Source organism: Cydia amplana, chromosome 5 (assembly GCF_948474715.1).
Source record: "Cydia amplana chromosome 5, ilCydAmpl1.1, whole genome shotgun sequence".
Lineage (NCBI taxonomy): Eukaryota > Metazoa > Arthropoda > Insecta > Lepidoptera > Tortricidae > Cydia > Cydia amplana.
In genome coordinates, this window is record NC_086073.1 from 16,337,016 (window position 1) to 16,625,373 (window position 288,358).

At 36.5% G+C, this 288,358-nt stretch overlaps 6 protein-coding genes and 1 long non-coding RNA gene across 10 annotated transcripts; 6 read left to right on the top strand and 1 right to left on the bottom strand.

Moving 5' to 3' along the window:
- Positions 1-2,075: 2,075 nt before the first annotated feature.
- LOC134648514 (uncharacterized) lies at positions 2,076-5,194 on the bottom strand. Of its 2 annotated transcripts, none has more exons than XM_063503035.1 (4): positions 4,751-5,194; positions 4,153-4,393; positions 3,360-3,596; positions 2,076-2,133 (listed from the first exon to the last, which is right to left on the bottom strand). In XM_063503035.1, exons 1-4 carry the CDS (start codon positions 4,955-4,957, stop codon positions 2,099-2,101), a joined length of 720 nt encoding a protein of 239 aa, XP_063359105.1. In that variant the 5' UTR covers positions 4,958-5,194; the 3' UTR covers positions 2,076-2,098. The 2 variants fall into 2 exon arrangements, with proteins under 2 accessions (XP_063359105.1, XP_063359104.1); XM_063503034.1 differs by having other exon boundaries at positions 4,150-4,393; positions 4,751-5,184.
- Positions 5,195-5,621: 427 nt separating this feature from the next.
- Positions 5,622-9,030, top strand: LOC134648515 (transcription initiation factor IIB). Of its 2 annotated transcripts, none has more exons than XM_063503036.1 (5): positions 5,622-5,670; positions 5,879-5,989; positions 6,316-6,616; positions 7,150-7,506; positions 8,730-9,030. In XM_063503036.1, exons 1-5 carry the CDS (start codon positions 5,654-5,656, stop codon positions 8,889-8,891), a joined length of 948 nt encoding a protein of 315 aa, XP_063359106.1. In that variant the 5' UTR covers positions 5,622-5,653; the 3' UTR covers positions 8,892-9,030. The 2 variants fall into 2 exon arrangements, with proteins under 2 accessions (XP_063359106.1, XP_063359107.1); XM_063503037.1 differs by having other exon boundaries at positions 5,655-5,773; positions 8,730-9,028.
- Positions 9,031-17,660: 8,630 nt separating this feature from the next.
- Positions 17,661-20,340, top strand: LOC134648266 (transcription initiation factor IIB-like). The gene is made up of 3 exons (XM_063502756.1): positions 17,661-17,723; positions 18,436-18,822; positions 20,050-20,340. Exons 1-3 carry the CDS (start codon positions 17,661-17,663, stop codon positions 20,209-20,211), a joined length of 612 nt encoding a protein of 203 aa, XP_063358826.1. The 3' UTR covers positions 20,212-20,340.
- Positions 20,341-30,626: 10,286 nt separating this feature from the next.
- On the top strand, positions 30,627-32,505 carry LOC134648516 (transcription initiation factor IIB-like). The gene is made up of 2 exons (XM_063503039.1): positions 30,627-31,044; positions 32,193-32,505. The coding sequence occupies exons 1-2, from the start codon at positions 30,637-30,639 to the stop codon at positions 32,352-32,354; spliced, it is 570 nt and encodes a 189-aa protein (XP_063359109.1). The 5' UTR covers positions 30,627-30,636; the 3' UTR covers positions 32,355-32,505.
- Positions 32,506-38,012: 5,507 nt separating this feature from the next.
- Positions 38,013-42,864, top strand: LOC134648267 (transcription initiation factor IIB-like). Its single transcript, XM_063502757.1, has 4 exons — positions 38,013-38,237; positions 38,422-38,530; positions 41,575-41,826; positions 42,668-42,864. The coding sequence occupies exons 1-4, from the start codon at positions 38,145-38,147 to the stop codon at positions 42,862-42,864; spliced, it is 651 nt and encodes a 216-aa protein (XP_063358827.1). The 5' UTR covers positions 38,013-38,144.
- On the top strand, positions 40,893-41,450 carry LOC134648517 (uncharacterized). The gene is made up of 2 exons (XR_010096900.1): positions 40,893-41,020; positions 41,374-41,450. It is a non-coding gene; the product is annotated as an uncharacterized LOC134648517 (long non-coding RNA).
- Positions 42,865-50,348: 7,484 nt separating the features above from the next.
- LOC134648336 (uncharacterized) lies at positions 50,349-220,873 on the top strand. 2 transcript variants are annotated; one of them, XM_063502847.1, is made up of 9 exons: positions 50,349-50,626; positions 65,374-65,800; positions 133,313-133,416; positions 149,093-149,275; positions 150,139-150,333; positions 150,878-151,054; positions 184,551-184,622; positions 210,186-210,270; positions 220,688-220,873. In XM_063502847.1, the coding sequence occupies exons 1-9, from the start codon at positions 50,563-50,565 to the stop codon at positions 220,770-220,772; spliced, it is 1,392 nt and encodes a 463-aa protein (XP_063358917.1). In that variant the 5' UTR covers positions 50,349-50,562; the 3' UTR covers positions 220,773-220,873. The 2 variants fall into 2 exon arrangements, with proteins under 2 accessions (XP_063358917.1, XP_063358916.1); XM_063502846.1 differs by having other exon boundaries at positions 50,350-50,626; positions 184,548-184,622.
- Positions 220,874-288,358: the final 67,485 nt, after the last annotated feature.

Consider the following 288,358-nt stretch of genomic DNA (forward strand, 5'->3'; position numbering starts at 1 on the left):
GAGTCTAGCTATTAAATATGCTGCAATATCTCAATTGAAGATCAGGAAATGTAAGTTAGAATTAATTTAATACTCATAAGTGCCTTAGAACGCGGCTCTTTGATGTGTATTTTATTTATTTTTTAAATAAATTCGGTGTCTTAAGTCCACGGACTGTTTAGTTGATTATAGCCCCTAAGACTTATTAATACAGGTTACAATGGTACATATGTAAAACGAATGCGACTTATGTCAATTTCACGTTCTAAAATATCTGTGACACAATCAGGCACGTGTTAAGACAAACCTGTCCGTCGGTGCATTTTCGAGAAACAATTAGGTGGGTACTTAAGTAATTAGTTGCTAATTAAAGTACAATAATTGAGGGAACCAGTTTAATTTTTAACCGATTGCTGTTCTGTAGGGTTAACATGGGGTATGGGGTTAACATATTAGCTGCAAAAAAATGCAAATTACAAAAAGTTCATGCTGTTAAAGGGAAAATATAATTAATGTGACCTAAAGGCATTGCAACACAACCTTATGGGCTCCAATATGCAACCATTTTAGGCGTCGCGCCATTCAAAAGTTCATACTTCATTATACTTGATAGTCTTGACAGCGCCATCTATCGAAAAACAGTAAAACAAACGACACTCGTTACTTTACAAACAACGCAGACAAATATGTACGTTCACTCAAAATAAAACCCTCACACGTTTAAATTAAGGTGGATTTCGGTTTAGCACAAACGAATTAGTTAAGAGCTTGCTTAACTAATCGGGCGGCGAATAAAACGATGAATGGAGCAAGGAGGTCAATGTTGATTACTGAAATCGATCACCGCTGTCATCTCTATGCGTGTTGTCATGTCTCATGATCACAGCTGACGGACCTTGGCCCTCATACGAATAAATAAAAAAGCTTACTGCACTGATGTCACGCCCATAGAGTGTTTTTAGGTCTATGGTCACGTCACGTCACATCAGGCGGTCTAGCATAAAGGGCTAATTTACATTTTTTATAGATGGCGCGCGAACTCGTATACGATTTTAGTTACATTGCGGACCATTGAGGTTACATCGATTCAGCCGACCGATCAAATGACGCAATGTAATGAAACTCGCATGCGAGTTTTCGCACCGTCTAAATGAGCTCTAAGTTGCGTTCTCTCGCGCGAGTCCATACTTGAAGTCGCGCTTGATGTATGAAAAGTCGCGCGCGATAACGCAACTCATGCTAGACCGTCAGGTCTGTTGTTACGCCTGCGTGACATTTATATTTTTAATTAGTATAGTCAGCATCAAATAGATAGTGACAGGCAAAGTGGCCAAATATATCGTAACATATCTTAGCTCCCATAAAACTAAGGATGTGTTCCGAAATATTTGGACACAAAGTAGATGTGGAAAAAAGTAAAATAATGAAAGTTTTCAAAGCCGCGCCTTTAGCTGCTAAGAAATTCAAATCATGTGATTATTCCGCATGCGGTAAAATAATTCAAACATTTCTTATAAAATATTTGATTTTATTAGTTAACATACTTAAGTACTAATAATACAGTTAACTATTAACATGTGTACACAAGGGTTAGTTTGATATCTGTTATCAATGATCACTTTACGTCGGTACCCCTTTCAGTGACCCCTCACTTTATGTGGTGAGTAAAACAAGATAAAATGTATGGAGACATTAAGTCTTATTGCAACCATTCAAGGTCTATTTTCGCGACAATTTTCAATAAAAGGTATAACACAGTTGACTTAAAAAAAAAGCAAGTATAATTTACAAATTCCCGTAAAATTATTCATGTACTTCATTCGATAATAATATGTATCATCATCATCACCGAACATGACTAGGATATTATACATTTTATACAACCTTGTCAAAATAACATACGTCATGAACTCATAGGTGTACTAACTACTTAAAAAATAATGTCACTCACATATTGCGAGAAAGTCCTAGATAACTTTGACTTTAAGCCTTTGGGTATGCTTAAAAATGTAGTAGGTATGTTCATGTAATGTCCAGGTCACAGAAAAAAAGAAAACTTTTTCTTGTCTGTGGTCATAAATAATACAAAAATATGTCCTTGATAATAATGGTGCCATCTTCATTGCAGGATATTGTGCTCTTGAACTTTGTCCTCTGCAATAAATTATTATTATATAAACAAAACGTTTAATGTATATGGTAATTGATTACATACGTAAATAATTAATTCAAAACTGGTAATGTTAAGTCACGATAAATGTCAGGACATTATTAGTTAAAGATGAATATTGCTCTATTATAAACATCAGCAGGGAGTTTGATATTTTTAACGCCCACTGGCCCCACTGCGGCGCACGGCACGTACTCAGGATGTGCAAATTCTAGAGTCTGTGCGGAAAGAGAAGAGTCGTGGAATGTATTGGGCCCCATACATTCCACGACTCTTCTTTTTCCGCACAGACTCTAACACGTCATCATAATCGCCATGCATGTTCGCTTTTTGGATAGTATGTATTTAAGTTAAGTTTAGTATTTAGTGCATTAGTGCATAGCATAATATTTATATTTAAAACTTAAAAATGAGCGCGATCTCGCCAACAAACTGCAATCGCAGTTTGGCGAGGAATATAAATTGTTAAAAATTGTTGTGTACTTTGTGATAAATAAATAATAAAAAAAAAACGTGTTTAATATGATGCCAATAGAGCTTCATTTAAAATATCTGAGTTGGGGCCATACCAGCGCCATCTAGTGAAGTTTTGTATGCATTTTATTCCGCGTGTAAGGTTGCGAAGAAACTGACGTTAAATCTGTGGCCCTAGTGAAAAAAGGGCTAGGGTAGCTTAGGTCTAAAAGGGCATACATATGTGTTACGTGGAACTTACGCACTTTTACAACTGCGCTACCCGAGACTTGTACCCTTATTCACTAGGGCCACAAAAATAATGATACCTATAGCTGGTCAACCAAATCTTGTTAGTAAAAAAAGGCGCGAAATTCAAATTTTCTATGGGACGATATCCCTTCGCGCCTCCTTTTATCAAATTTGCCGCCTTTATCTACTGTCAAGATCTGGTTGACCAAGTATACTACTGATACTGAAAAAGATTTATGTATCAATGTACGGAATGTACCTAAAGCGCCTATGTATAGTATGTAGGTATAACTGACTAATCAAGCTCAGTATCAAATTTATTTCCACGAATATCACCAGAGGGGTGAGGGTAGGGGGTTGAAAATTGCTAAAATGGGAGACATGAATAGACCTAAAGGCGCTACCATGATTATCATTTATCTGCTGTAATGTAATCTATAGCTCGATTATGGTAAAGAGCATAATGGGCATTAAGAAAAAACAAAAATGTATAAGGGTAAATTACCCCATATCTTCCCATCCTGTGGCCCCGGAGCGGGACCAAACCTCTGCAAGAGCTGCCACACCCCCGCCCCCAGGTTCTCCATACTCGCTGCTACCCTGTTCTGAGCCTCCGCCATCTGTGCTAGACTCTCCGCTATCTTGAAGAGACCGTCGGCCTTAAGCCTGTCTACTTCTATGCGGGATTCTTCTATTCTTTCTAGAGTTTCTTTTGCAGAATTTATTGAACTGTCTGATGAGCCTGAAAGAAAAAGAAAAAAAAAGTTGAGTGGACTGTCCTGGATGACTTTGACAAAAGATGTGTTACAATTTTTCAAACTAGCTATTAGGTGATGTTTTTGTATCGAAATTACTTCAGTAACATTCTAGTCTGATTGATTTCTATAGAAATTGGGAACATTTGGTTCATTCGTTGGGCAAAAACATTTACAATTTATTGTATTTCTATAAGTGAGAACCTATAATTGGCTCTGTGATTCTATTGTAATTTCTGGATATAAGTAGTGCTGTTGGTTTTCCATGTCCTAAAATAAAATTAAAAATTAAAAAAATTAGGTTATGGGCCCAGTTTAATTTAAAGTTCAAAACGAATATAGGTACTTAATAAAACTCACTTGAGATATTTTACACTAATAAAAATCAAATATTCAAGAGAGCTAAACTATACCAGGAACCAGAAGTCCATTGTATTACAATTTTAACTTTTATTGCAAGGGCACAGAATTTCTATTTGCACTATAAGTTGTTATGTGATAGGCCTATCGTGACTGTATAATATTGTAATAATTACTTACTACTCCTTCTTCTTTTTAGTTTTACTCTCTTCGTTTTAATTTTTGATTCTTTCTTTGCTTCTCGGGTTAAGCTTAAAGGGTTTGCTTTCGCCATAAGCAGATCCTTGATATTGTACCCGAGGATATTGCAAAGCCTGGTTTCCAGTGAAGTGAGTTCTATTTCTGCTCCCGTTGCTGCTGTGGTTTCATTATTTCTCATTGCTCTTACTTTGTTGTTTAGCCGGGCTTTGTAGTCTGTATAGAACTGAAAAAAAAAAAGTTTATTTACCATAAACAATATAGACATCACGTAATTTTTCTGCAAGTGTTTAAAAAACTTTTTCATTTGAAAAATTAGTGTAACTGTACCTACTTAGCCCGTTTCTACACTTGTAAGTTTTACTTACGTAAGTAGGGACAAAGCTATTTGTTAGAATGAGATAACGATATTCATCTCTCATTCTCTAGTATAGCTGTGTACCTACTTACGTAAGTAAAACTTACAAGTTTAGAAACGGGCTTATAAACAATTTTATAACAACTATTATTATAAAACAAAAGAAAATACATGTTTCTGTTAAAGTAAGCAATATGGCATATGGCACAGTTTATTCTAATTTACCTTAGCCCATTCTCTGCCATTTCTAAATGAAGATCCGACGTTTTCAACATTTAAAATGTCCGCGCACTCGGCCCATAATTTTTTAGACAACGCGCGCCCTTCCTTGGATCTCAATCGGCCGAGCGCCAGATTTCTATTCTTGTCTAAAAACTCCAACAACAATTTCATTTGACGCAACGACACAGTTTTTTTCAGAGTTCGCTCCATGTTTAATAAAGGAACTTGTAAAAAACTGCAGCAGGATAGAGACTGTAAAGCTCGGTTTTATCAATTCATGAATGGGACACAACTTAATACCACGAAATTGAAAATTAAAAAATAATTAGGAATATCTAAATTATATTTAAACACGATTTAAGGGTAAAATATAACTAAATATAGTCGTAAGCGATAGTTTTAATTGCGTTTTACTTCACGCTGTCATATCGTTGACGTTCGTTTCGTTTGGCGTTTCTACTTTTTTGTAGTTACTGACGCAGAATACTCCTAGTTCTGCCAATTACATCTTATTACATATTTCTAATGTATTGTTAAAGTTAAATCTAGTTAAATCTTGTCTTCAGCAGTTAAGCTTAATGTATCACTTTGTTATCCACTTTATTTTGAATAGCGCTTTATTTATTTCTTGTATACGATAGTGACATCTATCCTGTCGGTGACGAATTAAAAAAAAAATATTCAGATTTAAACCTAAATTTAATCGTAATTAATATCAGAATATGCATGATTTATTGCATCATAATAATAGTATGCAGTGGCCATTGATGAATAATAAGATTAATAAAATTTGGCGGTATAAGTTATGAATGGCAAAATACTGCACGTTTGAACTTTCTGATCTCTATGGACGCACAAAACGTTTTAAAAAATACACACATTGTCTATAGACACTACTTGACAATCATGGCGAGCACGTCAAGGTCTGTTTTTCTCATTTATTTTTATTCCTGTTACCGTCGTACAGAAGTAATTTGTTTATAATACTGTATGACTGAATTTTAATAATGTTGGTTAAGATTCTACGTAAGTTATTTGTGGTAATGGTAGCCTCATACACAAAGGCACGGTAAAGTTACCTGATGGTACGTTTTGTAATTACTGATGATGAACTTTCCTTTGTGGTTTTAGAATTGAGGCAAATAAGGTGGTGTGCTATGCTCACCCCGACGCGCCGCTTATCGAGGATTACCGGGCAGGTGACATGATCTGCTCGGAATGCGGCCTTGTCGTGGGAGACAGGTAACGTTATTCTGGATATTTGGCAATGTTACGAAATTCACTTAGCTTTCCAAAGCTAAGTTTCTAAAGTTTCGAAACCGTACAAGTTCATTTTTACAAATGTATTCAGTTCAGAAGCTAATTGTACGGCGAGTTCGATTACAATTAATGCGAATTTAATGACTGCATGAATATTTCAGTTAAGTGCTTATAATATTTGTGGTTACAAAGTATGTATATTTCTTTATGGTCAGTCAAGAACTTTCGATAGACAAGTTTTGTAGCAAAATTTTCACAGTCAGAACACACTTATCTATTTGTTGATAAGAAAACTCTTTAATTCACAGAGTAATTGACGTGGGTTCAGAATGGCGTACATTCAGCAACGAGAAGTCGGGAGTAGACCCCTCTCGTGTCGGTGGGCCCGAGAACCCCCTCCTCTCAGGTGGAGACCTTTCCACAATCATCGGCCCTGGCCGTGGCGATGCTTCATTTGACAGTTTCGGTGTATCAAAGTATCAGAACAGACGCAATATTAGCAGTACAGACAGAGCACTGATTAATGCGTTCAGAGAGATCAACACAATGGCTGACCGCATTAATCTTCCCAAAACAATTGTGGACAGGGCTAACAATTTGTTTAAACAGGTATGTAAACATGTTCTTACATAAGCTATGCCCCGACTTACTGAAGCTATGCCTTGTAAATGACATTCATCATGTATCTTTAACCCAGTTATGAACCTTTTGCAGATTATAAGAAATCCTCAATTCAAGCCTCATTGCCAACTTGTAGTCGTAAAAATACTGCATAACCCTTTATAGGGCAACTTTATATTATGACAAAAATTATCACCAATCATCTTTTTGTGTTTTTCTTATGCAGAATTTTTGGACTAAAAGGAGTTAATGAGGCTTGATCTATTTTTTTTTAAATCTGGACCGTTCAAGTTAAGGTTAAGGAAAAAAACTGCAGATTTAGTGTGTAATTTATTTAAATTGAAATTCAAATACAAGATGAATATGCATGCCAATTGTGTTATAAAATAATTAAATTGGAGTTAAGAGAAGACAAGTAAGATTGCCAACTATGAGTTTCAATTATGATGCACAAAAACATAATAATTGAATGTTTGATGTTTATTCAAAGATTTAAATAAAATTTCATTGTGTCCTTCCAGGTACACGATGGCAAAAACTTAAAAGGCCGAGCAAACGACGCTATTGCATCAGCTTGCTTATACATCGCCTGCCGCCAGGAGGGCGTGCCCCGTACATTCAAAGAGATCTGTGCCGTCAGCAAAATCAGCAAGAAAGAGATTGGCCGGTGTTTCAAACTCATCCTCAAAGCTCTCGAGACCTCGGTGGATCTCATCACTACAGCAGACTTCATGTCTCGGTTCTGTTCAAACTTGGGGCTCCCGAACTCTGTGCAAAGGGCCGCCACGCATATTGCGAGGAAGGCTGGAGAGCTGGATATTGTGTCTGGACGAAGTCCTATTTCAGTGGCCGCTGCTGCTATTTATATGGCTTCCCAGGTAAGTGCGTGCTAAAGATAAATGTCGAGTGTATGATAAGAAAATAATATATTGACAACATTTATATACTTGATGGACTACTTATGTATGTTTTAAAGCATAGCATATTGATATAAAGATGTACAATTGTACAGTCGCCATCAGATATATCGGAGTGGCTGAGGCACTCTCAAATATCTGAATGCTATATTGTCAAGGCATTAGAGTGCGTGTTCAGACACTTTTGAGCACCCTGGCCGCTCTGATATATCTGATGGCGACTGTACATATGTAAATTGGAAACTTCTTTATCAACAAGTAAAGTATTTTTTAATTGGTATTCGGGTGAATGATAGTTTTACATTTAACTTGTTATTCTTAGTACTTGTGTTATCAAAAGAGCGTTAAACTCATTAAGGTAGCAATTAGGGAAACATGCGAATAAGTTTTAGGTTAATACCTTTTTATCTATTAGCATTTGTAGTTGAACTAGTTACCTGGTGCTATCTAACTCAGCCCCCATTCGTTAAAAAAGCGTTTGAATGACACAAATGGATACATGTGTATCTATTCACACGACAGCGGTGGTGCTTTTTATCAAGCGTTGTTGGATTTTCGACTTTAAGCCTTGGTCGTTAAATCGAATTTAGAGTGCGGACAGATTCAAGCGCTTTTTTAACGCGCGTTGAAAAATCTGCCGTGCGAATGCTAACTGATGCTATTCTGAGTTATTGAATAGAAAATTGAAAAGAAGGCCAACATATTTAATTTAGACCACAATTTGGGACTGCTTAAAAATTAAACTAATTAATAATTATTAATTTAAAAATTATGGACTTGTTAAAAAACTACCACTACCACCAATTACATAAGAACTCCTTAAAATTTGAAACATAATCGAATTTAAACTGGGGTTAGTCCTACTAAGGCTAGTAACATTCAATTCAATTTAATTTTAAAATTAATTATAAACTGAAATAGATATCATACACTGAAGAAAATGTGACCAAAACCAAATACACCAAGCCGGTAATCGAACCCGCGTCTTCATAAAATAATTTTATTTGTTCCCAAGTTGTTTAAAAAAATATTTTAAAATTGAAAGTGTCATTAATGCTTCTTTTCCGAGGTTTATAGGTAAATTTATAAGAACTGATGTAAAATTCTCATATAAGATCCACAGTCCACACCAGCTATGTTATAATATTTCACATTTCTCAAATACCTATATTTTATTGTTACAGGCATCAGAAGACAAACGCAGTCAGAAGGAGATCGGCGACATCGCCGGCGTGGCAGACGTCACCATCCGGCAGTCCTATAAGCTCATGTACCCGTTCGCTGCCAAACTCTTCCCCGATGACTTCAAGTTCGCCACACCCATCGAGTTCCTCCCACAGATGTAGACTGTATGTGCAAACAGTAATGACAATATTTATCACTAAATGTGTTGACGTCAGTAATATTGACAGTACTTATCAACATACAAGGCATGGAAGCAAATTATTGCTGACAGTGTTCGAGGACCAGCATGACAATTATCTCAGGTTTGTAGTATCAATAATATAATGTTTGGTACATTGTTCGTCAAGTAATAAAAAATCCACGTTTTTTCCACCCCTACGCATGTTTTTCTTAAAACAACCTATCTGCCGTTTTAATTTGGCAAACGATGTACCAAACACCATTTATAATAAGTAACTATGCATTTATGCATCGGTCGGTGTACTCTGTGAATTGCCCCACTGAGGATATCGCCCGCTGTTAGTTGCATATTTACATAAATACAAATAACTTTGTACATTCTGTGGTAGGTATCTTTTCCAATAATATTACATATTATTTATACTAGTATTTTAATGAGTCCAGACTTATTTTGATCCATAATCGCAGCATATGACATGCAGTGAATTGCCCTACTGGAACTGTCGCCCGCTGTTGCTTATACATTCTGTTGGCCTGTACCATCGTCTAATCTGTTTACTGATGGTTCGTAAACCTTATTGCAAAGAGATAAGAACCATCATAGGTCAGTCAAATATTGTCATCGTTACTAATATAAAGTAAGCCTTGTAGTGATTGGTAAATTTGGCTGTATGAATTGTCGTCAGTTTAATAAGAAGTAAATATTGTCATTATTACTTTCAAATATCAAACATTTTAATAATTTAAAACAACTTATTAGGGGTCATCCATTAATTACGTCACACGTTTAGGGGGAGGGAGGGGGTCAAGAAAATGTGATATGTTGTGACATGGGGGAGGGGGGAGTCACAAACATTGTGATGTCACTTTAACTTCATCAGTAACCGAAAATTAATTTATATTTTTATCTACCCAAATATCATAAACCCTCCATGATGCGTCCAAGAACCACACATTATGACCACCATAAAAATATACTGTTTTGTTAGAACAAATTTCTTATCTGTATCAATGTTATTATTGCTAAATAATAACATCGATTTCGATAATATTATGCATTCAAATTTCGAACATCTTTGAAAAACAAAGAAATTTGATTTGACCTCTATTCTAATATCAGTCGAGATGACGTTTAGTTCGAAATGAATTGTTAATTTTCAAACAAATTTGACAAATGTCGCACGTAAGTAAGATATCGAACGATATGATAGTTGGGGCAGACTCTAGTTTGTCTCTGAATTAAAAAAAAAACTATGACAGCTGCCAGAAAACTTTTCAATACTGCCATTACAGGTTAAAATTTGTTTTGTTGCATAAAATTGTTCAATTTGTTGAATTTAAACCATAAAATGAGTGATCAAGATGATATAGATATTTCGGCGACGCCTCCTGATATCCGTGACAAAGCAACTAACGTTATAAATGACTTATTACCAGCTAAGTCAAGGAAACAATACAAAGAAACATACTTCTGTCCGAGCAGGGCAAGTGAATTATAATAATTGCACCATCCAAACTGTAAGTAAATAATCATTATTGTTCTAAATCAATTTCTTCATTTTCGCATTTGTTTTCTGTTTTATTTTACTAATAATTGTTGTTAGTGGCCCTGAACAACACCGCGATGCCGGTCATAATATGCGGCTCCTGAATGCATCATGACGGCTTATGATATGTGGGTAGATAAAGTAGTGTATGTAACTGTACATAATTAGGCATTAAAACACTCGTGTGATCCTTTTAAGAAACTCACTTCGTTCGTTTCTTAAACCCACACTCGTGTTTAATGCCCTTCATTATGTACAGTCACATAAACTACTATTTTATTCGCTGTACAGTTAAATAATGAGATTTTGGATGTAACTTTCGTTGTGTTATAAAATTACTAATATTTATATATCAAAAATATTTTTTATTAAAAAAATAATGCAGAGTTAATATTGTCGATTTCGTTGAAAACAAAATTGCCTAAAATGTGACGTCACACCAGGGGAACCCCACGTTTGCAAAATGTGACCAAGTATGACAAGGAGGGGGGGAGGGGTAAAAAAACCTAGAAATTCGTGTGACGTAATTAATGGATGATCCCTTAGTCTTATCTGTGAAAAGACTTCATGAGTTGCATAAAGGTTCCATTTCAAATTCGACTGCGGGCTTAAACTATATGGCTGTAGTTGCGGTCGGCGTTAAGTCGAGTTTGGAATGGTACCTTATGGGGAATATGAGTTATGTCTACATCCCAACGACTGCGCCAGTAACATTCGGTTCCCTGGACTGCCTTGTTAAAAAAAAAACTTGTCCAAGTGCGAACTGAAACTAAATTAGAGTTTGTTATTTGGTAAAAGACCTTGACTTTTGTCATATTAGCAAACGTTACTATGTTATGATTATTTAATTGCATGTTAAAAACTCTGAAATTATTTACATATAATTTAGCAGTTACCATACAAAAAATTGACTGACTGATTACCCTCTGCCATTCAACTAAAAACAGCTGTTTTGGCTAAGTAAAAACTTCCATCATAAATATTTTCTTAATTTTTTGAGACTAATTAATTCGCGAGGAACCACCGATCGTGTGTTCTCTTTCACGCGTTTATTTCGCAACCTGTGTGTGAGTAAGACGGAATAACTGACTTTTTTGTATATGTTGTATCTACTTATTAATTGCACGGAACTAGACTGCTAAATAAAGCGATGTATACAGCGTGTATTTTTAATATTACCTCAAATTTTAACCAGACGTAGGCGTTCGTGCTATGAACCGATATTGCAAGAAAAAAACTCGTTAACTATTATTTTTTTTCCCATACAAAATAATTCAGCCAGCCTATTATGGATAGCTTTATCCATCTTTATCCACGTGATAAAATAACTGTCACTGTTTAACACCGTGGGAAAGAAAGTGACGGACACCGTTTTATCACGCTGTCACGTAGACAAGAACGACCATCATATCCGTACAGCACGCAATGTATCGCTACTTTGCCTTACTGGCATGACATCACAACTGATAACTTTTAACTGCTGTCAATAATAGCCGACATTGAGTTTGGTATAAGTTTGTAAACGTACCCTACGATCTGGAAATCGCTGCCTGTAAAGCTATGGCTCGCCGCCCACTTCGTCCAGTTTCGCCATAAATTAAAATCATTTCAGCTAGTTCCTGGGAACTAATATTGATGATCTTGGAATTGTGTGCGCATTGTGTGCGGAAGTTATCGACACCGATTTACAAGACAATCTACGTCAAAACAACTTATTTTCTTTTTGTGCTTAATAGCATCATATCTTACCAGCCAGTAAACAGTAATGCGTAGTCTGTCGAGTTTGCTGAAATTAGTTATCTTTAGGTTGGTAGTTTGTATTAATACTTTACTTTAATTTTGAATGAACAAACTTTTTATTCAAGTAGGTAGCTATTTCTGTGGTAGGTATCGGGTTGAAGTGTGGCATTGACGTTGACTTGTCAACCGATTGTTGATTATTTACTATCTTCTTTACAGTGCTTAGTAATTTAAAATAATGCTAATTTAATAGTAGAATCATTGGTTTCATAGCAATTTCACAAGAATTCAATAAAAATTGTAGTATGAGATGAAACATTAAGTACCTATGTGATTTGTTCGTTGCAAGACAACGTTGTAATACAATGGTAAGTATTGTCATGATTGTTTTCTAATAAGAATTCTTTGCCTTTAATTTGGCTAGTTAATATTATTAACATAAAAAAATGTTTAAACGCAATAAGGATTCGGTTTTGGCTGCCAAGCAGTCTCATGTAGGAAATACGTAACGATACTAAACAATACTAGACCCTTTTCTTCCATGTGTCAAATAAGTGTACGCAATACATTGCTGCTCGATAAATTTTCAAAAAATCATTACGTTTTAGTGGTTAAGACTAACTTAAAATTACCTTGCAATATCGACTCATAGTACTAAAACCTACGTTTGGTTACGGTTTGGGGTAATATTAAAAATACACGCTGTATATTGCAGAGTATCGTGAAAATGAATTATTCCTAGTTAATCCAGTCGGCAATGAATCTTATTACAATGCCATAGAGCATACAATTGGGTATGCGTAAAGTGGGAAAACGAAAACAGGACTACGTACGCTTTGACATCATTGTGAACCTTCGTGAGCCGAAAGTTGACATATGTCAATTGTCGAATAACTAAGGTCACTTTTTGACAGCTTTTGTTAGAAAGGGACTTCCACTTGTATTACAAGTTACAAGCTTTTGAGAAACGGGCGCCAGCAACCAGATGGCGCCACAGGCGCACACAATATGGCGACTTTAACACTGGGAATGATTCGTAAAAAATGTAGTTGCATGACTTCGGGACCTATTTATCTATAAATAAGCCTTAGGACTGGTGTAGAATATTATAAGCATCTTCCACATTTTCGCTAAACATTGTACAGTCGACGTCAAAGATATGTATACACTTTTGCACCTTACTCCGTTGTAATAAGGCGAAAATGTAAACATATCTTTGACGTCGACTGTACCAGATAAGTAAAAAAGAGAGACTGCTAATGTTCATAAAATGCTCCTCAAACAAAATATCAATTTAGTGAGTTACAGGCATATTTCATTTTCATTTCATTTCATTTATTTACTGCAATCCATGGTACATATAGGTGTTATAATCATTTAAATTGTAACAGCATGGACCCTGAATAGGGTATAGCATGATAATCTTAAAAACTAAATACTTAAAATTACCTTAAAACATATTCTGATTTTGATAACAGATTATGAATTAGACCTGGATTAGTTATGGATCTGATCTGTCAGTGTCAAAAGTGATGTTTTTGGTAGAAGAAATAGTTAACTCAGATCTAATTCTTAACCTGTTATTAAAATTAGAAGACGCCTGTTAGTTTAACCTTTTGGACGCCAATGACCGGTATATCCGCACCGTAGGTTCAACGCCAAATACCGATTAATCGGTCACAGACCACAGAGCAACATCGACCTACGTGCATATACATAAAGTTCAACTTCAGTTTCGACACTTAAATGATGTGGCGTCTGAGTGACAGCTTTTATGTTTGACACGCCGTGGAAAAGGTTAAGATAAATTTAGAGATGCTATCCAGATCAAATAATGGAGGAGAGCAAACAGTGAACTTTTAGCAGTCCTTATTTAATTATGTCACGGTTTTTATGTACAGCCAGCAAATAGATTAGCTCGGCACCCTTGCATACACATGCAGAGGGGCGCTTGGCTAATAGTTTTGCCGACTGTACCATTGAAGATTTTTGCGTGAATGTGGAGGGATCTATTCGTTTTTATATTAACTTAGGTTTAAGTATTATTTTCGGACTTACCAGCCAACGCCGCGTTGGATTTTGTGATTAATTTTTGTACGAGAAAAGGCGTTTGTTGAAAGTTCTAGACGAGATTCTCCGCTAGTATGGTAGACATCCTATTAAAGCGTTGTAGTTACCGACTTTTTTTCTGTAGATTTGAATAAACATTTGATGGGTAATAAATAAGAAAATACTTTCACTGCTTTCTTTGCTGTTTAGATACAATATGTCATAAAATAGTCTGGGCCACACTTAAGGGAAACGCCGATTCGTTTCCCGTTATTTTGGCCCCGGCATTACACAGTTACGAATAATAAATTGAACAAACATCTTGCGAAATTGTGTTTCATTTGGAACTTATCTGCCCATCAAAATGTCGATAGTAAAAATGAAGATTGGCTTTATTTTTCTTCATTATTATATTATAATTATAACGCAGTGTTTATGTTATTGACATTAACTTTGGAGGAACAATTTTATACCCTTGATTACAAGCGATATACTTAACTGAGTTTGATTTGACTGTAAGTCTTTTGTTGCATGACTTTTGAAGCAATGTTTAAGTTATAACTTCTTTAGTTGTTCGTTAATATTATTATATTTATAAATAAAAATCGTTCGTTCGTTTAAATTTTACCTAAGTACCTTGCATTTTGATTCTTATATGCGTAAAGATTGTTTTCCGTTAACAGACATCATACTTTTCATACTGATCATTATGAGAATGACGAATTTAGTAGTGAAAGAAATTTAGGAAAATGCTTGACTTGCGTGCATATATACAGGGTGGATTTTCTTTTTGGGTCAGTGAGGGCAGCTACCAGATCCCGTGCTGCTACGAGAAAACGGTCTAAGAAGACCTTCCCTCGATTCCAAAATAATGAAGATTGGCTTTTACAGGTTTTGAAAAAAACATACAGGGTGCGAGAAAAAGGTCATTTTTGACAAACTTTTTTTTTGATGCCAATCGATCCCATTCCTATTAAGGATCAAAAGCTTGTATGGAACCAAAAAAAAATGTCCGGCTAGAAAAGCCACAAATCGAGGAAAACTTTTCCCATACAATTTGTATGAAAATTTAAACTTTTATTTTTCACATGCTATTTTTGTATGCCAATCGATTCCATTCCTATCCAGTATCAATAGTTTCTTTGGGGTCAACTTACGGTAATGTACTAAAAAGCCACAAATTAAAGAAAACTTTTTCCATACATTTACTATGGAGAAAACGTGAAATTTAATTCACATTTTTCTATCTGGCCAATCAGTCCTGTTACATTTAAGGACCATAATACTGTATGAAAACATTGCTGTAGGACTGATGGGCGAGATAGAAAATTGAGAATAACATTTCACATTTTCCATTTTTCACAGCTACTTCAAACAAAGTTTGCATTAGGTATGCGATATATTTACATGTGAAAATAGCAATACGAATGGTGTAAAACATCTACCAAACTGAGACTAGACTAGTTCGTGTTGCCAATATTTTTTTATCATTCTGTAAAAAGCTGCAAGGTACAATTTTACAAGAGTAAACTGGCAACATTGCTGCGATTGACGCACGCTAGACCAATGATGAGTTTTTTTTTATTTTATGGCCTGGTTAAGCCAACGATGAGAGGCCTTTTATCAGTGTTGCTATTTTTCTCTATTGAAATCGTTATATGTAGAAAATCTTATAAAATAGCAATAGCCCTGTAAATTAAAAAATTGCCTTCAAACTTCTGTTCTAAAATTAAAATAGAAATCAAACTGATAAAGTTACTCCAAAAGACCAAAACAGACAAGAACTTCATACTGTATTAATAGTGTATTATCGCCTTGGTCGTTTAAGGTTTAATTTATAATTATTATAAGAGACGCCACAAATAAATGTATTTTTAAGTTACGAACTGCTTTTATTATGAATCTTAAGTCCCGCGGACGCGCGATATCGCGCCTTACATGACAATCAAAATTCAATTCTAATTTTAAAACCGCCATGCCGTTTTTGGCTGACAAACTTAGGCCTCTGGGACTCAAAATGTTAAAGCTTACAGTAAATCCCGTATATTTAACCCTTTGAACGTCACGCCTATTATAAATTACACGACCACCCTTACCCGTGTGCGTCTGTGGACATCTTTGACGGTCAAAGGATTAACAGAGGTAATCCGTAATCGGCACATCTTCGCATTTCTCTGAAGTATATAGGTACTTATATAACATTAGACAATTCCTGCATAAGTAATGCCATCATTATGTTCCCGTACTTTAATGTGATTTAGGTAATGCCCTGATAACTCCCTTCCTGTAATATAATAATCGGATACTTACACTAATATTGCACTCGGACCCGGGTATGTCCTAAAACTACGCCCCACAGACAATCCAACCTCTAGACATAGCATAGTCGCGCTACCCCCTCTGCCACACATACGGTAGCGTTACTCCATCTTCGAGTCAATCCCGTGCCGTGATTGGTCCGTGTCTTTGAACGGACCAATCACGGCACGGAATTCGCTCACCTCGTCCCCCTCACCCCCGTATTTTTGGCAGCATCGGTTTCATGAAAGAATTGGCCTAAGCTCAGTCTAGAGGTTGGATTGTCAGTGCTACGCCCAAACGCCACCGTATGATGGTCAAAGACATTTCATACGGTGGGTTTTAGCTAGTCAGCTTCAAAAAGAGCTATTGTAAGCCGCGAACGCACTTAGAATTATTTTGTCACTGGCCCTGAATCCTGCCATCGAGGTCAAAATATTTTAAGCGCGAGCAACTGGTTTTGCAACTGACTAAGTATCTAAGAGCTATCTCCAGTTATAAAATGTATTGGAGCTGGCTCTTATTGGTAATCAAGTTTGGTAAACTAAGGTAAAAAAACGGTAAGTATTGGAAAATCCTAGATATAGCGCATTGGTGAGCGAAGGAGATTATCTAGAAGTCTCTTTTGGACATGGTAATTGCTTTGCTCAATAATTCTGTCTTGTGGTTTTCCAAGGTAATGGTGAGTATAATTTCTATTAGTAGGATAAGTACCTAAAAGGCAATGGTAAGTAGAATTGTCGGAAATGCTATTCTGATCAGTCCGAACTTGAACGCCATTAAGAAAGAAAAAAGTACTTCAAGGTTTGACTGACACTAGTCATTTCATGAACCCTTTGACCGCCATGACAAGGTTCATGAGTTCATGACGACGTGCGATACGAGAGGCGTGGCGTTCAAAGGGTTGATAAAGCACATCTTTACACACATTTCCCAATAATACCTACTTAATTTGAATTTTTGTACTATTCACCAGGTGAACAACGTCAACAACTTACTATATCTTTTGGCTCCAACCTCAAAAATGCTCCGCCAAATGTTTCTGCTGTGACCCAGAAGCAAGAATCCATTTGCGCTGACATAGTCATGCTACGTGGACTCGTTGAGATTGAGAGGATGGCTGAATGCGTTAAACTTCCCAAGAGCATCGTGGATAAGTCCTGGGACTTCTATAAACAGGTAATGTATAACCAAGCTTTCGAGGTTTTGGGTCTTGCCAGTCGGATTCCCTTTTATGCGGTCGGATTGTGGACAAATGCCTAAGGCAAATCCTACGTATCGTTTGGCCTAACTGAATCACACACGCTCACCTATGAAGAAAATAACCGGACAAGCACCCGTACACATCAAGGAGATCCAGATGCGGAAATGGCATTGGATTGGGCATATCCTCAGGAAACCTGACGCCCACCTATCCAAAGTGGCCCTGACCTGGAAGATGCCCGGCACACGGAAAAAGGGTCGCCCTAAATCTACTTGGCGCTGTTCTGTGGAGCAAGATCTGGGTGTATTGGGGATGGGGTGGGAGGAGGCTACCCAAGCTGCCCAGGACCGGAGTAAGTGGAAGGAAAAGATTCGAGCCCTACACCCCATCAGGGGGTAACAGGATGGAAAGAAGAAGAAGGACCGTTAAGGGTTGAGGAAAAAATACTGCAGATTTTAGTGTTTAAGTGTGTAATTTTTTAAATTGGAATTTATGAAAGTTAAAATGTTTGATATGGGGTGTATATGTATACTGTTATAAAATCATTCAATTGGGGTTAAGAGAAAACAATTAAGATTGCCAATTGCCAACAATGAAATTGGAGAAAAACTTGTTACCTTGTTGTTATTCAGTATCTATTATAGTGCACAAAAACATAATAATGGAATGTTTGATGTTTATTCAAAGGTTTGGTCACATTTAATTGTGTATTTCCAGGTACACGACGACAAAAACTTAAAAGGCAGAGCGAATGACGCTATTGCATCAGCTTGCTTATACATCGCCTGCCGCCAGGAGGGCATGCCCCGTACATTCAAAGAAATCTGTGCCGTCAGCAAAATCAGCAAGAAAGAGATTGGCCGGTGTTTCAAACTCATCCTCAAAGCTCTTGAGACCTCGGTGGACCTCATCACAACAGCGGACTTCATGTCTCGGTTCTGCTCAAACTTGGGGCTCCCGAACTCTGTGCAAAGGGCCGCCACGCATATTGCGAGGAAGGCTGGAGAGCTGGATATTGTGTCTGGACGAAGTCCTATTTCAGTGGCCGCTGCTGCTATTTATATGGCTTCCCAGGTAAGTGCGTGCTAAAGATAAATGTCGAGTGTATGATAAGAAAATAATATATTGACAACATTTATATACTTGATGGACTACTTATGTATGTTTTAAAGCATAGCATATTGATATAAAGATGTACAATTGTACAGTCGCCATCAGATATATCGGAGTGGCTGAGGCACTCTCAAATATCTGAATGCTATATTGTCAAGGCATTAGAGTGCGTGTTCAGACACTTTTGAGCACCCTGGCCGCTCTGATATATCTGATGGCGACTGTACATATGTAAATTGGAAACTTCTTTATCAACAAGTAAAGTATTTTTTAATTGGTATTCGGGTGAATGATAGTTTTACATTTAACTTGTTATTCTTAGTACTTGTGTTATCAAAAGAGCGTTAAACTCATTAAGGTAGCAATTAGGGAAACATGCGAATAAGTTTTAGGTTAATACCTTTTTATCTATTAGCATTTGTAGTTGAACTAGTTACCTGGTGCTATCTAACTCAGCCCCCATTCGTTAAAAAAGCGTTTGAATGACACAAATGGATACATGTGTATCTATTCACACGACAGCGGTGGTGCTTTTTATCAAGCGTTGTTGGATTTTCGACTTTAAGCCTTGGTCGTTAAATCGAATTTAGAGTGCGGACAGATTCAAGCGCTTTTTTAACGCGCGTTGAAAAATCTGCCGTGCGAATGGGGGCTAACTGATGCTATTCTGAGTTATTGAATAGAAAATTGAAAAGAAGGCCAACATATTTAATTTAGACCACAATTTGGGACTGCTTAAAAATTAAACTAATTAATAATTATTAATTTAAAAATTATGGACTTGTTAAAAAACTACCACTACCACCAATTACATAAGAACTCCTTAAAATTTGAAACATAATCGAATTTAAACTGGGGTTAGTCCTACTAAGGCTAGTAACATTCAATTCAATTTAATTTTAAAATTAATTATAAACTGAAATAGATATCATACACTGAAGAAAATGTGACCAAAACCAAATACACCAAGCCGGTAATCGAACCCGCGTCTTCATAAAATAATTTTATTTGTTCCCAAGTTGTTTAAAAAAATATTTTAAAATTGAAAGTGTCATTAATGCTTCTTTTCCGAGGTTTATAGGTAAATTTATAAGAACTGATGTAAAATTCTCATATAAGATCCACAGTCCACACCAGCTATGTTATAATATTTCACATTTCTCAAATACCTATATTTTATTGTTACAGGCATCAGAAGACAAACGCAGTCAGAAGGAGATCGGCGACATCGCCGGCGTGGCAGACGTCACCATCCGGCAGTCCTATAAGCTCATGTACCCGTTCGCTGCCAAACTCTTCCCCGATGACTTCAAGTTCGCCACACCCATCGAGTTCCTCCCACAGATGTAGACTGTATGTGCAAACAGTAATGACAATATTTATCACTAAATGTGTTGACGTCAGTAATATTGACAGTACTTATCAACATACAAGGCATGGAAGCAAATTATTGCTGACAGTGTTCGAGGACCAGCATGACAATTATCTCAGGTTTGTAGTATCAATAATATAATGTTTGGTACATTGTTCGTCAAGTAATAAAAAATCCACGTTTTTTCCACCCCTACGCATGTTTTTCTTAAAACAACCTATCTGCCGTTTTAATTTGGCAAACGATGTACCAAACACCATTTATAATAAGTAACTATGCATTTATGCATCGGTCGGTGTACTCTGTGAATTGCCCCACTGAGGATATCGCCCGCTGTTAGTTGCATATTTACATAAATACAAATAACTTTGTACATTCTGTGGTAGGTATCTTTTCCAATAATATTACATATTATTTATACTAGTATTTTAATGAGTCCAGACTTATTTTGATCCATAATCGCAGCATATGACATGCAGTGAATTGCCCTACTGGAACTGTCGCCCGCTGTTGCTTATACATTCTGTTGGCCTGTACCATCGTCTAATCTGTTTACTGATGGTTCGTAAACCTTATTGCAAAGAGATAAGAACCATCATAGGTCAGTCAAATATTGTCATCGTTACTAATATAAAGTAAGCCTTGTAGTGATTGGTAAATTTGGCTGTATGAATTGTCGTCAGTTTAATAAGAAGTAAATATTGTCATTATTACTTTCAAATATCAAACATTTTAATAATTTAAAACAACTTATTAGGGGTCATCCATTAATTACGTCACACGTTTAGGGGGAGGGAGGGGGTCAAGAAAATGTGACATGTTGTGAAATGGGGGAGGGGGGAGTCACAAACATTGTGATGTCACTTTAACTTCATCGGTAGCCGAAAGTTAATTTATATTTTTTTATTCGCTGTACAGTTAAATAATGAGATTTTGGATGTAACTTTTGTTGTGTTATAAAATTACTAATATTTATATATCAAAAATATTTTTTATTAAAAAAATAATGCAGAGTTAATATTGTCGAATTCGTTGAAAACAAAATTGCCTAAAATGTGACGTCACACCAGGGGGGGGGGAGGGGTTTGCAAAATGTGACCAAGTATGACAAGGAGGGGGGGGAGGGGTAAAAAAACCTAGAAATTCGTGTGACGTAATTAATGGATGATCCCTTAGTCTTATCTGTGAAAAGACTTCATGAGTTGCATAAAGGTTCCATTTCAAATTCGACTGCGGGCTTAAACTATATGGCTGTAGTTGCGGTCGGCGTTAAGTCGAGTTTGGAATGGTACCTTATGGGGAATATGAGTTATGTCTGCATCCCAACGACTGCGCCAGTAACATTCGGTTCCCTGGACTGCCTTGTTAAAAAAAAACTTGTCCAAGTGCGAACTGAAACTAAATTAGAGTTTGTTATTTGGTAAAAGACCTTGACTTTTGTCATATTAGCAAACGTTACTATGTTATGATTATTTAATTGCATGTTAAAAACTCTGAAATTATTTACATATAATTTAGCAGTTACCATACAAAAAATTGACTGACTGATTACCCTTTGCCATTCAACTAAAAACAGCTGTTTTGGCTAAGTAAAAACTTCCATCAAAAATATTTTCTTAATTTTTTGAGACTAATTAATTCGCGAGGAACCACCGATCGTGTGTTCTCTTTCACGCGTTTATTTCGCAACCTGTGTGTGAGTAAGACGGAATAACTGACTTTTTTGTATATGCTGTATCTACTTATTAATTGCACGGAACTAGACTGCTAAATAAAGCGATGTATACAGCGTGTATTTTTAATATTACCTCAAATTTTAACCAGACGTAGGCGTTCGTGCTATGAACCGATATTGCAAGAAAAAAACTCGTTAACTATTTTTTTTTCCCAGCACGCAATGTATCGCTACTTTGCCTTACTGGCATGACATCACAACTGATAACAGAACTTTTAACTGCTGTCAATAATAGCCGACATTGAGTTTGGTATAAGTTTGTAAACGTACCCTACGATCTGGAAATCGCTGCCTGTAAAGCTATGGCTCGCCGCTCACTTCGTCCAGTTTCGCCATAAATTAAAATCATTTCAGCTAGTTCCTGGGAACTAATATTGATGGTCTTGGAATTGTGTGCGCATTGTGTGCGGAAGTTATCGACACCGATTTACAAGACAATCTACGTCAAAACAACTTATTTTCTTTTTGTGCTTAATAGCATCATATCTTACCAGCCAGTAAACAGTAATGCGTAGTCTGTCGAGTTTGCTGAAATTAGTTATCTTTAGGTTGGTAGTTTGTATTAATACTTTACTTTAATTTTGAATTAACAAAGTTTTTATTCAAGTAGGTAGCTATTTCTGTGGTAGGTATCGGGTTGAAGTGTGGCATTGACGTTGACTTGTCAACCGATTGTTGATTATTTACTATCTTCTTTACAGTGCTTAGTAATTTAAAATAATGCTAATTTAATAGTAGAATCATTGGTTTCATAGCAATTTCACAAGAATTCAATAAAAATTGTAGTATGAGATGAAACGTTAAGTATGTGATTTGTTCGTTGCAAGACAACGTTGTAATACAATGGTAAGTATTGTCATGATTGTTTTCTAATAAGAATTCTTTGCCTTTAATTTGGCTAGTTAATATTATTAACATAAAAAAATGTTTAAACGCAATAAGGATTCGGTTTTGGCTGCCAAGCAGTCTCATGTAGGAAATACGTAACGATACTAAACAATACTAGACCCTTTTCTTCCATGTGTCAAATAAGTGTACGCAATACATTGCTGCTCGATAAATTTTCAAAAAATCATTACGCTTTAGTGGTTAAGACTAACTTAAAATTACCTTGCAATATCGACTCATAATACTAAAACCTACGTTTGGTTACGGTTTGAGGTAATATTAAAAATACACGCTGTATATTGCAGAGTATCGTGAAAATGAATTATTCCTAGTTAATCCAGTCGGCAATGAATCTTATTACAATGCCATAGAGCATACAATTGGGTATGCGTAAAGTGGGAAAACGAAAACAGGACTACGTACACTTTGACATCATTGTGAACCTTCGTGAGCCGAAAGTTGACATATGTCAATTGTCGAATAACTAAGGTCACTTTTTGACAGCTTTTGTTAGAAAGGGACTTCCACTTGTATTACAAGTTACAAGCTTTTGAGAAACGGGCGCCAGCAACCAGATGGCGCCACAGGCGCACACAATATGGCGACTTTAACACTGGGAATGATTCGTAAAAAATGTAGTTGCATGACTTCGGGACCTATTTATCTATAAATAAGCCTTAGGACTGGTGTAGAATATTATAAGCATCTTCCACATTTTCGCTAAACATTGTACAGTCGACGTCAAAGATATGTATACACTTTTGCACCTTACTCCGTTGTAATAAGGCGAAAATGTAAACATATCTTTGACGTCGACTGTACCAGATAAGTAAAAAAGAGAGACTGCTAATGTTCATAAAATGCTCCTCAAACAAAATATCAATTTAGTGAGTTACAGGCATATTCTGATTTTGATAAGACCTGGATTAGTTATGGATCTGATCTGTCAGTGTCAAAAGTGATGTTTTTGGTAGAAGAAATAGTTAACTCATATCTAATTCTTAACCTGTTATTAAAATTAGAAGACGCCTATTAGTTTAACATTTTGGACGCCAATGACCGGTATATCCGCACCGTAGGTTCAACGCCAAAGACCGATTAATCGGTCACAGACCACAGAGCAACATCGACATACGTGCATATACATAAAGTTCAACTTCAGTTTTGACACTTAAATGATGTGGCGTCTGAGTGACAGCTTTTATGTTTGACACGCCGTGGAAAAGGTTAAGATAGATTTAGAGATGCTATCCAGATAAAATAATGAAGGAGAGCAAACAGTGAACTTTTAGCAGTCCTTATTTAATTATGTCACGGTTTTTATGTACAGCCAGCAAATAGATTAGCTCGGCACCCTTGCATACACATGCAGAGGGGCGCTTGGCTAATAGTTTTGCCGACTGTACCATTGAAGATTTTTGCGTGAATGTGGAGGGATCTATTCGTTTTTATATTAACTTAGGTTTAAGTATTATTTTCGGACTTACCAGCCAACGCCGCGTTGGATTTTGTGATTATTTTTTGTACGAGAAAAGGCGTTTGTTGAAAGTTCTAGACGAGATTCTCCGCTAGTATGGTAGATATCCTATGAAAGCGTTGTAGTTACCGACTTTTTTTCTGCAGATTTGAATAAACATTTGATGGGTAATAAATAAGAAAATACTTTCACTGCTTTCTTTGCTGTTTAGATACAATATGTCATAAAATAGTCTGGGCCACACTTAAGGGAAACGCCGATTCGTTTCCCGTTATTTTGGCCCCGGCATTACACAGTTACGAATAATAAATTGAACAAACATCTTGCGAAATTGTGTTTCATTTGGAACTTATCTGCCCATCAAAATGTCGATAGTAAAAATGAAGATTGGCTTTATTTTTCTTCATTATTATATTATAATTATAACGCAGTGTTTATGTTATTGACATTAACTTTGGAGGAACAATTTTATACCCTTGATTACAAGCGATATACTTAACTGAGTTTGATTTGACTGTAAGTCTTTTGTTGCATGACTTTTGAAGCAATGTTTAAGTTATAACTTCTTTAGTTGTTCGTTAATATTATTATATTTATAAATAAAAATCGTTCGTTCGTTTAAATTTTACCAAGTACCTTGCATTTTGATTCTTATTTACTTGATGCGTAAAGATTGTTTTCCGTTAACAGATATACTTTTCATACTGATAATTATGAGAATGACGAATTTAGTAGTGAAAGAAATTTAGGAAAATGCTTGACTTGCGTGCATATATACAGGGTGGATTTTCTTTTTGGGTCAGTGAGGGCAGCTACCAGATCCCGTGCTGCTACGAGAAAACGGTCTAAGAAGACCTTCCCTCGTTTCCAAAATAATGAAGATTGGCTTTTACAGATTTTGAAAAAAACATACAGGGTGCGAAAAAAAGGTCATTTTTGACAAACTTTTCAAAAGCTTGTATGGAACCAAAAAAAAAATGTCCGGCTAGAAAAGCCACAAATCGAGGAAAACTTTTTTTTACATGTGAAAATAGCAATACGAATGGTGTAAAACATCTACCAAACTGAGACTAGACTAGTTCGTGTTGCTAATATTTTTTTATCATTCTGTAAAAAGCTGCAAGGTACAATTTTACAAGAGTAAACTGGCAACATTGCTGCGATTGACGCACGCTAGACCAATGATGAGTTTTTTTTTATTTTATGGCCTGGTTCAGCCAATGATGAGAGGCCTTTTATCAGTGTTGCTATTTTTCTCTATTGAAATCGTTATATGTAGAAAATCTTATAAAATAGCAATAGACCTGTAAATTAAAAAAAAGCCTTCAAACTTCTGTTCTAAAATTAAAATAAAAATCAAACTGATAAAGTTACTCCAAAAGACCAAAACAGACAAGAACTTCATACTGTATTAATAGTGTATTATCGCCTTGGTCGTGTGTTTAAGGTTTAATTTATAATTATTATAAGAGACGCCACAAATAAATGTATTTTTAAGTTACGAACTGCTTTTATTATGAATCTTAAGTCCCACGGACGCGCGATATCGCGCCTTACATGACAATCAAAATTCAATTCTAATTTTAAAACCGCCATGCCGTTTTTGGCTGACAAACTTAGGCCTCTGGGACTCAAAATGTTAAAGCTTACAGTAAATCCCGTATATTTAACCCTTTGAACGTCACGCCTATTATAAATTACACGGCCACCCTTACCCAGGGCCGGATTAACCCTAAGGCAGAGTAGGCAACTGCCTATGGGCCCCGCCACGGCTAGGGGGCCCCGCCTCGGCTAGGGGGCCCCGGCGGCCCGGGCGCGCCAAAAAAAAATGTGTTTGCCAAGTTTGGCATATGGCCAAAATTCATAAATATTTTTTTATGTTACCTACTTATACCTAATGTCCAATATCAGTTTCTCAGACACACAATCATCAAATGATTATGTAAATTATGTAATTTTATAGCTTTTAAAGTCTGTAAATCGAGCTCGAATTTCAGGCTCCCGAGGGCCTAGAACCTCATTAATGAAACTTCGGCCCTCCGAGTAACTCTTGTATGACACATATAATATTGTTGAGTAACATTTGACGATTGGTTCGTATCAGAGCGCTGCTTGGATTCATTGATTTCAGAAGCTTAGCCTTTTGCCTCGCATGAAAGCTCACCTCGCTGGTTAAAAGTACGCTTCGGGCTTGTTAAGAATGTTAAGTATGTGTAGATTGCTGAGCTCGACTTTCAGCCTCACTTTTTACCTCAATTTTTGGTTCGCCTACCAAATATCTTCTTCAGCTTAGCCTTTGGCCTCGCTGCGCCAAGCTCGGCCTGCGGTCTCGCTTTTTAATACAATGGACATTGGTTGTCGTCTGTGATCTAGCTGAGCTTATCCTGAAGCACGGCTTTGACCTCGCATGAAAGCTCACTGGGTAACTTCGGATTTTTAGGCCTTTTTAACACGCTTTCACAATTTTATCACAAAAAATTTCGCGCTCGCTGCGCTCGCGATTTTTATTGCTTTTCCGATTTACCCTATACTTACATGCTAGTTTCACTGGTTAATGAATAATCATTTAAACACATGTAAAATCATTATTATTAGGTTAATTTTAATCATGAGGATCATATGGTCGGACAATCGCTGTTCAGCCTCGCAAAATATTGAACTACTTATTGAGAAAAAAGAGCTCTCCCCACACTGGATGCAAGGAGGAATCGGCAAAAACTAATATAGAAAACCTTTATGTCCACGCAAGAGCGAAAAAAACATTCGGCATGTTCGGATCGATCGGCTCAACCGACACCTGAAGGTTGAAATTAAAACCGCAAACTTACTTGCCTGTACTGAACAACTGAATTTATGTATGCAGAATTAACTGTACGGGGGCCCCGAGCATTGCACTGCCTAGGGGCCCCGACATGCTTAATCCGGCCCTGCCCTTACCGGTGTGCGTCTGTGGACATCTTTGACGGTCAAAGGATTAACAGAGGTAATCCGTAATCGGCACATCTTCGCATTTCTCTGAAGTATATAGGTACTTATATAACATTAGACAATTCCTGCATAAGTAATGCCATCATTATGTTCCCGTACTTTAATGTGATTTAGGTAATGCCCTGATAACTCCCTTCCTGTAATATAATAATCGGATACTTACACTAATATTGCACTCGGACCCGGGTATGTCCTAAAACTACGCCCCACAGACAATCCAACCTCTAGACATAGCATAGTCGCGCTACCCCCTCTGCCACACATACGGTAGCGTTACTCCATCTTCGAGGCAATCCCGTGCCGTGATTGGTCCGTGTCTTTGAACGGACCAATCACGGCACGGAATTCGCTCACCTCGTCCCCCCGCACCCCCGTATTTTTGGCAGCATCGGTTTCATGAAAGAATTGGCCTAAGCTCAGTCTAGAGGTTGGATTGTCAGTGCTACGCCCAAACGCCACCGTATGATGGTCAAAGACATTTCATACGGTGGGTTTTAGCTAGTCAGCTTCAAAAAGAGCTATTGTAAGCCGCGAACGCACTTAGAATTATTTTGTCACTGGCCCTGAATCCTGCCATCGAGGTCAAAATATTTTAAGCGCGAGCAACTGGTTTTGCAACTGACTAAGTATCTAAGAGCTATCTCCAGTTATAAATGTATTGGAGCTGGCTCTTATTGGTAATCAAGTTTGGTAAACTGACTAAGGTAAAAAAACGGTAAGTATTGGAAAATCCTAGATATAGCGCATTGGTGAGCGAAGGAGATTATCTAGAAGTCTCTTTTGGACATGGTAATACTTTGCTTTGCTCAATAATTCTGTCTTGTGGTTTTCCAAGGTAATGGTGAGTATAATTTCTATTAGTAGGATAAGTACCTAAAAGGCAATGGTAAGTAGAATTGTCGGAAATGCTATTCTGATCAGTCCGAACTTGAACGCCATTAAGAAAGAAAAAAGTACTTCAAGGTTTGACTGACACTAGTCATTTCATGAACCCTTTGACCGCCATGACAAGGTTCATGAGTTCATGACGACGTGCGATACGAGAGGCGTGGCGTTCAAAGGGTTGATAAAGCACATCTTTACACATATTTCCCAATAATACCTACTTAATTTGAATTTTTGTACTATTCACCAGGTGAACAACGTCAACAACTTACTATATCTTTTGGCTCCAACCTCAAAAATGCTCCGCCTAATGTTTCTGCTGTGACCCAGAAGCAAGAATCCATTTGCGCTGACATAGTCATGCTACGTGGACTCGTTGAGATTGAGAGGATGGCTGAATGCGTTAAACTTCCCAAGAGCATTGTGGATAAGTCCTGGGACTTCTATAAACAGGTAATGTATAACCAAGCTTTCGAGGTTTTGGGTCTTGCCAGTCGGATTCCCTTTTATGCGGTCGGATTGTGGACAAATGCCTAAGGCAAATCCTACGTATCGTTTGGCCTAACTGAATCACACACGCTCATCTATGAAGAAAATAACCGGACAAGCACCCGTACACATCAAGGAGATCCAGATGCGGAAATGGCATTGGATTGGGCATATCCTCAGGAAACCTGACGCCCACCTATCCAAAGTGGCCCTGACCTGGAAGCAGGGTTGGGCAGTATTTCAATTACATGTATTTGAAATACGTATTTGAAATACAAATTAGTATTTTGTATTTGTATTTCAAATACTACCTCAAAAGTATTTTGTATTTGGTATTTCAAATACCGCACTCACATGTATTTAATATTTTGTATTTCAAATACTTCAAGCTTCAAAATACATTTCTATAAATACATTTTATTAAATTCTATAATCCTAAAATGTCTAATCTCTCGCACAAGCTGTGAGCCGACCGCGAACCTCCGATCCAGCCGAGATACAATTTTCATTGGCTGGATACTGGATCTATATTAGGTCAACTTCTGCGTGGAACTTTTCGTTTAAATCTAGGGGATAGGGCCATTGCAGTAGTTTCCGTCCATGCACTAGTTTTCGACGACTTGACGGATTATCAAATATATATTTCATTTTTAATTTACTACTTTTTGCGAAATCTTCATCTTCCTCGCGTTGTCCCGGCATTTTGCCACGGCTCATGGGAGCCTGGGGTCCGCTTGGAAACTAATCCCAGTAATTGGCGTTGGCACTAGTTTTTACGATAGCGACTGCCATCTGACCTTCCAACCCAGAGGGTAAACTAGGGCCGTAATTGGAATTAGTCCGGTTTCCTCACGATGTTTTCCTTCACCGAAAAGCGACTGGTAAATATCAAATGATATTTCGTACATAGTTCCGAAAAACTCATTGGTTCGAGCCGGGGTTCGAGTCGCACGCTCTTACCGCTAGGCCACCAGCGCTTCCTTTTTGCGAAATATCATTGTTATATGTAGACAGATATATTGCTTAGACGCCTTAGACATAAGGATTGAAATCAGTCCAAATTTGTGCAGGAATGTAGGTATATATTCAAATTTCGTCAAGTGGACGTAAACTAGAGCAGCGGGCTCAGCACGGTTCCATTTTTTAACCACTATCACTAAGCCCGTCACTTTCGCACTTACATACTTGTTAGAACGTGACAGGCATGGTGATAAATGATAAAAATGCGACCGTGCTACTAGGGCTGGACGAAAACTAGCGCAATGACCCTATAAGTTTATATGAAAGGATATTCGTTAACGTTAAAACTAAATGCTAAACAAAAAAATAAATAAAGGTATATTTTGTAATTGAAATACATTATTTTAAACACTGTAATTTGTATTTTGTATTTCAAATACCCGTCACCAAAGTAGTTTGTATTTTGTATTTCAAATACTTTTAAAAATGTATTTTGTAATTTGTATTTCAAATACGTGGAAGCCAGTATTTTGCCCAACCCTGCCTGGAAGATGCCCGGCACACGGAAAAAGGGTCGCCCTAAATCTACTTGGCGCCGTTCTGTGGAGCAAGAGCTGGGTGTATTGGGGATGGGGTGGGAGGAGGCTACCCAAGCTGCCCAGGACCGGAGTAAGTGGAAGGAAAAGATTCGAGTCCTACACCCCATCAGGGGGTAACAGGATGGAAAGAAGAAGAAGGACCGTTAAGGGTTGAGGAAAAAATACTGCAGATTTTAGTGTTTAAGTGTAATTTTTTAAATTGGAATTTATGAAAGTTAAAATGTTTGATATGGGGTGTATATGTATACTGTTATAAAATCATTCAATTGGGGTTAAGAGAAAACAATTAAGATTGCCAATTGCCAACAATGAAATTGGAGAAAAACTTGTTACCTTGTTGTTATTCAGTATCTATTATAGTGCACAAAAACATAATAATGGAATGTTTGATGTTTATTCAAAGGTTTGGTCACATTTAATTGTGTATTTCCAGGTACACGACGACAAAAACTTAAAAGGCCGAGCGAATGACGCTATTGCATCAGCTTGCTTATACATCGCCTGCCGCCAGGAGGGCATGCCCCGTACATTCAAAGAAATCTGTGCCGTCAGCAAAATCAGCAAGAAAGAGATTGGCCGGTGTTTCAAACTCATCCTCAAAGCTCTTGAGACCTCGGTGGACCTCATCACAACAGCGGACTTCATGTCTCGGTTCTGCTCAAACTTGGGGCTCCCGAACTCTGTGCAAAGGGCCGCCACGCATATTGCAAGGAAGGCGGGAGAGCTGGATATTGTGTCTGGACGAAGTCCTATTTCAGTGGCCGCTGCTGCTATTTATATGGCTTCCCAGGTAAGTGCTTGCTAAAGATAAATGTCGAGTGTATGATAAGAAAATAATATATTGACAACATTTATATACTTGATGGACTACTTATGTATGTTTTAAAGCATAGCATATTGATATAAAGATGTACAATTGTACAGTCGCCATCAGATATATCGGAGCGGCTGAGGCACTCTCAAATATCTGAACGCTATATTGTCAAGGCGTTAGAGTGCGTGTTCAGATACTTTTGAGCACCCTGGCCTCTCCGATATATCTGATGGCGACTGTACATATGTAAATTGGAAACTTCTTTATCAACAAGTAAAGTATTTTTTAATTGGTATTGGGGTGAATGGTAGTTTTACATTTAACTTGTTATTCTTAGTACTTGTGGTATCAAAAAAGAGCGTTAAACTCATTAAGGTAGCAATTAGGGAAACAATATCTGGGTGACCGAGCGAACATAAAAAAACTCGAAAATGCGCGTTTTCCCAGAGATAAGACCTAGCTAGATCGATTTTTCGCCCCCAAAAACCCCCATATAGCAAATTTCATCGAAATCGTTAGAGCCGTTTCCGAGATCCCCGAAATATATATATATATATATATATATAAATAAATAAACAAGAATTGCTCGTTTAAAGGTATTAGATAGATACGAATAAGTTTTAGGTTAATACCTTTTTATCTATTAGCATTTGTAGTTGAACTAGTTACCTGGTGCTATCTGACTCAGCCCCCATTCGTTAAAAAAGCGTTTGAATGACACAAATGGATACATGTGTATCTATTCACACGACAGCGGTGGTGCTTTTTAGGGTTCCGTACCCAAAGGGTAAAAACGGGACCCTATTACTAAGACTCCGCTGTCCGTCCGTCCGTCCGTCCGTCCGTCCGTCTGTCACCAGGCTGTATCTCACGAACCGTGATAGCTAGACAGTTGACATTTTCACAGATGATGTATTTCTGTTGCCGCTATAACAACAAATACTAAAAACAGAATAAATTGAAAGTGTCAATAATGCTTCTTTTCCGAGGTTTATAGGTAAATTTATAAGAACTGATGTTAGATATAAGATCCACACCAGCTTTTGCGAAGCAACCTTAACATCTACCTGTTATGTTATAATATTTCACATTGTTAAATACCTATATATATTTAATTGTTACAGGCATCAGAAGACAAACGCAGTCAGAAGGAGATCGGATACATCGCCGGCGTGGCAGACGTTACCATCCGGCAGTCCTACAAGCTCATGTACCCGTTCGCTGCCAAACTCTTCCCCGACGACTTCAAGTTCGCCACACGCATCGAGTTCCTCCCACAGATGTAGACTGTATGTGCAAACAGTAATGACAATATTTATCACTAAATGTGTTGACGTCAGTAATATTGACAATACGTATCAACATACAAGGCATGGAAGCAAATTATTGCTGACAGTGTTCGAAGACCAGCATGACCATTATCTCAGGTTTCTAGTATCAATAATATAGTAGTAGTAGTAAAAACTTTATTGCACAAAACAAGTACATAACACATAACAATGGTAAGAATGTTAACCTCTTTGAATTTCTCTCTCAGAGATACTCGAGCGCCCAGTCTGAACGTCTGCCGCTTTTCCCCACAACAGAATTCCATACGACATAACACTATGGAAATAACTAAAGTATAACCAGCTGCTGCTACCAGAATGCTGAGCAAACGTTACAATAGTCGCTTTAAGTTAAGAAGTAAATTTTGACAGTTTTGAATTGACCCTTATATTTACGAAGCTAAGACCTACTGTTTAATCGATGGCTTTAGTGTCATATATCAGTATTAAGGTTCAATTCTTAACTGTGAAATTTGACTGCTTAGCTGCATTAGACTATAATGTTATGATGATTTTCTTACATTTTAAGAACTCGGACGCTAATTTGTTTACATATTTATAGCAGTTACGTTACAAAAAGTTGACTGACTGATTACATTTTGTCCATCCACCCTCTGCCATTTAACTTACAGCAGAGATAGTTAAGTAAAAAAAGTTAAAAACTTCCATCATAAATATTTTCTTAATTTTTTGAGACTAATTATTTCGAGAGGAATTACCGATCTCTTTCACGCATATATTTCGCAACTTGTGTGTGAGTAAGACGGATAACGGACTTTTTTGTATATGTTGTATCTACCTACTTATTATCGCACGGAAATAGACTGCTAAATAAAGCGATGTATATATTGCAGAGTATCGTGAAAATGAATTATTCCTAGTTAATCCAATCGGCAATGAATCTTATTACAATGCCATAGAGTATACAATTGGTTATGTGTAAAGTGGGAAAACGAAAACAGGACTACGTACGCCTTCACATCACTGTGAACCTTCGTGGGCCGAAAGTTGACATATGTCAATTGTCGAATAACTAAGGTCACTTTTTGACAGCTTTTGTTAGAAAGGGACTTCCACTTGTATTACAAGTTACAAGCTTTTGAGAAACGGGCCCCTGCAACCAGATGGCGGCACAGGCGCACACATAGCCAATATGGCGACTTTAACACTGGGAATAATTCGTAAAAAAATGTATTTATCTATAAATAAGCCTTAGGACTGGTGTAGAATTATTATAAGCATCTGCCACATTTTCGCTGAACATTATACAAACAGCAACAGTCTTAACTGTCCATAAGTGGACCTTATGCCTTTTGTAATAACGTCCACTGATGGACAGTTAACAGTGTGGGCGATGGTACCAGATAAGTAAAAAAAGAGACTGCTAATTTTCATAAAAATGCTCCTCAGACAAAAGATCAATTTGGTGAGTTTCAGGCGTATTCTGATTATGATAACAGGTTATGAATTAGATCTAGATTGGTTATGGATCTGATCTGTCAGGGTCAAAAGTGATCTTTTTGATTGAAGAAATAGTTAACTCGGATCTAATTCTTAACCTGTTATTAAAATTAGAAGACGCCTGTTAGTTTCAGCTCGATTTTGCGATGCCACCCAGAAAAAATAATGGAGGAGAGCAAACAGTGAACTTTTAGCAGTCCTTATTATGTGACGGTTTTTATGTACAGCCAGCAAGCACGGCACCCTTGCATACACATATGCAGAGGGGTGCTTGGCTAATAGTTTTGCCGACTGTACCATTGAAGATTTTTGCGTGAATGTGGAGGGATCTATTCGTTTTTATATTAACTTAGGTTTAAGTATTATTTTCGGACTTACCAGCCAACGCTGCGTTGGATTTTGTGATTTATTTTTGTACGAGAAAAGGCGTTTGTTGAAAGTTTTAGTTGAGATTCTCCGCTAGTATGGTAGATATCCTATTAAAGTTACCGGCTTTTTTTTCTGCAAATTTGAATAAACATTTGATGGGTAATAAATAAGAAAATACTTTCTTTGCTGTTTAGATACAATATGTCAGTGGCGTGCCTAGAGTTTTGGAGTAAGGCAAGCCGAAATATATGTTTTCGTAATAAAATAACTGTCCAATCTTCACTCTTCGGATTCAAATGCATTCTGCTACCGTATCGAGGCTAGCTAATCATAGCCCACTGAGGGCATACGGCATACTATTACTAGTAACTAGATAGAATTTATCCACGAAATTAATTTAACGACTTTACCTTGCGTTCGTTGAGTAATACGTGGACGCATTTCATACCGTCACAAGGAACAACTTCATCCATTGCACGAATTAGACACTTAGGTATAAACGCCACAACAAACGAACAAATCCACATTCACTAATTCAACTTTTGTTTTGACTAAATAATAATACATTTGAAGTCAACGCGCATGAAATCGCGCTCGTGCAAACTTATGCCTCAGCTAACTTCACACCAAAAGCCAGGCTTAAATCGCCGTACAAAAGTGCTATATATACCAACAAATAGTTACATTCATTATATGGCGGTTTGTAGGCTAGAGCGCCTAAAAGCGGGACGAAAAAGCAAGCCCGGTTGCAAGCCGACGAGTGCGAGCAGAATAGCGAGCATAACCTGCGACTGATTTCTTTCGCGCGGAAGTGGCGCCACGGCAAACATTTGCAACACGCGCCGCGGTCGGAGCGCTGTGGCTTGAATTTAATAATACGGGTTCTTTTGGCGCGCGGTTTTAAAATAATCTATATTGATCTTATCACTACGTAATTTCGGTAAGGCAACTAAGGCAAGCCCGGCTTTTGGGCTTGTATGGAAGTACCGCCACTGCAATATGTCATAAAATAGTCTGGGCCACACTTAAGGGAAACGCCGATGATTATCGTTTCCCGTTATTCTGGCCCCGGCATTACACAGTTACGAATAAGAAATTGTGTTTCATTTGGAACTTATCTGCCCATCAAAATGTCGATAGTAAAAATGAAGATTGGCTTTATTTTTCTTCATTATTATATTATAATTATAACGCAGTGTTTATGTTATTGACATTAACTTTGGAGGAACTATTTTTATACCCTTGATTACAAGCGATATACTTAACTGAGTTTGATTTAACTGTAAGTCTTTTGTTGCATGACTTTTGAACCAATGTTTAAGTTATAACTTCTTTAGTTGTTCGTTAATATTATTATATTTATAAATAAAAATCGTTCGTTCGTTTAAATTTTACCTAAGTACCTTGCATTTTGATTCTTATTTACTTGATGCGTAAAGATTGTTTTCCGTTAACAGACATCATACTTTTCATACTGATAATTATGAGAATGACGAATTTAGTAGTGAAAGAAATTTAGGAAAATTCTTTACTTGCGTACGTATATATATATATATATGTAAAGATAAATAAAACGTACATGTGCCAACAAACATATTAGAGAAGCTAATACAAACAAAGTTTGCATTCGGTAGGGCCGAACTGACACTAGATGCGATATATTTACATGTGAAAATAGCAATACGAATGGTGTAAAACATCTACCAAACTGAGACTAGACTAGTTCGTGTTGCCAATTTTTTTTATCATTCTGTAATAAGCTGCAAGGTACAATTTTACAAGAGTAAACTGGCAACATTGCTGCGATTGACGCACGCTAGACCAATGATGAGTTCTATTTTATTTTATGGCCTGGTTAAGCCAATGATGAGAGGCCTTTTATCAGTGTTGCTATTTTTCTCTTTTGAAATCTTTCTACATATAATTAAAGATTTTCTACATATAATGTAGAAAATCTTATAAAATAGCAATAGCCCTGTAAATTAAAAAAATTGCCTTCAAACTTCTGTTCTAATATTAAAATAGAAATCAAACTGATAAAGTTACTCCAAAAGACCAAAACAGACAAGAACTTCATACTGTATTAATAGTGTATTATCGCCTTGGTCGTGTGTTTAAGGTTTAGTTTATAATTATTATCAGAAACGCCACAAATAATAGTAGTTTATGCAACAGTGATATAATAAGGGTTCTTAAAATTCAAGGGTCGAAGTTACAAAACGAGACGTAGTCGAGTTTTGTAAAAAAAGACCCGAGAATTTTAAGAACCAATTATGAGCTGTTGCATACATTACTTTTTCTATGACAGCTGCAGCAAAAAAAAAAAAAAAAAAAAAAAAAAAAAAAATTATTAAAAAAAAAGAGTTATTATTTAAAAAAAATTGAGTTATTATTTAAAAAAAAAAGAGTTATTATTGTAAATGAAAACATACCTCTTTCAATCAAGATGATCGGAACTTGTATCTTTAAAAAAAATAAAGCAGTTGTATTATACTCATAAGATGACTGCTAGCAGTCATCTTATGAGCCTATAGACAAAGCATTCAAATGACATTGCTTTAGATATCACTGTCAGTCATTTAATTGACACATTTAAGTGCTGGAGTAGAAAAATGTATTTTTAAGTTACGAACTGCTTTTATTATGAATCTTAAGTCCCGCGGACGCGCGATATTGCGCCTTAAATGACAATCAAAATTCAATTCTAATTTAAAATCTGCCATGCCATTTTTGGCTGACAAACTTAGGTCTCTGGGACTCCAAAGGTTAAAGCTTACAGTAAATCCCGTATATAAAAAAAATATTATAAATTACACGACCATCCTTAACTGTGTTCGTCTATGGACATCTTTGACGGTCAAAGGATTAACAGAGGTAATCCGTAATCGGCACATCTTCGCATTTCTCTGAAGTAGGTACTTAAATAACATTAGACAATTCCTGCATAAAGTAATGCCATCATTATGTTCCCGTACTTTGATGTGATTTAGGTAATTCCCTGATAACTCCCTTCCTGTAATATAATAATCGGATACTTACACTAATATTGCACTCGGACCCGGGTATGTCCTAAAACTACGCCCAAACGCCACCGTATGATGGTCAGAGACATTTCATACGGTGGGTTTTAGCTTCAAAAAGAGCTATTGTAAGTTGCGAACGCACTTAGAATTATTTTGTCACTGGCCCTGAATCCTGCCATCGAGGTCAAAATATTTTAAGCGCGAGCAACTAGTTTTGCAATTGACTAAGTATCTAAGAGCTATCTCCAGTTATAAATGTAGTTGGAGCTAGCTCTTATTGGTAATCAAGTTTGGTAAACTGACGAAGGTTTGGAAAAAAGGTAAGTATTGGAAAATCCTAGATATAGCGCATTGTTGAGCGAAGGAGATTATCTCTTTTGGACATGGTAATACTTTGCTCAATAATTCTAAGTCTTGTGGTTTTCCAAGGTAATGGTGAGTATTTCTATTGGTTGGATAAGTACCTAAAAGGCAATGGTAAGTAGAATTGTCGGAAATGCTATTCTGATCAGTCCGAACTTGAACGCCATTAAGAAAGAAAAAATGACTTCAAGGTTTGACTGACACTAGTCATTTTATTAACCTTTTGACCGCCATAGACGTCAACTGACGCACGCAGCTACAGCTACAGCCAAATATCAACCTTCGTGCATTCCGATAAGGTTCATGAGTTCATGACGACGTGCGATACGAGAGGCGTGGCGTTCAAAGGGTTGATAAAGCACATCTTTACATACATTTCCCAATAATACCTACTTAATTTGATTTTTTGTACTATTCACCAGGTGAACAACGTCAACAACTTACTATATCTTCTGGCTCCAACCCCAAAAATGCTCCGCCAAATGTTTCTGCTGTGACCCAGAAGCAAGAATCCATTTGCAATGACATAATCATGCTACGTGGATTCATTGAGATTGAGAGGATGGCTGCTTGCGTCAATCTTTCCAAGACCATTGTGAATAAGAGCAGGGACTTGTATAAAAAGGTAACGTTAGCAAGCTAACGAGGTTTTGAGTCTTGCCACTCTGATTCCTTACTTTTGGTGTATAGAATCTACATAGTGGAAGTTGGGCCAAGCCTCCTTTTAACACGTGTACCTTTAGGCGTCTTTCGCGAATGATGAAAACTTGATAATTCTATCAGATGATATTGACTCATCACGTTTTCAGGTACTAGAGAGCAAACAATTAGCAGCCAACACAAACGAGGCTGTCGCATCGGCGTGTTTATACATAGCCGCGCGCCAAGAAAAATCTGCGCTTTCATTCGATAACGTCCGTCATGCTAGCAAATGCGGCAAGAGATCAATACGCAAATGTTTCGACCGCATCGTGAAACTTTTTAATATCCACCTGGAAATTGATATATATACGGATCCGTTCTTGAATAGTCTGTGCAATGATTTGGATTTGCCATATTACATTCTGCGGATGTCGCACCACATCGTCCAAGAAGCTCTGGCGATGAAAATCGTGTCTCAGTGCGGTCGTCAGGCAGTTATTGCTGCGGCCGTTTTTATGGCTTCTCAGGCAAGTATTTGTAAAATACATTTAAAAAATATACTGCAGTGAACAAAAATTTAGTTTACATAGTATATCTATTACGGAAACTTAGTTATTTCTCATAAATTTAATATTTGATGCAAGCTTTTATCGCTGACTGTATTTTCCTTTCAACAGACAACTTAATGAATATTCATCAAGACAATTCTAGCAAACCCAAACAATTAGGTTGCGTTGTTTTGTCACAGAGATCCTATGGTCATCTCCTGTGTCCATCATTAGATCAGCTTTATGGTGCCATAATATTGTGTTGTGACTTGTGACCCAACTTACATAAGGTTTATTCGGGTAATCCCGGAAGTTGGGTAATCCCGAAAATCATTGTAAAATCACTCATATTCCGTTGTAAGAGTCAGCTTTCGGAATTATCCGCCACTTTCGTTCATTCGGAAATACCCGAATACACCTTATGTTACATATGTACCTACTTAAGTGAAGTTTCAAAGTTTTCAACTCAATCGAACTATGGATAGAAAGTGGGTCTAATAATTTAATTACAAACTTTAAAAGACTAATAAAAGCTTGTAAAATGGGTAAAACGTTTGAAACTAGCTCGAAAAAGGAAATATTTCTAAGTTTCCTTCAATTAAAAAAACTTTTTTGATATTTAATTCAGGTGTCACACGATAAGCGAACCCAGAAAGACGTCGAGAACATATCTGGCTTGGCGGGCGAGGCCATCTGGGAAGCATACAGGCTCATGTATCCACATGCATCCGAACTTATCCCCATTACCTTTGAGCTGAAAGTGCCCATTCAGTCTCTGCCTAGAATTTAGGTGGTACTTACACAACAGATTAACATTACAGTAGAAGCGAAATACTTCTTTTCATTTCTCATGCTCTGAAAGTGGGTCAGTTTTGTTCTATAAAGTGTGCAGAAAACGATACGTTTCTGCTCTAGAGCATTTTAATTACCAAGTAGGCTTTTTTCTTTTTTTTTTACGATAAGCTATTAAAATTTTGTTTGAAATGGATTTGTTGTACTATTTCCATTTTGATTAACTCGATCCCTACCTATTGCATAAATAACAATAGGTAGGTTGTTTTACCTTTATTGTTAATTGAAAATAGGTATTACTGAATCGCGATTAGAAAGGGATTGAGATAGCTGTCAATCCATATTGATTTTGACGTAAGTGTATGGAAATCTGTTATTTCTAATCCCTTTCTGATCGCGGCATGATATAGGTACCCTCAAGAAATAACTACAAAAAAAGTTTATACTTAGTCATGTTTTTTTTAAATACACGTGTTTTACGTACCTATCCGAAATGTAAAGTAGAGTGTTTAACTCTGGTGAAAGGCATCACAAAGGCAATATCGGATAATGGCGCTTTCGCTGCATTCGAGCGCCAAACTATCTCGACTGTAATCAGCGCCTTTCATTCCTTGGTTAACAATCTACTATTGTCTTGTAGGAAAACCTAATTTGTAACTACTAGTATATAAAATATATTAATAGGATAAGGATAAAATGTACGCTATTATATTTATTGCATCAGTACTGTCGTTGCCATACCCAATATATGGGTATCATGTATTGAGACAATTGTTTCCGGAAATTTAACTACAGGTATGAACATACATCATGATACATGTAAGCAATTGAAATAAAATAAAATAAATAGTTTGCTTAATTAATGGTTTTCCAATGTAATGGTGAGTATTGGTTTGCTAAAAGGGTCCTTTACGACAATTTTAGGTCCCAGGTAAGTAGAACTGTCGGAATACACTACTTAGTTGATCAGTCAGAGCATGAACGACTAAGAAAAAAAGGACTTCAAGGTTTGGCTGAAGAGTTATTTATTAATACTTATACCGCCAAAACTGACGCGCCCAATATCAATAACCTTCGTGAATTCCGACAAGGTTTATGAATTCATGACGGCGTGCGATACGAGAGGCGTGGCGTTCAAAGGGTTGATAAAGCACATCTTTACATAAAATTCCCAATAATACCTACTTAATTTGAATTTCTGAACTATTCACCAGGTGAACAACGTCAACAACTTGCTATATCTTCTGGCTCCAACCCCGATCATGCTCCTCCGAATGGTTCTGCTGTGACGCCTGTGACCCAGAAGCAAGAATCCATTTGCGCTGACACAATCATGCTACGTGGACTCGTTGAGATTGAGAGGATGGCTGAATGCGTTAAACTTCCCAAGAGCATTGTGGATAAGTCCTGGGACTTGTATAAACAGGTAACGTAATCAAGCTTTCCAGGTTTTGGGTCTTGCCAGTCGGATTCCCTTTAATGCACACACCCCAGGCCAAAAGTGTGGAAACAACGTTGTTTTCTTTATCTCATATTTCTAATATTATTATTGTATGGGTACTGATAAAAAAAATTACATTAGGCAACCCCTAAAGGTTGTTAATTGCCTGACAAAATGTTGAACTGGCTAAAATATATCGCAATAGCAGTATACACAGATATTTACTCTTATTTATAAGCTTGTTTCTATACTTTTGGTCGGGTGTATCTATATGGCTTCAACAACGAATGATTAAATGTTGCTATATTTACCAGATGATATTGACTCAAAGTTTTCAGGCACAAGTGACCAAACAATTAAAAGCGTTTCCAAACGACGCCATCACATCAGCGTGTCTATACATAGCCGCTCGTCACCAGCGGGCTCAGCACGGTTCCATTTTTATCGACTATCACTATGCCCGTCACTTTCGCACTTACATACTTGTTAGAACGTGACAGGCATGGTGATAAACGATAAAAATGCGACCGTGCTACTAGGGCAGGTCAGCAAATGCAGCAAGAGACAGATAGAAAAATGTTTCATAAGCATCCAGAAACTTCTAAATATCGAACTGGAACCTGTGTATACGGACCCGTTCCTGTATAGACTCGGCTGTGATTTGGATTTGCCTACAAGTGTTAGGCGTATGTCGAATCACATCGTCCTGGGAGTTGAGGCGATGAAAATCGTGCCTCAGTGCGATCGTCAGGCAATTATTGCGGCGGCCATTTTTATGGCTTCTCAGGCAAGTAACTATTTGTAAGTCATTAAAAATACCACTTGTCCCAAAATTCAACGATAAGCTGGCACCAGAAGATGGACCTGCTCATGACTGCTAGAGGAAAAAAAAGGAAAAAAATAGATCTCAATTTATTATGGAATTACAAAAAAAAATTAAAATCGACACCCCTAGTGGTACAGTGGCGTATTTTTAACGACCATGTCTACAATTTTTCATTTTTTTTTTTAATTTTTTCCTCGAGTACCTAGTCATGAGCAGGTCCATCTTCTGGTGCCAGCTTATCGTTGAATTTTGGGAAACGTATAGGTACGTACTTATCCACAAATTCACAAAATGTTTGTTTCGATAGGTGTTTAAGGTAAGTAAAATTAAAAACCGGCCAAGAGCATGTCGGGCTATACTCAGTGTATTCCGTGTTACCCTGCTACTTCTATCACAATAGGCTAAACGGGGGCTATTAAAGTGTCATTACAAGCAAAAGGGAGCATACGCGCACCTTCGCAGCGCTTTTACCTAGTATTTTGACTAAAAAGGAAAAGCTTTATCGGGTTATCTCTTAACTCAAAAACGGCTTAACCGATTTTTGTTTCGAAGAAATAATTTACGAAAATATTATCTATTAAAACAGAATTAGAATAGAATAGAATAGAAAAACGTTTATTGCAAAAACCATCTACATACAGCACCACACATATACATTTAAGACAGAAGATCTTATACACTAACTAAACAGTTAAAACTATTAGTAGCTTAAACTAACATGCAATAATAATCGTAGTATTGATGCTGCTAGAGGCTACAAATGGACACCACTCAGCATATGCTCTAACATAATATATATGCTATAGCGCTGGTCTTCCGTGGATTTCAGGTGTCACACGATAAGCGAACCCAAAAAGACGTCGAGAACATCTCCGGCGTGGCGGGTGAGGCCATCTGGGCAGCATACAGGCTCATGTACCCTCATGCAGCCGCGCTCATCCCCCCCGTTAACTTCGAGCTGACTGCTTCTAGTGCTTCTATCGAGTCTCTACCACGAATTTAGCTACACCACAGATTATAGTTTTACGACCTACAAAAGTACCTATGGAAGAGTTTCAGGTGTCAGCCGATTAAGGGACTTCGACAACATCTCTGGCGTGGCGGGCGAGGCAATCTGGGAAGCATACAGGCTCATGTACAAATCCTTGAAGCAACTGTAAAATATATGGTTTAACGTAAAATATAGGGTGGGCAGCAGACTTGTGACAATAAATCTAAAATAAATAGGTACCTACCTAGTTTTAGGCGATAATTTCTCGATTAGTTACACTTCCTCCTTGTTATATGGATCACTTCAAAACCCTACGCATCTTAATCCTAGCAAGCCTAGTTATTCTCCAAATCGCGACCTTTACCCACTCAAATATAAATAAATTTAAACGTAAAGGCATAGTGACGTCGCATAATCTACGAAGTAATTCACATCGAGACCGTCTAGTCGCACCGCTTCACAAACTCACAAGGTCAGAACAGTCGGTCTACGTCACACAGGCCCTGCGATATACAACCGCCTCCCAGATAGCATATTTAAGAGACGCCCCGTCTCACCAATCCTTTAAAAGGAATTTAGAATCAAAAAGGTTTTATACTTTTAAGTTTTAATGAAATAATGGAACTACCAATGACTATGTAACGTAATATAATTGTATATCTCTATTTAATTTTCTCCTATAACGAATCGATGACATTACTATACTATGTGTATATTTCTGTCTAAATACTCTGTAATGTGTACTTTGTATGTTGTACAAAATTGTATCCGACGTGTAGCTGTATTGTACCAATAAAGATTATTTTATCTTATCTTATCTTATCTTATATGGTTACGAATAAATGATTAACGGTATAACATTTTTTTACTTATTCCAAAATAGTAGGTATTCCCTAGGTAGTAGCCCCAAAAGTGCATGCTCACTTTATAAATTAGCACGATAGGGGTTGCTTTCAAAGGGCGCGTTCAGTGCCAGCACGAGCTACGCGCTATGACCGTACCTAGCCGATAACACGGGAAAAACCGTATGTAGCGAAAAGCGCCTACGAACAGTGAACCCGCCTAGCGGGTCGCTGGCAGTGTTAATAAGGGCAACGAACTGTCAACAACCTTTCATACACTCATTATTCCCAATCATTCCCAATTCCCACCATGTCCCTCGAATTTATTGTTTTTTTATCAAAACGCAGGTATTTCGTTAAAAAGAGATTAATACGACATTGACATCTCTATGCAGTTACGCTCTTCTGAAATAACATAAGAAAGGGCGTGAGCTGAGTAGCGAGTGAGCCCTTTATGTATATTTAGCTAAAGACAAGTATAGTAATGGACCCTATAATGGACGTGGAACCGGTAATGGGACATAAAACCACAAATCCTCTAAAATAAGTATGTAAAAGTAGTTTATAAACACTGGCAATATTTTACCATAAATAAGAGTCATAGAGCTGTTTAAGTTTGACTTTTTATTAATTTCGGTTACTTTTTAAGAAATTGGCGCCAACCCAAAAGTTGTCGTGTCACTGGAAAAAATAACCAGTAAGAATTCTTAACAACTTCGCTAAGAGAGGTGAGTTCATATATTAAATTGTAATTAATTATTACTTGGTGTAAACTAGAATCTGTTTTGTTAATTGCATTTACTATGAGATAAGGTATACAACACATTATGTTGTGACTCTAGAGATGTATAAAAAAATAGTGGTATTTTGCCCAATCCCATTATAGGAGCTGTAAAACTGCATACCTCCTATGATGGGATAATTTACATAATGATGCTTGCCATGGCGTAATTTCATGTTTAAACAATACAGAAGTATAATGTAGTTACTCGTACGAACTATGTCAGGAGGTCTTCTCGGACTTCGGATAAATTAATATCGTTTTTACAAAATTTTATTTAACTTGCCCTGTTAGTTTGTATACAGGGTGGATTTTCTTTTTGGGTCAGTGAGGGCAGCTACCAGATCCCGTGCTGCGACGAGAAAACGGTCTTAGATAACCTTCCCTCGATTTCAAATTAATGAAGATTGGCTTTTACAGATTTTGGAAAAAACATACAGGATGCGAGAAAAAGGTAATTTTTGACAATCGTTTTTTTGATGCCAATCGATCCCATTCCTATTGAGGATCAAAAGCTTGTATGGAACTAAAAAAAAATTTACGGCTAGAAAAGCCACAAATCGAGAGAAAACTTTTCCCATACAATTTGTATGAAAATCAAAACTTTTATTTTTCACATGCTATTTTCTATTATCTAGTATCAATAGTTTCTTTGGGGTCAACTTACGACAATGTACTAAAAAGCCACAAATTAATAAAAACTTTTTCCATAGGTACACTTACTATGGAGAAAATGTGAAATTTAATTTTGACCCCAAAATACTATTGATACTGGATAGGAATGGAATCGATTGGCATACAAAAATAGCATGTGAAAAATATAAATTTTCATTTTCATACAAAGTATATGGGAAATGTTTTCCTCGATTTGTGGCTTTTCTAGCCGGAATTTTTTTTGTTCCATACAAGCTTTTGATCCTCAATAGGAATGGGATCGATTGGCATAAAAAAAAAAGTTTGTCAAAAATTACCTTTTCCTCGCACCCTGTATGTTTTTACCAAAATCTGTAAAAGCCAATCTTCATTAATTTGAAATCGAGGGAAGGTCTTCTAAGACCGTTTTCTCGTAGCAGCACGGGATCTGGTAGCTGCCCTCACTGACCCAAAAAGAAAATCCACCCTGTATTAGTTAGTGTGGTTCAAATCTTGGAAATGGCATTTGAGCCACTTTCGGATTTCCGATTGAGTTGAAATTTTGGATACGTATGCAAATCGGATGACAATGCAATCCAATCGGGTGACAAAAACGTATTCCCTATTCCAATATCTTATACTGATAGGGTATGCCCATTATAGGGGGCCCATTCAGTAATGGGCCCCAATGGGGCTATTTTTCCGTGGATCCAGTATCCACGTCCATTACCGGGGTTCCATTACTGGAGCTTTGGTGTCCATGACTGGAGAAAAAAAACATACTTTTAATTTATTAATTATGTGGAAACTAACTGCAGTATCTTTGATACAACACGCCTGAAACATGAAAGAAGGATAGGATATTCATCTTTTAACAAGCTAAGCGGTAGAACTTTTACATGTATCAGGGAAATATCACAAATACTCCAAATTTCCTCTTAAATGTCCCATGACTGGTGCCGTTACTATAGGTAAATAATGAAGATAGTTAATACGATACGACTGCATCAATTACTGATGTGCCGTCGGAAATGTAATTTTGTACAAAATAGTTTTAAAAAATCCACTTGGGAATTTTTCGGAATCTCTTATTTTTGTATAGGAATAGAAATATTCCATTTCCAAAAAGAAACTTGCCTTTGTTTCCTGTGAAATTTTCAAACTTTGGAAACTTTCCGCTACATGCACATTTGTATTATGAATTACTAGTTTAGTTAATAGTATGTAGTTATGGCACATGGCAAAGCTTTATACAATATGTATATTTTTTCGACGAATCGCCTTAACGCCTGATGGTAAGCGCCCGCAACACCAGAGGCATTGTAAGTGGGTTGCCGGCCTTCAAGATGGGAGTACGCTCTTTTCTTGAAGGTATGAAGGCACACTCAAGCAAACCCTTGTCTTGTTGACATAGTTGAAATATTTTAAGCTAAGGTTTAAGCTGAGAGTGGCGGGTGGTAGAGTCGTTGCCTGATTTAATCTTGCTCCGTAAGATAGTATTTTTTTTACAAAACTGGTTTACATGTCAAAAAAGCTAATCATAATGATTGGCAACAGTTCCGTAACCGACCTCATTGTGTTAAGAAGTCTATGATTGACAGTCTTTATCAATAACTCGTCTCTGCTTTAGGTGATACTGGCTCTTTTGCCATACTACTTAATGTGCGGGCGTGCCTTCGATCTTGATGATTGGTGCCGACGGGTGTGGACCGTGGAGACATTTATTGTGTATGACATTATTTGGATCGGCTACGCTACGTCGTGCCGGCACGTCAAAGGAATAGGTAAGCTGGACCTTACTAGGCTTTTATTTCTTCGTTATGATTTGGCTCATTCTCTGAGAATACGTCGGCGGTTGCGTCTAAGCCACGACTCTACTAAAATCACTATATGTATGCCCTTAACCCTTAAATGCTCGGAGGAATAATCATATGGAGTGGTGACACGCACTAATTTCTATGTGAAAAATTCTGCCGTTTTCGGCGCGGGGGGCGAGGGACGCACACAAATAATGTAAACACTAATGCATTTTTCGCATGCGTCGCTACACACGCACACGACAAAATTATCAAACACTAGCATAAACTATATTCACACAAATACAAGAACAAACACAGACAACCCCGTCCGTGAACGAGATGATGTCAGTTCTAAGTAAACGTAGAAGTGCGAGGGACTTGTCGATAATATTGTCGATATTTTATTGACTGAATTTTAACTGTCTGCTTTAGTCAATTATAACCATCAAAAACATTACATGTAAAAAGGTGCAAGTCTCGCAACGCTTCTACTACAAAAAAGTTTTGAGATGTAATGCTAATGTGTGAAACCAAGTCGGTTATTTTAATCAGTGCCAGGGGGTGTTAAAACCGTATCAATAAGATATCTTTAATTTGTAATAAGTATAATGACTTGGCCATCGCACGGCTGCATAATGACATAAGGATCATCGTCACCTACTAAAAATAATTCTAATTGAACATAACGCTAGCGCAGCTAGCGCTAATTGCAGTTTGAGCATTACACATATTTACGAGTACGGTACGAGTAAATCATTATGTGCGATTGCCAAGTCATTATATCTTATTGATACGGTTTTAACACCCCCTGCGGGCTCAGCACGGTTCCATTTTTATCCACTATCACTATGCCCGTCACTTTCGCACTTACATACTTGTTAGAACGTGACAGGCATGGTGATAAACGATAAAAATGCGACCGTGCTACTAGGGCTGGCACTGATTAAAATAACCGACTTGGTTTCACGTTACATCTCAGAACTTTTTGTAATAAAAGCGTTGCGAGACTTGCACCTTTTTACATGTAGGTAATGTTTTTGATGGGATCTCATCTCTTTTTGTAGACAGTCCCTCTTTTCGGGTACTCATACCCATACAATGTATACATATATCATAACTAAACACATACTCACATCGTACATACATCGTAGTGTACCTTTACTTTACCTACTATTTGTAGGAACTGCAAGAGTAACTTTGTAATATCATATATTTATATGGAATTACAAACTTACTTATGCAGTTCTTAGATCTTTAAAACGTGACTGATATTGCAATATTTTTAGGTTTTCGATGGCTTGATAAGCTGAAAACTACTTATGTTTAAAATTTATTGCATCTTTTGGAAATCTAAAAAAATAAATCATAATAACAATATATTTATAATGTTCATATAGATTTTATCGATATTGGTTTTTATGGTGGCCCATCGCTAACTATGGTAGAGTGATACCAGAGTAATAAATTAAAAGTGCCTATTTATGGAAAATGACGGCAGTAAATACCTTAAAATAAATAAAATACAATACACGTATTGGACATGTCAAATAAAAAATATACGATAGAAACTAAGAGAAAAATGAATTTTCAAACAGTAGTAGGGTAGGTGCGTTAGTTTTCGTCCTGCCAGCCTATTATGGATAGCTTTATCCATCTTTATCCACGTGATAAAATAACTGTCACTGTTTAACACCGTGGGAAAGAAAGTGACGGACACCGTTTTATCACGCTGTCACGTAGACAAGAACGACCATCATATCCGTACAGCTCTAGTTTTCATCCACTTGACGAAATTGAATATAAATCTACATTGCTGCACAAATTTGGACTTAATGTAATCCTTAATGTCGAGACAATATACGAGTATCTATCTACATAAAAAATGTATTTGGTAAGTAGCAAATTAAATATCAAATATGTTATTTGCTAATCTGTCATGTGAACGAAAACTAGAGACTCCATGGACGGAAACTAGCACAACGACCCTATATCGGTAATATCACGTTATTTATGATTTATACTATTTATTTCATTGAATGGATTATGTTGATATAAAAATAAGGTGTTATAGAAAAATAATGTGTTAAGTATATAAATTATATAATAATAAGCAACGCAAATTAGAAGTTAGGTATACCTATTACCTAATGAATATATAGAAAGTCTTCTTTAAATATTACCCTAAATTAGATCTTGTACCATGAAGTGGTATCACTTTCAGATTGACAATGTTTTTTAGTTTTTTGCTAAATTAGTGCACTATTTGATAATATTTACATGTAATAGTACTTACATATGAAAAGAAACGTGTTCTTTAAGTACGCTAGATGTGACCGATCGGTTTTTACAGGAGAAAACGCTACAATTCGGCATTTTCTGCTCCTAACATTCCACTTAGATTGACGTTTGCTGAATGGCGTATGACGTATGGCAACTAGTTTTATATAACCTCCTTGACCGGCGGCCGCCGACTTTTGGCAGAGGGGAACGCCTGTTAATGGCGGTTCCTGTTGGTTTATTATTCCGAGCTTAAATGCATAGTGATGCATTTATACACACAACATAAACATCAAATGTTATGCATTATTAAACAAATTCTATTTGTTCTTGTATATTATTTCAATAGTAAAACTAATAAATTTTCCGAATTATTACATAAATTTACGCAGTATTTTAATTCATAAAAATTACATTTGTTTATAGACGAAATGTCGGAAAATTTGGAAAAACCTGGAAGTTGATGATTTTTAGTATGTGATTTTGGGCAGATTTTTCGGGGTTTGTAATTATTTTATATTTACAAACTTTATCATAGGAACATCATAAATAGTGTACCTTTCTGATGGCAGTTAAGATTTTTCCTATACCCTTTACAAATACCTATATATTTCCAAAAATATGATTTAGCCTATGCAACTTTTAACACTGATTTCGCAGTGAAAATCGATGATATAATTTTTTTTACTATTTTTCCTAGAAACGGCAAACAATTATGTGATACATATATTAATTTCGGCCAAAAAGAAAAAATCATGCATTTAAGGGTTAAGATTTGAGGAGTTCCCTCGATTCCTCATGGATTCCATCATCAGAACTGAGTTTTGAAGAAAAACGGGACCAATCTGTATGCATATGCATACAAACAAAAAAATAATTTTCATAATCGGTCCAGTAATGACAGATTTCTATGGAGTAATAAACATAAAAAAAACATAAGGTTAACTGGAAGAGATCCCTTGAAGGGATAAGTTCGCCTTTGTACTAATGACAGATTTACTACCTCATTCTCTCCACTCATTCTCCACTGCACACGTCATAGACAAACTAAACTATAGAACGTCATCGTCACCCCCACGTGCATGGCAATGAAAATTCGATCAATCTTTGAGGGCTTTCCCAAAACGCTCGACGCTACGCTCCGTTACGGCTACGAAGAAAATTCAGTACCGCGCCAGCTTTCAGAGGAAGAGTACGCGTCGCGCGCGTTCTAATTCACGTCTTTCGTATTTACGTACGCAGTCATTCAACTTTAAATCCAATTATGTATTAATACAATGGCGTGTGTGAGTTAATGAGATTGTGTGATTAGTGCGTTTTAAATGTTATCTGATAGCGTTTGGTGTCGGAAAATGCTGAAGGATGTGAGTTTGGGAAAATGTTGAGCGCGTTCGCGCTATGGCACGTGGGATTGTTGGTATTGGGAGTGGATGGGCTTATAGGTAAGATAAAATGCTTTAGGTAAAACTATTTTACTTAAATATATATAATATAAATAATACATATATATATAATCACGAAAATAGACTAGCTATCCTATTACTTAAATTAAGAGTGACTAGTAGGTACGTATTTACGTAGTATGTATGTGTTATAGTTGTAGCTTTAAGAAGAACACTATAGGTAGGTAATAATATACAGTGTGGAAAGATAAGTCGGGCCCTGGAGGGAAACTACCTTAAATCCTTAAGCTGGCTCATTTTACTTAAAGGAGACATTCCCTTATTTTTAAAAAGAAACAAAACTGCATTCAAAGATTTTCTAAAACTCGCTTGCCTCGCCCGGGACTCGAACCGACTAAAAATCCCTAAAAATAAAAAATCGCAATTTTATTCTACTAGTCGATACAGTTAATGTTAATGATAACATTTCTCCAAGAAACATTAGGTCTTAAACTCGTCTGTCGTACAAAATATCCATAAAATGTAATATTTAGTACTCAAGATTTTTTTAGACAAGCCAAATCGAAGAAAAAAAGAAAAATACTTTGTATGCAGTTTTGTTTCTTTTTATAAATAAAGGAATGTCTCCATTAAGTAAAATGAGCCAGCTTAAGGATTTAAGGTAGTTTTCCTCCAGGGCCCGACTTATCTTTCCACACTGTATAAATCTTTAAAAGAGACAAAAAATAAAACAACACGAAAACAAAAGAGACTTTTCAGTATTTAATGACCAGAGTACGGTTGAACTTACACACCCTGTATTTCCCCATTTCGATAACAACAGGTACGGATTCGCAATAGTCTGGTGTTGCTCCACACTGTTTTTTTCGCAAACACCGCAAACAAATGTTCCGAACAACGCTGGACATGACGATAGAACTCCACCGTAGCGTGGCAGTTTGTTTGCGAAAGCTTTGAAAGAAAATAATCGGGCTTTTGTGCGAAACTACGTTTGTTTGTACAAACTATCGAGCTTGGCTGATTATTTATCTCTAGTTACAATAGTTACCGATATTTGTTTACCTAAGAAATATTTGCAAGTTGGTTAAAAAAAGAAGAGGTAAGTAAGTAACATATTATGTGATTGCATACAAAGTAGCTGTATAATACTTGCACGTTTTGCATAACTTCGCGTTGGATATGATGAAGGAAACAAACGGCATTTTGACATGTTATCCAAACGAACGTTGAACCTACACACCTACAGTGCATTTCCCTTAAGTTGGGTAAGCTGGAATTTTAAACAGGTGAAGTATAAAGGATTGTCACTTAAAACATGCTAGAGTCTGTGCGGAAACCCTGGAGTGTATTAGGCCCAATACATTCCACGACTCTTCTCTTTCCGAATAGACTAATTGGTAATTGAATAGTGTCCATTTTGAACCTAATATTTATCATGTTGCTCTTGTAAATAAAATAAGCTAGGAAAATTCTAAATCGCTATAAGAATCACCAAGAACAGCGCCATTGACAGGGTAAAAAAAATGTCGGACTTTCCCTTTCATAGATAAAATCAGAAAATTAAATTAAATTCATAGGAAATAAATTCGCGAGCGTTTTTGACAAATGGCTTCATCACTATCCCCTTCTCTATCCCTAGGAATATGGCACAGATGATAATTTCATACGGACTGACAGACGGCCATTAAGCCACTGGGGCAAAGTTTAGGGATCCGTGCGGTACTTAACTCACAAATATTCGTATTCTCGAAGGGATTTATCTACTACTAAGGGTCCTAAGTTTTTAATAAAATTTGGAACTTTAATTTGATATTCATAAGGTTTTCTAGAACTCAGGAGGATAGGTATACTTAACTAAATATATAATCCTAAGGATGGCTTTACAATTTACATAATGTAAACTAAGTAAGTATTTTGGACAATTATTGTACCTAAGCCCTTTATTTACAAATTATTAATAGTTTTATACAAAGGACTGTATAACTGAGTGTTTACGTAGCTGACTGTACTTACAATTCGGACGTGGGTATAACTCAGTAAATAGTTAGCCTTTGTTTCAATTAAGTAATGTAATTTATACGTTTGCGTGCTTGCCAAAGTGGTTCTATATTGTACCCGAAATTATTTGGTACCCGACCTGACTCTTTGAAGTAATAACCAGTTTGTCAAAGGACTGTCTCATTTCAAACATAGACAGAGATAATCATACTATCTTTGTCTTATAGTAGTCCTAGCATCCAAAAGAAAAGGATGAGTATAGTTTTCTTTGTTCTTATTTACTGACAATTTGGTTTGACCAACTATACGTGAATACATTGTTACTACTTTAATTACTTACTTACTTGGTACTTGGTGCGATGACCCAAAATGAGTCTTGGCCTCCAACACAAGAGCATGCCACTTTGCTCGGTCTAGAGCGGAATGACGCGTTTAATATAATATGTAGTTTTTTTTTGTATAGTTCTTATACAGGTAGGTAAGTACCTAAGAAAAGGTTGAGGCTAGATGCTATTTTTAAAACAGCCTTTGCGATAGGTAATAGTTATTTTCTTAGAACCCCGATTAACTTGTATCAATTCGCGCTTGGCCAATTTTTTCATGCATCCTAATCACGGTGATTTGATATTAGGTAGAATCGAGGGGTGCTATTGTGAATAGTTTTTTTAATGGTTACGACTTACGTTCATACGGCACATGAATGGTAGGTTAGAATACATTAGAAAATACTATTTTTGTATTGTGTGTGCAGTGATTGCGGAAGTAATTAAAAATAAATATGAAACGAATGGAATTAAGAAACTAGGTGGTTAACATTTTGCTCCCTTTTCTTTTGTTAATTTTCTGTGTTTTTTCTACTACCTTTTGTGGCATGTAATGGGTTAAAAATAAGACTAATAATGCTATTATATTTGGGCTAATTAAATAAAATGTTCTTAATTATAATAGGACCAAGTACAGAAATATTCGCGTCTCTAAAATGTTGTGTCCCAGTTTACAAAAGGAAGTGCTCGAATAATATTTACGTCTATCGTTCCGAAGTGACCTTCTAGTGCTGTCTTCCAAAATAAATGTTGCACATTCTGGAAGTAAATCCGGCAATTCATTGCATTACCACACTAAAAAGACTTTTATTTAGTTGTTTTGGCATTCCGTACGCGGAAGTAATGCAGAGTTTTTAAAGTATGTTTCCAAATTAGTTTTACATTGAAAAGAATTTTAAATCTTGAGATTTAGGTCAGAAATAATTTAAGATTGTTTTGTCTAATGCTAAAAAACGAAGTATAAGACGGATAGAGATAAGTAGGTACTCTATTATTGATTTTTACAACACGCATTACACAAACCGGGCTAACTTTACCACTCCTATTAGTTTACAAACGGTTAAACCTCCCGTAAACATGGGAATGAAGGGAATGAACGACAATCATTAATCATTCGTTCGTGAATGGGAACTAATCCCAACACCTTTAGCGGCGCGCTTTCTTGATGGATTGATTTCCGATTTGTAATCGTTTGACATCAACGCCGTATGTATAAACTAGCTGTTGCCCGCGACTTCGTACGCGTGGATTTGTATATTGGTGGTTATATATTCTACATTAGCTTAGAACATTATGCAGCAAAATATTGCAGTAGGACGGTTAATCATTTGTTAATTATTAATATTATACAACGCATGAGACTTGTCTTTCACAACCTACGAAGTTTCTAGCCCCTAACTGAATAAAATTGTTCTCAACATAATCCCTCTCAAACCCCTTAGAAGATTTTCATGTCCTCTATTTACCTAACTACCTATTTTCGAAGTTTGAAGTAAATAAAATTTGAACCCTATATATATATATTTTTCCACACTTACAACTATCTTTACAGGTAAACCTAAGACAATAGTGTAACTATTAACCATACATATCTAAAGTAAGCCATTACGTCTATAACATAATATATTTAATGTTGATATTGTGAACTGAATATAAACTTTCAACCCCTTTTAAACCATTTTAGGGGATGAATTTTAAAAAACGTTGAAATTACTTTTCTTGTATTCTAATAATATGCCTCTGTACAAAGATTCAAGCCCGTTCTCACAAAAATGTTTGAACTCCATACAAACTTTCAACCCCTTTTTCACCACCTTGAGATATAAATTTTCAAAAACGCTGAAATATTTTTTTTTCCGTTTTAAAATAATACCTTTTTATGAAGTTTCAAGTTCCTAGCTTAAAATAAAATTTGTACCCTGTACAAATTTTCAACCCCTTTTTAAACCTGTTAGGGGATGAATTTTACAAAACGCTGAAATTACTTGTATTGTCTTCTAATAATATTCCCAAATACAAAGATTCAAGTCCCGCGCTCAAAATAAATTTTTGATATCCATACAAACTTTCAACCCCTTTCTCGTCACCTTAGGGGGTGAATTTTCAAAAACGCTGAAAATAGTTTTCTTGTGTTTAAATTTAATATCTTTTTGCAAAATTTTCAAGTTCCTACCTTAAAATAAAATTTGCTCCCCAAGACGAACTTTCATCCCCTTTTTAAATCCTTAGGGGTTGAATTTCCAAAAACGTTGCAATTACTTTATTTTGTAATCGGCTATTATGCCTTTCTAAGAAGTTTCAAAGCATTTGTTATGGATTCAAACTTTCAACCCCTTTTTAACCCTGTTAGGGGATGAATTTTCAAAAACGCTGAAATTACTTTTCCTGTCTTTTAATAATATCCCCAAATACAAAGATTCAAGTCCCGCGTTCGAAAAAATGTTTGATATCCATACAAACTTTCAACCCCTTTTTTACCAACTTACGGGATGAATTTTCAAAAACGCAGAAATTAGTTTTCTTGTATTTTAATAATATATCTTTTTACGAACTTTCAAGTACCTAGCTTAAAATAAAATTTGAACCACATACAAATTTTCAACCTCTTTTTAACCCTGTTAGGGGATGAATTTTACAAAACGCTGAAATTACTTTTCCTGTCTTTTAATAATATCCCCAAATACAAAGATTCAAGTCCCGCGTTCGAAAAAATGTTTGATATCCATACAAACTTTCAACCCCTTTTTTACCACCTTACGGGATGAATTTTCAAAAACGCAGAAATTAGTTTTCTTGTATTTTAATATTATATATTTTTACGAACTTTCAATTACCTAGCTTAAAATAAAATTTGAACCACATACAAACTTTCAACCTCTTTTTAACCCTGTTAGGGGAAGAATTTTACAAAACGCTGAAATTACTTTTCCTGTCTTTTAATAATATCCCCAAATACAAAGATTCAAGTCCCGCGCTCGAAAAAATGTTTGATATCCATACAAACTTTCAACCCTTTTTTCACCACCTTAGGGGATGAATTTTCAAAAACGCTGAAATTAGTTTTCTTGTATTTAAATTTAATATCTATTTGCAAAGTTTCAAGTTCCTAGCTTAAAATAAAATTTGCACCCCAAGACGAACTTTCATCCCCTTTTTAAGCCCCTTAGGGGTTGAATTTCCAAAAACGTCGCAATCACTTTATTTTGTAATCGGCTATTATGCCTTTCTAAGAAGTTTCAAAGCATTTGTAATGGATTCAATCTTTCAACCCCTTTTTAACCCTGTTAGGGGATGAATTTTCAAAAACGCTGAAATTACTTTTCTTGTCTTATAATAATATCCCCATATACAAAGTTTCAAGTCCCACACTCACAAAAATATTTGATCTCCATACAAACTTTCAACCCCTTTTTCACCACCTTGGGGGATGAATTTTCAAAAACCCTGAAATTAGTTTTCTTGTTTTTTAATATAATACATTTTTACAAAGTTTCAAATTCCTAGCTTAAAATAAATCTTGTACCCCATACAACCTTTCATCCCCTTTTTAACCCCCTTAGGGGTTGAATTTTTCAAAATCGCTTCTTATCTCTTGTACACTTTATAAATGCAACCTAGTGTGCAAATTTCAACTTTCTAGCTTTTGTAGTTTCGGCTCTGCGTTGATGAATCAGTCAGTCAGTCAGTCAGTCAGTCAGTCAGTCAGGACACTTGCATTTATATATATAGATAGATGACAGTTTTTTACGACCTTTGTTACAACATGACTACGATATTTTTTTCTATACTTTATTCCACTGAGAAAAGGACTATTTTTGCGTGACTGTTTGCCTTCTTTTAGTGGTTTTACTCTAAGTGGTTAACACAGTGTTTATTGTTAGCTGGTGTTAGTAATTTTTCTGGTTGGGTGTCGTAAAGTTTTTATGTGGTTTTAACAGCAACGCTACGAATTACATGCTCGCATATTGCTGTTGTATGTCAGCGGCAAATTTTAAGTTTATGTTCATTATTTTATATTTAGAAGGATGTGTAGACAAAACGCTTTTAGGTACTTACTTACATAAAAAATCCAAAATAAATTAAGGATATAAACCACTAGGTATCGCAAAATTTCTTTATCGAAACTGCATGTTAACTTAATACCTACTTCATTGAAATTTTTGGTTTGGAGTGCTTCCAAATCGTTAAATTTTTCGTTAGCATCAAATAGATAGTGATTGCCAAAGTGGCTAAATATATCGGTACGCATTCTTTTTTCTATAACCATTGAAAAAAGGTGTCTTATCTTATGATATATTTGGCCACTTTGGCCGTCACTATACTTACGTATTTATTTGCTTCTGACTGTACCTACATTTTTAGCTGCACAAATCCACAAAATTAAACTTGAGAGGAAAGTGCTGAGGTACCTATCGTGCCAAGTATCTTTGCCAAAAGTTTATTTTACGCGAATGCATTCAATGAAAGACACGGAGTGCACTTTCGTCGTTCATCGGTTATTCATGCAACATGAAAGCTGCATTTGGTGTAGGTATGTAGGAAAAGATTTTTATTCAAATTCAAAGGTAGACAACCTTAGTAAAGAGATAAAATCGCCCATTTTGGGATTTTTATTATTTATAGTAAGCTTTGTAGGTAACCTAAGAAAGCGTATCTACTCGTATTAAATAGGTAATGTTTAAGTTTTTTTTTTACAATCATACATATCACTTACAGACGTGTGTCCAACGCGTGATAAATAATATTACATAGGTAACAAAACTAAACATTATTAACAGATAACAAAACATAAGTTTTAAAATATCATTATCTCATTTTGTATTATTCTTTTAAAAAGTAAGTTAACTTACTGAATATTTATAGGTACCTAATTAGTTTTAGAATGTCGGAACCCTAGGTGGGTCTGACTTGGGATAGCATTCCATTTAAGGATAACGACTGACGCTTATTAATGAGAGTTGAATATCTACGCAATTATTCGCCTAGTTTTTAACCAACGATATTTATTTCATCATTAGGACAACTAGGGTCATTGCGCTAGTTTCCGTCCATGCTCTAGTTTTCGTCCACTTGACGGATTAGCAAATAATATATTTCATTTTTAATTTGCTACTTGTGAATTATAATTTTTAACTACCTATGTAAATATATATTATATTGTTTAGACATTAAGGATTGCAATAATAAAAATATTCAAATTTCATCAAGTGGACAAAAACTAGCGCAATTGTTTGGAGTTACACAGCTCTCACTGTTACTGTAGGTAAACTACCCAAAGCTATGTGAAAACGTATATTACGATACTTTTCGCACTTGTATCGTAATGTAGTTACTAATAATTAACTTATTGACGGAATCTTGACATATCTCTCTATAGAGCACAAGCAAATTGTGCACAGTCGGTTACGCCCTGCTTTAAAGGCAGTTATGTTAGGGTTGCCACCCTCCGCGCGTGTTAATAATTAAAGAGTCCCACCTGACCCACGGGATGCGTTATCTCGATCCCGCCAAGTTCGTAGAGTTTTACTGCACACACGATCACTTGACAGCCCTATCGACGGGATGAAAAGGGACGATCAGAATATTCGGTAACATATTATCTATGGTTGGTAAAATGAAATACATTAGTTATTATTATTACTTCATTTGACAGTCTTCTTAAATCCATTTTTATTTCAAGATTAACACATTAACAAATTGTTATACAAACACAAACATCTTACACTAAATTAAAGTAAATCCTAATCTAACTTAAACATACAAATAATTCTTAAAATATTAACATAGATACCTAGCTGTTTTTAATACATCTTTCTCTTTGAGTCTCAGCATATTTTTATTGTTGAAAAACTTTTCTTTAAACTAAAAATTCGAGTGCGTATTAAGATTAAGAAACCTGTCCAACCTAGAAAATACTATGAATAAAGCTACACAAAGTGTTTTATAATATAAATGTTCTTGTCATGATTTGTATGCAAAGCAGCAGTTCATGTTTATCAGACAATCGTGAAGAAAGGGTAACACGTTCACATTGTCGCACGCGACACAACAAATGCCGATGGTTAATGGAAATAACTGCATAAAATGTTATTCAATATAACTTACTAGCGACCCGCCCCGGCTTTGCACGGGTTAACAAATACTATACATAAACCTCCCTCTTGAATGTAGTTTTAAAGATCTAAGTATACATAGGGACAGACAGCGGGAAGCGACTTTGTTTTAATACTATGTACTGAAGTATGTTGATAATTCCTATTTTTTTAAATAAACTATTTACCCTCCCTGGATTAGGTATGCGTTCTTAAAAACAGTTTATTCAAGACTGCTTGAACTACCTACTTAAGTATATCAGAGTAAAATTGGAACATAGAAAAATATTGAAAAGCGATTAACTGCTCATGGGGCCGGCCGATTCCGATTTAACAAATTGTTACGGTTTTGATCTTATTTTGATACGAATTCGAAGACCGCTACGTGCGTGGGATGCGCGTCAATCAAGACGATCATCAAGGTCTTATCAAAACCAGTTCAAAATCATTACAAATTGATAAATTAGAATCGATCTCATTGTCTTTGGTTGGCGCCAGTTTTTCGGAGATTTAGTGAATAAATATTGTTCTTGAAAATGGAAACACGGCCTAGACATCTTCACCCCTGTACCGTCTGTAGGGTAGCACCCTCATCGTTGAGGCGAATTGATTTCTTCTCCGAGTATTTTCTGACATGACAATGCAGTCTTATTTGACATGTTTTGTTTCTCGAGTGGTGTGCAGTGGTTGCAACCCTATTTTAATTTGAGGATTAGGGATACTTAGGGATCTAGATTGGGGTAGGTGAAAATATGTCAACGCTACCTTTGTCATGATTGTTTCATCTTTGAATCGAAGGCAATTGTTAGGTAACCTACCTACTTATATTGGTACATTGCGCATTGTAATTATGCCTACATGAAGAAACTATCTTTTATCTTATCTTTTTTAAGGTTCATGTAAAAGGTATAGGTACTTTACTTGTGTACTATTGCGTATACAATTGAAATGTCAGATACTTAATTCATATTTTCATATTAATCTGTCATGACCATGACCGAATTGTATCATTAGGTACAATAGGTACCTATATTGTGCATGAAATTGAAAACTCAACTTTTCTTTACAGCATAACTCTAGCATTATTAAGCTTCCATACCAAGCTGCTACTTCAACAAAATTGAAAACTGTGACCCCAATAACACAGTTTCCTCAGGAAGTGTATTCAGCAATTACAGTACTTATCTCCTGTGTGCAAAACATTACAAATACGCACCAATCCTGCCCCACAATCTTTGTCAAGCGGTCCGATTGTCGCCCCAACATCGGTACATACCTACCCTACTAACTCTTCGTTAATTAATCCAAATTGCACTTTAATTCCACCAATTAACGTTTACTTTCCCTTAATAGAGATTTCTTGTTAATCCCATACATAACCAATATAGCCTGAACTTCGATTGCCATTCTGTTTTACAGTAATTTCAAGTTAATGAGTAGATATCATGGATCAATGTAAATTGGTCGTGAATGCTTGTTTTGGACGGTCGTCAAGGTAACGCTACAATTTGGGAGCGCAAGGGTGCTGTACAGGTGAGAGGAGAATACAGATTTGTGTGTGTAAGTAAGGGATGCAGGATAGGGTGAATGCAGTGGGATACCGGTTAAATTGCATTAGGCTGCCTTTTGGGACGCAATCTGCTAGATTTGCGAATTGGACTGACTGTACTGAACCCTTTGATAACACGTAGGTATCGGACGAATTTCAAATTCTGACTCTATTTTATTTAGATTATGACAAAAAGTCACATCGCAATATCCACCGAATATTAAGCATAATGTCTTTAAATTAGGGCTTATTTTACATTGGTATCCTTTAAAACTTTTTGTGAGTTAATAAGAAAGCAGAACAGCAGTATCACCTTCGCGTGTTACCGCCGATACCCGATGTATCTTTCTAAAATCCGAAGGTCATTCTGAGAGTTAACGGACAGTATGCAACTAGGTTATATACATTATTTCCTGTAGACATCGCAAAGCAAATAAAATCTATGTATACCAAATTTTTACGCTACACTTTTAAGAATGTAATCGGCCTGGGTTCCATTTCTTCAGCACTTTAAACTCAAATTAGAAAAAAATATACGTATGTAGCCGAGTCGTTAACTTTTCTTGTATTGTCCACACAAGTGACCCTTTATGAAATGTGTTTGACCCAACTGTATTGTTCAGGTGGCGAAATAAATTAAAAGGGTTAGTTTTGTTATCTCGATGTCTGAAACATTATTGCTAAAATTATGACGCGTAATTTCGGTCTCATATTAAAATAAAAGGCGAGATAATACGGGACCTGTATAGAAAGTAGAGATTAACGGCGTTATTCATAAACGACTGCTAAGTTAATCAGCTGATGATCATCGTTTGTCCCTCTCTATGGCAAAACGACAGATAGGGACAAACGACGATCATCAACTCATTAAGTTAGCAGCCGTTTATGAATAACGGCATAAGTCAGTGAAACACAAACTCGCGTGGTAGGCGATCGTAAGCGTTTGTAAGCGAATAAAGTTAGACCAAGATCAGTCTGCAACGATTTCGATAGCACACGCAGTGCAAGTGTTATTTTAAACGTCAAACTTCTATGAAATTATGACGCGACGTATAAATAACACTTACACTGTGTATGCTATCAAAATCGTTGCAGACTTTTCTTGGTCTACCTCTATAACATAAGGCCTAGGCTAGCTTGATAGCTTAGGTAATATGTTTTTAACCGAATTCAAAAAGGTGGTGTTTCTTAATTCGTAGTTCAACTGCTGATGAAGATCAAAATAACAGGACAAGTGCGAGTAGGACTCGCGCACATAGGGTTCCGTACCATTCCGTAATATAGAGCAAAAACGGCAAAAAAATCAGGTTTGTTGTGTGGGAGCCCCACTTAAATCTGCCTTGTCACTAATCTGCCTTATTTGAGACCTTTAAATTTGCCAGAATTTGTATTCTGGCAATTTCAAAAAGGATCCTTTATAGGTCGATCAAAGCCACCTAACCGAGCTTTCCTCTAAACAATGAGCTCGCCAACTCTGTTATAAAGGAATCCTTTATAACGTAATCCTTCAAATTTTTTTCCATAAATATATAAGTTAAACATGCCGTGAATTTATTAGGGCATACCCGGGCAGTGTTTGAATCACAGATCACTTACCTGCAGCCCGTTTTTCAAAAGCTTGTAACTTGTAATATAAGCGGATGTCACTTTTTGACAGCTTTTGTTAGAAAGGGACTTCCACTTGTATTACAAGTTACAAGCTTTGGAGTAAGGGATTGCGTAAGATTTTAGTTACATTGCGGAATTTGCGATAAATATCGCAATGTAATGAAACTCGCATACATGCACCATCTGTAAGTGAGCTATAATGGAGTAGGTAAGGTAAACGTACTGGTGCTCGACGTGGTCCCAGTACTTACATGTCATCTTGAAACTTAAGTCATTGTCAATAGAGGTGTCATCTACTTATTGGACATTAGCATGTCGAGCACTACGTTTACATTATTCGACAAATCGGTGTCACTCGTTGCCGCTCCCAAACTTATTAAGTGTGAAAGCGCGATCGTGACCTAGCTGTACTAATAAATAAATAAATATTAAATTGCATTATTACACTAATTGATTATTAGGCCCCACAGTAAGCTCAATAAAGATTTTGTTGTACTTAGATCACTATATAATAATATATAATATTAAATTAATAGAACACAACACCCATGAGGCCATGACTCAGCAGCGTAAAAAGAGGGCCTACGTGTGACGACGTCGCGGCTTTCGGTACAAAGCGGAGTCTATGGTCGATGGTCTGTGGTTTGAATGAACAAAAAGGGCCGTGCAAGAATGCTGGCCGCGTGAATTATGCAACGGGTAGGATTTACTTTTTTAACCACCATTTTTATGAGGTAACGTGTAGTTGATGCATGAGAATTAAAAGTTAAATGAGTACGTTTGTATGGCGTTCGCTGCAAGAGTACGGTACAAGGATATTGAGGTAGAAGTTGTCGAAAATTTTCCTTAGGGAGTCGAAGGAAACCTACTATATTCCATAGTTAAGTACCTATTTAACTATTAAACTATTTAAGGTGCATTGGGGTAACTTCGAAAGCGGGGTATCTAATTTTGAAAATGGCAAATATCTATAAAACCGTCTACCTAATATCTAGAGATCTGTACCCGTACCATGAGTCAGAGTCACTAACAGTGTCAAAACTGAGTACTGACATAATATACGCTATCGAGGACGTAATTTACTTTCTATAAATCTTGCTCGCACTCAGTCGCACTAATTATGCGAGTACGAGCGAGATGCGTAGAAAAGTAAATTACGTTCTCGATGGCGTTTATGTCGGTGCCAAACTGGTGGTAGCCACACTTGTGCCTCTGCACTTTATACTTTAGCAACAATTACGCTACTATAAGGCTTACCAAGACATCTTGCTTGCTGCTACAGTAGAAAGATACTAAAAGAAGCCCCTGGTGTCCGTGGCGTCTGGTGCCTCGTCGGGTGGACGATATCCGGAAAATTGCGGGTCACTGCTGGATGAGATTAGCTCAGGACCGGGAAAAGTGGCGTATTAGAAGTGAGGGCGATAAGGGGCTGATATGATGATGATGACTGAACATGAATGCATTTGACAAGTTAATACGTCACCTGGCATGTTTACACAATACGGCACCCATATATCGATGCACCGCAACCGTTACTGATACGGCATTAATATGCATGAGCTGGTCGCTTTTACGATGAATGACAAATTAATTCCCTATTGCAGCACTGCCTGCATACTGGTTACTTGATAGTTTTGAGGTACTGTTATTATTAATACTAATATTTCTAGTTGAGAGAACGCCAAGCCCCGAGTCTATATTTTGTTTGCCATAAGAATATTTTGTTTGAAGATAGTTCAATATTTGTACCTAGAATACTTCTATCTATTTTCTCTTTACTTTCCTTAATAAATGTAGGTATGTATACACATTAGTGATGGGTAGGACATCAATTTAAAATAAGTTTGTACGAGTACCTCATTTTCTAAAATGAGGTGTTACAATGTCTTACTTCAAATGAGGTGAGGTACTAGCATATTTTCAGCGTCAACTATTCCATTAATTCCAACAGCGACAATTTTTTTAAGATGTATGAAAGCTTGCAGCGCTTACGCTTGTTGTCTTTCGTGTTTAAGACGAAACAGGAGCTGAGATTTAAATATTTTAGGTAAATATACCCGTCTCGCTAACGAAAGCGGCTCCTAAAACTAATGCGATAAGGACAAGGCGAAAATCCTGCGTAAAAATCTCAAAAATCGAGGTTTCGTACTCGACTGTTTCCTCCTCCAAAACTTAACCAATCGTAACCAAATTTGGAAATCTAAATGATTATGAAATGATCTGTGTCACCGTTTTGTTTTTTTGGCTAATTGATATCAGTTTTGACTACTACGCCTCTCATTGCGGCATAGTCAATTAGGCCATTTTGGCCATTTTTGAAGGGCTCTAGCGCCTTAAAAAACAAAAATATCAAAAAAAGCAAAACGGTCCGACACAGATATTGACAATATTAATCTGTGATGAAAAAATCATTGCTCTAGCTTCAAAACCCACGGAGGAAACAGTCGAGTACGTTTGTATGGAGAAATGATCACTCCTGTTGGCTCTTAATTGTTAACGTATTTTCGGTGGTGACGCGAAGTGATATTGAAGTACGTCGCGTGTCGGCCTCACTCCCTCTTTGGGTATTTCTAATTCATTGTTTCATTTTGAAAGGATTTTTGAGGGGTTCATGGCACAGAGAGGCGGTGAGTGGTACAAACTCAACGCATTTCTCGGTGGACCTTTTGTCGTTGCAATAAGGTTTGTAGTTCGGCAGTTGACAGTGTGAATCATTACTCGTTTCTTCATTTGAGACATTTGAGTTTTGAGTGTCGGCGACAGGCGAGCACCTAGCGCCTCGCGCGATCCAGGGACTCTGTTGCGAGTTGTGAGGAGTGTATGAGTTTTGAGGGTCGCGAGACTCGCGAGTGAATTTGAACGGATAAGAGTTTTTTTTTTAAATTTGAATTGTGTGAATGATTTGTGTGGCAAGAGGTGTTTGTGATGTGCGCGAGTAAATGAGTAAAATGAATAGAGGAGTGAAGTAAGACATTTTTGCGGTACGAAGTACTGCGACAAATTAACAAAATGAGTGGTACAATGAGGTGCCTCACGAGTGAGCGACTCAACACTAATACACATGATTTTCATTAAGATTTATTGGGTCTTACATGGGTCTTACAGACGCAACATTCGCACCTGATAGTTTTGATGAGTTGGTCATCTTGACAATGTGTGTATACCTAATAAATGTTGAAAAAACGTATTGACGCATTGTGACTTTTCTTGTTTCAGAAATCGTCGAAGAGCAACAATGCCACGATTACGCCTTCCGCCTGACCTGTCGCCAGCTCGACGCTCACATCGCCATCCTCGAAGCGTGGTACACCTCCACCGACCGCCTCAACACCTCATCAGACTTCACAAACCTCACCATCAAAACTGAGAACGACTCCGAACTCGACCGAGTCTACGTCTATTCTAGTCCCAAACATAACGGCGTTTACGAAAGCAACCATTCCAATTATGAAAACGTGACTAATGTGAACGTGTCGGAACGATTTGAATTTACAAACGAAACGGATTTTTTGGAAGTGAACGGGAGTGATTGTGGGGTTGGGGGGTTTTTGAGGAGTTATGGGAGCTGGAGGGAGGGCGATAAGAGGAGGAGGTCGCCGTCACGTGAGGCGGCCGTGAACTTGAGGGCGCCGGTGAGCTACCGGTGAGTGCTTTGCTCGTGTCGAGTGGGGTTATTGTGGATTTTGCTGGATTTATTATTACGTCGCATACACGTGACAAAAGCTAGTTAAGATATGAAACTAATTTAACGGTACTTTGCATTCTTAGAGCTTAAATATGGAAGTCTAGCTTCTCCGTAACATGTCATGTGAGTAGAAATGTACGTGGGTTAAAGAGGTTAAACCATAAAGTGACTCGCAACCGTTTAAATTAATCTTATTAAGATAGGTACATAAAATGTATATAAGAAGGATCATATACGTAGGTACAATGCGGTGAAGCAAGGATGACTAGTATAGGAATAAGAAATACGATACGTGTATGTTTTATTATAGGTATATTAACAAGCTTTTATTAGGTCGACCTGTATGTAACCAGGGGGGTGTCACTCCGCAGTTTAGGTACATTTGGCCGGCGCGCCCATCGGACAGGCGTATGGAAGTGGGCTGCCGCTCGGCGTGCACGATAGTCACGTCACGTGGCGCTCGCGCAAAATTGAAAATACACAATGGCTTCGAAACTTACTTCCGTGAGAATCAGACATACTATCTCCGGATAAAAAATGTATGTTTACATAATCAACGTTTGTAATTCCTACATATTTATCTTAAAAATAATAAATCAGTGGGTATAAAGTCAATTTTTTTATTCGGTAGACTAAAATGACATTTCATAGTATGAAATGACACATGATGTTCATACTATGAAATGTCATTTCAGTCTACCGAATAAAAAAATAGACTTTAGGTATAAAAACTTGTCAAGTGATAACCCCGTGCCGACACTCACAGCTTGGTCATAAAACTGCGGCGCGCAAAGGAGATTCACGGTTCGTGCGCGGTTATAACTGTTATAAGTTTCAATATTGCTTGCAGGCGGCGATATAGGTGTAATTTTATACCTAAATCTGACTTTTGTGAAGGAGTGAATTTTCTGTACGGTAGTACTATTAGTTATTCTGTGATGTAACTAACTATGCAATGGAATCTTGCAAGTTAAATTTGATCCACTTCCCGGTTTCCGATTGAGCTGAAATTTTGCATACACATGTAAGTCGGGTGACAATGCAATATTATGGTACCATCGAGCTGATCTGATGATGGAGACAGGAGGTGGCCATAGGGACTCTGTGATGAAACAACGCAACCTCTAATTGTGTTAAGGGTTTTTAGAATTGTCTCGATGAATATTAGTTGTCTGTCGGAAGAAAAGTACAGTCAGCGATAAAAGCTTGTACCAAAAATGATTTTTTTTCCAAAAACTTATTATACTAAGTCTGACAGTGATAAACTTTACTAGCTCGCTCTCGGCGTGATGTAACTTGAAGTTTTATAACTTAAGTCATTTCTACAACGTCTAGACAACATTTAAGTTCTAAGAATCCCACAAACTTGCAAAGCTATAATTATTCGAAACACTTTTTATATCACGTTCGAAAACATAAAAAAGGCATAAACTAGTCTACTAAGAAAACAAATAAAAGTGAGTTTAGTAAAGGAAGGTGCGTGACTACATTACCATTTACCATACAATTATCCAATTACGAATTACGGCGGTTTTGATGTTAATTATACCATAATATTTTTCGTAGAAATACTTTATATGAGATAAGGCTTAAAAGGAATTTCGTTGTGTTAAGGTTAACCCTAGTTGCTTTATAATTTCTTATTATTCCTTATCGTATGGTGTGTTCCATATTAAAAAAAAAAACAGACTTTTAAATAAAAAAGCTTTTGCTAAAATAATCTATAGTACTCCTTGTATTTGGGGATTTAGACATTAATTAAGTTATTAGACAAAGCATGAAATTAATCTAGATCTGTCTACTACATCTGTCTATATTTTTAGAAGTAGTCTTCTAGTCCTCTGTAAAGGCAACTGGACTTAAAAGAAACTGGACTTTCTAAATACAACGTTATAATTTAGATCCCCATCATCATCAGTAAATTTGATTAAAATCCGGTCCTTGAACTAACTGTCTCAAAAACTGTCATAGTCAATTTAGCAGAAACCAGTAAAGACGGGTGATAAAGTCAAAGGCTGTATATTTAGATTACAGGGACATTTATTTCATCCCCGACTCCACAGGGTGGAACACAGGACATAAAACAAGTTGTTTATTAAATTCAGGGCGCGGGGCACGGAAAAACCAAATGAAACTTCGAATAAGTAAGTGAATTGTACAATCAAGTTCTTTTGTTAAAATGTTATTTTTGGCATACCTATTACGAGTTCCTACTTCATGTTTTTATCTTTGTTTAAAGTGAGATTATTGTCGTAAAAGTTCTATTAGCATAAAACGACAGTTCTAATAAGTATTTATGTATTTATTTTACGTGGGGGCAAAGTTATTGTCCCGAGCATTCCAAAATTGAACCACGAGCGTCAATTAAATTCTACCAGCCAACGTGAAGAAATAACTCTATAATTGCATCAGATTACTTTGCCACTCTTGTAGATAAAATGCAACTTTCTCATTCGTTTTTGTTCCGGACCTAAACCTAATTTTACCAAAATTTAAACGTACATATTTGTTTGGGTGCTTGTAATATTAGACGTTTAATGTAAATAGGTTACACTGACTGACTTCGTGTTTGGATGTTAACAATGCTACCCATATTAAAAACATCTGCATTACCATAAACACATCGAACAAAAACAATATTTTAATACTTATCATCAAAAATACCATCACTATTTTGTACTTACGTCAATTTATACCTACAATTATAAAAATAAAAGCATATCCATTCACATCACGTTAGGAAACCAAGGTGCATATTACCGCACAGGCATTCCATGCATTAGAAGCATACGTAATACATACTAACAATACATTATCGCCCAAGGGAGACAATCCTATGGGACTGTACTGGAATACACTAATGTTGTTCTGATGAGGGCCGATATAGCCAAAGGCCAATAGTTAGGTACAAATGGTAAGCTAATATGAAATACCTATACTTTAAAGATTATTAACTAGGTATATAATACCTATTATTGTTTTGTAGCTGCTACTGTTGAATTCATGATTGGAATCAAACATTTCATTGTAAATTTGTAAGAGCTCAGCTATGATTTATTTTTAACGAAGTTTCAAGTACTAATTAGTTTAGTCATGTATATTTGTCATACATACATAAGAAACGATTGTCTCGAAACAAAATACTACTTCTATCCACCTTTATTCAATATCAGCTGCACAACTGCATAAAACTAATGAATGAGTATTGTTGTGACATAAATTTCAATGGTTAGAGGTTATCGGGTATTTAGGGCAATCGAGCGATAACCGAGCCGTAAGGTAATAAAGCTATTTCTTTCTCCTATTGTACAGAACATGAATTTATCGCTTGTTTGACAAATGTTAGTAAAAAACCCGCTGATTATGTAATAATGTAATTATGTAACATGTTTCACCTAACTTTTTTCTAGACGTAGTGTTGAAAGAACTGTCTAGAACTCTAGACAATCTATTGACAAAGCTCATATAATTGGAAAAGCAATAATGTAGGCTACAATGAAATCTTAATGTATAAGTGGCAATAGATATACTGGAATAGGCACCACAAACATGTTCAACATTGCCAATCATGCCAAACATTGGCTGTAAAAAGAATTGGCGATTGAAATTCCAACGTTGTTTGTGGCATAAGTACCAAAATATATTCAGGTTTTAAAATTACGCACTGATCCAATGATAAATTGTTCGCAATTTTAAATCCATCGAAAATTCCTCACGAAACCAACTCACGAAAACACTCAAAACGAGTTGAAAGATATTCTCAAAAGCAAGTAAACTCAATCACAGTGATAAACGACCATCCGAGTGTTGATGTAAAACTCGTTTGAAACCCTCATCAAGAACTCTTCCTTGCTCCTTTTGTTTAAAAACATTTTCAATTTCAAAAACGACTCAAATACTGGTAGTTAATAGCAATTCCTAATTCTTATCGAAAAGGCATAAGGTACAAATCTGGTAAATAAAGAATTTCTGTTTTACTGCTTGTTTTCTAGTAAACTAAACCATTTACAAAGTTTTGTGATTGATTGGGCGTAGTTAACGTTTACAGGGCTGTTAAATTTAACTGTAATTTTAATGTCATTCGTTGCGTGTCACTAATCGCCAGAGGAGAGTAATTGCTTGACGTTAAATTAGTTTATATTTATGTGAGAAGTATTACGTAACTCATAGCTAGCACTTCGTAAAATGAAGTTTAAAATAAAAAAAACAACGGGTTGCACTCCGGGAGTGCCGTCAGAAGTGAAATCTCAATGACTAGTCCAAAATGTCTGCAGCACTATGTATAATTGACCCATCCTCCTTTCTATTGAAAAACAATTTATTTAGTTCCGAAATTGCTGGCCAGTGAGCTTAAATTTGTAGCGTTAATTGTTTAAAATTCGAATAGAAATTGTAAAGTTAGCTTGCACACCTTGCATCTAAATATTTGGTCATGATATTTTGAGTTTTATTCACCAGTAAAAGAGTTCACTTTTATTAGCGATTTCATTAAGATGTAGCTTTAAGCTTTATTGAATTATATTGGAGTGATATAAAGTTAGAATGTAACTGTGAGATCCTCGTATTTCAGCCCGTACAAGATTAGAACATTGAGCTTTATTGCTTATTATAAAAGTCCAGTTTTAAATAATTGACCTGATTATGATAGGTACGTTATGAGTATGACTAAAGTTCTTTGGTGAATAAAAACGAAACAGCATGCTTAGGCATACATTTTTGCCGCGCGGTAGAAAGAGAGGGTTACGCCTTACGCTGTCTCGAGTTTAACATTTTTTTTCCACCTCAAAAAGTTCACAGCGCCGCTAAAGAAGTTTTCACTTCAATAAATATTAGGGGACATCTTACACACATCAACCTAGCCCTAAACCACCCTAAACTAAGCAAAGCTTGTAGGCACTATGAGTGCTAGGCGACGATATATGCAGGTACTTACGTACCTACGTACGTTAGTTAAGAAAAGTTGACGCAGATTTGAGGTTACGTTACGTTACATGGCAGCCATGTGGTCACATCACAGGTGACAAATACCTACTGATGAACATTAAAATGGGTTAAAATGGGAAATAGGTTGACGAAATAATTAAAACTTGAATAATTGGCCTTAGACTACATCGTAAACTGATACAGAAGTATGTACGTATATGTAAGATTCCTTTGTCCAAATATTTATTATCGTAGAATATAGTAACAAATGAAAACAAGGTTAGTGTTTATAGGTAGGTACATTAGATTTTAACATTACTTAACAACCGGCATGTATAAGTACCTAGCTAAAATGAGAGACATTTAGGGCCAGTTCCAGTTGCAATGCACCAAACTAGAGTTCCTTAAAATTTCATTTATGAAAAGCTTGACAATTCTCTGTGGGCAATTTGCCGCCAGTCTTATTAAATTAATTTATATACAGTACGAGTCGTCACAAACTGCCAAAAACAAAGTGCAATTTCCTCTGTACGTGTTATTGCAAGGAGCGTGACATCGGCTTCCGGTCCGGATGGCCCAATTTCCTTAATTCCGACGTAATTAAAAACGTTACGGAAAAATTGGAAGTGACAAGGGGCCCGTACGCTACGCCCGTACGTTATTGTTCGGTTTGACGGCTTTTTGAAGTGAAAACTTCTTTAGCGGCGCTGTGCACTTTTTGAGGTGGGGAAAAAATGTTAAACTCGAGACAGCGTAAGGCGATCACGTGACCGTAAGGGGCGTAAGGTTTAGATGGCCACTCATAATTTAGATGGCATAAAGAAAAACTTAATGTTATTTGACATTTATGTTGCGGACTCCTTTTCAAGACTCTTTACCTATGTTCAAATGTATGCAAATAAACATGTTAATGAAAAAGTGTGATCTTATTTGAGAATGATAATAATATATAATAAATAAATAGAATACCTCCGCTAAACGTATGTATCGTGTTACCGGGCGTCGGTAACATTATAGTGAGGTGAGTTTTCACTTCTATCGGCACTCCCGGAGTGCAACCGTTGTTGCTTGTTTAACCTGCAGGAAACGTTCTGGAATTTCTGACTTTATTTTCATTTTGATGTTTCGACTTGTTTTATTTACGAAAGTCGATATAAACTTTCGTAGAACATGATCAATGAATCGGAAACGTAATATTCGTAGGTAAGGTTCGTTGGGTAACTTCGAAAGCGAAGTAATTTTGAAAAAGGGAAATATCTGTAAAATCAGAAGCGCCTTATACTGTAGCAACACTTACGCTACTGCAACGCTTACCAAGGCATCTAGCTTACTGATGCTACACTAGAAAGTGCTTCTAGTTCAGTCTATATTAGCCATTTTTTAAATTACTCCGCTTTCGAAATTATCCCAATGCACCTTTACATCTGAAGATGATCTTGAAGAATGGTAAACAAAAGGTAAAAAAAGACTGTTTATTATAATAACTTTTTCATGTGAAGAAAATATTTGTTCAATTCTATTTAAGACTCTTAATATTTATATCTAAGGTGTTTTTTCAAGTAGAATGTTCAGGTCATAACAATATTCACTAAACAATCTATTTTATCGCCGAACACTAAAAGCTGAAAAATTGCTTGGCTAGCTAATGAATGGAGCTGTCTTGGACATCAACTAATCAATTTAATGATGAAAATGCCATTTTTAGTTGACGTTGTTTTTGCAATACTTCCGCTATGAAAAGAATTTCAATTGCCAAACTTTTACAATTAGGGCAAGAAATCGCGGAACTTTAATCTCGAAAATAATAAAATAACCGTTATGTAATAATAGGGAGTCTAGCCAAGATGACAATCGTTGAAATAAAAGGCTTTTAGGTACTTAAATAGTGACGTGAGTTGTCTAAGCATCTGACAATAGAGTCTGTGCGGAGAGAGAAGAGTCGTAGAATGTATTGGATCCCATACATTTCACGACTTTTCTCTTTCCGCACAGACTACCGATATATTTTCTCTTTTCGTTTGACATTTTTCAATGTACCTACAATTGGCTAAGCCCCCAGGAATTCGTCAGTGCCACAATAAGAACAAAAATAATATCCATAGTTTAATGTGTGATAAAAATTACACTACAGAGTGACTTGAAACCCCTTATTTAAAGTTAATGATTTGGGCTACTCGCATTTTTTTTTGATCGTATGGCGTATTTATTACGTAAGCATGTAAATACGAGTATTAATAATTAAAATTTCACACCACAAGATTGCGTCAGTTATTATAATAATTTCAAATAATTACTAAATTACTCAAGTGTAAATTCGACTAACTAAAAACTAACAAATTCGACGACTACGATAACAGCTGCAAAATTGCATGGACACATTATGAATGGAATTCATTAATAAAGTGGCCACATGCTCGTTTACATGCAAATTAAATTCAAGTTTTGAACTTGTACAAATAAACGAGAGTTCCAAATCCAAAACACAAACTTGCCCTGCATTTTACGAGGATAAATTCGCACTATTAAGTGGTAAAATTGAAATAAAAATATATATTACTATCTCGGAAGTAATATTAGATTCTACACCTGTATGCAGGAATGCATGAAACAGACTGAATTACACCCCCTACGAGCTGGTGCGATGATAAAAGTACTACACACACGCTACACGTAATTAAGTTGTACTACAGATTACGGCAGGCCGTGATTCAAAAATCAAATAAAAAACATTTTTATTCACACGCAAAACACAGCGGGCGAACAAAGCGTATAAAATCCCTGTTAATAATAACATACTGTTTTTATTATAAAACGACGTATCTGTCACTGGTCATTATGTATTGTTACGCCCTTTCAAAAATAACTTGGCATTCGATATAGGCAATTAGGAGCTTATCTATATTACCGGAATGGGGAATATTCGAAATGCCGCTTCTAAAATGGGTGGGATGGGTAACAAAGGTATTTGTATGGAATGGTGAATAACGTCGGACACGCGATCTTATAAACTTGTATACCTACCTATACACGGGTTGAAATAACGTTACCGTTGTTTTTTTTTAATACACTATGAAAATTCACCCTGTAGTCTCTTATGGTGTTACAATTAATGATACAAATATTGTATACATATTTAAATGGGATTACTGGTGCAATCTATTTTACCTGCAGTTAACCTAATTATTTTTAGTTAAAAATATTTTTGTCAAATTTTATAACCCGGGAAAATATGTCAATGTACGAGTATAAAGTGTTTTCTATGGAACTTGCTAACTATGTAAACAAACCGCCATATTGAAATTGTCTCTGAATGATGAATGTACTAGTGACTTTGTTTAAAACATAGTTAGCAAGTTCTATAGAATGACACTTTAGGTACATTAGGAACGATGACATATTATAATACTTTCTTGTCTTTACCTATGTATAATTAATATTTTTGAGTTAACAAACTAAACGGACGTTGCTCTGTTACTATAACTTTTCAGTTGATTTTACGCAATAGCAATTTAATCGTCGTCATCAAACGGTTACAAAATCCCTTAGCAAATGTTTACTTTTAGACGAATGCATTTTATATCAGTTACACTTGTACGCTGCTCGTAATTATGTTCCAGTTGGTTCCGGCTATTATTGAGAATACTTAAGCTGAATATAGAATCTTGAATTTGGCAGTGCACGCTTTAAATCTCTTATACTCTTGATAATAAAGTCTAAATCTGCTGCATCTAGGTGTATTTTTAAAGTGGAGCCGAAGCTAAGTTTGTAGGTTGCACGCTTGTCCGATGATAGAACGATATCAGGTACGGTCGAATTCATAAACATGTAGTGAGAAAAACCGCGGCCAATTTTAGCCATGCATAATAGCTATCTTCTGCAAATGACTCAACCTATCTGCCGTTTTAATTTATAAAACGATGTACCAAATCTTGTATAATATATTTACACGACCTAATTTATTGTCAGTGTCTTAGAGGAGTGTAAATTTTAATAGGAGCGTTAGCTTTTAAAGATATTTGGGGCATTATCTATGAAAAGAGACCTTATTGTCGATGGCGCTTACGCCGCACCCGCACAGCGTCGCCCGGCATATTTACATCGGAGCATCGTTAATAATGGCGTAAGCGCCATCGACAATAAGGTCCCTTTTCATGGATAACGTCACATTTGTGAACTCGAATGTACCATCGTCTACATAGTTACTGATAATTCGTAAACTGTATTGCAATTGCAAAGTTATAGACGGAGAAGAGTGAAGAGTGCAGGCGCGGATCCAGCCCTCAAAAAAGGTTGTGGTCACAGCAACCCAAAAATCTTAAAGTACGAGTCAGAGTATTAGGTGTCGAACTCGCTCATGAACAATCATGACTCTTGAACGACCATCCCGATCTCAATAGACCGTGATGACGTCATAAGTCTATTAGGGGGGTACCTAATGATTCTCCGAGCAATTTTGCGCAGATTATCGATTCAGAGAGTTTCGGCGAACATCTAACTTTTAGACGACATTTTCTAGTTTTGGTTTACATACCGTTCAATTCGCTTTTGTGTTGAACAATTATTGTAAGAATTTCATTTGGCAGAGTAATCTTTTTTTAATTAAAGTAAGATTTTTTGCCGTTTCTTGCGTAATGTTACGGAACCCTTCGTGCGCGAATGCGACTCGCATCACAGGTGACAAATACCTACTGATGAACATTAAAATGGGTTAAAATGGGAAATAGGTTGACGAAATAATTAAAACTTGAATAATTGGCCTTAGACTACATCGTAAACTGATACAGAAGTATGTACGTATATGTAAGATTCCTTTGTCCAAATATTTATTATCGTAGAATATAGTAACAAATGAAAACAAGGTTAGTGTTTATAGGTAGGTACATTAGATTTTAACATTACTTAACAACCGGCATGTATAAGTACCTAGCTAAAATGAGAGACATTTAGGGCCAGTTCCAGTTGCAATGCACCAAACTAGAGTTCCTTAAAATTTCATTTATGAAAAGCTTGACAATTCTCTGTGGGCAATTTGCCGCCAGTCTTATTAAATTAATTTATATACAGTACGAGTCGTCACAAACTGCCAAAAACAAAGTGCAATTTCCTCTGTACGTGTTATTGCAAGGAGCGTGACATCGGCTTCCGGTCCGGATGGCCCAATTTCCTTAATTCCGACGTAATTAAAAACGTTACGGAAAAATTGGAAGTGACAAGGGGCCCGTACGCTACGCCCGTACGTTATTGTTCGGTTTGACGGCTTTTTGAAGTGAAAACTTCTTTAGCGGCGCTGTGCACTTTTTGAGGTGGGGAAAAAATGTTAAACTCGAGACAGCGTAAGGCGATCACGTGACCGTAAGGGGCGTAAGGTTTAGATGGCCACTCATAATTTAGATGGCATAAAGAAAAACTTAATGTTATTTGACATTTATGTTGCGGACTCCTTTTCAAGACTCTTTACCTATGTTCAAATGTATGCAAATAAACATGTTAATGAAAAAGTGTGATCTTATTTGAGAATGATAATAATATATAATAAATAAATAGAATACCTCCGCTAAACGTATGTATCGTGTTACCGGGCGTCGGTAACATTATAGTGAGGTGAGTTTTCACTTCTATCGGCACTCCCGGAGTGCAACCGTTGTTGCTTGTTTAACCTGCAGGAAACGTTCTGGAATTTCTGACTTTATTTTCATTTTGATGTTTCGACTTGTTTTATTTACGAAAGTCGATATAAACTTTCGTAGAACATGATCAATGAATCGGAAACGTAATATTCGTAGGTAAGGTTCGTTGGGTAACTTCGAAAGCGAAGTAATTTTGAAAAAGGGAAATATCTGTAAAATCAGAAGCGCCTTATACTGTAGCAACACTTACGCTACTGCAACGCTTACCAAGGCATCTAGCTTACTGATGCTACACTAGAAAGTGCTTCTAGTTCAGTCTATATTAGCCATTTTTTAAATTACTCCGCTTTCGAAATTATCCCAATGCACCTTTACATCTGAAGATGATCTTGAAGAATGGTAAACAAAAGGTAAAAAAAGACTGTTTATTATAATAACTTTTTCATGTGAAGAAAATATTTGTTCAATTCTATTTAAGACTCTTAATATTTATATCTAAGGTGTTTTTTCAAGTAGAATGTTCAGGTCATAACAATATTCACTAAACAATCTATTTTATCGCCGAACACTAAAAGCTGAAAAATTGCTTGGCTAGCTAATGAATGGAGCTGTCTTGGACATCAACTAATCAATTTAATGATGAAAATGCCATTTTTAGTTGACGTTGTTTTTGCAATACTTCCGCTATGAAAAGAATTTCAATTGCCAAACTTTTACAATTAGGGCAAGAAATCGCGGAACTTTAATCTCGAAAATAATAAAATAACCGTTATGTAATAATAGGGAGTCTAGCCAAGATGACAATCGTTGAAATAAAAGGCTTTTAGGTACTTAAATAGTGACGTGAGTTGTCTAAGCATCTGACAATAGAGTCTGTGCGGAGAGAGAAGAGTCGTAGAATGTATTGGATCCCATACATTTCACGACTTTTCTCTTTCCGCACAGACTACCGATATATTTTCTCTTTTCGTTTGACATTTTTCAATGTACCTACAATTGGCTAAGCCCCCAGGAATTCGTCAGTGCCACAATAAGAACAAAAATAATATCCATAGTTTAATGTGTGATAAAAATTACACTACAGAGTGACTTGAAACCCCTTATTTAAAGTTAATGATTTGGGCTACTCGCATTTTTTTTTGATCGTATGGCGTATTTATTACGTAAGCATGTAAATACGAGTATTAATAATTAAAATTTCACACCACAAGATTGCGTCAGTTATTATAATAATTTCAAATAATTACTAAATTACTCAAGTGTAAATTCGACTAACTAAAAACTAACAAATTCGACGACTACGATAACAGCTGCAAAATTGCATGGACACATTATGAATGGAATTCATTAATAAAGTGGCCACATGCTCGTTTACATGCAAATTAAATTCAAGTTTTGAACTTGTACAAATAAACGAGAGTTCCAAATCCAAAACACAAACTTGCCCTGCATTTTACGAGGATAAATTCGCACTATTAAGTGGTAAAATTGAAATAAAAATATATATTACTATCTCGGAAGTAATATTAGATACTACACCTGTATGCAGGAATGCATGAAACAGACTGAATTACACCCCCTACGAGCTGGTGCGATGATAAAAGTACTACACACACGCTACACGTAATTAAGTTGTACTACAGATTACGGCAGGCCGTGATTCAAAAATCAAATAAAAAACATTTTTATTCACACGCAAAACACAGCGGGCGAACAAAGCGTATAAAATCCCTGTTAATAATAACATACTGTTTTTATTATAAAACGACGTATCTGTCACTGGTCATTATGTATTGTTACGCCCTTTCAAAAATAACTTGGCATTCGATATAGGCAATTAGGAGCTTATCTATATTACCGGAATGGGGAATATTCGAAATGCCGCTTCTAAAATGGGTGGGATGGGTAACAAAGGTATTTGTATGGAATGGTGAATAACGTCGGACACGCGATCTTATAAACTTGTATACCTACCTATACACGGGTTGAAATAACGTTACCGTTGTTTTTTTTTAATACACTATGAAAATTCACCCTGTAGTCTCTTATGGTGTTACAATTAATGATACAAATATTGTATACATATTTAAATGGGATTACTGGTGCAATCTATTTTACCTGCAGTTAACCTAATTATTTTTAGTTAAAAATATTTTTGTCAAATTTTATAACCCGGGAAAATATGTCAATGTACGAGTATAAAGTGTTTTCTATGGAACTTGCTAACTATGTAAACAAACCGCCATATTGAAATTGTCTCTGAATGATGAATGTACTAGTGACTTTGTTTAAAACATAGTTAGCAAGTTCTATAGAATGACACTTTAGGTACATTAGGAACGATGACATATTATAATACTTTCTTGTCTTTACCTATGTATAATTAATATTTTTGAGTTAACAAACTAAACGGACGTTGCTCTGTTACTATAACTTTTCAGTTGATTTTACGCAATAGCAATTTAATCGTCGTCATCAAACGGTTACAAAATCCCTTAGCAAATGTTTACTTTTAGACGAATGCATTTTATATCAGTTACACTTGTACGCTGCTCGTAATTATGTTCCAGTTGGTTCCGGCTATTATTGAGAATACTTAAGCTGAATATAGAATCTTGAATTTGGCAGTGCACGCTTTAAATCTCTTATACTCTTGATAATAAAGTCTAAATCTGCTGCATCTAGGTGTATTTTTAAAGTGGAGCCGAAGCTAAGTTTGTAGGTTGCACGCTTGTCCGATGATAGAACGATATCAGGTACGGTCGAATTCATAAACATGTAGTGAGAAAAACCGCGGCCAATTTTAGCCATGCATAATAGCTATCTTCTGCAAATGACTCAACCTATCTGCCGTTTTAATTTATAAAACGATGTACCAAATCTTGTATAATATATTTACACGACCTAATTTATTGTCAGTGTCTTAGAGGAGTGTAAATTTTAATAGGAGCGTTAGCTTTTAAAGATATTTGGGGCATTATCTATGAAAAGAGACCTTATTGTCGATGGCGCTTACGCCGCACCCGCACAGCGTCGCCCGGCATATTTACATCGGAGCATCGTTAATAATGGCGTAAGCGCCATCGACAATAAGGTCCCTTTTCATGGATAACGTCACATTTGTGAACTCGAATGTACCATCGTCTACATAGTTACTGATAATTCGTAAACTGTATTGCAATTGCAAAGTTATAGACGGAGAAGAGTGAAGAGTGCAGGCGCGGATCCAGCCCTCAAAAAAGGTTGTGGTCACAGCAACCCAAAAATCTTAAAGTACGAGTCAGAGTATTAGGTGTCGAACTCGCTCATGAACAATCATGACTCTTGAACGACCATCCCGATCTCAATAGACCGTGATGACGTCATAAGTCTATTAGGGGGGTACCTAATGATTCTCCGAGCAATTTTGCGCAGATTATCGATTCAGAGAGTTTCGGCGAACATCTAACTTTTAGACGACATTTTCTAGTTTTGGTTTACATACCGTTCAATTCGCTTTTGTGTTGAACAATTATTGTAAGAATTTCATTTGGCAGAGTAATCTTTTTTTAATTAAAGTAAGATTTTTTGCCGTTTCTTGCGTAATGTTACGGAACCCTTCGTGCGCGAATGCGACTCGCACTTGACCGGTTTTTTTTTAAAGATTTCGTTAAGTAGATAGTCTAGTCGAGAAGTTCAGGGTGGTGGAAAGTAGATATACTTGTGATGGCTCATTGAATTCGGGATAATGTCTAAAAATTTCTAACAGTAGTAACATGAATTAAATAAATAAATATTAATGGACATTTTTACACAAATTGGCTAAGCCCCACGGTAAGCTCAAGAAGGCTTGTGTTGTGGGTACTCAGACAACGATAGATATAATATACAAATACTTAAATACATAGAAAACAACCATGACTCAGGAACAAATATCTGTGCTCATCACACAAATAAATGCCCTTACTGGGATTCGAACCCAGGACCGCGGCTTCACAGGCAGGGTCTCTACCCACTAGGCCAGACCGGTCGTCAAAATGACATGGTTAAAATACACCATAAACCATGCATTATTTTTTTCCAAATTTTTAAATGAATATTTAATACCTTTAATAGTAGATTGTTAACCAAGGGATGAAAGGCACTCATTCCCCCCGAGGTAGTTTGGCGCTTGAACGTAGTGAGAGCGCCAATAGTCCGAGGCTGAAATGATGCCTTTCATCCGAGTTAAACACTCTACTTTTCATTTCGAATACGAAGAAAGTAAAATGTACGTGTTTTTTTTAAACATGAGAAAGTACAATTTTTTATAGTAAATCTTGAGGGTACTTTCAATTAACATTTAGGCAAAAGTATCAATATTTATGGAATGGGGAGTTAAATATCAGAATGACAATTTTATAACAAATCCATTTAAACCCAATTTTCAATTGGTTATCGTAAAAAATATATAGTCGTACTTGGAACGTAAAATGCTCTAGTGCAGAAACGTATCATTTTCTGCACACCTTTTAGAACAACAATGACCTTCTTTCAGAGCATGAGAAATGAAAAAACATATTACCCTTTCATGCCGCGTGCGCATCCTGAAAATGACGCGCGGAGGGCTATTTTTAGTGTTAAATGAAAACTATAAAGAGTATAAAGAGTACCTAACCTAGAGCTAGAATTTTTTAATGCGGATTTCCTCCTCTTTTGGAATATTTTGTCTTCATATCTTAAATTAGTTTATGAGCATGTACTGGCCAAAAATAAAATACCATATGTATTTTTTCATGTTTATAATTATAACTTTAGCAATTTTTGATGTGCGCTACGAATACATTTTCTAGACATTATTCCGAATCGAATCAGGTATCACACCTATCACTATCACACGTATTATTGGGTGCAGTATCTATATTTTTCATCATTTTGAGCTTGTAGACTAGACTACTAAAAGTACTAAAGTTACAGGTAAATTAGTGATTTAGCAATTGCGTTACTTACAACATTGATTCATTGATGCATATATGTATAACACTTTTTATACATAGATAAATATAAAATTAAATGCAACGCTTATTACGCGAAAAAAAACTCCTAAATACACCTGTAAATTAAAAGCTAGCATTATTAATTTAGAAAATTGTACTAATATTTGTGAATGTTTAAGATTTCTAAGACCCTTTAAGCTAAAAATAATTGCCCCTGTTAGTAAATAATCTTTATGCTAGCAAATAATTAGGGCTCTGTTGTCAGCTGATATTAACTTACGAGAATTTCTAATTCATAGGTACCAGTTGATCACATTACCTACCGTTTCAACTAATGGTTACCTACTCGGGTAATCGTGACAGTTAGGTACCAAACGATCAGTCTAGTAAAGTTAATCCGCATATCAATAGGTATTATGCCAACAACTCTGCGTAAAGAAATTCTGCGAAAGGTTCCTCTGCCAAAGTTTCTGCGAAAAATCGGCGTAGTTTTAGCCGGGGAATCGATAGGACATACTATTAGGGTTGTGGGCATGCCCATCGTGCCCACAACGGTGGATCCGCGCCTGGAAGAGTGTTGGGGTTTGGAAAATATTTGAGCAAGTGTTTGATTGTATCTCAACTATGTTCAACGTGTTGTCAATACACCTATTCTTTCTTGATATCACCTATACTGCTCCCGTGACAGTAACGGCCGGTTTCTGGACATAACAAAGTTTATTATCTCCTAAGTACTCCATTACTTTAAGTGGTGTTATTGGGAGAGCATTGATCGGGCGATTCGGTCCGCCCGGGGCACGTTTTGTGATCTCATTTAGTGTTTTGGGCTAAGTGGGGTTTATGTTTCCTTTATAGATTGTTAATATTAGTAATTCAAAATCGGTGATAAAAAGATCGTGGATCGCTTCTGGACAAGAAGCGGTACTGGGGGCCTAGATAGACAAGTGACAATCATTTATAGAAAACGCCAATCAAAACTTAAATAATGTATGAAATACGTTGCATCTATGCAATTCTAGCATCCCGATACATTTTTAACCGACTTCGAAATCTCAAAAGGAGGAGGTTATCAATTCGGTTGTATGTTTTTTTTTGCTTTTTTTAAAATGTTTGTTCTTCATATTTTACTCTTCGATTGGCATTTGCCAATATACGAATGTCAGTTAGGCTACGACCTCTGGAATGAGTCGCTTGGGTACCGGGATTTGCACCCGTTGTAGGTTAGACCATACATTTTATTCTTAGTAACAAACTACTCCACTTTCTAAAGATTTCGCCTGTCGAATATTCAAGTTCCTAGACTACCTACATCTTATCTTAACTGCCCGTTTCCGAAGTTGGAGCCTTGCAGACAAAGTTATATGTTACTCTCAGTTCCACTTTATACACTCAGACTATATTTGGGACTTTTAAGAAATGGGGTTGCTTTGATTCGCGGGATTAATCATCGATTTTTGAGGAATAGGGAGTTGAGTTTTGAACGCGAACATAATCATTATGGCATGCGTTCAGAAACGAATTCCTTATATGTAGTTTAAAAATCGACGATCAATGTTACCCCACGATTTAAAGTAACCCCAGTTTACGGTATTATAGGTAAAACTACTCTGAATTAAAATAATATTTTATTTCACTCATGAAGTTAGTGAAATACTTAGGTGGGAGACTGCCATGCAATACAAGGCACATCCGTGTTGTAATCGTTCCCCCATTAGAAATATTAATTTTGTTTATTACAAGAGAGTGGTAGTGAATAACTAGTCAGGTATTTTAAGTAGGTACCAAAAATACGCCTTCTGGGCATTTATACGATTTATTATCACTTGCAAACTCTCAATACATATTCAATACTGCTCTAGGTCTTATCTAAATGGAAAGCACTTAGTTTCTGAATGGTCGCCAGGAAAACCTCTATTTCTGCCAAAGTTACTTTTGGCTCCTGAGATTGTTCTAAAAGTTAACTGTTCTAAAAACAAAAGTGGTTTTGTTTTGTTTTGTCATTCTTATTCTTATTCTTAAGGTGACAGTCCATTTCCAACCGTAGCTGCACTACTGTTCATTTTACTATGGAAATTGACAGTAACAGCGACGCGTTCAGTACCAGTAGTGCAGCTGCGGACAGAAATGGAATGTTACCCTTATGCAATTGATGTTAATTACTCGCAGTGCACTATAATAATTAATTGACGTGAATTCGTTCGAATGAAGATCTTATTATTTTATAATCGAAAACCGCTCCCGGTTACTAATAAGTAAGTCGATCTCCAGTTAAGGTTATTAATAAATACGATTCAATGCGACTGCATCCTTCAATCAACGAGCCGACTCTCCTTACCGATTACCTTCTTAAGGGGCGGTTGATACATTAAATCGTCTTAAATACTCAACATTCGTGGCAATTTTGCAAAGTTGGCAATTAGAGTCGGTGCAAGCTAACTCTGCAAGTAGGTAGTCTAAAGGTGACAGTCCATTTTTAACCGCAGCTGCACTATTGTTCATTTTACTATGGAAATTGACAGTAACAGCGACGCGTTCAGTACCACTAGTGCAGCTGCGGTCAGAAATTGAATGTTACCCTAACTTTACTGTTGTCACAGAAAATAATCACGAAAACTTAGCTTATTTTCATTTGTATATATCGTTACCCTGCAGTATTATTTTAGTAGATATAATATAGCTAGTAACATTGTAACTTTATTCTAATGTTAAAATAGTAAATTGTGGCTACCAAGATTGTTGAAATGCCTCTGAATGAGAGATGTTTGATCAGTAATCATTATTGTAGTGTCATCTCGATCGCACTAATATGCCAGTACGAGCGAGATATACATAAAGTAAGTTAAGCATACGCTATCGAATATGCCAGTGTCAACTTGTCAAGCTCGTGGTAAGGCTACAGGTACTACTACTTTAATCCGTTAAATTTATCTAAAGCTGGTTAGCAGCATATTGTCCCAAAAACAACAAATAATCATAAGTACCATAACACTCTGTTATACTTTAATATTCAGCAGGAAAATAAACCCTATACCCTATAGCAATACAGTCAGGGTTCAAATTCCTAGTTTATTTAAAAAGGCATTGTCGAGAGTTTTCTATGAGCAGAACAGAAGAACACATTGTTCGACGATTTTCATAGCTGCGGTCGTGATTTATTCCATTTTTATTGGGTTTAGCAACAATGGAGAATGGACAGGCTTACACAATGCTCGAGATGTTTACTGGGATTAAAGTGAGGCTTAGATAACTCGGGCCTTTTTACCGCAGGGCGTTTTTTAGAATTGAATAATTTCACCATAACATTGATACTTTTTATTGACAAAAGCAGGCTTTTACATGGTGAAAATATTAAAAGTACAACAGATCATTAGAAAAAATATGTAGGTACCTATATTGATTAATTATTAAGCGGTGGTGGCCGAGTGAATATGACGTCCGACTTTCAATCCGGAGGTCGCGGGTACAAATCCTGGCTCGTACCAATGAGTTTTTCGGAACTTATGTACGAAATATCATTTGATATTTACCACTAGCTTTTCGGTGAAGGAAAACATCGTGAGGAAACCTGCATACATCTGCGAAGAAATTCAAAGGTGTATGTGAAGTCCCCAATCCGCATTGGGCTAGCGTGGGACTATAGCCCAAGCCCTCTTGCGCATGAGAGGAGGCCTGTGCCCAAAAGTTGGACGTATATAGGCTCACATTATTATTATTATTTCATTTCATTTTCATTTCATTTATTGAATGCCAACCATGGTATTACAAGGTGCTTACATATTATAATAATAACATTATAAAGTACAGCATGGACCCTGCTAGGGCGTGAAAAATCTTAAAATATAACTTAACATAGGGGAAAAAAAAATGATTATGGATTATTATGATTATTGATGATTATGATATTATTGATTAATAAAAGCGGGCCCACTGTTTTCATGATAATATATGTCGGGTAACGTAAAATGGGGTGAGTAGGGTTCGTGGGGAGAGTTGGGTTATGAATGGGGAGAGAAGGGATGAAAGGGGGATGATATGGGATTTTAAGGCTACTGCTACAAAAATAATGTATTCCAATTTAAAATGGAGCTATAGTAATACTCATAATAAAAAAAATCGATCCGACAATCTTCCAAAATCACCTTTGTATGAAATCCCATCTCACCCCAATTACGAGGGACTACGGGGTGAGGTGGGATTTCCTGTTTATCGTCAAAGTTATGAAATGGAACTACCCAATGTAGTGTATGCGACCTCCGGCCGCATAATTATTTGGAAAGCCATAAGGCTTGTGTCAATTTGAATATATGTCAATGTAGTTAATCAATAAATAGATATTGTCCTGAATGCTGTTCGTCTATATATTTCTGCTAATATCCCAAGAACACCACAGTGGCGACGAGTAAATAAAATAAAATTCAGTGTAAACAAGTTACAAAGTAAGTACGCGTAAAAATTTGGCCCAAAAATGTCAGTCGAAAACTTGGAAGAGTTCGATGTCGAAACCGATCAATGGGGCTCATTTGTGGACAGGCTCGAGTTGTATTTTGTTGTCAACGATATAGCGGAGGTCAGGCGACTCCCCATCCTGATTGTTACGATGGGGGACGAAGCGTACGAGCTGCTCGTAAATTTAGTCAGCCCGAAGAAAGCGTCTTCACTGCCTTACTCGCAGGTGGTTGAGCTCATGCGGCAACATCTCCAGCCGACGCCATCCACTTTAGCCGGAAGGTACCAAGACGCAGCAGTAATGGACGGAGACATATCTACGACAGCGGCGGAGAGCGTAATGCACGCGCTGGAGGCAGCCGCGGAACGCAGCGAGCGGGCGCACGCGGGCGGGCAAGCTCGTGTGGCCGGCGCAGCGGCGGAGAGCGCGGTGCACGCGCTGGAGGCAGCCGCGGGACGCGGGCAGCGGGCTGAGCGGGCGCACAACGCGGGCGGCGAGGCTCGCGTGGCTGGCGCAGCGGCGGAGAAGGTGCGGGTGGACAGCCGCGCGGCTTGTGGAGCGCGCAACCACGGCTTAGGCACCTGTCGCTTTCAAGACTTCGTGTGCAGCAAGTGTCAGCGCACCGGCCATCTACGACGAGTGTGCCCTGAGTACAGCGCGCCTGGCGCGGAGAGCTGCAGCTCGAGTTCTCGACGTGGCGGTGGTCAAAGGAGGAAGGGGTTCAATTTCGGCTTGGAAGAAGACGACGTCGAAGAGCGTTTGAACGACCTCGCAGTTGGCGCAGCGGCGGAGAGGGTGCGGCCGTGTGTCGACCTGGCGTATTTTTGTGGGTGCGGAAGGGCGTACCGAGGCGGAGCCGGCGGCGTGGAGGCTGCGGCCCAGCGCAACCCGTCGTGTGGCGACTCGACGGAATGTTTAAGTATGGAGTGCGGGAGGGCACGCAATGCTGGAACAGGCGGCGAAAAGGCTGCAGATCAGAATGACTCGTACGACGACACGACTGAATGTAGCTGCGTGTTGATAGCGTGGTTAAGCATCTTGGGCGGCAGCGAGAAGGCTGTGATCCAGTCACTCTATGGTGACCTGGCGCAATGGTATCGCGCTCCATCATTCGCTCGAGAGACGATATTTGTCAGAGGAGAGTTGAGCAAGGATATGTATCGTTCAAGAGAACGTTGGAGAAAAATGTATGAATGGCGCCTGTTAAGCAGCGTCCGTCAGAGCAACAGACGAAGAGCCTGGTGGTTGCTGCATCGTCTTCATTGCGTGTTGCGAAGGAGCCTTCATCTCACACGTCCGCCTGATCATTCTAGGAATAAATGGAGCTCGGAAAGGTGGCTACTGGGTAATGGCCCCGGTGACTTACAGTATCCGATACAATTGCCTTATCCCAGTACCGCCTGAACCTCGCCACGTTCGTAAGGCTTGAAAAGGTTGTGACATTATAAGAAGTAGGTAGGTCAGTTAGGTTTAGTTATTATCTTATTTATGTTGTAGCATTTATTGAGCTAACTATATGTCTTGTGTGTTAATAACTAGGGTGGAGGAACTGTAGTGTATGCGACCTCCGGCCGCATAACTATTTGGAAAGCCATAAGGCTTGTGTCAATTTGAATATATGTCAATAAATAGATATTGTCCTGAATGCTGTTCGTCTATATATTTCTGCTAATATCCCAAGAACACCACACCCAAAATAAAATAAAAACTAAAATACCTACAAACGTCCGGAACACTTATTATATACACTAAACCATTGAGTTTGCGTATGTAAAAATAAAATGTTATCGAGGTTTGAATGTCAGTTTTGACCCTACTCACCCCATTTTACGGTATTAGATTTCGCTTCCAATTCAGATTGAATTATATTTTTATGTTTTTTGCATTTATTAGATTTCGGTTCCATTTCGGATTGAACTCTATTTTTTATGTTTTTTACATTTGCCATATTTTTTGCCTTAAAAGAAAACTTAAACTGGTTGAACATTCTAAAAAAGATTATCTTTAAATTAAAACTCGTATAATTTCCAGCTCAAATGCTACAGTCATTTTTCTCCAGTCTAAAAATAGCCGTATCTCTGACTAAAGAGAAATCGTCGCTTTCCAGAACTCTCAACTAAATGAAATTTCTGAAAATTTCCAATTAGATTCTGTTCTGATGTAGAACTTGATTGATACTAGGAATCGTTTCAAACGCTTTGATTATTTTAATATAAAATAATATTATTTTGCCTATTCATAAATAAAAACAATAACAACAACAAGTAAAAAAAATAATTTGATTTGTTCTTACTCGTTTAATTAAATTGCCCTGATGTTTGTCAGATAATTTTAAAATTACTCCCTTGTATAGGGCTAGAATTTAGGTACTAGGCGACGATCTATATGACAGGAGATTCCAATATAATTTTGCAACGAAATAACTAAACCTAATCGAGTTTGAGTTCGTTACAATATTGCTTCTAGCTAATAATAGTTCTTTACTCATTCCGAACTTGTAGAGTCGGCAATAATAAATAGCTTGTATTTAAACTAAAATAATTCGTACAAACTTATGTAATGACATACATAATATTGGACTATCATTACTTGCTTGTGGCTGCGGTAACACGGAACTAAGTTTTGCATACTCAATACCTTGGAGGATATAATCTAACGGAGACGCCATGTCTGTAATTTTCTCTACAAAACAGTCTGCCGATTTTTGCGGGGGAGGGGAACGTCAAATGTATGCGTAACGTAAAAATAGCCATGTCAGATAAACGTCAGTCCATACATTGTGTATGACCGTTGGCCGCCTATTTTCGACAGAGGGGAAAGCCTGTTAATGGCTACTCCGTTTAGTTGTATCCTCCAAGCTCAATACCCTTAAGTCCTATTCATTTATTATCTTATGTAACTAAAAGGTTACTCAAGTTTATTATATTACTCGCAAAAGGACGTATATTTTCTAGATTTATAAGTCTTTTCGTCCTTTTAGAACTACAAAACTCACTTCACGTCAGAACACTCAGAACCGCAGACCTGCGGTTTGAGTTCGAGGCCTGCTGTGTGTGATTTAACTAGATCCTTGGGCTAATTAATTGTTTAATTGAATAATAGATTGTTGTACTTGAATTTAGATTAGTGGACCATTTCGTGGCTTGTATGTTAAGTTGTGTTACGTGTTGTTATTCTTCTTTTATTTTGACACGAATGTTTCGCTCTCTATTATATTTTAAAAAGACTGAGATTAGAGAAAAAAGAATATAGAAGAGTATTGTAACACAATTGCTGGGTATTTGATAAATGCTATAGCATAATGATTAATGATGAATGATGTGGTAAAATACAATATTAAATGAGTTTAAAACAATTATTCTATGCGTTCAATTGTTTAATTTTACTACTTTCTGGTCGATGTTTGCTACCAGCAAAAAAATAAAAATAGACTTCAAAAGTCAACCGCAGATTGATATGACCCTCACAAACTTTATTGTGGTTCAAATACCTTTCAAGGGTTCAAATACCATATTCTGTAATGTTCACATCCAAACGTGTATGTGTCATAGTTGCGTATGAAATGGACTATGCAGTAATGGATCATTACACAACTCTAGCCCCAGTTATTACTATTGTGGAAGCCCCACAAACACAATCAATAGGCACCTCGTTCTGTGATCGGTCAACGAACGGCTTTTAAAGCGAAACAAGGCCTCCCTCACACGAGGCGACACAAAAATTATTAATTTACTAACCAAGATTGCTCCGTGTGAGAAAGGCCTAGAGTACCTACGCCTCGAAGAATACACAATTTTGAGTCTTACAGCCTAACCTGCTGTAACCATTTATTTAGGTATACATACAATAACGAAGATAAAATGGTTAGGAATTTGCGACTTAATAGGTAATTCATCGCTCTAAATTAATGACTACCTACTATTATATTTTTTTTGTAAAGTGGCTTTGTTTTAATAATAATTTATTTTTTAAGTAGGTATGATCAATTATATGAACCAGGGATCGGAACCGGTTTTTTGCAAAAACTTAGAAGTAACCATATTTTTCGAATTATTTTATACTCAAAATGTAGGACTCAGTTGTGTTTTTAGGTTACGACTTCGTATTATTAGATTGCCTAATTAGAAATGAAGTAATTAGCAAAGAACGAAAAAATACCGTTTCCGTTCCCATACAAAAAATACCGGTATCCGATCCCTGATATGAACGTTACGGCTTACAGACTAGTGCAACGCGTGATAAATATTGTAATTATAATCAATGATCATCATTTTATTCATCTTCATACTCGTACTCAATTTACAACGGTGCATCGTCAAAAATAAGTAGGTAGGTATCATAATGTGGCACAAAGGCAGTAGACCGTCGGCGAGTTTAAAAACAAACTTTTCCCATTTGCCCCCCCAATTTTTAGGGTTCCGTAGCCAAATGGCAAAAAACGGAACCCTTATAGATTCGTCATGTCTGTCTGTCTGTCCGTCTGTCTGTCCGTCCGTATGTCACAGCCACTTTTCTCCGAAACTATACGAACTATACTGTTGAAACTTGGTAAGTAGATGTATTCTGTGAACCGCATTAAGATTTTCACACAAAAATAGAAAAAAAACAATAAATTTTTGGGGTTCCCCATACTTCGAACTGAAACTCAAAATTTTTTTTTTCATCAAACCCATACGTGTGGGGTATCTATGGATAGGTCTTCAAAAATGATATTGAGGTTTCTAATATCATTTTTTTCTAAACTGAATAGTTTGCGCGAGAGACACTTCCAAAGTGGTAAAATGTGTGTCCCTCCCCCTGTAACTTCTAAAATAAGAGAATGATAAAACTAAAAAAAATATATGATGTACATTACCATGTAAACTTCCACAGAAAATTGGTTTGAACGAGATTTAGTAAGTAGTTTTTTTTAATACGTTATAAATCGCCTAAATACGGAACCCTTCATGGGCGAGTCCGACTCGCACTTGGCCGCTTTTTAGGTTTGTTATGCCCGTTGGCGACATATTTATTTTTCCACGCCTTGTTCTGCATTCCAGACATGATTGTCTGTATTTCACGAGTGTGTAGGTATTTACAGTATTGTTTGAAATCTCATTATAATTTTTTACAGGTTGATGTCATTGAAGAAATTACTAAAACTTATTTTAGATTTCGTTTTTGCAAAAGTATAAAATCACATAGTTACAGAAAAAAATGTACTTGTGTACGTGTGGCGATGAGTTAAATAATTTCGTTTTTTGGCCGAAACCGAAACTACGGCCGAAACATGATTTTAGGGCCAAAACTGGCCGAAACCGAAACCGAATCTTCGGTCGGACACTAGTTAAATTCTCAACTAATTTCAAAGCGTTTTCAACGCTAAATACTCGTTCGATAGGTATTATTAGACATACTTATTTTAGTGTTTATATTTCTTTGTAATAAAATATATAAATATCTTGCTTATCTACTGAGTTAAATTCTCAACTAATTGCAAAGTGTTTTCAACACTAAATACTCGTTCGATAGGTATTCGGCATATCTCAGTGTTTATATTTCTTTGTAATCTATATATATAAATGCAAGTGTCCTGACTGACTGACTGACTGACTGACTGATTCATCAACGCAGAGCCGAAACTACAAAAGCTAGAAAGTTGAAATTTGCACACTAGGTTGAATTTATAAAGTGTATAAGAGATAAGAAGCGATTTTGAAAAATTCAACCCCTAAGGGGGTTAAAAAGGGGATGAAAGGTTGTATGGGGTGCAAGTTTTATTTTAAGCGAGGAATTTGAAACTTTGTAAAAATGTACTATATTAAAAAACAAGAAAATTAATTTCTGCGTTTTCGAAAATTCATCCCCCAAGGTGGTGAAAAGGGGGTTGAAAGTTTGTATGGAGATCAAATATTTTTTTGAGTGTTGGACTTGAAACTTTGTATATGGGGATATTATTATAAGACGGGAAAAGTAATTTCAGCGTTTTTGAAAATTCATCCCCTAACAGGGTTAAAAGGGGTTGAAAGTTTGAATCCATTACAAATGCTTTGAAACTTCTTAGAAAGGCATAATAGCCGATGATAAAAAAAGTAATTGCGACGTTTTAGGTAATTCAACCTCTAAGGGGGTAAAAAAGGGGATGAAACTTTGTCCTGGGGTGCAAATTTTATTTTAAGCTAGGACCTTGAAACTTCGTAAAAAGGTATTAAATTAAAAAACAAGAAAACTAATTTCAGCGTTTTTAAAAATTCATCCCCCAAGGTGGTAAAAAAGGGGTTGAAAATTTGTACGGAGATCAAATATTTTTGAGAGTGCGGGACTTGAATCTTTGTATTTGGGGATATTATTAAAATACAGGAAAAGTAATTTCAGCGTTTTGTATAATTCATCCCCTAACAGGGTTAAACAGGGGTTGAATATTTGAATCCATTACAAATGCTTTGAAACTTCTTAGAAAGGCATAATAGCCGATTACAAAAAAAGTAATTGCAACGTTTTTGGAAATTCAACCCCTAAGGGGGTTAAAAAGGGGATGAAAGTTCGTCTTAGGGTGCAAATTTTATTTAAAGCTAGGAACTTGAAACTTCGTAAATAGGTAGTTAGGTAGTAGGTTTTATTAAATAGAGGACATGAAAATCTACTAAGGGGGTTTAGAGGGATTACATCGAGGACAATTTTATTCAGTTAGGGGCTTGAAACTTCGTAGGTTGTGAAAGACAAGTCTCATGCGTTGTATAATATTAATAATTAAGAAATGATTAACCGTCCTACCGCAATCTCTTGCTGCATAATGTTCTAAGCTAATGTAGAATATATAACCACCAATATACAAATCCACGCGTACGAAGTCGCGGGCAACAGCTAGTCTATATATATAAATGCAAGTGTCCTGACTGACTGACTGACTGACTGACTGATTCATCAACGCAGAGCCGAAACTACAAAAGATAGAAAGTTGAAATTTGCACACTAGGTTGCATTTATAAAGTGTACAAGAGATAAGAAGCGATTTTGAAAAATTCAACCCCTAAGGGGGTTAAAAAGGGGATGAAAGGTTGTATGGGGAACAAGTTATATTTTAAGCTAAGAATTTGAAACTTTGCAAAAATGTATTATATTAAAAAACAAGAAAACAAATTTCAGCGTTTTTGAAAATTCATCCCCCAAGGTGGTGAAAAAGGGGTTAAAAGTTTGTATGGTGATCAAATATTTTTGTGAGTGTGGGACTTGAAACTTTGCATATGGGGATATTATTATAAGACAGGAAAAGTAAATTCAGCGTTTTTGAAAATTCATCCCCTAACAGGGTTAAAAAGGGGTTGAAAGTTTGAATCCATTACAAATGCTTTGAAACTTCTTAGAAAGGCATAATAGCCGATTACAAAAAAAGTAATAGCAACGTTTTTGGAAATTCAACCCCTAAGGGAGTTAAAAAGGGGATGAAAGTTCGTCTTGGGGTGCAAATTTTATTTTGATCTAGGAACTTGAAACTTTGCAGAAAGGTATTAAATTAAAATACAAGAAAACTAATTTCATCGTTTTTGAAAATTCATCCCCCAAGGTGGTGAAAAAGGGGTTGAAAGTTTGTATGGAGATCAAATATTTTTGTGAGTGTGGGACTTGAAACTTTGTATATGGGGATATTATTATAAGACAGGAAAAATAATTTCAGCGTTTTTGAAAATTCATCCCCTAACAGGGTTAAAAAGGGGTTGAAAGTTTGAATCCATTACAAATGCTTTGAAACTTCTTAGAAAGGCATAATAGCCGATTACAAAAAAAAGTACTTGCAACGTTTTTGGAAATTCAACCCCTAAGGGGGTTAAAAATGGGATGAAAGTTCGTCTTGGGGTGCAAATTTTATTTTGATCTAGGAACTTGAAACTTTGCAAAAAGGTGTTAAATTAAAATACAAGAAAACAAATTTCAGCGTTTTTGAAAATTCATCCCCTAAGGTGGTGGAAAAGGGGTTGAAAGTTTGTATGGATATCAAATATTTTTTCGTGCGCGGGACTTGAATCTTTGCATTTGGCGATATTATTAGAAGACAGGAAAAGTAATTTCAGCGTTTTGTAAAATTCATCCCCTAACAGGGTTAAAAAAGGGTTGAAAATTCGTATAGGGTTCAAATTTTATTTTAAGCTAAGAACTTGAAACTTCGTAAAAAGATATATTTTTAATATGCAAGAAAACTAATTTCAGCGTTTTTGAAAATTCATCTCCTAAGATGGTGAAAAAGGGGTTGAAAGTTTGTATGGATATCAAATATTTTTTCGAGCGCGGGACTTGAATCTTTGCATTTGGGGATATTATTAGAAGAGAAGAAAAGTAATTTCAGCGTTTTGTAAAATTCATCCCCTAACAGGGTTAAAACGGGGTTGAAAGTTCGTATAGGGTTCAAATTTTATTATAAGCTATGAACTTGAAACTTTGTACAAAGTTATTAAATTAAAATACAAGAAAATTAATTTCAGCGTTTTTGAAAATTCATCCCCTAAGATGGTGAAAAAGGGGTTGAAAATTTGTATGGATATCAAATATTTTTTCGAGCGCGGGACTTGAGTCTTTGTATTTGGGGATATTATTAGAAGACAGGAAAAGTAATTTCAGCGTTTTGTAAAATTCATCCCCTAACAGGGTTAAAAAGGGGTTGAAAATTTGTACGGGTATCAAATTTTATTTTAAGCTAGGAACTTGAAACTTCGTAAAAAGGTATTAAATTAAAATACAAGAAAACTAATTTCAGTGTTTTTGAAAATTCATCCTGTAAGGTGGTGAAAAAGGGGTTGAAAGTTTGTATTGATATCAAACATTTTGTCGAGCGCGGGACTTGAATCTTTGGATTTGGGGATATTATTAGAAGACAGGAAAAGTAGTTTTAGCGTTTTGTAAAATTCATCCCCTTACAGGGTTAAAAAGGGGTTGAAAGTTTGTACGGGTTTCAAATCTTATTTTAAGCTATGAACTTGAAACTTCGTAAAAAGGTATTAAATTAAAACTGAAAAAAAACTAATTTCAGCGTTTTTGAAAATTCATATCTAAAGGTGGTGAAAAAGTGGTTGAAAGTTTGTATGGAGATCAGATATTTTTGTGAGTGCGGGGCTTGAATTTTTGTACAGAGGCATTTATTAGAATACAAGAAAAGTAATTTCAGCGTTTTTAAAAGTACATCCCTTAAAAGGTTTAAAAAGGGGTTGAAAGTTTTTATGGGGTTCACATTTTATTTTAAGCTAGGAACTTTTATTAACAGAGAAGAAAACTTATTTCAGCGTTTTTGAAAATTCATCTCTCAAAGTGGTGAAAAAGGGTAAAAAGTTTGTATGGAGATCAAACATTTTTGTGAGTGCGGGGCTTGAATCTTTGTAAAATGGCATTTTATTAAAATACGAGAAAAGTAAATTCAGCGTTTTTAAAATTCATCTCTTAAAGGGTCGAAAGGGGGTTGAAAGTTTGTAAAGTTGCAAACAAACTTGAAACTTCGTAAAATGGTATTTCATCAAAAGAGAAGAAAACTAATTTCAGAGTTTTTGATAATTCATCCCCATGGTGGTGAAAAAGGGGTTGAAGATTTGTATGGAGGTCAAACATTCATTTGAGTGCGGGACTTGAATCGTTGTAAACTTTGTATATGGGCATATTATTAAAATACAAGAAAAGTAATTTCAGCGTTTTTAAAAATTCATCCCTTATAATGGTTAAAAAGGGGTTGAAAGTTTGTATAGGGTTCAAATTTTATTTAAAGCTAGGAACTTCAAACTTCGTAAATAGGTAGTTAAGTAGTAGGTTTTATTAAATAGAGGACATGAAAATCTTCTGGTTGAGAGGGATTATATCGAGAACAATTTTATTCAGTTAGGGGCTTGAAGCTTCGTAGGTTGTGAAAGACAAGTATCATGCGTTGTAATATTAATAATTAACAAATGATTAACCGTCCTACTGCGATCTTTTGCTGCATAATGTTCTAAGCTGATGTAGAATATATAACCACCAATATGCAAATCCACGCGTACGAAGTCGCGGGCAACAGCTAGTAAAATATATAAATATTATGGGCTTTTTATTATAGGTATGGCCATGACCAAATACTAAATAGGCCTTATAATATTATTTTAATTTATTAATTTGTTAGTTTCGCTTTTGCTAGTAAAACACGCATTTTATATGATGTTTATAAAATAACAATCCAAAAATTTTATATAACGTCAGCTCATAATATTTTTATGCGCTTAGTAAATAAATAAGGCCAGTATACACAAACCTTGAAATGGTTATCGTTTTGGAGTTACGCCAATTTTCTAAGGAGCTCATTGTGTGTGAAGTGGACCTAATAAATTACGGGGATAATGTGTGATGAAATATTTTATAGCATGTAGAATGTTATTGTGAAATCTTACGAACATGTAAACTGACGATAAAAAAAATCTTGATATATTAGTGCTGAATTGAAATGAAAATCGCAACTCCTACTTTTCGCAATTGTATCGGAAAAACTTTGCAAGCGGATGCTATTTCGTTTCATATAAAAATGAAATATTTTGCTTTACGAAAAAAAAAACTCAATAGTATTATTGGGTATGTAATGTAGGTACCTACCCGTAGGCATAATAACAAAACTCATCGAATCCAATATAGAACGAACATAACGAACGTAACGTATCCGATATTGGTAGAAAACGTAGGGTTTTGCTTTTATTAAACCTGATATGAGTCGTACAAATCATGTTTAGGAAGAAAAAAAATGAAGTAAAGTTATGAGATTGTGGAGGTAATATGCAGCGTTGACGTGGGCGATTTTGGGCGTTTTTTTTTGTTGTCCCCTACACTTTTTTCTGAAATTTGGGATTTTTTATGTTATTTCTACTCAGAATACGAGCTCTTTCTATCCTAATAGGAGAAAAAAAGTGTCCCAAAATTTCCATACATTTTTCGATCTTTCCATTCCGCGACCGCCATACAAAGTCTATGAGAAATGGTGACGTAATGGAAATAAAAACCTTAGGACACTTTTTTTCTCCTATTAGGATAGAAAGAGATTCTGAGTAGAAATAACATAAAAAATCCCAAATTTAAAAAAAAAGTGTAGGGGACAACAAAAAAGAAACGCCCTTTTACTGTGAATTTTCTTGATAAATTATATTGCTATCGTTACCTACTGCTTTTAGAACATTCAATCCTTCATTCATTATAATATATCCAGCCCTAGTAGCACGGTCCCATTTTTATCATTTGTCACCATGCCTGTCACGTTCTAACAAGTATGTAAGTGCGAAAGTGACGGGCATAGTGATAGTCGATAAAAATGGAACCATGCTGCGACCGCAGGACATTGTCAATGACAACACCTGCGTCAACAGCAACGCTCCTGCAGTCGCCATCCGAAAAGTGGGATTATTTAGTATTTGTAATATTAATATTTGCCTCTCTCTTGGAAGAGAGCTCTCGCCTGTGGTTGTTACAGCCGTTATGTCGAGGCAATATAGTTAGAAAACGGTCCCTAAGCACAGGTCTGGGATGCTGTAAGACGGTCTTGGCGGTAACTCACCGTGCCTGAATGAAATTACTTCAGGTACCTACAGTCAGGTCACAAATTCGATCTTTTAAAACTGTACCAAGCCGCAAAATCAGACCATCGCAAGACCATGAAACTCGCTCGAAAAAGTGCAACTCGCTGTTCATGAATGTAGGTAGTAGTAAGTAGGTATAGTATTTAAATACAGTACCTAATTCTGAGTAATTGGTTTAAAACAGTGAGAGACTGGTTGTCCCTAAGATATTCTTATTGACTTATAATATTGTACTGCATACAAAATGTATGACCAATTTGACTAATCGATCATTAGGAAATCATCAAAACGATATAGTTTTGATCTGATTATAAGAGTCGACATTAAAAATTCTGACTAAATTATAAGTTTCAGAAATCCGTGCGAATGATGAGAAATATATTTAAAAGAAAAGTCATTATAATGACGCTCCCTCACTTTGTTGTGTTCAAATCGGTGCAAAGTTATCTTAGACGGACTCTATTCATACTTGCCTCTTTGGTGTCGACTGTACTACCTACATGTAATGTAAATAAGCACGTAAAAAGCAATTTCCTTTGCATATATTTTTCATGAATTCAGATCCCTTTTGCCGAGTGTGTTGTTTGCCCTTCATGAATATTTTCACGATAAGTCAAATGGCCGACCGGTCGGCAAGTCTAGCACGTACTAGTCTTAGTCTGACCTTTTTATCATGCTCATGTCATTAATCTCTAGCACGCTTCTTGAATATTCAAGGAGTGACTAATAAATACCTAGTGTACCGTACAGTTTGGGCAAAAATATGGTTTTAATATTTAAAAAAGCTTTAACTTAGGTAAGTACCTAATATTAATATTAAAGATAAGGCAAAGCCTGATCAGTAATACGAGTATATGATCATTGTCAAGAGGGCGCTGTTATTTATTCTCATGTATAGGGTGACAGTTCAGTATAGTATAAAAAAATAGTTCCAGTGATTTTCCGCAACATGGCGCGTGATCCTGGTCAGGGTTTACGAGTAGAGTATTTATTATCCGTGAATAATCATCCTATTTTGTGAAAGCGACAGACGAGATAAGGTGGTATATTTTACGTTATTATAGTACCTATGGGAGGATTGGGAATTTAACTTCACGCACCTCATTTTTAGGGTTCCGTACCCAAAGGGTAAAAAACGGGACCCTATTACTAAGACTTCGCTGTCCGTCCGTCCGTCCGTCCGTCTGTCACCAGGCTGTATCTCATGAACCGCGATAGCTAGACAGTTGAAATTTTCACAAATGATGTATCTCTGTTGCCGCTATAACAACAAATACTAAAAATAAAATAAAATAAATATTTAAGGGGGGCTCCCATACAACAAACACGATTATTTGCTCTATTTTTTGTTGATGGTGCGGAACCCTCCGTGCGCGAGTCCGACTCGCACTTGGCCGGTTTTTTTTAATTTGCCGCCTTTTTATACTGACGAGGTCGTTGTGCTAGAGTCAGCCATAAAACAATATTTCGTGACTAAAAGAACTAAGTATTTATAACGAAATAAAAATGCACAATGAAAAGTCGAGAAAAACTGTTACGCCTAGCCAATCGAATGACAATAACTTTCAACCTTTATTGAAAGTAGTAAGTGCTACTTTCAAGTGAACAGATAAGAATGAGTGCATGACGTGAGCAAAAAGCTTTAGAATATGTTTTTACGAAGTTATTACGAATTACGAACTTTCTACTTGCAATAGTGTTCTTATAGGAGACCAGTTACTTTTCTTGATAAAAGTTTTCTACTTATTTAGAGAAAATCATATAGCGCTAAGTGACTTTGAGTTATTTTTCTAATAAGAAATCTGAGGTAATTTTATTTTGAAGGTTTTTATTACATAATTATTTCTACCTATAATTTAATGTATTCATTGCAATATATTTATGATACATGAACAATCTGGTTTCTCTAATGAAATACCTACCAGATAAAGTGTAATTCTATAGAAGTTGCTAACTATGTAAACAAACCGCCATATTGAAACTGTCAAAAAACATGAATTTACTAGTAACTTTTGTTTACATAGTTAGCAATTTCCATAGAATGACACTTTACGAGGCACTAGGTTACTAGGTATAAACAAAATGTAGTGTTGTTTTTTTTTAGCTTAATTACGGTGAAGTATCTACGTACGTACCTATATGTTGTTAGAAATGCAAGAGTGCTAGTTTTTTAACAAATATTTCTCCATTGTTCATCCAACATAGTTCTCTTTTACGCTCAAAAACCTACATAAAGTATATAAATATGACCTTTACACAATCTCTCTGAACCCACTTGTAAAGTCTCTTCACTAAAGGAGTCTTTAATGGACACATAATTCGTTTTTAAATGGTCTGTGTCACTTAGATATCAACTATACTATTCAATTTACCAAACTGCATGAAGAAACAAGCAGGCCCATTCGAACGTATACTGAAATCAGAATGATGTCATTTAGTTATCGCGAGTCTCGCTCGTGCCAATACATGTACGGACAAGTACGAGCGAAATGCACGATAACAAAATGATATCATTTTGATGTCAGTTGATTTCATCACTTTGCAACGTAATATCACTGTGATCGTTGAACGAAATAAGGCCACTCTCACAATCTCAATAAATCTGGGGGCACGGCCGTGCCCCCGCCAAGACGAGACAAAGGGCAAAAGGCATTTCATTATTTCATGAAGAAACATCATTCCACCGACTTGAAAACACACTAACGACATTTTCATTTGCATTTCACATCGTACTTTTTGCTTTCCTCGTAATAAACGTTGAAATATACGAGAATTCACAAGAACTGGAATTTAATTAAGTGTCTTTGCAGCAGAATGCGCGTTTTCCGTCTCAATGGAGTTAATAAAGACAGAACTGTTGCTCACTGGTTTAAATCTTGGTGTGCTATTTGCATCGTTAACACAAAACAACAACCTGTGTACCTATGAGCTTTTTATCATTATACATAATGTAGTAACTGAAGCTTCCATTGATACTGGTTTGAATTTTAATGAGGAGACAACGGGGAAATCGGTAAGTAGGTATTCATGCAATGCATGCGTTTTTTTAGGGCAATCGTATGTCCTGAATTGAAACGTGAATATATATGTCAGTCAAAGGTTTATCAAGACAAGACAAGACAAATTATTTATTTGTAAACATACCTATGTTTACAAATAAATAGTGTTATAGTGTTGGCTAGGTACAAAAAGTATGTATTTGAGAACGCTATGTTTCGCCGGCAGGCATATAAATTTGAAATTAGGTATACACATACCAATTAAATTACATTATTACAAGCAAATAGGTACCGTAGAGTTTCGTATCTTTGCCTGGGCTCCCTATTTTCGCCTATCTTGACAAAAGTTGCCATTAACAAAATGTTTCTAATGTAAGCCTTACATAAAACTACTAAATACAAAGTATTTTTTACGGGTGTCAACATTCTTCGAACAATCTGCGGCTAACTTCACACAGTTTACGTTCAGTGAGGTTTTTTCGCGACGCCGACCACACGTTTTTTTAAGCCAGTGTTTGAACTTCGGTTTTTAACAGTGATACAGACCAGGTAATGTAGAACTCTTTACATGATTATATGTATACTATAACTATTTCTTTTTCATATGAAACTATTATTTAATGGCTAGCTTACGTTTAGAAGTCACAATTGGATAAAACATTGGTGAAGGTACTTTGCGTCCATCTTGTTGCCAAATTTCGCCTACCCCTAGGGTTGTCAAATTTGTTTTACCACATTAATAGGGTATTTGACTGTAAGTATTTCAAATAAATTATTTTACACCATGCATGAAATAAAGCATCATAAGGTTAATAGAGAAACGTAGACAGCAGTTATTTTTTAGACACAATTTATATTTTAAAACCGGTATAAAACTATAAACAATAGGTAACTTGATTGTGACGTCACATGCTAATGTTACATAATAAACCCCATAGTAGCAAAATCGTTTTGACAGTTCGAAAAAAGAAACTGATTTGACTAGTAGTCAAATACCCTATTGGTGGTGGATGGCATTACTTGTTTCCAAATTTAAATATTTTTGTACAGTCAGCAACAGAAGTTGCTCAGCGAGCCAGGTTTAAATATTAAATATTTTTGTTAAAAATTATAATTTTTTTACTTATAAACCATTACTCCCCTTTATTTGGCATGTTGGTTAATTTTTGGCAGCCCTAGCTTCGTTATAGAAAATGTATGAAACCAACTTCAGACTGTTACCAAACTTCGCCTACTACACCGTTTTTTTAAAATATGGCTAGTCTGGTGTAATTAAGGTTCATAGTATAGTAGCACATTCCAAATAGATACGACTTAACATGTGTTAGTCACAGAAAAGTGTATTATTAGCGGTAAAGCATGCCGTAGGCGAAGATTGGGAAAAATACCCAAACATCGCCTATTGCCTTTGAGGCCATTTTTTACCAACTTAACCAATGAAATTCAAAGTTTCAATTGTGAATACTGATAGTTAGGAACACTAAAAAACGTTTTTTCGCCTTAACGGATTAAAATGCTTTCAAATTTGAGAGATTTTTAGGAAAAGTGTCAAAACCCAGGTGAAGATAGGAAACTCTACGGTATACTTAACTAAAAAAATTAATCAATTATACAATAACTTAATCATAATTGCGCGTATTACAAATTCATAATTATTTATTAAAATATATTCATATTTTTTTGTCAAAAAGTCATGCATATATATACAATACTTCCATTCACCAATTACTTACAAGCTAATTTAAAGTGTCACCAATAAACTCTGGCAACGTATAATAGCACTTAGAAATTAATAAATTATTCAGGTCATTTTTAAACAAGTGCAATGGTTTCATTCTTAGAGCTATAGGAATTTTGTTAAAGGTCTTGCTCGCCAGGCAAAACACACTTTTTCGCATTAATGCAGTACGTGAAAATACTGTACAAAGGTTGTCAGCATGGTAGGTATCTCTGTTAAATATCTGTGACACTTGTTTAAATAAATGCAGATAACTATTTTTTTTTTTTACTTAGGTAGTTGCTTTTTTTATGTAGCTTTATGCATGAATAGGCTAATAGTCTTACTGCCATTATAAGTAATTATTTTCCCACGCTTTTCTAAATAATAAGCTGACCAAATATGTAAAACTCAAGACTCCAGTACGACCCATGTTCAATTTTGATTATAAACGAGGGTATTTTCTCGACAATATTAGACCAGGAAAAGTTACGAGCCCACGAAAATAAATAACCAAGATTACCAACATGTCTGTTCTTTTTGGTCTGCCTTTTTAGGGATCCGTACCCAAAGGGTATAAACGGGACCCTATTACTAAGACTTCGCTGTCCGTCTGTCAGTCTGTCTGTCACCAGGCTGTATCTCATGAACCGTGATAGCTAGGCAGTTGAAATTTTTACAGATGATGTATTTCTGTTGCCGCTATAACAACAAATACTAAAAACAGAATAAAATTAATATTTAAGGGCTACCATACAACAAACGTCATTTTTAGGGTTCCGTAGCCAAATGGCAAAAAACGGAACCCTTATAGATTCGTCATATCTGTCTGTCTGTCTGTCTGTCTGTCTGTCCGTCTGTCCGTCCGTATGTCACAGTCACTTTTCTCCGAAACTATAAGAACTATACTGTTGAAACTTGGTAAGTAGATGTATTATGTGAACCGCATTAAGATTTTCACACAAAAATAGAAAAAAAACAATACATTTTTGGGGTTCCCCATACTTAGAATTGAAACTCAAAAATTTTTTTTTCATCAAACCCATACGTGTGGGGTATCTATGGATAGGTCTTCAAAAATGATATTGAGGTTTCTAATAACATTTTTTTCTAAACTGAATAGTTTGCGCGAGAGACACTTCCAAAGTGGTAAAATGTGTCCCCCCCCCCTGTAACTTCTAAAATAACAGAATCTCTCTTCTTCCTCGCGTTGTCCCGGCATTTTGGCCACGGCTCATGGGAGCCTGGGGTCCGCTTGGCAACTAATCCCAGTAATTGGCGTGGGCACTAGTTTTTACGAAAGCGACTGCCATCTGACCTTCCAACCCAGAGGGTAAACTAGGCCCGTATTGGGATTAGTCCGGTTTCCTCACGATGTTTTCCTTCACCGAAAAGCGACTGGTAAATATCAAATGATATTTCGTACATAAGTTCCGAAAAACTCATTGGTACGAGCCGGGGTTCGAACCCGCGACCTCCGGATTGCAAGTCGCACGCTCTTACCGCTAGGCCACCAGCGCTTCTAAAATAACAGAATGATAAAACTAAAAAAAATATATGATGTACATTACCGTGTAAACTTCCACCGAAAATTGGTTTGAATGAGATCTAGTAAGTAGTTTTTTTTTAATACGTCATAAATCGCCTAAATATGGAACCCTTCATGGGCGAGTCCGACTCGCACTTCGCCGCTTTTTTTAAATCGTATCGTATCGTGGAAATCGTACGGAACCCTTCGCGCGCGAGTCTTACTCGCACTTGGCCGGTTTTTTCCTCTTTGCTTCAACTTTCCCTTCCACAATAATTCGTACGAAGTATTTATTGTAATCGTCGTGTCATAAGAGGCAATAACGTATCCCTAATAGATACGACAGTACGACACCGTGATCCGCGAAGAGATATTTATGTTAATAAGCGGGATTTGCGGGCCAACATGAAATATGATCGCTTTATGTTATCAACACCTCGGAATATGGAAAGGGTCGGGATAACGATGGAGGCAAAATGAGACGTTGATTATTTTGCACGATCATATACTGTTATTTATAGGTTAGGCAGAATACCGGCGATGTGGCTGCCATAACATATCGTCAGGTGACAAGTGACAAGCAAAAGTCACTAAGTACCTCCACAAGTTCATAGCCATAGTGAACCATATTAGTACGAAAAGAAGGTTGATTTTTGTTTAAATATGTTATAGTAATTAGTGACTTTTGCTCGTCACTTGACGATATAAGGTAAACGTACTAGTGCTCGACATGCTAATGCCCAATAGATGAGACACTGCTGTCACCTCTATTGACAATGACTTAAGTTTTAAGATGACATGTACTGCATGGTACCGCGTCGAGCACCAGTAGGTACGTTTACCTTAGCTTTATGATATCATTCGTACCTACAAATTATATCTTTTTGTATTTAAGTTGCAAATAAGAGAATACCATCATAGGGCAAGAACTCTTGTATTTGTATTTTGAATACGAACGTCGCTCAGACACAGTCAGAAAGAAGAGCTTCGGCTTCGGCCTTAATCTACCTTCCGTGAGTATGTGTACGAATGTGAGAGTTAAAAGCGACGCAAGAGCTTGTAGACTGTTTACCCTAAGGGCTCATTTAGACGGTGCTAGAACTCGCACGCGGGTGTCATTACATTGCGGCATTTGATCGGTCACCTGAATTGACGTAACCTCAATGGTCCGCAATGTAACTAAAATTTTATACGAGTTCGCGCTTATAGACGGACTTTCCACATCGATCTTACTTTTCTTTCCTAATTTTGATTAGTTTTAAATAGGAAGTATTTTATTGCAAGCTACCTATCTAGAAAGTATTTATTTTAACAATATATCGATATTAAACCGGAATGTTGCATCTGGCGTGTAGGTTTCGTATTATTACGGAAACCCTTATCTCCGGGTCGGCCACTCGCCGGCGCCGGTTGAAAATTGAGCGCGCGCCAAGCAAACTACAAAGCTTAATGCAAATTGTACCGTACCAATCTAATAATAAGAAATTTTTTATGGATATCTACGTATTTCACATATCAATATTAACGTTACATCTGGCCCTAGGTTTCGTATTATTACGGAAACCCGTATTTCCGGGCTGGCCACTAGCAGCTACTAGCTAGCAGCTCGCTGAAAGTTGATCGCGCGCCAAGCAAACTGCAAAGTGTTCAATTGAAATTCGACGCTGCGCCAGATGGTACGAAATAAGTGCAGCGAGAATTTCGTACGTGGCTTACAATATTTGGGGTAAGTTTTTTATTCAATAGGTATGTACCTACTTACCTACTTACTTGGATAGAAATATTAAAAAATAAAATAAAAATGCATTTCTAATTACCATTTATTTCGGATACCGTAAAACGTTGGTACATTTCAGTTTAGATTAGAGCCAATATAGGTAGGTACCTAATATGAATACAGAGTAATGTACTTAACAATTAATTAAGTTTAAAACTATTTTTAAGTGTCGAGTACTTATTTTTCCTAAAGTCGCCCGATTTTACGGTACCACATTACAGCGTGTATTTACACTTCAATTATTGTACAAAGGGCTCCAAAAACCAAAAATATGTACTCTAGTGACAAAACTATTAAAGTGAGAAAATCTAAATATGTCACGTTCTTACATTATACCTTGATTAGCTCCGATTGTCACCTGTTTTGGGCTGACATTACACTCTCCATATCTCCTACAGCGTCATCCTTGACATTTGACATCCCTCCTACTACATATATCTCAACGTATCTAGGTGGCCTCTACACCGACTCCCAAAAAGACACTACCAACTTCGTTTGCTACAAATCAGTCTTTAAAACATTGATATAAAGTTTAAAATGGCGTGTATCGAGTTCCTTCTTAGTTGGTTCACCTATATTTTTCTCTAGTTATCAAAAAAGGAATGCGTTAATGTGAAATCCTTGCAACCTTAGCCGTTTTCTTTCCGTGTCATCTTTTTATTCATCTGAAATGTAGCGTGTTAGTTGAATAACCTTGTAACTCATACATTTTTGTCGCTATAGCAGTATTCTTGGATAGACTTTTAAAGAGGAAAGTGGACGACCGTGCGCGACCGCTTCTCTGTACAAACGTAGTCTCCATTTTTATGTGTGGATATTTACATTTTAGAAAATATTTTTACTCAATTGTTTCTATATTAACTACAGTTACGCCGTGACTATGATGTAAAGTCAAACAAAGGGGCTAAACTATGGTTAATTTAATTTTCATAACATCCAGAGAGAATAATAGGGACCTATCACCTTTGTATGGAGAAGCGATCGTCATCTATCCTCTTGAGGCGGAACGGTCAGGGCCGCTTCGGGAATAGCATAGAATTAGACAACCGCTCATCGGAGAGCTCACTGTTTGGACGTGACACCTATTCGGATTATTTTACTTTTATAAGTGTTCTTTTTTTTAAGAATTAATTGGGGCTCCGTTTAAATTAACTCTGCACCGATTTTGACGTGAAGAAATGTGGAAGTGTCACAATAAACGTCATAGTTTCATAGAAATCTGACGTTTGTTGTGCCACTCCACACTTTGTCATTGTAAACTCTGTGCATGTTTCTTCGACTCTGGTCAAAATCATATGACTTGTATTTTCCAGGTGGGTATATATACTCGTAATGTTGCCCACCCGTTTTCAAGGGTCGATTTTGAGTCATGTCACTTCAATACCTACTGTATTGTAAAAATAATCTTCTGTATGGTTAACACGTGTAGCTAAACTGTGTTATTATTAAATTGAACAAAAATATTTTTTTGACCAAAACATTACTTTCTGAGTAAATGTAATGTTGATTTTTTTTATTTTAGGCCAAATTAAATAAGAAATGGTATAGATAAAGTATGTATACCATTTAAAATGTTATGCTATTTTTTATAAAGGTTTGATATAGGATATAGGTCAGCAAAGTAAGATTGAAAATACAATTAGGGAATGTAATTTGGTCCCTCTTGCGTAACGCTATTAAATTTAGGGGGAACTTTCGTTATGTCGATGACGTACCCAAAAAAGCCACGGCTAAATGTTTATGATATTTTCATGCTCTATAAAATTTATATTACGTAGTCGCGGAAAAGATGATTCAGATGATGGTTTCAGTTATTTGTGTGATTGTGTTTTTGTAGTTTCTATTTAATGACTATTCGGTAAAGATAATTAACCACAATTTGATGTTTGGAAACCAATGTGTCTTCACATTTCTAGAAATGCAAGTTTCTAATTTAGTTAAAAAAATGAAGACGTAAGTTAAAAGACTGGGTAATTCGCATTGTCATAACTTTCAATTGTGGGCCTGTAATCATAATATATCGATTTAAACTAGCACGATTTTCACTCATACTTTTATAACTGATTATTTAACTGAGATAAAGTCCCGTGTTAGTTATAAAAGTAACCTACCTGTAAAATCATAAGATTGAAACATGTACTAAAACATCTTCAGCCTTCAGTGTTTAACTTTTTTCCACATAAACTACCTATTTTCCAATAGATAATTCATCATTCAATTACTAATTTCGGAATCTAAACTAATCCAAGAATCTTAATATTAAACAATAAGACTGTGAGACAAACTCTTTACTTCTAACCACATCCATAAGCCGCTAATAAACCAGAGAGCATAAAAAAAACAATCATAGACTAATTATAATTAATCAGTACTTCCGACGTCACATGAGCCATGTCTTAAGTACTCTTAAAACGTTTAAAGCCGTCAACCCAGTACAGCTTCTTTACTCATAAATAAGACGCTGATCTCACTATTAGTAGGGTGGCAATAATGTGCTCCTAGTTTTGGGACATGTATTCTTAAAACATCTAAAACTGTCAACCGAAATTCCCGGTTTCTGTACTGATAAAAAAGACAGTGATGTTACGATTACTAGGGTGACTTTGATGTGCAGTTAATTTTTTTTCACGCCGATGTTTTTCCATCGCGTGAAGCACCTAATCCTATGGGACCCCAATGTAGGGCAGTCAGCCCTAGTCACGTAGCCTTAATGCGCAGTTTCTATTCTTCTCAAAAACCTTTGAATACCTACGCAAATGTAAAAGATCCTTACTAGAAATAGCGGAATGTTTACCAAACTTCTATTCATCCGAAATATTCTGAAGTAGGTATGTGTCCGACTTTCTTCCTATCGCATGGTGCACTTAGTCCTATGGGAACCCCAATGTCAGCCCTCTGAATGGAGTCACGTGGTCCTACTGCGCAGTTTCTTTTCTTTCTTCTCAAATCTATAACTATCTTCGCTGATATACAAAGTATATTTCCTCGGCACAGTTCAATTTATACAGAATTATATTCAACAAAAAAAATCGGTAGGGCTTGTCCGACTTTTTCCTATCTCGTAGTGCACTTAGTCCTATCGGAACCCCAATATAGGGCGGTCAGCCCTCTGAATGGAGTCACGTGGCCCTACTGCGCAGTTTCTTTTCTTTTCTTCTCAAATCTATAAATATCTTCGGTGATATACAAAGTATATTTCCTCGGCACAGTTCAATTTATACGGAACTTCTATTCAACAAAAAAGTCTGTAGGGCTTGTCCGACTTTTTCCTATCTCGTAGTGCACTTAGTCCTATGGGAACCCCAATATAGGGCGGTCAGCCCTCTGAATGGAGTCACGTGGCCCTACTGCGCAGTTTCTTTTCTTTTCTTCTCAAATCTATAAATATCTTCGCTGATATACAAAGTATATTTCCTCGGCACAGTTCAATTTATACGGAACTTCTATTCAACAAAAAAGTCTGTAGGGCTTGTCCGACTTTTTCCTATCGCGTGGTACAACTAGCTATGGCTGTGGCGCTATGGGAACCCCAATGTAGGGCAGTCAGCCCTCTGAATGGAGTCACGTGGCCCTACTGCGCAGATTCGGCTCTTTTCATTTCGTTGGCTTCTTTCAAACATTTCTTTGCTGTGTCATGAGATTCAATGGGTCAAGGGATGTGTTTGCTTTCATTGGTCATTTCTCGGACGGATTTTGTACTATACTAGTATACTATATGTATATATGTGGCTTTTCATAATATGAGATGAGTTCTTATGCTTTATGGGCATATACCTATACTATAGTAGGTTTAGCCATAGACAAAGAATGCTATTGAGAATATGGAATGGATGAATATGGAGTTTATTAGCGATATGTATGCATTCTTGTCCACTTCTAACAAACAAATATATGTGTATGACGACTAAGGGCTTGTGATACTTGGCAGGCGTTTATGAACGCAATCATAGAATACTGTATTTATTTAATTTATAACAGAAAAGTGTTGTTGTTATGTGAATGCTGCATAAAATACGATTTATTAACCTATCCTATATATACAACCCATAGATATATCGTGTTCGTGAATACGTACTATCTCTGCCTACTATAATTATCATCAACTAGTACCTACAAACAGTCAACGAGTTGACACTTTTCACAGAAACAAAAGCATATTCTTTTGTTCTATTTTGATCGTCACCCATGCCCTAGTGCGCCACATTCTAAAGCAGACTCGGAAATGTCGGATATACTTACCTAAATAAATACAAACAAGTTTTTGGGAAAATAAGCGCTCAGTGTAGTTTTTATTGCTTAAAAACTTTTGTATCCCTCTCAGAAGATGTTTTCACACAAAAAAATGGTAAAAGAATAGAATACTTACTGTTGAGAAGATAATTATATGTTTATGCAAATTTCATTGTTGTTTATTGTAGACTGGAAAAGAAATACGTAGGTACATCCTAAATTTAGGAGGTAAGTACATACAATTAATACACATATTCCAAAAGGTAAACCATTTTCTCGCCAAAGACAGTTTCACCACACCTTTTGCTTCCTTTTTCTACTATCAAATTCGGTTTGCCACACTATATAACTACATACACTAAGCTACTAGGTAACACTGCATATTCTTAGGTATAAACCAGGGATGTTGCGAATATCCGCATCCGCAACCGCGGAACTTCCGCATTATTTTCAACATCCGGATGCGGATGTGGAACAGGTCGTTACAGGAACGTCTTAGCATCGGCGTAAGTGCTAGATTGCTAGGTAATTTAGTAATTAGCCAAAAAACCTATTAGAAATGAGCAGTCGAGTGTGAATGGGACTTAATGTACGGAACCCTTGGAACGCGAGTCCGAGTCGCGCTTGGCCGGTTATTTGAAATAAAAATTACTAAAATGACATACCTATCTTGACATCCGATTTTCCCGCAACATCCCTGGATAAACCGTGGTTACTATGAGCCACCTTCTCGTTGCGGATGAGTGCTTTAGCCCGGCCCAGTCCATTTAAGCTTAATGTATGTTCACTACGATGTGAAAACACAGTTTATGAGAGTTCATTTTGCGAAATAAGCTTTAAATTTTTGCCCCGTAGCCATTCCATTGTTAATGTTACGCGATTTATCTTACGTAGAGGCTAAGTTGCTGATTACTTTGGAATATGACTGTGGGAAAAATATTGTAGGTAATATTATATGTATGAAGTGCCGACTAGTTACTTAGGTTAGTGGGAATTGTAAAAACTTTTGGGACACTTGATAACCTCTATAGTTTCGATTACAGAATCTGCTGATCAATGCATAGTAAATAATGATTATGTGAATAAGAATGTACCTAATATGTATATTTTACTATAGGTATACAAAGTCAAAGAAACGCGCAGTGTTAAAAAGTGACGTTTGTGTACTTTGTCACTAAGTTTAAGAGGCTATTTATTTAATAGGTTAAACTTTGTTTCGTCGCTTCAACAATTTATTGTTTTTCTTTGTTCATTATGTATGTTACGCATCGATCTCCACAGTCACCAAACCCGTTGTCTAAACAGCAATGCATAAATCGTCTGCAATAGACGCAAAGGCCTGTGAGGATGATGATGTATGTTAGTCCATGTTTATTTATACAAATATTAATACGTTACATTATATAAATCTCACAAAATTGTACTTACACAAATCGTAAACATAAGAAGCCTGAAATCTGTGGTTTGCCCATGTATCGTTTGAAGTCAATCATAACTTTGATCTGGTTTATACGACCATATTGTATGAACTTCAACGCATTACGTTTATTCAGTTCCCAAGGGACTTATGACCTTTTGGTCCCCAGATTTGTCTTTGATCTATATGCGATCTATAAGAGTTTACATTGAGCCGGAAAGTGATTCTGTCGTATTGTTTATTCTGGATGAGCGATCGCCGATGTTTACCGATTGGATATTGGTATGCGTAAAGTTTACGACGACCACGGAGTCTGGCTGATTTAGTGGGCCTACCACGAATTTCGAAAACTGAATCGTTGTTACATGCTTGTTGATACTCGTAACTACAGAGAGTAGAGAGGCTGTAGGCGATGGACCTATTACTAACCTCTGTGCTGCGCGCGTGTTGGCAGCCTGGCCGGTACCGGGTACGGATCGCGCGTCTTTTGTTTATCCGTCCGTCAACAGGCAACAAATGAATATTTGCACATCTTTTGTACATTTAACTAAAGTTTGTCATCTTAGACAGCGTTTTCTTGGCGATTAACCAAGTTGCGAAATTTATTTAGGTACTTAATGGATTTTTATTGGGCTGTTTAAGTCTTCTTTTGTTTATTTCCTGTTCCTTTTTACCAGTCTTAACTTCCTTCACACAACTGGCTTAAATTAAGAAAACGTGAGAAACAATAGACTATCTTTTCCAGTATCTCGTCTAGCTATAAATCACCGCACACTAATTACGAGCACTTAATTACTAAGCGGATTCACTGTTCATTCATCACGCCGAGCGTAGTCAACGGGTGCGGTTCATTCATATATTCCATTCATTGTCTTTGTACTATCATCGTCCTTATTTGACCATTCGTAAGCCTTATTGCGAAGACATAAGGTACACCGATGATCAGTTAAGCGTTGCTGTAGTATACCATCAGCATCGAATACCGCTCCATCAAATACTAAGTATTCTGATTCTGAAAGAGTTTTCATTGTATGTCCATATGATACGTTCAACGTTGAAAAAAATCCGTCTGTATTTATTTGTAGTTTTAGTATATAAGTTAGTTTATAGGTATTTATTGTAAATTATCTGTAATGTGACTTAATTGAGATGTTTTTTTATAGTAAAAAATCCTATATAATGTGTATGTAATCATGTATGTATTATGTAATAATAATGTTACTTTATTTGCCACGCTACCATATTAATTTCCGTGAAATTTTAATTGTGGGAGTTGAATGAGCTTCCCTCGACATTAATCATTCGGTCATAATTAAGACCATGTTTCGTTACTTTAAGCTTGTACAAAGCAACATAAACATGATTTAAGCCAACATGGTTGTTTGTCAGCAAAGAAAACCCAGATTGAAGATAAATAAGTTTTTTAACAACAATTTCATTTTAGATACAATATTTTATCGCTGACTGTACTTTTCTTTCAACAGCCCACTAATACACATCGCAACAATTCTAAGATACTCAAACACAATGAGGTTGTGTTGTGTTTGAGTATTTTAGAATTGTCGCGATGAGTTCATAGGACCACATCCGGTCTCCAGCATCAGATCTGCCCGATTATAACAACCATATTCGAACTTTAAGATACGTCAAATATTAGATATTGAAACGATGTGGATCGGATATATCAATAATACAATCAGCTGTAATACAATATTGCATGAGTACTTATGTGAAGTTTCAGCTCAATCGAATAATGGGAAGTGGGTAATCGCGCATAATTAAGCGTGGTTATTTAATGATCATGACAGCCGCATGTAAAAACAGTTTTGTCCGAATTTACTCCGTGTAACGGCCGAATATAACTTGTATACGAGTAGGAGAACTACCTTAACCTTATTTTCATGTCCATAAACCCAGAAGTAGCCATTCGGACTCATCCAGCACGTTCAAACGCGGCATAAAACTGCAAATTGCCGAAACAGTACGTCTTCGTAACCTTAGTGAAACAAAGTTCCAACTGAGGAAGACGGTTGACGGCAGATACGCTCTTGTCGCAACAGGAGCTAGGTTTTTTTAGTGACGAATAAACGTCCTAACTTTGGTAGTATAGTTTACGAGTTTCGTGTTCTTTTGATGATTATTTGCAGTTCGTTTCAGATATGGACATTTTACTCGGTATTTGAGTACTGACTCACTTACAGCACTATATAAGAGCGAGCTTATGTACAGTCGCCATCAGATATATCGGAGCTGTCAAGGCGCTCACAAATATCTGAACACGCATATATTGTCAAGGCGTTAGAGTGCGTGTTTAGGTATTGTGAACATCTTGGCCGCTCCGATATATCTGATGGCGTGTCCCAACTTAAGTAACCAAGTTGCCATACTAATTGTATAGGAAAGTGGATACTTACCTGAGGAAACCGACTATACTACAGCCCTAAAAAAGAAACCGGCCAGTGCGAGTCGGACATTAAGTCCGACTCACGCTTGACTGCACATTTCTAATAGGTTTTACTGTCATCTATAGGTAAAGAACTATTTTGTGTATTTTTTTCAAAATTTTAGACCCTGTAGTTTAGGAGATAAAGGGGGGGAATGGTCGGACAGAGAGACGCATCGAGTGATCTATAAGGGTTCCGTTTTTTCCTTTTGAGGTACGCAACCCTTAAAATAGAATTCAAAGCGAACCACTTTGCCACACCATTTAATTTGTCCTGTCACGACAATCAATTATTTGTGAGATTTTTGTTAACACGGAGAAAGTATAAAAACAGTACACATAAACTTAAACTTGATTGTTTACTAGCCTCTGCTGAGCCCGTACCATGAGTCATTGACAGTGTCAAAACTGACATAAACGCTTTCGAGAACGTAATTTACTTTCTATACATCTCGCTTGCACTAACACTAATATGCGAGTTTGAGCGAGATGCATACATAGAAAGTAAATTACGTTCTCGATGACGTTTATGTCAGTGCCAAAATGATAGTAGCCGTACTGATGACAAAAATGTTATTCTAGTAGTCTCACTGTAATAAAACTTTGGAAGCTTAAAATTTCAGCAAAATGTCTGATGAAAGGATTTATCGTATGATTAAAAAAGTTTGGCGCTTTGCAACTCAACAGTTCGCTTGTGAAATCCCAAACTTGTAGGTATCGAAAAAAATCTGAAATGATGAAACATTCTACGAAACTAAAGAGTATTTGCTGAGAGTACGAGATGTTCAAAATCACCTACACACAGTCTTCCTTCATCAGAACCTAAGAGGTGATTAAATAAATCATTTTGGATACCCGTTTAGCTAATTACTGCTAACTAATGCTGACTATAATATACATACGTTTGGGTCGGATTAGCTAAACTATGACCACGCTAACCCTGCACAAACTTGGCAGTAAGAACGCCCTATAATTTCCTTGCTTGACCTAGCACTAGGCATAAAAACAGCGTGGGCTGTGGTCCGACTCAATGTTCACAGCAAGTTCCGTTTTGCAATACACTTTGAGAGTAATGACTACACATCGGTAATTCGTGGCATTTAGGTAGCACTTAAAAGATTAGTTTAATTAATTCCTTTTTTTAGTGGTTTCTTTTTCTCGACTCGTATAGGAAGAACATTGTCAACATCACTAGTCTGTTAGAAAGAAACTGTCAAGTGCTACCTAAGTGCCACGAGTTACCGAGTTATTAATGACGCTAAATAAATGTAAGTACCTAATCCTATTTCCGTGACTTTTTTAGGCAGTTGCGCATAATTGCTTTCCGATATTGCATGCTAATTTTCCAAATCGTTCGATCTTACGATTTACCCACGCGTGTTTTTCCTTTCAAAGCATTCAAATTGGATACTGGAAAATTCATGAAATATATCCCACATTACTCGTACTTACTAGTGGCGACGAAATGTGCATAGTTTTCCAGCATAATTTATCAAGCTGGCAGCTGGTGATTGCACTGCACATACCGACTGCAACTTAATCGGGTCACGCGACGTCAGAGGCATGGTTACTAAATTGCACCTTATTGCAATGAAATAAGGCGAAAATGTATACGCATTTTTGTACATAAACTTGGACTGGACACGAAACATTTTAAACAAGTAGGTACAGTTGAAAGAGTTTATGACCAGGGAATAACTTATTTTATGCTGACTGCTGAATGCAACAGTTTCCATATATTTACTCGTAAATTCCATTATTGCCAAATCGTTTTGACTGTTCTAGAATTTCTAGATGATTTGACTTGTAGGAAAGTACCCTATTATGTTATGTTTTCCCGGATCAAGCCCTGATATTGTTTGTCAATCCTCGGTTTGTCCTGGAACTGTGCCAACCCGTTTGTAATGAACCTACGATTCTAATTGATATAGTCGTTTTGATGCTGGTTTCTCATTTCATTAAGTAGGCTATATTTAGAATTAGTTTGTCAGGTGAACGTTATTATTAACTTACTGAATATAAAACTTTACCTGATTCCTTAAACAGCCTTTTTGGAATACCTAAGTTAGTACTTAATAGGTTAAGCCCGTACACGTAAGTACAGTCAGCAAATGGTTTTACAAAATAAGGTTTCTTCTCAACAAGTTAAAATTTAAAAAGCGAAAATTCAATTTCATTATATACCTAAACATCGATATCGAAATGGTCGATAAAAAACACATTTAACTGATTTGCAAGACCGATGTGATCCCATAAGTGTACCGCGAACAAAGTTTGTTCGGTACACTAAAAAACATTCACGCTTTACGGAAAAGCAATGTCAGTGCGACAAGATAACGGAATCTAGTCATAGCCATTTGCAAATCAAAGTTCAGTTTTTGTTTTAATATGCGAAGTTTGTTGCCAATGTTAGATATACGAATGGATACGTCAAAAAATATCTAGATTACGTTTTAACTTCTTGGATTATATGCATAAATGAACAGCTCGAAATGTGTCTAGTAAAAATATTGGTGTCTATTTACCAACAGAAGAAAGAGCGAAAAACCAATCAGTATCCCAGTAGGTATTTGTTCAGGCACTGAAAGAGAGAATTCCACTGTTTGCTTATTTTATTCAAAAGACCGTATAAAGCTCGCTCATTCTCCGAATTCTGAACCTTACATAGAGGCTTTAAGGTTCATTTTTCAACTGTGATAGATTAAGATAAGAGTTTCAGAAAGCGACGTGACCGTGGTAATCTAAGACGGCTCGATATCAATGCCTCAATTTAGCGATATTAAAAGAAGGGAGACAGATATATACCTATACCTAGGTATACTTGTAAGAATACTTCAGGAGCGAGATAAATCGCGATATTGATTACTCGAGATTGGGGTAAAAGTGTGGAACGATTGTAATATTTATTGTGATACTGACGATGCTCAATTAACCTACGTTTGTAACTTACAAAAAAGCACGTCCCTCCTGTACAGTCAGCAGCAGAAGTTGCTAAGTGGGCGAAGTGTTCAAAATTACCGTGACTTGCTCTTATTTTCTTAACAATAAAGTCGCGTCAAGATAATTTTGAAGGCCTGGCCCGCTTAGCAACTTCTGCTGCTGACTGTACTAGAAAATGGCCTTGTTGCTGTTAGCGTCGCTGGTTGCCAGACGGACATAAAAATATATTTTTTTTCTGTGAGAATAAAATACCTAGACATTAAACTCGGCTTCGGTCGTAAAACTCAGCAATATTTGGATGTAAATATCTATGTATAGAAGAAAAGAAATGATAGAATATAAAAAAAAGCTCGCTTTGTATAGGACAAAGCTTTATTATCCAGTAGAAAAGATTTTGAATGTTATTTAAGACTAAGAGCTTTATTTGACGTTCATAAGGGCATTGTAATTTGTAATATGCCTACTTGAATAAACTATCTTTTATCTTATCTTTATCTTTAAGACCTCAGACCTCTACTATATAACAGCATTTAAGCAATGACGTATTTTCTTAAATTATTATCTAAGGGGCTATTTAAAATTTGCTTTTTGCCTCTAGGAAACTTTTGCTACAAGATATAAACTTCGCAACTTGTCAACTCATAAATCCAAGTCCTTTCTGCTACGGTGTCAGTTTCAGTAATAAACTGGAGGAAGTAAATTAATTGCATTAAGTCTTTCAATTGGCTTCGAACAATTTTCAACTTTATTCGAAGGCGCATAGAGCATTAAATCTGCTGAATGTTGTTATGTAACACTTAGTAATTATTTCAGCAAAGTTGTCTAGTTAGTGCATACGTGCATCACCGGAATTTATACAAATGTATGTCCAGAAAATTTAGTTACAGAACGTTGAATAAAAACTATCTGCTTATTTTAGTTTACAGTTGTGTAAATAGGTAAAGTCAAGTCGAGTATGATAACTAATCTAACTAAGCAAAAACCGGCCACTGAGCTTCACTGTGAATGTGTCCGACCGAAATTCCAGTTTTCGGTAGGTATAAAATCATGTTTCGGTCGAAGATTCGGTTTTGGCCAAAAGACTGCCGAACCTTGCTGAACCGAACTCCTACGTCGAAACCCTATTTTCGTTAGTGTCGGACCAAAGTTTCGGTGTAAATTTTGACAGGTTTCGGTATAGAAATCCGGTTTCGGTCAGATAACCTAACGCTTCCCTTCCCTACTCTGCTAGTAGCCAAGAGTGAATTCGTTAGCCGTATACAGTGTAGTGGCAAATGGGTCGAGAGCTCGAATGGTCTGCTTTCAGTTCCGAAAATAAACTGAGAACTGTTGACATTTTGACTTTTTTAGCTTTTTTACAAGTTTATGGTGCAGTGGGTTCAGCCAGCATAGTTTTTGATAAATCATAGCGCTTTTTTAGATCACAATACGGTTGCCAAAAAATATGAGTATTAGCAATCTTGACTTGAGGTCTTTCTCTAGTAACAATCGATTCGTAAGGGTCAATTTCAACAAACGAGCATTTTTGTCTAATTCCCATGGAATTTTGAAATATCAACATTACACAAAAAAAATTATGCTGATAATTTGATAAAAAATATAATAAACATTAATTTTCTTATGGGGTAAAAAAATTCATAAAACTATAAAAGTTATTTCAATTTAAAATTTTGGTCAGGGCACGGGAATTAGTGTGTCCATGGGAATTAGATTTTACTAGCACGGAAATTAGAACATGGCACAGGAATTGTTTTCTTAGCTTATTTTGGTAGTTAAAACTATTATTTATATATATTTTAATCTACAATAATATACTTCAACCATACTGAAGCGGCATCGAACATATTTATCTTCTTTAATTTTAGTTTCGGACGACAAATCTACGAAAGTATGATACACTAAAAACTACGTATTTGACTAATCGTTTCCTTGATTTTAATGGCAACTAATCTCTCTTTCTTAGTAAAATATACATATTTCAAAACAATACTTTGAGTAGTTGCGTAAACATGTCCGCCTTACATACAAAACTATTCATTAAAAAGTGTCATTATGTATCTGCATGTAGATAGGTACAAGGTGTATGATCTGGTATATGGCCGTATAGGAAATGATACTAAGAAATAAATAGGGGCACAGAGAGAAGAAGTTATTGTGTAAGTTAATCTGAAGAAATCGAATATGCTGCCTTTATAAATTCATAACACAAAAAATTGTTTAACCACATATGAGGTAAGGTGGGGTAAGACTATCACCGGGGTAAGACTATCACAGACAGACAGACATGACGAATCCATAAGGGTTCCGTTTTTTGCCATTTGGCTACGGAACCCAAATAGTATTACGGTTTAATTTATAACAACTAATCTATTAAACGAGCAATTCTTGTATATATTTCGGGGATCTCGGAAACGGCTCTAACGATTTCGATGAAATTTGATCATATATGAGGGTTTTCTGGGGTGAAAAATCGATCTAGGTAGGTGTTATCTCTGGAAAAACGCGCATTTTTGAGTTTTTAGGTAGGTATATGTTTTCCAAGCAAAGCTCGGTCTCCCAGATATTTAAACTTTATACGGCATACGCTGTCAGCTGTCAAATTTACAAAAACAAAACATTGCAAATGTGATTCATTTTGTTTCATGTAACTTTAGGTACAGGTATTATAATATGTAATAATTCCAGAAATAGTTTTATGTTTATATAATATTTTAATGTTATAATATGATCAATGAATAAGGTAAGGTGGGATAAGACTAACAGTACAAGGATTCCATACAAGTGATAGTCTTACCCCGGTGTCGTCTTACCCCACCTTACCTTACGTATTAAAATTGCCCGGGTTATTCGGGTCCATCCTGTATGTACTATAGTACTTATATTAAAAAACTATTCACAGATTTTTGTGCATTCTTTAAGATTTCCTTAAATGTAAAATAGACAGATATACGTCGTATTATTATTACATATAATATATATTCAATGCCAATATATATATGTAATAATAATATGACGTAAACATTGCCAATTAACTTACAGTGCCCCCAATAAAAGATTTGTTGACAATATATGTAATACTTTCTAATTCCCGTGCCACTTAATCAGCTGTTTTAGGTAAATTTGCTATGGGAATTAGGGCACGGAAATTAGAATTCGTAATAAAAAAATTCGCCAAAAATTTAAATCGTGTTTGACCAAACTGATATGTTATCGCTTACATAAAGATACATAAAGGGCTCCTAAATATGACAATTGTCATTGAAAAGCTATGTGGAAAATAAAATTTATAAGGGGCATCGAAATTAGAAAAAAATTGTCGCCCACCCGGATTCCGAAATACTTACGCGATTTCCTCGAACACGCCGCGGCTTGACTTACATCCGCTTGCTTTGAGAGACAGCCGAATACTGCCAGTACAGGTGAGGCGGGACACGAGGCGGTTCAAATACAAACGTCGGCTGTCAGTGCCCTTTGAGTTTTGCCGACGAAATTTTACTCGCGCGCTCGGACAAAATTTAAACATCGATCACAAGTTATTTACCACAATTAAGTTAATAGTATATGTGCTCAGTGATAGTAAATATCATCTAGTTTAAGTATTAGACACTAAATTAGTGATACTAATGTAGAATTTTTCGTAGGATTTTTCATTATGCTTAAAAGTAGATTCCGGACAGGGCACGGGAGTAGTAATTTGAGCCTTTAGGTATTTTTATGTGTACTCTAAAAACCAACTAATCAGTGAATTCATATGGAACTCGGTGTGAAAGTGTGACTTCTTTATGTAAAAAAAAAATGGTAAGTATTATCTGATGCTAACCCGCGATTTTCATCACGGACAGAAAAAAAATCGTGTTCAGAAATTGACCCGTAACCTAAACTATTTGATTAAACAGCTTTCGCTTGATAAAAAAAAACACGAACATAGATTATAAAACGCACCATTATTTTGTAATGATTTGAGCAATGGAATGGAAACTGCTTCTAAAAATGCGTACCTAAATTTATTCTTGTTCATCGATTACATTTATGTTAAAATAACTAAAAATAACAATTCTAACTAACCCCAAATACCATATAAGCTGATAATGCTTGATACCCTCATTCCAAACATTATTCGCCCATAAAAGCTCTTTTAAAACTGCAATTTGTTGGTCTATTTATCACAACATGCTTCGATGCACATATACCTACATTACAAAACAAACAGTAATGCACTTTATTTCAAAGCAATAAGGCGCAAATTTTATACATGTTTATGACCGTACATGCATAAGTATCGTGCTTTTTAATAGGGCGTATGTTACTGGGAATTTAGTGTCAGTTAGGTCCTTTTTAAAAATAGCATAACAATACGAGTACTACACCGCAATTTGCCGATAATCGTAGCGTATCGAACTTGCCTCCTCGGGGGAAATTACTACTGTTATTATTTTATCAAACTCGTATCTTACCCAAGTGAGTTACTGCAAAAGTAATCTTATTATCTACGTAGTAAACTTTGAGTTACGAGCATACTATAATTGTTATGAGAGTAATCGAAGTTTATAGGTTGCTATTATTTTTTAAGCCGATACATACATTTTTGCCGTTAAAATGTTTTCGTGGAACAAATTTTGGATTTACCGCACGTTTTTTGGCACGTGTTACTTTTTTGTGTGTCGAATCATAAAAAAACTCAACCCAAGGAACTAAATTAAACAAAAAAACCGGCCAAGTGCGAGTCGGACTCGCGCACGGAGGGTTCCGCACCATCAACAAAAAATAGAGAAAAAAAATCGTGTTTGTTGTATGGGAGCCCCCCTTAAATATTTATTTTATTTTATTTTTAGTATTTGTTGTTATAGCGGCAACAGAGATACATTATTTGTGAAAATTTCAACTGTCTAGCTATCGCGGTTCATGAGATACAGCCTGGTGACAGACGGACGGACGGACGGACGGACAGCGGAGTCTTACTAATAGGGTCCCGTTTTTTACCCTTTGGGTACGGAACCCTAAAAAGGGATTAAACTTAGGGGATTATACCTACTCGTATTGTAAGCGTAGCAAAAATTTGGCACGCGATAGAGAGAAGCTTAATTTCTACGATCGTTGGCAAATTTATGCAAAATGTTTTGAAAGTACCTGAATAGCAGAAAATAATAATTGATCGTGGTTTTGTATTTTGATTTACAGTAAAATTTCTTACCTCTTGCACAGTATAATAAAGAGTACTAGCATACAGTATGGACGCTCCCTGCCTCCCGTTGAAAGTGCCACCCACCCGCTGAGACCCGCTCTCGGTTATAGTACGGCTCTTCTGAGGTGAACTTTTCGCTTCGAGCCTTAATCTTTCAAACAAAGGCCATTGTCTCTATTATCGCAAAACCGCTTGCTCCTTGGGTTAGCACGTGCTAGTACAACATTCATATTGAAAAACAACCGGTATCGTCATAGTATTAAGGTTCAAATTTAATGTCACTGATATTCTAGATATTACGTTTTGGTAGTGTAGGACGATAAACCGCCCCGAAGCGATACGGCGCTCATATTATTTTGATACTTAGTGTGGTGTTAAAAATGAAACGTGGTTATTTATGATAAAGCGTTGTATATTTGTTATATAACAAAATCTAAGGTAACAATGTAAATTTAAGATTAATAAGTTTAACATAGGTATAATCAACATTTTTCCGTATAAACAGTTATACGTACTACTAGATAAAAACGTATCATAAAAAATCAGATATAATCAATTTCTTTCTTATAACCGACCTTTCTTCTGACCGTTGACACGTGACGTTTTGTTAGAAAAGCTGTACGCTTCAAAGCTCCACGTTTGCCTTATCAGTGTTTTTATTGTCACTATGCGTCGGCATCACATCAGAGGTGCTAATTTCACAGTATCGTTATTTTAAAGATAAGAAAAAATAACAATGCTTGCAGCTGCACCTTTGTAAATTATTACATTTACCACCGCAAGCTAATAATTTAAATAAAACAATATAATAAATAACCACGTTTCATTTTTAACACCACACTAAGTATCAAAATAATATGAGCGCCGTATCGCTTCGGGGCGGTTTATCGTCCTACACTACCAAAACGTAATATCTAGAATATCAGTGACATTAAATTTGAACCTTAATACTATGACGATACCGGTTGTTTTTCAATATGAATGTTGTACTTGCACGTGCTAACTCAAGGAGCAAGCGGTTTTGCGATAATAGAGACAATGGCCTTTGTTTGAAAGATTATTATAAGTAAACACAATTGGCAAACAATAACAAATAATTGTCATGCATAAATTCATATCATAAATTAGTGAAAGTCTTTGCATTCGTAATGTCTTTTCTTTGATCAACAAAACAAACAGGTCAATATGTTCCTGTTTTAAATTTATCGCAGCGTGAATAACTACGAGGGGCGTTCAAAATATTCTCGGTATTGATATCTTACGACCTCTTCTAAAATTTCTTTCGTTACTGGCCGCTAAGGTTTATTCATTGACATTAAAAAAAAGTATAATTCGAACCGAGATAGTCTTTTGTTTTTCTGCAATTGCTGAACAAACATGAACATCCTGTGCGAATTGACAATGTTAACTAAATTAGAACATCGATGCGTGATAAAATTCTTGACAAAACAGGGTAAAAATCAAAAAACCATAAAAGAGGAAATGGATTGTGTTTACCGTGAGTCTGCTCCTTCTTTATCTACCATTCAAAAGTGGTCAAGCGAGTTTAAACGCGGAAGGGAGAGTATTGAAGATGACCCTAGACCTGGCCGGCCTGTAGTAGCTACTTCACAAGAAAATATTGATAAAGTGGAAAAACTTATATTGGAAGATGGTCGAGTGAAGGTAAAATCTATAGCACAAGTAACCAATCTCTCTATTGGTACCGTACATGATATTATACATGACCATCTTAATATGTCAAAAGTAAGTGCAAGATGGGTTCCGCGAATGCTGACTCGGCTTCAAAAAGACATGCGTGTAGCTTGTTGTTCCGATTTTATTGACCTGTGCGGTGAAAATCCTGATGAGGTGCTGCAAAGAATAGTTACTGGAGATGAAACCTGGGTTCATCATTATGACCCAGAGAGTAAACAAGAGTCCATGCAGTGGCACATTAAGGGTTCAGCTCATCCCAAGAAGTTCAAGGTCATCCCTTCAGCTGGCAAGGTCATGGCCACGATATTTTGGGATTGTGAAGGAGTATTACTAATCGATTATAAAGAAAAAGGTGTAAATATCACAGGACAGTACTACGCTAACATTCTACGTCAATTAAAGGATGTAACTAAAGAAAAGAGGCGAGGAAAGTTAACCAAAGGTATTCTGCTTCTGCATGACAACGCCCCCGTCCATACTGCTCATATTGCCAAGGCAGCTATTGTTGAATGTGGGTTTAAAACTGTTACTCACCCACCGTATATTCCGGACTTAGCCCCCAGCGACTTCTTTTTGCTCCCCAATCTTAAAAAGGATCTGCGTGGAAATAAATTTTCTGACGATGAAGCATTGAAGGCGGCAGTGGAGGAGCATTTTTACACGAAAGATAAAAAATATTTTTACGAGGGATTAAAAAAAATAATTGATCGATCTTTTAAGTGTATGAACATAGAACATAGGGGGGGAACATATTTTTATTTTTCAATATACTCCCCATATTGAAAAATAAAAATATCAAACTTTTCGTACTTGTTTGTTTTCATTCTCATACCGAGAATATTTTGAACACCCCTCGTATAATCGACACTTTGTCGGCCACATTCTCGTCACGCATCACTTTCTCTGGCCCTACAGAGCCCTACGGAGCCCTACAGCCCTAATTACTAAAGATTTTAAGCGCCATCTTTATCTAAGTACAGATATCAGCAATTATAGTCATCCATATTGAAAAAGTAGGTATTATTGGTCCTTACTTTAGTTAGTCCGTATTTTACATTCACACGATAAAATCAACCATTCCAAAACTTAACTCCAGAAAGGGTAAGACCTGCTGCTGGTGTATAAGCTTTTGTAAAACCAGTGTGGCTACCACGAGTTTGGCACTAACATAAACGCTATCGAGAGTAACTACCTTTCTATGCATCTCGCTGGTATCGCATATTAGTGCCAGCGAGATGTATAGAAAGTTAATTACGTAGAAGTTAGCATATATGTCAGTTTTGACACTGTCAGCATGGTACGGGTACAGTTCGAAAAATTCACCCGAAAACCTTCAAAAAACTTTGTTCAAGCGCCAAAAAACAACAGTAGCAATGATTCACTTTTAACCCTTGGTTAACAATATCCCTTATGAGTCGAGTGTCCTTAAGCCTTTTCTAAATCAAGCATGAGAATACAGGTGTGGGGTCCGTTTCCGGAAGCCGCCATGTTTGTTAAACGCCAGTTCCGGCGTACGCGCCGACGATAGGTGTCCGGAATGACGGACACTATCGCTGACGAATTGACGATATAGGGCGATAATTGATGACTGCTATAACTATAGTGGCGATAAATGACATGCGTTAATGGGCAAAGCGGTGTAGAATGAATTGTTGATGGGATTGGAAAGTATTGTAATGCCTAAGGCAGTAGGGTAGGAAGACTTTGAAAGATTGCGTGTAGTCAAACCATGTGATCGAGTAGCTGAAGAGTTTTCAAATCGGTCCAGGCACTAGAGTCCTTGTGACACTTTAGTACAGGAGTCACCAATTAAGGCTTCGTCACACAGGCGCGTTTTCCGGGCGGGGCGTGAGCGTTTTATATGTAAAAGCGGCGCTCACGCCCCGTCCAGAAAACGCGCCTGTGTGACGAATCCTTTAGGTTTTTTAGGGGTCCGGTTCTTAAAATAAAATGACTATTGCGGTCCGTTTCTCCTTGAGCTTATTAAATAAGCAATAAAATAAAATAGGTCGGCGGCGGACACGGACCGCGGTCCGCCATTCGGTGACCCCTGCAGCTTTAGTATATTATGCATAAAGGTATTTCTATTGACTACTGACGTTGACGTGATTACCCTTTATTGTATAAAATAAACACAAACATGATTCAATGAGCAGTAAAGACGTGAACTTGTTCCTTCTACTAATTTAGTCCTGATCCCAAATCAGATCAGACCAGAGATTAATGTGTGTTTTTAGTTTAGAAGGTACCTACCGGAATTTCGCAGGGAAATTTTACAATAATGGCGATATAACATAACCCCCTAATTTGCACAACTTTGTGCTCCTTTCCTACTTTTCCCAGCACTTGACACATTTGCAGGCTCAGTTCACGAATTCTCTCTTTGACGCAAAGCCTGCATTAGCTGAGTCTTATGTATGCAGAAACGTTGGGAACTTTGTTGTTAATTAAGACAGTGTAAGCCGTAAGACTCTCGTAAACCACAGAACTTGGTGCATTGTTATACATATATATTATATAAGTATGTTCATAGTTCTATTAAATATATATCTAAGTAGTCAAAGTTTTAAAATTAAAAAAATTACAACAACTCTTAGAGTGGTAAAAAAAATCTTTGGGTGTATCAAAGAGCTGCAATTTTAACTGCAAAGATCCGTATGACCTGACCCAGTAAAAAAAAACTTCAACCAATTCTCTGACACCGCTCGGTGATAATCAGAGATCGGACAAATTTGCGTCATTGCTCGCAAGAATGTGGACATGACTCCAAAATTGATTAAATAATTAATCATTTAATTAATTTCTTACCTGAGGTTTAATTTTGATTCCTAATCAATAAATAACACAAAGATTTCTTATAATGTAAATTTATAAAAAAAAATAGTATGTTTTCCAAATTTACTGCAGGTACTCATTTTTTATATCAAAAATATATTTAAGTGCTATTTATTGACTAGGGAACAAAATTAAATCTCAGGTAAAAAAATAATTAAAATAATTTTATGATTAATAATTATTTAATCAAATTTGGAGTCATGTCCACATTATTGCGAGCTATGACGCCAATATGTCCAATCTCTGGTGATAATTGTAAGATTGATACGCTTGAGCACGGACGCTTGATCTTGTGTTTAGCTATTTTTAAAAGAGTCTAATGTCTACGAGTATATTGCACTAAACTTTATTAATCAGGTTTATCACGTTTGCATTAAGATAAACCTAGTTCTAATAGCGTTCATTAAGTTTACGTCTATCCAGAATATTTCGTTGAATTGATTTGTAAAATATGTCTAAAGTCACTTTACAGGAGAACGGCCCATTTGTCTTAAAACATACATGTTATTACACTTTAAAGAAGACGGATAGGCTGAAAAGGGTTCATTTGAGCGAGGATTTACGCCAGACTATAAATCAAGAGTACAAACGGCCCATCGATGCGACTAACTGCTTGAAATACGAGCCTGCTGCTTCGCCGCGATGGTGGTATACTGAAATTACGTCATTAACATAATATGAAAGATACTTATGGGAGATAGAAGGATGATTTGTAAGTGTTTGGGGATGAGTTACTCATGAGAAAAGTCATCATCATGTAGATAACTAGAAAAGTAGGTAACGGACAACGCACAGTCGCATTATCTTGAAATTTGAAACGTTTACTTTTCAAATGACGTAGAACGACAAAGAAGGAGTTTTCGGAAATTCAACTCAACTGAAAATGGAGTTGATAATCTTTTGCGACTTCTACGTGGACAACCTTGCGAGAGAGTAGAGTTGAGCAAGTGTTTCTTCTTCAACCTAGCGTTTTCCCGGCCTAGCGGCAAGTTGAGCAAGTGTTTATAGAATAAAATTTCTAATAACTTTTGAAGAATAGTGGCTTGTAATGTACTATTTTGGCGTTTTGTCAGTTATGTAAATATGTCCAAATGTCAGAAGTTTAAGCCACATCGAAGGGATGAAACATATTAGAATATATCCTGAGTTTGTATTATGTTTATTGTTGGGTCACTTAAGCTTGTACGAGTACCTACCTACGTCCAATGTTTTTCGTTCTTTGCATGATTGGTTTTAGTATTCATTTAAGTATGAATTAAATATTTTAGTAAGCAGTGAACAATAAACTAAGTTAGCCTTATTTATTTTTACAGCCGTTAAATGGTAACATTATAAATTTTACCAATTTCCCTGTCCAATAGACCATACTATTGAATAATGTAGTATTGAGACTCGGGGCGTTTGCCAGGTGTTGGATTTGGGGTGGCTGGTGATCTTATCTGTAATTGATTATATACTACTTTCAATAAAAATGTGATTAGTAACATTCAATTTGAATAAGTAGTCGTGATACTGATAACTCAGCATGTGACCGTTTTTTTAAAAACTTTTTTGCGATACAAAAAACCCTACAAGGGTAATCGAGGTCATCAAAAATAAAGACAAGAAACTTAAACTTTAATTTCATCGGTAGGTTAATAGGTATGCAAGTTGACCACTTGACAAAATGCTGAATCAATACACTATAAGGTAGGTACCTACTACTAATACAGTAAGTAGGTACCTAAATTATGTTTGAATATTTAAGGCCAAACCTTCTTTAGTTTTATTTCTGTTATTAATTTTCTTCAAATCACTTTTAAATTATCAGAAACAACCATCAACTACTGCTTACGTCGAAACACAAGCAATTAAAATAAAAGCAAAGTCATCCATTCACTTTGTAAATATTTTATTACAAGTACAACACGGAAATAGGGTAAATATTAATTAAATAAAAATCTTGATGATTAAAGAGGTTCATATAAAATCAACATCTACTTATTACTTTTTGACTTCGAAGTAAAATCCTGTGTTAGAAGAGATTTTTAGTTTAGATACTTAAGTCCTAAATATAAATTTTGCAGTTTTAGTACATAATAATTGACTATTAAATGTAACGTTTGTTTTAAGATTATATTAATTCAGTTTAAGTAGACATCAAAATAAGGCTTGGTAGCGATGTAATATCTAGTAGATATATTCTACTGCCTCACCACGCATATCAGCCGTAAAGTACTTTACAGTACATATGGTGCTACTTTCCCGCACTAGTGCGGGAATTAGCACTTTCCGTGTCTATGTCGAAATTTTAAAGGGCCATATGTAGGTACTGTAAAACGTTGTACGATACACGTGCGAATAGGTAATTCGCAACTCGAGTCGATTTAAAACAATCCCTTCGGTCGTGATTTAATTTATCGCCACTCGTTTCGAATTTCCTCTTTTCCGCATTTGTATCGTAAATAACTATTGTTAAACTCATTCATTTGTTTACCGTGTTCTTCAAGTATGTTTCAATGGCTGTTGGGCAGAATAGTCAGTACTTCTTTTAAATGCTAAGCTATGGTTTAAGTATTACGTGGTACCCACCTCGAAACATAGTAAATGTTTCGAGGTGGGCTACAAACCCACATCCAGTATATAATTATCTAAAGCTCTCCCTAAAACAGGAGGCGTCTAGCGGGGAACGGTGAGCGGAAACCGGCGGTAGCTGGAAATTACCTGATGCTATCTCTGTAATTTGGCCCAAAATGACAGAGACGAGTAGTTTTGATGACTGTCAATTTTCTACTTCATAATTAGGTACCTATAAGTTTCATTGGCTCTGTTGACTTTAGAATTAGAGTTCAGCTGACAAATAGAGTTACCAAAAGAGTTGACTTAAGTAAGACGCTTAGGGCCACTTGCACCATTCACTAACCTAGGGTTAACCTGTTAAACCTGGAGTTACCATGGTTACCAGTACAATTTGACACTGGGTTAACGGTTTAAAACCGCTTAACACCGGGTTAGTGGGATGGTGCAAGTGGCGCTTAAAGTAGTAAAAAGTAGCCACAGCCGTAGAAGGCTTACGTAAGTAAATGGCGCTGATTGGTTCCGGCACAATTAGACAAAATAACCTATGGGCAAGAGTTGTGAAGTCATGCACACGCACACGACAACAAAATCATGGGGAGTTTTTGAAATTAGTATTAATTTATCGCACCGATAGTCCGATACCAAGTTGAACTGCAAGATGGACCAAAAAGTTTATTTAAGAGGTATTTGTTTTTTTATCTTAATATCGTGCGCTTGAGGGACTCAATGAGTGCACGGGAAATTCACTCATTCACATATTCAATACTTTCGATTTGTTACTCTGTGTGTGTACTCATGCTACTTCGACTTTCCTGCTGATACCAATAATTAGGCTGTCAAGCGATGACGTTTGACCGCTGTCAAGTTGCGACAAAAATATTTTGAACTACTTTACGCGTCTTAATGCGCCTTCATTATAGTCAACGCACCTATGCGTTAATCTTCTTCATCATTCTTCTTCGGATCTTCAACACTGCTACAGTTGCCTTCTGATATATATTCACACCATTTATAAAAACTAACGTGAACGCACCTTTTGGTAATCTTTATTATTTACTTATCTCTGGTACTGTGCTAGGGTTATCACTCCAGAAACAAAACAGTACTGTCACTGTAATTTATGGTAGGGCTGTCAGTAATGATAACACAATTATTATTCCGGGCGAAAACTAATTATTTTGTCTGTAGATTAAGATAATCAAATGCCCAGTTACGCTTAGGTGACAACTTTTATTTTTGGGCTTAGCAGCTTTTCAAAAACGTATTAATTACAAGGAGAGATGTAACTTAAAATTTGCGTATAATGCGCATTACTCGTGCGATATATGAAATTACCTGAATTACGGACGGGCGTGTTCTGAATAGGGATGTTGACATGAATCGCGAATATATAACATGTTATGTTTTTACCATAGCAGGGAATATTAGAATGCGAAAAACCATATTTTGCAAGTGTAAATATGCGTAATAAATTAATTAAAAATAATCAAAAGTATTTAAAATAATGCCCAGTATCACGTGACTGCAAACCCCAATCGGAGCGCGTGACGTAATCACAGTGGAATCACCAAAGACAGGTTATAAAACCTACCTAAGTGTCTACAGATTATCGTACCGAAACGCGATCTTGGTGCGGTGCGGCGCACGAATCGATAGTGTGTAAGGTGGTGCGTTAAGGACGCAGCTATAAGTTAGAGCGAGAAAGAAGGTCGCTGTTCGATGCGGTAGTGTGTTAAGGCTTTAAAAAGAATTTGTCAGTTGCCATATAAAGAAATTAAAAAAATGACTGACAGCAGTTTGTTTAAAACGCCGTTACGTCATCAAGGTCACGTGACAATTTGGAGCGTTTAGGCGCGAAATTTTAACACGAAACTTATTATACATGTTTTTTTATTCAAAATTAATGAATATATTTTTTAAATATTTTTTTCTGTAATTATTACGTGTCTATCTACAAAATGAAACGAGTTCCAAAAAATTGTCAACATCCCTATTTCAGGAGGTGAAGAATATAATTTCAACATAGGTACTAAATGAAATATGTTTTTTATGTAGGTACATTATAATTTGCTTACATCTTGCATAAATCGCTTTCGCAAACAGTCCCTATCTTTTTGGGCGTTATGTATAACCCAAACAGTTAGAGTAGCGTTCGTAAGTAACAGCCTGATATGTATATCAGGCCGTTACTTACGAACGCTACTCTTTAAAACATTTTATACTTTCGAAAATGTTAGGAAACTAGTAATTTTTTGATGTCCTAATTTAAAAAAAAGTGTCAAGTCTGTACCTATTCGGTTCTTAGCATTTTTAGAAAAATGAAATGAGTTAGCTTTTGTATATAAGCAACAGTCTGCTGTTGTAGCTTTTCCATATACCTACATATAGATAAGTGCAGGATTAGTAATAATTGTAGTAGTAAATTAACATTTCTACTCGTACATAATTCAATTCAGTATGAAAAGCTTTTGTGAACCTAACCTTCACGAACTTTTGCATCAAAAGTCACCCGAATCGCTTTACCTTAAGCTTTAGTCATTAATTCTACAATTATACTCAAATATAATCAAAAGGCAGGTGCCAAGGATTTCAGACAAAGTTATCAAAGGAAAGTTGAGCCTTAATAAAGTTACTTAAGGTAAAACATTAGCGGTGAACGTTAAAGCGCCGTGCTTTGAGAGTCACGCGAGTAAAAACGTTTTGTTATGAACAGATTTGGTACCTAAGGTGGAAGTAGAATTAATGAGAACGGATACCTACTCGTATCTAAGTAAAAACTTAAGGAATATGTAGAATGACCGTTTCTCGCCAAATTGCTGTTACTTAGGGCTCATTTAGACGGCGCGCGGACTCGTATACGATTTTAGTTACATTGCGGACCATTGAGGTTACGTCAATTCAGCCGACCGATCAAATGACGCAATGTAATGAAACTCGCATGCGAGTTCACGCACCGTCTAAATGAGCCCTTATTTGCTATAAAAACAAAGTTTTGTACGGAACGCTAAAAATCAAAACCATGATAATTACTGATAACATATCTATTATTTATATCTGCGTGTCCCTCCAAGAAACAATGTTATATCACCCCCGCTTCTCTCCAATGACCAGTCAATTATGTTATAAAGTGCCTATAGACAGGGGCATAAAACTAACTTCACGCGATTGTACTTAATTGAGAGGTATTGTTTTTAGATTAGATCGAGGCATTCCAAAATTTAATCTCTCACTTAATCTTAGTTCTTAAGTTCAACTTCTTAAGGTCCATATTCAAATGGTTTTAGAAGAATAGAAAGATGTTTATAGAAATGTTTTACTTTTTACGACTTTAAGCGGGCCTTTTGACTTTATTTATCTGTATTTAGTAGAATGCATCTAATGAGATGAAATAAAACTGTTTTATAAATAAGACATTGTAAACTTAAGTGCTCTTGCGCCATTTGGAAATAACGACAAATGCGTCGACGCATAGGTAACAATAACCCTTTTTAAGAGTTGAAAAATGTTTAATTTTACTTTAGTGCAGTGGGGCGCAACGGTTAAAAGACTTCGATTATTTTATTGTTAGTGAAAGTAGAATAAGTTGCTCGTTTTTACAATATTGGCTACGCATAGTAGTGAGCATTCTTCAGCAACAGTCGTACGAACGAGGTATTTTATTTCAGTACCATTTCGTACAATAATATGAGATCCCTTCATATTCATTGGCTTTATATTATTCGGCTTTCATATTGATTATCACTGTGACTGTTACGAAATGGTAAAACTGAAAATATTACCTATACAACCAAACCTTGATTTCCGGTTGAATTTCAAAATTAAGAGTCTTGAGATTTTTAATTCTTAACTCATATAATGTTGTAACTGCATTGATAGCGATTTTGACTTGGTTTGATGGTCTTGCCAACGACTATTTATTAATTATTATAACAACAACAGACCCGTCTCCTTTAATAAAATCCGATTGTGTATTCTTTCGATCATGCCAATTTGACTAACAGACAATACAAATAAGATCCAAATACAATTGATGTCAATCAATACTGTTCATCTTCAATCAGTGAAGAAATTTGCATATTTATAAACAACAATTTGGACTTTGGACGCATTCTATCCGGAATAGCGGGAATATGCAGCCGACAGGGTCGAGTGGAAGACACGAGGGGAGGTCTTGGGACTCTATAGCCTTCAGCACACGAGGCGTAGGTGTGAGCATGGCGTGTTACGAGAGTTATATAGTCCTGGTAGAGCTTTCTCTGCCAAAAATGTGGGAGGTCGTGCCGCTCACGCATCGGTTTCCACAGTCACCAAACCCGTTGCCTTAATAGCAATGCATAAACTGTCTGCAATAGACGCAAAGGCCTGTGATGATAGGAGATAGGAGTTCTTGGGAACCAAGCGTCGCGTGAGCGTGATCGTTTTGTTTGCATACAAGTTCTTCACGCTTACGCCACGCTTACGAGTTACGCCTATCGTAATAGTCACACAGATCTCATACGCTACGCTCACGCCTACACCTCGTGTGCTGAGTGCCTAAACTAGGCAAATAAAAAATAAAGAAACGGATTAGATTAAACTAGAAGTAGGTAAGTACATGCTTTTTTTGAAGATAATGAACTTCTATAAACTTTTTTTTTCTTTTTTCAGATGTACAGGAGTTAATCACTGCAGCTTCGTGCTCCGCGAGGACTACCCCCCAGCGCGGGGGTGGCCGGCGGGGGTGGTTTATATAAAATACGCATGCTTTGACGGTATGTATCGCTTGGACCGTTTCTGAGTAGCTTTGAAGTTAAGATTGAAAGGGAAAGTTTTTGTGGGCGGTTAAGTTTTTGGTATGCGAAGCATAATATTTGATGCTCATATAAACATTATAAACCAAGTTTATAATGTTTTCAAAGGTAGATTCTTTCGATCGAAAGTTGGTTACCAAGGTAACCAACGTTACAAGGTAACATTCATAGAATCCTATGTCAAAAAACTTTCATAAATTTGTAACTAAACAAAAAATAACACCTAAATAATTGGAAATGGCTCCATATGCAAAATGAGTCCACCAACCTACCCATCCTAATAAAGCAAACCATGTCAAAATGCAAACCGCACATGTTGTACACGGCTTTATAAAGCTAGCTACACACGTGCGTCCATAAATCGTGTTTATTAAAAATTTGCCCCAGTTGCGTAATTGTTACAGCGACATCATGACGCCACGGTTGTCAAAATTGGCAGTTGTTATTAATGGTGACGTCACGCTTGGAATTTTTCGCCCATATGGCGTCAATGGAGTCCGAAATAATTAATGCCTTACCTATTTGAAACAAATACCTACATTTAAGATATCGTCACTATCACTAGGTATTGTCTTAGGAACACCTAAAGGTGTTGTGGTTCTGCTCCTAATTTTTATTTTTTATTAACCACAAAGGAGCTTTTAAAATGAAAACGACTTCTTTTATGACGCGAATGAATTGCTTTTTATATCCAGTGTGTAATGGTTAATAAAAGTAGTTTGAACTAATTTGTTGACAGTTTTCTTTATAAGAAGGTTTCGAACTATTTTATAGTTAAATTAAGAAATTATTAAACTAGTAAAACAAATGACATACACATTATCAATATGCACAGTTGATACGTGTAAGCGTACTTAATGTGTAAGCCTCAATGTACTGTTAGATTAGAGGTACTTAAGCAAAAATGTGCCCATAATCTCCTGTTTCTATATTAAGTACTTAAATCGGTTGGCAATTTGCGTATCAAAGAAAACGTTTGCTCGACATTCTAATGCCCAATAAATGACACCCTGTTCACCTCTACATTAACAATGACAGTTTGAAGATGACCTACTCGTATATCAGGACAGTGATGAGACCGTGGGCCCGATTCGGATTATGAAATAGACATCTATTAGATATCTTTTAGACATCACCAAGATACGATAACGATATGTTTAAGATCTAACATGTCAAATTTGACATTTGCATTTGCGATTCTGGAGATACTCTTGAACGATTTCCACAGGATACCTATGACTTATCCAATTCACATCTAATATATATCTAACTCTATCTAACGTAAAAGTGACATTGGTTGCCCGAATTGCGCTGCAAAAGAGAACTAGTTGATATCTAAACTATAACGTATCTAGAATGGATCTAGTACGTGTCGTCTCTTGTGAATATCTTGAAGTTTGAATACGGCAGAAAAACTCTACCTTACATAGATAATCTACAGAGACCAGAAAGGCAGCATGCCGTAAGGGAAATAATAAGTTGGTATCTTTGTAAGGTCGATACCCTACGTTTTACTTTAGTAACAATTTCCAATGGCCACAAAATCTATATTATCCGTAACAATAAGTTGCGAACCGTAATTTTATGGCTATTGTTTGTTATCTTCCCACACTTTACTTGTCCCACAATAGCGTCCCCAAGGAGTTTAGATAAATGAACGACTGTATTTAGATAACTCGCACTATTGCTCATGTTCATAACTTGATAAATGTTTTATTGCATAAAAAATATATAAATATAAAATATATAAATTATTGAATAAAAAAACCTGTTATAGAATTAGGTCGACCTGTATGTAACTATGTAATGGAATCTTGCAAGTTAAATTTGATCCACTTCCCGGTTTCCGATTGAGTTGAAATTTTGCATACACATGTATGTCGGGTGACAGTGCAATATTATGGTACCATCGAGCTGACCTGATGAACGAGACAGGAGGTGGCCATAGGAACTCTGTGATGAAACAACGCAACCTAATTGTGTTAGGGGTTTTTAGAATTGTCTCGATGAGTATTATATAGTTGTCTGTCGTAAGAAAAGTACAGTCAGCGATAAAAGCTTCTACCAAAAAAGATTTTTTTGCCAAAAACTTATTTAAGCTAAATATCCCAGAAAATAACACAAACGATATACAGAAAACAACAAGTTCATAGAACAGTCACATTTAGGTATCCATATCCAGCAATATAAAATGGTAAATAAATATAAATATTATAGGACATTAGTACACAAATTGACTTAAATATGACTAAATGTGAAAGTAAAATACCATGAAAATTGATAATAATTTATCTATCATATGACAAAATATAAGATACCTAACTTTAGAAACGGCTGAGATAGGATGGTTTATATGTTGAATGTTTCATTGATGGCAAGGTTAAGGTCACATGTCTAACATTGAAACAGTCGTTTATAAACACTATGTTGCAAGAAAGTGTATGATATCAAGCATGGAGATGCTCAAAACCCTCCCGCGTCCACCTAGTTGGCAATCATGCTCCTTGGACATAAAAGGCGTACCTTTCTCGCAGCATGCCGTACCTACGTGCTGACCAGATTCTCGATCCACAATGAAACTCAAGTTATGTATAATGAAACAGGGCTTTCGCTTTTATATATTTCAGCAATCTTATAATCATTCCATATGTCGGAAACCTTTTAAATAACCAATTTCAGCCTACCACTATTTCCTCCTTTCATTTTTCAATTATTGATTGAAAGCATATATGTATTAATGTCACTTATTTATAACACCGTTTCAATGTTTATTAACGATGTTTCATGGTAGATTAAAATTATTACGTTTGTTTCACTGTAAAAATTGAAGTGTTTCATTGAAAACATGCATAAGTACACAATGAAACAAAACTCATTTTTTGAAAAAAGGATTATAATACAGAAACTGTTAAAAATAAGTAAAAACCGAGAATGCCATACGATAGCCAACTAAATTGTTTATCTTCATACGCAATATTACGCTCATAACTTTAAGAACATCAGAGATAGGATGGTTTGAACTTTTGGTGTTTCATTGATCAACAACTTACCCTACATTGGATGCAAAATAAAGATCTCTATCTCTATCTCTAAAGATGTCATCCCATTGTTACCGCGATAAAACGCAAATAAAAGGCCATCCCAGTAACATCACGCACAGTCTCCAAAATTAATTGATAATGACACCAAATTTACAACCGACGTTATGATAACGACCAATTTAAATGTACCGCCAACGTCACTTTTATTACGTTCACACAGAGCTTAATTCAGTTTTAAAGACATGTCTTTGATTCCGTGAACATTTGGTGGCTATAAACTTATTGTAACAGCTCCCTATTCCCACGTGCCCAATATCTATTGTATAAACCGGCCAGAATGAGAAGAACTCATCTGCTCCTGCGGTGTCATTCTAATCGCTTACCGTCCACAGGCGAATCAAAAGTTTTAATAACCATTTTATGCGCGCTGTCTTATTACGCATACTTGTTACAAATCTAGAGGTCAGGTAAAACTGGGCATCTGAGATCTTTGATAACCCGCGTTCGATCCACCAATGACGGCAATGGGAACTCCCCTGCTTCACTTTTGTTCTCACATGCAGGGCGGGTCAACTAAAACTGGTCGGTTTTTTAACTTGCCGATACATTGACGGATTTACCCCAAAATTTCTGAAATCAGGGGATGTGTAAATGGAGTATGGCAACAAATAATTCGGGCGTCACGTGCGTGTGATTTGCCGGATGTGTGGAGTGACTGTTCGGTATCGATCTTTGTTGTGTTAGGCAAAATTAAATTGACGATGAATTTGTTCATATCAATCCTACTGTGAGTCTGCGACGGTGGCGATGCACATGTATGCGAATAAGAGTAGGCCATAAGGTAGGAAAGTGACAGTTAGACTTGACTGAAACGGAACTTAAGTCGCGCTTTAAAGTAAAAGTTTTTTTTTGACAGTAATATTTAAGTAAAAGTTAAAATGAAAATGCTTAAAAGGCCTCATTTAGACGATGCGAGAACTCGCATGCGAGTTTTATTACATTGCGTCATTTGATCGGTCAGTTGAATTGATGTCACCTCAATGGTCCGCAGTGTAACTAAAATTGTATACGAGTTCGCACGCCGTCTAAATGAGCCCTAATGCTAAATGCAGGTGTTGTTATACCGGTTCTATTTTTCTGTTAAAATTAATTTGTTGTTTTACATGTATGTAAAACGTATAATTATTGGTGCAATAAAGAATATTTACTTACTTACTTAAATGCTAGCATACAGCTACATAATGGCAGCCGCTCTATCAGCAATTAAAATAATGTCACCGCTGTCATATTTCGTGACTTATCACCAGAATTAGTGGCTTATTAAAACGACTGTTAACATAAATGGCGTGAAAACGTTGCCTTTTGATAGCGTAATAACAATAACACCATTGTTATAGTTAGTGAATAATTCTCCCATTTTGGTACCCGCTAACCATGGCGCTTTTTTCAGTGCATCCTGCTCTTACTTAAACCAAATATTCATTGGTTGTGTTTGTGTAATGAGTGTTAAGTCTACGACTAATTCGTGCTTCGAATTCAACAGGTAATTTACTGTACATCGCCATCAGATATATCGGAGCGGCCAAGGTGTTCACAATATTTGAACAAGCACTCTAACGCCTTGACAATAGAGGCATCAGAGGCATGCTCAGATATTTGTGAGCACCATGCTCCGATATATCTGATGGCGAATGTACATTGTACGGAATGTACATTATTATGCGGTGTATGATAACTAATATAGATTGAAGCCTTCAGCGCGTAGTTCTGTAAAGCTCTTGGCCACCCTGGGTCCGAAGTTCTGCAACCAAAAATCAACCTTAAAGCGGTTCATTTAGGTGGAAATTCTAGTGAGGTAGGAACTTAAGTTTACTTGTCAAGCTTTCACACCGTTACAATTTCAATTTATATGCAAAAAGGTGTAATTTATCATTGGCACTCACAGCAGTTAAGCCTATTTGCAATTCAGGCAAATATCGTACAGGATTCTGGCAATAAATAGCTATTGTATTGAAAACGACATCGATTATGTATTTATCATTATCGGACTTAGATGAATCGAATGCCATTTGCACAGGCCTTTTATTGTGATATTGAAACGCTTAGGGTTTGGTATCCACACTGGCCTACGAGATCAATTTGAAATCAATTACCTACATCAGTCTGAATGCAATGATTTATAACTTGTGACAAATTGGACAAGTTGCCTTTAGTCGCGTCTGGACAAGCGAAAAATGTGCACGTGCTAACGAGCTCACAGAAATAGAAAGAGACGAGCTTATGTTTAACAACGAGTATGACAAAGATGGATGGAATGAGAAAATTAATCAAAAATAACAGATTTCTTCGTAGGCTCGGGAATAAATATGGAAGTATTTTTTATACTCCTCAAGTATGGGTATAACCTATATATGGTTATATAATATCATTGTCTGAATGTTGCTCCGTATTCCCGAATTTAGCAAACGCCAAACAACAAGAATAAATAATTTTGGCCTAGCCAAGGTGACGATCGCTTACGCTTCGCTATCGAATAGCTTTGTTTCTCTCTATCACTCTTCCATATTAGTGTGACAGTGACATTGCGTTTCGTTCGCTACGTAGCATTAGCGATTGGCATGTTGTCTACGCGGTCACGATGACAGATGCTACGATTGGTGTTTTCTATAAACGATTGTCACATTGGTTAGGCCCCCAGTCCAGCCCAGACTCATTCACGTCACCCTAAGAGAGATGGCCATTGGCCGATATCTATGTAGATATTTATGAGTTTCGTGCCAAATCGGATATTGCCGCGTTTTCGAAGATACCCGTGCTTATCGCCACATAACATCTTTCCAATATCCTTCGATAAGTATCTACTTAATCGATAGTTTATGGTTAGGGGAGTTATAAGCTGGTTTATAAAATGAGTGTACTGTGTACTTATAAAGTGCTTTGTTATGGTATATTTGAGAAGGGAATATATGTACGAGTATGTACTGGTATTTACATAGGAAGTTTAAGAGTCACACAAACCCGTTGTTAAAAATCCGCTCCCATGAAATCGAAGTTAGGGAGAATGATATACACCACAGTAAGCGAATGCTCACGGAAAGCAGCTACGGGAGGAATGGAGATGGCCACGACCACTCTGTCAAGAGTGTAACGAAGAAGTATAACCATACTTACAAGTGCTTTTTCTGGATGAAAACAAAGCAATGTTTAAATAAGTTATTCTTGCAGTAAGGCATTGAAGTATGCCATTGCATAAACAATCGCGAATAATAATAAAAACCGGCCAAGTGCGAGTCGGACTCGCGCACGGAGGGTTCCGCACCATCAACAAAAAACAAGCAAAAAAACGGTCACCCATCCAAGTACTGACCCCGCCCGACGTTGCTTAACTTCGGTCAAAAATCACGTTTGTTGTATGGGAGCCCCACTTAAATCTTTATTTTATTCTGTTTTTAGTATTTGTTGTTATAGCGGCAACAGAAATACATCATCTGTGAAAATTTCAACTGTCTAGCTATCACGGTTCGTGAGATACAGCCTGGTGACAGACGGACGGACGGACGGACGGACGGACAGCGGAGTCTTAGTAATAGGGTCCCGTTTTTACCCTTTGGGTACGGAACCCTAAAAACGACAGGGTTTTACCCATTTCGCTTTTGAAATTCAAAATCATCGCAGCCAATGCAGCGTGCGGATTAATTATCTATAATCGGATTATTCGAGATCGATATTTTGGCTTATTCGATGCAGTCTGTTTACATCGATATGTTTACAAACTGACAAACAAAATAAACATTGACACGTGATGTCGGCGTGACGAAATCGTCACGCACATCTTTTGTGTCAGTTTAATGTGATGTTGCGTAATCTTAATCCTTAATGGGTGATGTTTTTTATGTTGGGAGGCGTGTGTGTGTTACTTCCTAAATGTACACGTGGCATTATTATGGTGCACATTTTGTTGTTGATTTGTACAAACTTTACTTGTCGAGGAGTCTAATGATTGATGACGCTTTTAATATTTTTAACATCTCCATGCTTATTGCAATCATTATTAATTGTAACATGTAACGTGTAAGACGATCCGACTATTGCAAACCTGTGAAGCTCTCAATTTAAGAAATTAGGTACATTCACCCCTTGACCGACAAAGACGTCGACTGACGCGCGCGACTATATCGTCAGGTGACAAGCAAAAGTCACTAATTAGTCTAATTACTAAATAATATTTAAACAATAATCAACCCTCTTGTCGTACTAATATGGTTCACTATATGGCTATGAACTTATGGTGGTACTTAGTGAGTTTTGCTTGTCACCTGACGATATCAACCTTCGTGCATTGCGACAAGGTTCACGATGACGCGACGCACGCCGCACATGGCGTTCATAGGGTCAAAATTATAAGAATAATAAAAATCATTCTGCTGATTCCAACATATATACAGTATGTATAAGTATATACTATATACATATTTCTATAACGAAATTCATGAAAAAAACACAATGACCAAATAATTTGTACATAGGTAGGTACTTATACGTTAGGAATCATCCATTAATTACGTCACACGAATTTTTAGGTTTTTTTTTACCCCTCGCCCCCTCCTTGTCACACTTGGTCACATTTTGCAAACCCCTCCCTCCCTGGTGTTACGTCAGCGTCACATTTTAGGCAATTTTGTTTTCAACGAAATCGACAATATTAACTCGGCATTATTTTTTTAATACAAAAATATTAGTAATTTTATAACACAACGAAAGTTACATCCAAAATCTCATTATTTAACTGTACAGCGAATAAAAAAACATAAATTAATTTTCGGTTACTGATGAAGTTAAAAAGTGACATCACAATGTTTGTGACTCCCCCTCCCCCATGTTACAAAATGTCACATTTTCTTGACCCCCTCCCTCCCCCTAAACGTGTGACGTAATTAATGGATGACCCCTTACGTTGAAGATTTTGTTAAATAAATGACATATCCACCCTCGTCAAGTAAATACGGTTAATCGTAGTTATGCTAACCCATCTGAACTATCCAAAGGTCCATAACTCAGCTTAGAGACGATATTCCCAACCCACTACCGAATACCGATGAATCGAATTCGCACATAACCAATTAAATCAGGGGGCCTAGCCAAAATGAAAATCGTTGATTAAAATCACTAATCGAAACTGAAATTGAAATAGTCACATGACTTTTCTTTGCACCAGTCATCCCGATTTATTTTTACTTTTAATTTGGCGTTTGTAATTTGTAACCTACAATTGCCTACAATTAGTGTCATTTTACCTTAAGACCAGATCAACAGAGCTTGGGCAAAAATGCTTTCATTATGTTCGAATGTTCTGCTCTCCAGGTTGCATTTCTCAAGCGATTCTCGTAAAATTTTGTGAGCAGGTTCGATAATTATGTGTTTTTTTTTTAAATTTAGTTTTTGGAGTTTTTCAAAATGGCGGAACCATGAGGTTTGCGTCGTCTACAGATCACAGAGCCTAGTCTCTAAGAAATCTAATTGCGTCTGCGTCTATGTAACCAATTAGAATATGTGGCCAGCTATTTCAGAGATGCGCTAATCCAACTCAAATTCTCCTAAACTCGACTTAATCCGGCTCCGATTTACATAATTTCCACTATAATTCCACTTTATTCGTGTACACAATATCTTAAGTGCCATGTATTTGCTTTTAAGATTACGTCTCTTTTAAAATTTTAGGATTCGGCATAAGCTTGGCGGATTTTGCTCTTATATGTTGGTATACCTATAAGTGGTTGTGGTTTAGAGTCGTGAAATGTATTGGGCCCCATACATTCCACGACTCTTGTCTTTCCGCACAGGCCCCGTAGACAACATGACAATCGCTAACGCTCCGTAACGAACGAAACGCAACTGTCACTGTCACACTAATATGGAAGAGTGATAGAGAGACACAAAGCGATTCGATCGCGAAGCGATAGCGATTGTCACCTTGGCTAGGCCGCCGGGCTCTACTATTAATGATATAAGCTGCTTTGGGCAAGTTTACCCGCTTCCTATAGGAATATGTTTTTCAAGTCTGAATATTCAGAAGTTCGATTGGATTATCTCTCGATGGATTTAACGATCTTGTCGGCATTAAGTAAGTATATGTATGTATATTGCTGCTTTTGTTTCTGTCTCATCTTATGTTGTTTATTATGTAGGTAGGTACGAATATCAAAATATTTGAAAAGAAACTTACATACATTGTACAAAATGTACACCTTTCTTTTTTTCAAACACCGGTAAGACTGGCTTTTTTTCATTTTAGCATATCACATCGCTAGAAGGTTCCATCCACCGTTTTAGTTACCACTAAGTCGTAAATTTAGCCATATCTGAAGGGTTAACGTTCATGATATGTTTCTAGCCCATTGAATATCTTTGACGGAGAATAGTCGATTTGAACCTTATTGCCACGTGTTAAGGTTTTCCAAGGGTCAGTGACTACTGTCTGTGTCCTTCTGAGTAGGTATCTACTGTCCAATCGGAGCACGCTATATTTCACTCTGTCGTGTTTCCTATTCGGGATATTTGCGACGAAAATTACTCGTAAATCAAATGCTTCAGAAAATAGCTTTGCTTCGGAAAATTACTAGTGTGTGGGCTTTGGGAAGATTCCTATAGGATATTGGTGATAGACATGGTAATATATTAGAAAACCGTTGAAAAAGGCTCATAATCAATCAATAATAAATAAGGTTGTTTATTTACTCACCTGCAATAATTTACGGGCTGAATATATAGGTCATACTGAGCAACTTTTACTATGGGACCAACCCCGAAATCGCGGAAAAAAATTGCCCGAATGCGATGCTTAGATTGCTTAAGCTGTGGCTTAAGGTGGTTCGATTTTCATACAAAATTCAATCGTCTTTCATTAAGTAACTACGTACACTATTACTACATAAATATTTCCGCATTTATCTTCTTTCGAATATTCATTTTCGCTAAATGAATAGGAAAACAATGTTTCATACAGAAATCATGCAAAAATCATAGTTAACTTTTCATCAATTTTACGTATGTGTGCGTCACAAATGTCGTGTACGGATACATTTGCGACGTTGCCATACCATTTCCGACGTTGCCGGGCTGACCACGGCGCGAATTTGAAGTGCCGTCATGTTTAGCGCAATTTTGTTGACCTACCCGATTTTGTTGAATAAGTACCCGAAGTTCGTCAGCTTAGCTAAGAACTATCATGGCGCGTTTTGTAAACAGTCGCTTTTTTGCTTACAAACGGAAGGTTCCCGGTTCAAACCCCAGTCATTGTATGCTGGGACATAACTTTTTGTATTTTTTTTTACACCTAAATTTCGTGTTGTGTTTTTTATTTTTATTGAATTTTTCTTATTTTCAAAAATCGATGAATTAAGTATGGGCTAAGCTTATTCGTTTAATTTTTACAAAGATAATTAGAAATTATACTCTACCTAATCTCTTTGATTTTTACAATCAGGACATCCTCACAACAATAAAAAAGAAATGTATAAAATTTCCTGTGGTTGAAAATAATGGAATTTTGTCTATGAATGAAAAACACAATTATTACTAGTTACTACCAGGTATGTAAATTATAACTTGATTAGAATCCATATTGTTGCATCATCTTTCTTCCTATTACATTAGATATTTTTTTCTATCATGATTCATGATATTATATTTCTTTCAGGTACAGGGACTACTATGGATAACAAATATAAAAAAATGTACTGTAGGTACTTGAATTAAAAAAAAAATGTTTTCCTTTTATTTTATTTTACAATTACCTACTACTTTATTAGAGGCTGGGCAGTAAGGGATTGCTTTACTTGTAGAACAAACTATTAGCGCTTTAAAAAAAACTGATACCTGACACTTACAAACTGGACTTTCTTGGGCTTATTCTACTAAGAATCGTCAGTAGGTATTCTCCATCCTAGCATAAAAAGATATCCTAAAATGTCGGTCATCACGTCAGGTTTTAGTATCAAAAATGTTTCCCAGCCTGCGTGACGTAGCGGAAACTAAAACTTCTATACAAATATTTGGGACATAGTTTTTATATTAGCTTCAGGATTCAACAAGAATATGCTAGTGATTCTGAGTTGGAAGAACCCAAAAAGATCATAATCTGTGAAAATCAGGTATTGATATTTTTTTTAAAACGTTGATAATGTAATTTATTGATAATAGCTACCCGCCCCGGCTTCGCACGGGTTAACAAATTATACATAAACCTTCCTCTTGAATCACTCTATCTATTTAAAAAAACCGCATCAAAATCCGTTGCGTAGTTTTAAAGATCTAAGCATACAGACAGACAGACAGAAAAGCGACTTTGTTTTATACTATGTAGTGATAGTGATGATGATGATACTGAATATCTGGGGGAAGCGCTGGTGGCCTAGCGGAAAGAGCGTGCGACTTGCAATCCGGAGGTCGCGGGTTCTAACCCCGGCTCGTACCGTCGTACCAATGATTTTTCGGAACTTTTGTACGAAATATCATTTGATACCTATTTACCGGAACCTATTTATATACCGATACCTATTTTTCGGTGAAAGAAACCAATGTGAGGAAACCGGACTAATCCCAATAAGTTTACTCTCTGGGTTGGAAGGTCAGGGCAGTCGCTTTCGTAAAAACTATGTGCCCATGCCAATTCTGGGATTAGTTGCCAAGCGGACCCCACGCGAGGAAGAAGAGATTGAATATCTGGGAGACCGACCAAAGCTCAGAAAACATATAAAAACCCAAAAATGCGCGTTTTCTCACAGATCAGACCTAGCTAAGAGATCAAACCCCTTATAGCAAATTTCATCGAAATCGTTAGAGCCGTTTCTGATATCATCCAAATATATAAATAAATATATATATAATAATTGCTCGTTTAAAGGTAAGATAACACAAAAAGGACAAAAATAAACAAAAAGAAATTACCTACTCGCACCAGTCTTGAACCCCAATCCTCTTGCACGTATTTCCACGAACATACCGTAACGCTATTGCAGTATACTTACGTTGTGTGAAGTTGTCTACTATAAGCATCACGGAAACACTGTTTGCATGTGTGAGTTATAGTAGGAAAAAGCATGACAGCAACACTCCGTCGACTTTAAAGGGTGGTTTTTGCACAATGAAGTATTCAATGTTTATTTTAATAGTTCAATATTTACTTAAAGAGTTCGCTAAACATACTTTTAAGTATACAAATACCAAGACCATTCCATAAAAAAATTAAACATGAAATTTTGCGAAAGTGGCACCATCTAGCGAGGGTTAAGCTTTGAGTAACCTAGTCGAACCACCTTAAGTATTATGAATCCATGAATGTTTTAATGGAGGTGAAATGAATAAGTTTTACGCGATGGAAGTCGCAGCGAAAACTCTTTTCAGAAAGCTTGCTCATAAAAATACATCAAAATGGGTATTTTGTGTTGAAATGGCCGTGTTTGTGAATGGGAATAGTTGCGAAATATCTCTCGTAAATCAGACATTGAATAGGTAGTTTCGCTCGAAAAACACAAAGTATTTTTATTTAAGCTTTGGTAATTTGTGGATATTTGACCTTAGTCATAAACAACACTGTGATGTCAGCGTTTTTACAGTTGATCGCGTTGTTACCTACCTACCTAGGTATTTGGAATTACGGGATACACTTTAATTAGGCGTTTCGAAAGGTCTATAGGTACATTTTATACCTACCTAGTAGTAAAATCCAGTTTAAGTAAAGTGCCTTTTAATTTAAGGGTCACACGAACCCGCCGCCAAAGCGCCGCACCCATATAATCGAAGTTATGCTCTCGTTTTAAAATGACATGATTAAAATTACATGAAATTTGGTATGAACATTTACGTTACTAACATATAAATTGTCTAATTACTAGTTACTATAAAATAACTATAGGTACATATAAATTGTCTAATACTAGTTACTAACTAGTAGTTAGGCGGCGGCTAGGTAAAAAACCGGCCAAGAGCGAGTCGGACTCGCGCACGGAGGGTTCCGCACCATCAACAAAAAATAGAGCAAAACAAGCAAAAAAACGGTCACCCATCCAAGTACTGACCCCGCCCGACGTTGCTTAACTTCGGTCAAAAATCACGTTTGTTGTATGGGAGCCCCACTTAAATCTTTATTTTATTCTGTTTTTAGTATTGGTTGTTATAGCGGCAACAGAAATACATCATCTGTGAAAATTTCAACTGTCTAGCTATCACGGTTCGTGAGCCTGGCCTGGTGACAGACGGACGGACGGACGGACGGACGGACGAACAGCGGAGTCTTAGTAATAGGGTCCCGTTTTTACCCTTTGGGTACGGAACCCTAAAAAAAAGATACGGTACAAACTAATTAGCTTAATGAAACAAGTTGGTATCGTGGTACCTCGTATAAAGCTAATTAGAGTGAATCTTACGTAAAAATTAATAGTGTGTTCAATCAAACAACGGTTATCTTAATGTTTGCGCCCTTGCAAGTTACAATAGAAAGTTTAGGCGAAGAAAGGTCGCTGCGGATTTAAACGCGCAAAATGTTTAACAAACTTTATAGAATAACTTAGGAACTAAATATTTGTGCATTTGAGTTTTTTTACGTAGTCACACTACTATAATTATTTATTATGTAGGTACCTTTATAAATTATAAACAGGAATAGATGTAATAATACTAAAAAAACCCTGTTTAGTTATTGATCAGGCCCCTATTTCACCACGGTGACAGGTGCGTGCGACAATTGTCGACATCACTGTTACTGACGTACAGGCCTCCATAGACTACGGTAACCGCTTACCATCGGACGGGCGGTGTGCTTGTTTGCCACCAACATATTAATAAAAAAAAAAAACTCCATTATATCGCCAATAAATAAGTACTTATTTTGCGAAGCTAATGACTTGAAATTTGAATTTTACTGACATGACAATTGTCACAAGAAACACGAAAATTGTCACGAAATTTCGACACAGAACTCATTTCCTGTCAAGAATTACCGCAAGTTCTATTAAATCGTGTGACAATTGTCATCATCATCATCATAAACTTCGAAAGAGAAATAACTGTTTTTTGCCGATATAAGAAAGTTTTTTTAAATAATACAATGACGGTGGCAAACAGGAATACGGCCCGCCCGATGGTAAGCGATAACCGTAGCCCATGGATGCCTGTGACGTCAGCAACAGTGACATTTGTCGAATTGTCGCACTTGTCGCCGTGGTGAAATAGGGACCAGGTCACCTAATAGCTATAGAAATATACGTACAGGTGTGGTATTTAGATATGTCTAGCGGATAAATCTGTTAATGTATTTTTGGAATTATTAGGCACTAATATATATTATGTCTCTTCTGGAGATTTACCCAAAATTATGTTCACGACATAAGACGTTTGAAAATTTCATTTAGTTTTGCTAACTAGCCTAAACCCGTAGCCTAGGCTTGCGGCCCGATTCGAACTTTAAGATATGTCAAATATTACGTCTAGAATCTAGATACGATATGGATTAGATATTAGTGTCAAAAGTGACGTCGTATCTTTAGCAAATTGTTGACGTTATTGTAACGTAAGAACGTTCGAATCAGGCCGAATAATGTTCTCACAAGACGTAGCTGTTTTCCTCTACGCCGTAGCCGTAACCGGCAGCTACGACCTTGCGAGTTCAAGGCCGCTGCTACGGCACGAAGGCTCGAGCGGCAATTATTACTGAATTTATTGCTACGAAACTAAGCTGTGACCAATAATGGCCTATACTGTTTTATTGCTTATTTTTCATTTATTTTTCTTTATTTTGTGTTGTGATTGTGGTGGTTTTATTATAGGTATTGCTGGAAAACAGTCCATGAAAATAGTTAACATTCCTTTTATTACACGTAATTTTCTATGTTATTTATGTTATGTGTATTTGTCTATGTATCTAGAGGTGGGTATTTTAGGTTTATGTAGGTACCTATAGTACCTACACATACCTATAGCTGGTCAAGCAGATCTTGTCAGTAAAAAAAGGCGGCAAATTTGAAAAATGTAGGCGCGAAGGGATATCGTCCTATAGAAAATTTGAATTTCGCGCCTTTTTTACTGACATGATTTGCTTGACCATGTATAAGGTCATACTTGAGTATACCGCTATCTACGCAAACTGTGTAAACTATGCCAGCTGCTAATACCCAAGCATTAACTTAATACTCTAGTGTTAACTTTATTAGCAGCTTGCACTGCAGTTGGGGCTCTAACCTCCTTTAAATTTCTTTAATCTTTTCGACCTCGGCCAAATGCCTCGCTGCCGAGGCCAAAAAGTAGTTAAATTTAAAAAAAGTTTACCCTTAGCTAAAATTAGTTAGCCGTTTGCGCAAAAATGTCAGCCAAGTCTTACCTAAAAGCCAAGGCTATCGGAGCGGTTGCCAAGCACGATTCAGTTTGATTTTCAACTCAATTATGTACAGTCAAGTGTAAAAATATGAGTACATATAACTTACTCAAAAATATGTCTCATCGATCTTAATTCGCTGACATACGAGCTATGGGACATGTCTTTGAGTATGATGTGTGCACCCATATTTTTACACTTGACTGTATCTTCTTGTATTACATTTCAGATACCCTCTCTATCCACTACTGCAACCGCGAGGTCGCTATAGGCGTCTCCGGCCCCGAGAGCGAGGGGTACATACGGACCCCGGGCTACCCTAACTTCTACGTGGGCGACGAGTGTCGGTGGAAGCTGGTGGCTAATCCAGAGCAGAGGATCAGGATATCGCTGCTGGATGTCAGTTTGAGAAGTAAGTGGTACATACTGACCCGGGCTGCCCTATCTATGTTTTTATTTTATTTTAGTGCATGGAAAACCAAAAGCGCTATATATATCCAGAAATTACAGCAATCTGGATGCAGATGCATCCAGATTGTAGTGCTACAATCTGATCCACATACGCATCAGCCGGTGAGGTAATTTTATTAAATAAAAACATGTCGTCAGCAAAGCTGAGCAACTTAGAGAACTGGAAGCAGGTACTTATGTCATTCACAAAAATGTTTAAAAGAAGTGGGCCCAATATAAACCCCTGGGGGACTCCACTAGTTATAGTTACCCAGCTCGACATGACATGTAATTATTAATTACCACTGACTGACACCGATTTTTTATGTACGACTTAAACCATCTTAAAAGATCCCCTCTAATACTAATCAAATATAGCTTAGATATTAAGATATCGTGATCAATACGATCGAAAGCTTTACTGTAATCTGTATATATAACATCCACCTGTACGGTTACCATCAGTTTGTCACTGACATAAACGCCGTCGAGAACGTAATTTACTTTCTATACATCCCGTTTGTACTAATATGCGAGTGCGAGCGAGATGTATAGAAAGTAAATTACGTTCTCGACGGCGTTTATGTCAGTGACAAACTAATGGTAGCCGTACTGATGACTATTGTCCATCGACTCAGAGATAAAGTCATTGAAGTTAAGTTTAGTTAAGAGTGTCGGTGGAAACTGGTTGTGCATCCAGAGCAGATTATGAAGAAAAAGTTGGTAGGTACTTAATACCTACAGTCAGAAATAAAAGCTTGTATCAAAAATTTTTTTTTGGCCAAAAATTTAGGTATTAAAGATTTTATTTATTTTCCATTCCAGGTATAGGCCCGTTCGAGAACGAGTGCACCGACTACGTCCTAGTGACGGACGGGAACGGCGACGCGCTGCTCTCGTCGTGCGACCAAGTCGCGCTGCCGCTGCGATTGTCGTCCGCGACAAACGCGGTCCACGTCACGGTCGAGACGCGGAGCGAAGGAGCGTATCCTAAGAGAGGCGTGTTGTTTCATTATAAGAGTAAGTGTCATGTGTCATGAGAACTCACCTTAAGTCGGCATTGTAAATAATTTTACCGTTTGTCGTAAAAACTAAATAAAATATAGCAGCAGGTATTTACGCAATTCATTTATTAAAGAGAGTTAAAAAGCTCTAAATAAGTAGATACTATTTAAGTATTTTTTACACGATATACAAAATTGAAAACACAGCTCAAGATAGTCAGTAATGTCAGTATACTGTATTTAAAAATTTCTTCTGCGAAATGTAACTCTTAACGCTATCTATTGAATTAATTTATATAACTAATGTTAGCGCCATCTATGCGTTTCTTGCGTAAACATAGGCAACTTGCCGCTACTTTAGCATCACCAATTCACCTAGCATCTTCTGACTGCAATTTAGTATGATATGCTACAACGATGTAAATTAAAATGTGTGTTATTTGTGTAATGTGTATTGGTGATTACTCGAACAAGCACGAACAAGACTTTAAAAATATGTATTAACAAAATAATTGTACCGAAATTTTACTTACAGCGCCATCTATCTTCCCTTCCCGCAGGTATAGGCTGCGTAACGCTGCCAGCGCCATCCGACGGCTACCTAGTGTACCGCAACGAGGACGTGGCGCACTACATGTGCAATGTCCACCATGTTTTCGCCGATACGCGACAGAGGGCGCGCGTCATTTGGTGCTTTGACGACAATAGATGGAACGACACTGTGCCTTTGTGTGTTGGTGAGTTGTTGAACTTTATTTTTATGAGCATAGCTATTACTGACGACTCGACGAGTATCAAATAAAAATCCTACACCGCTAATGGACGTGTCGAAAGACAATTTCCGTTGGCAAAAAGTATGAAAGTTATTACATTTTCTCTTTGTAAAAAAACCAAAATGGTGCAAAATTAGATTCACAGTTCACTATTTCTTCTTCTTTTACACTTCCTACCGGATGAGAGTATGTCGCGATGCGCGTATGTAGAGATGCGGCGCTGTAAGAGCGATATACCCACTGAAAATGCTGTTTGAGCTGATGTGGAATTTGGGGTGGCCCACCGTTATACAACTACACGCCTAAGGGCGATTGTGCACTACAATGAATTTTACTGTCCGGCAGTCCGAGTTTTTCCGGTCCGATATGGCACGCCATTAAATGTATATAGTAGCTTGTGCACTAGACGTAATTTTACCGTCCGACATTTTACTTTTCCCCATTCCGGACAGTTTTTTTCCGGTCCGAGATGACAGCCATGAAAAACGTGTTTATGCTTGTGCACTGCGTCTGGAATTAGTATATTCATGACTTGGCCGAGCGGGGGCGGGCCTCTCTTTTAGTAAAAAGACGGTCAAGTGCACAAGCCAATCATCCGTTTTTTTCATGCCATATCGGACCATGAAAACTCGGACTGCCGGACAGTAAAATTCATTGTAGTGCACAATCGCCCTAATGCATTAGATTTAGTTTCCCCGAAATTGATATATGTAGGTAGGTATTTATTAGGTTATTGAGATCCTCTTATTATTGTGTAGAGCCGAAGACGAAACAGGACACTAGTCACTCTACATTTTTTAATAGATAGACATTTTATTTAATGTAAATCTTTTCACGTTGCTGAAGATATACCTAAGACAGATATTTTAGTGTCCAAAAAGGACCAAAAAATTGTAAAGAAACGTTTATTTTAGTAGTACCTACCTATTGCCATTTCCAACGATGAGTTCGATCAACTATGAGATCGATCAATTAATAAATATTTTATTTATGACTATAAAAATTTAAGAAATATGTTATAAGTAGAGGAAACATCTCTATTCTCTTCTATTTTTAAGAAAAAACCTAGAATAAATTTAAAAGTGGAAAAATGACTGCCTTGGGCGAGACAGCAGCATGCTTGGGTGGCAAAAATCGCAGACGTTTCTGCTTGTTAAAAAAAACCTAGCTTATTAAAACAATTGGTGTCTACGCTTTTTTAAGGTTTTGGTGTAGTCTTTGTAAGCAATAAACACAATAGCAAAATAAAGAATACATAGGCGCCAGTGCCTTTGCCTGAGTCAATTCGTCCCAATATAAAAGCAAACCATTCGATTGTTCTTTTTGTTTTTTACAACCTTTCTCTCATAACAAAGAAATGCAACCAACAAATTGCTTTTGCGAAGGACTTTGTCCGCTAATGTAATGACTAGAGAGACAAAGGATCCATTACTTCATTTATTGCTACTAACTTACTCTATAAAACCCATAGAGAAAAAAATACATAGGGTGCTCACTCCATACATCAGTTTTAGTACCAAAAAGACTATTAGCATCTAGTATCGAGTAGCGGAACTATCAGTACCGCTACTTGACAATAGATGTAGCAGTACTGATAGTTCCGCTACTCGATGCTAGATGTAGACACTGAAATTAATAGTCTGAACTGATGTATGGAGTGAGCACTCTTGTCTTACTATATTTCTCTATGATAAAACCAGAGGAAATTGATAGCAATTATGTACTTATCTTCCTTTATATCTAAAGTTTCAGACTCATAAAAATTAATACGGTCGTATTTTTCCTTTCTGAAAACTAGACGGCCATTTACAATCATACGTCCCGTCCGTCAATAACAACAAAATACTTTCATGAAAACTTTTTTTGATGTTTCGTTTTCGCACTAGGAAGAGAGCACATGCGCAGACTGAAAATCACCCCACTCTTTCACGCGCCTTGAAATATGGAACTAATGAAAGTGACAACTACATTTGTGTGCGTCAGCACTCAATTATTAACGTCAAACGTCTTATAAAGCGAATTCAAACCGTAAACTGATCGTGATAGGGTTGTAATTTGATTATGATTGTTCATTATTTTTATCATGCATTGTAGGGGTTCGCGTTTCGTAAATACAGGGATAGTTCATTCGTCGCTCAGCCGCCGAAGCGTCAGTTCGAATTTAGAACGTGCTGTCACTCGCGTCATCGAAACACGTGCGAAGTGAGTTTTATTATTAATGTGATTCTAAAAATATTTTTTAGAAAGTGTCTGTTATCTGAAAATATTTTTGAGTGTTGTTAGTGATTGTATTAAGTAATAATGTAAGTGTAGTTTATATTTGCGGTATTCAAATACACGTGTTTGAAAGCGGGGCTTTCTTTTTGTAAATGGGCGGATTGTTTTGAAGGCTAAGTAAGATTTTGCATGTGTGGTCGACATTAGCCACATATGATAATTTGCGTAAACACGTAAATGGAGTTAATAATGGCTTTAATTAACAAAGCTAATTAAAAAGGCTTTGATTTCCTTTTCATTTAATATACCAACATAATCCCTCTGTTAGTGATTTCTGTTTATAGGTATTACCTTTAATTCTTGCTGATTTTGGTATATCACACGGTTTTCCTCAATTGAAATACTTACATAATTATTTCCGATTCATGTTTTATAACAAGCAGTAGGCAAGGATCGATTCATTGATAACTCTTTATCAATGAATTACGGGTACGAGTAGGCCAGTTAAAATGATAATTGATAAATTTTCTCATAACTTGACCTAGGTCTTACAAATTCCTATTAAGTAAAGTCTACAATAGTTGTTTGTACAACAAGTGATCAAAGTTTGATATTTCTTCGAGTGCTTATTTTGAGTCCCGTGCAAGCGAAAGATTCTATAATAGATTCACGAGCGTAGCGAGTGAATCTAATTTAGAATCTTGAGCGTAGTAAGGGACTCAAAAGCGCACGAGATGTAAATAACTTTGATCTCGTGTAGTACACAACATTTTTCACCTCAGCGCAGTGAGAACATACCTATTAGACAACTTGAAAAATGTAATCCTTCTTCATCACTTAATACCTGCACTCATGTTTTCTTAAGATATACAAACAATTAAGTTTAATTACCGCAATAGAACACAAAAACAAAACGTAATAATAAATTCCATTAAAATAATATAGAAATAACAAACATTAACTGACACTTCAATCGACAACTTTTTTTTGTAAAAAAATCTTTGTAAGATACGGTCCGAATTGCGGATATGTACTATTTGTCAACTATTAATTATTAAGAATTCATACTCGTACGTGGTTTGGAACGATGCGGTCTGAAGTTTTTCGGGGGTCTATTATAAACCGTGAATATACTGTTGAATGTCGTTTTAACTTTTTTTGTCTGTTTCTTTTTGCTAACAGTGTGAAAGGGACAGAGATAATAGAACCCAAGTATTTCGAACTTTTATTAGACCCCGCATGTTGAAATGACATTTGACTATAAAGGTCACTTGAATGTCATTTTGTCTCACTCAGGGAGCAAAATCGCATTTTGCTCACTGTTTTTAAGAATCAAAGTACCCTTGTTCGAGCTGCTGAGGTGAAAACGTAACTCGGCTAGAGAAGAGGAAGAACATACAGGGTATGTAGATATGTATGTATGTGTGACGTCCCACGGATAAAGGTACCTTATGGCTGGTATGGAGTATGTCCCAGTAATCTACAATAAATAAGCTATCGATAACACAAAAGATCAACCTCGTAAGTTGTGTAGTTAGGAAGATATTATTTTTTGAAAATAATGTTGTAATATGAGCAACTTTACGATAGAGACGCTCTATATAGTGTTAGTGTGTGTGTAGTGTAATAACGCTCATTTTGAGGCTTAAAGACACGAACCCTTAAGACTCTCGAGGCTTAACGCCTCAAAGGGGCAAAGACGATTTCTTACATCCATACGCGTAAAATAAATAAATACAATTCTCAATCGAGTCTTCAAGACTTACGAGTCTTGAGGGCTCGAGCCTTAAAGCCTAAAAATAAGCGTTATTCACAACACTGGCTCTATAAGTACCTACCTACATATTGTAGACTGATTAGTGATTAGTTGGTTTTGATTACTTGATTATAGCTTATTGGTAAAGCTTTTGATCGCGGGCGTCACGTCATGAATAAAATTGTATGACAGCGAAAAATTGGGCAGATGACATGTCATTGTTTTTAAAACCGGGGTGAAAAAATTGTAATTAATACCTCAACGGGCAGTGATCGATTTGACCCCTTTCAGAAGCTTTTTGCGCATATTTTGCATTATTTACGAGTATGACGACCTGTCTGGCCTAGTGGGTAGTGAGGTAGTGACCTTATGATGGTCCTGGGTTCGAATCCCGGTAAGGGCATTTATTTGTGTGATGAGCACAGATATTTGTTTCCGGATCATGGGTGTTTTCTATGTATTTAAGTGATACTTATGGTATTAATTATTAGTGGGATTTATTGTGTATATTAGTTTCATATATATCGTTGTCGCAGTACCCACAAGAGTATGCTCAAGCCTTCTTGAGCATACTGTGGGGCTTAGCTTAATTTGTATAAGCATGTCCTATAAATGTTATTTATTTATTTATTTCTTTTTTGTTAACAAGATAGCCTGAAAACAGTTACAGTCGTAAAACTTTCGTCCCCTTAACAAGATTTAATGACGCGATTAAAGTTAAAAATGGCGCTGACAGCTGTGGCAGTTCTACAACAAAACGTGATTTTTCCGCGTTATATTTTGTCTGTTAGCTTGCTGTGTTTCGTGAACTATTGATAAAAAAAAGTTACTTACCTAAACTACATTTATACAAAGTGGAGGAGAACAAAAACAAATTTCGCTTGGGTATATTATACAGCATAGCGAACTCTATCTATCCATCAAATTCTATCGTAATCTGACCAAAAAAAATCGGCCCATCTATACACAATTTATGAAAACGCCCTCAACTTTCTACTATAATAGATCTGCAAAACCCATATTTCAATGAACCCAGTCGTCATGAACAATACTTATTATTATGTTAACGATTAACCATGACTTCTGTACAATGGACCACTGGTTGATAGCTCTATCTCCGTAATGATAGTAACGGAAATGAACGATTTATTCAACGAGCTCTGATGGAAAGCGATGCGGGCGACTGTACCCGCTTATCAACGTTGATAAGAGGTAATCAGCTGTTGTTGATTATATAGTCTCATTTTATTACATTATTGAACTATTTGTGAAGGTTATTTACTCAATCATAATTTAACCTACATATTTTCAAACGGTCGCTGTTCATCAGGCTGATTAGTTATTCCGTTATTCGTAAGTTACTTCTCAAATTTGTTTGAGAAGCAAAAACGTCGTAATTGCATAAAACTTGAAAGATACGTGATACAAACCTAGCCAAACGTACATCGACAAATGCCAAATGAAAATACAATACGTTAGGTACGGATACGGATGACAGATGTTACGAAAAGAAACGTGACAATTCCATACATTATTTAAGTATAGATTGGCATTTTCTACGCTCGACTTCAGATCGCTAAGTACTTAAATAAATAAGCGTGCGCACACGTAATTTGTAATGTTTAGAATTATAATGTAATGTCCAACTCTCACATCGCTTGAAATGATTGCTCGTAATGTTGCGTGTAGGGTGTGCTCTCAGGTCTGGTTTTCTATACAAAATCAGTCCCGGAACCGGGAATTCCCGGGAAGTTACGGGAGCATTTCCTAGTTGCGTGCCTCACGTTACGTGCTGTCAATGCCGTCATTTTAGAACTAGAATGGAGACTATAGTTCAATTTATTTGACCTATAACAGGAGGTTGGTGTCGCCACGTTATAGGTGTACCTATTGTATCTTAGGGTACTGTTCGGATCAGACTGCACTTTACTGCTGCAGTATTGTGGCGCGACATTACTGCGGACTGCAAAAATGTCGATGTTGCTGTCCAGATTGATACTTACCTATTATTCCCAAAATATCTTGGTTTAGCGTCATGCTTACTAAGCCTTGAACATTACGCGGTTTGTAAACTAGTAAAACTAGGCACAACGGAACTTTACACACGTTTTCACAAGACAGATAGATATAAGATATAAGTATACCTACATGTGTCCTTCAGACAGGTTAAGATAGACCCCTGAATCAATGAAAACTATGCCTAATCTGCGGTCCTAGCTGCACTAGCCATATTTTGTGACTCAAAGGTCAAAACGTTTCGAGAATGCTTACCTAGAGGTCAGCACGTGCTCGGCGGATTCTCGCGACGAGTGGCCATTATGGCTCGTTTAGCGCTCTCATACAGCCCTAGTTAAACCTTACGGCCGGATGTATTGCTGGTGTTTCACACCGTTTTGTTGGAGTAGCAACTTACGAGTAACTCTATATTTAACATTTTTCGTAGCACTATTATTTCAATGAGGGTGTTTTTGTTAGGAGTTGGAAAATGTAGTTATTCCACTCAGAGGCAAAAATACATATCAATCACTAAGTACATAGTATAAAACAAAGTCGCTTCCCGCTGTCTGTCTGTCTGTCTGTATGCTTAGATCTTTAAAACTACGCAACGGATTTTGATGCGGTTTTTTAAATAGATAGAGTGATTCAAGAGGAAGGTTTATGTATTAACTATTAAAAGAAACTTACCTAAGGGAAGTTCAATAGTAATTATACGAGCTTGTTCTTCCAAGAGATTATTATAACTTGTAGTAGTGTTCTGGTACGGCCGTTGTCACAATATTTAGAGAATCCGTTAAAAAACGAATTTTTTGTAGGCGCCTACGTAAATTGAATAGCAAACTTTTTCTCCCCCCCAACCCGCACCAGCCGCCGCCCGCTTCATCGATACGTCACCTCGTCATTCAGTTCAAAGAATTAGTTAATCGGGTAACATATTTATTTTATTTATACATGGGGCTTTAATAAACGGGTTGGGTGGGACTATTCTGGTCTAATCTCTCGGAAGAACAAGCTCGTATAATTACTATTGAACTTCCCTTAGGTAAGTTTCTTTTAATAGTTAATTATACTTCACTTGTTCTTCCGAGAGATTATTATAACTTGTAGATGTTCAGAGTGTTAAATAAAATAAATTATACAAGAAATCAAATTTGATTTATTTGTAACATATGACAATTTAGAGAAATCATTCAATCATTCACTCGATCTGAGACAAAATTGATCTAGCAAAACTTTCCTCAACCTGAGTATCGTCAATGACAGGCCTGTTGTAAAACATTCCAAATACTTTAGATGTGCCGCTCCATCCAGCTGTTTTTCGAATTAATTGAAGGTTTACTCCAAACCTTTGTGCAGCTGAAGTGGAAGCATGTTGGGTGCTATAAGCGTTAAAGATTGTGGTGTTTATTCCACACTCTTTAAGCATTAGCTTCACCCACCGACTGAGTGTCTGAGACGATACTCGGGAGTGTGGTTTTTTGAGACCTATGAACAGTTCATCAACATTGTTGTTGTTTCGTAATGCTTGTGTACGATCTAAATAAACTGTTAAAGTTTTGGCTGGACATATCTCTGGACGTTCCAAAAAGAATGGTAAAACCAAAATAGGCTGAGTTCTATTTAACCCCGAGGTTTTTATAAAATCAGGAATTTTTATGCATATTTTGGTATCGGTCTTTTCAATATTGCAGACTTTTATAATTGAAAGAGTTTGCAAACGATGTGCAGTTACCAACGCGAGTAATGTAATCAACTTTTTTGATAACATCTCTAGTGATATAAGATCATTATTTAAATTACTTAAATAATTGAGTACAACTGAAGTGTCCCAAGTTGAATTATACCTCGGTACAGAAGGGACTCGCCTATAAACGCCTTTTAAGAATCTTGATACTAAATCGTGATTAACTTCATCACCTAATAACAAAACTAAAGCTGATTTATACGTATTTATTGTACCATATTTGGCACCGCGATTGTAAATCGATGATAAAAACTTTAAAATAATTGACGTTGATGCACTATAATAATCGTGATTATTTTGATTACAAAAGTTTAGCCATTCTTTCATACAACACTGATATTGTTTTAATGTGTTTTGAGATATCGAATCTATTAATATATCTAATGCTTCTGTAGGAGCTCCTCTTCTTACGAACGCTTCCCGCATAAAATTCCTGCCATCAAAGACAGTGTTCTGTGAAGCGGATGCGTGATTCTGGAAGGAGACGATAATAATCTTGGATTAGCATCCAGAATCACAAGTTCTGATATCAATAAACGATTGTACAAAGGAAACCATGGTTGATTAGGCCAGTTGGGTACGACAACAATCCCTTTAGCTTTGTCTGAAACAATTTTAGACAAAACTTTTAGAATCAAACAAAACGGAGGAAAGGCATAAAATAAATAACCTTTCCAGCTCAATGTAAATGCATCAGTTGCAGCTGAATTTGGGTCCCCGTGCCATGATACATAATTTTCACATTTATGATTTAAACGGCTGGCAAACAAATCAATTTCTGGTATAGCGAGTTTTCTTTTAATCATCTCATAAGCGTAATCACTGAGCTGCCATTCAGTATCATCATTTAACCGTCTAGATTCAAAATCGGCTACATTATTATCAGCTGATGTAATATATGAAGCAATCACGAAGTTACTTCTAGCTTCACACCAATCCCATATATCTCTAGCTACTTTGTTTAAATGGGGATACTGAATGCCGCCCATTCTGTTTACATAAGCAATAGCAGTTTTATTATCGATTCTCAAAAGTATTTGGGAATTATAATAATCTTTTCCAAAGATCTTCAAAGCAAAGTAAGCTGCGATAAGTTCTAACTCATTTATATGTTTATTAGCTTCATCATGAGACCAAAATCCGTTTGCGGTTTTATTGTTACAAGCCGCACCCCAGCCGCTCAGAGAGGAATCTGAATAAATTTCAATAGCGTATTTTTGATCTCTTATTAAGCTGATTGAAGTATCAATATGATCTAACCACCATTTAAAATCATTTTGTAAATATTTAGGAATGTTAAATGGTTTATCATAATCTTCATTTCCTTTTAACTGTAAGTATTTAACGCGTTCAAACAACTTTGTATGAGCCAAGCCATAAGTTACTGCTGGGCAAGCTGAGCCAAGTAACCCTATCACTCTAGCAAACTCTCTTACAGTGCAACGTGTCATGTCTTTTAGCTTTAAAAGTTCGGATTTTATCGAAGAGCGCTTGTTGTCTGGAAGAACAATAGACAGATCTTTCGAATTTAAAATAAAACCCAGAAATTTACTTGTCATTTGAGCTATCAGTTGACTTTTTTCATAATTAACAGTAAATCCTAATGATTCGAATAGAGTTAATGTGTCTGACAAATTTTCTTTACATTTTCTGTAAGTGTCGGCCAATAACAAAGTGTCGTCTAAATAAATAACAGACAAATGACCTTGTCTTCTTAAGTGTTGCATCACCGGCTTCATTAATTTCGTGAAAACATAAGGAGCTACATTAAGTCCGAACGGTAGCACTGTAAATTCGAATAATTTTGACTTGTATTGAAACCGAAGAAATTTCCTATAATTTTTATCAATACTGATAGCATAATAAGCATCTTTTAAATCAACACAACACATAAAACAATTTTTTGATAATAATTTTATTGCCGTTCTAAGATCTTCTAACTTAAAATGAGCTGTGTCAATAAATTTATTTAATTCTTTTAAGTTAAGTATCATTCGTTTGTCGCCATTTGGCTTGCTTAGCAAGAAAATTCTAGATACAAATTGATTTTTACAAGGTAAACATTCATTTATTACCCCTTTAAAAATCAGTTCTCGAATTTCCTTTAAAAAACACTTATCCTCGTCGGCATTATGAGGAAGAGTAATAAGAGGTTCATTTTGATGTACCTTTCGAGAAAAGGGTATTTTGAAACCTCTAACCCAAGACAAAATAACTTCATCAGTGGTTATTTGTTGCCACTGAGCATAAAAATACTGCAATTTTCCCGCAGACTGCATTACCTGAGAATGAGCTAATATCTCTTGGTCGATGTCGACGACGGGTGCCTGGGGTTCCGGTTGTACTGTCTCCGGGCTGGAGCAGCTGCTGACTGGCGACGGTCCCGATAGCTACCCGTCGTCATCGCTTGATACGCTGTGCGACGCGACGGGCCCCTCCAGTTTAAAGAGTTTGATGCAGTCCTGTGTGTGCTAGGCCCAGCTGTGCTGTCATTTGAACGCTGAGCCGACTTTGCAGGCTTATTTTTTATGTCCGATGCGGATCTAGAACAGGCTTTTATAGCCTTTAATGTCTCTGAAAGACTTTCGCCAAATAAAAGCTTGTCTCGTGTGAGGTCCTTTACCGCATCCTTAGTATTTTTGTTAAGTCCATGAGTTAACAAGGATCTTCGTGTTATTGTGTCCAAATAATGTAAATCGCATAATATTTGTCCTGCTTCACCTAAATGTTTAACAATCAAGTCGCGAGACTGTTTGTCTTGTATTTTAAAAGCGGCATCTAGCGCTCGACCTAAGCAAGTAATACCGGATCCAAGTTGAGACTGCTTTATGACTAATTTTTCATCCCGCTTTACTGAAGAATCTATAACAGCTGCCTTTATTTCTTCATTAAGCTTTGGAGCCTCCAAAAAAGTACAATTAGCTGGAGGTACGTACTTTTTTAATAAATCCGAGCGGAGTTCTTTTTTCAAACCCTTTGAAAGGATGTGAGTCCATCTAACGGCGAGATGAGCATGAATATCATCGCTGTATTCCTTATTTTGCGTTGGATCCTCGCCCAAAAGTGTAAATACGTCGTCTGTTTCGTCTTCATATTGTAATTCGTTGGCAACTCTTTCAATCAAGATGATCGGAACTTGTATCTTTAAAAAAAATAAAGCAGTTGTATTATACTCATAAGATGACTGCTAGCAGTCATCTTATGAGCCTATAGACAAAGCATTCAAATGACATTGCTTTAGATATCACTGTCAGTCATTTAATTGACACATTTAAGTGCTGGAGTAGAAAAAATATATATTATGAGGGTAGACCTTATATCATTGCGTGAGACATGCAGTCGACACTTGCAACGGAATCTAGGTCATTTGGCTTTATACCCTTTTAGTACGATCATTTTTTGTACAATTTTAAGTTTTATGCATAGTTGCGTATACCATTCAGGTAGTACTTGCAACTGGCAGATTTTTTAGTTGCGTATGCCATCCAGGCGATACTTGCAACTACGTAACGGGCTGCTTGTTGCGTAAGCCATCCAGACAATACTTGCAACAAGGATAATATACGAAATATGAACTTACCGTTAATATTTTCGTTGTCAGGCTCTGATTCCGATGTGTCGGTAGAAATAATTCTTCTTCGACAACGCCTTTTTGGAGGAGAAGCACGATCAGGTGAAGAATCTGATCGAGATGGTGATCTTGTTCGCTTTAGATTTCGCATAAGATTTTCTAACTTTCGACGAATCGATGCCCTATCCATGATGAATGATGATGCGTGTGAACAACGGCGCACAAGAACAAAGAATGACGAGGTGACGTATCGATGAAGCGGGCGGCGGCTGGTGCGGGTTGGGGGGGAGAAAAAGTTTGCTATTCAATTTACGTAGGCGCCTACAAAAAATTCGTTTTTTAACGGATTCTCTAAATATTGTGACAACGGCCGTACCAGAACACTACTACAAGTTATAATAATCTCTCGGAAGAACAAGTGAAGTATAATAATTTGTTAACCCGTGCGAAGCCGGGGCGGGTCGTTACAACATAAATAATAAATTTGTCCACCGTTTTGATAATTTTTGAGTTTTTTTATCTGTCAGTTAAAGTTTAGGTCTGTTTAGGTCAATCGAATCAATTTAATTACAATCGTTTGCAGTAGACGAGAATTCGGAAGGAAATATGAAACTTTGGCAAATTTTTCACTCGAGAGTCGTTGTTCCTTTTTTAAGAATTAAATAAATCTTTCCAAGTTGAATTTAATTAATATTTTCAAGCCTTTCCTTAAACTTGGCCGCGTTAGCTAAAACTTTTGTTTGTCTCTTACATCTTCTCAAAGAAAAGGAAATAATTGAGACTATCAATTAGGTACTTTTTTTATGATATAGGAGGCAAAAGTCGTGTTCTTGGTAATTTCAGATAGTATCGTTTATCGAGTGTATGGACTGAATGACATATTTTGCCGGTTTGCCACTGACTTTAGAATATTTAGATACGTAGGTAAGTATAAATAAGGTTTTTTAATACTGAACATTTTCATTCATTACCTACCTTAGTTAAGGTAGGACCTTAATGGATGAATCAATCAAAATACCAATGTCACACTAAAGTAAAAATAAACTTAAAAATACATGTCAACAAAAAATACCGATTTGTTAGATGTATTTTCCGATATTTTTTTTTTCTTGTATAATAAATTCCGATCGTCTTTTTTCCCTGTATAAAAATTTCCGCACGCCTTTTTTCCCTATAGATATATTTCCTGGTATATATAAATCTGAACGCCTTCTTTCCGTATAGACATATTTTCCGATAGATTTATTTTCTTATACACAAATATCTGAACGCCTTCTTTCCCTGTATTTTTTTAACATAATGCAATATTTTATAGTCCTTAATTTTACTAGGGGACAAATTCCCGGCTGTCTTTTTTCCTGATCAGAAATTTTAAAATAGATATGATTCTTGATAGAAAATTATATAATATGTATTCGCATGTTCGCAATTTTGCCCGTTTACGTTACTACCTACTTACACTACAACATAAAAGTTTATTAAAGTTTCTTGCCTAACTAAGTACAACGTTTCACTCGTTTGATTTGATTACTGATTGGTAAAATTCCTTTAAAGATAACTAACCATGATACACAAAATATTCCACACAAGATTGCAAACAGGGTCCAAGCAAATAAGAAGTTTTGCCCCTAGTAAAATGAATGACCATGAAATTTTTCGTTAAACAACAAAAATACAGGGAAAGAAGGCGTTCAGATATTTGTGTATAAGAAAATAAATCTATCGGAAAATATGTCTATACGGAAAGAAGGCGTTCAGATTTATATATACAAGAAAAAAAATATACCAGGAAATATATCTATAGGGAAAAAAGGCGTGCGGAAATTTTTATACAGGGAAAAAAGACGATCGGAATTTATTATACAAGAAAAAAAAAATATCGGAAAATACATCTAACAAATCGTTAAAATATTTGTTAATACATAATACGCAACTTTGTATGGAAATTAGCAGTCTTTACTACTCTCCTGTCTCTGACTTTATACAAAGCACGGGTCGGCAACTTTCTTTCATCCTTTTAGTCCTTTATTTTCTCATTTTTCGGGATTTAGCCGTGGGCGATTAATATAGGTACACGTGCCTATTTTATTTATTTTTAGTCTTTGTACAGGATTTTCTTAGGTAAGTAACTATATTTATTAAAAAAAGGTACCTTTTGCTGTGGAACCCACATGTCTTTACTATTTCATATCTAGTGAATCTCTAATTCATTTCCCGAATCGCGCCGTTATAGTCAATAAAACCGGACATTATATTTTATTCATTCACTACAATTTAAACTTATCTACTTACATACCTACATGTTTTATGTGTGGTGATTTAGGGTCGATTGTACTACATACTTAAAACGTGTGTCACCGTTAATACGTTTGCTAATTGCACAGTTCACTGCTGATTGCCCTTCATCAGTCCGTCAATTATGGTTGGCGGTACCCTAAGTCTCTAGGGTAAAATCGAACGCGTTTATGGTGCGATTAATGGATTGTAGTGGCTATACTGTGTGTGGCACAGAATAAATATACGTACATAATTCAAGTTTAACAAAACCAATGTTTAACAGCGAACCATGTTGACCCTCCCTAACGTATGACGCGTTCACTTTCTTGCTCACTAAGGCTGTGCCTAAGTGTAAGGCCTGAGTGGACGCTCGAAGCGGAGCGTTCGGCGGGGCGTGCAGCGTGGCGTCGAGCTCCCAAGTAATTTGAGCAGCGTGCACTAAGGCCGCTCCTATACGTTTGCATTTGTTTAACATGCACGCCGCACGCCCAGCCCCGCTGTACGCCCAACTCGAGCGCCCACTCAGGCCTTACACTAAGACTGCGCGGAATTTGCCCAAACAATTATAATTAAATACCAGTGCTGGTAGTGAAGTAAGGTTTAAATAGTAGATTGTTAACCAAGGGGTGAAAGGCACTTATTTCCGAGGTAGTTTGGCGCTCGAACGCAGTGAGAGCGCCGATAGTCCGAGGCTGAAATGATGCCTTCAACCGAGTGCATTTTACTTTAAACATGACTAAGTACACATTTTTATAGTATCTCTTGAGGGTACATTCAATTAACAATTTAGGCAAAAGTATCGTTATTTATGGAACGTGGAGTTAAATATCAGAATGGAAATTGTACTTATAACAAATGCATTTAAACCCAAATTTTAATTGCTTACCGTAAAAAAAAACGTACTTGGAACGTAAAATCTAACTCTAGTGCAGAAACATGTCATTTTCTGCACACCTTTTAAAACAACAATGACCCTCTTGAGAGCATGAGAAATGAAAAATACGTAACCCGCGCTATCCAAACACAGATAGGTTAGCAGAATAGTGTACAATATCGAACCCAGAATGGGTTCTTATACAGGGTGGATAATTAACTCTTCAAGTCCCTATCGCTCCACCAACGTTCATTCGAGCCGAGCTTCAGAGAGCTTGCACTAGCTAGGGTTATCACTGAAAAAAATATGGTTAAAATATGGTAATGTGGGAATTGAAAAACTAAGGGGGACCTGGCGAGACGGGAGTCGGGGCAAGCTTCAGGGGGCGTACCACGAAAACCGAAATTCGCAAATTGCGGGGATCTTTCTCTTTTACTCCAATGAAGGCGTAATTAGAGTGACAGAAAAAGATACCCGTGTCAGATTTACTAATAGTAAAATCATGAACAACATAGGAAATCAGGATGTAATGCAGTATTTAATTAAGATCAGCTAGTTATTGGTCAAAGTAATGTATTTATTATAGGGACAACTACAAGGTTTAGAATATAAAAATGGTAAACATTATTTAAGTAATATATTTATATAAGAAGATTGTAAGTAAAAGTATATTGTAGATTTACTGAACAATTAATCGGCTTTATTTACCACACAATTCACAAAAATCTTAATATTGTATCCGGTTATCATAATAATTCAATTTAACAAATGTATTTGCTACATTTTAATTTAATTTATTATAGAATAATTAATCGCAAATTAATACTAATTTAATATCATGGCTTATTATTATAAGATACTTTATTTACGTTACTAATGTTCTGACAGTTATGGTCAAGAAATATACATGGAGGGTAGTTGTGCAATTAAACAGCAGTTCTAACTTATTATTTCGATATACGTATTAGCTTAGCAAAAGTGGACTATTTCGTGAAAATGTAAGTGTGATCTTTGTTTTTATACTACGTATCTCACACCCGCAATTTGCGAACTTAGATTTTCGCGGTTATAGCCCTGAATCCAATAGGGTTGCTATTGTAAACATATTTGAACAATTATAGCCCGAATGAGTAAAACAGCAAAAGTAGCCTTTATCAGCGGATAATACAAATAAATATCCATAAATAATATTGATTAAAATCGGCAGAAGTACCTAGTACTTGTAATTATTTTGACCGCATGATATGTCAGCAAAATGTAAAGCAAAACCTTTTTAATAAGTACTGCCTTTATTAAATTAACCGAATAACAAATTTCATTAACACTGGCCTCGTAAATATGTAAACACCATTCGTCCCAATAGACTGCGCTGACATTTATTACAATTTTATTATAATATTCGTAATTAAAATGGCATTTGCCGTTTTGTAAATAACTACTATTTTCAGTTCGAATTGATAATGCTCTTAGTACCGAATTGTAGAGTACTAACAAATTATTATAACTCGTTTTGATGACGAATTTAGGTCTCTAAATAGTTTTGAGTTTCAATCGAATTTTAATTTCATATAAATTGTCGTTCAGTCGAATTGAAACATCTTCGGTCTAAATCTGTCTTCAGAATTAGTGCACTAAAAATTAAGAATCGTTAAATTAGTTTAATTTAGAACTTCAATAAGGTACCTGCGCCTAAGAAAGCCTGGTATTTTTAGTTCAAGCTTGCCTACTTACTTTCAAAATCTCATACTTTTATAAGTGTGAATGGGTTAAAATTTTGCATCAAATGTTCGCTAGTACCATAGACAAAACTGCAAGTTCATATTAAACATAAGAAAAATAATAAAAACGATGGGCCTTCTTTATGCAGGTAGTTTTTTAGGTAGATTTTTTTTTGTAGTGACAACCCTAGTGACCCTAGAGTGCCATACGTCACATTAGTCGTCTGCGTCTGCGAACTGAATTATCCCCAGCCTCCCCTCGAGGAAACTGGGGACTCAAGAAACATTGTTATTTAGTCTGATTACTTTGTTGACCGTTTCGCTCGGCGTTCATGTGGTATACCTGGGTCTCTATTTTTTCCCAAAAATGTTTAAGTCATAATGTATTGTTTGCCCGCATTTTCCAGAAAATTTACCGTTGACCATTCTTAAAAATACATACAATACAAATCCTCTTTATTGGATAATCTCAAAATAACATTTACAGAATACCGAACTTACGGCACCGCCACCACTGTCTTAAGGGGCCCACTGATTACCAGTCAGATATCGGCCTGTCAGTTAGAACAAAAAGTTGACAGTTCCGAACAACTGACAGCTAGGCCGATACCGTCCGGTGGACTGGTAATCAGTGGGCCTCTTTAGAATAAGATTGGAGTTGCCAACCATGGGCCGCCAAGTTGCCAAAATAATAGTTTTTAAACCTATTGTTACAACTTACCGGACAACCAAGCGATCTCCCCTCAAAGAGCATACCGGGGACAAAGAAGCCTTTCAATAGCGTAAAGCTGCGGGCGCAGCATGGTTCCATTTTTATCGCCTGTCACTATGCCCGTCACTTTCGCACTTACTTAGAACGTGACAAGCAAGAGATAAAAATGCGACCGTGCTACCGCCGGGTCAACTCGCGTTATCGAGTGGATTTGACGTTCAATACTCAGGGGATTTCTGTAAAGAGACTCGTTATAATTCAGGCGTTTACATAAATATTATGAAAACGGGTTGTTCAACTCTTAGCTATATATTGCGAGGGGAATATATACAGGTTATAATTCATTCATTGGCTTTTACATAAATATTACGAAAACGGGTTGTTCAACTCTTAGCTATATATTGCGAGAGGAATATATACAGGGTGGCCCATTTAGATCGGGTAGTATGGGAAAATCTGAAACTAAAAGACATTACGACGATCTCTTCTTAGGAACCATGTCATCGATTTTAGGAACAAGAAAAACTTGTGTACTTACTCAGCTAGGGAATCAAACCCGGACATTTAGAAAAATAAAACTAACACTATTTCTATTTAGATATCGATTGTAAATGTTACTATGAAACATGATGTCTGAAATGAATAAAATGCATTGTTTTCATATCCTTTAATTTATTTTAGTAAGTTTTCGAAATTGCCACCATTTTATTCAATATTTTTTTTTTTAATGTATGATTGCAATTTTTCTTGTTACTAAAATCGATGACATGGTTCCTAAGAAGAGATCGTCGTATGTCTTATAGTTTCAGATTTTTCCATACTGACCGATCTAAATGGGCCATCCTGTATATCGTAGCATATTAAACTTTTACTATAGGACCAACCGCAAAATTGCGAAAATAATTGGCAAACTAACTTAGTGAAATTGGAATACAAGAAGCTGCTATCTTTAATATCTTGTATGTATACGTAATTAAGAAACATTTGTCAAATAACAACACTAAAAACGGTCCACCCTTGAAGGCGCTGAGGTGCTACGTCGGTAGTCTGGCAAAGGGTTGAAACTTAACACCCCTGCGTTTTGTCGGGGTGAAGAAAATGGGGAGATTGCTTGGGTGCATTTTAAAGGGGCGCGCTTGTAAATAAAGGAAATTAGGGGAGACTCGAAACCTAAGTAGAATTAGTAATAAGCGTTTGAAGGTTTGAACACTTTAACCCAACTGCGGTCATTTCGTGAAAAAATCTCGTCTTCTTTCAGTGTCAGCTGAACCTGTTGGCGACGATGTGTCAAAAAAAGAATCGATTGAAAACTCATTTACAAAAATTTATTCAATACATACACAATTTACATTTACATTTACAAAGGCTCAGTATCAGCACAATAAGGCTTGTAAAAAGGTAAGGTCTAAACTAGGTGAAGGCAAATTTTCTTTGTATCTATTTTCTATGTCAGATATATAGGAGCGGCCAAGGTGCTCGCATTATCTGAACACACCTCTATTGTCAAGGCGTTAGAGTGCGTGTTCAGATATTTTGAGCACCTCGGCCGCTGCTATAACATAAAAGCCTTATTGCGTAATAACTTAGTAATAAACCAATTTTAATGTGATCCAATGGTAAGAACGCCTTATTTTTTATACCTATTAGTCATGTCCCGAGTTAAATATTGATTTATTCTCCCAGCTACAAGTGTCACTATAAAACACCTACTTGAAATCAGCCGCAACTTCTACCGTATAATGTAAACTTGGGACCAGATAAGTAGTTCCTTTAGATTAATGCGAGGGTTCGCAGCGGGGTCTAGCCGAGTGTTTAATTATTTAGCCTGCCTACACGTAGGCTGGTGTTCATAATGCTAAATCACAGACAAGACATCCTCCAGACTGAGCATAGTAGCGCTACCCCCTCTGCCACAAATATACGGTAGTTTTACTCCATTTTCGAGTCAAACTCGCTCACCTCGTCCCCCGCACCCCAGTATTTTTGGCAGCATCGGTTTCATGAAATAGTTGCTCTAAACCGTCTAGAGGATTCCTAGTCTATGTGCTAAATAAATGGTATCGCTTTTGGAGACCCAGTAAAATATTATCTACAATTACTCACTCATAGAGTCTGTGCGGAAGAGAAGAGTCGTGGAATGTATTGGGCCCCATACATTCCACGACTCTTCTCTTTCCGCACAGACTCTAAGTGAAACTAGACGGCGTCGCAGTCGCAGTGAATGAGGATTATGTAGCTGTCATTTAATCATGGTTAGAAAACAAATGTCAAAATTTAAGATGGCGTCAAATTTTAATCTGATTTTTAGCAAATTTCATTGAAATCCGATTCACTATACTGAAGTATAGGTAATAGAGAGAAAAACTATAAAAATTAATTCACTTGCTCAGTTGAATGCTTAGTTCGCTGCGTTCAGTCAATAATGGCATTGTCAAATGCATTTTGAAAACGTAATAAATTTCTCCTTTGTAACATTTCTCAAAAAAAATCTAATCTAAACTCCACTTCAGAACTTTCATCTCAAATAATTTAACATACGTTTCCATATTTAATACTAACAAAACCGGGAGAGGTTTTACATACCTAAACTGGTGCTTATTTGAATATTTTTATGTGCCCCCAGGGTCCAAAGTGGAATTGTCTCGTTACCGCTGGGGCAGCCCTAAGTTAGGGCAGATAGGGATGCCTACTGGTATAAAGACTCGAGTCTTTTAGAGTCCTCATCTTTAGGCTTCAAGTCAATTTTAGACTAGTGGCGGCGGTGGCGATACTTGAATTATAGGGATCCCCTTTGGTTTTTAGGGTTCCGTAGCCAAATGGCAAAAAACGGAACCCTTATAGATTCGTCATGTCTGTCTGTCTGTCTGTCCGTCTGTCCGTCTGTCTGTCCGTCCGTATGTCACAGCCACTTTTCTCCGAAACTATAATAACTATACTGTTGAAACTTGGTAAGTAGATGTATTCTGTGAACCGCATTAAGATTTTCACACAAGAATAGAAAAAAAAAAACAATAAATTTTTGGGGTTCCCCATACTTCGAACTGAAACTCAAAAATTTTTTTTCATCAAACCCATACGTGTGGGGTATCTATGGATAGGTCTTCAAAAATGATATTGAGGTTTCTAATATCATTCTAAACTGAATAGTTTGCGCGAGAGACACTTCAGAAGTGGTAAAATGTGTGTCCCCCCCCCTGTAACTTCTAAAATAAGAGAATGATAAAACTAAAAAAAATATATGATGTACATTACCATGTAAACTTCCACCGAAAATTGGTTTGAACGAGATCTAGTAAGTAGTTTTTTTTTATACGTCATAAATCGCCTAAATACGGAACCCTTCATGGGCGAGTCCGACTCGAACTTGGCCGCTTTTTTATTATTCTTATTTTCTTCTGCACGCAATATCGTATTAGTGATTTTACTTTATTGACATGTGTCATATGCAATTATGCACACTTTCTTTTTCCGTCTTGCCGTAACTTTTAAAACCCGACAAGGAGGTCAAAATAGATACTAAAATGTGGCGCAAACAACTAGTAATTGTAGAAACATGAGTTTTTTTAAACATATTAAGACTTGAGTCTTTACTCTCTTGTAAAAAACCCAATTCCTTTAATAGACTATTTTTTTAGGGTTCCGTAGCCAAATGGCAAAAAACGGAACCCTTATAGATTCGTCATGTCTGTCTGTCTGTCTGTCCGTCTGTCCGTCTGTCTGTCCGTCCGTATGTCACAGCCACTTTTCTCCGAAACTATAAGAACTATACTGTTGAAACTTGGTAAGTAGATGTATTCTGTGAACCGCATTAAGATTTTCACACAAAAATAGAAAAAAAACAATAAATTTTTGGGGTTCCCCATACTTCGAACTGAAACTCAAAATTTTTTTTTTCATCAAACCCATACGTGTGGGGTATCTATGGATAGGTCTTCAAAAATGATATTGAGGTTTCTAATATCATTTTTTTCTAAACTGAATAGTTTGCGCGAGAGACACTTCCAAAGTGGTAAAATGTGTGTCCCCCCCCTGTAACTTCTAAAATAAGAGAATGATAAAACTAAAAAAAATATATGATGTACATTACCATGTAAACTTCCACCGAAAATTGGTTTGAACGAGATCTAGCAAGTAGTTTTTTTTTAATACGTCATAAATCGCCTAAATACGGAACCCTTCATGGGCGAGTCCGACTCGCACTTGGCCGCTTTTTTAACTTTATGCTTTATAGTGAGGACAAGCAAGGATCTGTTCGATGAGATACCTATACATTATTTTAGTGTAAATAATGAATGGCTTGATAAAATGATTCAATCTTTAAGTATTTAATCGAGTCAGTCAAATAGAACGCGTAGTAGACTCATAAGACTCGATCTCTTACCAACACTAGCATAACTTAGGGTATTGTATTATGAAGTTATATTGTTTACTTTATGACTTTAACATGTAACTGATGTCTGGAGAGTTACGGTTATAAGTTATAACTTATAAACTACAATATAACTAAAAGCTATAAGTAGGTAATATAAGTTAGATCAGAATGGAATCTGCTACGAATTAACCACCCACGCTCAAAGCTCACTGATAATATGATTTGACTTGACAATTGCACCATTACACTAACCCGGGGTTAACCGGTTAAACCTGGAGTTACCATGGTTACCAGTACAATTTGACACTGGGTTAACGGTTTGGGATGGAACGGGATGGTGCAAGTGGCACTTAGGCTACATTTAGGTACTCTAGATAATATATTCTTAGGTTATATTATTAATAATACTATTGTATTTATTAATTAATGTGTGAAGGAAACTACGCAAATAGGTACGAATCGATATGCTGTCATTTTTAATTTGAGCCTTTTTAAATTTAATTGTGTAGCTGACACATTTAATTTAAAACTACATACTTATTCTATTTTGATTATGTAATTTTACTGGTAGTCGTATTCGAAATCAGATATTAAAATACAAATACACAGTAGCTAATAAAATAGACATATTTTTACTACATTCAGCTATTCCGGGAATATTAATAATATACTTTTACTCTCTTTTTACTCTCAGTGGAATCTGATATTGTCTACAATGGAATTCAGTTCCAGGAAATTTGTTATTGTTCCTGAAACTACAGCTTTAAAAATATTTCATATTTATACTTTAGTTTGTAAAACTTTTGCAATAACAAAGTTTTTAGCAAAATTATGGCCCGGTATGTTTCGTTTAATATAAAAACTTTAATCTTACTACGGTTTTTTCGTATATTTTTTAACCGACGAAAAAAACAGAGGAGGTTCTCAAGTCGACGCGTATATTTTTTTTATATTATGTATGATCACGCATAACTTTTTACATAGTACCTAGTTCGATTTTGATAATTATTATTTTTTATTTCCTGTTTCTTGATGGTCGGTTAAAATTGTATGTAACTCGCGTGGTGGTATATGGGTAGACAACACGACACAAACATACCAACATAACAATAACAACAATAACAATATTTTTATTCATAATAAAAGTTTAGCAGGAACGTTACGGTGAACCCCGCACTAGGCATGGCCTGTATCGCGGGGGTCATGATCAACACGAGTCACCAAAAATAAAATTTATAATTATACTAAACATAAGAATAGGAATTATTTAGGAAAGAGAGAGGAGTGTGTACTCGTATATGTGTAAGGGTGTTGTGAGGAGGTAGTGAAAAGTGTATGAATGAAATCTAAGAATGTGTGAGTGTAAAAGTTTGTTAGATTTAAGTGTGTTCGAGCGTTAAGTATTAAGAACTGAAACTGAACTCGAAGATCAATGAAGAAGTAATCCTATTAGAACATACATACATAACTTTCCTTGACGCTTTTCTGGTTTGCCCTATGGTTGACTGGTAGAGAGAACGCCTATATAATAGCGGCATTAAGTCCGTCTGTTGTACTTTTTTTTATGTGCAATAAAGTTTAAAAATAAAATATACCTATGAATAATAACAAAGTAATTATAGCAGTCTATTTGTAGAGATATATGTATTATGTACAGTCACGCTCCGTGATTGTTACGCCATTTAGGGATCTAGCTAAATTGGACATTCCGTAGCGAAAGTATAGAACAACCAATTCAGCTAAGACGCTAAATGGCGTTATAGTACGTACAGATGTGTTCGCCAGATCTATCTGACGGACGAATTCGTTAATGTAGTATGGCTGGAATTAGGCATTATCTGACGAACAAATTATTCCGTACATATCTTTAGCTATAAATTGCTAAAATTGTATCCCTTCCCGTAGCAGGCGTGTCTCACTCCGCGATTTCGTCGCTTTGCTACAGGTAGCTAAAAGTACATCCGTTCGGCCCCAATTTTGGGGAAAGCCATAAGCCGCGCGTGGCGCTGTCGCCACCTAGCGGCCATATCTGTGCTGATCGTAACAGACGCGTTTTGTTAGAGAGTGAGTCTTCTGTACTTAGTACTATTATTTATTCTGTGCCCGTAGTAAGAGACTTTAAGATGAATGCTGTATTTCAATAATTTAACTAATAATAATCTTTGTGCCCCCTCGCCCGGCTTATGAAACTTGTGCCCCTATGACTGGTAGAGAATGCCTAAAAGCATTAACTCCGCCTTTTGTACTTTTGGTAAGTGCAATAAAAATTCAAATAAATAAATCCTAATATGATTGCGAGATAATTTCAATGTTAATTTAATTAGCTATCGATTAAAGCAAATAATATTATAGTTCTAACTTAATCAATGTATGATCATGCTCATGTGATGTGGTTTAGCAATTTGAAACAAATTAATTCACAAATGAAATCTGCTTGTAATTACTTTAGGTCTGTGCAAAGCATTTTCATTAATATCAAAGTGGTTTTTGATTAAATGTATTATAGATTATAGAACAAAGAAACACAATTTACTTCGTTACATACGAGTGTTATCGACTGCTCAGTTTGTAAATGCCACATTATACAGGCTGAACTCTGAAACGTGATCGAAATTAGAAATAATCTTTTTTGAGATCGAGGTCTCTTTAGTAGTAATTTCATACATAAACCGTCAATTAAAACAACAGGCATATTATAAGTAAAATAGCATTTATAGTTGCCATCCAGCAATTCGTCGGAATCTTTTATTGCATATCATATAACTTCCACCAAAAGTGCTCAATTTCTTCAACGAAAACTTATTCTATATTTACATTACATATTCTATATTTTATGCTTTATGTCACAGTAAGGGCCCCAGAGACATATAAAGTATGCGAACTGTCAGAACGTCAAACAGGGAAACATATTAGACATAATAAATTAAATCACGCACACGTTTGCTGTCTAAACATATTGCCGGAAAGTAAATCAAAATTATAAGGAAAGTTTTTTATTTATATGCGTATGCGGTAGTCGAATTCGGGTATCTTATCGGGTTATATTAACGTTTGAGGTCTCATGAGCACGACCGGGTCAAGTGCACGAGGTCAAATATCTTGGCCATATTCTACTATCCAGTTTAAAAGATCAGGATGACATAGAAAGGCAAAGGCGAGCTACTGCGGTACGGGCGAATATGCTGGCGAGAAGATTCGCCAAGTGTAGTAATGAGGTAAAAAGGCAGCTGTTCCTCAGTTACTGTACAAGCGTCTACACTGTGGAGCTATGGGCAGACTACACCTGCGCGGCGATCAGAGACTTCCGCGTGCAGTACAACAACGCATGGCGAGCGCTGTTCCGTCTGCCGAGCTGGTGCAGCGCGAGCGCCATGTTCGCGGAGGGGCGCGCGCCGGGCTGGGACGCGCTGCTGCGCGCAAGGAGCGCCACCGCCAGAAAGGCGATCTACTTCTCCTCCAACACTCTACTGTCGGCGGTCAGAGAGTAGGACGCCAGTCCGCTGCACGAGCGATGGAGGGCCTACCACAAGCCTGTCGTATCGGGGTCGGGGTGACCCGAAACTCAGGTCCTTAGTAATTAATTGTTGTGTTTGTGTACGTCTTAATTTAATTTAATCATAATTATTATAATTTGTTATGTAATTAGTTTTAAATATTTTAGATATTTTAATCACATATGGAATATTTCTGGAATAAATTTATTTCATTCATTCATTCATTTATTCATTCATGAAATAAGTTATGATAGTGAGATAAGTATCTCAGTACCATATACATAAGTATGTATGCTTAGGTAAAAAAACCGGCCAAGTGCGAGTCGGACTCGCGCACGGAGGGTTCCGCACCATCAAAAAAAAATAGAGCAAAACAAGCAAAAAAACGGTCACCCATCCAAGTACTGACCCCGCCCGACGTTGCTTAACTTCGGTCAAAAATCACGTTTGTTGTATGGGAGCCCCACTTAAATCTTTATTTTATTCTGTTTTTAGTATTTGTTGTTATAGCGGCTACAGAAATACATCATCTGTGAAAATTTCAACTGTCTAGCTATCACGGTTCGTGAGATACAGCCTGGTGACAGACGGACGGACGGACGGACGGACGGACGGACGGACGGACGGACAGCGGAGTCTTAGTAATAGGGTCCCGTTTTTACCCTTTGGGTACGGAACCCTAAAAAAATACATACACATCATTGTGTATGTATTTTTTTTGTAATTCTAAGTACATTTGTAACAATATTTGTTATTTGGTACCTAAGTGATATTTCCTTTCTAAAAGCGTTGAAAAACGATATTTATGGAATTTTAATCCCTTACTTACAATATTCGATTCAATTACGTGACAAATCTAATTAAATACTCGCGTGTACAATTTGATAAAAATGCGTTTAATAAAATTTGTAAGGATCCGTATAACGCTTGCCTTCATAATAATAATAACAAAACGCTCGTTCGTTCGGAAATCAATAGGAAAAATATTCCATGTTGGTTCTTTTTCCATTTCCCCATGAGGGGACACAATGTAAAGTGTTTATTTGCGAGAAAGGGCGTTCCCTTTGTACACTCAGCGGAAATATCTACGCATATAAAAGCCTTCAAATAAAGGGTATTATTATCCACACTGTGCGAAGTGAATTAGTAGATTGACACTGAAAAAATCACTGGGTTCACTGAAGAACTTTAACTATAGGATCAACCTCAAAATTACAATGACATCCTGCCGTATTCTAACTTCAAGATATTCACAAGAGACGACACATACTAGATCCATTCTAGATACGTTATAGTTTATATTTCAACTAGTTCTCTTTTGCAGCGCAATTCGGGCAACCAATGTCACTTTTACGATAGATCGTGTTAGATATCTATCTATTAGATGTGAATTAGATCTCTAAGTAATATCTTGTGGAAATCGTTCAAAAGTATCTCCAGAATCGCGGAAATGTCAAATTTGACAGGTTAGATCTTAAACATATCGTTATCGTATCTTGGCGATGTCTAATAGATATCTATTACAAAATCCGAATCGAGCCCATCGGATCAAAAAATTCTTTGCGATTAAAGGGTTGGTCCAATTGTAAAATATGACGTTTTGTTAAGTGTAAAAAAACATCCTGTATATATTGACGCTGGCCTCTTATAGAGTTAACTAAAGAAAGGTTTTGTATGACTTGTATACATCTATTTCAGTTTATAATAACTTTCGTATGTTACCTACTCAAAATTCTTATTGGTAGGGGATTTATTGCGATAACAGACCTAATGTTATTAATACCCTGCATGACTTTCCTGTCATTTCACCTGTGACAAGCGAATATAAACCTCACTCGAATAACATAAAGATTTCGACATACGAACTTAGAATGTGAGTCGCGTGTGTAGATAATGGTCGGATTGCGTTTCAGATTCACATACGGACACATTAATCATGTGTAATAAGGATTTCAGAGTCGTTTTGTTACTGGAACTGTTGTTATCATGTTTCACATGCTTGAAATTATTAAAACTAATAATATGAAATGAATCATTTAGGAGGGATTTAAATCTACCCGGGCAGAGGTGTAGGGTTAGAGAGTTATAAATATTAGACATAGAGATTTTTCTAGCACGAACGAGGCAATGCTAGTGACTTCCTTCCGAAATTTAGTTTATTCTTGTTCATTTATTTCCAAATCTGGCCTTTGTATATGAAACTTATAAGAAAGGTATCGATAAACTAAATATCGGAAGGAATTCACTAGCTTTGCCTCGTTAGTGCTAGAAAAATCTCTGTCTAGAAATGATATACTCAGCAGCCACAGAGTAGATAATGCAATTATTTTTTCTCCAATATGCTCGGAAATGTTCACCTTATTGTAGCAAAAATAGTACAGGAAGTTCTACGTTATTGTCAAACTCTAATTTAAAAAAATCAAACTATCGCTGTCCTGTTCTAGCGGACGGGAATGAAAAAAACACTACAGTAATAACTTATTACTGTAGTGTTTTTTACTTTTTAAAAATAAAAAACGCAAACAGCCAATTATTAAAGCCGCGAGCCGCGTCTACACGACCCGATCAGCTATCATTTCAAGCTATAGGATAGAGTGAGATAGTAAGATAAACGACCTTACTTGTCTCGTTCTTACAAGACCGTTGTGCTCGTGTATGATCGTGCGAATACTGCTTAATAAAATCAAAGATTATTTTTATATTTTTTTAAGGATCTCATCCGTGTACATAAAGTTTATATAGTTTGTCAAAGGACTTTCTCATTTCAAACATAGACAGAGAAAATCATACTATCTTTGTCTTACACTAGTACTAGTACCCAAAAGAAAAGGATGGGTATAGTTTTCCTGGTTCTTACTGACTGACAAATTGGTTTGACCAACTATATTGCACAATTATATTGAATGAACGAATATTGAATGGTACTGAATGGCAGAATAACTTTGTGCCCTTAACTTTTAAAAATTAATTTTAGAGAAAATTGTAATGGAAATTGTTTTTGACATTTTTGATGTGAAGGTTCGATTTGAGTCATGCTTGATGCTTAAATAATTATTATTTTACCTTATTTCCTCGCATGTTTGGAGAAAAGCACTATATATGCCTTGGCAGGAATAGCAATTCGTGGATTCGTCTTCTTTGTCGGACTCCGCTTCGCGACGTCCGACACAATCGAAACTCATCCACGAATTGCGCTTTCCCGGCCTCTGCAATAATGTACTAATAACTCTGTAACCCCCACGCCCCACACCTCTGCCCGAGTATATTTAAATCCCTCCTAAATTGGAGGAGGGTATCTCAATATGGCACCGGCAAAAAACTCGGCGGGACACATCTTTTCTTAACATTACATGTTATAAATAACATGCATTAAATTAAAATATACAATTGAAATTACGTACCCCTACTATAGAATTAATTAAATAACATAACATGCATTGGCTTTTTAGATGATTAAATCCAGGTTGTTCATTTCATTTCATTTCATTTATTCAGTCACAATTTACATTGTATCTATATATATAAATGCAAGTGTCCTGACTGACTGACTGATTCATCAACGCAGAGCCGAAACTACAAAAGCTAGAAAGTTGAAATTTGCACACTAGGTTGCATTTATAAAGTGTACAAGAGATAAGAAGCGAATTTGAAAAATTCAACCCCTAAGGGGGTTAAAAAGGGGATAAAAGGTTGTATGGGGAACACGTTTTATTTTAAGCTAGGAATTTGAAACTTCGTAAAAAGGTATATTATTAAAAAATAAGAAAAGTAATTTCCGCGTTTTTGAAAATTCATCCCCCAAGGTGGTGAAAAAGGGGTTGAAAGTTTGTATGCAGATCGAAAAAAAATTTGAGTGCGGGACTTTAAACTTTGTGTATGGGCATATTATTAAAATACAAGAAAAGTAATTTCAGCGTTCTTAAAAATTCATCCCCTAACAGGGTTAAAAAGGGGTTGAAAGATTGAATCCATTACAAATGCTTTGAAACTTCTTAGAAAGGCATAATAGAAGATTAGAAAAAAAAGTAATTGCGACGTTTTAGGCAATTCAACCCCTAAGGGGGTTAAAAAGGGGATGAAGTTTGTCTTGGGGTTCAAATTTTGTTGTAAGCTAGGAACTTGAAAATTCGTAAAAAGGTATTATAATAAAAGAGAAGAAAACTAATTTCAGCGTTTTTGAAAATTCATCCCCCAAGGTGGTGAAAAAGGGGTTGAAAGTTTGTATGCACATCAAATATTTTTTTGAGTGCGGGGCTTGAATCTTTGTATAAGGGCATATTATAAGATGACAAGAAAAGTAATTTCAGCGTTTTTGAAAATTCATACCCCAAGATGGTGAAAATGGGGTTGAAAGTTTGTATGCACATCAATTATTTTTTTGAGTGCGGGACTTGAATCTTTGTACAAGGGCATATTATAAGAATACAAGAAAAGTAATTTCAGTGTTTTTGAAAATTCATCCCCCAAGGTGGTGAAAAAGGGGTTGAAAGTTTGTATGCACATCAAATATTTTTTTGAGTGCGGGACTTGAATCTTGGTATAAAGGCATATTATTAGAATACAAGAAAAGTAATTTCAGCGTTTTTGAAAATTCATCCCCCAAGGTGGGAAATAGGGGTTGAAAATTTGTATTCACATCAAATATTTTTTTGAGTGCGGGGCTTGAATCTTTGTATAAGGGCATATTATAAGAATACAAGAAAAGTAATTTCAGCGTTTTTGAAAATTGATCCCCCAAGGTGGTGAAAAGGGGGTTGAAAGTTTGTATGCACATCATATATTTTTTTGAGTGCGGGACTTGAATCTTTGTATAAGGGCATATTATATGAATACAAGAAAAGTAATTTCAGCGTTTTTGAAAATTCATCCCCTAAGGTGGGAAATAGGGGTTGAAAATTTGTATGGAAATCAAACATTCTTTTCAGTGCGGGACTTGAATCTTTGCATAAAGTCATATTATTAGAATACACGAAAAGTGATTTCAGCGTTTTTGAAAATTCATCCCCCAAGGTGGTGAAAAAGGGGTTGAAAGTTTGTATCCACATCAAATATTTTTTTGAGTGCGGGATTTGATCTTGGCCATATTATAATAATAAACAAGAAAAGTGATTTCAGCGTTTTTTAAAATTCATCACTTAAAAGGATTAAATAGGGGTTGAAAGTTTGTATTGAGATCAAACATTTTTTTGTGTGCGGGACTTGAATCTTTGTATAAAGGCACATTATTAGAATACAAGAAAAGTAATTTCGGCATTTTTGAAAATTCATCCCTCAAGTTGGTAAAAAAGGGGTTGAAAATTTGTATGGAGGTCAAACATTTATTTGAGTGCGGGACTTGAATCGTTGTATAAAGGCATATTATTAGAATACATGAAAAGTAATTTCAGCTTCTTTAAAAATTCATCCCCTAAAAGGTTTAAGAAGGGGTTGAAAGTTGATAGAGAGTTCAAATTGTATTTAAAGCTAGGACCTTCAAACTTCGTAAATAGGTAGTTAGGTAGTAGGTTTTACTAAATAATGGACTTGAAAATATGCTGGGGGTTGAGAGGGATTATATCGAGAACAATTTTATTCAGTTAGGGGCTTGAAACTTCGTAACCAGGTTGTGTATAATAATTAACAAATGATTAACAGTCCCTACTGCTATATTTTGCTGCATAATGTTCTAAGCTAATGTAGAATAAATATATAACCACCAATATACAAATCCACGCGTACGAAGTCGCGGGCAACAGCTAGTATGAATATAAATTATAATTAAAAAAAAAAAAACTTAAATAATACCATGCAACTGTAACAATTATTTACAAGACTTAATAATATTTACAGATATGGTACTTATATCAGAATAATGATTGAAATGTTAAGTCAAAATGTTATAGGTTTAGTCAATAAAGATTATTATCATTAATAAAGTCCTGGACAGAATAATAGGACTTCCTTAAAAGAAACGCTTTAAGCCTTGCATTAAAAATACAATGATCTACTATAGATTTCAACTCGATTGGTAATTTATTAAATAATTGAATGGCCTGGACACAAGCAGCGCATGCTTCGGTATATTGAACTCGAAAAGTCAAAACGAAGTTGAAGTTGAAGTTGTTAAAAGTCGAAACGACGTCTCTACCTACATTCGTGCCTAACATAAGCCAGATTTACGTTATAATTGAATTATGAACGCGTGTTACATCCTCCCAACTCATAAACGGAACCACTCACGCGAATTTTCCATATGAATGTTTTTATTCCGCTAGAAATGATAAAAGTCGATTAAACGATACCCGTGTAAGGGATAAACCCTGTACGAGTACTTATAGGTATTTTACCGATTGAAGGGAAAGGAAGGTAAATTAAATATGTTTTTTTACCACACCAGCTCGTAAAGCCTCTCTTTATTTTTCAAAAAATGAGAGTTACATTTTATCCATAAGAGTGGATGCAAAATTTGGGTTATTTCCTCAGGTGAAATTGACTTTTAAGTGATGTTGTTGAATGATAAATGACTACATAATATAAAATAAAGTCGCTTCTCGCTGTCAGTCTGACTGTTTAAAACTACGCAACGGATTTTGATGTGTTTTTTTTAATAGATAGAGTGATTAAAGAGGAAGGTTTATGTATAATTTGTTAACCCGTGCGAATCCGGGGCGAGTCGCTAGTATTTTAATATTTTCCTCGCGTTAGTGTAGCAAAATTTTTGTGTTTCACTCGGTAGCAAAGTTTGTTTAACCTTCTTGCCTTGCCTTGCCCTTGCGATGTTCTACATAGATTCCACTTTAGCAAAAATAATAGGAACGTGCCAAATAAGCTAAAAGCCTAAGCTGTTCAATATAATATAACGTTGAGTTTTATTTACACATGGTATAACGTTACTAGTTTCGTGCTTACGTAAAATAAATTGTATGAACTTCACTTTTAATATCAGACTTTATCTGAACGCATTAAGGTTTCAATTCAAATAAGCCTTCGATGGTACTTATAACTTTTCCAATTGTATCAAGTTTCACGATAACTGAAGCCGCACTGGAAGCCGCCTGGAATAAAAACTAATTGCACGATCCCAAGTGACTAGACGTATTTTAGTACCATGTCGCTTTACACACGTTATTGTTACCGTATACAAATGGCTTCGTATTAGTTAGAGGCGGTGCAGCGACAAAGTTCCAACTGTTCTAAATAGTAATAATAGAGAAAGCGGTTGGAATAAATTGGTTTTTTGCTTGCATACATCTGTACGTGATGTGAGATAGTTTTTCTTTTAGATAGAATTGATGATACGTTTTTTACTCGTTCTTTATACATATACGTAATTCATATATGATCACAACAAAAGTTACAATTACTACTAAATTTATTGAATGAACCCTTTACAAATGTATATAAACTTTTTTGTTAATCGTAGCGCATTGGCATTGCTTCTAGGTTACTCTTTAAAACCATGGTTTTACAGGATTTCAATTCAGCAGACATGTTTTTTTGTGGTGCAGTTACCATCAGATATATCGTAGCGGCCAACGTGCTCAAAATTATCTGAGCACGCACTCTAACGCCTTGCACTCTAATAGAGACGTGTTCAGATTTGTGAATACCTTGGCCGCTCCTATATGTCTGATGCCTGTGCTGGAGATTAGTATCTAGTAATTATTTAGTATATGTATTTGAGACCACTGTGAAACTATTTTATTTGGGCTACCGAAAACTCGGTACCTACCTAAAAGCGTCATATTCGTAGCATAATATATACAAAGATGTTATATGAATACTAATTAACGAGGATCGGGCGTACCGGCGTGCCTGTACTCGAATACCAGAGCGTAACCAAATTAACAAGTATAACAAATGCTTGCAGCTGCATTGTTAGCAGGCAACCATAAATATTTATGTTCCTACCTTATTCCATCGAGATAAAGTTGAAAATTGAGTAGGTACGTATGTGCCGTCGCCGGAGCAGTAAGCGATAAGAGTTCCGCCACGCGAACACACCTAGGTATATACGTACTGAAAACGTTTGCACATTAAAAAAGTATATAATATTATACACTAAACTATTAAAAAAACAGGGCGTCTAGCCAAGTGACAGTCATAAAGTAGCTGAAAATGTGTCTGTGAAGTCGGTTTACGGACGATAAGTAATTTTGCGTGATAACGTCATAAGAAAACATTTATGAAAATTTGCATATTTTTATACACTACCATGGAGATCTGTCCACAACGTTACCATGGAGATCTGTCCACAACGTGACCCTTTTTCGTGCATGCTTCTGGTGTTCATCGATTTATAAGACGTTATATCACGTCAAAATCCCGCCTGATTTGTGCACAAGCCAAACGAAACTTATAATGCATGGAAATGATCACTGAACTATTCGTTGCATATGTTATCCCGATACATTTTTTGTATTTAGTTTAATGCTTGATGATATCGCTACGATTGTCTTAATCCTTCTTCCCTGTGAAGAAGCTGGGTTTAGGCTTGGTTTAGGCAGTTTAGGCTCTAAGAGAAGTACTAGATTCCACTTTTCAAACATACATTATTATGTTGATGAATGCTTGACTCCTAAGTGTCGCGTAACCACGCAGTTTATGGTTGAAAAAAAATAATAATACAATTATTGTCAAAAGTCTCCAACTGTCATCGGATTTTGGGTAAAATTTGGGTTAAGTTATAGGTATACATTTTGTTTTGTATTGTTTTTTATTTATTCCTAATATGTTTCTTTACAGAAGAGGCGAGTGGTGACTCGGCGGGAGAGGGCAAAGACAAAACCATGACGCACACCGAGGCCAATATGATAGTTGGTGAGTACATTTTATTTTATTTATTTTTATTTATATGAGCCTAGAGTGTTGTGAGAGCCTCGCGGCAAAAAGTTTTTCGGAACTTAGTACGAAATATCATTTGATATTTACCAGTCGCTTTTCGGTGAAGGAAAACATCGTGAGGAAACCGGACTAATCCCAATACGGGCCTAGTTTACCCTCTGGGTTGGAAGGTCAGATGGCAGTCGCTTTCGTAAAAACTAGTGCCCACGCCAATTACGGGATTAGTTGCCAAGCGGACCCCAGGCTCCCATGAGCCGTGGCAAAATGCCGGGACAACGCGAGGAAGATGATGATATGAGCCTAGAGTGTCCCACTGCTGGGCAAAGGCCTCCCTCCCTTTCCACGTATCCCGGCCTTGACCCGTTCCCACCAGTTCCTGTCAAAGACGTCGAGGTCATCCCGCCAACGCCGTCGAGGTTTTCCGCGACCTCGAGTTCGATTTAGTTACCTATTTATCATCATTATTGATTAAGAGAAAACTTTATACATTATATATAATTATAATGTACCTATAAAGATATCTATACTATATAAAGACCGTCCCTTAGAGACTGCCACCTAGTGTTGCAGCGAGAAATGATATATTATCTGTATTCTACTACCTAATTTCAGCAACCTTGATTTATATTTAGTACCTACTAGCAGAGGCGTATTTACAAATTTGGCGCCCCGGGCCATTTTGATTTGCCGCCCCCCTTCATCAGTGACGATATAGTATTTTATGCAACCGTTGTTTAAGAGAGGTCAAAAAAGGCGAATGGCGTGAGTAACAATTTGAGGCGAAGCCGAAAATTGTTAATAAAGGCGCCACGAGTATTTTTTGACTTAGTTAAACAACGTTGCATACAATACTTTTTCTACGACCAAGCACTTACTTTGAAATAAAATTGTAAATTTAACAAATATTTTTAATTCAAGAAGTAGCAAAAATGGAGGGTACGGGCGGGAAAAGAATGAATGAATGAATGAAATTAAAAAAAACATGTCTGTGGTTCACTTATTTGTCAGAGGTGACATTTAAAATAAGGTTGGCAACACTGTATTTCATTCAATATTTTTTAAGTGGTCATTACACGAAGTATCGTAAAATCGCCAAAAAGCCTTCGCTGAACAAATGTTGGTCAGTTTGAGGAGTACAGCCTACAGTTTAATTTATTGCTCCTGTTACAGGAAGCACTCTGTATAAGTCATACCTTCGTCCTTTACTTAAGTATGCTTTTCAGATATGGTCCCCCTACTTTAAAAAGGACATCACATTGCTGGAGAAAGTTCAGCGAAGAGCAACCAAAATGGTTATTTCATTGAAAGACAAGCCATACGAAGAACGGCTTCAGGAATTAGGTCTTACAACATTGGAGAACCGAAGGAAGCGAGGCGATCTTATCGAGACATACAAAATCTTGTCTGGACACTACAATGTTCCTAATATTATAGACCTATACACATCAAGCCAGAATGTAAGGTTAAGAGGACACTCCAAAAAACTTGTCAAACCTCCGTGTGCTAGTAATCCTAGAAAACACTTCTTACCGAATCGTGTGGTAAATGTGTGGAACTCTCTACCAGAAACTGTTGTTAGTGCACCATCGGTCAACACTTTCAAAAATAGACTGGATACACATTTTAGAACTTTAAAAAGTGCAAAATAAAATAAAATACAAGTGCTTCGATATACACGCATCAGCTCCAAGAGCTGCTGGTGTATCAAATAAAATAATAATAAAAAAATTAAAATAATGAACTCAAAAAATACACAGTAGATCATCACGCAAAATTAATTATTTTACTTTTAAGAATTTCTACCATACTAATACTTCTTGAACGAAAATGTTGCTTAATTTAGGTACTTGTTGGTAGATATTTTAAGCAATTGGTGGGGTTTGAAGCGTTCGTTTGTTTATTAATTTAAATGTCAATTAATATAAAATATAATAAAAAATATAGCTAAGTTTGATTATAAAAGGCGCCCAGAAAAAGCCGCGAGGGGGGCCGCCCCCCCGAGGCATGCCGCCCCGGGCCATGGCCCCCTTGGCCCTAGGGTAAATACGCCCCTGCCTACTAGTTTAGTACTTAGGATAAAAAAACATATGTAAGCAACATCTGTTACAAGCATGCCGTGTTTGCCTGTAATTGGGTGAATACTCTAGCAATATTATTTTATAACTTGTTATTTATAAGTATTTTTGTATTGCACCTGTTGGCGAACCTAATAAATAAATAAATATAACATTTTTTTTTTATGAGCTCGATATTTTTTTAACGGAACGGTTACAGTTTGGCGGCTTGCTATAAAATATACATTTTGTTTACAATGTGTAAAGTTGCGCCCAAAAAAACATCAGGCTTGATATATTTGCAATACGTCGAATATTTCGGCAAATAGACCAAAGCGTGCCTTAAATGGTTTTCCGGGTTCTTTTTCCGCCCGATCCACTAATTAGAGGCGGCTTAGCCAGATGGTTTACCAATTAACCCTGTTTGCGAAGTAAGTGAGGAATTGCTAGACATAGCTAAGTGAATTCTAATTCACAGTGGAATTGTACCAGGATATATATTATATATTGTTTTTTCCAAGCCCAACAGCAATGGAAACGGAATATTTTGTATAGATTTCCGTTCAAAGTGACACAATTTCATTTCTCCTGAATTTTGTTCACGCGGAGTCTAAAAACTAGGCAATATCCACTTTTCAAGTAAAATCATTGACATATATATATATATATCTCAGGACTAGCCTTACGGGCAATAAGAATGGAGCATGAATGGGGCCAGTACAGCGGTGTGAAAACGCTGCAACGCGATTAGTTGATGAGTTGATTGGTTGATTGGTCGCAACTAGTTGCGTTAGACTACACGATTGGCTCGAATTCGTGAGTGACACCGCTGAACTAGTACCATTTTTAGTGCACGTAAGGCCAGTCCTGAGATATATGTATATATGTCAATGAGTAAAATACGATGTATTGAAGAAAACTCTGCTATCTAACTTGCAATAGTTGAATTGTTGATGTTGACATGCGATATGCTGCGTCAATTTGAGTAGGTAATATCTTTACCACTACATCATTATGCACTCAGTAAACCCATTAAACGCTTAGCCGCTTAATCGGTCGGTTCTTTACCACCCCGAGCCACTAATTTCATTTGAGACGCGTATAGCGAGATGGCTTTCCACTTAACCCTGTTTACGATCCTGAGAGGTAGTAGTGTAGTGAAGTATTCATCTTGCTTCATAGGTTTAAGTTAGTTTAAATTAATATAAATTATATTAATTTAATGATTAATTAACCATAATTCGCTGCATCACTTTGAGTGATGTCTTAAATCTAACCACTACATAATTATGCACTCAGTAAACCCATTAAACGCTTAGCCGCTTAACCGGTCGGTTCTTTACCACCCCGAGCCACTAATTCATTTGAGACGCGTATAGCGAGATGGCTTTCCACTTAACCCTGTTTACGATCCTGAGAGGTAGTAATGTAGTGAAGTATTCATCTTGCTTCATAGGTTTAAGTTAGTTTAAACCAATATAAATTATAGTAATTTAATGATTAATTAACCATAATTCGCTGCATCACTTTGAGTGATGTCTTAAATCTAACCACTACATAATTATGCACTCAGAAAACCCATTAAACGTTTTGCCGCTTAACCGCTCGATTCTTTACCACCCCGAGCCACTAATTTCATTTGAGACTTTCTCTTCATTTCGCATGCACCGATCAGCGTGTGATCTTCGTCGTATCAAATAAGATCAAACGGTAACATATTATTGTTAAATCGGAATCGAGCTGGATAATAATCCGTAGAGGTGGTGTAATTAAAATTTATGTTGCTTCATAGTTCATAGGTGTACTTAGTGACTTCTTATAAGTATTGTTCGAATCGGGCCGCTACTCGTTCTTTTACCGCCCGTTTCGCCCGAGCCACTAATTTAATTTGAGGCGCGCATAGCGAGATGGTTTACCACTTAACCCTGTTTGCGACGTGAGAGCGGTAGTAATTCTAGTGAACGGGGAATATAGTGTCGGTGTCGTGGGGTATTTATGTCACTATACCGGGTGTTGCCTGTAAAACGAGCAAATAATTAAAACATATACTTACTATACTCCTCAAACTATAAAACTTAAGTTAAACAACTTTTAAAAATTAGGTATAAATCCTTTAGACTTCCTCTTTTTCATACAAAATAAATATTGTCTTCAATGTACGCTGACATCAGTGTGTTTGACGTTCCTTGTCAAGCATTAAACATAACAAAATTTGCAAAACATTGCGTCTTAGAATAAACTTTAAAGAATAATAAAAAATAAAACATAAGTTATTTTTAAAAGTTGCTCAACAAATGTTGGTCAGTATGAGGAGTACAGCCTACAGTTTAATTTATTGCTCCTGTTACAGGAAACACTCTGTATATCTATATATATAAATGCAAGTGTCCTGACTGACTGACTGACTGACTGACTGACTGACTGATTCATCAACGCAGAGCCGAAACTACAAAAGCTAGAAAGTTGAAATTTGCACACTAGGTTGCATTTATAAAGTGTACAAGAGATAAGAAGCGATTTTGAAAAATTCAACCCCTAAGGGGGTTAAAAAGGGGATGAAAGGTTGTATGGGGTACAAGATTTATTTTAAGCTAGGAATTTGAAACTTTGTAAAAATGTATTATATTAAAAAACAAGAAAACTAATTTCAGGGTTTTTGAAAATTCATCCCCCAAGGTGGTGAAAAAGGGGTTGAAAGTTTGTATGGAGATCAAATATTTTTGTGAGTGTGGGACTTGAAACTTTGTATATGGGGATATTATTATAAGACAAGAAAAGTAATTTCAGCGTTTTTGAAAATTCATCCCCTAACAGGGTTAAAAAGGGGTTGAAAGATTGAATCCATTACAAATGCTTTGAAACTTCTTAGAAAGGCATAATAGCCGATTACAAAATAAAGTGATTGCGACGTTTTTGGAAATTCAACCCCTAAGGGGCTTAAAAAGGGGATGAAAGTTCGTCTTGGGGTGCAAATTTTATTTTAAGCTAGGAACTTGAAACTTTGCAAATAGATATTAAATTTAAATACAAGAAAACTAATTTCAGCGTTTTTGAAAATTCATCCCCTAAGGTGGTGAAAAAAGGGTTGAAAGTTTGTATGGATATCAAACATTTTTTCGAGCGCGGGACTTGAATCTTTGTATTTGGGGATATTATTAAAAGACAGGAAAAGTAATTTCAGCGTTTTGTAAAATTCTTCCCCTAACAGGGTTAAAAAGAGGTTGAAAGTTTGTATGTGGTTCAAATTTTATTTTAAGCTAGGTAATTGAAAGTTCGTAAAAATATATAATATTAAAATACAAGAAAACTAATTTCTGCGTTTTTGAAAATTCATCCCGTAAGGTGGTAAAAAAGGGGTTGAAAGTTTGTATGGATATCAAACATTTTTTCGAACGCGGGACTTGAATCTTTGTATTTGGGGATATTATTAAAAGACAGGAAAAGTAATTTCAGCGTTTTGTAAAATTCATCCCCTAACAGGGTTAAAAAGAGGTTGAAAATTTGTATGTGGTTCAAATTTTATTTTAAGCTAGGTACTTGAAAGTTCGTAAAAAGATATATTATTAAAATACAAGAAAACTAATTTCTGCGTTTTTGAAAATTCATCCCGTAAGTTGGTAAAAAAGGGGTTGAAAGTTTGTATGGATATCAAACATTTTTTCGAACGCGGGACTTGAATCTTTGTATTTGGGGATATTATTAAAAGACAGGAAAAGTAATTTCAGCGTTTTTGAAAATTCATCCCCTAACAGGGTTAAAAAGGGGTTGAAAGTTTGAATCCATAACAAATGCTTTGAAACTTCTTAGAAAGGCATAATAGCCGATTACAAAATAAAGTAATTGCAACGTTTTTGGAAATTCAACCCCTAAGGATTTAAAAAGGGGATGAAAGTTCGTCTTGGGGAGCAAATTTTATTTTAAGGTAGGAACTTGAAAATTTTGCAAAAAGATATTAAATTTAAACACAAGAAAACTATTTTCAGCGTTTTTGAAAATTCACCCCCTAAGGTGACGAGAAAGGGGTTGAAAGTTTGTATGGATATCAAAAATTTATTTTGAGCGCGGGACTTGAATCTTTGTATTTGGGAATATTATTAGAAGACAATACAAGTAATTTCAGCGTTTTGTAAAATTCATCCCCTAACAGGTTTAAAAAGGGGTTGAAAATTTGTACAGGGTACAAATTTTATTTTAAGCTAGGAACTTGAAACTTCATAAAAAGGTATTATTTTAAAACGGAAAAAAAAATATTTCAGCGTTTTTGAAAATTTATATCTCAAGGTGGTGAAAAAGGGGTTGAAAGTTTGTATGGAGTTCAAACATTTTTGTGAGAACGGGCTTGAATCTTTGTACAGAGGCATATTATTAGAATACAAGAAAAGTAATTTCAACGTTTTTTAAAATTCATCCCCTAAAATGGTTTAAAAGGGGTTGAAAGTTTATATTCAGTTCACAATATCAACATTAAATATATTATGTTATAGACGTAATGGCTTACTTTAGATATGTATGGTTAATAGTTACACTATTGTCTTAGGTTTACCTGTAAAGATAGTTGTAAGTGTGGAAAAATATATATATATAGGGTTCAAATTTTATTTACTTCAAACTTCGAAAATAGGTAGTTAGGTAAATAGAGGACATGAAAATCTTCTAAGGGGTTTGAGAGGGATTATGTTGAGAACAATTTTATTCAGTTAGGGGCTAGAAACTTCGTAGGTTGTGAAAGACAAGTCTCATGCGTTGTATAATATTAATAATTAACAAATGATTAACCGTCCTACTGCAATATTTTGCTGCATAATGTTCTAAGCTAATGTAGAATATATAACCACCAATATACAAATCCACGCGTACGAAGTCGCGGGCAACAGCTAGTTGACTATAATTATTGACTATTTTAGAGCATTTCTAGATAGTATGTATTTTCAAAAGTGGTTTTAGTTGGTTGATTATCGGACGGGTTAGCTTTCGTTTTCCTAATAATAAAAAATTAATAAATAAAATAAATCATTTATTCAGGCGAAATAAATCCTATTTTTACAATTTGTTCTTCGGCCAAACTGCAGAACGGTTTGTTGGCAGAGGGGACTCCCTTTAAACCTAGATGGGTAGACTTAGCTAGTTAATTGTTAATTACATCTTATTGCTTATGGTGGTAACTTCAATTTAATAGATTGGCACTGACTGTCAATTAGACAAGAGTTTTCGCAGTCTCAGGTCCTTAGTACAGTATAGGACCTCGCTAATCCGGACGCGCAAAAAACCGGCGTTAACGGATTACAGAGGTTTCTGGATTATCTATATTATCATCAGTAAAATTACTATTGTATAAAAAACCCTTAGAAAGTAAATAGTTCAGGATTTTTGTATGCATTAACATGTAACTTTAATGAAATAGTTTATATAACAGTAAAATCAGTTTAGAAATAGTATAGGCACTTTTTTAATGATCGAATGTGACAGGCAGCATACGAGGGGTTAAAGTCTCTTGCGGCGCGAGGCAGTAATATCTGTGACCGAACTGCAATATGTATGTAACTAATGGCTGAAATATACCGACTACCGAGTAATAGCCTAGGGTTTTCTGAGTATATTACTTAGACCCTGAGGAATGGATTAGTTTATGCATTTTAGATGGACTGACAAGTTAAGTGGTGCAATTTGCTACCTGAACCTGTAAATATTTAGTTCAACTTATACTTGCTGTAATATTTACAGTATTTCTGAGGATATTATTAATGGTAAGGTCAATGTGGCTAATTCCGTCATAGGGACTATCCCGTCTACTAGCGTTTTTCTCGAACCACGAATAAGATTCCAATTTCCTGGTTTCTTTGTACTTATGATCAGGCAACGCGAAATACAGAGTAATAATCGTATTACATTTTTCGTTATGGAAGTAAGCTTTACTAGTAGGTTAAGATAGGCCGAATAGGCCAAACGACTCAAGCTAAGATGTCAGTCAAGGTATATCGATTGCTGGTGCTGGTGCACGCGATTTGCGGTTGAAATCGATTCGCAGGGACATTAGGCGGTTAGCTTACTCTGGGGTTGCGATTGTTGACATCATTATTTTAGAGATCTTGTGAATTAACGCGTTCACTGCGGGTTAGGGTAGAAAGATCCCAGGTCCCATTTAAAGTATTCTTAAAGTGTCATTCTATGGAACTTGCTAACTCTGTAAACAAAAGTCACTAGGACATTAAGAGACAATTTTAATATGGCAGTTTGTTTACATAGCAAGTTCTATAGAATGTTACTTTAAGTACCTACTTATCTGTATTTTTAAGCTTTTTTGAATGTGTAAGTTTATAAACTTCACCTTGTTTTCTTCAATTCTCTTCACGATGACATTACATTGAATAAATTATTATTTGTCAGAAATAACCGTTTTCCTTACTTTCTTTTATTATTTTTATAAAATACCGGTAGGAAATTGTATTAGTTAAGAACACGATATCTGTTTTAAGATTTCAAAGAAATCGAAGAATCAATGATTGAATAATGTTAAGGAAACTCTCTTTAATTATATAAAGTTACTTTTATCCTCCGGGGTTTTAATTATCTCCGATTTATTCGATTACATTGGAGACTAATTAAATAAAATTAAGAAATAAATTTAATTAAGCTTCTATGCTTCTTAAGAATCAGATAGCAATCACTATAACGTATGCATATGTATTTTTACGATTCAGCTAAAGTACTTAAATTAGTTAACTTTCCGATCCAGACACTGTTCGAGAAAAACAAAAATTAATATTTTCATTTTCTTCGTTTCATTCCGATTTTCATATTGTCTATTTCATTTGATCCAATCACGATACTATACATTTTTAATGTTAATATGTAGGTAATTAAAGTAAATTAAGACATAATGTATTACGAGTATTCATGCTAGCCGCATTACACGTGTAAAACCACCAGGGGCCTTACCATGATGTCCTTATTGCGATTCTGTTTAGGACCTAATCAGAATTGCTAAAGGTCGGAGTGCTATAAGTCGCATAAAACTCCGTCCTTTAGAAATGCAGTTTATGTCCTAAACAGAATCGCAATAAGGACATCAGGTAAGGCCCCAGTAATCGTGTAAAAACATTTTTAAGTCACAAATAAACTTTTATCTCATTATTTAGCTTGGTAGATGAATCCGAACATTACAAAAAATTCCCAATTTGTAGACGTCAAGGATAGTCAAGGTAAAGTCCAAGACACAAGTCAAAACACGTCCTCGTAACAAAGCTCTATACTACTTCACTTTAGATTTCCTAAACCTTTCAACTCACATCATCACGTCATTATCGTTTTCAACCGTAAGCCCGATTCAGAATTAATAACTTGTTACGGTTTTGGTCTTATTTTGATACGACCTTGAAGATAGCTGACGCTGATTGGAGCATGCGAAATGAAGTGAAAGTCGTGCGTGAGGCGCGCGCCAATCACCACCATCAATCATCAAGGTCGTGTGCCTATCAAATCTAGTTCAAAACTGTTGTCTTCTTCTTTGTCGATCCCTCTACTCCCTAACTGCTGAGGATAGTGACCACTTTTTGCAGTTCCTGTGATTGGTCTCCATCGGTCTCGATCTCCCGTAGCCCTCACCGCTTCATGGAGTTTGCCTGAGTTCGCTTCTTTTTTTGGAGGAGACCATCTAGGTCTGACCAAGTTAAGGGGCCCGGGTCGTTCTCGCATTTCGTGCAAATCGGTGTTTTCGGAAATTTACCAAAAATGTGGTGGCGTTTTCAAATATCTGTTAATGCAAGGTTGTAACATAGGGCCTAAAGTATATGTCTCTCCAATGAACAATTCTAAAAAGATATGTATTTTCTTTATATGTACAATTAACACCCAATTTTTTCATTCATCTCTACATGTAACGCGTGAATATATAACTTTGACCTACATTTTAACCTTAAGATACTACAAATAGAAAATTCGTTGTTTGTTCAATAAATGACTTATTTAGTTATGTTTTAAATCGTATAATATTAGAAGCTAGAAATAAATAATAAAAACTATACAGCCTTATAAGTGTATGGTTCAAGTAATTTCTTCATTACCGACGCGAGAAATAGATTAGCTATATTTTGCTATATAGCGAGGGTATATAGCGCCTACCGCCGATGCAACACATTGTTCGTCAGTCAGTTGGCCGCGTGATCTCGTAGCGGACGCCCGTGTGCCGCTGTTAGCGAAAATATATACGATCTCTCGGGTCGGGAAGGAGTGTGGTTCTCGTTAGTCTTCATCGCCATCGCGTGATTTATACAGTAAGTAGCAAGTGTACATTATTATAATTATACGTAATGAAGTGTTTTAGTGTCCCCTTTCAGATGGTTTATTCTGCAAAATTAAGGTCTGATGCCAACTGATGTAGGCGACAAAAACTTCCAAAACTTCATTCATATCGGTTTCATTCACTTCTTTTCCTTCTAATTTTACTGGGAAAGGTAATGAATGACTTAAGAAGGTAATGATAATATATTCGAGGCAGTGCATTTAATGGAAAGAGGCTTAGTTATTATAAATATTACGTTGTTATAAACATTTAAAACTGTATATGATAATAGGGGAGCCCAACCGGGGAGCCTTTGTAGTCTAAGATGGTCGACCTTCACCGATATGTCTGACGGATGAAACTTACATATTATAAAAGAAAATATATTCCTGAACATAAATAAATAGGGTTGCTTAAAGAAATATGGTCAAAACTATGTTTAATTATTTTTTGAAAAAAAAAAAAAATTTTTTTTCTTCAAATTTCACCGATCTGTCTGACAAACGAAATAAGTTCCAATGGAAAGTATACAACTTGTACAATATAAATCAACTAGGTTGCCTATCTTTTTCCGGTCACTATTATGTGGTTATAGGATTGCTTGCGAAAATCCGGTCACAAATAAGGTTTGCCAGGCTTTTAAATAAAATAAGAAGGGAAGACTTTTAGCGATAACTCATAAACGGCTTAACTTATCAAGTTCGCTTTAATTTTGTTTGAATGAGTTTATTAAGCACTATTTTTATGATTTTTTTCCATATTTTTTGGATCGATTTTTCAAAAGTTAGAAGGAATAACCGTTTTTTATTCTTTCTAAATTATTATTTCCGAATTGATTGACTTTATCAAAAAATGTTGTTTGCAAACTCCTATTTATTTTTAAAGACCTATCCGACGACACCCCCCACTATAGGGTTAAAACGATAAAAAAAAATTACATAGGTACAAAACGCGAATGATTTAAATATATTTTGTCTATGCTAATTTTTGAAAATTTGAAAACTATGTTTTATGTGATATGGTGCGCAGATGATCAAACCGACTTAACAAACACTTGGGGTTAACAATCTCGACTTATAATGATGATAAGTAAATGGTGAATGTACCATCTAGCTTGATAAGATAAGATAAGATAAGATAATCTTTATTGGTACAATACAGGTACACGTCAGTTACAATTTTGTACAATATTCATACAAATTCCACATTACAGAGTATTTCAATTGAAATATAAACAACATAGTAATGTCAACAATTCAAAATAGAAACAAAATAAATAAATTAAAACATGTTTTACATAGTCATTGGCAGTGCCATTACTTCATTAAAGGTGTAAAAGTTTTTTGTGAGTAACCACGATTCTAAATTTCTTTTAAAGAATTGGTGAGACTGGGCATCTCTTATGCTATCAGGGAGGCGGTTGTATATCGCAGGGCCTGTGACGTAAACCGACTGTTCGGACCTAGTCAGCTTGTGGATCGGTGGTACTAGGCGGTCTCGGTGTGCATTGCTTCGTAAATTATGTGAGGTCACTATGCCTTTTCGTTTAAATTTATTTATGTTTGTGTAGGTAAAAGTCGCGATTTGAAGAATAACTAGGCTAGGTAGGGTTAAAATGCGTAGGTTTTTGAAGTGATCGCGGACTGATTCATCACTGCGGATACCTACGATGCCTCGCACTGCGCGCTTCTGCATTCGAAAGGCACGGTCGAAATCCGATGCTCGGCCCCACAGCTCAGCGCCGTACGACAGTATCGAATGGACGGTGGCGAAATAACAGGATCTGACTGTATCTCTGCTAGCCGTCGATGCAAGTCGTCGCAGTGCGTAGCATGCTCCACCCAGACGTGCACATACGCTATCGATATGTTCCCGCCAAGACAACGAGCTGTCTAGCACAAAGCCGAGGAGTTTAGTGGTCACAACTTGTTCAATTTTTATGCACCCCGCGTGGATCTCAAGGTCAGCACTCTGGTGGCCGTTTAGACTGATGCGTAGAAAACAGGTCTTTTCCGTATTAAGTGCTAGGCCGTTCTGCGCAAACCAAATATATAATCGATTGACGGTGTCATTAAGAGCCACTTCAAGTAATCGTTCGTTCGGTGCTGTGATCACTACGGTTACATCGTCAGCGTACATAAATACTTCGTCTTCATCGAGAGCCCCCGGTAGATCGTTGAGTAGTATTGTAAACAGGGTATTAGATAAACAGGAGCCCTGCGGAACTCCCATTACGCTACTTTGTTCTGCAGACCGTACCCTTCCTCGATCACCGACTACGGTTAGAGTTCTGTTCCTCATGAAAGACACTAGTATCCTGAGCGCGGGTCCACGGAAGCCGTAGTGATCAAGCTTGGCCTCGACGAGACCGTGGTCCGCGGTGTCAAAGGCGCGCGAGAGGTCGCAGCACAGCACGGCCGCCTGCCGCCCGGCTTCGCGCGCCCTCATCACCGCCCACACAACCTCGCGGACCAGGTCCGTTGAATTCCGACCTCTTTGGTACGCGTACTGCCGGTCCGACATCGCGACGTTGAACATTATAAGTTGAGATTGTCAACTCCAAGTGTATGTCAAGTCGGTTTGATCATCTCCGCAGTGCTTAAGACACATGTTTTTAATATTGTTGATTTTAATTGGTGTTAATTTTCTTGAAATACAGTTTTTTATATAAATAATAAATAAATAAATAAATATTGGGGGACATCTTACACAGATCAACCTAGCCCCAAACTAAGCAAAGCTTGTACTATGGGTGCTAGGCGACGATATACATACGTATATAGATAAATACATACTTATATACATAGAATATGTTCGATTTCATAAGTTTGTTTCATTACCGTCCACTGATAAAATTACCATCTCGGCCGAATTCATTACCAGCGCGTAGTTCATTACCAGTAGCCTTATTAAATGAAAAGTAATAACGTTACAAAGGTGCCTTTAGCAGAAAAATGTTAATAAATGAATCCACAAATTGACGAAACTCAAAAGTTTACCATTTAAAGCAAAAATTACAAATCGAGAGAATCTCACCGATTTGCACGAAATGAGAGAATGACCCGCCCACAGATTACCAGTTCGCCGGACGATATCAGTTAAACGCAAGAAGTGACAGTTCCGAACAACTGACAGGCTGATATCGTCCGGCGAACTGGTAATCTGTGGGCTCCTTTAGATCTAGATGATCTGAGCCTTAAGGACTTTCGCCTTCCACTTTTCCGACCACGATTCAACACTTTAACAAGTTGTGTTTTATCTGAATCGGGCTCCGTTATGTCACATAATGGACAGTGTAAAGTGTAAGGGTCGAACGCTCAAGTGTTTGGGATACTTGCCTTTGTCCAACTAGTCTTTGATAAACACCTTCCAAGGAACTTGGGGAACTTTTAATTGGCTAAGGGAACTAGTTAGTTTGATTCTCGTAAATTATTCCGGAGGGCTTGTCCCTGAGGGTTATGTGCGTAGAATGAACGTGAAAAAATCTAGTGAGGCGCTTTGTGGTAATTCTGATTGACGGGTTCGGTTCTGAATGTTTCTTTTTATTAATTAACTGTCGATTTAGCCTAATCGGTGGCCTTTACATTGTTTGTGTGATAAACACTAGTATTTGTTTTGGTATTTCAGTATGTATTATCTTTCAGGCGTTCAGTTCAGTTCGTGTCAGTATTCAAGGCGTTCATAAAATATTAACGTAAACATATGCCCTTTAACATCTTGATAACAAAGGCTTTATTTAGATATTTGTTAACACCTTGACCGTTCCTATATATCTGTTGGTAACCGTAAAAGCATTGCTTTGGTAGGGCAATTGGTTGATTTATGGACTTTATGGTGTTAGGTTGCGTAACGGTAACGAATGTTAGAATTTATTTGATATAACACTATATGGGGCGTCTATGAAAAGGCACAGCGTCGCGCGGCATTGTATTTATATAGGAGCAACGTTAATAATGGCGTAAGCGCCATCGACAATAAGGTCCCTTTTCATAGATAACGTCACATATTTTATTATCATCGGCTTTTATGTAACTGTAAGTCGATGGCGCGAAAACGCCAAAATTTGCATCTATTTTCCATCCCAGTCCCACTATCCCATTTCCAACTTATCTCGGCGAACTCCGTAAGCAATACTTTCCCCAAAAGCACATCAAAATGCAAAAGCAAGTGTAACGCCGCCTTTGTACCGCGGCCGTAAGCGGCCACCACAAAGGATATGCAAATTGCACAGAGTTTGCATGAGAAGTTCCTGTATCCTCATCGAAAACTTGCTTCAGACGCGTTTAAAGAGCGATTAAACAATTATTGTAACGCCCTGATATAGTCTTGGTTAGCTTTCTACTGCCATAGTTGCTACATATAAAATAAGGTTAGAAAGTAGAAACTGCGTAGCGGGTTTTCAAAATATGAACAAATGTAACTTTTCCGTGAAGAAAACATCGTGAGAAAACGTATGATGCAGGTGCAGATGTATGTTGCACGTTTTGTCGAAGAAATTCAAAAACACATATGTGAAGTTCCCAAGCCTCATTGGACTTGCGTGGGGATTATAGCCCAAGCCCTCTCCCGCTTGAGAGGAGGCCTGTGCCTAGTAGTGTAAGTACGTATACAATGTGTATATTATACATATAGGATTATTTGATGTTTATTTTATTTTTATAACAAATTTTGTGTTTTTCTACTTACCTAGAGTCAGAAAGACAATAAAGAGGTATGTTAAATAGAAATAAGTTTTAATATGTTTATTATAGCAATAATCTTTAATTAAACACATCAAAAATGTAAAAGACGGACATCATACTTAACTAAATAAGGCTTTCAACTTTAACAAATACAAATAATTTATTAATAACGCCAAGTTACATGTCAGGTAGGTACATTCCACATCGAATTTAAAATAAATTGGAACGTTTAATAACGCGCAAAGCGGGAGAAATTATACAGGAGGGCTATGATGCTTTGTCACCAAAACATTAATCATTTATTGCGTGATATGTGAAATACCTAATAAGTGATTAAATTTGGTAAAAAGACGCGAGGATAAAGTACAAGTGACTAATGATAGCGTGACATGATTTGAGCTTTTGAAAAATCAATTTTAATCTCGATGACTTAAGGCCTATTTTAAAGAATAGATTACTTAATCACATTCCACCACTTATCTACTTTTGCCATTGACTGATAAAAATCATCCGTGGTTTGAGCTTTTGAAAAATCAATTCTAAACAAGTTTACTTAAAGCGTATTTTAATGAATGACATCCTATCACCACTTATCCACATGTGACGTTGATAGTTAAAAGTTATCCACGGTTAAAGCTTTTGAAGCTTTTATTTCTAAGTACTTAGAGTTTATAGTCTTTGAAATAAGCTACATTATCGAATTAAGGTAGAACCGGCTGCAATACTTAATTAACGAAGGCTCATATTTGCTTGTAAATTCATGCAAAATTTTAAGGACAGTAGACCTTATTAACCTCAAATACGGTGAATTTTATACGTCAAACCATCTGTCAAAATCAACTAAATTGTAGGCCCTCCCCAAACTTAGCCACCTTACTAAGACAACTGCTCGATGCATGTGGCTGTTGCTCTCCGCCTAATAGGTTGCCATGGGTATGCCAACCTCACCAATGCATCTACGGTTCCACTGTGGGGAGCAACGGCCACCATGTCTTGAGCTGCTGCCGTTGCGCTGGGAGGTTCCCACGGCACCATGTTCTTAAATGACATCGTTAGGAGAGCCTTATTGTCAGAGTTACCTAATATCCCATGTATGCTTGAGCCGCCAGGCTTTAGCCGATCGGACGGCATAAGGTCTGACGGCTAGACCCTGGTGCCGTGGGAAAGAAGTAAGTGCTTACTGTGGGACGCCACGTGCGTCAGTACTTTTGCCGCCCCGCATCTTAGTCGTACAATGCGGTCGGCAGGAGCGGCTGCTGAGCATGCGGCGTCTCTTAAAAACCGGCCAAGTGCGAGTCGGACTCGCGCACGAAGGGTTCCGTACCATTAGGTACGCAAAAAACGGCAACAAAATCACGTTTGTTGTATGGGAGCTCCACTTAAATATTTATTTTATTTTGTTGTTAGTACTTATTATTTGTTGTTGGCAACAGAAATATATCATCTAAATATACAGACAGACCGACGGACAGCGGAGTCTTAGTAATAGGGTCCCGTTTTTCCTGAAACCCTAAAAAGATAAATACTCGGCGCTGAGCGGGTATTTATTCGTCTCCCTCGGTGTCGAGACTTCGGGATGCGGGATGCTTCGGGAGCTAGGACCTCGCCTGTTTGAAAGGGGCCTTGACCCCCGCTCCGGATTTTTCCTGATGCAAAGACTGTCCATCGCAATCTAAGGCGGTCCTAGGTCCTTGCTACTCGTAAAGTCTGCAGCGATATTGATAGCCCACGCAGTGCAAGTGTTATACTTGGTCAACCAGATCTTGACAGTAGAAAAAGGCGGCAAATTTGAAAAATGTAGGCGCGAAGGGATATCGTTCCATTGAAAATTTGAATTTCGCGCCTTTTTTTACTGACAAGATTTGGTTGACCAGCTATATTTACCCGTCATAAATTCATAGAAGTTTGACGTTTAAAATGACGCTTGCACTGCGTGGGCTATCAAAATCGCTGCAGACTTTTCTCGGTCTGACTCTATTAACTACTCTATACAGGGTGGTATAAACCTCGATGTCCAACATTTTTTTTTATTTTATCACTACGTGGGCTACTACCAATATTTTTTTATATTAAGGCTAGATTTTAGGAAAGAAAGTTGTGTATCAAAGAAGTAAAAAATAAAATTCGGCACCGAAGTCAGGCACCGAACGTCATCTCTGAGAATCGCCTAATAGCCCACGATATGAGGAAACTAAAAAAAAATTTGAACGTTGTGGTATAGACCATCCTGTATAGTTTGAGTGTTGGATTGCAACTAAATTAGTACGACGCTGTCATTTTCTATTACGCGATTACGTCCGATTTTACCCGAAAAACGAAGTGCATTCTTGTAAGTATAGTTGGTCAAACCAATTTGTCATTAAATAAGAACAATACAAACTATACTCATCCTTTTCTTTTGGGTGCTAGTACTAGTGTAAGACAAAGATAGTATGACTCTCTCTGTCTATGTTTGAAATGAGACAGTGCTTTGACAAACGATATAACCTATTTGTAGTTTCGCATTTTAAATATACTTGGTCAACCAGATCTTGTCAGAGGAAAAAGGCGGCAAATTTGAAAACTGTAGGCGCGAAGGGATATCGTCCCATAGAAAATTTGAATTTCGCGCCTTTTTCTACTGACAAGGTTTGGTTGACCATCTATAGAAAAAGAATCAGCGATGTCAAATCGGCGACATGATAGATTTTCATTGTCAGTCAGGCTAAAAGTACAATGTAATATTAATTTAAAAATTCATTGCGTAACCTATACCTATAGGAAGAAAACAAACAAATAAATTGCATTAAATATATGCAGAACATGAGAACTATGAGAGTATGGATCACTCCATAGGCAGAAGTGATTGATGGCTGAACATATATTCTGAAATTCGGCGAAAAACGCTATGAAGAAAAAATCCTTGGACGCCTATTCTCCACAGGTGACACGAGAGGAAATATTGTCTGAAAAAAAAACTGCAAGAGCTGATTTTATACGCTACAGTTTATGGAGACATGACAGAAGACGCGGTATGCTGAAGAATATGTTGTCACAAAAGGAGCGGCAGTCCGTTTAAATGTAAATATGTTGGAATGACCTTCAACTGGTGTCAGCGAGCTTGCCGTGATACCTTCACGAGCTAATCACAGCGGCGTATGATAAAATAATGGTTCCTACTGTGCGAAACATTTAGGGCGCGTGTACACGGTGCCGCCTCCGCGCCGCCGCCGCACCTTCGCGCTATGTACACGAGACGCGTAAAACCCGCGGCGGCGGCGCGGCGGCGGACTATACTTGTCTCGTGTACATAGCGCGAAGGTGCAGCGGCGGCGCAGCGGCGGCGCGGCGGCGGGCTTTACGCGTCTCGTGTACATAGCGCGAAGGTGCGGCGGCGCGGCGGCGGCGCGGCGGAGGCGCGGCGGCGGCGCGGAGGCGGCACCGTGTACACGAGCCCGTGCGGCGGCGTCGCGGCGGCGGCGTGGAGGCGGCACCGTGTACACGCGCCCTTATGTGTATGGAATCGAAGCTGTTTCCAGCCTAACTCCAGTCTGTGGCTAAATGTTTTGGTGCTTGTAGTTTTTAAGTATTCTGAATTAAATACTCTGATTTAAACATAATTAGATTGTTTTTTTATTATTATTTATTTCTCTATTTTCACTTTATTGCTCGAAACATAGGACGTATTGCCAAATTCTCTACCAGTCAGGCGTAAGGCAAACAGAGATTGGTGTTGGTATGTAGGATATAAAAGCGACCGTATGTTGAACAGGTAATCTGGTTGCTGGCATTACATACATCTTTCGTGCTGGTATTTTATACTGTTAAATCGTACCTATGCTAAAAAAGTGACGAACTCCAAATGTGACGTCCTCAGAAAGTGGCGTTCTCAGAAAGTGACGTCCTCAGTGCTACATTATATCTTTAATTAAGTACTTTAAGATGTGCCGGCAATCCGTTGCCATGTTGAGTTTGAGGTCGGCGTCTAGGTCGGCACACAAATAGAGTGCCAAGTCTTTGAGCACTCTATCTATATATGTGCCGAAACTCCTCGTTGAGCATATCAAAAGGGTTCCATGTATCCCTTATGGCACGTCGTTGAATTTTTCTTTGTTGATGCTTTTCTTCCATGGCAGCAGCTGCCAAGAAGAAATGATATCTTTGCCATCCCTACAAATAATGTAATGATTTTCTTATATGAATACAAATGGAGTTCAAATAGTATATATTATATTTGAAAAAAAAAACTATACCGGCCAAGTGCGAGTCCAAAATTTTAGACCCAGTAATTTCGGAGATAAAGGTGGGGGGATGGGGTAATTTTTTGGCTATTTTCTTAAATAACTTCTAACCTATTTATTGTACTTAAAAAAATCGCTGGTAGCCTAGCGGTAAGAGCGTGCGACTTGCAATCCAGAGGTCGCGGGTTCAAACCCCGGCTCGTACCAATGAGTTTTTCGAAACTTATGTACGAAATATCATTTGATATTTACCAGTCCCTTTTCGGAGAAGGAAAACATCGTGAGGAAACCGGACTAATCCCAATACGGGCCTAGTTTACCCTCTGGGTTGGAAGGTCAGATGGCAGTCGCTTTCGTAAAAACTAGTGCCCACGCCAGTTCCTGGGATTAGCTGCCAAGCTGCCCAGGCTCCCATGAGCCGTGGCAAAATTCCGGGACAACGCGAGGAAGCCATGTCCGTCTTTGGGTGAGGGGTCACTAATTTACATATGTGTACTAAATTTCAACTTAATTGGTCTAGTCGTTTCCGTGAAAATAGGCTGTGACAGACGGACAGACCGACGCACGAGTGAACCCTAAAAATTGTATTTTTCACCACTTCTATACCATGAGAGCACCTTATCGTGCCCAGTGAGCACCACGATAAATTAATCAAAGGCTAGCCGTCAAAAATCGACTATATGTCTAACTATCCAACAAACGTAGCCATTTACCGTCTATCGCTGTCAAAGTGGACAAAACGGTATGAATGTTATAAAAATGTATAAATCTAGACAAGTGACTTTTATATCATTTAACTTATCCACTTATCAACTAAGTTTAAGTTGGAAAAGTAGACAAGTGACATATTATCCAACGACCATGTTATGCAGTTAATCGTTTAACGACTATCGCTGTCAAAAGTGGAAAAGACGACAAATCAATAAGAACTGGATAAAATGTCAGTTTTATCATCATTTATACAACTATATCATTTATACAGTCGACCATCATAGCCCTACAGATCAGTTAAATATTTTGATAAAAGACAAATGTTCTCTTAAACGTTTCACCAATTAATAAATACCAGATAGTTATCATTTTCTACCGAAATTACCCTAAACTATATTTTCAATAAAAGGAAATAAAACCCTGATGACCTGACGGAGCTTAAAATATCCGTTCCTCATTAAGCATTTCATTCGAATCAATTAGAGGTAAGCCCAAAGGCAGAAGTTTGAAAACATTAGAAACACGACTAAATCGGATATCGATCGGCTCCCCAATCAAGTCGGTAGAGAAGTTGTCGGCTGGCAGGGAATTAATTTGGCTTGTGCCACAGACTACATAGATACCGCATTTTGAAGCGCTTATGAACAACACGAGGTTAGAGTCTGTAGGGAAAGAGAAGAGTCGTGGAATGTATGGGGCCCAAGACATTCCACGACTCTTCTCTTTCCGAACAGACTCTACACACACGTGCAATTTTACTAATAAAATGCTACTCGGCTACTCGGATTCAGAATACAGCAGCAATGCATCAAAATTCCGGGCAGCAAAACCAATATTACCACAATATAAAATGTAGTATAAGGTAAACGTACTGGTGCTCGACGCGGTGCCAGTACATGTCATCTTGAAACTTAAGTCATTGTCAATAGAGGTGACAGCAGGGTGTCATCTATTGGGCATTAGCATGTCGAGCACTAGTACGTTTAGGTACCTTAAATGTTTCGATAAAATTACCTTTTTGATGTTTCATACAGTAAGTCGCACTCGCAACAGTAATGCAGCTGCAAATGACATCCGAATGTCACTTTATGCGATGACCAGTGGCCTATTTTATAAAGCTACAAGTTACAATTTACAAGCGGAAGTCTCTTTCTAACCCTATGTGTTAGAACGAGACTTCCGCTTGTAAATTGTAACTTGTAGCTTTATAAAATAGGCCACAGACAGACAGGTACCAGATGCGATGAAAAATTGCGTACCAAATCATTTCCATACAATATTTAAGTTACGTTTGACGTTTTATAAAAGATTCTCGCTTGGCTATACCTACTATACTATACATCTTGCTCGTACTCGCATATAAGTGCAAACGAGATGTATATAAAGTAAATTACGTTCTCGATAGCGTATATGTCAGTTATGACACTGTGAGTGACTCATGGCACGGGCTTAGGAGCGCCAGCCTATGTGCGGTGTCCGCGTAATTATAAATGCTCCATCTTGTTGGAGGTGATCTGACCCAGCGCCGAAATTTGGAATCATGCTGCTTATTTAGACTAATTGACTATGCATTTCTGAGGATTCTGGTAGTGGGAGCAATGGAACTAAATTTGTAGTGCGAATAACTTTACACCCGTAACTATTTTATAGTTTTTCCATGTACGTCTGTCTGTCTGTCTTCTTGAAAGTAAGAAGATGTCGTACAAAGCATTTTGCTTGTTATGTACTCGTAGGTACATGATACTTACTAGTAGCCCCCGTTTAACGCAGTTATGGAGACGGACGGGTAACTACAGAACCCCTACACCGCCGATTTTTAACCGACTTCCAAATCTCAAAGAAGGAGGTTATCAATTCGGTTGTGTTTTATTTTTTATTTTTTTTTTATTTTTTATGTTTGTTACTCCATATCTCCGTCATTACTGGACCGATTTTGAAAATTCTTTTTTTGATTGTATGTATATGCATACAGATTGGTCCCGTTTTTGTCAAAACCCAGTTCTGATGATGGGATCCATGAGGAATCGAGGGAACTGCTCAAATCTTAAAGGCGTTAGAGATTTTTGTATTTTCATCAGAAAATCAAGCATTTTTGTTAAAAACTGTCGCATTTGATGAAGTGGAACTGATGATGATGATCAGAACAGAACTCTTCAACGACCCATAGTTCACGTTTGGCGATTTGTCCTCTTCGTTATGTTTGTTAAGCAAGTTTAGTTTTTAAGCCACATTTCTGTCAAGCTCGAGTTCTGATGATGAGATCAATAAGGAATCGAGGGAACTCCTCAAATTTTAAAGGCATACATATAGTGATTGTTGTGTTTTAATCAACAAATCAAGCATATACATTTAAAAAGTAACATTTGAGGAAGTGTAACTGCTGATGATGACCAGAACGAAACTCTTTAACGACGCATAGCTCGCGTTTGGCGATTTTACCTTTTCGTTATGTTTGTTAAGCAAGTTAGGTTTTTAAGCCATATTTATGTCAAGCTCAAGTTCTGAACATGGGATCCATGAGAAATCGAGGGAACTCCTCAAATCTTAAAGGCACACGTATATAATTTTCTGTATTTTCATCATAAAATAAAGCATTAACATTAAAAACTGTCGCATTTGATGAACTGGAACTGCTGATGATGATCAGAACAGAACTCTTCAACGACGCATAGTACATGTTTGGTGATTTCGAATTTCGACTTTGACTTGGACTGGGACCCGGACTCGGATCCAGATCCGGCCTCGTACCCGGATCCGATTCGGACCCGGACCCGGACTCGGACACAGACCCGGACCCCTCCCGCTCAAACCCTCGTACACCGCACCGCATGCGCCGTTAAGTGGGTTAGGTTAGGTTTGAACTGCTATCCTCACAGAACCGAACAAAAGTGGGTTAGGTTAGGTTAGAACTGCGAGCCTTACAGAAACGAAATGCTACTAGAAAAGTGGGTGGTTTTACCTCCTTTTCTACATAGCGCACCATCTACAATAATCTTTCACCGGGCCGCATAGAAGTCGGTTTTTTTTTCTTAAAAATTATTTAATTATTATTACTAACTTGGTTATAAGAACTAGTCTTTACTTTGGTTTTACATATAAATTAAAAAAATATCTGGGAGAGCGAGCTTTGCTCGGAAAACATATAAAAACTCAAAATGGCGCGTTTTTCCAGAGACAAGACTTAGCTACATCGATTTTTCGCCCCCGAAAACCAACATATAGCAAATTTCGTCGAAATCGTTAGAGCCGTTTCCGAGATCCCCGAAATATATATATATGTGTATAAATAAATATACAAGAATTGCTCGTTTAAAGGTATTAGATAGATAGATATATTAAATTAAAGTAACTATAGAGGCTGTATCGCCATTATTGCATTTTCAATGATTGTGGGGCCTATTTTAGGTTTATAACTGGTTCATAGTTCATGCTCGTATTCATGAGTGCATTGTACCTACATAGGTACTCGTAATTTTCACTTATTACCTTTGACATGCCAATTTTCTTCTACAAGTGCTATCCACTCTCGCTAATTAGCAGCCGTTGTACATATTTCAATTTCTACCTCCAACACAGACGCTTTCACATTGCCCGGCCTTTTATAAAACCATGCTGTCCCGAAAACATGCCTCTTATATTGATATCAAACTCTACTATCAGGCAAATTAATTAATTAACATGTAGTTATTTAGTCCCTTCCCTCGTATACAAGATGTCCCTATTTGGAGCATACACAGCGTGTCCTCTATTCAACTAGGCGGTTCATTTAGTCGTGTGTGGGTCTGTCCTTATTGATGGTGACGTCATACGAGATAAGGAAACGGAAGAGTATCAATAGCGAGCGGGTAGGGTTGTCGACATGTATTATTATACAAATTTTCTTTTCAGTGAGCTTTATTTATGCTTAGTTAAATATTTTTTCGCGTGAATCCTCTAGAAATAAATAAAAATATAATAAATTAGGTATTATTTCCAAATATGACAAGTTGATATTGAAGTTTGTCAAGTAATTGTTGTATGTATGGCAGTAAATAAAAATGTTTCTCGTATTATTCATACAATAGTCATATTTTAATATACATATAATAAATTTTTCGCCATCGAATATGAATTATCAAATGCGCTTAAGCCCTATAACTATTTTGAAAACCAAACCTTCGTGTTTAAAGTCCAAAATCCAGAATTATAATGATATTTTTGTCTGGTTTGTTACAGAAGGCAGACATTATCAAAACAACTTATTTCTAACTCGGCTCGTTAAAACTTGGCTAGTACAGTTTCCAGACTCCGTGTCTGACAACGGCTTAGAATTCAGTGATAATTAATTTTATATTCAATTAAATTAGATCGCAATCATTGCTTTCGATATCAGAAATTTATGTCTTACACTAAAAAATGTGCAGTATTATTATAAGTCAACACGCCTGCAAACAGGGATAGAGTCTCAAGGCACGTGTAATCGCGTATGTACTCGTACTATCAGTTTTTGGGGTAAACCCTTTGATATCTGTATGTTATTTAACTTATTATTTATAATTAACCGAGTGCACGCTGTATATGAGTGATTACTTTATTTGATTACACATATTTTGACCTGAAACCGTTTTTGATTTCTAATCTATTAAATATTTCCGTACAGCTCCTAGCTTTTTTAGGGTTCCGTACCCAAAGGGTAAAAGGACCCTAGCTATTACTAAGACTTCGCTGTCCGTCCGTTCCTCTGTCACCAGGCTGTATCTCATGAACCGCGATAGCTAGACGGTTGAAATTTTCACAAATGATGTATCTCTGTTGCCGCTATAACAACAAATACTAAAAATAAAATAAAATAAATATTTAAGGGGGGCTCCCATACAACAAACACGATTTTTTTGCTCTATTTTTTGTTGATGGTGCGGAACCCTCCGTGCGCGAGTCCGACTCGCACTTGGCCGGTTTTTATGTATGATGTCAACTAAATAATTAATTACGTTCAATACCGTAACAGATGCTCTGCCACTTTGGCCGTCGTCCAGTAATATGTAAGAGATATCATAGTAGAGTATCCAGTTCCTGTGCTGCGGTACGAAAAGCATGTTAAAGACCTAAAGGGGCCCACTGATTAACAGTCCTCCGGACGGTATCGGCCTGTCAGTTGTTCGGAACTGTCAACTTTATATTCATACAGGCCGATACCGTCTGGCGGACTGTTAATCAGTGGGCCCCTTAAGGGTTCGATACAATAGCATTTTTTTAAATATAGATACATAGGTATAAAAATCCGTGAGTTTGGAACGATCACTGGTAACAGTGGTAACCACATATTAGAGTTCCCCATTAGGTAATTTAATAATCATAATTTAAACTACCATATGTTCTTCTTCCCTTAGCCTCAAAGTATCTCCACCCAAAATTCCATCTAAATCTCTCCAGATGTTTAAGCGTGAAGAGGTAACACACTAGACAGAGTAACTATTCAATGAACTATAATATTAGTGAACGAATGATTCAAAAATAATAAAAAAAGTGAGCAAGTGGTATTTGAATAAAATAAAAAATAATACGTAATGTAAGTAAGTAAAATGTGGCAACCCTAACCAGTTGGTTTGTTTCAGACATCGTGATCCCGTCGCTGCTGATACTGGCGCTGTTCATCGGGAACGCGTTCATCGTGCTCATCATATACAAGTACAGGAAACGGTGAGTACATGTGTGATCAATATATTACACATAAATATATGTTTGTTGCAGAATTCATTTATGACAATCATAATCATGCAATACACTTAGATAAGGAAAGATTGCAACGAGATAACTTCATACCAACATGACAAAAAGTCGTTAGGGCTCATTTAGACGGTGCGAAAACTCGCAGGCGAGTTTCATTACATTGCGTTATTTGATCGGTCGGCTGAATTGATGTAACCTCAATGGTCCGCAATGTAACTAAAATCGTACAAGAGTTCGCGCGCCTTCTAATGAGCCCTTACAGTCACGTTACAACTTTATATGAAAGGCTAAACTAGCATAACTGATTACGGAGCAATTTTAGTTGATGTCATGTCATCCTAAAACATCAACTATTTAGGTTGCAAAGGATCGAAACAAATGGGGGGCTCGCCTAAATTACAAAGACAAGAGCTTGGCTCAGATAAGATAAGAATATCAATGAGCTACAGATATTTTCAACAAAGCATTTTATTTAAAGATCACGAAATTTAGGGGGAAACCAGAAATACACTTAAGAGGACGTAAAGCCAGAAAATTAGAAGGGAAGAAAATATATAGCGCGCCGCGTGAAACTTTCAACGGAAGATATGGCATTATGCGTGAGCTGAAAATATACTTCTGTTGAAAATTTTCCTCTTCAGATCCTCGGCTATTTTATTCTAAAATTAAACTGCTGCTGTGGTATGCAGGGTAACGATACATAATTTAAATTAAATGAAAAGTAGACATTCCGAAGGTGACATGCGGATTGCAACTGCAGTTGCAACTGTTGTGGCTAGGGTTTGCAATCCGAATCCTAAATGTATGAAATTATCCGGATCTGGATCCGGATCCGCGGATCTTCCCATACATTTCGGATCCGTCGTGCAAACCCTAGTTGTGGCTTTGCTGCGGCGGCGTTGCTGCGGTGGCGTTGACGAGAGCGCTGTTAGTGTCAATATCCTTGATAAAATGAGTGATGTTCGTGGCCGCATTACTGCTGCGATTAGGATGTTCAATATAGAACACATTTTAGTCGTAGCAGTAATGCCGCATCAGTAATGCAACCATGGACCTAGAATATTACGGACGGACTGTCACCTAAGACAAACTGTGACACTGCAATGGCGGACGGTTTGAATGTGTGCGTGTAGACGAGTGTTACCATGTAACACAAATTCTCCCCTAATGGTGAAACAATTATTTTTAATATCGTCCTCGTTTTCGAATAAAAAAATAGGACAGTTTTACGTTAGACTGGTAATTTCCCGATACTAAGGAGCGATACTTAACGTTTGTTTGTTATGTATTATAATTTTTTTGTTGAAAACCAGATATGTTTCAAGTTAAATGTATAAATTAAAAAACATGACGAACTGATTTCATTACGATGCTAAATATCATTAGGTATTGAAAATAATGTTTGCACAATTACTTTGTGATTTAATTTATACATTTACCTTGAAACATATCTGGTTTTCAACAAAAAAATTATAATACATAACAAACAAACGTTAAGTATCGCTCCTTAGTATCGGGAAATTACCATACCGACCTAGTTTGAAATGCACAATCAATAATTTAACCATTTACCTAAATGATCTCTTAATACGTAATGATTTAATAAGAAGGGTAGGTATCAATTACCCTACTTTCGGGAAATTACCCTATTCATGTTACTGGTCACACTCCTGTTTTGCAGTTTGATAATTTATAAACAACAAATTATCGTGATTTTACGTACTAATTGATAAACTTAAGTATGAAAAGTTATTCCGTGACTTTTTTTCTTTCGATCGGTACAATTCTAGCAGGAATTAACTACGCATGCCGGCATATTTTTATATTTTTCTTCGACATGTTTACTTCAATGACGTTTCGATTCGTCTGACGGCAAACTGGTGGATGTGGGCTGTCAATGTGTGTGTGTCACGCGTAAATACTTAGAAACTGGCGGATGTTGGAATCACACTTGTGTTGTAAGCGAAACTCTGTCCATAATATTATAGGTTCATGAATGCAACTGTAGTTGCCATCCGAATGCTATCTTAAGAGAAAACTTCTTTGAAGATCTTTATAAAACTACGATATCTAATCTAATCTAATACCTTTAAACGAGCAATTCTTATTTATTTATTTATATATATATTTCGGGGATCTCGGAAACGGCTCTAACGATTTCGATGAAATTTACTAAATGAGGGTCTTCGGGGGCGAAAAATCGATCTAAAGCTAGGTCTTATCTCTGGGAAAACGCGCATTTTTGAGTTTTTATACGTTTTCCGAGCAAAGCTCCCAGATATTCTACATAGTAAGGCATGCCAAGATAGCTGTGTATCATGATATACGTAACGTATAGGCTCGTTATGAGCTTTTGCCAGATAAGGCCTAAGCCCGAGCGACGGTTTTGATTTATACCCTCGGGCTATCTCTTGTGTATAGCTTTATCCGTTGGTGCAAAGTTAGTACCTTCCTTGTGTTATGGGTGTAGTTTAGACAATGATCAATAAATCATTTTTATTTTTTTGAAGAATCGAAAAGATGTAATCGTTGTTCGGTAGATGTCGCTATACGCCACCCCAAAGGCGTGTATGCATAAAGGAAGGAATGGAAAGATTTGCGATGTCCTTCCTGGTGCCTACCAGGACATCGCAAATCTTTCCATTACGGAAGCCTTTCCGTAGCTCAATTGGTTAAGAGTAACACACGGATTGTGGAGGATGCGGGTTCAAGTCCTACCGGAAGCGTAACTTTTTCCATTTTTTTCTTTAGTATAGGTACAATTTGGAATGATAGATGATATAGGATAACTGAATATTGGGCTTAAAGTTTTACGGCGTTATTCATAAACGTCTGCTAAGTTAATCAGCTGATGATCGTCGTTTGTCCCTCTCTATGGCATAACGACTGATAGGGACAAACGACGATCATCAACTGATTAAGTTAGCAGCCGTTTATGAATAACGCCATTAAACATTGTCGGTCTAGGGTGCAATAGTGCAATGCAATCCCGGTAAAGGCATTTTATTTGTGTTTGTGTGTTCATCACGAATACATATTTTGTTCCTGAGTTATGAACGTCTTCTATGTAAATATCTATATCGTACATCGTCGCCTACTAAGCCCATAGTACAATTTTTGTTTAGTTTGAGGATATGTTGATAAGTTTTTATCATTAAGGAGATTAATTTTTACAACTGGATTTTTTATAAGTAGGTACGCTTATGAACGTCTAACGCAAAATTTTCAAGCTTCTCCTTATTTTGTATCTATTAGAACTCATTTAGACGGTGCGAGAACTCGCATGCGAGTTTCATTAATCGTTACATTGCGTCATTTGATCGGTCGGCTGAGTTGATGTAACCTCAATGGTCCGCAATGTAACTAAAATCGTATACGAGTTCGCGAGCCGTCTAAATGAGCCCTTATCCTCGCGATGCTACATGTACCTATCGTATCTGTACGACTTTATTTCCCTGCCTTATTATGTTATCTTACCCCAACTCCATTTAATAATAGGTACGATATATTACCCTCATCTCGCTTTTACAAATTCTAATACGCATAAAAAGGACGATATTATGCACTTCGTTATCCGTGGAATGTAACCGCTATATTATAAGCAACGCCCCAGGGCGTACATGGATCGTAAATTATTTGGTGAATTTTCGCTTTAATATTATATTTGATAATGCAGTCTGCTTTATCAAATATTCACGGCGGGGGCGCGTGGTGGATAAATAGAATGGCTAATAATATATTGTTTCCCGTAGTGTGGCTCATCCATTTATTATATTGTAAATGTCGATCACGTTATTTCTAGCGTTGAGAAATACTGTATTTTCTACCGAATATTGTTTTTCTTTCTTTGGTGTTACGAAACGAAGCGGTAGTTTTATTTTTAACTTAGGAGTTCGCTAGTATCGATTGTTACAATTTTGATCTTTAGATTTTTCATCCTAAGCCAAATCAGCGAACACACAATTAAAAAAATTATGTTTAAGAAAAAAAACGCAATCTCTAAAATAAGCCGAATTTCGTTTGTTTGATACTACTACTATTATAATATGATATTAGGTAGGTACTTTAACCTTTCGGAACTATCTAAAAGTCCAAGATATGTTTTCTCAACCCAATGTAGCACGTTGTGAGACTAATACAATACTTAAATATGGTCTAGAAAGAATCAGCTAAATTCAAATGGAGTAACTGGGAACTAGGGATAACATTAGACAAGGAAAAACTCCCCTATTATCTACCTATATGAATACCTACGGCTGATAGCTCTGTCCTGTTGCAATCTGTTGTGTCAATCTTTCAACTAACCACATTACTCGTGTTTAATGTTACCTTTTTGTCACCAGTTTCAAAAATTGTGACCTAATATTCCCACTAATACAATCCCAACTGTCGCTACCACTATACACATGTTGCTCCAAAACCCAGCTCCAACTAGGGATAACATTAGACAAGGAAAATCTCCCCTATTATCTATATGAATAGCTCTGTCCTGTTTCAATCGTGTTGTGTCAATCTTTCAACTAACTACATTACTCGTGTTTAATGTCACTAATTTCAAAAATTGTGACCTACTTCCAACTAATATAATCCCAACTGTCGCTACACTACACATGGTGCTCTAAAAGCACGCGCGCGTGCGTAGTGTGCATATTGACGCGTATTTTACACATAACAGAGCTTCATTAGTGCGGTCACACACAAAACATCTGTGACCTTTATATCCAATATCAGACCGCAGCGATCGATGCGAAGAGGATCCACTTGAAAATATAAGCGCCACAGTAAAGTGTCATTCTATTGAACTCGCTAAGTATGTAAAAAAAATCACTAGTAAAATGACATTTAGAGACAATATGGCGGTTTGTTTACATAGTTAGCAAGTTCCATAGAATGACACTTTAATGTATAAGAAAATTTATAAGACATCCAAATTGTGCTAGTTAAACTAATGCAAAAGAGGAAGTCTGTTTTAGATTTGTATGTTGCTGATAAATCGTGGCACAGTTTAAGTGACATCGCCATCATCATCGCACTCTAGTGCCTTGACAACATAGGCGTGTTCAGATATTTGTGAGCACCTTGGCCGCTCCGATATATCTGATGGTGACTGTACCGACATAGAAGTTCGATGAGGCTCACTTATTAAACTAATATTTATATGCGTAAACAGTTCTCATCCATTTTTTCATAGTCTTTAAATAATAAGTACAGATGTAGTGCATAGGTAATAGTTTTCATTCGTATTTTCACGGAAACGTATTTGTCATGCTACTTCAATCAACCGCAGTACTTTTTGTACGGAGACTGACTGAAATAGCAAGGCACGTTTCCGTAAAAATACGAATGAAAATAATTATGCACTACATCTGTATACTTTTCGGGCACACAGTTTTTAATTGAAACGATACCTTAACCATAATGCCTTTTTGAATTTTCTTAATCTTGCTTGGTCTTTTGAAATCCCAAATGAGCTGGCTGTGTTAAGCTGTGACCTCTCTTTATTGCGACACGTATCACACAATAAACTTCACCCTCCCAATATTGGTTCGATGTTTGTCAGCCGTTAAACTGTTAGTGGCGAAGCTGTTGTGAGTTACTGCGACACATCGAGTGACCGAAGTCCACAGGAAGTAGGGCCATTAGCTGATTATTCGACCGCACTATCTTTATATAACTAAGTATAGTAAATATAGTGATATGCCTTGAGAACTAACAAGGAAAGGTGCCCAACTCTCCGGCTCCGATTTGATTTATGTATTTTTAATTTTTTACAAGCTTTTTATTAACTTGCGATGTACCTAATGTATATATGTATGTAACTATGTTTGTACGGGTCAAATATTGAAAGTTAAATTTGAGCCACTTCCCGACTTCCGATGAAGCTGGAAATTTGCATACATATGTAGGTAAGTCGGGTGACAATGCAATATTATGGTACCATCGAGCTGATCTGATGATGGAGACAGCAGGTGGCCATAGGAACTCTATGATGAAACAACGAAACCTAATTGTGTTTGGGGTTTTTAGAATTGTCTCGATGAGTATTAGTTGCATGTGAAAAGAAAAGTACAGTCAGCGTTAAAAGCTTGTACCAAAAATGATTTTTTGCCAAAAACTTATTAGATTCCTATGTTATACTCGTAGAGTAGTCTAAAAATAATAGACACGTGTTTTTTTAGCTGCCACACACACACACACCACGCACACTTCAAAGTTTCATACTTATTCGCCAGATTATTCTAATTTCACCTACTATTTAGTCCATATTTCGCAAAACTTTTTAGAACTGATATTGTCATGTTTTTAATACTAATTATTTTGTTCATTAGCGAAAATCTACATACACCCTTATTCTGCCCCTGCACGGTTTAACGTCTCAAGAGTAGCAAACGCAAGATGGTATTATTCCACTAGTATTATTTCAGATGTACCTAATTAGTTGTTTGTTAGTTACATTCTGTAGAAAATATATAGCAAATAAATAATATGTAACTCCGTATATTTACTTATTAGTCTAAGGAAAAAACGTGCCTCGGAAATCAGGAAAAAGTCATTTTCGGATAGATGGCGCACACACCTTTGGCCTATGCTTGGCTAGATGGCGTTGACGACGCCGTTTGATATTTAACAATTTTAACACATTAAGTATCCGTGAAAGAACATCATGGGTCAAAATAATAATTTATAAAAGTAATAAAATCATTTATCCATACACATTTATACATTTTTGATAGTTTTATACATTTTCATTTTGAGTTTTAATCGAGTGTCGATAGATGGCAGTAAATTTACTGCGATTACAAAATTTACTATGACAGGACCCCTCTATACTATATATTCTCTTTGCCAGTAGTTTTTAATGTTCATGTGCATCTTCAAAACGCAAAGCGCTCGCAACACTCTTAGCGCCACTTGCACCATCCCACTAACCCCCCGGGGTTAAACGGTTAAACCGTATACCTAGTGTCAAATTGTCTCTTTATCGCGTTAGTTAGTAGTACTTACCTATATTAGTTATACAGATGTGCATTTGTGCAATGCAAGTTGTGGAAAGTTTCGAAGAGTTCTCGGATACTTCATGTATAACATGAAACAAAGGAATCTTTCATTTTGGAAATGGAAAATTTTTGTTGCTATAAAAATACTATAAGTCTTTTAAATTTTACCTTGTGAAAATTTCGGGAATTCGAAAAGTTTCCGATGTCACATCAGTATGTCCATCGCGTTTCTTACAACTGAGTAAAACTTAGAAGAAGTTGAGTCCTTCAATTGAGCTGGTACGTAGGAAAATGGTATCTGTGCTTGCATTTTGTAGTCCACAGCCACTATACGTATGCCTGAATTTTATCATAAGTTTTCGATATGATACATAAAATATTGCTTTAGCAATTTTGAACCTTAATTTTAAAATGCAAAACAAAAATGGCAAAGTTAACTGAATTTGGTAGTAAAGTGTCAATTTATGATGCAAAGTGAATTATACATTCGGCACGTAACACGTACAGAGTGTCCGAGTGTGTTTTTACAGTGCAATAACACGATTGGATTCTAATTTATAAATAGGTTATGGTTTTGAACTGGTTTTGTAAGACTGGCGCAACGCGCTGCCAGTGCAGCACTGGCAGGATCGCCATGTGAGGTGGGGCGTTAAAGGAGAACTCGATCGTCTAGAGGTTTATACAGTCTTAAATAACAATTAAGTACATGCCATCATATACTAAGCTATGCACGTGTGTGGGTAAGTCGTAGTACACACACTACACCTTGACTTGACGATTGTCTTATTCATATTCACTCTTGCTTTGAAGACAGTATTTGTAACTGTAAGGGATACAGACGACAGAGCGAATTTCTATTTTCTATCTTAATTTTGTCGAATCGCATTCATTCCTAGGTACTTTAAGTGTGAAGCTTACAGTTGAGCTAAACTTCCACTAATCCAAGTTGAGTGGACAGTTTTTCGTACTTACTTGTTAGTTGTTGCATAGTCTCCAACTTCTTAATCTCAGTTTAACTTTCTTTGAGTTCGAGATAGGACTAACGAGTTTGGACTGTTGGAAGTCAAATGACTTCACTAAATGCTGCCTGCAGAGGTGCAGATGAAACAAAATTTGAATTTGAGCTTGAATTAGTATTTGAGTAGTTCGTTTGGAAATCGTGTAAATAATTTAGACAACGAACTCGTATGGGCTCAGTCGGATTTATGCCTTTGGCTCTGATTTTTCAAATTAAAGCATACGTGTGAAGTACGCCTTCTGAAGTAAACCTTGCATTGCAGTGGTCACCGCGGACTTTACTCGTAAATAAAAAACTTGTATATAGTGTTTGAACACAATTATTCATCATTTTTAACTCTTCGCAATTTCTAGACCTGAATTTCCTCTTCTTCTTAAAAACACTGCCACACTCCTTAAGTATGGTATAAGTCCTCGAATGTTCATTGGTCATTTAACTGTGTCAAAGGAACTCGAAAAATCCGTGCAACCCTTTTATACATTAAAAGATTTTTATTATACACGTGTTCGATAAAATTCACAATTGGATAAACCGAAAGTAAAACAAAGCCCCTCATATTACCTCATGTTCCCCAACTTATTTTTTAATATCTTCCATTCCGTTACGCGTCTTAAATATTGCACGAATGTTTTCGAAACTCAAAAGAACGGGGAACTCGCAAAAACGACGAGATGTTTCAAGGCACATAGTCAAACACAAATTTAATTGCAACCTCCGACTGACCTAATTATAATTTTGCGAAAATTCATTCCCATCCCATCAGAAGTTCCAAATTTATCTTTCACGTTAATTTATTAATGGTATGTCATGTTTGCGTATTAAAAAGTTTTAAGGAATTATGAATAAAATTGCGGTGTTTTTATGCTGATAGGTTATAATTTATTTTTCAAATAATTTGTGAGCTGTTTTGTTGCTTAATTTGAATTTATGAGGTAAAATTATGGCGTCGCGCCGTAACAAGTCGCTTCCAATTTTATTTTGCCGACAAATTAGTCTAAAAGTCATATTGTGGCTTGAGTAGTACTCTTTATTATACTGTGCTTGAGTGCTGTGAAAATTTTAATAACAATTGCAAACAAGACTAATTTTTGGTCCTTTCTTTTCATAAAATTGTACCTATTGATATCTTTTAGTGCTGCGTACGTGATGTGCTTAAAATATTTAAGATTAATTTAGCTTGATTTAGAATGTACCTATGTTCTGAATGGTGACGAGATTACAGGATGTATAGTCAACAAAACTATTAGGTATTAATGGAATAATCATTTATTTACAAACAAGATATATACAGTGTATTAGTAAAAGAAATTAAAAACTAGCTTAAATCTAAAATAGGCCCTTGAGGTATTAATTAGCATCTCTGCATTATTGTATAATTTTTGAACGTACATTCGTGATAGCATAAAACCATTTTTCTATAGGTGCTATCTTTAAAATGAGTATGTATAGATGGTCAAGCAAATCTTGTCTGTAGAAAAAGGCGCGAAATTCAAATTTTCTATGGGACGATATCCCTTGGCGCCTACCAAAATTTTTCAAAATTTGCCGCCTTTTTCTACTGACAAGATTGCTCGACCATCTATAGCTAAGTGTTAGGAGTAGAGAATCATTTCTTGTATTTAGTAGTATGTGTCAAAGATTTTTCAATGTCAGATCGAGGCAGCTTGTTGGATGCGTTTCTGAGACGTTCGTGTCAATAAAAATAAAATCTCGGAAGTTTGTAAGTAATTTAAAAATTGCCATTTTTTTTTGCTACAATTAGGTATACAGTTATTAGGTTCCCCGTAACCGCACGATTACTCGTACTCGACCCGCCGCTCCGACGCCATTTAGTTTTAAACGCTGAACTTATAACCTAATGCATTTTCAATGACCTAACTTCCTTGAGCGTTGATCGATTCTCTGCCTAATGAATTTAATTTCTCCATCGGATTATACAACTTAATTTCCAGTAACTAATAATTTTTATTTCAAATTTAATTAACTTTTTGTTCGATAAAATTTAGGGAAGGATGTGTTTGACATCTGTTAACTTTCGGAGTTTGTTAATTTAAGACCTTTGTGCTGTTAAGTCTTCAGAAAGTTGAAACGTGATGATTTTAGACTTTTACGATTACGTCACGGTGCTGAATACTCGTCTAAAGTTTCGTCTCAACTTTGTATTTAATTTAACGTGTAATTACGAAGTACTTAAGGGTTATTTGTACGTAGTGTAGCGTATAATAGGCACATACTTTAGTCCTTAGTCCAGCTTTCGAGGATAATTTTAGCGTTTGAATATTGCGAAGTGTTGGATAGTTAGTATTTTTATCGTAATGTATTTTGATGGGTAGATTATCCGTGTGTTAATATTCTGTTTTGTTTGTTACAGAAAAAATGATGACCTCGACGACGAATTCAACACCATCCCACTGAGCGTCAACGGCAACATTCACAGCGCGGGGAACGCGGTTTAGACAAACAAATTCAAGAGGGATTACACGTTAGACTTTGAAACCCTGTTATATCTTTGACGTTCTCACACTACTATTATTCGCCTCGGGGACCGACAGATTTAAAAAATCATGTAATTACTTCAGTTTGTTAATAAAACAGGGACGCGCCTGTTTATACGCGCAGTATGATTTATGTCGCGACTGACACCGCGACCTCTGTCGCTTTCCGTGGCAGAGTGTTCGAACAGCCTAATTTTGGCAGCTATTAGTCAAAGGCATTTCGAACAAATCTTAATAATCCAATTCGTGCAAAAACATTACATTATGAATCGATGGCCTTTGATAGCTCAACAGGCTAGATCCTCCCTTGCATTGTATTATTTGTATGCTGAAATGGCTTAGATTTTAATGAGATTACTAAATAGTACCCATATTCCGTGATAGGAAGTCGTTTTATTGCTTAGTTTTAAGATATGTATAGGCAATCAGACTCGGGAGTTGATTCAAAGAGTCTTTCAGTAATTTCAAATATGAATTCAATGATCTCTTTGAGCCGTATAAAGCCACATAATAATTGTGAATAAGGTGTAAAGGAGGCAGTTTAAAAGATGCATTATTTATGGAAGTCTGTTGAACCATAGAACAGACATTTAAAATGTTCTTACGTGTAATCTCTCAAAGGCAGCTGGACGAAAACGCGTTAGAAATCGGACGAAAGCATCGATTCTAGTCGCCGCGTGTGCGAGCGGCCTTAGGCCTTAAGTTACCCTATTTATCCTTTAATTACCTCAATTAGACAGTCCAGCCGATTTAGGGCGAATTCAGAAAATTAAACCAATCAAATTGTTACAAGGACGACGGATATCTGAAGATGGTGTAGGGCCTTTTGTTGTTTAATTAAAATCCGTTTTATTCAGTTCATTGTGGTTCATTTACGATAGTTCATGACAAATAATGACTAAGCTAAGACAGTTAATGTATTTATTAACAGACGGTATCTCAAAACCTGATGTTTATGTCTCGAATCGAAAGTTATTGTAAATGAAGTATTTATTTATTTGGCTAACCTATATAGGTTATCATATGATATCGAAATATATATTCAAATCATGAGTTGGAAATTAATGTAAAATCGTCAAGATTTAAACTTATTTTAGTTCATTTTCACGTCTTTATTCAGCCGAGGCCCTATTTAGTAATTCTACATGTGTAACTAATATTTTTTAGTCAAAGCTGGCATCACTGGTAAAAAGGTCTTTCTTTTTCATAGAGCACTTGTCATAAAACAATGTTGCCAGTGTAGATAAAAACAATACTTTTATCATCGGCCTTTTTTCTGTAAATTTGATCGTTTTCTGGATTTTTTTTCAATAGCTTAGATGTTAAGTAAGGACTGATACGATGTAAAAATACTCTTATTTTCCCCAGTCGCACATCTGTCACTGCCTTGTTTTTCATAGTAAGTCAATTAAGAAGTTATTGGCTCTAGTACTGTGCTAAGTATTTATGATTTGGTTTCGTCTCGAAATTGTTGATGTTTTTGTATTTGGCGAAGTCTGTATAGATTCAGTAATGAATAAAGCACTTTATCTTTATTGTGTTGTTTTATTTGTGATGAAGTAGAATAGGCCACCAAACGAAGGAATTACAGCGGAAATAATACGTGTATAAGAACATTTTGGCATAGTTGTAGGGAATGGTGTATAAAACAAGATACTAAAAGTACCGGGAGGTAGGGGTGAAGATAACAGGTAGGGTGGGGTTTTAAGGTCCCTTTTTTATAGTTTTTCGTAAATAACTCTTTAACGGTGGCCCGTAGCAAATAATCTTCTATTACATAAGTAAGTATTTACGAAAAACTATAAAAAGGGACCTAGTTTATTCTCTGGGTTGGAAGGTCAGATGGCATCAGTCGCTTTCGTAAAAGCAAGGTCTTTGGTAAAAGCTAGTGCCTTCGCCAATTCTTGAGATTAGTTGTCAAGCGGACCTCTAGGTTCCCATGAGCCGTGACAAAATGCCGGGACAACGCGAGGAAGATGATGTATCATACCATTTATTGCATTACAAAATTTACAACAAAAAGAAATTCTAAGAATACAAACTGTACAAAGAGTCGTACCCAAGTAACGAGGATTTGCCTCGATTTTCTAAACAATACCTTTTACAATCTTTTCTTTTCCCCAAATTCCGTTCACGCTACAATTTCCCTTTCGGCTTTCCCGGAAATATGACAAACTGCGAAGGGGTGAGCATGAGTAAATAAACGCGGCAGAGTGACAGATTCAGACCACGCTACATTTTTATCTCAAGTGTATTTTGTATTTCTATATATGGCGCTTCTATAGGATAGGTAAATCCTGACCAGGAATATATGATCATTGTCAAGTGGGCGCTATTATTTTCATTTATTTAGTTGGTCAAACCTATTTGACAGTCAGTAAGAACCAGGAAAACTATACTCATCCTTTTCTTTTGGGTGCTAGTACTACTACTACTAGTACTAGTAGTAGTAGTACTAGTAGAAGTACTAGCACTAGTGTAAGACAAAGATAGTTATGATTCTCTCTGTCTATATTTGATTGAAATGCGACAGTCCTTTGACAAACTATATAATGACAACAGTTCAGTATAGTCTGAACAATGTGGATTGGCAACTCGTTATTTTGACTTAACTTTAGGTACATACTTTTATTCACCGTAATGACAATCAGACCCGTGATGATCCGTGATCAGATATCCCGCGTCACACATAAGTCAAAATTATATATAGGTACATTTGTCAATGAACAAAATTGATGCAATGTCACCACTGCCACTGACTTTGCTGTAAACTTAGCTTGGTTGCTCGAAGTATAGGTATATGTCACTCTTTGCCAGTTACTTATTACTCTTATTAGGTAGTAAATTAAGAACTGTCACATTTCAACACAGAATGTTAAATGTATAGATGGTAGGATCTTAATCTTAATAGATGTGGTATAAGGTATAAGCGTGCGTTTCAATGGCTTCCCGTACTTTCAAATCAAAAAACATTGTAATTTCAATCGGGACGAGGGTTTCAAGATCTCATCCACTTGGAATCCAGTCATTAGTAAATGTAAGCGTAAACGAATATCGACAGTTGATAAATCGAATATCGTTAGTGTTGTGTGTCGACAGAGTAACATCCCTAGTGCGCAAAACGTTCTTTCAAACTGATAAACAAGACCAAGTGCGGGTAGTTAGAAAAACTTTCGCGGCTAGATGTTGATGTCAACTTTAGCCAGTCTTCTCTGAGACCACGGGAACTCATAGTGACTTAATTCTCTTTGCACGGGAACAACGCCGTTCTCGAAACGTCGGAGGTAAATCTTAAAACTTAAATACGCGATTAAGTCCCGTTGTACAATTAAATAATGTGTAAACATCGTGAAAGTTTAAATCAGTGTTTATCTATCTATCTATCTTTCTATAAGAAGCTTTCTCTCTGTTACGTTATTTATTCTTATGAAAAGAACGCGGTCGGCTGGAATGGGATTCATAAGGAAAACACACTTAAGAAAACTGGGTAAGTAGATAAGTAATCTGAAAAAACGTCGCTATTGATTCCGAAATACAGGGCATTTGCAACTAAAGCGCTGCATGGTAACCTAGCGGTAAGAGCGTGGGGCTTTCAATCCGGAGGTCGCGGGTTCAAATGAGAGTTTCGGAACTTTTGTACGATATATCATTGAAGCATGTATGTGTATCATTGATACAGCCACTTTTCGTTGAAGGAAAAAATCGTGAGGATGTCGAACCCCTATAAGGCCTAGTTCCCCCTAAGGTTCGTCAGCTTTCGTAAAAACTAGTGCCTATACCAATTCTTGGAATTAGTTGCCAAGCGGACCCCATGCAGGCTCCCATGAGCTGTGGCAAAAAGCCGGGACAACGCGAGGAAAAAGGCGATGAATTTTACAGTAGGTAAGTACTGAAACTACTTTTGGTTAAATAAAAACTCTTAAGAGCGCTTTCACATGAAAAGTCGAAATAATGCAAAATTGATGGTAATAGGTACTCCTCGATAAAATTCAGGACTTTTCGCTCATTATTAGAAACAATGAGTACTTGTTCCAGTAAAAGCGTCTTCTTATCTTTAGTAATATAGTTTTAAATATTAAAAAAAGAACTTATTAAATTAGTAATTTTTTTTTTCTGTTGGTCGTTTCCGAAAAACGACGTGAAGCACTGAATTGTGAGCTCTTATTTGTAAATGTTGAGAAGTTTACTCTGCTAAAACTGACTATTTTGTATTAATAATACTCTGTACTTTATACACCCATATATTTTTAAATAGGTATATTACACGTTATCTTAGCCTTAACATAACATAAACCTGCACTTCAGCAACTAGCTAGGAGAGCTTTTATTTACGAACCCGATACTGAAGCCGCAGGGAAACTTGTACTTTGCGCTCTTGAAATATTATATGCACGGGAACAGGACTAGAAAACTTTCCATTGTTTCACAACTTCTGATAAGGAAACATGATGCTTCGTTTTCTCTGGGAACATACTGAATTTTATTCATAATAGTTTAATGTTGAGTTTATTTCATCGATAGGTAGGTATGTAAGGTAAACGTACTGGTGCTCGACGCGGTACCAGTAGGTACATGTCATCTTGAAACTTAAGTCATTGTCAATAGAGGTGACAGCAGGGTGTCATCTATTGGGCATTAGCATGTCGAGCACTAGTACGTTTACCTTAACAACACTAAGTATGTATATAAAATAAGACCCCAAAACATCGGTTGTTATTGACATACCAATGTAAACATGACTCATATAAAATGTTCGGTACAATGAAGCGGTTGTATTTGACCTCTTTTCGATATATGGCATCCTTCATAAAAGGAAAAAATAAATGAAATGAATATATAAATACGAAGTTAGATAAAAACTGTGCGCCTAAAGATTTTGTAACGTCAAATTCTTTTTCATATGTTTTACAGGTTTAATGACTTTAGTTGTTGGTTGTTAATGATCATGTTTAGAAAAACATAAAATCCTTAATTTTCCTCCAATTTTCTAACGCTGTTAACGATTATTTACTCGGTAAATGTATGTACTAATATGAGGTTGTAGAGCGTATCACAGAAGATAGGTAGGTACATACCGACATTACATACAACTTTCGAATATCGCTCCCGTCTACGTACGTATAAAAGAGGACAAACATGTTAACATTACATTTTTACTTACTATGACAAACGTTGACCAACAACAATCTAAAGCCATACTCACCATTTGGATCTTACTCTAGTATTATATTGTTCATAATGTTCTTATTGTTAATATCGTACCTATATATTAAATTAAGTAAGAGAAATGAAATATGACATAATTATTTGCAGTCACAAAGCAGATTGAACTATCCCAAAAGTTGAAATGTACGATTTTGTTCGAAGTTTCTCGATATTAAATAACTATTATATTGGCTCCATATTTGCTAATAAGATCGATATGTATTGTGCTTATCGTCAAAATGATTATATTTTTATTTAAAAATATATAAGCTGATTTTGTCGTACTGAGTCCGTGATTCGAACGTTTACCAATTTTAATAACTTGTTATCATTTATCGAAAAACGAGTATTTAATTAAGTTTGAAAATCTGTGTAAATGTTTGTATTCCATATGTTGTCTTATTCGTGCGATTATAATGATAGAATTTGGCTAGGAAACGTCAAACTTACAGAATTGAACACAATGGTACTTATCCGTTAAGATCTCCGATAAAGAAAAAAAGTACTGTAATTAGGTTATTATAATTAATACCTACTATATGGGTAAACAACGTTTTAGATTAGAAACTAAACGGTGTCACGCAAACCGAGACCTGAAAGAAGTAAAGGGTATCCTTAGAACAAAATGTCATAATAATTAAAGGAAATCTAGGCTGTTAAGTCCTTTTACGGAAAGCGAAGATTAAATTAGCTTGGGACATGAGAACGCTCTTTCGCTAACGCATGATTATGCGGTTACAATATGCTATTATTATATACATGTACTCTGCACTTATATAGAAAGGCGTTTAAGCTTAACTATGAACCCGTTAGCTAGCATAAAAAGTAATGTCTTTGCCAAAAGATAGCTAGCTAGAGTTTGCTTTGTATTTGTAATGTTGAGATTCTGGAGAGTTAATTCTATCGTTATAATTATAATTGTTCAATCTCTGATTAGTGATAACGGTGATACCTACCCCGTTGTCTATTCGAAAGCCATGAAAATTCATTCCGTAATAACACTTATTTCGCAATTTAGGTAAAGGCAATTATGAAAAATATCTACAGCTCTACATACATAACATTTTTTTTAATTAATCGTTTAAACTTTTTCTCTACAACTACATCGTCCAAAATACTGAATACAACCTTTGAATTAGTTCTCCATCATATTCGCTATACTCGTATACTCGTAAATGCAAAACTTAAGACTTTTCGTTTCATCTGTACCCGCCCTACCACACGTGGGGCTTACTTCCAATATTTAAGGGTCTCTGAGCACCCGTGACCTAAATTGATGGAATAACCCTATTAAAAATATATTTACAGCCAGAATTAAGCTAACAAGCTGCTTTCTTGGCGTGGGGAAATTATTTTTTCTGGCGTAGCAATCAAAATATGCCGTGACACGGTACGAAAATTAATTGCTTGGTGTGGTTTTCGAGATTGGTACGTATGTGATTGTAATAAAGTATTAAATACTAAGGTTCAGTTTCATTGGTTGGTAACTTGGTCGATATACAGCGTGCGGTGACTCACAGGCGGTATAACAACTAGTGAAAGTCATAGTGGTATGCGTTATGAAAAATCTCCCGCGCCCCGCAAAAAGGGCCTATCGACCAATGAAACTGAGACTTACAATGATTACAACAAAATCAAAGAAGTTTATTAGTAGATGTCTGTGCTGCTAACTGTACAGAGGGTAAGTAAAGCCTGAACCTGGAAGCCTAGCGGTAGAAGTGATCGTGAGTTCGGATACAAAATATTCTAAAAACATCCCCTTGGAATAAAAATTGTGAGTTAATACCCACTTCAGACTGCTTTCCCTTTTTCAAAGAGTGTCACTGTGGTACAGCCGCTATTATATATATCTTAGCGGTTACTGTCCTCAAAAATATCTGAATATGCGCTATAACATCTTGTTAATAGAGGCTTTGCTCAGATATCTGTGCTTACGTTGGCCGCTCCGATGTATCGGATGCGGACTCTAGCTAGCTGTACTTTGTTTTAAAGACGGACGAGAAGTAAAGCTTTACTGGCGGTGTCTTGTTGAAGTGAAAACTTCTTTAGCGGCGCTGGGCACTTTTTGAGGTGGGGAAAAAATGATAAACTCGAGACAGCGTAAGGCGATCACGTGACCGTAAGGGGCGTAAGGCGATCACGTGACCGTAAGCCCCGTAAGGTGGCCACTCATAATTTAAATGGCATTTAAATCAATAAAGAAAACTCAATGTTATTTGACATTTATGTTGCGGACTCCTTTTCAAGACTCTTTACCTATGTTCAAATAATTTGACGTTGTCATGGCAGTAGGTATGTAAATAAACATGTCAATGAAAAAGTGTGATCTTATTTGAGAATGATAATAATATATAATAAATAAATAGAATACCTCCGCTAAACGTATGTATCGTGTTACCGGGCGTCGGTAACATATTAGTGAGGTGAGTTTTCACTTCTATCGGCACTCCCGGAGTGCAACCGTTGTTGCTTGTTTATACACTACGAGTATGCAGGTAAGTTCTGAAAGGGTCTTAGTCTAAGTGTGGTTGCCAACCTCTGGTTGCACGTACTTGAAAGTTGTAACGGCTTTGTACGGAAACATACCGGCGCTTCCGTTTCAGAAGCGTTACCTTTCAAGAATCTCGACAAAGTGTGGGTACTTATCTACACTTTTCAGTACCTAGGGAAACTAGTAGCGTTGCATTTTGTATCGTTTACTTAAATAAGAAAAACAATAGTCGATATAAGATAAAGATAAAAGATAGTTTATTCAACGTCAAATAAAGCTACACCGGCTCCAACCGTTGTTTCTTTCGTTTCTGAAAGATATAGGTACTAGAACCTCAGTTTGTTTTGTGATGTACCATCATTAAAAACCGGTCACAACATACGCTTTAAAAAAATCAACAATGTTATAATAATACGTAGGGTAGGTATTTTAATTGCTGATAACTATATTTTAATTTAAAAATTATTTACCCAGAATAGTAAGGTCACATCGGGGAATACAGTCTACAAGTTATTTCGTAGCTTCTAACTCTTGCATTTGTACACATACCTGCCTACCGACCTACCTACCGACCTACCTACCGACCTACCTACCTACCTACATATCTACCTACATACCTACCTACATACCTACCTACTCTACTAATAGAAGTTAGCAGAAGGAGCGGAGCTTTTCCTTTCTGAGGGACGTACGAGTACAAATATGAGAGTTCTTGCCCTATACGAGTCCCTACCTCTAGTGTGAGTCAACGCGTAATGGTTGCTACCGCGGAAGTGGCAGTCAACCCGCGATAATTTAGAATAATTACTCCATTGTGTTTCAATCCCTAGACCAGGTACTTACATATCGAAGGTAAGGTTTCAGACGGGGTTCCTAAATGCTTCTATCGCTTACATTCGTATCACACAATCAAGGATTAAACAAGTATTTTTAGGGTTCCGTAGCCAAATGGCAAAAAACGGAACCCTTATAGATTCGTTATGTCTGTCTATCTGTCCGTCCGTCTGTCCGTCCGTATGTCACAGCCACTTTTTTCCGAAACTATAAGAACTATACTGTTGAAACTTGGTAAGTAGATGTACCTATTCTGTGAACCGCATTAAGATTTTCAAACAAAAATAAAAAAAAACAATAAAGTTTGGGGGTTCCCCATACTGTAAACTGGAACTCAAACATTTTTTTTTTTCATCAAACCCATACGTGTGGGGTATCTATGGATAGGTCTTCAAAAATCATATTGAGGTTTCTAATATATTTTTTTTCTAAACTGAATAGTTTGCGCGAGAGACACTTCCAAAGTGGTAAAATGTGTCCCCCCCCTCTGTAACGTTTAAAATAAGAGAATGATAAAACTAAAAAAATATATGATGTACATTGCCATGCAAACTTTCACCGAAAATTGGTTTGACGAGTTTTTTTAATACGGCGTAAATCCCCTAAACACGGAACCCTTCATGGGCGAGTCCAACTCGCACTTGGCCGCTTTTTTTGCTAAAGTTCAAATAAAATAATAATATTAACTACGCCTTATTACGAATTTATTGCATCTTGTCTTCACACGAGAAACGAACCTAACGATACTTAACTGAAGCTGTAAAATGTTAGCAAGAAATCGCTATGATTTGGAACTTTTAAGAATACATATATGTATACATACGGCCATATTCGAACTTTAAGATACGTCAAATACTAGAGATTGAAACGATATGGAATGGACATGTCAGTGTCAAACAAGTGTCAAAAGTGACGTTTCTTCAAACAAACGCGCCACTTTTGACAGTTGTTTGACACTGACATATCCAATCCATAGCGTTTTAATCTCTAGTATTTGACGTATCTTAAAGTTCGAATATGGCTGATAGAGATGGAAAACGAAGCAAAGCTCTCTCTTCTCTGTCAGTCACGTTTAAAGGATAACTCACGTTAGACCGGGCCGTGTCCGGCCGGAACTTCCGGCGCTTCGTTTTTAGGGTTCCGTAGCCAAATGGCAAAAAATGGAACCCTTATGGATTTGTCTGCCTGTCTGTCTGTCCGTCTGTCCGTCCGTATGTCACAGCCACTTTTTTCCGAAACTATAAGAACTATACTGTTGAAACTTAGAAAGTAGATGTATTCGGTGAACCGCATTAAGATTTTCACACAAAAATAGAAAAAAAAAAACAATAAATTTTGGGGGTTCCCCATACTTAGAACTGAAACTCAAAAAAAATTTTTTTATCAAACCCATGTGGGGTATCTATGGATAGGTCTTCAAAAATGATATTGAGATTTCTAATCATTTTTTTTAAACTGAATAGTTTGCGCGAGAGACACTTCCAAAGTGGTAAAATGTGTCCCCCCCTGTAACTTCTAAAATAAGAGAATGATAAAACTAAAAAAATATATGATGTACATTACTATGCAAACTTCCACCTAAATTGGTTGGAACGAGATCTAGTAAGTAGTTTTTTTAATACGTCATAAATCCCCTAAATACGGAACCCTTCATGGGCGAGTCCGACTCGCACTTGGCCGCTTTTTCTATAGAAAGCACCTCGTCATCACTGATCAGCCTTCATAGAAAATGACATGTCAGACGTCTCGGCCCGGGGGTAGTCCGGTCTAGCGTGAGTCATCCTTTAGTATGAAAGGTAGTTTGAGAAATTATTTATACATTTAATATCAGCAACAGAGTCTGCGTATTAGGCAATTTTCATAAAATAAACATGCAAGAGAACAATCTCACACCTAAGGATGCCGAAGACCGGGCAAAGTGGAGAAGTCTGAGCAGGAAAGCGGACCCTGGCGCCAGGCCGGGAAAACGCTAGGTTGAAGAAGAAGAAGAAGAAACATATGTAATATAGTAATACATATGTGCCTATAAGCGTGTAATAATTTAACAACAAAATATTCTAGGATTTTTTTAAATCACATTTTAGTCGGCTTCCCTCAACCCTTTCACGTCCTCAAAGGTGAAAAATAACAATCTAGTCACACATGCTCTTCCCCATTGAACGCGTATCGCGAGCATTATGGTCTTGACATGTGACATATCAAAGACTCTTTGAAATTTACGTTTTTATCACAAGGCTGTAAAAGCTGTTGACGGATTTCTTTAACAATATTGACAGTAAGGATATTACTTAGGTATATGGTATATTTCTTATTTATTGTTTCTGTCGTAAACAGAGTGACTAAAGGACAAAGGGGAATATTTAAAGTTATAACCGTTTGATAAATGATGGTTTCATAATGGCAGAAAAGAGTGCGTAACACGTAACCTACCTAGTATTTTTCTAATACAATGTAATGTATCAACGGATGATAAAAAAACACTCATTCTTGCTTACATCCAAAACCTTAAAATTACCTACCTAACTACTCCAATAACTCTACGGTTGATGTCATTTTCATATTTCTTTTATCCCATATACTTACTCGTTTTATAATAATTATCTGCATAAGTATCTATTTACAAATTTTACAATGTTAACTCACCACTACACAAGATTACTGAAGCACTACCATGAGTTCCGTAAATGACAGTCGATAGTGAGAACGTTAAGGAAAATGTATGGAGTATTTGTACAGTGCCTCTACCGGTCACTTAAAGAACTAAAAATTTCAACTGGTACCATGAGTTCCTAACGTTTTTACGTAAGTTTTCTATCCATGCCTAACTTCACACCTAAAACGCTCTCTTTCTAACTATATAAAGAAAACTGAGCCAGAATTATACAAGTTAATTACTTTACGCCGTTTACGCGAATAAACGTGACAGATGTCATCGAAAAATACGTGCGTTTTCGACGTTACATTTCTGTCAACTTGTAAACACAACAAATAAACATATTTTTCACGATTATCTTTGCAATTTTCAACGTAGTATGTATTTATTTATAAGAGTTACGTGAACTCCAGGCAAAACTAATACGGAATAAATCAATTAGTAGCTCGAAAAAAGGCTGATTTGATACAAAGGTAATGAGTTATATTTACTCCTATTTCTACTGTTTAGTTAAGTACATTTGCAAAGATCACATTACTTACGAGCAGTTTTTGCTTTTAGGCATGAACCTATGATTGAAAACAACATTTCCATACAAACCCGGATGGCATCCAGCGGTACATGCGTGCAAGCAAATCGTTCATTGTTGTATGCATTGTAGAAGTGATTAGTTGGCAAGTGGCTAAATGCCGGGACAACAACTTGAGGAAGATGATGATGTCAAGGAGCGGTACATAGACATGTTGTGTTGTTGTTGCCGGGTGCACATACCACATAGTAACACAATATACATACTTACTGCAAGACCTGTTGTTTATATGTGTACACAGAGAGAGTTCCTACGTATTTTTTATATTATTACCTATTATTTTATATCTTAATTAAAATAAAACATACAAATGTTCTGTGAGTTTATTTATTTTTCTTTACTACCTATATATTATTTCCCGATGTTCAAGTTCAGTTCGATGTTTCATGTGTGTGGTGATGATGTTTCATGTCTCGTCAGTTTGGCAACAGGAAATATAAAACTTAACATTTTTTGCTGGTAGTTCACAATCTGAAAATTAAAATAAGGTTTAACACATTCACTGCCCAAAAACCCGCTGAGTGGGTTCATTTTGTATTGGGAAGGGGCGCTTGGCACTGAAAGTGCTAAGATCGAGATCATTTAGGTACCATAAAATTTAGATCGCTGTTAAGGCCGTATAATGTTACTTACTTAGTACGCCGGCACGTACAGCAACCTACACAAAGCGAGGCCAGCTAACCTAACCTAACCTAACCTAACATATATACATACCTATTTTAATACAGATTTCTTCTCACGTGTGTACTATTTTCAACATACGTACATAATAATCTTATTTATGTAGCCAAAAGTAGCCCGTATAATTTGCTTCATATTTTTTAACACGCAAAGGTATAATTCTAACACGATTATTAATGGTGTTTACGTATTTATCATATATTATTTTGCATTTTTTTCTTGAACACAGCACTGTTTATACATTGTTTACTAACATTGATATGTTTAATATTTTCGTAACTATGGCAACGTCAAATCTTTATAAATTGTATAGGTGAACCAGGATCTATTGAGGGTGCGCCATGTTGCGGAATTTCACAGGAACTAATTTTTTCATACTACACTGAATTGTCACCCTATACATGAGAATAACAGCGCCCTCTTGACAATTATCATATATTACTGGTCAGACTATAGAATGAATGTTGAATCTGTAAAAAGTGACAAAATAGCTCGCACAAATTCAAGAATGGCGGGTAGCGTGTCAAGCCAAGTTTAAAAGAGAACTGGCGACTCCGCGGCTATGTGTTATATTAACTAGAAATAATTGTTAAATAGAAATAAATGTTAGTTTCGAAATCAATTATGATGAATACTAATAATTTCTGTACAAAAAGTAATGATAATGCATCAAAAACATAAAATAATTTGAAATGAAAGTCAAGTTCAATACTAGGTACTTATAAAAAATATGCGTCGTTGTGACTTCGCCGGAAAACGAATTGAAATCTTTACCTATACGGGGTATTTTGCCAGTTACTGGCCCTAAACTAAAAATGAATTATATTCACGTATAAACAGAATTCATTTTAGTATTAGGTGGCCAGTTATTGAAAGCTGACCAGTTATTGAACCTATACTACATTGAATTCTGTTTATAGATGAATAGAATTCATCATTAGTTTAAGGTGGCCAGCTGGCCAGTCACTGGCGAATTACCCTGGGTGCAAGTCCTAGTTCGCTTGGGATGAAATTAAAGTTCAGGATTTGTCTTGTCTAGTTTTTATACCAACAAACTAAATTCTTAAAAAAGTAACATAGACAAATATAATATAGCGTGTACGTAAAAACTAGTCAAGTAAAATCCTGAACTTTAATTACATCACAAGCGAACTAGAACTTGGCACCCATATAGATATCAATTCTTTTTTCCGCAAAATCAACACCGAGGCATATTCTAAATATTGGACTTGGCTCTCATTTCACATTTATGTTTTTGATCACCCTATTAGAAACCATAGAAACAGCTAAAACATTTCACAGTTCGCAATATGCGGGCATGCTTCTCTTTTACTCTAATTAAGGAGTAATTAGACTGACAGAGAAAGATGCCCGCAATTTGCAAACTTCGATGTTTTCGGTAGGTTACTTTGATATTTAGTTCTTTAGGTGACTCCTAGGGGCGCTGTACAATCCTCCGATATAATTCTTGCACTGTTTTTTAGTATACTTAGAAAGGGACAGCATCGTTTCTAGTGGAGTGAAGTTAGGCACATTAGACCGTAAAGAAACGTAAAACGTGACATAAGGCACGTTTATTCACATAAAGTAAGTGAGAAATACTCAGGCAACTGATGGTAGAGGCTCTGGGATCCATTCAATACTCCAAAAAGCCGGGAATTGCCGATCCAACGTTTTTCTCCGACGTCATTACTTAGCTTCACCTATCCCCATTTCGGGGTCGTAAACAGCGGAGGCATGATCGATTTTGCCATAAAGCAAACATAATCAGACGAAACAAAAGGCCACGTAATATTCAAATGCATTGCTGGAGCGCTTTGGGGCCAGCAATGTCTTATTTATTCACGGCAGGGGGGATGAAATTGTGTTGTCGATTATTGAGACTATTTTGGTTAAATACCTAGTAGTCGTTATGGTAATAAGTAGAGCGTCTCGTTATTGTCTTACAAATTAGTCTTTCTTTAAGTTATTATTTCAATACCTAAATAAATATTCATTTCAGTTACGTAGTAAAACGAAATCGTGCTTCACCTATCTACTCATATTTCTTGATCCACCATTTCAATGTTGTTTTATTAAGTGTATGTTGTATTATAAAACTGATAAAACCCTCAGCTAATGAGAAGGTACCTATGCAATATGACTAAAAGAATTCTACTATTTTTTTTGGACATTTTATGTAGGTAACGTCTCGGTTATTTCTATATCGGTTTGTATTTTATTGACCGAAGCGTAGCGAAGGTCTACGTTTTGACTCGGGCATTTTGCTTTTGTATGTCCGGATGTTCTCCTCTACAGGTCACAGTTCTCAACCGATTCTTGTGAAATTTTGTGATCAGATTCTATGAGTAAATAAATTTTTTTGTCGATCCCGTTTTTGGAAATTTTCAAAAATGGAGGAGTTGTGATACCTCGCGCTTAAACAAATAGTCGTATCGATATCATAAGAGTATTTTATTTTTGAGACATATTTACATAGTAAATGGCAAAAAATGCAGAAAAATTGTATTGCTGGTTTAGGCGGTATTTAGATATTTAGTTTGTACTCGACAATGAGTTGCCGAATTTCGTCAGCGTAGCTAAGAAGAACTATCATGGCGCGTTTTGTAAACAATCACTTTTTTTGTTCGCACACAGAAAGTCTGGGTTCGATCCCCAGTAAGACATAACTTTTTGTATTTTTTTTTCACTTAAACTTCGTATTTTTTTTTAATAAATTAAAATCTTTGTATTGTTGATTGATCAAACCGCTGTGTGGCGCTGTCATCGTGCACGGTCCCAATAAGCTATGCTCGCGAGGTCTACAGCTCACAGAGCCACTAGTTTTAGTTTTTAATTGATACTTCAAATGTGTCTACCAAGAAAGTTTAACAAACGGGATCATTAGGAGTCGGATATTATAATACCAAAATTAGGTAATAGTTCTGTACGATTTGTTTCTAATACCAAAAGCTGATTAGATAAATATATCGGGGCATGTAAGTACAGGAAAGGTACGTGATGGTGTTGTCACAACACATAATTAACATAATCTATTTATACTATTAATTTTAATGAGGCCATGCTAATTTGAGACATTATTTGCGACAGCTCAGTCAATTTACATGTTGTTAATGTCGAACAAATGGTTCCGAGTCTAAACATCGTTGTTACCAAGACTTTGAAAGCTATTGTGATGGCAAATATGAAAATGTTAGGCAAGACAGGGCTTTAGTGGTGAGACCGTTTAAGTTTTAGGCCGAGGCCGACCACTGGGGATTTAATTATGCTACAATTATTTGTAAAATGAAACTTTAAAATACAATTGTGTATTTTGTGAATTTCATAATTTAAAAATTATTTAATCTTAATACCATTCCAATTAGCTGACCAAGGGCGGGTTTAAATTCAGCAAGCTGTACCCGCACCTTTTTCATTACTTACACAATTTGTTGCACAATGTTTAGATAAATACTTACCTACTTACTTCATATACCTAAGATGGACTAATTACCTACCTAACCCTTATATTATACCTAAGAACTGATGTAAAATGTAATGAAATAAATGCATTTGTATTTGTATTTTGTATTTTTGTATACAATGTTTTACAATTCTCGTGTAAGATTAACTTTTTATTCCAAATTAAAAAGAAAAGTCATGCCAATATTTAAATACTACAATACAATTCAAAAGAACCGTAGTTAATTAAACCTCATATTACTTTGTAGTCGGTAAAAGGTTATACCATATTTACGATATCGAAATGGTCCAATATTATCCTTTGTTGTGCGAAAAATAATTGAATCGCGATTCGATTACTCATGTAATATCTACTCAATAACTTCATCACTTTTCTTTGTTTACTTACGTTAAGAGATAATTATGTAGTCAACTAGTCACAATAACATAAAATAAGTAATTTGTCATTCGATAAGAGTTGAATTATACTGCAGCTCGGCATATTTGAAATAATCCAAATGATAACCACTTTTTCTCGTAATGTGTATGAAACGGCCAAATATTTTTTTGTGATTTCGGAGTTGGTCCCATAGAAAAAGTTGTTCAGTATAGCCTACCTAATCACCTCGCACAATATGGCTAACGGTCTAAAAATTACCCTGTATAATATAGTATTAATGTGTACACTGTACGTGTCACGTAATTCTTTTTTTACTACGATTATTTTTCATTACAAACATTTTTTTCAACATGCTACGTGCCTAACGTGCCTATAGCGATGTTAGACCATGCGTAAAGCATTTCCCCTCTTAAAAAAAAAAAGGCCGCGTAGCCAACATGCCAATCGCTTACGCTCCGTAGCGGTCGAAACGCAACTGTCACTGTCACAGAACATATTAAAGAGGTTAGAATGGCTATCGCGCGCAGTTAGTATGGGAACCGGTGTCGCCGCTCGTTCCTCTCCACATTTACTAACGCTCGCGCAACGGTAGTAAAAACTTGTGTGCGTGGTGAATGGATACGCCTCCTTTAGACAGATTTGATGTCTGGCTTCTTAATCTGAAGGTTATTGTGGCGCAAAAAGGCATGTTTACTTAATTTTCGGGCAAGTAGCATGCGAGCGTTTGCTCAAAACCGGCGGCGACACGTACCCTGCTCGCATCGCCATTCTAACTTGTTCTGTGGTCACTGTCGCATTAATATGGAAGAGTGATAGAGAGACACAAAGCGTTTCGTTGTCGAACCGCTTTGTGTCTGTCTATCAGACTCAGTGAAAATTCACCCCAAGCGGCCCAGCCCTATTGCCGCAGCTGCAATCGTCTGTATTTGCATCACAAGGGCCGGAGTTCACTTCCCGGCCAGCCGACTTGTTTGTTGGACTTCAAACGGACAGTTGGCTTGCAATTTGTACTGCCTGTGTTTTGACTACAAGATGCCTATATTGTCTAGGCCTGTAATGCAAAATGTTGTAGAGTCACTACGCTACGTTTTCATGCCAAGTTTGTGCAAAGTTATCGTGGTCACTGGTTAGGTTAGTTAGTTAGGTTAGGTTAGGTTAATATACTATTACACATTTTTTCCGTTTTTTTTTGTACAAGTTAATTTTCAAGATATTGTACATGTACATTTCCTTTAATTTTACGAACTTCTAGTAGTTCTGGGGGTCTACCCAAAATGACAATCTAATAAGAGAGGGCGGCGGCGTCGAGACACTAGGTCCCTGGGGTAGGGGGGCTCGGGGACTCCACAAGGCGCTCAGAAAACGCCTAAGGGAGGCCACAGGTGACCCTCGCGCAGGCAGCTTTCTCGCGCAAAGATTAGCCATAGCAATCCAGCGCGGGAACGCTGCCTGCGTGATGGGCACCCTACCACGGGCGCAAAATTTTGATAGGTATTTTTTTAATTTTTTAGCTTTAGTTATGTTAATTATAGTTAATTTTAGTTTTATATTAATTTTATAACACTTATTATACAATAAATGAGTTTTTTGTTATCTAATAAGTATGCATGTCCCTATAGGTAACAAACGCAAATCGAGAAGTACAATCGTATCAGAATAAGAGATGGGACGAAATACTAGTCACGTCATCATTTTTCGATTGCCGTTTTCTGTCTCGTCACTTGGCTAACCGCCCAAGGGCCTTACCATGATGTCCTTATTGCGATTCTGTGTAGGACCTAAACTGAATTGCTAAAGGACGGAGCTATATAAGTCGCATAGCTCTATCCCTTAGCAATTCAGTTTAGGTCCTAAACATAATCGCAATAAGGACATCATAGTAAGGCCCCTGAAGTTATACCTACACACTTAGGTAACTGGAGCAATTCTAGGCATTTCTGTATTTCCATATTTCACTAGCCAGGCCAACATAAGAAAATCAAACACGCCGTAAATGAGTAATAGGTCTCGGCGAGCGAGCTAACTTGATTGATTTTCTTTATCTATCAGAGCTGTCATGGCGAGACAAAGCTCAAAGGTCGGTGCCTTTGACTTTGCAGACTTGATACCTATTAGGAAAATGGATCAATATGGGCTATGCCAAGATCATATTAACAGTTTGTTTGGTACATCGTTTACCAAATTTAAACGGCAGATAGGTTGTCATATGCTATCTTCTCATGTCTAGAAATAGTTATTTGTACAACAAGTGATCAAAGTTTGATATTTCTTCGAGTGCTTATTTTGAGTCCCGTGCAAGCGAAAGATTCTATAATAAATTCACGAGCGTAGCGAGTGAATCTAATTTAGAATCTTGAGCGTAGTAAAGGACTCAAAAGCGCACGAGATGTAAATAACTTTGATCTCGTGTAGTACACAACATTTTTCACCTGAGCAGTGAGAACATACCTATTAGACAACTTGAAAAATGTAATCCTTCTTCATCACTTAATACCTGCACTCATGTTTTCTTAAGAAATACAAACAATTAAGTTTAATTACCGCAATGGAACACAAAAACAAAACGTAATAATAAATTCCAGTAAAATAATATAGAATTAACAAACATTAACTGACACTTCAATCGACAACTTTTTTTTGTAAAAAAAAATCTTTGTAAGATTCGGTTCGAATTGCGGATACGTACTATTTGTCAAGTATGGTAGAAATTGTTAAAAGTAAAATAATTAATTTTGCGTGATGATCTGTGTATTTTTGGAGTTCATTATTTTAATTGTACAATAAAATACCTAAAATAAAGTATTTTATCAGTTTTTATTGATTAAAGTTTAAGATTTGAATCTTAAACTTTATTTTTATTAATTAATTATTAAGAATTCATACTCGTACGTGGTTTGGAACGATGCGGTCTGAAGTTTTTCGGGGGCCTATTATAAACCGTGAATATACCGTTGAATGTCGTTTTAACTTTTTTTGTCGGTTTCATTTTGCTAACAGTGTGAAAGGGACAGATATAATAGAACCCAAGTATTTCGAACTTTTATTAGATCCCGCATGTTGAAATGACATTTGACTATAAAGGTCACTTGAATGTCATTTTGTCTCACTCAGTGAGCAAAATCGCATTTTGCTCACTGTTTTTAAGAATCAAAGTACCCTTGTTCGAGCTGCTGAGGTGAAAAAAAAATTGCCACGATTTTTCTCACTACGCGCACGTAATAATTTAAAATTGGGGCATTATCTATGAAAAGAGACCTTATATATTGTCGATGTCGCTTACGCCGCACAGCGTCGCGCGGCAAATTTATGTTGTATTTATATCGGAGCATCGTTAATAATGGCGTAAGCGCCATCGACAATAAGGTCCCTTTTCATAGATAACGTCACAATTTACGAAAAACTGGCGTAGAGCTGGAAAAAAACGTGCGCGTTTCTTCAACCAGAAAAGTCACTTTTGTCATAATGAGATCGTATATAACAAATGCAGATCAAATTGTTAACTTGTCAATACAATCAGAATAAGCCTCTTGGCTAGACTCGCCTCCACGGTAGCCCTATTCTGAATACGGGCCCTTAACATAATGCAATATTTTAAAAATAAGAGTCTTGGAGTAGGAATGGAATTCCCAGGCAGTTCCATACATCGGAGCAAACGGCTTCGTCAGGCCGTACGCACGTTATTACTGAACGTACCTACTGCTACCTACTCCACAGTGGCCCTATTCTGAACACGGGCCCTTTAAAAACATATGTATATTAAAAAAAAAGTGTATTGGAGTAGGTAAGATGGTCCTTTTATTAAATTTAAACTAATATTCATCATACAAAGGGATGATAATCCAATCTAAAAATGTAACTCTCAAAAATCGCTGTTTTCAGATCTCAGTTTCGACAAGGTGACAAATCCGTTCAATGAAACACGTTAAAATTACTCAAATTACACCTCATGTATAAATATTAAATTTCAAAAAACATTTTTTGAATTTGTTTGCAGAGCTACGAAAAATTTCACACTAGAAATGGCCTTTTTGCAATAGGTTTCAGTCACAGGCTGGTCAATTCGCACGTGTACTTGACATCAAAACGATGTCATTTTGTTATCAATGTTATCATTCGCGCGTTCAGTTCCCTCGGAATTTTCCGTACAAGTATTAACGCGAGTGAGATGAACGGAAGAAAGAGAACAAAATTACATAATTTACATTTCGTTTTGTTGTCAGGTGTAAGTTTAAATAAGGTTTAGTTTCATACAAAAATATGACAAAAAGAATAATAAAGACAACTTAAAATTACAATTAAAATAAATACAAACTATTCCAAAATAAAACTTAACTAAATCTAAAAAAGGCCCCTGCGGCAAGGTCCCTAATACGCTGGCTGCGTTACCCCGCTGAGTTTAAATTAGCCCCAGGATCAGAATACGGCCGGCCGCCCCCTAACTGAACCGAGAACCTTTCGTTTACGGTTAAAGGTACCCGTTTATTGCTAAATGCTGCAATAAATACCAACGAGAATGCGGTAAGCGATCGTTATCGAACGAGTGTGACACGAGTGTACCCCGCGTTCCTATTCGCCCCGTGTACGTGTACGTATTTCCTCCAGTAGATGGTGCATTTTATCACGCGCTACATACGTATGTGTTAAGGGTGCTTTTATACTAAAAAGTACCTTCTACTTCACGAAATGACATTACTACGTATTCAAATAGGAATTAAAACTATATATTAAAACTGTTCGTCAGTTCTGAAACCTAAATAAATTAATTGGTTTTATTATGCAGTTTTTGCCAGCGTAGCATTCATTAATCACTTTCTTATGCCTATTATCGCCTCCTATTTTTCCCATTTAAGGGATGAATTCAGGAACCAAAGGCAGTATGGACACGATATTCCCTTTTTTCAGCGTACTGTATACTCGTAATGTCACGTTTTTTCTATCACCGCGTCCACCATATGCAAATATTGCGTAGACGTTAGCGTATATGTTAGTTTTGTCACTGTTAATGACTCATGGTACGGGTGCTGGTGACAACTTATGCTGTAGGTAAGTGTAAATACTAGATATGCTAAATTAAATGATGTAGGTACATATATCAAAATATATTTAAAAAAAAGTGTAAAATAATTTATATTGTAATTTCATATTATGAAATAAATAAATCTAAATCTAAATCTAAATCTATGCTTAACATTTTGTTATTGGATTAACAAGGCATCTAGTGGTAGATTCGCGCCGTGTACCCATGTGTACCCACTGGTATCTGTAATTGAAATCGATTTACTTTTTCCGCGAGTGTGTTAAATGACTCGCAGATAATTTGTTTGCCGTTCCGAGTGTTTTATTGCGCTCGTTTTAAACAGTGTTGAAAACAAATGTGACTTTATCTATGAAAAGGGATCTTATTGTCGATGGCGCTTACGCCATTATTAACGATGCTCTGATATAAATACAATGCCGTGCGACGCTGTGCGGCGTAAGCGCAATCGACAATTATCTCATAGAAAATGCCCCTTTTCATAGAAAATGCCCCAAATATAATTGTTAGACTTTTATAACTACCACGGGACTTAATCGCGTAAGACTTACGTTTATTTATAGCCTGACGTGTGGTGATAATTGTTATCTACTTTAAACACTCTAGTGCAACGAAAACGGGTCGTTTTATATGATTTTTTTTAAAACAGTGACTCATTTTATTGATATTTTAAAAGGTTATGATGTTTTTAAATAAGATGTTTACGTACCTACCACGTACGTACCTACTTTGGACATATACTTACCTATTTTATACAATTACAACGGTTCATTTTCATATACCCACGAGTGTATTATTTACACAATCCTCTTAATACGACTCTTGTTACGCAAAATAGTATCAATTTGCGGATCTTATAGCAGGGGTAAATAGAGACGCATAGCGGGGCGAGTTTCAGCGTGTAATTACTGTGCCCAACGGGGCGGAACAGATGCGAGCGATTGTTATAAGACTATTAGTCGTGTAAGACGGTTTATGGAGTCTTAACTACAGCTAATATACGACGGTTTGTTATTAATTAAGCTTAGGGATGTGAATAAGAGGAAATATACGTACATAACATTTAACATAAAGAGTCCGAGAAGTAAATATATATTCATACATTTCGCATTGAACACAACTATATCTATTTTTTATCTACATATTTAGAAGAAGCCATTATCAATGAGACGTGTCGGCTCCGTTGGGCCTCTAGGTCTCTACATAACAGAGTTTCAATAAGTGTTACTAGATATAAAAAAAAAACTGTACACGAATTTCGCAGTTTTAGACATGGGTTCCGCCAATATCGAGTGAAAAACCCCAATATCAGTTACTGCATAACCCCCTGGCTTCAAATAGTTACAACTATATCTGATATAATGTATACACGACGTTTATACATTTCTACCTTTATGAATTAAGTGTCTCATTATCCTTGATGAGAATAAAAGTCAACGTTATTTCATCTCTTCCTAAATTAATGTTCTCTTCTTTACGCCACCTCCAGTACTCGGACCACGCCCACCGATTAGACCACATACATATAAAAACTAAATTAATTACTGAACCATTGACCAATGGTAATAACAATACTTGAGTTGTTTCAAAAACCATTGATTGACTTGTAATAAAAAATATGAAAGTAACTGTTAATAGTTTCTTTTTCTGCCCTCTAAATTCAACATTCGCAATTAACTTATAAACAATTATTAGTGCTATAATGATGTACATTATAATATTTATTATTATAATTACAATATAAAATAAATTAGTAAAAACAACCAGTTCATATTGGTAATATAAAGTTAAAGATACATTAAATGGTACGCCCCACACAAATATACAAGATTTTCGATATTTAGTTTCCCAATCCACAAATCCATCAAACATAACGTTATTTGTACAAAATACCACACACGTTTCACACAACCAAAGCATTAAAGATAATCTAAGAAATACAAGTAAAACTGTTGCTCGTTGATTTTCTATCTCTATATCAAAAATAAGAAAAACTTGCCAAAATAACATTAGTAGCATTTTAGTAAAAACAACATTTATAAGAGCAAAATGCTTAAAAGATCGCCAATTTGGTAATAACATCCAAGACGTTGCAGCAAAAAGTACAATTGTTATCGATGAAGCTGTAGTCAACAACCATAGAACATTTATAAAAACATTGTTTTCTATTGATGATTGTCTTAAGAAATCTTCGTCTGTGGTCAAATTTAAATTATTAAAAATGACTGGACTTAAATCTAAATCAGCTACAGGAGCAAGAGATGTAGGTTTAAAAAGTACAGTCGAATAAAAGTCAGAGGTAGTAGTACTCTGACCGACAGTACTTGAAGACAACAAGGAAGTAAGAATCGTGTTCAGTTTAGGAGGTGATATAGGGCTGTAGAGTACGCTAGCTTCATGGTCACCACTACCACTTCCAGCGTCAAAATCTTCGTCATCGGAAGGTTGCGTCCTGTGGAATGACATTTTTAATTCATTAACAAAATGCGAAAGTGCGAAATCTCTATACATATACATTTCTGAGCGTTTTATAGATGCGTCTGGTGACCAGACTAGAGGGCTGGCAGCTACTTCGGCCAGAGACTAAGTCTGGCCATCCAACGAGGTAACGCTGCCAGTCTTCTGGGCATCATATCACATGACAGCGACCTGAGAGCATTTTTTATTTATAAGATTATTTTAAGATTTAGTTTAGTTTTATTGTTTAGTTTTTTTTTTTATATCTCAATAATAAAGTTTTGTAATTCATTAACATCTTCCATTATTATTTAAACATTTGGATAGTTACTTCTTTTTTGGTATTTTGGTTTTTGATTCTTATATTATAATAATAATAATAATAATTTTTATATCCATATTATAAAATAACCTAACTTAAGACCAAAAATAAATAAAGAGATTAATAATAATAAAAAGCTTTATTTATTCCATAGAAAATAATAAGTTACAAATTAAGACAATTAAAAAAAAATCATTAACATAAGATAAATATTAGTAAATTTAGAATGTCGTGCAGAAGTTGAATTTAAACATATTTTCATGCCATAATTGAATTAGATAACTAATATTGATTACAAAAAAAATCCTAGGTAACTTATATTATATGGACCCCCTTCGGGTAAAAGCCTCCTCCATAGAACTCCATTTGTCTCTATTTTTTGCTGCATTTATCCAATTTTGGCCCGCAATTGAGACTATTTCATCTTGCCACCTGTTATTATATTGGTCTTGCTCAAATTGCTTAATACCCCTATCAAGCAACCAAAGCAAGAAGCATAGCCTAATACGGTCTTGCTAACAAGAACATTTTATATTCTTTATATGTAACTCTGTCTACATTACTTAGAATACATTTTTTTACCAGAATCATTTATGTAACAATTTTGGCGCGCATGGCATATTTTCTGAGCTGGCGAAGCGTCTCGTGGAGGCGTCGGGTGACAAGAGGGCTGGCTCCTACCTTCTTAGCACCCTGCCACAAGGCACGGAGCTGGAGCCAGTTTTTTATTTATAATTTTAGTTATTGTTATTGTAGTTAGTTGTAGTTTTTAATTTTAGTTTATAATTTTTAGGATATATTACTTACTTGTTTATTTATTTAATAAATCATCTTACAATTTTCTGAACTGAACAATAGTTTTCTAACGCAGTAGGTACAGCAAGGAGAACTATTAGCTTAGCACCCCTGGATATATATTTGTATGCAGTGGTGCTAACCTAATAGTTGTACCGAATACATATTTGAAAGATTCACAAATCTAACAATAAACATTAGATGGTCTAGGGAAATAATTCTCCTCAATTCATCTTTGCGTGGACGGGGTTTATATACCACTTTATCAACATGAGTAGGTACTATAAGGTAGCTAAGGGCATACGTGCCAAAATTACATTTATTGTCTAGTAAGAGTTGACGCGTGAACCCACGGACAGACAGACAAACAATCAAACGAAAAGAGCACCTTGCATGTTAACCTTTAAAACGTCTAGTCTAATGATAAAGAAAAAATATACAAAAACATACTTACATTATTAAAACAATTTTTAAACAACCGTACAACTGTTTTTAAATACGTTTAAAATTGTATTATTTAATGTAATAAATGCACAGTAAAAAAAATGATACCTATATAAACCGTGTCCGGTCAACAGATTGATTATACTAAATGAATTGTTCGCTTACTCGCTTCTATTAATAATTATGCGATATGGTTTTATCAATATTGTTTATATATATGACATGCATTGACCTAAATTAATTTACTCTCATTTTACATTCTTTTTTAGGGATCCGTAGTCAAAACTAGGAACCCTTATAGTTTCGCCATGTCCGTCCGTCTGTCTATCTGTCTATCCGAGGCTTTGCTCTGTGATCGTAAGTGCTAGAAAGCTGCAATTTGCCATGGTATATAACCAAATAAAAAAAAAACAAGTCGTACGACAAAATCTAAAAAAAAATAAAAAGTAAAGTAAAGTGGGGGTGGATTTTTTTTTCGCTTCAACCCTCGTAATGTTAGAAAGGTCTTTCAAAATGAATAAGGGTCTTCATGAGCCACTTTTTGATGAAGTGAATATTTTCGGAAATAATCGCACCGAAAGAAAAAAGCGGCCAAGTGCGAGTCGGACTCGCCCATGAAGGGTTCCGTATTTAGGCGATTTATGACGTATAAAAAAAACTACTTACTAGATCTCGTTCAAACCAATTTTCGGTGGAAGTTTACATGGTAATGTACATCATATATTTTTTTTAGTTTTATCATTCTCTTATTTTAGAAGTTACAGGGGGGGGGACACACATTTTACCACTTTGGAAGTGTCTCTCGCGCAAACTATTCAGTTTAGAAAAAAATGATATTAGAAACCTCAATATCATTTTTGAAGACCTATCCATAGATACCCCACACGTATGGGTTTGATGAAAAAAAAATTTTTGAGTTTCAGTTCGAAGTATGGGGAACCCCAACAATTTATTGTTTTTTTTCTATTTTTGTGTGAAAATCTTAATGCGGTTCACAGAATACATCTACTTACCAAGTTTCAACAGTATAGTTCTTATAGTTTCGGAGAAAAGTGGCTGTGACATACGGACGGACAGACAGACGGACAGACAGACGGACAGACAGACGGATAGACAGACAGACATGACGAATCTATAAGGGTTCCGTTTTTTGCCATTTGGCTACGGAACCCTAAAAATGTGTCCTCTCTCCTCTCTAACTCAATAAATACTTTCAATGAAAACTATAGCGAACATAATCGGTCTAACAGTTTTTGAGTTATTCTAAAAAGTCTTCTCTTCTTAGTAAAAATACGTACAAAGCGCTGCGATAGTAGGTAACTGTTACTTTTACTAAGAAGAGAAGAACTCAAAAACGGTTAGTATAGTACTCTCTAATGCTTATTACATGATACTCGTACTTACTAATATGAATCATTGGACATGAAATTTAATTAATTAGACTTCACTTGTATAACATTAATAATTAATATATTATAAATAGAGACATTATTTGTATATATTTTGCATGATAGTTTATAAGTTTTGTACATATTTTGCATACCTATATTTATAGTTAAACATGAAACCTACCACCTATCGCATGAACACCGATGTACCTGGTAATGTTTATCGCAAATAAAAGACTTATTCTTATTCTTAGGGCGTTTACTCGTTTAGCCTATTTTGACAGAATGGTAACTACGGAACCCTACACTAAGCATGGCCCGACATGCTCTTGGTATTTTTTTTTTATACCTACTACTAATTAATAATAGTTCAAGCTTACAGACCTACAATATTATACGATTCTTTAGAAAAACATCGATTTAAATATATAGGCAAGAACAGGAGTGCTTTTTCGTATGTTTTTATTTAGAGAGAGTTAAAGTTGATACCAACATGTCTTTGTCTCTACCTAGAGTTAGAATATTATATTCAGTGATGCTAAGTGTATCTTGCGGATCGAAATAAAATATCCATAAGGGCTCATTTAGATGGCGCACGAACTCGTAAACGATTTTAGTTACATGAGGTGAGGTTACATCAATTCAGCCGACCAGTCAAATGACGCAATGTAATGAAACTCGCATGCGAGTTCTCGCACCGTCTAAATGAGCCCTAAGGAAACCCAATAAAAACAAAAGAGAGTCAAATTGTCTACAACAGTGGTGTTGTGTCGATTTCAATAGAAACCGATACCCATCTTGTTCCCCACTAGGGGGTTGCGTCTTATAATAATGCTTCTTACCAGGCACAGCCTGGACTCGTCATGACTTCACATGTAGCTTCAACCGTTTAGGCCTCAGCGGACTTCTATGATTAGGCAACTTCACGCCTTGAGGCAGGAGACAAATGACCACCCAACATAAGTCTCGACCACCGTGGGGTAGGAATCAGGGCAGCTCCTAACCCCATACACTGCTCCACTCCATAGACACGGACTCTCGGACAGTAAGGCGACCGATTCGTATATATAGCGACGGACCTTGAAAACTTTAAAAGCGCGATGCAGAACACAGGACGTTAAACTTGAAGTTAAAGGCACAATTTATCATATTTCGTTTAATAAAAAGCGCTTAACGAATATAAAAAACTTCTAACATATATTTTGGATTATATTTTAGAATGTATACCGAAGTAATTTAGTCTAAAATATACATTTCTGTTTGAGAGATTGTCGCATCCATTTGTTAGTCCAGGCATTGACGCTAGTAACGCCATCTGATGCATTCGCAAGAAAATACTGACTCTACCTCTATCGATAATTGAAGGGATGATTTAAATCTCATACTATATAAAGAAAACTAATAAAATACGAACGGTGATATTATATTCACATAAAAAGTTAATACTAATTCTTACTGCTAATATTTGCTGTTAATATTTTGAAGAAACATAGTAGAAAAAAACTGTAAACAGTAGAGTCGGATCAAGCTTACTCTGTATGGTATTGCAATAACAAAATGTGGCAATTTTATCGTTAATATTAAATTTCTATGAAAATATGTCGTTAAAAAGATACTCCCACTTTGTTCTGTTCAAATCGGTGCAAAGTTAAATTAGACGGACTCTACAAGAAAAACATGATTGGCCTTAATAACGATCATTAAGAAAAAAGTCTTAAATAATAATATGTCATGTAAGTAAACTAACATTGATCATTAAATAAGTAACACGTACGTTAATTTATCAGACAAAATCGTCTCTACATTTTCTCCGAGACTCAATGAGAGTGTTTCTAAACAGTTTGATTTATACTTAGCACGGCGCCGGCGCCCGCATCCGATACCACGTTATACCGGATTAGGTTTAACAGGGATCTACGGGCGTTATCCTATTATAAATGTCTAATTTACCTAGGTATATATATTTACCACTAAAGTTTTAGTCTGCGCTATACTGGTATTCGTGATCTTTGCAATCTATTGTGTGTACCCCTACGGGTTGCATATTCCCCTATATTATTACAAAGGACGTACCATTCAAGCAACTACTTTGAAAACACGTTTTTAAATGATTGAGAATAATATATACTTACCATAAAAAAGACGTATAATTTATATTGTCAGTAGAGCATTCTCTTGAGTTCTTGACAGCCACAAAACGGTTTGATAACCGTTATTTATAAACAAATTAGGGCCATTCTTGTTCATTTTATTAGGATGCGGCCAGACATGTAGGAATTCACCGAGTGCCGAGCCGATTATTTCTAAGAAACAAAAATTACTATTTATTATTTATGTATGTCTGGCCTCATTAGATAATTTTAACATACTGCTTTGAGATTGATCCAGACGTACAGACGAACCCTAGCTGTTTAATAACATCGGGTGGCTTCGGAGAAAGTCTAAAATCAGAAAACGGTTACACAAAACAGCAACTTCCAGTATCCATACATGTCGAATCAGCAGTCGATTCGCAATAGCGACAGACAAATAAAGACACGGAAAGCAATCTCACCAAAACCTTTTTGTACTAAGTATTTTTTCGCGTTCTAATCCGTCAAGGAGTCTTCGAAGGCTTGTACTAATGTGTGCGGAATAAATAATGATACGGACGCCACTCACACAGACACGTAACGATTACAATGATATTATATAACTACAGATAGATTATACTCATACATAAGGAGCACCAAAAATACTTCCATATTTATTTCTATACCTACGAAGAAATCTGTTATTTTTGATTAATGTTCGCGTTCCATTCATCTTAATCATCCTCGTTGTTAAACATGAGCTTGTCTATTTCTCTTTCGGTGTGCGGGAGCTCGTTAGCACGTGCACATTTCTCCTTTGCCCAGGTGCGACTAAAGCCAACTTGTACAATTTGTCACAAGGTGAGCGCTTCAATTTTGGAACGGCTATAAGATATCTTGAGTTAAAATGAATCATTGTATCGATTATAAAAAATTGAACTTAATAAAGGGTTGGCAACTGTCAAAGCTTTGCATAGATGGCGCCAAAATTGGTTTCCCCTGTTTCTCGTTTTGTTCTATGAGATTTAATTTAAAGGGTTTTTTGGTTGAAAAAAGCAAGTATTTGACACGATTCTAGGGATTGACAGGTAAATTTATGCCGGCGCCGTCTATACTTCGACCGGCCAACCCCATTGTCCTAATAGCCCTTTTACTCGAACTCAATAATCAATAGGTATAGTACGGCTCTTCTGAGGTGAACTTTTCGCTTCGAACCTTAATCTTTCAAACAAAGGCCATTGTCTCTATTATCGCAAAACCGCTTGCTCCCGACTTAGCACGTGCCAGTACAACATTCATATTGAAAAACAACCGGTATCGTCATAGTATTAAGGTTCAAATTTAATGTCACTGATATTCTAGATATTACGTTTTGGTAGTGTAGGACGATAAACCGCCCCGAAGCGATACGGCGCTCATATTATTTTGATACTTAGTGTGGTGTTAAAATGAAATGTGGTTGTTTATTATATTGTTTTATTTAAATTATTAGCTTGCGGTGGTAAATGTAATAATTTACAAAGGTGCAGCTGCAAGCATTGTTATTTTTTCTTATCTTTAAAATAACGATACTGTGAAATTAGCACCTCTGATGTGATGCCGACGCATAGTGACAATAAAAACACTGATAAGGCAAACGTGGAGCTTTGAAGCGTACAGCTTTTCTAACAAAACGTCACGTGTCAACGGTCAGAAGAAAGGTCGGTTATAATATAAGAAAGATATTGATTATATCTGATTTTTTATGACACGATTTTATCTAGTAGTACGTATAACTGTTTATATACCTACACGGAAAAATGTTGATTATACCTATGTTAAACTTATTAATCTTAAATTTACATTGTTACCTTAGATTTTGTTATATAACAAATATACAACGCTTTATCATAAATAACCGGGTTTCATTTTTAACACCACACTAAGTATCAAAATAATATGAGTGCCGTATCGCTTCGGGGCGGTCTATCGTCCTACACTACCAAAACGTAATATCTAGAATATCAGTGACATTAAATTTGAACCTTAATACTATGACGATACCGGTTGTTTTTCAATATGAATGTTGTACTGGCACGTGCTAAGTCGGGAGCAAGCGGTTTTGCGATAATAGAGACAATGGCCTTTGTTTGAAAGATTAAGGTTCGAAGCGAAAAGTTCACCTCAGAAGAGCCATACTATACTATATGCCGACATAAAGTCATAAATGGATAGATACGGTTACATTTCAATGGATTGGATTTTAATATATTGAATAGGATTATCTTGATTTTGTTTACTTGTATCTTTAATGTAGTAAAATTATGTAAACCTCGTTAAAATGTATTCGAAGTTGTTTAGTAACTTGCTCGCACTTAATACACATCATACGAAGCGTGCTTTCGGGATATTGTTGAAGCTGCCTCGCTAGCCTCACACTTATTAAACATCAAACCAAATTACACCCGTTAAACCGGGGTACGCATATATCAGTAACAATAACAAGTCAAGACGTGGTTTGAAAATTTTCACTCCGGTGTGATCGACGGCCTCTAAGACAGATAGGTTTCGGGAGTGAGGTATCCACACCGCTTGAATAACAGATACCCGCTTGTTTTCTTTATATGTGTGCTTAGTGCGGTGTCTTATAAATATTTGTGTACTCCAAGATTTGGGCGGTGAAAGTAAATCAATGTTAGATGCGGTGAAATTATTTAAACGTAGTAACCAAGCGAAATTAAAGCAAAAATTCATCATCAGATACCATATTATTGCATCGTCACCCAACTTAGGTATATATGTAGGTATGAAGTTTCAGCTCAATCGAATTAGGGGAAGTTGGTCTTATTTAGCTTACAAGATACTAAACATACATACACACAAACATTGCGAGTTAAATAAAAACTTGTAAAATGCTATTTCATCATTCATCAATACAGCTATAGGTTCTTGGATTAGAAAAGGACTTAATGAGATAGCAGATTAGACACCTACCTGACGGTATGCTATGCTACACGTTTACCTGACTTAGGTCGTCCCTCGGATTTATTTAATCCTCATAAGGATTTACTAATGATCAAAATTCTTGTTAAACCTACCAAAATCAAATGGGATGCTTTTTTGCGACTTACGATCTAGGAGCGACAATCTGTTGTTTTCATATCTTATACTGGGTCAACCAAATCTTGTCAATAAATAGGAACAAAAAAAACTATACCCATCCTTTTCTTTTGGGTGCTAGTACTAGTGTAAGACAAAGATATTATGATTCTCTCTGTCTATGTTTGAAATCAAACAGACCTTTGACACACTATAATTATATTCTCAATTATTGACGAAATCGAGCGCTCGATATTCAAAAATTAGCCCCTTAATATAATTGGTTACTTTCTTTTTAGTAGACATCTATTTCAGTTTATAATTTTTATACTTACGTAGGTATACTGTATAGTAGTGTGACCACTTAAAAATCACAAATCTAAATACCTATTTAATAAAATACCTAATTTATTTTGTTTTGTTCACTGGGTAGGATTATTGTGTTTAATGTGAATTTTTTAGTTGTAACGTAAATTCAGCTAGATTTAATCTAACGCATCTACTAATGAACGAATTCAAGCCAAGGGTAGGAAGGAAAAATGTTCGACCCTGTGGTAATGCGATTGAGTGTGTGGGATTAGGAGTTACCCTATCGAGCGGAATTACCACTTGAGTGGCGGGCGATATAAACGGCCAACGCAAATATAAATGTGCGAGTAGGGTTGGAAATCCCGATCCGAAATGTATGAAATTATCCGGATCTGGATCTGGATCCGCGGATATTCCCATACATTTCGGATCCGTCGTGCAAACCCTATGTGCGAGTTTATACGGTAAAGGCCTGGTAAACCAGCGGGCGCAGCATGGTTCCCTTTTTATCGCCTGTCACTATCATATGCCCGTCACTTTCGCACTTACATACTTGTTAGAATGTGACAGGCATGGTGATAAGCGATAAAAATTCGACCGTGCTACCACCGCAGATGCGTGGATGACGTGCACGTGCGGATTGTAATACTTATATAGATTCTTATGAAAACGGCAAACCACTTGCGTGACATGTGTGTGCACGGTTCCAACATTTTAGCGCACGTGCACGTCTACGCACACGCAGCCCATGTGCTCTGGCCCTTAATGTTAGTAAAAACGGGCCATATATTATGGCACACAGTTTATAGCCTAGTTTAGCGCTTTCAGCCAATCATGTAACACAAAATAAGATGATTTGAGCATTATTTGCCAATTCAATACATATTTGGAAGTAAAGTAGTATAATAATATAAGGTTATATAGGTACTTATAATATAGGTAACCTATCTCTACAAATTATCGGGACTTTCCTGTTACTCTCTTAATACAATAGGTGGCGTTACTAGCGTCAAAACCACATCTAGCAAAGGGGTTCGACGAATTTCGAAACATAAAGGTAGAATTTAAAATACATTCAATCCATTTAACATCCAAAGCTCAAGCCAATACACAAGGCAGTAGATTTTCTATTCGTCTAGCGCTTTTCATTAAAATAAATATGATAAATGGTGCCTTTAAATTTAAAGTATAACGTGCGTTGTTCTGCATCGCACTGCTGATGTTTTTAACTGCCGTCGCTATATATACAACTCGGTCGCACTGCTGTCCGAGAGTCCGTGTCTATGGAGTGGAGCAGTGTATGGGGTTAGGAGCTGCCCTGATTCCTACCCCACGGTGGTCGAGACTTATGTTGGGTGGTAATTTGTCTCCTGCCTCAAGGCGTGAAGTTGCCTAATCATAGAAGTCCGCTGAGGCCTAAACGGTTGAAGCTACATGTGAAGCCATGACGAGTCCAGGCTGTGCCTGGTAAGAAGCAAGACGGCAACCCCCTAGTGGGGAACAAGATCCATGGGTATCGGTTTCTATTGAAATCGACACAACACCACTGTTGTAGACAATTTGACTCTCTTTTGTCTTTATTGGGTTTCCTTAGGGCTCATTTAGACGGTGGGAGAACTCGCATGCGAGTTTCATTACATTGCGTCATTTGATCGGTCGGCTGAATCGATGTAACCTCAATGGTCCGCAATGTAACTAAAATCGTTTACGAGTTCGTGCGCCATCTAAATGAGCCCTTATGGATATTTTATTTCGATCCCGGCAAGTTCCGCTCGCGATCTTTTTTTGTACGAGAAGGATACACTTAGCATCACTCAATAATATTCTAACTCTAGGTAGAGACATGTTTGTATCAACATTTACTTGCTCTAAATAAAAACATACGAAAAAGCACTCCCGTTCTTGCCTATATACTTAAATCAATGTTTTTTCTAAAGAATCATTTAATATTGTAGGTCTGTAAGCTTGAACTTAATTAATTAGTAGTATTACAAAATTGACCAAGAGCATGTCGGGCTATGCTTAGTGTAGGGTTCCGTAGTTACCATTCTGTCAAAATAGGCTAAATGCCATGGGCCCTAGAGGCCTGACAAGTCCAGGCTGTGCCTTTTAAGAAGAGCGGCAACCTTCGGTTGCTGGGAATAGACGAGACATATCGATTTTTATTGAAATCGATATAACACCACTGAAGTAGATAATTTGACTCTCTTTTGTTATTTTTGGCGTGAAAAATTGTAAGTTTGAGAAAAATATATTTGTTTTCAGGCTAGCCCAAATTTTTTATTTTAAACTACAGTCATTCAGGTACCTAAAACATCTTTAAAATATTCTCCCTTAGCTTTAATACACACACGCACACATTTGTTAAAATTATTAACAACAAACTGCAGAAAAAAGTAGTTATAATAAACGTATACATAGGTAATAGAAAATCGAGAGCTCTATTTTTAGATATTTTAAGTTATGACTTAATGATTTATTAATTTAAAGTTTTAATAAACTCATTTTATCTTTCTGCCAAAGGAGGAAGTCGCACGTGAAGTAGGTAGATACTTTACCGAGATTGAAAAAGTTCCTGACAGTAAAAGTTATTTAATTCTAACATAAATCTACAAAATTTATTGCTTACATTTTTCCTATTTGCGTAAAAATCGTGAATCATTCATTGTATATTATGTATATTATGTATAAAATATATAAGCATGGTAGAAATTAATAAAAACTTTTTACAAAAAAAAACGGCCAAGTGCGAGTCGGACTCGCGTTCCAAGGGTTACGTACATTAAGTCCGACTCACGCTTGACTGCACATTTCTAATAGGTTTGCCTGTCATCTGTAAAGTACTATTTTGTATTTTTTTTTTTAATTTTAGACCTGGGTCTAAAATTACTGGTAGTTTCGGAGACAAGAGTCATTTCATGCCTATTTTCTTAAATAACTGCTTAACTATTAATTATAAAATTATAAAAATAGCTCTTTCATTTGATATATAACACGATATAGTTTGAAAAACTTTATTTTTTAATTTTCTCATTTACCCCCCAACAATGGCCTCCATATTTAAAATTCATTTATTTACGTTACACGTCCATCTTTGGGTCACAAACTTACATATGTGTGCCATATTTCAACTTAATTGGTCCAGTAGTTTCGGAGAAAATAGGCTGTGACAGACGGACGGACAGACAGACGAGTGATCCTATTAGGGTTCCGTTTTTTTCCTTTTGAGGTACGGAACCCTAAACAAGAAAACCGACTTCAAAAAGGATGAAATAAAATATTATCCTTTTTGAAGTCTATGCGTTACCAACTGATATGTTTGAAGTCGGTGCCAAGCCAAATTTTGAAGCATACCATGATTTTGGTGCGATTCAATAAGGATGTACGTTGGATTGCCTTATACGACGACAATGAACGTACTTTCTGTAGGTACAGTCGACGTTAAAAATATGTTTACACTTTAAACATATCTTTGACATCTTTGACATCTTTGACGTCGACTGTACCTAAGAAGTCACCTCAGAACATACGATCAAACCTTCTTGGCGCAGTCCGTACCATGTTTGTCGGCACATTAGTGTAAATCCAATGCATTTTTTTGCCGTTGTGTTTTTAAAAAAGCATTTCTTACAAATGCTCGAACAGTCACGCAAGTGTGGGATTGGGACTGAGTTATTTCTCGTCTCTTATCCAGAGGACTACATTTCAAAATATAAAACAATTCAAGGAATTTACCTTCTTGCCAAATTTCACCTAAAGCGGTTCAGTTGTTTAGCCATGAAAAGGCGATAAAGAGGCAGACAGAATTACTTACACATTTACAATAGATATTAGTACAATTCTAATGGGATTTATAGCCATAAAGCTGATTATTTTTGACTGGTATTGTTACTACTTGGCTTGGCACCGACTTCAAACATATCAGTTGGTAACGCATAGACTTCAAAAAGGATAATATTTTATTTCATCCTTTTTGAAGTCGGTTTTCTTTTTTTTTGTAAAAAGTATTTATTTTTCAATTTTTACTTTTAACGCATTGTTAAGAGCGCGACGCATAAATGAAAAACAAGATCATGCTTAACACTAAATTCGTGTACCTATTACTTTAATAAATATGTAATCAGGAATTTTCTCGAGTCCGTCTGGGAAATTATAATTCCTGTCACTTACACTAAATCCATCCTCTGCCCCGCCACTGAGGTAATCCCTCAACCCCCCCGATCACTTAACCTCACAGCGCATCAACCCCTGATCCAGGAACCCCTCGACCCTGAACCAGCAACCCTTCAACCGCCATTCCCCGACCCCTTAATCCCTGATCCCTTAACTCCTAACCCTAATCCCCGATCAGTAGCCTTATTACCAGCTTACCATGAGTTTGACATTGATATATTCGCTGGCGTGTGTGTTACTTACTTTCTTTGCATCTCGCTCGTACTGGCATATTAGTGCGAGCGAGATGCATAAAAAGTAAGTTACGAAGACGTTAGCGAATATGTCAATGTCAAACTTGTGGTAAGGCTACTGATCAGGGGTAGTGTCAAACTCATGGTAAGGCTACAGTTGCACTACATCAAATTGATGGTTTTCCGAATGCAATGCAAGCAAATGCTCGAGTTACTTTAGAAAACACCGAAATCACTTTACACGTGCCTTTAAAAATTGAGGAGTTCTCTAAATTCCTCATGGATTCCATCATCAGACCAGAACCAAATATCAAATATCAAATATCAAATATCAACATTTATTCAGCAAATAGGCCACAAGGGCACTTTTACACGTCAATATGGAATTTACATACAGCAAAATAAACACGTCAATAATTATAAAATACAACTAAGCCGTAAATATCAAATCAAACTAACATAGAGATGTATAAAGCCTCTAAGTGTCGAATTACAAAAAACGCAATAACAATAGTATTGAAAAAAAAAACACAAAGATACAAAAACTATAATCTAAAATTATTTAGAGATGTAAATGTCTCTAAGTGTCATCATAACTAAAAGATTACAATATATAGTAGTTAATCAAATTATCCTTAGAGATGTATAGGGTCTCCAAGAGTCAAAATCCTGTATACCTAATTAAAACATTCATTAAATTAAAGAAAATGATAGTAAAAATAAAATAGCATACGAGAACCGAATGAGGTGTGTCCATGTAATTATACTCAAAAATAAAGTTACTAAATATAATAGCTCGTGTTAGCTTAAATAGACCAGTCTCCACAAACAGCACCCGTTCACGAGTATGACGCGTATCTCAGCCATCGCCTCTCTCAACCTTCATTCGGGAAAGTGGCGACCCGATTAACAACGCCACCGTAAGCAAAGACTTTTAAGCGAGCATGACATATTCAAGCTGCCGGGCCATATTAATATTTAAATTGTAATAACGTATAGCTGTGAGACACAACATTTTGGTCTTGTATGTTACATGAAAAACGGTATATCTTCACATAATTACTAAGCAAAATGCCCTATATTGACTAAGAGATGTATAGGTCTCTCAAGTGTCAGAATCATTAAAAATATAAATATGTACAAACAAATTAAAAATAAAATTAAAACTTAGAGATGTATAAGGTCTCCAAGTGTCAAAAACTAAAATTAAATTAAGCAATATAAACAATATACCTAATTAATCGAGAACATGATGGTCTCATGTGTCAATTCTACTGGACACTAGCATGATTAATTCACAATGAAAAGAAAAAAAGAAAAGAAAAACAATACATATTAACTCTTATTATACTATCGAAATCAAGCTGCCGGCTTAAAGGCATCTCTATCATCTATAAAATCATTTACAATGTAGTACGCCTTACTCAACAAGGAGCGCTTAATGTGTGACTTAAATTTGTTAAGTGGTAAATTCGCTATATCAGTGGGAACTTTGTTATAAAAACGTGTACAGTTCCCGACGAAAGACGTACTAACCTTACGGAGGCGGTGGGCGGGCACAGCAAGTTTATGTTTGTTTCTAGTGTTATAGTTATGGATATCACTGTTAAGCTTGAATTCGTGGACGTTTTTCCGAACATACATAATATTCTCAAGTATGTATTGAGATGCAAGGGTAAGAATGTTCACTTCTTTGAATTTCTCTCTCAGGGATGCTCGAGCGCCCAGTCCATAGATAGAACGTACAGCTCGTTTTTGCAGCACAAATATTGTCTGAATGTCTGCCGCTTTTCCCCACAACAGGATTCCATACGACATAACACTGTGGAAGTAGCTAAAGTATACCAGCCTGGCCGTCTCTACGTTTGTCAGATGTCTGATTCGCCTCACTGCATAGGCAGCAGAACTAAGTTTGCCGGCTAGAGTGGCTATATGTGCATGCCACTGCAGTTTTGCGTCTAAAGTGACTCCAAGGAAAACCGTTCGATCTTCGAATTCCAGCGTATTACCTTTTACTTTAATATTGCTGTTGTTTACCTGCTTGACGTTCGGCAGCGTAAATTTGATGCACTTGGTTTTCTTGGCATTCAAAAGTAAGTTATTTGCCGTAAACCAGTCTACTATGGTGGATAGTGCATCGTTAATGTTATCGAAGCTGTTTTCCTTCCTGTCTACTTTAAATATAAGAGAAGTGTCATCTGCAAATAACACTATATCATGTCTATCTTGCACTAGTTTTGGTAGATCATTAATGTATACCAAAAACAGAAAGGGACCAAGAATGGAACCTTGAGGCACTCTAAGAGCTACTGGGGACCCCGCCAATTGAGCTCCATTGATAACTACTCGCTGAGTTCTATCCGAAAGGTACGAAGAAACAAGATCAAGGGCAGTAGCTTTTATCCCATAGCGGCATAATTTTCTTCTTAAATTCTCGTGATCAACGCAATCAAATGCCTTTGATAGATCACAGAAAATTCCAATAGCATCTTGAGCTTTTTCCCAAGCGTCAAAGATGTGTTTTAGAAGTACCGCACCGGCGTCAGTAGTTGACCGACCTCGGGTAAAACCAAATTGATTATTGTCAAGCAATTTATTTCTGTTAAAATGAGACAAAAGTTGATTAAGAATAAGTTTCTCGAAAACTTTGCTTAACGCCGGTAGTATAGAAATTGGTCTAAAGTTGGTGGGGTCTGTTCTCGTTCCAGATTTAAACAGTGGGATAATTTTGCTGTGTTTCATAATATCTGGAAAAATTCCAGTATCAATGCATCTGTTGAAAATCTCGGCTAAATATGGTGCGATCGATTCTACAATAGAATGTAATACTTTTACTGATAATCCCCAGAGATCTTCCGTTTTCTTTAAGTTTAATGATCTGAAAGTTTTAAGAACTATATTCGGAGTGACATAAGAAAATGTGAACATTTCTGTACATTCCGCTACGGTTGTCTTCAGAATTTCTTCAGCGACCTCTGGCGATGAATTAAGTGACTTTGTTGTTTCTACCGGTATATTCGAGAAAAACTGCTCGAAATGATCTGCCACTTCACGGTCGGAACTTACTAAAGTGTCAGCGATTCGTAGGTTGTAATGCGGATCCTTCATTTTACGTTTTCCAGTTTCGTTGTTGATTACTTGCCATACAGTTTTAACTTTATCGCTGGAATTTAGAATCTTTTTGGACAAATAATCAGCTTTAGCGGCGACACACATCATCTTAAAAGATTTTGAAAAATTCTTTACGTACTCTAGAAATTCCGGCCTTTTATCTGTTGTTCTCAAATCATATAAATCATAGAGTTGGCGTCTCTTCTCGTGAATATCCGGCGTAGCCCAGTCGCTAAATTTAGTCTTGATCTTGCCCTGCAACTTCTTTGGAATGAAACAGGCATCAAATTCCTTTTTAATACAGTTAAACAACTCTGAGCTCAAACAGTCAGGGTTATCCTGGGTACATGAAAGATAACATAATCTTCTCTTGATATTTCGATTGAATAACTCCAAACGCCTTTCGGAAATCGGTCTGCACATAGTGTCTTGTGGAATTTCCTCAATTTTCCCGCTGAACGAGGCTTTTACTCCACAGTGGTCAGAACTTAGGGTATTTATAACAGATTTACAAATCGCATCCTGGTTACTGAAGATGTTATCTATACATGTAGCACTGGTTGCCGTGATTCTAGTAGGTTCACAAAATAAATTGACTAAATTGAAGGACTTAAAAGTATTTAGTAACCTTCCACATAATGGCGATTTTTCTAGCAAATTAATGTTAAAATCACCACATACAATTATAATTTTCTGACTTCTAAAAACAGTACTAAGCACTTCATCTATGACCGATTCGAATAAGTTATAGTCTGCCGATGGGGGTCTGTACACGCATATAATTATAAATTGTTCCAACTCAACGCAGGAAAGTTCTATATGGCGTTCCACAGACATGTCAACAATGTCTCTACGCTCCTTACTTTTTAAATTATGTTTAACCATTATCAATGACCCGCCGCGGTTGCAAGATTTCCTAAAAAAAGAACTTACTACACTATGATTATTGAAGTTAAACATAAATTCATGACCTTTAAGCCAGTGCTCAGTTAATTAACCAAAACAGTCAGTTAACCAAAAATAATACGGAAACACCTTGGAGGTAATTTATTCCAAACAAAAAAGAATTACTCAAATCGGATCACAGGTGCCGGAGTAATCGCTGAACATACTACATTTAACAAAATCATCATCATTATCATCAAAACAATCATCAACATCATCAGGTCTACTTCATCAAATTGATGGTTTTCGGGAGAAAATGCTCGAGTTGCTTAAGAAAACACCCAAATCACCATGCATGTGCCTTTAAAAATTGAGGAGTTCCCTCAATTCCTCATGGATCCCATCATCAGAACAGAACCAAATTAATATGGGACCAACTTGAAGGTAGCTCCTTTCAAATAAAAAAAGAATTACTCAAATCGGACTATGGATGTCGGAGTAATCGGTGAACGTACATAGAAAATAAATAAAAAATAATTAAAAAATTAAAAATAAACAAAAATAAAACCAAAATAAAATTACTTAATATAATATCTTTTAAAAAAAAAGGGAACCGCCTTCAAAAAACCAACCCACTGAAAAGTACAAAATAATTTTTATATGGCACCCCTTTACGTGTCCAGTCCCTATCCCACGGCGTAAAGCAAATTTTTGCCAAAAAGTAATTAATACCTATTAATAAGAAAATTAATAATCATCCGGGTAATTACTTAGTTTTTGAAGTCGGTGCCAAACCAAAATTTTTGAGAACCGATATTTTATACAACGAAGAACGCTGCACTTACTTGCATTATAAATACATACTTAGTTTACTCATTAATTTAGTTCTTGTAGGTTAAGTACTACGTACTCGTATTGTTTTTCTGATTGGTAGTAAAGACTGTTTTTGTTGGTTTGGCACCGCCTTCAAAAACTAAGTAATTACCCGGGTGATTATTAATTTTCTTATTATTAGGTATTAATTACTTTTTGGCAAAAATTTGCTTTACGCCGTGGGATAGGGACTGGACACGTAAAGGGGTGCCATATAAAAATTATTTTGTACTTTTCAGTGGGTTGGTTTTTTGAAGGCGGTTCCCTTTTTTTTAAAAAGATATTATATTAAGTAATTTTATTTTGGTTTTATTTTTGTTTATTTTTAATTTTTTAATTATTTTTTATTTATTTTATTTTATTTTTTACTTTTTAGTGATAGGTAGGTACTTCATTTATTTTAGGTTTTGGGCTAAAATACTAGTTTGTTAGGCTCTCTATTTAGTCTACTAATGTTGGTGATGGCCTAACTCGATGATAATCGCGACACAACATAATATGACGTTTTGGTGCTAAACGATTTGTATGTATATTGCTCCCACTCCCACTCCCATTCCCAGTCCCAGTCCGAGTCCGACTCCCACTCCCACTATTTTATCTAAATCGGTTTTAGCAACATAAATTTGTTGGTAGGTATACCGAATACCGATAGCATGGCCACCTACCGGGTCCAATTGGTTTTTCAAACCATCCATGTACTGTACACTAAAACCTTCTCCAGAATGTAACAAACCCTTTTCTGAAAACCGCATCAAAATCGGTTCAGCCAAACGCGAGATAATCACGAACAAACATACATACACATACATACGTACATACATACGGGTCAAACTGAGAACGTCCTTTTTTTAAAGGCAGTTAGAAAAAAGTTCATCGACCCACCTAGTGGACCTCTGCAACATAGGCAAACGACGACAAGTCGGTTAACCAAAACAAAGTGTGCCTATGTTGCACCAAACATAAGTTCCACTAGGTACAACAAGGGTTCAGCATCAGCTCTATCTTGGGTACTGCTCTCCCAAGTGCTCATCAAGATGTGACGGATGACCAAAATAGCGTGGGCCTATGTTGCACCAAACTTGAGTTCCACTAGGTACAGCCAGGGTGAACCCTGCCAGCCAGGGTGGTTTGGTGCATCAGCTCTATCTTGGGTACTGCTCTCCCAAGTGCTCATCAAGATGTGACGGATAGCCAAAATAGCGTTGGCCTATGTTGCACCAAACCTGAGTTCCACTAGGTACAGCCAGGGTTCAGCATCAGTTCTATCTTGGGTACTGCTCTCCCAAGTGCTCATCAAGATGTGACGGATGACCAAAATAGCGTGGGCCTATGTTGCACCAAACTTGAGTTCCACTAGGTACAGCCAGGGTGAACCCTGCCAGCCAGGGTGGTTTGGTGCATCAGCTCTATCTTGGGTACTGCTCTCCCAAGTGCTCATCAAGATGTGACGGATAGCCAAAATAGCGTTGGCCTATGTTGCACCAAACCTGAGTTCCACTAGGTACAGCCAGGGTTCAGCATCAGCTCTATCTTGGATACTGCTCTCCCAAGTGCTCATCAAGATGAGACGGATGACCAAAACAGCGTGGGCCTATGTTGCACCAAACCTGAGTTCCACTAGGTACATCCCGAGTTCCACTAGGTACATCCAGGGTTCAGCATCAGCCCTATCTTGGGTACTGCTCTCCCAAGTGCTCATCAAGGCGTGTCGGATGACCAAAACAGCGTGAGCCTATGTTGCCCCAAACCTGAGTTCCACTAGGTACAGCCAGGGTTCAGCATCAGCTCTATCTTGGATACTGCTCTCCCAAGTGCTCATCAAGATGAGACGGATGACCAAAACAGCGTGGGCCTATGTTGCACCAAACCTGAGTTCCACTAGGTACATCCCGAGTTCCACTAGGTACATCCAGGGTTCAGCATCAGCCCTATCTTGGGTACTGCTCTCCCAACTGCTCGTCAAGACGTGTCGGATGACTAAAACAGCGTGAGCCTATGTTGCACCAAACCTGAGTTCCACTAGGTACAGCCAGGGTTCAGCATCAGCTCAGATCTATGTATACTAAAACCTTCTCCAGAATGTAAGAAACACTTTTCTGAAAACCGCATCAAAATCGGTTCAGCCAAACGCGAGATAATCGCGAACAAATATACATACATACATACATTCATACATACATACATACATACATACATACGGGTCAAACTGAGAACCTCCTTTTTTTTTTAAGGCGGTTAAAAAAATAGCCACAACCGAATACAGAACCTCCTATGAAATTGAATATTCTATGAAATTGAAGTCGGTTAAAAATTGAGATTCCACAAATAGGTACCTATTTATTGCATGCGGGTATTTTCCTTGTCTTTAAAAATATTTCCGGAAAAAGATATTCAAATTAAACGTAAATACATTGCTTCGACTAGTCGATAAATTTATAATTAGGTACCTAATTAAGTACGCTTCTTGGAATTTCGGAATCTATCTAAATATCCTCCTCTTCAGTTCGATGAAATTTAAATCATATTCGATTGAAATAGAGTCGCTTTTGCTTTGTTTCGTTCAAATTCCAAACAACGCAAAATCAACTCTTTTTTTTTCAAATTTTAGTGTCAAATTTTGGATTTTTCGTTTGTATAATACCTTAGGAGACTGTAGCTGCTGCGCACATATCCGCGCAGGGTTGTCTGCGCGAGGAAGAAAAGTCTGCGCAATTGTCAACATATATTATTGTCATCGAAAATAAACTAATTTAATAAGAATTTTCATGTTTTAATCTTGGGCCCTAAAGTGGTGACCCCGCATTCAGAGCAGCACCCAGCCTTCCAAAAACATGTCTGATAACGAAACGACTGAAAAGTTCGAACCTGCAGTTTCGAGCTCGATGCTAGAGCTCTCGGGTATCGCGACCAACATTCGTATTCCGCCAATATGGCGCGACCAAATAAGACTTTGGTTTGTGCAGTTTGAATCCATCGTCGCCCCCCTCAAGAAAGGCGACCAGGCAATGTACGAACTCGCAATAGCAAAACTGGAACGTCAGGATTTGGACGAAGTAAGCGACATTTTACTAAAACCACCTGAAACTAAAAAGTACGAAACCTTGAAAACACGATTGATTACCGTCTAAGTCTGCGCAATTGTCAACATATATTATTGTCATCGAAAATAAACTAATTTCATAAGAATTTTCATGTTTTAATCTTGGGCCCTAAAAGACTAATACTTATACAGAATGGTCCAAAAATACATGGACAAAGAAAATATAATATGACTGTGTTGGTAATTATAATTATGTCATAAGTTTAATTAAATGTTTTCTCAAATTAGTAAAAAAATACCAGAGGAGCTGGGGACACGCTTTTGTAATTTTTATAAATATGGGATACACTGAAAACTGTCAGTACCGACCGTAAAGGTACCGAAAAACTGTAGCTATTTATAATTTTATATTATTCACATTATATCGCTTGCAAATTTACCCCATAAAAATATAAGGGGATACCGGAAACCTTATTTTTTGCGCATTTTGCAGTTTTTGCCATTGTCTTGAAATAAGGTCGAACGTGTCAATAATTGGAGAGGTTCTAACAAGGTTTCAGGTTTACCCTCTTTGTTAACGTAACGATACAAGCCATCAATTTTTAGGGTTCCGTACCTGGGAGGAGTGAAATTATCTTTTGTATAGCATTCGGCTTTGTTGCACTTTGCTATCTCGCGTAAATGGTTTTTATTACTTTTATAGGTAACTACTTACCATAATACATATAGTAGTTTTAAACGTACACCTTTATAAATATTGATTTAGCCTTGCTATTATAGCCGAAATAAAAAAACACGTGTTCATTATTTTTTCATGTTCTCCAACATATAATCAAACATATAGGTAATAAACTATCAATTTCCTTGAATAAAACTTTCTACAGAAGTTAGAGGGTTTTGTCACTTTTCAGTACTTTGGAGGCCAATTTCTCCCAGTAGGTTGAGTATGGGCAGCTAAAAAATACGTGTCTGTTATTTTAGACTACTTATATAAGCTATATAAAACCCTACCGTTCCTTGTCAGTGAAAACCAACTATCTATGTACAATTTTATAGAAATGTTCCCATAGATCTTCGTCTTCGAAAATAACTGATCTTAATAAGATCCGACAGAGCTTAATTCCTCTTTTAATGAAGCATAATCCTCTTAAGTAAATAAAGCCACAGTTAATTATTCGCCTCAGTAATGCCTGTATTATCTGAATTAAATCCATAGGCTTGGGCTTATCTGCAATCAATTTTTTGTGTCTGTCTATACTTATCCGTATTAACATTTTTAATGCGAAAATCACTCTTTCTGCCTCACTGCGCTTAAACTGCTAAACCAATTTAGATGAAATTTGAAATGGAGATCATTTGAATCCCGGGGATGTATTAGGAAGTTTTTATCCTCCTAAGTAAGGCCCAGCCATACAAACAAAACATCCAAAATTTGCCACTGAAATTTGAACCTAAACTGTAGGAAATAGAGATGATTTTGCGTTGTTTGAAAATTGAACGAAACAAAGCCAAAGCGACTCTGTTCCAATTGAACATGGTTTAAATTACATCGAACTGAATAGGTACTAAATAACGAGACCGAGCCTTGCTCGGAAAACATAAAAACTCTAAATTCGCGTTTTCCCAGAGACAAGATAAGACCTAGATGGATTTTTCGCCCCCAAAAATCCCTATCTATATATATGTAGCAAATTTTATAGAAATCGTTTGAGCCGTTTCCGGGATCCCCGAAATAAATATAAATAAATAAACAAGAATTGCTCGTTTACAGGTAAGACAAGAATTGCTCATTTAAAGGTATAAGATAAGGTAAAGTTAAGATAGAGGCAGACAACGCACTTGGCCGGTTCTACCAAAAAAAGGGTCAAACCATCTACAACAGTGGTGAGCGGACTCATTGAGTCCTTCGAAATTCACAGAGAACCATGCTCGGAAGTGCTCACATTGACTGCACGACGCGGAGCGGGAACTCATAGACCTCAGGACCTTAGGATAAACCTAGGCAGTTTCACGGGACACATAGGCCCGGACGTAGGACGCGGCACTATACATGACGGCCTGACGGGAAACAAGTACGACCCCCAGAATACTCGTGAATCCCTTTGTGAGGACAAGAGTTAGGGCAGCTCATACCTCATTAACTGCTTCACCGTGTAGATACGGACCCTCGGTAATACATGTGCAAATTTGATATATATATCAAACGCCTGCCAAAATGTTAATAGTGCGATGCAGGACATTGAGTTTGAAATTTGGTTTTTAATGATTTATTTGTTGATTGTATGAATATAATGTGATTGATAATTGAAGATATGTTCTTATTATATTTATTTTGCATACATTTAAAAGAAAACAATTCAGCATATTTTATAATCTCGTATTTAAGGTAAGGTTGCGCGCAAATTCGATTGCGTTGTAAGGAATTTGCGACCGTAGCGCCATCTTGTTATTTTTTTTAAACTTGTCACTATAAATCTTATTTTCTATTATAATCAAATTCATCAATTATAATAACCATAAAAACGGCTGAGATTTCGTGCCACTTTCTCGTCTTATGTTTTGACGTGAAACGTCTTTAAAAACCCGTAGTAGAGGTGCCGGACCAAAAACCAAGTGTAATGAAAAGTGTTATGGCGCGGTGGCTTATATCTCTGTAACTGTAATACCAATATGTATAGTTATAACATCAGTGTATAGAGGAAAGTAGCCATTACTCGGAAATGCATGTTCCGCTGATATAGATGGCGCTAATTCTACGCTAGAAACGACGCAATAGGAGCTAAAATGACCCCTATTTTCAGTGTTCATTTAGTAATTACTCATCAGCCCATTAACCGATTTCGGTAAAATTGGAGTCATTTGATAGATCTTATTCCATTTTAACGAAATAGGAGAAAAATAAAACAGTAGAAATTATAATAAGCTGCAAAAAGGTAAAAGAGTGACAGTTTTTACACAAATTTTATCACTGCTCTTGTTTGAGGCCACTGTGTGCGAAAATTAAGGCGCAAAACTGACGAAGTAGTAAGATAACGCAAATACGGTTCTTTACATACCACTTTTACCCTAGTGAAACCTGTTAATCTCCTCAAATAGTTCATTAGAATCCATGGCGGCGCGGCGGCGCGGCGGCGCGAGTTAGTAAGAACACGTAGAACGAACGTATGGCGGCTGCTTGACAATCTCGAGTTCCTATTCCTAATTACTATCTTAGTTGAGTAGGTACTTTCTGCTGTATGGGTCAAACGAATTTTAGAAAAGGTCACTTCTGTGGACAATACATTAAAAGGTAAGTGTAAATTCTCTTCTGTTTGTGCTTCCGAATAAATTATTTGTACCTATTTCTATTTCTTTACTATAATAATGTATTCAAAGTGGTCAAATAATTATATCGTAAACCGAAGCTGAACCGTAACTAATCTAGTCAGTGAAGCGACAATCATCAGACATGCAAGTTATGTGGTTATATCCAACTCCAAACTAATTCGTTCCTCTGACGACATATCTAATAGAGTTGCTTAACTATTGATACCAAGACGTGTGTATGTGTAAGTCGAGTAATACCGAGAAACTGGCGCTAGAGTTAAGCAATCACACGGTGTTTGGTAGTTGACGGAATATCCAGACTAGATTTCAATGGGGTTGATAGGTATCAACCATTGACAGTTGTCAATGGTTTTAAATTAAATTAACTATCATTTATTATCAGGCAACTAAAGGGGTCCACTGATTACCAGTCCGCCGGACGATATTGGCCTGTCAGTTAAACGCAAAGAGTGACAGTTCCGAACAACTGACAGGCTGATATCGTCTGGCGAACTGGTATTCTGTGGGCCCCTTCAGGCCCATAGATACATACTTTACAAACTAACATACATAACAGTAACAAAAATTTTACAAGCTAAAAAATATTTCAGCGACTCGGCGGTTTTCTAGCTGTTGTGTCGCATGTTCCGGTGTAGGATTTGGCAGATTCCCACGGAACCGCCGAAACACCACTCCCTTCGGCCTTCGGCAGGTGGTGGATGGGATGGCGCATGGTGATGATCATAGATAGCATAGCTAGCACAGGTTTTACCTGTCTAAAGACTAAAGTTTAGTTTTGTTCTTTGAGATTTGGCTTAAAGGGTTCTAGCTAGGCCATAAAATAAAACAAAACAATAATTTTACTCTATTCGTAAGATTTACAGGTAAGACCTATGCCGGCGCCATCTGTAAAATACTTCAGTCGGCCAATCCCAATGAATAGAGACTGTTACAGACTTTGTAGCGATAAAGTCTCTATCACTATGAGCGTTGTTTTCATGTAAAAACTTTGACAGGCCGCGCGTTTTTTTATGCGGCGTAAATACTTATTTTACACGCGGCGGGCGCCACTTTTATTTTCGCTATTTTTGGAAGTTTCTAGGGTACAAAAGATAGAAGGGCTTTAAGAAACATTTGAATCTCTCGGGAAGTACAATCGATCGACACCTTTCAAAAAATCATGCATGCAATGTAGTGAATAAGAAATTCCTATATGACACGTACTATACGGGCCTCACATACGGCCATTCGCTCACATTCACCCCATCTATCCACAGTCTATTACAACCTGTCACATAAATTAGAATCCGCTTCGTTGACTTCGTAAATTGCTCAGAAAATTCCATCCTCAATGCAATATCTAACGCGAAAATTGTCCAAATAATTTTTGACAATAAACCTTCTGGGCGGGGCTCATCAACCCTCTGTAATAACTTTGTTTCCGCGACCAAATGAACCTGGAGATATATTGTAACTTTAAAAATCTCAACTTGACTTGATATTTTTTTTGACTCGCAGTGCATCTGAAGAGTCTCAAGCTCAAGACCAACAATATACATACATTAAAAGATTACAAAACAACTTTCAATATAGGACCTACTCAGAATAGTAGTTTATGCAACAGTGATATAATAAGGGTTCTTAAAATTCAAGGGTCGAAGTTACAAAACGAGACGTAGTCGAGTTTTGTAAAAAAAGACCCGAGAATTTTAAGACCCAATTATGAGCTGTTGCATACATTACTTTTTCTATGACAGCTGCAGCAAAAAAAAAAAAAAAAAAAAAAAAAAAAAAAAAAAAAAAAAAATTAAAAAAAAGAGTTATTATTAAAAAAAAGAGTTATTATTAAAAAAAAAGAGTTATTATTTAAAAAAAAAAGAGTTATTATTTAAAAAAAAAAAGAGTTATTATTGTAAATGAAAACATACCTCTTTCAATCAAGATGATCGGAACTTGTATCTTTAAAAAAAATAAAGCAGTTGTATTATACTCATAAGATGACTGCTAGCAGTCATCTTATGAGCCTATAGACAAAGCATTCAAATGACATTGCTTTAGATATCACTGTCAGTCATTTAATTGACACATTTAAGTGCTGGAGTAGAAAAAAAAGGTTGTTTCACAAAAACATAAACATCTAAGACAAAACGTTTGTCTGTTTCATTATATTTTTATGGCATTGTACTACAATTGTTCAGTACTATACCTATGTATTATAAGTTCGAATTGTTTGAAAGTTACTATTTGCTTGTATTATCTCTCTCTACAAGCTTAAGCCGCTGAACCGATTAAAAATTTTATTACAATATATGGAGATAGCTTGAGTCCCGAGACGCAGAATGCGGATGCGCAGACGAAGTCGCGGGAAGAAGCTAGTAACACCTATCACATTAATATCCAATCGAAATAAACTTTTGAAAGTGTGAATGCCGTTCTTGGGACCAAAATGACTTGGACTTGTTAAACACACTTCACATTTTGGAGATTAGCCGTAACTTCGTTAAGTAGACGGGTCAGGTAATGTTGGTCGGAAAAGGGCAAGAAAAATATTTATTTGGCTGGTTATGTATAGGTATGTGAGTGCTTTTGTTTTATTTTATTTATTTATTTATGTATTTTATCCAAAGTATAACTTTAGGTCAATCATTTATAATTTTCTTATAAAAAAATGTATACATCAATAACATAGTAAAAGGGATCACCTGTTATATAACCTTAGGGCTCATTTAGACGGCGTGCGAACTCGTATACGATTCTAGTCACATTGCGGACCATTGAGGTTACATCAATTCAGCCGACCGATCAAACGACGCAATGTAGGTAAAGGTAATCAAACTCGCATGCGAGTTCTCGACCCGTCTAAATGAGGCCTTAATGTACTGCTAAGGTATTTAGAGCTAGAGAGAGGAAGCTTCTGACTATTTGCGACGTATTTATAAAGACTGCATTCTGTGCCTGACCCTCGCCCTCGGTTTCAAAGCAGAAAGCTCTAAAGCGGCTGTTCTTTTCAAGGAATTAGAGCTCATTTAGACGGTACGAGAACTCGCATGCAAGTTTCATTACATTGGTCGGCTGAATTGATGTAACCTCACTGGTCCGCAATGTAACTAAAATCGCATGCGAGTTCGCGTGTCGTCTAAATGAGCCCTTACTTTCTTGATTTCAGGGCGAGAGTTGCAGAAAAAAAAAGCGGCCAAGTGCGAGTCGGACTCGCCCATGAAGGGTTCCGTATGTAGGGGATTTATGACGTATTAAAAAAAACTACTTACTAGATCTCGTACAAACCAATTTTCGGTGGAAGTTTGCATGGTAATGTATATCATAATTATATTGTTTTTAGTTTTATCATTATCTTATTTTAGAAGTTACAGGGGGGGGGGGGGACACATTTTACCACTTTAGAAGTGTCTCTCGCGCAAACTATTCAGTTTAGAAAAAAATAATATTAGAAACCTCAATATCATTTTTGAAGACCTATCCATAGATACCCCACACGTATGGGTTTGATGAAAAAAATATTTTTGAGTTTCAGTTTTAAGTATGGGGAACCCCCAAAATTTATTGTTTGTTTTCTATTTTTGTGTGAAAATCTTAATGCGGTTCACAAAATACATCTACTTACCAAATTTCAACAGTATAGTTCTTATAGTTTCGGAAAAAAGTGGCTGTGACATACGGACGGACAGACAGACGGACAGACGGACAGACAGAGAGACAGACAGACATGACGAATCCATAAGGGTTCCGTTTTTTGCCATTTGGCTACGGAACCCTAAAAACAAAATCAGCGAGACGTCGTTCAACTTAAATATTTCACACCTCAATATGAAAGACGACGAATAATCTACTGGATTTAATATTCTTGATTTAGACTCTATTTGTAGATATTGTATTTAATTTAAATTAACCTTTAAATAAACAAGTGCAATGCTGTCGCACAATAAATATTTGGTACTGAATTTCCACAAAGCCAAATCTGTAGAGAAAAAAGTGCGATAGGTAATTAGCACAATACGTGCCTAAATGTGTCGAGAATTTAAAGGGCCATAATTATGTACTGTAAAACGTTGTACAATAACGGGTTGGCTTAAAGTAATGAGAATTTTTATTTTCAAAAACATCAATAAAAACTCAATTGCTATAGGTTTAAGGATTTGAATATGGTAAACTCAATCGTGTTTTATGTTTTAATTTAATATTATAATATTGCAATAATCTTCGATTTTTCTTAGCTTACTTTTCACCGTCACACGTGCGAAAAGGTAATTTGCAACTCGTGTCGATTTAAAACACTCCTCGAAAAATGGAAATCCTTTCTGAGAGCCCTATGTTCCTGATGAGGGATAAAATAAAACTGATAAAAGGATACCATCATCATCATCATCATATCATCAAAATATGTTATGTAAATGTTCATACTAAATTTCATGTTATTACAAAATGATGTTTTTAAATGAGAGTTAACTTCGGTTGTATTGCGGCGCGGCGGCTATTTTCGGGTAAAGTAAGTCTGTCTCAAGAAGTAAACTACTACATGTAGGTACTTGTATACAATAAAGAATGTATTGTCCGCAGCAATTCCTTTCACCACGTGCATTACGTGCAGTTTCCCGGCCATTGTGCAAGGCATTTCTGTTCGATTGGAGTTTCCTTTACACTAAGCCGAGAGTTCCATTAAACTACTAATCGTCGGATAGCCGCCTAGCACCACTTGCAGCATCCCACTAACCCGGGGTTAACCGGTTAAACCTGAAGTTACCATGGTTACCAGTACAATTTGACACTGAGGTTAATGGTTTAGCCGGTTAACCCCGGGAAAGTGGGATGGTGCAAGTGGCGCTTCGTGTAAGTTTAAAGAGGATAGTGGAGGACTTCTTCTCCAAATGAACGTAGACCCCATTTTCCTCCTAGATATTGACATTATATGGAAAATATTTTTACACAATTGATTGTATATTAACCATATCTATAACCCACATTTTGACTCTTTTAGATTTTTTGATTATTATACGAGTTAAGAGCGAAAAACTAATTCTATTAAAAATTGTAAAAGGTCCTAACCCTAACATCTAGCTTTACGTGCTAATGTGTGATGTTTAGTTAAATTAAATTAATTTAATTTCTGGTTAAAAAGTAAGAATGCTGTAGGTACCTTTGCAAAATAAAGTGTGCAAGAAATTCAAAAACCTCATGGCAGATATCAATTACAATTATTTTATTAATTCATCATGTCTCGGTACCTGAACCTTAGAAAATCGAAACATTATCTGCCTCTCTATTGCTCTTGCATTTACGAGTGATTTGTGCGAGCTCTATGAGCTCTCTAGATGTATCTCTCAATATCTAACTGTACAAGTGCCTAGTAGGTATAATAAAGAGTATTGTAATACAAGGGGCTAATATATATAAAAGGAACAAATTAAGAATCTTATTAAAAGTAGTAAAATACCTCCACGCGCTCGCTCCTGTACTACGCGAGCTATTTCTGTTCGATTGCACGTTCCTTTTAAATTGCGATCCATTGTACAGCGTGCCGGATAATTGTGGCACGTTGTGTAAACATTTCGATGGAGTTTAAGAGGTGGGACATTGGTTTTGTTCTTTAACTTTTGTTACTTCAAATTTTATATTAAAGGAAAAAATGGAAAAATTTACGCTTCCGGCAGGACTTGAGTCCGCATCCTCCACAATCCGTGTGTTGCTCTTAACCAATTGAGCTACGGAAGCCTACCAGGACTTAGCAAATCTTTCTATTTCTAATTCTTTTGTTACTTCGTTTCCTATTAGCTTCACAGAACATGAGTATTTACTGTAAAACCGAACGACTACAATCCAAGCACAAATAGTATTTAATTATTTATTAAATATCACAAACCATCAATTTGATATATTTTTTAAATCTTCTTTTTGATTTTATCTCAGTCATTTTGTCCGATTTCTAGAAAACTATCGCTTTAAATAGAACTGCATCAGACAGAAAATTTCAGATGGTTTTGATGTGGTTTTGATACTTTGGACTGAGAGGGTTCCGTGTCCATGTTTCGTATATGTTAGTATTTACATTTAATTTTTTTTCCCAACAAATAGTAATAATAAGCAAATTCAAACTTTCCCCTGTAAAGGTGCATTTCCGTGTAATATCTATAATGCGTCGACTGCCTCGCCAACTCGAGCGCGAGCGAGGGCTTTCACAAAGACATTTCCTTCGGGAATTTCAATTTGGCGCCGATAGGGCGAGTCGATGCGATTGCTTGATCGCACCCAGGCTTTGTCGTGTTAGTATACTGTATACAGGAAAACAGTAGGGTCAGGTGGGGTAAAATATAACAGACGTGTAAAAATAAGACTAAGTTTTTAACACTCAAAAACTTGTTCTATTTCATTCATATTCCATTTAAAAAGAAGTCCTCAACTTCTTCAGGGTTCAGGCTTCTTTTTAAAATAGGAAGTATCTTTTTGAATAAGACATAATAATTTTTTCGTAAGAACAATTAGGTAGGTACCTACATCGTCTACCGTTGCTTATTTTTATGTAGGTAGTACCTACATATATTTCTTATCCAGCAAACACATTTTGTTAAACAACATAGACCTGTTAATAAAGACCTAATATTAAGTATATATACAGGATGATTCATGAGACGTGAGCAGGACTAAGCCTACACAATCAGTAAATGTAAAAGAATCGTTCACCACAATATTTAAGTAAAAAAACCACGCTTTTTTTCTGTTGTTACACTTTTTGGTAAGGACAAATTTAATTATCTACAATCATGGATACCCTACATTTACTTAACAAAAATAAAACCTTATTAACCGTTATGACAGCACTTTGAGTATGAAGAAAATAAAATGTCACACTTGAGTGAGATACGATTTTTCAAAAGTAACCAGACTCCGATGACATTCGATTTGGCACTTGTTATGAATAAAACAAAGAGGGTGACCATTAATGTCGTAAATAAATTATAACTTATTTTTTAAACAGTATAAAGTAAATAAAAGTTAATCTCACAAATACTGGTACGAAACAGTAGTTTATAACGTACTGTATGCGTAGGCTTGATCCTGCTCACGTCTCATGAATCACCCTGTAGGTACACAGTTACAATTGAATTAACTAAGAATGAAGTAGGTACACCAAGCACAGCTGTAAGTACAGCGAGCTGCAAAATTACATGCACACATTGTGAAAGTCGCCATGCACTTTTGCAGCTGCGTGTACATAACATTGAAAAAGACATCCTACTGTTTCACATTTACTACTGTACACCGTCTTGCCAAACCGTTCAACCGAAAAAATATTAAAACTTGTGCGCGTTAGAGAACCGAGTGTGAACGTTTGTATTGCGAGAAAAGAAATTAGGGGAAAATGGGGCGCAATGAACCGTGATGCAGCGAAACTTTACAGTTTATAAGAAAATAATGCCCCTTCAGAGCCCTGGGAGCCCTGATAATCAGGCGCCTGTTTTATAAACGACAATTGACACTGTCAATTTTCAATTACATTTCTGGGTCGGTAAGTAACGACGGTACAATAAGTAGCTACAATGTAAAAATACAAAAGTACAATGATTAAATTGGTACTTACTGATAATGATAATGATTACATAGGTCAAGTACCTATATTTCCGCCAACATTCTCTCAAACCGTTTTTCCCAAAACAAGACACGGTTCCATTGACGAATTCCCAGCTAAAACAAAGTGAACTAATCGAGTTGTGAACGAACTAATTATGAACGAAGTTATCTAAGCGTGCAGGTGCGAACGATTCGCTCTTTCGTTCTTCCGCTCGCATAATCGGAGACAAATAAATAACTTAGACTGACAATTCTGTAGAAAGTTGAGTATAACAGGGCAAGTTAAATAAAATCTTGTAATTAAAACACAACGTATGACCTAAATGTAAGATAAAGGTACGTTATTCTGCAGAGGTCAAAGCGCCTTACAAATTATATGGAACTGTGCCAACTTTCTCTTTAGACAGTCTTTGTCAATCACTTGTCTTTGACTGAACGAATTAATTCTAATTTCATTAAGAGTTGTGACGAATGTGAAGGAAGTTTCTGTCGTTTGAAAATGTGTCGTAAGACTTAAGGTTAAAGTTTGTTTTTCTACAATGTCGTACTAAAAGGGACTTTCTTAAAACATAGTCGTATTCACGGTCCTGTTTGAAGTCCTGTATAAGCGAAAGGCAACTATATGTTAGAGTGAGATCCTACGTTAGAAAGATTCAGGCAACCTAGTGGTATTCCGTATTGATTAAAATAAAGTGACATTACGACGAGATATTTTTCTGAATGGGATTTACTTTTTATCTTCTCTCTCTTCTTTCTCTTATATTTAAAAAAATCCTTTATCATGTTTTTACGTTATGCTTTCTGTAATTTTCAACAAAATATCCACTATACCTACATCAAATCCGTGCTTTGTGTAATATGTGGTTAATTATGTATATAAAATTGCTTTAATGCTTTATTGCTTTTATCTAATAGCCAAAATGTCATTATGTTTTTGTTTGAAAACTGTATTGAGTTAATTTTTATACCTAATGTTTTTATAAAAGTAACCGTGATGTGATTTTAATGGCTACCTAATATAAAAAATATTGCATCCGCATTGCTCGTTTTTACATAATTTTAAATATTAATTAATATTTTTTAATTTTTAGCTTTCATTAACCGGATACATTTTATACGATAGCGTGGCCCGAAGGACGCGTTTGCGTGGGAATTCAAGTTTCCAAAACGTCCCGCTTAACGCGCTGTTCAAAATACCATACAAAAATAGACAACGCAACCGCGAATTACCTTGACACGCTCTTATTCTCTTAACAATTAAGTCGCGTCAAGATAATTTTGAACTCCACGCCCGCTTAGCAACTTCTGCTGCTGACTTAACATGGAACATTTCGATTCCCATACTATAATATGAGAAGTTTCCGGAATGGCATATGGAAATATCGCATCTTTGTAAAGTTTCGGACAGCATATCAATAATTGCTGTACAGCAGCAGAAGTTGCTAAGCGGGCCAGGTGTTCAAAATTATCTTGACACGACTTTTTTGTTAAGAGAATAAGAGCGTGTCAAAGTAATTTTGAACACCTCGCCCGCTTAGCAACTTCTGCTGCTGACTGTACTGTAACGTGGTAAGCGGCGCTTCGAGACGGGGACTTGGCGAGATTTATCCAGCAATTAGCAGTTAGTTGGCAAGTTCCAGCCTAGGTGGATAACTCTGGATAATGAGCCAAGTTTGCTTGTTAGCACGCTAGGTATCGCGATACACTGACAATCGCGATACAAGTTACACGAGTGGCCACTTAACTTTGTTTGTATAAAGCAGAGTCCAGACGAGCTGAGCAAATCGACCGATTTGATCAGGAAAATATCCACACGTACACAATTTAATCACCAATTTGCATTCCATAGATACTAAGTTCGAAAATTGGCATTTGCTCTTTAGGGCTTTTTTAGGGCTGAAGGTCAAATGGTGTGGTTTTGCTCTTTAGGGCTTTTTTAGGGCTTTAGGGGTTTTAGAATCAAGTTTTAAAAGACTCGGTTGGAGTTACAAGCGTCCATAAACTACCATTGCTAAACTGCTTACTATTCAGAAGGTGTACCTATCCTTGATTGCCACATAAAATTTCCAAAATATGCCAATACGTTGCATACTTTATCTGTAGGTATCACTTAAAACAACAAAAAATATATGTGATATTTTACCCTATTTATGAGAATATCACGGGCCAACAAATATAATGTGAAATTGCGCCCTACTTACAAGGAGAGAGCCATCAAAGAAATCTGGTCAGATTTAATCTTGTCAAGCGCAGGTTGCCTCAAAGCGAGGGCCATATTTCAGCCTTGGGGCCTTTAACTCTAGTTGAGGGCAATGGGAATTATAATAAGGCCATCAGTCTCTGTTCGACGAGACGTTCTGCAGTTTATTTCGGTCATAAGAAAAACGTATCTTCACGATACTTAAGTCCTTTTTACTAAGAAGTATAGTTTTCGACCATAACTCAAAAGCTTTTAAGGCTTAAGTTTACTGGATTTGAATCCTTTATTTCAACTTTCCTTTAGTTCGAGTGTGTGAGTTCTTTACCAAAAAAAAAAATTACTAGCGACCCGCCCCAGCTTCGTATGTAGTTAATAGTCAATATAGTGAAGTAAATCTATACCTACGGTTTTTAGGGTTCCGTAGCCAAATGGCAAAAACGGAACCCTTATAGATTCGTCATGTCTGTCTGTCTGTCTGTCTGTCTGTCTGTCTGTCCGTCTGTCCGTCCGTATGTCACAGCCACTTTTTTCCGAAACTATAAGAACTATTATGTTGAAACTTGGTAAGTAGATGTATTCTGTGAACCGCATTAAGATTTTCACACAAAAATAGAAAAAAAAAACAATAAATTTTGGGGGTTCCCCATACTTAGAACTGAAACTCAAATTTTTTTTTTCATCAAACCCATACGTGTGGGATAGGTCTTCAAAAATGATATTGAGGTTTCTAATATCATTTTTTTCTAAACTGAATAGTTTGCGCGAGAGACACTTCAAAAGTGGTAAAATGTGTGTCGCCCCCCCTGTAACTAAAATAAGAGAATGATAAAACTAAAAAAAAATATATGATGTACATTACTATGCAAACTTCCACCGAAAATTGGTTTAAACAAGATCTAGTAAGTAGTTTTTTTTTAATACGTCATAAATCCCCTAAATACGGAACCCTTCATGGGCGAGTCCGACTCGCACTTGGCCGCTTTTTTTATTAATAAAATTAGTCCGACGGGAGTAGGAACGGTAGATTCTCGATTATACGATCCGAATCCTCAATTATCTAAACAGTTTTGTATTCTATATTTATCGAAAATATGTTCAGGGAGCTGTAAAATTGCCTGTACACTTATGAATGGAATTCATAAGGTGGCCATGCAAATTTTCGACTGGGTTTACGTCAAATTTTAACTGTTCAGTTCTTGTGTAAAAATGTGTTGTTTTAGTTTGATCTCTTCCATAAAAACAAACATTTTGATTATTCAAACTAGTCACGGTCCCAATTAGTTCGGATAACCGAGGTTCTACTGTAAAATGTCTGTATATGGAAGAGATCCCTTATGGGGATAAGTTCGCCTTTAAAAAAGATAAAAGATAGTTTATTCAAGTAGGCATAATTACAATGCGCTTATGAACGTCAAATAAAGCTAGGTAGACCGGCTCCAACCCTACATCTCTGCCCCGATTTGCTGCCCTTTGTATTGTATACTTTTTGTTTACCTGTCTTATGTACGGTAAAGTGTTTACATAGGTACATACAAATACATGGTACATACATATCTCTATCTTACTTAGGTTCAATGAAAGTGACAAAAAAACTTCCAGACCGCACAGCAAGAATCCAGAGTGTCTATCGGGAAAACCTAAAATCAATTTGTTTCGTTATCTGCCTCTCTAGTCTCTGTCGCTCGAATACGCAAGAGCGATAGAGAGGAAGATACCTAACGAAATTGTGTTCCCTATATACCCCCTGTTCCCAACAAATCAATCACGTAGCAGCCCCCGATACCGTTACCGTGATTAAATGTCCAAAATTCCCCTTAAACTCACAAGTACTTACTACAAATTTCGTGTAATTTGTTCCCGAACAAACTTGCCTGAATAAGGTTACAGCAATTACCAAGTTTTCCTCATAAAAGTACTCCGAATGTAAAGTAAATGAAGCCTGTATTAATTTACATAATCCATTATAGCCCCGGAGAGAAAAACAGCCTAAAACATTATGCCTATTACAACGCTTATACGACGTTTTGGGTTTCGACTTATTGTATTGAATCGGTCATCAAGGTTCCGACTTGACATTTTCATGAATATGGCAGTAATTTAAAGATCTGTGACTTCTTCTATTGTTTGAGCGTTTTCCTTAAGTGGGGTCGAGAGTTTCCGGGGTTTGGAATTGTTTAGCAGGAGACCAAATACATATTACGTCGTACTTGTACTGGTACGGTCGTTTATTTAGGCTACCGAATGCGTGACCGGCTATAACCGCGAAAATCGAACTTCGCAAATTGCGGGCATTTTTCTCTGTCACTCTAATTACGCCTTCATTGGAGTAAAAGAGAAGGATTCCCGCAATTTGCGAATTTCGGTTTTGTTGCACTCAATACGCAGCGGCCGACAGCGATCGACGACGACCGAATACTATGTTCGTAAACTATTTATTTTATTGCCAGGCGCTTACAGTGGCGAACAATTCCTCGACTGGTCTTTATTTGTTTATTTTCTTAATTTCTAGAGCAATGTCTAAATGCGGAAACTGGAAATACTCGTAAATCTATCGCATTCGGACTTAATGTTGGAAAACATAGTTTAAGAAACTTTAAGAATAATGGCTATGGTTGGGTACATTGCGCATTTCTTTCAAAGTTTTTCGCTTCTTGTTTCCAATCCCATCCGTGCAATTTATGTCTGTAACTATACGTAAAGGTTTCATTCGGATGGCGAATGCAGTTAGTGTCACTGCTGTTGCGGCGGCGTTGACGTGCGAGATGTAAAGGTGACATTCAGATGTCAACTGCACCTGCATCACGGTTGCGAGGTTACTGCAAAGGCGTTGATATCGCCGATGTATCCGTCATTAAGTACTGCTGCGATTATGACGTTCAATCCGTCACTCAATGTAGTTAAACAGGAAATTGACAGCTTAGATACAGCGCTCGCACGCGCCATTGCCGAAAAATAATCGCACCATTAATGTAGCTACAGTTGCCATCTGAACATTACCTTTACTGTCCTTCATACATTGTGCCTGATGGGAAGCGGTTACCGTAGCCGGCTGTCGTCTCCAACTTCTGCTTCAATCTTTATTCTTCAGCTATAATACAATAAAAGGAATTAAATATAAATGAGATTATTTATACCGCAAAATAATGTGATGTTTGCAAGCATTGATTGCGTATATTTTGACGAATTCAACAACAAAAAAGAATAAAGCATATTTACACCGTTCGCCATTAAATATTCATCGGTGCCCCGAGTTAGTGGAATTCAATTGTCGAGTTACTGCAGCCAGCGGTAATAGGATTTGAGTCTACGATAGGCAATAAATGTGATAAACTAGCGAAACAGTTTATTTAAAGGTCAATTTAGTTTATGGGCAACTACGGAGGATAACAAAAACCAAATTATTAAAAACATTTATCATTAAAGTAAGTAACTTAGGCGGTTATCGCACTGAATGCGATACGGACGTCGCTCTATGTGCGAGCGGGAGGTCACTATCATACGCGCATAGCGTTATATCGCTCAAACATCCAGTATGATAATCCATAATTATATCTAAAGTACATAGAACCCATTGCACACCAGTTCACCCCACACTTGTCCTTTTCATTCCTGTTATATCAAGCTGAGGATTCGAGTGATTTATATTTGGCCGATACTAGCTAATCCCGTGGTAATCCTTAATGGATTTCATTCAAATCGACTGGGAGCCGTTTTGGGCAGAATCGGCCATTTTATTGGCGAAGTTTTGCAGGAAATTTCCTAGTCTAGTCTAGTTATGAATAGTCCCAATGCGTTCATTTACCTCCGTCCTTAAAGCCAATTGGCTTTAAGGACGGAGGTAAATGAACGCATTGGGACTATTCATGGTTTTGGCTACCGGTTAGCAATTTTTACCTATTTAGGACTTAGGACTAGGATCCGTTCAAATTTATCTTATACATATGTATTATTGTCCAGTGTATTATAGGGCCTGCTGAAATATTGAGCTTAGAAATAGATTAAAAGTGGAAAAATTCACTGCCTTGGGTGGGACTTGTTCAAGTCCTACCCAAGACAGTGAATTTTTAATATCGGCGTCACATTGAGAACTTAAACAGAATAAAGTTATAGCTGGGTACGCAAAACTCGCGCTTGTATTAAAACTTCCACCAAAATATTCACTGTCGACATGTCCTAAGCTTTTTCACTTTAAAAGCGGCAAAAAACAATGGGGCGGGACAAAACCAGCTTTCGGGGCTGTTGAAAAGTGCAGCCGATCGCAAACTAAACCTTTTGTGCCTGCAACTTATGACTGCTGATGTTGGGCCTCTAAAACTAAAGGTTCCGTCACACAGGCGCGTTTTCCGGGCGGGGCATGAGCGCTTTATATGTACTTAAAAGCGGCGCGCCCCGCTCACGCCCCACCCGGAAAACGCGCCTGTGTGACGAAGCCTTAAGGCTTACCTCAAATATAACTATCCAAGTGTGAATCGCATTCGCACGAGAGCTCTACGCAAACTAGCAACATTTAGAGATTATATTATTGTTCATATTAAAAGTTTAAAACTTAATCTTACCTACCTAATTAAAAAGACGGACCCATCAAATCATAAACTACCTTACAATCCGTTTATGCTATAAAATATAAAGAAATAACTACTTACAGATTTGTTAATGACCCGATGAATTAATGATTAATTAAATATTATTATAATAATTTGATGGTAGGTAGGTACTCAAGTGTTGTTAATTTTTACCTACTTATAAATTGAAATAAATGTCATATACTAAGAAGAACCTCCTCCTATTTTTTTACCTCCTTATTTAAACCAAATAGGAATTTAATAGTTAATTGCTTTAGTTAAAAGTGGAAAAGGAACAAAGAAAAATTGATAAGATACCTTTTTGAATAAAATCACGGGCAACAGATACAGATAAAAATTAAAATATATAACTGTAAGTAGACAAAACTTAAAACGCTCTTCGTGTAGCACCGCTAGTACGGCCACCATCAGTTTGTCACTGACATAAACGCCATCGAGAACGTAATTTACTTTCTATAGGTACATCTCGCTCGTAATGGCATATTAGTGCGAACGAGATGTTAAGAAAGTAAATTACGTTCTCGATAGCGTATATATGTCAGTTTTGATACTGTCAGTGACTCATGGCGGGCTCTGCAGAAAGTTCTATAAATTCAGGAAGTGCATACGGCACGTAGCATCGCCCACATTGTTAACTGTCCATCAGTGGACCTTATGCCCTTTGTAATAAGGTCCACCGATGTACAGTCAAGAGTGTTGCTGTTTGATGTACGAGTACAATGAGCATTGTCCCGCTACCGCTCCCGCCTCCGCTGCCTCGTAGGTATTAATTATGCACTTTATGCAGGTACACAGACCTGCAGAATATCAAGTTCCTCTTGTAACTTACGCACGCTTAAATTCTAATTAGAACCTTAGTATAATGTAACAAGGTTGTTTTCAGAGTGGGATTTTTAGTGTGTACGCTTGGGAGGATAGCCATAGATTCGAAAAGGCTTTCAGGTATTGTTTTACGGCAAATGCTGCCGGTTGTTTTAGTCGAGCGTGTTTTTTTACACCTTTTAGAACGTTTGTGGAGGCTCACGAGGCTGCAGTGGATCTAGCTAAATAAGTAATTTCCATTGTTGTATTTCCTGCACTAGAAATTTAATTTGTTAGTTGGTTGCAATAGAAAACCTTGGTACCTATAGGTATATGTTACGTTTTTATTTTAAGCTACACGCACACACGGGTAGTGATGGGTAGGACATCAATTTAAAATGAGTTTGTATGAGTACCTCATTTTCTAAAATAAGGTGTTACAATGTCTTACTTCAAATGAGGTGAGGTACTAGCATATTTTCAGCGTCGACTATTCCATTAATTCCAACGGCGATAAAAATATTTAATGTATATACATATTTATGTATTCATAACTTCCTTTATAAATAAATAAATAGTAACATTTAATTGGAGTGCAATTCTGGAGGTTAAGAATAGAACTTTTAGGAGAAAGATAATTTTAGAATCAAGTAAAATGAATAGAGGAGTGAAGTAAGACATTTTTGCGGTACGAAGTACTGCGACAAATTAACAAAATGAGTGGTACAAATGAGGTGCCTCACGAGTGAGCGACTCGACACTACACACGGGGTGGGCGCGTGCCAAAACGGGCGCGCGGTGCAGTGTGAATGCTCGGCGGCGGGTCCTATGTAGTCAGTATTAAGGTCCATTTTAGTTGTAGCTAATAAAATACAATGTAAATGAAAAGCGCGCACGCGCATCGGGTGCGGTTGACCCGCACCTGCGACCTGTGAGGTCATATTCATATAAAACTAGCCGATAAGACGCGCCGCGGGACCACTTGGTATATATAATTAAGTACTAATTACCTACACCCCATCGGGGTTCTTGTGAAACTTTCCATAATTTGTATCATTTACATATGTACCATACTTATATAATAATGTATATATAAACCATGGTTCGTAATAAAGATTTAGGTAGGTACTTACTCTTACTACACTACACCTATTTTAAATATTTTCCCAGAACTGAAATTATAAGATATTACTTACACACAACTTTAATCTCCCCGTCATATACCCGCAATGCAAATAAGAAAATACTGCCAAATAATAGAAACGAGTTTCTTCACCCCGACGCCCCTGGGGTTCTCTAAAGTATACCCTGTCCAGACACCCCTAATATCTTTAGCCCTAGAGCTAGCTGACATTTTTCTTCACTAAATGCTGAGCCGCGGGCCGCAAGCAAAAGTATAGGTAGGTAGGTACCTGCATGAGCGAACACTTTCGCAGTATGTTTTTAAAATACATAGATAACTATTTGCTCGGCGAATCATCTGTCATGAGATGTGAGTAAGACCAGCCCTACACTTTCAGTCAGTTTTTATGGATCGTTCACAATCTTATTTAAGTATGATTTTAATCAAAACGTTTTCCTATTTTTAACATTTTATTTTTATTATTTTATTAATTCTTCAATATATCTTTTATATTTATTCTTGATATGTGAGGCTATTATTAGTATTCTACGTAATCTCGTATCAGCTCTACCCGTTCATTGTTGTAAGTTATTGGTTTCCTGCTACACAAAGGTTGTCTAGAAGAGATCGCTTTTGAGCGATAAGACCGCCTGTTGTTACCTAATGTAATGTCTGTTCTTTTTCTGTTTTCTTTTTCATTATGTGGTGCACAATAAAGAATATATTAATTATTATTAAGAAATGTTTAATTTTCTACAAGCATGGTCAACTTATAACGTCTAATTAATAAAAATAAAACGTCTTTAACCGTGGTGACAGAAAATTGTTTATTGGAGAAATTGTAGTTTTTCAATATAACCAGGCTGATGAGATGACATTCAATTTGACACTTATTATGGATAAAGCAACAAGTATCGGTACCTATTTAGTGGAAGTATCTAATTGTAATTGTAGGGTCACAATGCATGTCGTAATTAATTTAAAACTTTATCTTTTCAACACTAAATAAACAAATTAATGTACATACGTATTACGTATCCTTGCTTGTATTTATTCCACATTTTTTTTCATCCGCATTATGATCTAAAAAGCGCTACAATTTTTCAAAAACTCTGCTAGCTGAACTATGTAACTTAAACGTAATATTAACGGTGTAGCTCCTAGACTATGTGGTCGCGAATCTATGGCGAAATTTTATTATAATGTAAGCAGTGACTGTGCCAACTATTTGTGGTTTCGGTGATAAGAAAAAAACGCCCGTAGCAAGTATTTGTGCCCCCAATAATTTGTTACATGTATTGTGTAGCTTAATTAAAAAACATTTTTTTAAACAACTCCCGAGCCCTCACATCCATCTCGCTCACGTTTACACTTAGTGTGAGTGACAGAAGAACACGAACCTACGGGGCCTACACACACCCAACCCATGAAGATTCCCAGTTTTTCCAGTCGAGTAAAAAGTCACCGTAGGTATTGTCTAAAAAAAATCGCATCGCCCGCACGTAGCTGACAGAGCGATCAAATATGGCGGACGATTTATAGTAATTACCACTCCGCGTCACCGGCAACTTGAGGAATTTCTTATAAGCTCTTACACTGATTATATATGGCTCTTATACGACGGGCATTCTGCGGGCCTGTGCGATGAGGTTAGGATTTGGAAAAGTAAGCCCTTTTCTTCCCCGCTAGGAGGGTTCAAAGTGGAACTTTTCTTCCCTGCTAGGAGGGAGCAAAGTTCTTTCTGTTCTACTTTGCTGTTCTAGAATCCATTTTTTTTTTTCATAATATTTTGGAACATAATAATTTTCTCATAGGTAATGTGAAATCAGTGTCACATAGTAGCAAAACTATTTCCACTTTGGGCGATAACACATATGGGGCATTATCTATGAAAAGGAACCTTATTGTCGATGGCGCTTACGCCGCACAGCGTCGCGCGGCATTGTATTTATATCGGGGTATCGTTAATAATGGCGTAAGCGCCATCGAAAATAAGGTCCCTTTTCATAGATAACGTCACATATAATAAATCCAATGTATAAAAACGCGGTTATACGCCCTCTCCGTAAATGTATCATTTTCCTCCCTTGTGACACAATCTACCTACTATTCCGTAGGTAGTTGTAAAGAGTGTGTATGACTACAGATGTAATTTAAAAGCTATTCGGTCCACCATTTCGCCAACAAATGGTTACCCGCGATCATCGCTTACCGTGTCAGAGGCGTTTTTTTATACCCCACAATAGCCCAAAACCATTTAGAAAACAATTGCAGAAAGCTCTTATCTCATCTAACGTTATTGCTCTAATTTATGTTTAAAATAGTACGAAATAAGGTTCGTTTTACAATCGGAAATAAAAGTGTTTTATGATGTTTTTGATTTTTTATCGGCTGGCCTATTTTTACCTTTTCAAAGAGGTTGCCTTAATTTATGTCATTATGAAAAGACGCGGAAGCTAGATAATGAAAAAAATTCGTTCAAAAATACAATGTTTTTGCTTTTTGTACAGCGTGAAATTAAGGAATCGGGATTTTCTTCCGGTAAAGTTGACGCTTTTATGTATGGTAAAATTAATATATGTAATATTAATTAGGGTTCCGTAGCCAAATGGCAAAAAACGGAACCCTTATAGATTCGTCATGTCTGTCTGTCTGTCTGTGTGTCCGTCGAATGAAAATATGACGTTAATAATGACACTCCTCCACTTTGTTCTATTGAAGTCGGTGCAAAGTTATCTCAGACGGACTCTTAAATATGCCTGTCCAACTGTATTAAATATTTACCCGTCGTGCACTCCACACATCCTCTACGACCTTCAAATTGTCGATCGTAGTCGTAGTATGTCGAAGAACGTATCGACGGGTGGAGGGTCAAACCCGATAACTCGAGTAAAAGGGTTTTTGAAATTGGAAGTATATGTGACATGTGAAGCTCTAATTTGAATGAATTTTTTTTTTATTTATCGGGTTTGACCTCCCAGCCCTCGGTATTTTCAAAATGAAAACGTCTCGTGCGTTTTATTTTGTTACTCTCAAGTTTTTCTTCTCACATTGAGTGTAGGTAGGTACTTACTTTAAATTTAAATGTAAATACTTTATCTGAACATAACATATTAGTAGAGATTATTTTGATTCAAATTCTAAATTAAAAACAGAGAAATGATCGACATTTTAAACATATTTAACTAACATTCACTAACATAATAGTTAATTCGGTTAAAGTTTGGTGAATATGGTTAACATTTTGAACTGATTGTGTATGTAGGTACCTAATGAATCTGAAACAAAGGGGTTTTTTGCAAATTCGTATCCTTTATTTGGCTGCTCATTGAATTTTGCTTCTTATCTTAAGGGCAGCAAGGTACTAAATAGTTGAAAAGTTTACGTGTTTGCGCGAAATACGGAATTGTTGTGATAAAGATAACTTTGTTGAGAATTCGAGCG

Excerpts from the sequence above, each read along its gene's own strand:
- LOC134648514 (XM_063503034.1), bottom strand. The coding sequence starts at position 4,957 with ATGGAGCGAACTCTGAAAAAAACTGTGTCGTTGCGTCAAATGAAATTG. Across the intron at positions 4,394-4,750 it reads ATGGCAGAGAATGGGCTAAG|TTCTATACAGACTACAAAGC; the intron begins GTAAATTAGAAT and ends TTTTTTTTTCAG. Across the intron at positions 3,597-4,149 it reads ACTAAAAAGAAGAAGGAGTA|GCTCATCAGACAGTTCAATA; the intron begins GTAAGTAATTAT and ends TTTTTCTTTCAG.
- LOC134648515 (XM_063503036.1), top strand. Across the intron at positions 5,990-6,315 it reads GGCCTTGTCGTGGGAGACAG|AGTAATTGACGTGGGTTCAG; the intron begins GTAACGTTATTC and ends TTTAATTCACAG. Across the intron at positions 6,617-7,149 it reads CTAACAATTTGTTTAAACAG|GTACACGATGGCAAAAACTT; the intron begins GTATGTAAACAT and ends GTGTCCTTCCAG.
- LOC134648266 (XM_063502756.1), top strand. The coding sequence starts at position 17,661 with ATGGCTGAATGCGTTAAACTTCCCAAGAGCATCGTGGATAAGTCCTGG. Across the intron at positions 17,724-18,435 it reads CCTGGGACTTCTATAAACAG|GTTTGGTCACATTTAATTGT; the intron begins GTAATGTATAAC and ends GTTTATTCAAAG. Across the intron at positions 18,823-20,049 it reads CTATTTATATGGCTTCCCAG|GCATCAGAAGACAAACGCAG; the intron begins GTAAGTGCGTGC and ends TTATTGTTACAG.
- LOC134648516 (XM_063503039.1), top strand. The coding sequence starts at position 30,637 with ATGTTTGATGTTTATTCAAAGGTTTGGTCACATTTAATTGTGTATTTC. Across the intron at positions 31,045-32,192 it reads CTATTTATATGGCTTCCCAG|GCATCAGAAGACAAACGCAG; the intron begins GTAAGTGCTTGC and ends TAATTGTTACAG.
- LOC134648267 (XM_063502757.1), top strand. The coding sequence starts at position 38,145 with ATGCTACGTGGATTCATTGAGATTGAGAGGATGGCTGCTTGCGTCAAT. Across the intron at positions 38,238-38,421 it reads GCAGGGACTTGTATAAAAAG|GTACTAGAGAGCAAACAATT; the intron begins GTAACGTTAGCA and ends TCACGTTTTCAG. Across the intron at positions 41,827-42,667 it reads TTTTATGGCTTCTCAGGCAA|CGCTGGTCTTCCGTGGATTT; the intron begins GTAACTATTTGT and ends TATATGCTATAG.
- LOC134648336 (XM_063502846.1), top strand. The coding sequence starts at position 50,563 with ATGTTGAGCGCGTTCGCGCTATGGCACGTGGGATTGTTGGTATTGGGA. Across the intron at positions 65,801-133,312 it reads AGGGCGCCGGTGAGCTACCG|ATGTACAGGAGTTAATCACT; the intron begins GTGAGTGCTTTG and ends TTCTTTTTTCAG. Across the intron at positions 150,334-150,877 it reads CGTGTTGTTTCATTATAAGA|GTATAGGCTGCGTAACGCTG; the intron begins GTAAGTGTCATG and ends CCCTTCCCGCAG.